Raw genomic sequence first — 234011 nt, 5'->3', positions numbered from 1 at the left:
GATTTTCCCACCCCCCACCCCCACAAAAAACACAACTGTTTCTCATGCTTTATTGACAAGGGCCCAGCCCTAGGCCCCCACCTTCCCAGAACCCACAAGGAGGGCCCAGGAGGACCACATGCTTGAAAGGACTCCGAGTTCAGCAGCTACGGGCCGTTTCTGTCCTGGGAGCTGGGGACCCGAGGAAAAGAATCAACAACACCCAGGTGCTAAGGGAATCTAAGTGTGTGTCTGTGTGGGGGAGGGACTTAGGAGTGAGGGTCTTGCGTGTGTACAGGTGGTCCAGCCACAGTGAGGCTGCTGGCTTTCCCCCTGATTCTCCTAGTCTCCAGGAGCCACCGAGAAGGGTGGGCCTGTGTGTCCACACTCTCCAGCTGGCAGTGGTCCTGGCCTCTCCGGATGTAGGTTTCAGCTCTGATGCCAGCCCCGAAGTGCCCATGTTAATCTCTACACACAGAATCCTCCTCTCTGGACCCCAGTGCCACTCACATTTCTATCTCTAACTCTGATCTTTCCTGTGAGTTCCAGACCCCTATTCCCAGCTTAACATGTCCAAAGAGCACTCTTGGTTCTCCCCACCCTGAACTCAATCTCCCTATCTCTTTCCTCTCTCCACCCCAAACCAAGAAGTCTTGCCTGGCTTCTCTCCTTCCTCGGCAAATCCTCTCAGTTCTACCTTTAAAATAGCTCCAGAATCCAACTGTTTCACACCCTATGTGGCCACCACCCTGGTCCAGCCAACATCACCTCCCACCTGCATCGGCCTCCTCCCTGGGCACTCAGCTGCCACCATTGCCCCTAATAATCCGTTCCCCCACAGGGCAGACAGAGAGATCTGTTTAAAACCTTAGCCGACTCCATTACAAGACGCTCCAAAGAATCTTCAGTGCTCCTGGAATAAAATCCCCACTCTTCTGCCCCTGTCCACTTCTCTCTCCCCATCTGTTGGCTCTGACTAATCCCACTCCAGCCACGCAGGCCACCTCTCTGTTCCTCAGAAACAGCCAAGCTCCTTCCTGCCTCAGGGCCTTTGCAGATGCTCTTCCCTCTGTCTAGAGTCTTGGCCGCCAGTTCTTTCCAAAGATGTCTCCTTCACCTCTTTCAGGCATGGCTTCAATGTCACCTCCTCAGAGATGCCCCAGATCACACTTGGCCCCCTTCTAACTTTTCTTCATAAGCCATTCCACAGCGTATACATAACTTGGTTTGTCCTCATGGTCTGTTTCCCTTACTCAGTTGTGATCTCTAGGAAAACAGGGACCTTGTCTTCTGAACCTTGTCTTCTGTTTCCTTCCCCCACCCCGGCCCCCCATTTCCCCAGCGCCCTCTACACCAGCCCTGGCACACAGCAGGTGCTCAATAAATACGTACTGAATGGACCCAAGAATCCCACTGCCTAGCAGTAGCTTTCCAAGACGTGGCTGGTCCCACCCCCAGGACCTGGGAGGGTCCTTGAGCACACAGCGCGGCCGGCGGCGACCTGGCTGGAGCCTAAGCCGGAGGGCAGGGTCCGGAAGGCGCGCTCCGGGGGCTGGTGCGGCTCCTCGCCGAGGCTGCGGCGCAGGCGGCATCGGTGCCAGCCCCGGCGGATCTCCGACTGCACCTGCAACACGACGGCGCTCAGAGGCGGCGCGGGGCGCGCCATTCCCTGCGCGGCCGGCAGAGGGCGCGGGCGGCGCGCCGGGGTTCCCCGTACCTCCTTGTTGATGAAGCAGTAGAGGACGCTGACCAGGAAGCCCTGCCAGAGGAGGTGCGGGGTTAAAATGCGGGCAGGGTTATAAATCCCCCTTAATGAGCTCGGACCCTTTCCAGGCCCCAAACAACCTCGCCTGCCGCCACTTTGGTTCTAGACTACTGCAGTCACCTTCTCCCCGGCGCCCGACTCCCCCTCGCCAGTTTGCTGAGCATTCAGGGCTGGAGGTTAAGAACTGGTGACCCAGGAGGTAGGCTGCTTGGATGTGATAACCGCTTCCCCCCTTTCTTCCCTACTTGGGCAACCTTGCTTAACCCCTCTGTGCCTCAGTTTCTTCATCTGGAAAATGGAGTAATAATACAGTGGTGGTCGTGAGAATTCAGGTATTATTAATATGCATAAAGAATTAGTTTATATTTATGTAAATTTATGTGTGTATAAATTTAAATAAATATAAAATATATAGTTAATAAAGCAATTGATATATTAATATAAGACAATTATTTCATGTGTAATTATTAAGATATCACTTATCTTATTATCACTTTCCACGATCCTGTTAAAATCTAACCCTGATCACATCCCTCTGCTCCCGTGGCTCCCACCTCACTCAGAGGAAAAGCCAAAGTCTGCGCTTGGCCCAAGGATCTGCCCTGGTACCTCACCTCTGTCCTATCCCCTCCTTGCTCTCACTGGCTCCCCCTGCTTCAGGCATGCTGGCCATGAGAGTACCAGCATGACAGGTAGTCCCTCCTGCCTCAGAGATCTTCCCCTTGGTGTTTCTCTTCCTGGAACATTTTCCCCAAATATCTCCCTGGTTTGTTCCCTCATCTTTTGGTCTCTGCTGCAGTGTCTTTTCAGCAAGGCCTTTCCTGACCCCCTGTTTATAACCCCATTTTCTCTGTTGGCTCTTCATCTCTATTTTCTTGCTTCCCCCCCCTCCTTCAGGCACATCTCACCATCTGACATTTTGTATATTTTACTTATATAGCATCTTTAGCATCTGTCTCACCCACGAGAGAGTAGGGATCCCTTGGTTCTTGGCTGTATCCCCATAGTAAGCCTGGAAGAGTGCTTGGTACATAGTAAATGTTCAATAAAAATTTTTGCTGAATTTAATGAATGAACAGCCTTGGGAAGTGAGACCAGTATTGTCCCCATTTTAGAGATGAGAAAACTGAGGCCCAACAAGGTAAAGCATTGTGGGGACAAGGGTAGGGCAAGCTCGGGCAGGGCTGGCCTTAAATTTGAGTGAGCACCTCCTTAAATTTTGTGCACTGCGCATGCCTCGCTCTGGCCCTGGGCCTGAGGTGAAGGCCACAGAGCTGGGGAGTCACAACCCACATTTGGCCCCAGCCCTGGCTGGCCTCAAAGCCCTCTACCTTAACCAGGAGGCAGTACTACTGGGGCTGCCTCGTGTCCTGTCTTCTCCCTGCTGCCTCCCCAGCCCAGGACGCAGCTAGCTCAGTATCTTGTGTAGAATGAAGGAACAAAATCCCATCGTCACACCCCATTCTGTGGCTGCGCCAGAGGATGATGTAACCCTCGTGCCCCTCTGAGTAGGAGGACCCCAAGTCAAAGGGTGTAGCTCCTGCAACTCGCTTAGGCACCTGAAAAGAACTGAGGAAGATCTCAAAGCCGAGCTTGGCCAAGCGCAGGGCACCCCGGGCCTGTTCCTCGGTCACGGGAGCAAACACCACCTCGTGGACGCCCAGCAGGGGCACCAGCGTCAGCGTGGAGCGAGCCAGCCTTGGGGGGAGAGGGTGGCAGTGGTACCGCGGCCCCGGGTCCCCCATCTTGCACCCAGCCACCTTCCCCTGCATCCCCACCGCCTTCCTTCACCTCAGTCGGTAGTCCGGGCAGCGCATCTGTCGCGTCCTCAGCTTTGAGACGAGGATGCCAAGGATGCGGATAAAGATGAGAAAGTTAATCTGCGGTGGGGAGAGAGAGACTGAGCTGGTAGCCACCCGTCTCCGGCTTCCCAGGATGGGAAATCCCCGACACCAGCCTGAAAGAGGCGGCGCCGGCCGTACCAAGATGGTTAGGAGGATAGGGGTTCTTATGATCCACCAAATGGCCTTGATATCGTTCCGCTCCCAGCACCTGGAGGAGGAGTAGAGCTAAGAGATAGACAACCCTAGGCTCACCGAATTAAGCACTGAAACTCCCCAGGCCCCGCCCACCTTCCTTAACGCCACACCCACATTTCCTTAAAGCCCCGCCTGCTCCTATTTAGGCCCAGCCCTCATCCCTCCCCTTCCCGTAGTCCTGGAACCCAACTTTCCAAGCGACGCGTTCCTTTAGCCCCCACCCAGGCCCCTGAGTGCAGTTAGAACCTCCCCACGTTTCCATCGCACCCCGCCCACATCCCTCAAAGTTTCGCCCCCCTCCCAAGCCCCATCCCAGACCCCAAGACTCACTGCGTGTTCTCGTACAGGTACCTGACGATCACCCAAGGAATGACGAAAAGCGCGGGGGCCCCTGTGCAGACCCCAACCCCCGCCCCCCACCCCGCCGCAGCTGTCAGAGCGCGCACGGGCCCCGCCAGGCCCCAAACCCGCGGAACTGCCCCGCCGGGAAGGGGAGACTGAAGCCTGGAGAGGGGAGGAGACCCCCGGAAGTAGACCAGCAGGGTAGTTGGGGGAGGGGAGGCGCGCTGGGCTAGGCAGGGGACAGGGTCGGGACTCACCCCAGCCAAGGAGCATGTAGCAGCGGAAGTGGCCCTCCTCGGAGCCTCCCACAAGCACCAGGAGGCTGTGCAAGTAGATGCCCTCCACCAGCAGCCACATGTAGCTGGCACCCACGCAGTACTGGGTCAGGATCTGGGCCGTGCGACAGGCAGCTAGGGCCTAGGCGGTGGCCAGACAGGAGGAGGAGGCAGTCAGGGCGCCCTCCACCCCCATCTCTTGTCATCTCTTGATATCAAATATTCTCTTCCCATTCTATATCACCAAAGGATGATATGGAGTTGGTTTCTCTCATCCTATTCTCTTTCCCTGTGTGAACTCTCCCACTCTAACCTCTTTAACAATTGGTATCTTACATCTTACTATCAGAGTTCCCCCCAGATCCCCCCAAATATGGCCTCTCCCACCCCATCTCCTTCTAAGAATTCAACTCAACTACTCCACCTCTCAAAAGGTTTTCTCTCATCTCCCACCAGCACATGGATTCTCCCAGCCCTTGGCTTTTTTGTTTGTTTGGTTGGTAGGTTGGTTGGTTGTTTTTTTTGGCCCTGCCACAAGGCATGTGGGATCTTAGTTCCCTGACCAGGGATCAAACCTGTGCCCCTTGCGTTGGAAGCTCAGAGTCTTAACCACTGGACTCCCAGGGAAGTCCTTCCCACCCCCTTGGATTTTCAACAATTGACCCAACTTACTACCAGATAGGTTTTCTCCCCTCTGCCCCTAGACTCTAGTCTCTCCCACCTTGTCTCCCAGAAACAAATTGGTATCTACCAAATCCCCCTACCAGTTAGTTTTTCCCACCCTGTCACCATCTCACCACTAGCAGGGCACTCTCTCATTGGTGTGAAAGTCCCATGATGGGTGAGATACTGAGAGAAAGGGAATGGAAAATTCCAACAGAGGAGGTGAAGTGAGAGAGTTCAATGATGGGAGAGGCTGAGTTGGGAGAGTCCCTCTCCAATTGTGTTGGAAGGCACAAGAGAGATGAACTCTTGATCGTGTAGGAGGTAGTAAATGCATTGGGAGATCTTTGGCCCCACCAGAGGAGGCAGGATCCCAATTTGAGAGAGAGAGAAATGGTGCTTACCTGGTTCCACAGGAGAGGAGCCTGATCCCCAGGGTAGGGGCCAGGTGGAGGAAGCAGACGGTCTCGGGTGAGGATGGCTGCTGCCCGCAGCATGAAAGACGTGAACAAGTTGATGTGGATGTAATTGCGAGTACAGCGCAGCCGCCTGGGGGATTTGGGAGGCAGTTTGGGGACCTGACCTTGGCCACACAGAGTCCCTTAAATTACCTCCCAGCCCTTCCCACAGAACCACCATTGGATGTTTGTTGCTGGTGGAGCCTGACTACCCCATCTTACTGGGAAAACTAAAGCCCAGTCTCTGCTGCCTCTGCTCAGGGCTGGGGGTCCCACCTGAAGAAACTCAAGATGAGCAAGGCGAGGAGCAGCGTGGCAAGGGACAGGGAATAGCCCACGGTGTACACAATCTGCAGCCGTTCCAGGCTCAGCCTTTGGTCCTGGGGGCGGGGGTGTGGGAAAAGGACACAGAAATAGAGCTCAGTTCTTCCCTTGGGGCCATAAAGGAGCTGGAAAGATATCTGCTCTTTGTTCCTAAACTGCACCCCAATTTTCTTTTGGGGATCCACCTGCCGTTGTTTGAGTGGGGTACTCCACCCCTCAACTCTAAGGCTGGGCATGTGACCAGCCAATCCAAGCATTCTATCTAACACTACACACACACACACACAGAGTGATTAGTCAAGGGCAGTTATATGACCCAAATTAGGCCAATGACAGTCCGGGACATAGTTGGAGCTATTGAGAAAAAACCTCAGTCTTCCTACAGTGTTGCTTGGTAGGTGGAATGCGAGCCTCATACCAATGGGGGCCACCTTTTCCACCCCACAGAAAATAGGGCACCATCATAGAGAAAAACAGAGGAACGATATGGTGAGATTCCCAACCACATCATCTTAGCACCTAGATCCAGCTGTGCCTGAAGCTGTAGCCTTATACTTTCCAATCACAGAAGCCAATATATTTCTTTTTCCTTCTCCTTCAAGCAAGGAGTTGAATTTCCATCACTTGGAACCCAGAATCCTGAACAGTACAAGGGGTTTCAGGCTCCATCTGAGGCTGCTTTCTGCCTCTGAAAGGGATTCCTACCCTAAATCTCTCATCTCTTCTTACCTGAAAAACCCCATTCTTCTCTGGGTTCTCACACTGAGAATGGTCTCTCCAAGGTCCCCATTGGCCATCACTGCCACAATGGCGAAGCACAAAGCCTGCAGCCACTGTGGAGAAACAGGGAAGAGGATCAGAGGCACAGAGATGGAGACAGAAAGACATTGTGAGACAAAGGCAGAGAGAGAGATCCAGCGATGATGACAACGACGCTGATAAACACTTACATAGCATTTTACACGCTTCAATTAATTTTTTTCGTTTCAATTAATTTAGTATTCATAACGAGCCTATGAACTTGGTACTATCATAAACATCATTTTACAAATGAAGCAACTGAGGCATAAAGAAATTAAACCACCCTAGGTCACACAGCTCTTTAGGCAAGGAAGACCAGGATGTGCAGAAACAGACTCATGAAAGGGAAAGAAACTCAGAACCCGGTGGTCCTCAGAGAGCTACAGAGACAGAGAAGGGGCATTACGTGATGACCCGGCCAGGCGTGGACAGACAGGAGATACCCAGCAGACAAAGAGGAGCAGGACAGCTGCGGGGCAGTGGTGTCTGGGGCCAGGGTTAGCAGAGAGCTGTTTGTGTCAGAGGAGGGCCCGGGGTCCAGGAGGCAGCTCACCGTGGGGGTGCCAGGGCAGGTACCAGGGGCAGGACGCGCGGGCCGTGGCATTGGGTGCAGTGTAGTCCCAGCAGACGTACATGTCGAAGGACCCGTTACAGGCGAGGCCTGGGGTGGGCGTGGGGGTCAGACGTCCGGTGGACCTATTGTACCTCACGCCCAATGCTTCTCCGCCTTCCACACACAGCCCCGCCCCCGTGGAGTGGTCCGGTCCCTGCTCTGTCACAGCTCCTCCCACCAGACCCCAAGGCCCCGCCCATCTACCGAGTCCTACTCTGGGCTTCCTCCACCAAGCAAATTCCCTCCGCAGATGCTTCCCATTCTGCAAGGCCCTTCCCAGGCTCCACCCCGAACCCCGCCCCCTTCGCGGTCCACTTTAGATCCCAGCTACCTAGTGTAGGCCACGCCCAAGACCCCTCCCCTTTCAAGCTTCACCTCAGGCCTCTCCCACGCAGCCCACATTCATCCCAGAGTTTTCTTTCAGGCCCCGCCGGTCAGTCCTAGGCAGGCCTGGAGCCCACCCCTCTCAGCCCCAGCCCTTCTCTTGCCCCCAGACCTGCACCCCTGTCACACCTGCTGGGGGCTCCTCGGCCTCCAGTGTCTCCTGGCACTCCCTGCGGTACCGTTCCCAACGCTGGTACAGCTCTCCCGCCGTCTGCCCTTCAGAGCCTGCCTACAAAAACAGAGAAGGGAGGATCCCCCCAACGCCGTCCGCACTGACCCCTGCTCCCAGGCAGCATGGTTCCTGAGGGCCAGACACACCCTAGAGGGGCTTGGAGGGGCTTTCTTGTTTTGCTCAGGAGTCTTGGGTGGCTTAGAAACCTCTTTTAAGTCTTGAGGGGTGCCTAGAAACCACCAGGGTAGTTGCTGTGGGGAACTGCAAACCTTCAGGAAAATTAACGGACGGAGGTGGCTAGAAATTATCGGAAGGATTCGCGCGGGAAAGAAGAGGGGCTGGAAACAACCATGAAAACTTGAATCTGGGCAGGCGGGGAGGTCTTACAACAATCTTCCCAGTGGGATAAGACCTAAAGCCGGCCCCAGACATCCCTCCAAGCCTTGAACTCCTTGGCTCCGCTGGTTCTCACCTCCGCCCTCCGGAGGAGCGGCTCCCACAGCGAGGGCAACAGCAGCAGCCACCAGGGCGGACAGTTCGGCATCGTGCGGGCGGCAGGGCATGGGGGGCGAAGGGTCCCGTCACGCAGGGGCGGCCCGGTCTGGGGGTCCGAGGGCAAAATCAGGATGCTCCGCTCTCCCCTCCCAGCCCCTGCGCCACACGGTTCAGGGATTCAAGTATTCAAGGACCCGGAGGCAGCGCCTTCCCCGGCCCCACCCCAACGAGCGATGATTTGGGGCGGGTCGGGGGGAGTCCTGAGGAATGGGCGGAGACCGAGATCCAACACCTGATTCCCAGGCCCGCCCCCGGCTGTTGCCGGGGCAGCAGCGGTGGAAGGGGGGTATTTGCTGAGGGTGCGGTTGCCTTAGAGCCGCGCTGGGCGGAAGCGCCAGTGTCACCCGGAGTCTAGACCCAGAGACTCCGGGGAACCTGGGGACCGCCTTGGAGAGGAGGACACGGAACTTGAAACGACTCTTGGAATTCCCATTCTCCCAAAGGGTTTTCAAACCGCGGATAGGAGCCCGACTCTATCAAACTTTCCCTACTGTGAATAAAACCCAGAATCAATGGGACAACCCTCTCCTTAGGGGCTAGAGAGGCATTAGACCCTCTTAGGTCCGCAGGGGTCCAGATGCCTGGAAATCGGTCTAACCCTCAACACCCCACACCAGCACCGTGTAGGAAAAGGGGGAAGCAGGGAGGATCTCGGTTGAAGCCCCAGAAAGACAGTCAGAGACACATGAGACAGAAATGTAGAGATGAGAGACCCAGAGACAAACAGAATGAGACACAGACCAAGAGATCAGAGACCAAAAGTCAGAGGAAGATAGAGACAAAAATATGGGCTAGGAAACAAAGAGGATTTAGAGACACGGAGAGAGACAGAGAAAGAGGGGGAAAGAGACAGAGGTACAGACCTATCTAGAGGCTAAACAAGGATCGTCAGACGTGGAGACAGAGATACTGGGCGACAGACAGAAGGATATAGACTGTGGGCACAGAGAGGCAGAGAGACAAAGGCAGAGTCTAAGAAAAGGAGAAAGAGGAGCCCAGAGACGTGAGGGGGACGTGGGGGCAGGGGGGACGGGCTGGGATGGGGGTGGGGCGCCCTCACCTGTCCCCAGCCCTCCTCTTGATCACTTGCTTCGGACGCTGCTGTCTCTGCTGCTGCCTTCACGGCCTCGCCTGGGCTCTGGAAGAGGTGACAGCCTGGGGTGGTGGGAGGGGGCGGGGCCGGGGCGGGCCAGGGAACAGGCAGGGGGAGCACTGGGGCAGCGCCCCGCACGGGGGGCCCGTTGCGTGTGAGTATCACAGCCACTCAGGGTCACGTAGGAGAGCAGTCACAGAATCAGCATCCTAAGGACCCCCCCCCCGGGGTGCACAGCCTCTTACATTGTCCCACCCATCCCACCCAGACACCGCACACGGAGTCACAGTCACATACACAGTGTCGCACACGATCCCATCCACTGAGCCGCGGAGAGGCACGGCACAGAATCTCACACACTGTTCCTCACAGAACGTGGTCTTCACGTCCGTTCTCAGTCCCACCATCCAGGGTCACACCCAGAGACCCGACGTCTCTCCCCCACAGATGGACGGTCACTGGCAGTGACACAGCCACACACCTGGGGCGTGGACTCCTCCGCTTACGCGGAAACACAGTCACAGCTTCCCACCGCCCCAGTGATACTGGGTCCATCACACACGCGTTCACACCATCACTGAGTCACATCGCAAACACCATCTGTCTCCCCCCGTGGCCTGTGTGCCCCATGAGGACAGGGCCAGGGCATCTCAGTCACCACTGGGTCCCCAGCGTCACTCAGCACAGACCGGGGCATAGAGCAGAGGCTCAGAGAATGCTTGTTGATGAAATAAATGCACGCAGTTATATGGTTGCTCACACAGTCATACAACCCTTTAATGACACACTCTGAAGGTAACACACAATGTTATACAACGCCACCCATTAAGATGCTCACACGTCGAGTCACACACTTCACTAATCACCTAGAGAGTCCACAGTCACATTCCGACAACACACGGCCCCCAAGTGTCACTAAGGCACACTCCCATGAACTCCAGGCGTCACGCTGTCATCCTCAGTCACACTCAGTGCTAAGGTCTCCATCACAGCCCCACCCACACACAGTCACACAGCTGTCCACAGGATCCCACACCATCATCCCGTGATCACACACGAACCCACAGCCTCACACCATCTCCTGGTCACAGTCACCACTGAGTCACACACCTCCTCACAATGTCCGCTTTCAGTCTCCTCCTTTGCCCTCAAATATGGAGAATATCCAGGTTAGAAACCGAGTCCTGGCTCTCAGCACTCTCTTCCCCCTTTAATACAAACCACCAATTCCTACACATTATCCTACTAGTAACATTAATGAGCACACACTCCCTGGGGAGCTGTAAGATAAACAGGACAGAGGAGAGTCTGCCCATTTTGCAGAGGAGCAACTGAGGCCCAGAGGCCCCAGGAGGGGCAGGGAGTAAGGGTGGCGTGAGATCCAGCACCAGAGGCTGGAAGGAGACCAGTCTGGAGGAGGGGGGCGGTGACATGGGGGATGGGGGGGGTCCTGGCTTCCTGATCTCTAGCTGGCCTCCCTGCTCTCTGCCCTACATTCCTGGCGCCCTCTGGGTCCTGGGAAAGGCTCGGTTCATGAAGTGGAAAGGAGAGGGGTCTGAGATTGCCCGGCACCTCAGGAAGAGGCTGGGGTTGGGAGGGAGTCTCTCCTTGGCCCCAAGAGGGCCTGGGGGTCACTTGCTAGGGATGGGAAGGTGGGGGAGGCTGGAAAGGGGGAGGAGAGAGACTGGGGGTGGGAAGGGGAAGCAGGGGAGAGGAACTGAGGTGGTGAGAGAGCCAGGAAAAGAAGCCAAGGACCAAGAAAGACCAGAGACAGACAGAGACAGGAAGTGGCAGAGACAGAATAAACCAAGAGAGACAGACAGTGAGAAAGAAATTGAAAAGGACCGAGAAGCAGAGCGAAATACAAGGAGACAGAGTGAGAGAAAACCAAACCAAACAGGAGAGAGAAAATAGGGACCAAGAGAGGGAGAGAGAGAAGAGATACAAATTGAGAGATGGAGATGATGACAGATAGAGGTGGGGAGGGGTAGAGGGAGAGAGGGCCTAAAAGATGGGGGCCCTGAGGAGAGAGAACCAAGGCAGGAGCCAGGAGATGAGCAGATTCACCCCTCACCCCTCCCTCATCATTCCCTCTGGGAAAACACAGGGCAGAACAGAGGACCGGGTGGGGGTGGGCGTGGAGGACAAGAGGGGTGATGTCTGGGTCCCCAACTGGACCCCTGCCCATCTCAGCCCTCCTGGGGGCTTTTACAGTCTCCCTGGGTCTGGGGAGGAGGCAGTAGGGCCACAGGGGTAGCCACACGGGCCCTCCCCCATCCCTAAGCTCAGGGCTTCTGGAAACTGCAGGTAAAGAAGCAGTCATGCCCTTCTCTCTCTATCACCCATCTCTCTCCCCGCCACCTTCTCTCTCCTTGGTCTGAATCTCTCCTTTCTCCTTTCCTCCAAGCCCGATTCAGTTTGTCTGTCTTCCTCTCTTGTTAGCTAGGCTGTCTTTTCTCTCCTCTCCCCTCCTGGGTTTCCTTCTGCCCCCTCCTCATTTCTCTTGCTCTCTCCATTCTCCAAGTTAATCTCTTCTCTCCTGTCTTGAAGTTTTCTCCTTTCTCATCCCTCTTTTCCCATCTCCTCTCAGGGTGTCTGTCTGTCTATTTCCCTCTCTCCATGTCCCCTGGTCCCAGGTCTCCAGGCTGTTGTTCCCTCCACCCCAGGCCTGATGAAGCGGTGCCCCCCTCTTCAGAATCCAGTGGTGGGGAGGAAGCTGGGGGGGCCTGTGCCTCCCCCCATGGGGCTGCCCGGCCAAGAAGAGCCTGTGGGGAGCAGGCAGGAGCCTGGAGTGCCGCCAGATGGTGCAGGAGAAATGAGGCAGAGAGAGATGGGGAGGGGGGCCCCATAGGGACTGAGGCCAGAAATGCGAAGCTGAGATGGCCCCCTGAGGATTGTGGAGAGACAAGGCCTGAAAGATAGAAACCCAGACAGACACACACGTGCACACGCGCACACACACACACGCAAACAGAAAGCTAGAGATCCAAAGAGTGCCGGAAATAGAAACAGAGACTGAGAGAGACACACCTGAAAACATGGGCATCCAGAGAGAGGCAGAGAGACAGAGACAGATTCAGAGAGAGAAGACCTAGGAGTGACACAGGATCTGGTGAGACACAGGGAGACAGCACTCCAGAGATGAGGTGCGCGCGCGCGCGTGCACACACACACACACACACACACACACACACGCAGGATCCAGAGAAAGAGAGGAACCCAAAGACAGAGATCCAGAGATGGGGGCCTAGAGAGACCAACACAAAAAACATGGGACCCAAGCAACAGATAGAGACAAAGAGACACATGAGAACCCGAAAGACAGAGACAAAGACCCAAAGAGAGACCGAGACATAGAGACATGATATCCAGAGAGACACAGAGACATGGAGAAACCTAGAGACGGGGACCCATAGAGAGAGAGAGAGAGAGGACAGAGAAAGAGACTCAGAGACAGGAGAGAGGAGACCTGAGAGGCAGAGACCCAGAGACAGTTATCCAGAGAAGTAATCAGAGACAGAGATGAAGAGACAGTCCAGAGAGAGAGACTTGGAACACACACAAATGGGCATGGGGATACACTCTCACAGGCACAGTCAGATGGAGGGGAGGCAGAGATGGTGCCTGGCTCCCCTCATCCTCTTCCAGGAGGGGGGAGTACTCCCCCTGACCCTGCCTCTCCCCCTCCCCGCCCCGCAGCACGTCCCCAGTCTCCATAGCAACCTTCCCAGATCCTGAGGGCAAATATTGTCCTGGGCAGAAGCAGCGGGGCTGTGTTGACATAATCTCTTGCTGGTGGGGTGGGGGGCTCCAGGGAAGCAAGAGGCCAGGATGAGGGGGAAGGGAAGGAGAGCAGGTTGAGGGATTCAAACCTGGAGCCCTGGCCGCCCCCTGGTGGTGGTGGGCGGCGAGCCCTCAAGCCCGTTTTATAGCAACAAGGAGAGTAGACTGGCATTTTCCTCCTGCTTTGTACTTATTTTATTTATTTTTATTTTATTTTATTTTATTTTTTTGGCTACACCACGCGACTGAGTTCCGGGGATCTTAGTTCCCCAACTAGGGATCCATCCTGCACCCTCAGCAGTGAAAGCCCAGAGTCCTAACCACCGGACGGCCAGGGAATTCCTTGCTCCTGATTTTTAGAATCTGTCTCCTTCTTCTCCCCCCCAGCCCCAGCGCTGGAATCCAGAACCCTCCTCTCCCCGTTCTGCTGCCCCAGCGGTATCCATCTCCCTTCCATCCATCCCCCAACCTCCCCAGGGCAGCCAGGCAGTAAGAGTGGTCCTGCTAAAGCACAATCCTGCCCCTGTCCCTCTCCTGCTCAGGACCTGCCATGGCTCCCCAGTGCCCTCAAGAGAAATCTCAAGCTCCTCTCCACAGCCTTCCAGGGCTTTGCTGAGCTCTCCAGCCTTCTCTCCATCACTTCCCAACTCTTCAAACTCTTTCTAGCCCCCCGACCTTGGTTCTGGCAGTTTTCTCTGCCTCAAACACCTCCACCCAATTTTGGTCGAGTCTACCTCAAAAGTAGCTCGTTTAGTCACTGAACAAATAATGATGTTGTCTCCCGGATCCTAAGTTCTGCGAGGGCAGGGCTGGGGCTGTCTCAGTCACTGCTGGGCCCCCAGCATCACCCGACACAGGTTCAGCAGAGCTGGATTCAATTCACTTTATTGGGTACTTGTTATGTATCAGGCCCTGGGCTTGGCAATGCTGGGGGCCCGGATGGCCAAGGTAGCCCTTGCCCGGCCCTCACGGAGCGCCCAGCCTAGGCATAGAACTAAACAGGGAGACAGACTAACAGAAGGAGAGGTAGAAAGAGAAACACAAAGAAGGAAAGGGTCAGAAAGGCAGAGGGAAAAAAGAGGCTGAGAAAAAAAGAGTCCAAAATCAGAAGTTGTAGTAGCACTATTACTGCCACTAATTAATAATAATAATAGGTAGCATATATTGGGCATTTTATATGTATATGTCTCACTTGATCCTCATAACAGACCCTCAGCAGAGGCATTTTCATCTCCATTTTCCAGATGAAGAAACTGAGGCCCGGGGACTTCCCTGGTGTCACAATGGTTAAAAATCCACCTGCCAATGCAGGGGACACCGGTGCAACCCCTGGTCTGGGAAGATCCCACATGCCTCGGAGCAACTAAGTCTGTGTGCCACAACTACTGAGCCCACATGCCACAACTACTGAAGCTGTGCACCTAGAGCCGATGCTCCACAACAGGAGAAGCCACTGCCATGAGAAGCCCACTCCCCGCAACTAGAGAAAACCTGCGCACAGCAACAAAGATCCAATGCAGCCAATAAATAAAAAAATAAATTTATATTAAAAAAAGGAAAGGAAGAAACTGAAGCTCAGAGAGGGGAAGAAACTTGCTCAAAGTGACGTAGCTCATAAGCAACACATCAAGGACCCAATTCTCAGACAGAAGCAAAAAGAGAGACAGAGACAGCGATGAAAGAGAAAAGCAGCAGGAAACCTAGAAGAGAGAGAAGGAAACCTAGAGGCAGAGAGAAGAGACAGAGCAGGACGGTGAGCCCTGCCCGCACCCCCTTGGCAAAGCTGCCCCCTCCCCACTCCTGTCACTCGGGCCTCTAACATCTCCCTGCGAAAGCACTTGTAATAAAACTAGCTCCATTAGCTGTAGCCAACAGTCACTGTGCCGAGAAGCCCTTGACAGGCATGAGCTCACTAAACCTACCCTTCTCCCCTGGGAGGTGGGTGGTGGGATGACTCCCCTTTGACAGAGAAGGAAGAGCCAAGCTGCTGGGCCAAGGTCACTGTGCTCATATAGGGCAAGGACTGACTCATCTTTGTGTGTCCCCCCCCCACCCCCCTCCAAACAACCCACCAGCCTAAACTCCTCCGCCTGTGGTTCCTTCATTCACATCCTGGATCCACTCCCCTCCCCCAACACAGCGAGCCTGCAGGATCCGAACTCCCCTGGGCTCCCACCGTCCTCTGGGGACACTGCGATAACAGTCCTCAGCACACTGCAGCCTGCCGCACACCGTTCTGTATGTAGGAGTCTGATTTCCCCTCTCTTAGAATCTGAGCCCAGGAGAGTGGAGGGTGGGAGACATGGGAGTTTGGGAAGCGGGAAATCTGGGTTCCTGCCTTGTTTCTACCAGTAACACAATTAGCTGTGCTCATAGAATGAAAATGGCCCACGTCTATCTTGGTCATCACTTGGAACCCGTTATTAATCTTTCATAGTAAGTTTCACTGGGAAATGAATAGGGGTTGCTATCCTTTATGTGTGCCTACTGTGCGCCGGGCTCTGTCCTCATGCGTGATTTACATATGTGGCCTCACCAGGGCTCATGGAGGATACAATGAGTGACAAACTGCCAACATCTGCCCACAGCCTTCAAAGTCCTACAAGACCTGGCGTGCCCATTATCTCCCTGACTTCATCTACCTCCTGCTCTCCTCTTCCTCCACAGCTCCATCCTCACCAGTCTTCTTGTTGCCCCAGGAATATGCCAGACTTGTACTTTTCTCTAGACCTTTGCACTTAATGTTCCCTCTGCGGGGAAAGCTACCTCCCACCCTGCCCTCCTCCCCCTCCCCCATGTGTGACTGCTTCCTTCTTGTCGTTTACATCTCACTTCAAATGTCACTTCCTCAGAAAGACTTTCCCTGGCCCCCTTCTCTCTAAATTACCCTCACCTTCTCATCCCTGACCATATCACTCTATCTTATCTCTGTAATGTCAGGAGCTGAAATTATCTTTCTTCATCTGTAAAATGGTGATGACAGTAGGGCTTGTGAGGAAGATAACTGAGTGCTTGCTACACAGTAAGTGCACAATGAATGTTAGTTATGACTATTTACTTCTTTTGTGTATTGTGATTTACCTCCTCCACAAACTGCACAGTCCACGAGGGCAAACTCTGGGGCTGGCTTGCTTATCACTGAAACTCTAGCACTTAGAACAGAGCTTGACACATAATAGGCGCTCAGTAAACATTAAAAAAAATATTTTATTTATTTATTTATTTGGTCACACCGGGTCTTAGCTGAGGCTCGCGGGCTCCTTAATTGTGGCATGCAAACTTCTATTTGCGGCATGCATGTGGGATCTATTTCCCTGACCAGGGATCGAACCCAGGTCCCCTGCATTGGGAGCTCAGAGTCGTAACCACAGAGCCACCAGGGAAGTCCCTCACTAAATATTTTTCTTTTCTTTTTCTTTTTTCTTTTCTTTTATATATTTTTTGGCTATGTTGGGTCTTCGTTGCTGCGCACAGGCTTTCTCTAGTTGCATTGAGCGGGGTTACTCTTCCTTGTGGTGCGCAGGCTTCTCATTACTGTGGTTGTCTTGTTGCAGAGCAGGGGCTCTAGGCGCGCCGGCTTCAGTAGTTGTGGCACACGGGCTCAGTGGTTGTGTCTTGCAGGCTCTAGAGCACAGGCTCAGTAGTTGTGGTGCACGGGCTTAGTTGCTCCGTGGCATGTGGATCTTCCCGGACCAGGGATTGAACCCATGTCCCCTGCATTGGCAGGCGGATTCTTAACCACTGCACCACCAGAGAAGACCCAACATTTCTAAATGAATGAAAGAAGCAGGCACGATATGCCTCCCCCCTTTCCAGATGTGGAAACTGAGGCTCAGGGTCACAGTCACAAAGTGGTGGAGTCAGGATTCAAACCCAGGTCAATTTGGTTCCAAAGCCCTGGGCTTCCAAGGCCTGCTTGTGTCCAGAGGCAAATATCTTCTGCTTTGGGCTCACTTCCCGCATCTCTAAAGCATAGTCTGGGTCATTTCTAGGGGCTGACTCTCAGTGGAGACTTGGAGAAGGTGGTCCAGTATTCTTTAAATCCATTGTCAGGTTTTCTACCCTCCCCTCTCCCCCCAGCTTCAGAGCCAGCTCCGACTGACACCGCCAGCTGTCCGGCATCACAGCTGAGCCTTTGTCAAAACCCGGACTGGATAATGAGGTTGTGAGAGATGAAAGCTGTAGGGGAGGAGTTAAGAGCCTGGGACGGCCAATAGGAAAGTGGAAGGAAAGCTTAGGGGGGGACTAACAGACTTGGGGGTAGGGGTCTAAACTTCAGGGGTGGAGCCAGTCCTATCAGGAGGCCGGGTCAAGGGCTCTGGGCGAAGCACCATCGCCCTGAGATGCTTAGGGGGCGGTGCCAAAAGCTCTGGGGGCGGGAATAGAACTTTAGCTACCCCCCCCTCAGGATTCTGGAGGTGGAGCTAAGAGCCCTGGGGGCGGGTGTAGATAGAATAAACAAGAGCTCGAAGGAATGAGCTAGAATAAAGAGTTCCAGGGCGGAGCTAGTGGACATCTGGGCGGATTTGAGGCTCTAGGGTCAAGTTCTAGTCCTGCAAGGGGGCTTCTTGGAAATCCAGTAAAAGATTAGGGAGGCTTGGGGGATGTGGGGTGTCTTCTTCTACCCTATATTCCTCTAGGAGCGGGGGGCTAAGCTTCGGGCTGAAAAGCAGAGAAGGCCCTGCCCCTTCCAAATCTTCTGCATCCCTATTGGCGGAAGGGGCCTGCACGACAGGCTCTCATTGGTCCTGAACAGGAGAGGAGGGGGGGTCTAGGGAGAATACGCGCCTGTTGTGGGCGGGACCAGACAGTACCGAGGGGGACCTCGGCTCAACCAATCCCGGCCCGAAGATTGTGTTGGGGCGCCTGGCAGGGGGTGTTCCGACCCCCCCTTTCCGGGCATCCTGGGTGATGACCCCGGTGCCAGGCCCGGCGTCGGCCGCCTGATGCCGGGCGGGCCGAGCCGGGGATGCTGGAACGAAGGGCGTTGCTATGGCAACGGGAGACAGGGCCTGGGGGGGGAGACCGGACACGAGCTGGGGCCGGGGGGGCCGGCAGTGGCTGTGGCGGGGCGATGGCGGAGCGCGGCCCGGCCTTCTGCGGCCTCTACGACACGTCCTCGCTGCTTCAATACTGCAACGGTGAGACCCCTCCTCAGTTCTGACCCCGGCCCCGCCCAGGGCTGGACCTCTTTCCTCCTGCTCCAACCTTCTCCTTCCAAGTCCCCATCCTCGCCCCTTGCTGAAGATTCCTCTTTCTCCCCAAGCAGGACCCTGACCCCAGAGTAAGGTCCTTGATCTCCAAAGCCCTGAATCCCAGTCCCTCACCTTCTTCGACCCTCCCCTTTTCCGGAGGTGGCTGCACTGAGAGAAGGGAGCAGAACCTCAGGAGCTTGGGATAGAAGGGCAGAAGGCTTGGAGGTCTAGAACTCTGCCCTCCCTATCCCCTCTCAATCCTCTGGGACCTTCCCCCTTCTCCCTAGCAGAGGGACAGATTAGGGGGAGAGTGGGATTTGGTGTTGGCTTGTGGGCTGGATGCAGGACCGGGTAGGATGACCAGTGGACTTTGCTTCCACTCTACCCCCCAGATCCTCAGCCCTCGCCCCTCCCACCCATTAGGGCTGATCCCTTCTACCTGAACAAGTGAGTGTGATACAAGTGGGCCACCGTGGGGTGTCAGGCCCAGATGAGGGGAACTGGAGACAGAGGGGAGGAGGGAGGCATGGGAGAAGTGGGAAGTGGGGGCTGGTTTGTGGGTAAAAGGGCTGAAGGTGGGGGAATGGTTAGGAGAGAGCAGAGGACTTGAGTCATGGTGGGTGGGGGTTGGGCAGGCCAAGGCCTCAGAAGGCAGCTGGCTCTTTGGATGGGGGTTGAAGGGCAAAGGTAAAAGCCCCCTCATGTCACTCAGGGGCCCTGAGAAGGAACTATCTTCCATTTGGAGGCTCATCCCCCTGGGCACACACCCCAGTGTCAGGGACCACTGGAGTGGCAGAGCAGCAGAAATCTCATTTTGTCCTCCTCTGCCCCTCTAAGACAGGGTGCCTAAGCCTGGGATCAAGTACCTCTTCTGCTGCTGAAAGGCTGTGTCCATGCATGAGTAACTTCATCTCTCTGGGCCTCAGACCCCTTCCACATCCTCACCTCCTAAAATGGGTGTAATACTACAGCTACTAGAGTTGCTGGGAGCATTGGGTACCATAATAACAGTTAATTATATTCTGGATTTGCTGAGCACATACCAGAGCCAGGTGAGGTGCTAAATGTTTTGCATGAAGAGTGCCTGCCACGTGTAAGCTCCTTATAACAGATCTCATTTTGGGAGGGATGTAGTATTATTAATGGTAGGTAAGAGGGGTCTTGGCACCGGGAGGTGATGGGGCCCTCCTGCACCTCACCTATTGGCTATTTGACCTTTGGTGATCTCAGCACATTCCCCAACCCCGTCCTTAGTTTCTGCTTTCGCAAAGTGCGATGCCAACAGGACCCTGAGATTTCTCCTCTTACGAGTTCCAAGTCTTGACAGCTCTCTCCCTCAGACCTCGGGAGGCCCCCACCTACCAAGGCAGGTCCAGGCGCTTGACCAGAGAGGCGCTGGGTGGGGAGCAGGGCGGGCGAGGCCAGGCAGGCGATTGGGCAGTGGGTGTGGGGTGGGGGAGGGAGAGGAGGGACAGACGGCTGCACTGCGGAGCTCAGCGGACCGGGCGGGGCAGCCTACGGACTGAGGATGGCAGGTGCTACTTCCACGACCCGTTCCTGTCAATGCTACCACCCTTACTTCCACCAGGCTGGGAGCCGGGGCTTCCTTGGTTGTTGCCAGCAATGAGTCTGGGTATGCGTGGTCTGGGAGGGACTGGGGAGGGGGGACCACCTTGGTCCTCGTCCCCTCCCACTTCTGGAAAATGGGCGGGGTGGGGGTGGGGCCGCGGGTGATGGAGGAGGAGTTATTTGGCTGCACCGGTGACCTAGAGCGGAGAGGCAGAGCCGAATCAGGGGCGTGGGGTACAGAAGCTAAATAAAGGAGGGGAACAGAAGGGAGACGCTCGGGTCGGGGAAGAGAGTTTGGGTGTCAGATTCCTTCGGGTATCTTCCTTCCGTGGGTCTCGGATCTTCGATGCGCTTCCTGCAACTCCCAAATCTGCCGCCAGGGGCCGCAGAAACTCTGTCCTTGCGGCAGGCTCTGGGGTCGAACCCCTCGGTGAGGCGAGAAGGCGAAGGGGAGGCACCAGGCACGACCTTTTTGGCTTGGAAAGTCTTAGAAACAGAGAGGGAACATTAGCACCCGCGATAAAATCTTGATATTTGTCAGAGAATATTGGGGATCAATTCTAGAATGTTGCTGTCACTAGGGAAAAGTTGGTGTCATCCTTAAAATGTTGATATCACTCATATATATTCAGCATCTTAGTCACAGAATCTTAAAACCAGAGCCGAGAGGCTCTTGATTCGTAGCCTTTTAGAAGGTTAGAGAGGAAGGGACTTCCCTAAGGTCACACCTCCAGGGCGCTGCAGCAGAGAGGAGTGTGCGGGCAAGGGCTGAGAGCTCTGGGGATTTCCTTCCCCTTTTCTTGGCCCACATCCAAGCGTCCCAACCCCAGGTTGCGGGAGAGGAAGGGGGCGTGGCTGGCCCCCGGCTTAGACCCGGGAAGGCAGGAGGGACACCTCATCTCGGGCGGTGGCGCCCCGCAGCCATCGCTCCCTTGCCTTCCAGATGACAATTTGTCGGGCACGAGCGGGATGGAGGTGGACGACCGCGTGTCTGCGCTGGAGCAGCGGCTGCAGCTTCAGGAAGACGAGCTGGCAGTCCTAAAGGCTGCGCTGGCTGATGCGTTGCGTCGCCTGCGGGCATGCGAAGAGCAAGGCGCTGCTCTGCGCGCGCGGGGCACACCCAAGGGCCGGGCGCCTCCGCGCCTAGGAACCACAGCCTCGGGTATCTTCACTAGACTTGGAGGGGTGAGATGGAAGGGACTGGGGCCTGGACCTTACACTCACCCCCTTCTGTCCTCTAACCGCATCCCTCTAGTGTGTCAGCTCTTGAAAGGCCTTCCCACCAGGACGCCCCTCAATGGCTCGGGACCCCCAAGGCGCGTGGGCGGCTATGCCACGTCCCCATCCTCCCCTAAAAAGGAGGCGGCCTCCGGGCGCAGGTAAGGCACGGAAGCCGGGATCTCCTCCAAAACCTCAGAGGCTGTTTATATGGAAAGGGATGGACTAATGTGTCTGAACACCAGCAGTGGAAGATCCTGGGAAGTTCTTGCCCGCCTCCTGCACTCGCCTGTTGGCTTCGCAGGCTCTGCCCCTAAGTGTGTGCTCTCTATTCGCAGTGCCCGCCGCTACTTGTCACCTGAGCGACTCGCCTCAGTGCGCCGCGAGGACCCCCGCAGCCGCACCACATCCTCTAGCAGCAATTGTAGCGCCAAAAAGGAAGGGTAAGTGTCCGAAGTGGGGTCGTGCCACAAACGGTGGGGCCAAGACCCCAGTTAGGTTTGGAAAAGGATGGGGAATTTAGGGTGATGCCCCAGGCCACGAGGTGATAACCTAAAGCGCGGTCACCTAGTTCAGAATGCGGAAACAGTGCCGGAGGCTGGGAGGGACCAATCTTGAGATAATGTGGTTGCAGGGGAAGGCATGGAAAGGCGGAGCCAACATTGAGGGGCGTGGTCAAAGCATTAAGGGGCTGGACTAGAACATGGATGGTCTGAGACTCCTGGTTGAGCCCAAGTAGAAGTTGGGGAGGAGCCAGGTTTGTGGGCGTGGCTAGAGGTAACGGGAGAGTCCTCATTGAGTCTCAGGGATGCAACCAGGGCAGGACCCTCAGCGGAGTTTCTGCAGGAAATGGGGTAATCAGAGGGAGGGGAGAGATTGGAATTTGCGGGCATGGCCAGAGAGTTAGCCTGGGCAGAACCCATACCTGAGGTGGGGGTAACAGGCTGAGACCAGGTGCGGTAGTGTTCGATGCAAGAAGCTGGGCGGAGGGGGGTCGCTGCCAGGTGGAAACGGGCGTGATTTGAAGGTTGGGCGTGGTCATAGGTGGCCATGGGCAGATATCAGTATGCCTGAAGGGGCTCGAGGTGGAAGTCGTCAAGGTCTGAATGTTTGAAGGGACACGAGGAGGGTAGGAGTTTCTATGGGCAGCTGTCAATTCAGGGGCAGGATCAGGAGAGGTGGGTTGTTGGGCGTGGTCAAGTTCCCAGAGGCAGGGCCATACTGAAGGTCTGGGCGATGTCAAAACCTGAGCGTGGATTTCTGATGCAGTGGGCGTGGTCAGGGCTTGGGGGGGCCGGACTAAGGCAGGACCGGAGTCAAAACGCACACATTTCGACCTCACTGAAAGAATAGCGAACACACACATAGAGCTATGTGCCAGGCACTACTCAAGGCATTTTACGTAAATTAACCACTTGAAGCTTCGCGCTCAGCCGGGAGGTAGGTATTTTGATTATCCCCAATTTAAAAGTGAAGAAACCGAGGCAGAGGTCCACGCTGCTAGGAACTAGCAGAGCTGGGGTCTGAACTCAGGCAGACACGTCCCCGAGTCCATGTTCTCAAAAAACACTCTCCCTCCCCCCAAAAAAGAGCCTGGTGTCAGGACCCCACAGCCCGGGACCTCAGACCCCGTGTGACCCTCCGGCTCCGGGGTCGGCCGCGGAGGGCGGGGCAGGGCGCGGCGGCGCGGGCGCCTCCCAGGGCCGGAAGCGGCGGAGCCGGTCCCGGCTCCACCCCCGGCCCCGAAGCTCCGCCAGCCGCCGCCATGAGTAGCTTTGGAGCTGGGTGAGACCCTCTCGCACACCCCCTCCTCCTCGCGCTACCGGGACCTGGATCCCAGGTCTCCCCCTTCTCCGGGGACCCAGACTCGCGGGCATCCCCTCCTTCCGTCAGCGAAGGGAGTGTGGAGACACGCCCCTTCCCTTAAACCCTCACCTCTTCCCTTTCTGCTTGAAGTTTGGGGCGCTCGGGGACTGGGGGTGGGAGCGTTGGGAGAGCCGTGCTGATTAGGAGGAAGGGGTACCTTGTGACCGCTCCTCTTCCAGGATCGCGTCCCTGCCACTGCGTGCTGTGTGATTTTTGGCGATCACTGCCTCTCTGGGCCTGTGTCTTAGGCTCTGCAAGATCAACCGAGCAAAGCACACGGCCTGCAGAGAGGCAGCGCTCCGCTCCTTACTCGGCCCCCATTATTCATCAAAGACCTCCGGGGAGCCGTGGGGTGGGGAAGTGGTTTCTCCCAGTTTCTGACTTGCCTGCTCATTAGGGCTTTCTTTCTTTTCCTTTTTGTTTCCCCCCCTTTCCTGACAGCAAAACCAAAGAAGTTATCTTCAGCCTGGGTAAGTAGGGAGAATGGGAGGGGCTTCCTGTGGTGGGAGGCCAGAGCCAGAGGTCAGGAAACCCGGCTACTGGCAGGGCCTTTGTCTCTTTGGCTTCATTTTCCCCACCTCTTTCCATTAAAAAATAAAACAGGGAAGTCGGAAGGGAAGAGGAGATAGGGTTGGGGGCTGGTGTCATCACCTGACCTCTGGGGGTGTCCTGGCAGAGGAGGGCTCTGTGAAGATGTTCTTGAGGGGCCGGCCGGTGCCCATGCTGATCCCGGACGAGCTGGCCCCCACCTACAGCCTGGACACACGCTCTGAGCTGCCTTCCCGCCGTCTCAAGCTCGACTGGGTGTATCCTTTTGCTTTCATCTCTTCCTTCCTCAACTCCCAACCCCCCCCACAATCTGGAAGGGACAAAAGCCCTTCTGTGGGACTTCAGCTGGAGGGAGGGTCTTTGTACTGAAGGTGGGACTTCCCAGGCCTCTGCGGCATGAGGGGTCAGGGAGACCCTGGAGTCTGGAGGAAGCAGAGGAAGGCAGGTGAGCTGATATGACCTTTTATGATTCATTCGGGAAGCAAATGTTTGCTGAGCGCCCTCCATCTGTCAGATTCTCTTCTACATGCGGGCTGTGTTCCCTGAGCTCACCTTCTAAAGTGGGGGAGACCGAAGCCAGTGATTCAGTAAATAAGATAATTTCAGTTAAGTGATAAATGCTGGGAATACAGTAACCTAAGCTCAAGTGAGAGCAGTAACTGGGTTTCTCTGAGGAGGGGGCATTTGAGCTGAGAATTGAATACTCAGGGGCCAGCCTAGGAAGAACACGGGGCACGGCAGGTCTAAGGGCGCTGTGGCCAGAGTGAGCTTGGTGTATCTGAGAAACGGAGGAAGTTGGTAATGGTTAAGAACGCTGTCTTTGGAACCTGGCAGAAATGGGTTGAAACTCCAGCGCAGCCTCTGGCTGGCTGTGTCACCCTGGACAAGTCACCTGGCCATTCCGTGCCTCGGTTGCCTCCTCTGAAAAATGGGTGTCATGCTCTCAGATTCATAAAGCTGTGAAACAATGTGCTTATCCTATGAGCCTCATTAACAGATTGATTAAGATAATAACTAATCATTATCGAGCACTTATTATATGCCAGGCACTGTTCAAAGTTCTTTCAAGTATAAATGTGTTGAATAATATGATCCTTCTCTTGTAGGATTGAGAATATATCTTGACAACCAGTGGCCTCTGAGAGCTCTTTGAGGCCTGCAGGTTGGGAATTATTACCTTTATTTTCCAGGTGAGGAAACTGAGGCCAAGAAAGGGGACCCAGCCCTGTCCTAGGGAGTCAGAGCAGATCCCTTGGTTTCTGCTCCTGGAGTAGGCAGGACTGTTGGATCCTGGAGCCCCTTTAGGGCAGCTAGAAATAGTCTCAGGAATCAAAGAATACCATGCTGTCAGGTCAAGCTGGGCTTGATAAGTGAGCATCGGAAGAAAAGCAGCTGAGACAGCAAAAGTCAGTGCAGGCCTCATTCCTCAGCCCTAGAATGGCTGCAGGGTGAAGCAGTTTTTATGGGGTCGGGATACACACATTGAGATTCATTCATATGTTTTCCGTACATTCTGGGGGTGAGGGCTGGGGTCCAACACCCCCCAAATCAGTATCTGCATGCCCTCCTGGTCTCACAGTCTAGTGTGGGGATAGACTCCATGACAGTGACAACTTAGAATGAACAAGGCTGGGCTGGGGGAACCCAGAGGGCAGCTGACCCAGCCTGGGCCTCAAGGAAGGCTTCTCAGAGGAGGAGTTATAGACGAGAACAAAATAGCCCAGTCTTGGCCGCTGTGGAACGGACAGTCTCATTAAGGAATGTGATCAGATAAGTGGGGTGAGTCTAGTGGAGGAAGTGAGCCTGAGGTCTGCTCTGAGGATGTGACAGCTGAGAAGGGTGGCAGGTAGCGTGTACCAGGCAAAGGGAAAGGCTAGTGCCAAGACCTGGGTGGCAGTAGTGATTCTGATGTATCAAGGAGCTCCAAGGTCAGAAGCCCTGCTAAGGCCAGGGAGGGGCAAACCAGGCCAGTGGGAGGAGCTTGGGCTTTCTCTTAGGGGAACTGGGAAGCCACAGAAAGTTCTAAACAGAACAAATATTGAACTCATATGTCTGCTGTGCACCAGGCCCTGACCTGGGCACAAGGGGTACATCAGTAAACAAAATGAACAGAGGTCCCTGTCCTCCTGGAGCAGACACTGTAGTTGGGAAGACACAAAATAAACAGATAACGTGGGATGTTGATAAACATACTGCAGGAATATGCAAAGGAAGGGAGATGGGAGCATTGAAAGTGCATGGGTTTGCAGTTTTTTTGTTTGTTTGTGTTTGGCCAAGCCGTGTGGCTTGTGGGATCTTAGTTCCCAAACAAGGATTGAGCCAGGGCCCCGGAAGTGAAAGTGCTGACTCCTAACCACTGGACCACCAGAGAATTCTGGTTTGCAGTTTTAAATAGCTGCGAACTATTTGGAAGAGGCTGGGAAGGCCTCTCCAAGGAGCTGACAGTTGAGTAGAGACCTGAAGGAGATGCGGGAGCCACAGAGAGATGAGGAAGAGGAGTACGCAGGTGGTGGGAAAAGCAAGTGCAAAGGCCCTGAGGTGACTGGAGCTGAACAGGTGTGAGGGGAGTGAGGAATCAGGGCCCAGATCAGGCCAAGCCCCTTGCCCGGACTTTCGTAAGGATTTTGACTTTTGCTCTGAGCGAGATGAGCGCTGAGGGAGGGTTCTGAGCAGAGGGTGAATGTGAACTGACTTAGTGTTAACAGATTTTAACAGGATCCCTCTTGGGGAAGGAGGGTAGACAGAGGTTATATTAGTTTCCTGTGGCTGCTATAACAAATTACCACAAACTTGGTGGCTTAAAACAACAGAAAAATCTCACAGTTCTGGAGGCCAGAAATCCCCAGTCAAGGTGTCAGCGGGGCCATAGGCCCTCCAGAGGCTCTCGGGGGAGGATTTGTTTTTTGTTTATTTGTTTTTTTAAATTTTTAATTTAATTTAATTTAATTTTTGGCTGTGTTGGGTCTTTGTTGCTGCCACTCCGGCTTTCTCTAGTTGTGGTGAGCCGGGGCTACTCTTCATTGCAGTGCGCGGGCTTCTCATTGCGGTGGCTTCTCTTGTTGCAGAGCAAGGGCTCTGGGCTCGCGGGCTTCAGTAGTTGCCGCACGCAGGCTCAGTAGTTGTGGAGAACTGGCTTAGTTGCTCCGCGGCATGTGGGATCTTCCCAGACCAGGGATCGAACCCGTGTTCCTTGTGTTGGCAGCCGGATTCTTAAGCACTGTGCTACCAGGGAAGTCCTGGGATTTGTTCTCTGTCGGTCTCCTAGCTTTTGGTGGCTGCGGGCAACCCTTGGGGGTCTTTGGCTTATAGCTGCATCCCTCCAATCTCTGCCTGTCTTCACACCGCCTTCTCCCACCCCACGTCTGTGTCTTTCCTTCTCTGTCTCTTATAAGGACCCTTGTCCCTGGAGTTAGGGCCCATCCAGCTAATCCAGGATGATCTCATCTCGAGATCCTTAATTACATCTACAAAGACTCCTTTTCCAAGTAAGGTCACATTCACAGTTCCCAGGGGTTAATATTTTGGTGGGCATATTTTGGGGTGGGGGCGGGGCGGGGGGGGACCATCATGCCACTTCCCACAGGGGTAAGAGTGGAAGCAGGAAAACCTAGCTCCGATGACCTTCATCTGGGAGTCAGTCCGCAGATGCAGTGCAACACAGGTTCCTTAACCGGCCCCCGGGCGCCTCCAGCTATGGCTACCGCGGCCGAGACTGCAGGGCCAACCTTTACCTGCTGCCCACAGGGGAGATAGTGTACTTCGTGGCCTCTGTGGCCGTGCTATACAGCGTGGAGGAGCAGAGGCAGCGGCACTACCTGGGACACAGTGATGACATCAAGTGGTGAGGCCTGGGAGGAGGGTGCCACGTATTTCCCGTTCAGGACGTTCTTAGCGGAGGTGGGCGGGGCCCGGCCTGTGCTTGGTCTGCAGGCTGAATTCAGGGGGAAAGAAATGTGGGTGGATTATCAACACTCCACATGTCGGTGAAATCATTCCGATCCCTGGATGTCTCACTTCTTTTGAAAACTCCTAGTGGGTACCCCGCAGCGGGTTGGGAGCCCCGTGCTGACAGCGCCTTTGTTTTTTATTTTAAAAATTTTGGCCGTGCCCTGTGGGATCTTACTTCCCTGACCAGGGATGGAACCCATACCCCTTGCCGTGGAAGCAGGGAGTCATTACCACTGGACCTCCAGGGAAGTCCATTTTATTTTATTTTATTTTATTTTATTTTATTTTATTTCATTATTTATTTTTGACAGCCCCTTTAAATGGGTGTGTTCTCCTGGCCATTTGTGGTACAAGCTTGAGCCCTCTGGGCACTTGCGTTAGAGAAGGCAGTCCAGGGTCTTGCTTCCGAGCAGGGGTACCCAGAGAGTATCCCTTTATTGCTACTGAAGAACTAAATCAATGTTTATTGATTTAAATAACTCATTTAACCAAGCTGTGGAATGAATAACCAGGCGTCGTGACTGTGGCCTGCTGCGGGAGGGGCCCTGGGCTGCTGTAAGCCCTACTCCCCACCCCCCACTGAGCCCTGTCCATCTGCCCTCTCTCCTCAGCTTGGCTATCCACCCTGATATGGTTACCATCGCCACTGGACAGGTGGCGGGCACCACTAAGGAGGGGAAGGTAACAGAGCGGAGGGGGCAGGACCTGGAGACTGGGATGGAGGTGTGGGGGGGGGTCAGGCAGCTGGGGCCCCTCCCACGTAACCGGCCTCTCTCTTTCCTGCAGCCGCTGCCGCCCCATGTGCGCATCTGGGACTCCGTTTCCCTCTCCACCTTACACGTGCTGGGCCTGGGGGTATTTGACAGAGCTGTGTGCTGTGTGGGCTTTTCCAAATCTGTAAGTCCTGTGCCGGCCCTCGCCTGCCCCGATGCCCCTTTGAGCTGGAGGCCACGCCTCCATCATGATGTCATAGGTGATGGCCACTCCCCCTGGCCCTTCAGGCTGTGTGCCCACATTTGTGGCCTCACAGGCCAGCTCTGTTAGCCCTTATGAGGGAACCAGATATGTTGATTCCCCCCAAACTCCTCAGTGATCCTTTGCAGATCAGTTAACACTTTTTGCATTATTTTTCACACCTCCTTTCAGTCTGGAAGGGTCCTTATCCCTTAGGCATTTTAAGCCCTGTGTCTAAGGGCAGCCCTGCTCCTAGTACCATCCTAAATGGGCGTTGGCAGGTACAGAGGAGATAAACACAGAAATCGAGTGTAAACCTTTAGGAGTTTATAGAGCAATTTGACATTCCCACAGCCTCCAAGTGTGTGATTGGTGGGCTTTTTTTCCCCCCATATTTTACATTTTTATCGTATTTTACCAAAGCATTGGCTGCAGTGAATCAGGGAATAAAGAAGAACTGATCCTCCCACAGACAGTGTAAGAGCCTCACAGGTTTTCTGAGACCTAAAAAGATTCTTGAGAACTTTGGGGAAATAAAGCTATTTTGTTGCCAAAGTGTGGGAGAAAGAAAAACTTTGCAAAATCAAAACTAACCTGTGCTTAGCTAAAGGTATAAAGAAGCAACGTTGTCCCAACTTTATTAATTGTTTAACTTCATGGCCATAAAAGTCATTCCATAGGAAAACGCTGATTAGGTGCTCTCAGTAAGAATTCCAGACCACGTGCTGCTTGCAGAGAAATTGTAGCTGAGGGGAAATTAGATGAATTTCTTAGGTGCGAGTCATTTCAAAAGGAAAATTATAAACAGCCTTTAAAATGTGTGTGGCCCTGAATGGGCAGTGTATTTTAATGTGTTTCATATGACTTGGGCCAGGGCCTTTGAGAATCTTAAAACAGGCCTGAGTGGCTAAAGCCCGAGGGGGCAAGGTGTTAGGGGGAGAGTGGGGGATGGATCGTCACCCGCCCGCCCCTCCCCCAACCTCTCTCCTCTTCCTAGAATGGGGGCAACCTTCTCTGTGCGGTAGATGACTCCAATGATCACATGCTCTCTGTGTGGGACTGGGCCAAGGAGACCAAGGTTGTAGATGGCAAGGTGAGGTAACCTTTTTTTTTTACCCCCCTCTCCTTAGGGTCCCTCTGCAAGACTGGCCAGATCTCAGTGTTCACAAGTCTGGAATCAGAGAGGCTCATGTTGAAGTCCTGGCTTTGCCATTTGCTGGCTGTGTGACTTTGGGCAAGTGACTTGTCCTCTCAGAGCCTCAGTTGCCTCATCTGTAAAATGGGGGTAATGGTAGCATCTTCCTTCTAGGGAAAATTTGGCTTTGATGTTGGGATATGTGGTAGGCAGACTAGGCCCAACAGGAGGATCGGTAGACGTGGCTGCTGGTTCTGCTGTCCTGCAATGTCCAAGATAGACCTTGACTTGCATCTCTGGGTGGTGGTCTATTTTACAGATGAGGAGCCTGAGGCATGGCAGAAGGGAAAGCTACTTGCCCAAAGTCACGTGCTCATTTTGGGCTGGGGGCCAGAGATCTAGCACTGGGGCCTGTGGTTTGGCGAAGGAGAAGTAGTTGAGAGGCTGGGCTCTCAGTGAGTTGATTCTGGACACAACCTGGATGTGTGTCCTTAGGCAAGTGACCTCCCCTCTCTGAGCCTCACTTTGTCATCTGTAATGGGAGGCACTAATGAGCTTTATCTCATAGGGTGCTATGGGGTTAATCGAGTTGATGGATGTAAAGTGCTTGGCACAGAGCTTATTGCAAAGTAAGGGCTCTCCTTGTGTCTGCCAAGATGCTGTTGAAGAAAGCAATAATGCTTTACTGTCTGGCCCTGCTTCCTATACTTTAGTTTGCCTGTAAAGGAGAGGTACAGGCAAGTCAGGTGTGCAGTGCACAACGCACACAACTGTATAGGGCAGTCCTTCCTGGGGTGGCTGTGGTAGTCCTGGTGGCTTTGAGGTCCTCATTCAGAATTTCCCTCACCCCCTTAAAGTGCTCCAACGAGGCTGTGCTGGTGGCCACCTTCCACCCCACAGACTCCACCGTGCTCATTACCTGCGGGAAATCCCACATCTACTTCTGGAGCCTGGAGGGGGGCAGCCTGAGCAAGCGGCAGGGCCTCTTTGAGGTGAGCGTCGGGGTACTGGGACAGACTGGCTCTGAAGGAGGCTGGCAGGGACACCCAGGCAGAGAAGAAAACACCCAGAGGCCGGAGGCTGAAGGATGCTGAGACGTTGCCTGCTGGGGCCTCAGTTCCCTTATCCATACCAGGGGGATGATCCTCCTTAACTCTTTGAAGTTGTGAGGATTCAATGGGATGAAGAGAAGAGCAGCTCCTAGCAGACAGTGGATGCTCATTAAATGGGTAGCTGCGGTTGTCAATATTCTGGATACACAGAGAGGTCAGAGGCTGACTGGCTGAGAGAGACAGAGAAAGAGTAGGAAGCAGAGGGCCTGGAGAGAAGATGCAGGCACACCTCTGACAGGGCTCCTTTGCCTGTTGTGAGGGTTGGGGCTTCTACCCCCAAAAGGGGAGCCCCTGAGAACACCAGGCTCAGATGGAGACAAAGATGGAGATACTGAGAAGAGGGTAGGGCAGGGCAGGGAGAGGGACCTAGAGACAGACAGAAGAGGGGGAGGGAAGGAGAGGAGAGGGGCAGGGGCAGAGAGGGGGAGGCCAAGGGGAAGACAGCAGGGGAAACTGGGGACAGAGACTGGGACAGAAGTCAAGTAGGAGAGAGAAGAGGGAGGAAGGGGGTCCGGGGTGGGAAGACTGTGGTCAGAGAGGAAGATATTGTGATCAGAAACTCTAGGTGATGTGACTCTCCATGGAGGTACATTGGAGATGCGGATGCTTCACAGAGGGCTGCACCCAAAAGCATGGAGGGCATCCCCTGGACCGTGGTCTTGGACCATGTGTGAGCTCTGGGAGGCCTCCCGGCTTCAGTGACCCTCTGACACCTTCCCCTTCTTCCCCACCTTAGAAACATGAGAAACCGAAGTACGTGCTGTGTGTGACCTTTTTGGAGGGTGGCGATGTGGTCACCGGGGACTCTGGGGGGAACCTCTATGTCTGGGGCAAAGGTCAGTGTCACCCCACCTATTTGGTCTCCAACCCAGTCCTTCCTGACTCCTTTGGTTGTGCTCTTTTCCTCGGACCCTACTGGTGTGGAATGCATCATGCAACAGCTAAATCCTTACTTGTGCAATTCTAACACCTCCATCAAGGCTCAGCGCCAGTATCCCCGCCTGCATGAAATCTTCGCTTGTTCCCTACCCTTGTCCTCTGCAAATCCCATGGTAGCGATCAAGTTTGAACTATAAATGAGTGGGTTAACCCAGTGTGGATGGATGGATGGATGGATGGATGGATGGATGGATGGATGGATGGAGAGATGATTTGTCCCAGAGCAATGAATGAATGAATAAGGCAATGAATGAATGAAGGGGTTGTTCTACTCAGTGAGTAGAAGGATGAGTAGATGAATCTGCTGTCCTTAATGGGTGGATGATTAGGTAAATGAACAATTAAACATATGAACGTTTGTCCCCAGAATGGATGCCTGTGTTAATAAGTGAATAGGTCTTTTCCCAGGCAGTGGATTACTATAAAGTTATGAATGAATGAATGAATGAGTTTATTCAGTCATCAAACTACTTCCTGGAACAGTCAGTTCTTCATAACACATTAATCCATTGACTGAGGTAAACATTCATCCCAGGGTAGTGGGAGGGGAGTGGGTTTGGGATTTGGGCAGGCTTGGGTTCAGGTCTCAGCAGTGCTGTGTGCTCTCTATGTGGTCTTGGGAGAGTCATCTCCCTTCTGAGACTCAGCTGCCCCATCTGTAAAATGGGTATAATATCATCTCTCCCTTATACAGTTCTTTTGAGCTTTTCTTGAGATTAGACAGCTGAGCATAAGCTCTGAATAACTGGCAGCATGTCTTGCCCAGCAGACTCTAAGCCCTCAGAGGACAGAAACTGGGTCTGATTGGTTTCCATATCTCCAGTCTCACCACTGCGTCCAGCCTGCGGGCCTACAGGGTATTGGATGGGTGGGTGGTTAGAAAGATAGGTGGGCAAAATGACATATGTACACGTGGTACCACTTCTGAGTCTCGAAGGATAGAATTGAAGAGTTGCTTTTTCTTCCTCTCCACTGAGTCCCTGCTCCAGCCTCCTCCCTCATCTCTGGGCCTTCAGTCTTGTCCCCTCCAATTCAGTTTGTTCTCAGAATCAAATGTAAATCTGACTCTATCCTTCCCCTGCTGAACCATTCTATTACCTCCCAGTTCAGATCCCTCAGAACAAGGTCTCCTAAGACCTTGCATGGTCTGGCCCTACCTTCTCTTGTCCCTTGCATGTTATACTTAGTCACACCAGATTTCTTTAGTTCCCTAAATAGTCCATGTTTTCTCTGCCTTTTGCCCATGTTGTTCCTTCTACCGGAACACTTTTCTACCCTCTGTTGTCCTAGCCAACTCCAACTCAACCTTCAGATCCTTGCTCAACTGTCCTCTCCTCCTGGAAGCCCTCCTTGACTGACCAGGCTAGGTGCCCTCTATGGGATCTCACAGTCCCCGGGGTTTCCCCATCCCAGCCACAACCACCTTGGGTCGTCACCGACTGGTAGTAGGTTTGTCTCTGAAATTGGACAGTGAGCTCGGTGAGGGTAAAATCTGAGGCTGCCTTCATCAACACCCAGCATGAGGCCAGGCCCAGAGTATATGCTAGTTTAGTAACTGTTGATTGAATGGATGGATGAACCGGTGGTTAGACTGACAGATGCGTGGATAGATGGATGAATGGGTAGATGGAAAATGGGTGGATGTTTGGATAGAAGGATGGATTGACTGGCGAGTGGGTAGTCAGCTGGAAGAGAGGGTGAATGAATGGATGAACGGTGGATTGATGGATAGATGGATGGAAGGAAGTGTGGATGGCTGGATGGGTGAGTGGATAGATGGATGGACAGACCAGTAGATTGGCGAGTGGGTGAGTGGGCTGGTGAGTGGGTTAGGGTTAGGGTTAGGATCAAAGGGTGGATGGGTAGTTGTTACTTCAGATGGTTTATTAGATGGGTGATAGGGTATTTGAATAGATGGATGGTTGGACAGATAGGCGGGTGGAGGGGTGGGTAGAAGAAAATGTGAGTGAAAGGCTGGATGTAGGATTGAGAGTTTGAGGTGTTTTCTGGAGTCAGTATGGGGGCAGCTTCCCCATGCTGACCTCTGCCCCTGCAGGTGGGAACCGTATCACACAGGCAGTGCTGGGTGCCCACGATGGCGGCGTGTTTGCGCTCTGCGCCCTGCGGGACGGGACGCTGGTGTCTGGAGGGGGCCGCGATCGGCGGGTGGTCCTCTGGGATTCCGGCTACAGCAAGCTGCAGGAGGTGGAGGTGAGGAGGGGGAGAGGCTCATACAAAGGTGAGGAGACCTCCCTCCACCCCGCTAAGGCCCCTAACACTAGACCCTCTTCTCTTACCCCCACCCCCACCTCTGCCTCTGCATGTGTCCTACACTCATCTGCCCGCCTCCCACCCCCTTTGCCCACCCAGGTCCCCGAGGACTTCGGCCCCGTGCGCACTGTGGCGGAGGGCCGGGGAGATATGCTGTACGTGGGGACCACCCGCAACTCCATCATGCAGGGCTCTGTCCACACCGGCTTCTCGCTGCTCATCCAGGTGAGTATCTCTTATGCATCTGCCCTGGTCCATCCCACCCGCCTCTTCTCTCCTCTGCACCATTCATTCCTCCTCTCTTTCTACTCCCATTTCTCCTCACCTCCCTGCCCCATCCCTTATCCCCTGGCCTGGTAAACACCACTTACTTTCCCTTTAACTGCTCCTGACCCGTAACCCCACCCTTGCCCTAGGACCCCCACCCCAGAACACCCCACGGTCCAGCAATGGGTTAACTGGTAGCACATCAGAGTGTTTCCAGGACCCTGCTCCAGCTACGCTGCGCCCCGCTGATCAGGGTGGTGTCCATTTCTCTAAGTGCCCTGGCAGGTTGTCACACAGGCCTTGGGCCACACACCTCCCAGGTCTCCAGCTACAAGGATCTAGGAAGCCCCTCTGGAGTCTGCTCAGATGCCCACTCCTCCCTCCTGGAGGACCAAAACCCTACCCCACATCCAGTTTAAAAAAACCATCTACCAAGAGGCAGTCTAGTATGATGGTTAGGAATATGAATTCTGGAGCATGACTGCCTGGGACCGAAGTACAGCCCTGTGGCTCACTTGTTGTGTGATATGAGGCAAGTGAGTAACCTCTCTGTGCCTTTATGAAGTGAGAGAGTAACAGAACTGACCTCAGGGAGTTTTGTAAGGATGCAGTGAGTTAGTTCACATACAGCATTTAGAATTGTGCCTGGCACAGAGTAAGTGCTCCTAGAGTCTTGGCCAAAATTACTCCTTGTTCAGTGGCCCCCCCTTCTGACATACATTTTCCCTTTTACAAGGTAGCTGAGAGCCATGCAGCTGTTTTTGTTTTTTTTTTGTTTTTTTTTCTGGCCACGTTGCATGGCATGTGGGATCTTCCCCAACCAAAGATAGAACCCATGGCCCCTGCAGCGGAAGCATGGAGTCTTAACCATTGGACCACCAGGGAAGGCTGTGTGCAGCTGCATTTAGATTTCCCCCTCTGGCTCTTGTTTCCATGGAAGACTGAGAAGGAAAAAAAGGGCTAGAGGGACTCCCTTGGCGTCCCAAGGCTAGAAATGATACATAATATTAGTTCTATTATTATTATTATTATTTTTAATATTTATTTATTTATTTGGTTGTGCTGGGTCTTAGCTTTGGCAGGAAGCCTCCTTAGTTGTGGCTCATGGGCTCCTTAGTTGCAGAATGCATGTTGGATCTAGTTCCCTGTCTAGGGATCACACTTGGGCCCCCTGCATTGACAGTGTGGAGTCCTAACCACTGTGCAACCAGGGAAGTCCCTTTATTATTATTTTTAAAAATTTTTAATTTTTTTCACTGTGTGGCTTACAGAATCTTAGTTCCCCAACCAGGGATTGAACCTATGCCCTTGGCAATGAAAGGGCGGAACCCTAACTACTCGACCACCAGGGAATTCCCAAGTTATATTATTAAAATAGTATTAGAATTATGTTACTTGTTAACATTAATCATTATGCTACTATCAACAATTATAGTTCTGTTGATTATCATTGTTAATTATTTTAAGGATTTATTAATGATGTATGTTATCACATACTACTAGTAATAGTCAGCCACTTCCATTTGGGGAGCACTTTGTACCAGCCTCATGCACGTTCCATCTATTTGCACTTTCCATCCATAATTTGAGTGAGCAGAACAACACCATGAGACACATACAGTGATTGGCCCCATTTTACAGAAGATGAAACTGAGGCTCCAAGGAGAAGTCACCTGCCCAGGTGACTGCCACAGTCAATAAGAGAAAGCTGCGGTCAGACTCACCAGGCTGAATACCCTCCATGGGTTCCTACAGCCTCCCAGGCACCACCTGACTCCCAAGGTCAAGCTCCTACTCACCATGTCTTTTGCCTCCCATTGTGCATACTGGAAAGCAGAGGCCTGGGGGGAGGGGCAGTATTTGCCTCAAGCCCCACACTGGGGCAGGGATCTGCCCAATCACAGCCTCCTTCATATACACTGGGTCACCTGTGGGGAGAGTGTGTTGCTGGGGTTAGTCCAGCACTTCTTTCTGGCATCAGACTTTGGGGAGGTGGGGGATGCAGAGGAAAGGCCTGGACTGGCAGTCTCCATACTATCATCTCTCCTTTCTGCCAGGGCCACATGGAAGAGCTCTGGGGCCTGGCTGCACACCCCAGCCAGGCACAGTTTGTGACATGTGGGCAGGATAAGCTGGTGCATCTGTGGAGTGTGGAGTCCCACCAGCCCCTGTGGAGTAGGATCATTGAGGTAAGGGGATGGGGGACTTGATACACCATTCTAACAGAACCACCTGTCTCATTGTGTCAGGGTTCAGTGCATCAAATGGAAACCACACCCAGTGTCTTTAAGCAGAAGAAGAGTTAATGCAGGGAGATTTAACAAACTTGCTTGGAAGGGCTGGAGGAGTGGGTTCTCAACTGGAAGGAAGCCCAGAACAACACCACAGAACCGACCCACCAGAGGAGCTGCTGCCTCTGCCACAGTCAGGCGGGTGGGGAGTCAGGAACCACTGAGTTGAAGAAAATGCTGTCGTCATAACTACAATCCAGGAACCAGGATGCTGTGGTCACTTGAGTGTTGGCTCTAGAGCTACACTGTCCAATAAATGTGGCTATTCAAACAAATTAACTTTAAATGTAAGTAGAATTAAAAATTCAGTTTCTCCATTTCACTAGCTACATTGCAAACACGTGGCTAGTGGCTATCAAGTTGGAAAGTGCAGATAGGGAACATCTCACTCATTATAGAAGGTTCTCTTGCACTGTCTTGCTCTAGAGTGACTCGATGCTGGCTACATTTGCACTGGTCAAAAACAGATACTCTGTGCCCTTGCCTTTCAAGGCTAGTGACTGCTCACCTGCATAGCAGGTGCTTTCACAACTCAGCTTATCGGTGGAAGTGGCAGAACGAGGCCTCTACCTTGTGCCTTCCAGAGCCCACAATAGTGCAACTGATTGTCAGACCCAAATCACAGCTGATGCTAGCTGCAAGGGATTCTGGGCAATGTAGTTTTTAAGCTCCCCTGCCTGTGCAGTATGGGCTAGTAGGTCAGTCGTCATATTCCCCACACTACCCTTTGAGGCTTTGCTCTGGGAATCCAGGGTTACCTGTGATTCTGGAACACTTGATGGCCTTTGAACTTCTAGGTGTCAGGGATGGCGTGCCCTGGAAATTCTTTGGGCCATGTATAATAATCCTCATTGTGGCTGCCTAATTGAGCACCTACTATATGCCAGGCCCTGTGCTCAGCACAGCAGTTCTCTAGCCAGGGCATCAGAACCACCCAAATTGTTAGAAACATAGAATCCTGAGCCCCAAGCACAGGAAGTCTGATTCAGGAGGTCTGAGTTTCTTCCCATAAATCTGTGATTTATAACAACCTCCCTCGGATTATTCTATTTTGGGCAGTCTGCCCACTGTGCCTGACACCAGCTTAGCACTTTACCCACATTGTCCTTTTAACTACCCCCCCACCCCAACCTCCTCAAGGCAGTAGAGGTGATGGATCGCCACTTGGAAACAGGCCCAGAAAGGTAACATCACTTACCCCTCAGCACTGTGTAATTACAATTGTAGCTGACCTTTATTGAGTGCTTCCTGTGGGTCATCTTACTTACCAGCTTACCATTCTAAGGACTTTACACCTTGTTTATAACAGTCCTGGGAAGTGTGTATTGATGTCCTCCCTCTGAGGCAACCAAGGCCAGGATGGGGAAAGTTATTTGATATCACATAACTAGGAAGTGTCAGAGCCACAGTTTGAAGCCACGTCTGATTCCATGATGCTCTGTTGCCTGGAAATCAACCAAATGCCCCCTGCCCCCATATTTAAAAATTTTGTGCTGGGAGTTAGATAAAGGTCTGGGGAAACAGGCATTCAGACACTGCTGGTGATGAGTGGATATAATTTTACGGAAAGCAAATTGGCATGATATATCAAAAGTCTTAAAAATATGGCTAGCCTTTGTCCCAACAATCTCACTCATAGAAAAGTCCCTGAGGAAATCACCTTGGGTGAACAAAGCTGTGGGAATTTAGAACAGGAGTGAAAAAGGATCCAGAGTCCACAGTGACAGGAGGGATGTTTTCTGTTCAAGCTGACACGTTAAAGGAAAGGAGAGTGGTTTCTGGGTGTCTGTGACAGTGGGTTACTGGAGGGCAGCAGAGGGAGGTGAGAGTTGGCTCTGAGGCTTGGGAAGTGTGGGCCAGATGGATGGAGGACCCCGGTTCCCAGCCCTGCCTCTTCTCTCCCTCCGCAGGACCCTGCCCGCTCTGCCGGCTTCCACCCCAGTGGCTCTGTCCTGGCCGTGGGCACGGTGACTGGCAGGTAAAGTTGATGGGCATTTGGGGAGGACTTCTCTGCTCCCCCAAGGAGCTACCCCTTGTTCACACCGCCCCCCCCCCACCTTCCTACCGCCCCAAAGCCTACAGAGAATGTTAATTTGGTACCAACTGTTTACCAGGCCTTGATCTCCCAGCATTCCTCTGGAGTTCGCCTCTCTCCCAAATCTTTTCCGGGGTCCCCTCCCGCAGGCCCCACAGATTGCCACCTTTCTCTACCAGATCAGCTCACCCCTCCTCTCTCCACCACGCCTTCTCCTTAAAGATGGCTGCTGCTGGACACGGAGACCCATGACCTGGTGGCCATTCATACGGATGGAAATGAACAGATCTCAGTGGTCAGCTTCTCTCCAGGTGAGGGACACGGCCGGGGACCTTGGAGAGGCAAGGCCTGGGAACTGAAGTTCAGAGTTCTGGCAGGGGGAAGGGGCGGAGCCTGTGTGGCACGGCCAAGGGGCAGGGCCAGGACCGGACCGTGGCAGGGATGGAGCCTGGGACTGCTGAGGAGTCTGGGATAGTGGGGGGCTGAATCTGAGACAGGAGGGGGGTAGAGCCTGGGTGCCTCCTCATAGCCCCCTCCCCCTCCCCCAGACGGGGCGTACCTGGCCGTGGGCTCCCACGACAACTTGGTGTACGTGTACACGGTGGACCAGGGCGGCCGCAAGGTCAGCCGCCTGGGCAAGTGCTCGGTGAGTGGGCAGTGGCCCCCAGCCCGCGCCGCCACCCCGTCGTGGGGGTGCAGAATTAACCGGTTTTCTACTTCAGGGGAGCACAGCTTCAACTCTCAACGGACTGCCCTGATCACATCAAGGAGTCTTAGCCCCGCCCACACATGTACCCTCTCCTGTGTTTTAAGCCCGTCCCTTCGTGTAGCCCCGCCCCTCACGTTCTAAGCCCTCCCTCTGTGTAGCCCAGCCCCTTGCATTCAAAGCCCGCCCCTCTGTGTCTAGCTCTGCCCACTTGTTCTAAACTCCCCTTGTGGTCTAAGCCCTTTTTGTCTAGCCCCGCCCATCACAGTCTGGCCCCGCCCGTGATAGTCTGGCCCCGCCCCCACACTGCAGAGGCTTGTGTAGCCTTCCTCTAGACCCCCTGTGTTTTCACCCTACCTCTGTATTTTGCCTTCCACCCATCTTGGTCTGATCCTACCCCCTCCAGCTCTAACTCCACGCCTTCCCTCCCCTGCAGGGCCATTCCAGTTTTATCACCCACCTGGATTGGGCCCAGGACAGCAGCTGCTTTGTCACCAACTCTGGGGACTATGAAATTCTGTACTGTGAGTTCTCTGAAACCCAAAGGCATTCCTCCTTCAGCCTCTCTATTGCGTGTGCGATTTGCATAGCCTTCCCTGGGTTCTGGAAGGAGAGGCAGGGGCTTCAAGTCCTTCTCCTCCAGCTGGTTTATTCAGGAGTTGATCTGATTGGCTGGTTTCCTGGTTTCTGATTTCCTCCCTGGTGGACCCAACTTTTAACCAACTCCTCCCCTTCCTGGTTGGATGGGTGGGGTACAGGTTTCTCAGCAGACACCCCTGCTCTGGTCTTGGGGTGTCACCACCCAGGATCTAGCACCAGTCTGGAGAGGTAGAATAAGCCCTGGGAACTTAGCCTCCTGTCTCGGACCTCACTGCCCATTGTCTGTGAAATGGATGAGTTAAGCCAATAGTTCTTTCTGCTCTGAACACCTTCTCCCATTTCCTGCCCCAGGGGACCCCGCTACCTGTAAGCAGATCACTACTGCAGATGCTGTGAGGAACATGGAATGGGCCACAGCTACTTGTGTCCTGGGTTTTGGCGTGTTTGGTAAGTTCTGGAATGGGGAAAGTCTTGCTGAGGACAGGAGTTAAGGAACATCCCTGACTGGTGGTTTTCACAGTCTCTTACTACCTCCAGGGTGGGAAACTCATTCCCTTACACATGTGAGCAGCAGTATTTGTATAAGAGGAAAGGGTAGGGTGAGGTGACTGCTCAGGTCCCTTGGAGCTGGCCTGTGTCCCAGTCATCCATTCATTCTGGGATTAATGTACTCAACACGTACCCCCTGAGCACCTCTGTGCCCAGCAGGGCAGTGCTGAGACCCAGTGGTGACCACAACAGCCCTGACCATGCCATCATGGGTCTCACAGTCCAGTGGAAGAAACAAACCTATCCCCAGACATCCCAGAGTAGATGGGGCTGGGACAAGGAAGTCCAGAGAGGGCATCTGGCCCCAGCCAAGGAGGGAGTCAGGGAGGGCTTCCTGGAGGAAGGGACATCCAAACCAGACCTGCAGGATGTTTCAGGGTGGTGAAGAAGGAAAGCAGTGTCTAAGCAAAGGGAATAATAGCCATGTATAAAAGCCCAGAGGCAACCAAACTTGGTATTTGGAGAAATGCAAGAAGGCGGGATGTCTAAATCATTGCAGAATTCAAGGGAAGCAGTGGTGAGGACAAGGCAGGCTGGAGCAGTCGGGGGGACCAGGCAGAGCTTGGGGGTCATGGTGACAAGCCTGGGCCATCGGAGGCTTTTTTTTCTTTTCTTTTTTTTCTCTTGGCCATGCTGAGCAACTTGTGGGATCTTAGTTCCCTGACCAGGGATTGAACCTGCACCCTCGGCAGTGACAGCGCAGAGTCCTAACCACTGCACCACCAGGGAATTCCCTGTGGGTGGGTTTTGAGCAATGTAGGGATAGGGTCAGATACACATTTCCAAAAGATTATTCCAACTCTCATCCCTGGCTAGAGACAGGCTAGATGAGAAGAAGGCAGGGTGGCTGGGGCTGGGGCCTGCTCACCTTTGGGGTCCCTGGCCCCTGGCTGACATCTTACCACCACCCACCCCTAATCTTGCCTGCAGGGATCTGGTCCGAGGGAGCAGATGGTACCGACATCAACGCTGTGGCCCGCTCTCATGATGGGAAGTTGCTGGCTTCAGCCGATGACTTTGGCAAGGTCCACCTGTTTAGCTACCCCTGCTGTCAGCCTCGCGTGAGTCCTTCTGGGGGGCTGGCAGGGTGCGGGTGCCAAATAGCACTGTGGGCAGGAGTAAGGCAGCCCTTTCTGGATCTCAGTGTCACCATTTGTGTAAGGGGGGCAGTGGCTTGATCCCAAGGGCCTTTCTGAACTTGAACGTCCGTAACTTTCTAAGTCTGTAGTGCTAAAGCTCTGAGCATCTGCATTGTGAGATCTCTGGTGCTTTCATCATGTTCACTCAGGAAATTTATTGAGCACGTACTATATGCCTGGGCACAGGGAATACAGCCCTGAACAAGACGGGTGACCCCCTTTCACTCCCTTCTTTCCCTGTCACAGGCCCTCAGCCATAAATACGGCGGACACAGCAGCCATGTGACAAATGTGGCCTTCCTGTGGGATGACAGCGTAGCCCTGACCACAGGGGGCAAGGACACCAGCGTGCTGCAGTGGCGGGTGGTCTGAACTGGGGTTGGGGGGTTCCCAGGAACATGGGGCCCAGGTAGAGTCAGGTGGCAGGGCTGGAATTCTATTTTCGGGAGATGTCTATTGCCGAGTAGAGTAATATATACCCAGAGTATGTCTATAGCAAAGGGGGTTATGGGGGTGGGAGGGTGGACTGGCAGACAGAAGTCTGTGTTTATCGGGGTGGAAAGAGGAGTCACATTGCTTTGGGGGAGCCATTAGGGTGTTTTGTTTGGGTTGTTTTTTAAGTTTATTATTTTTTATCATCCAGAAATAAAAACACGTGCACTGAGGTGGAGTGTCAGGGTCTGTGTATGTGGTGTATCCGTAGATTGTGTCTTTCTTTAAGTGTATGTATATGGGGGGGAAGGGTGTGTATTACAGTGTTTGTGAGGAGAGACCATTATTGGGTCTTTTTTGGTCTTTAAGATTGACAGTAACCAAGCTTGCTCTAACTAAGGCCAAAGCAGTACTCAATTGGCCAACATTGCCAAACAAAGAAGGGCAGTTGTCCCCCCTGGCTTTCGGGGCCATTGAACCAAGGATTTGAGGGCAACCAAAGTACTCCATACCTTCTCTGACCTTCTGCAAGTCACCATTTTTCTCTGGGACCAGCATTCTCCACACCACAGAAGGATGGCACCCAGCAGCTTGAGCCCCAAGTCCAAAAATCCCAAGGCAGGGCTATGATTGGCCCATGTGCAGATCAATCAACTTGGTCTGTTGGTTGGTCTGCTGTGATTGGTTCCACTTGGGTGAAGACCAGCCCTGGACCAATGATTGTGGCCAGGAAGGTGAAATCAGGTAAAAACATGGAAGCCTCCACTTGAACCACAAAGTTGAAATAGGGCAAGGAAATTTTTCGGAGAAGTGGGCTGATGACGCTATAGATGCCTGGGAGATGGGGTGTGAGGATTCTGGGTTGCAAGAGACAGAAACCTAACTTCATCCAGCAGAAACAATAAGAAGGATTTGCCAGGTCATGGAACTAGGGAGTCCGGGAGGTGCCTAGCTGGATTCAAGAGGTTCAAATGTGGTGATTATGGTTTTCCTCTTGGGGATTTCTCAATGTAGTATCTGAAACCTTGAGCAAATTTTTAACTTTAACTTTTTATTAATGTACATTACATGCAGAGAAGTACACTCACCATAAATGTATGGTCACAAATTGATCCCATCCATGCAGCCAGCTCCCAGATGAAGAAGTAGAGGGACTTCTCTTGTGGTCCAGCGGTAAAGCATCCACCTTTCAATGCAGGAGACTAGAGTTCGATCCCTCGTCAGGGACCCAAGATCCCACGTGCCGGGATGGGCAACTAAGTCTGCATGCCACAACTACAGAGAAGCCTGTGCTGCCGAAACAAAAGACCCCACGTGCTGCAACGAATTATTAAATAAATAAATAGAACATCCCAGCCATAAATAAATAAGCACAACATCCCTAGTCATTGGCCACCCCTCCCCCCCACACACCATAATCACTACTCTACGTCTCACACCATAGAACAGTTTTACCCATTTCTGAACTTTAAATCAGGTCGGCAGTTTCTGGAAAGGAGCAGATAGTAAATATTTTAGACTTTATGAGCCACTCAATCTCTGTCCCAAATAACTCTGACATTGTCCTGTGACAGCGACCACAGACAATGGTGCATGAATGAGCTTGGCTGTGTTCAACAAAACTATTTATGGATGCTGAAACTTGAGTTTCTCAACATTTTTGCAGGTCATGAAATACTATTGTTTTCATTTCTTTGGAACCATTTAAAAACGTGAAAACCATCTTAGCATACGAGCCATACAAAGACAGGTGGTAGATAGGCTTTGGTCCACAGTGGTAGTTTGCCCACCTTTGCTTTATTTTTCAATTTTATTTTTAATTTAATTAAATTAATTTATTTACTGGCTGCACTGGGTCTTCGTTGCTGCACGTGGGCTTTCTGTAAGTTCTGAGCTTGAGAACTACTCTTCAGTGTGCGGGCTTCTTATTGCGGTGGCTTCTCTTGTTGCGGAGCACCAGCTCTAGATGCGAGGGCTTCAGTAGTGCCCACCTTTGCTTTAAATAGATGGAATCATAGGGTATGAACTCTTTTGCATCTGGCTTCTCCCCCCGAGTGGGTTTCTTAGCCTCTCAAGGCCTCAGTTTCCCAATGTATAAAACAGAAGTTAATAATAGCACCTACCCCATAGGGGTGCTGTGAAAATGACTTAAGTACACACAAAAGCTTAGGAGAGTACCTGGCACATAACAAGCTCTCTGTAGATGTTAGCTGATTATTTTTACACTGCTGAGAACACAGACACCGTGGCTACAGGCATTCTGCCAGGCCACATGGTAACAAAGCCAGAGGAAGTCTTTTCTCTCATAGCTGGCCGGTGTCCCCAGGAGGAATCTGATTGGCTCAGCTTGGATCATGTGGCCAATCTCTATGGTCCAGGGACTGGGGCCATCTGATTGGCCAGGCCTGGGTCACATGCTTATCATTTTGATTAGGAAGGGGTTAGTATAGGATACCTGGGACTAACAGCTCCACCTAAACTTCACAGAATAGGCGGGGATGTTCTCCCAAAGAAAGGGGGATGGGGAAACTCTCGAGCAGGAGATGGAGGTTACCAGCAACCTCAGCATATTTACGTGTAGGTGAGTGAGACCCCGGAGGGCAGAGTCAACAATGTTTCTGGGAGTTTGGAGATTCCTATTCCGAGCATCTATTGCTTCAGAACAAACCATTCCAAAACTTGATGGCTTAAAACAACCACCATTTTGTTATCATCGTTGGATGTTATCCATTCACCCATTGATGGAAATTTGAGTTGTGGCCATCTTTTGCTACTGTGACTAATGCTGTGACAAACATTCATAGACGAGTTTCTATTTGGACATGTTTTCATTTCTCTTGGGTATATACCTAGGAGTAGCATTGCTCAGCCATAAGGTAATTCTATGTTTAACTTTTTGAGGAACCTGTGTGTGGGGTGTGTGTGTGTGTGATTTTACTTAAAGAATTTTGAAATAATTATAGACTCAGAGGAAGTTGCCCACATAGTACATACAGGTCCTCTGTGCCCTTCATCCCGTTTCCCCCAGTGGTAACATCTTGTATAATTATAGTACAATACCAAACCTGGAAATTGACACTGGTGAATCTACAGACCTTATTCAGATTTCACAAGTTTTACACGCCCTCCTCTGTGTGTGTGTGTATGTGTAGTTCTATCACAGGTATAGATTTTTTTCAAGGGCATTCCAGCAAAGGTTAGAAACTCCCTTTTGTTTCCAAAGTATTTGCAAAGTATACCCCTGTCTGCATATATATATATATATATATATATATATATATATATATGTTTGCTCTCTGGTCTTTAGCTAGTTAACAAGCCCTAATAAGTGCAATGAATTTGGCCATCTGGACTGATCGTACCTCAGGTATGGGACTGTATTCTAAAAGAGACCTTAGGGACTTCCCTGGTGTAGCAGTGGTTAAGAATCTGCCTGCCAATGCAGGGGACACAAGTTCCATCCCTGGTCTGGGAAGATCCCACCTGCTGGGGAGCAACTAAGCTCATGAGCCACAACTACTGAGCCAGCATGCCACAACTACTGAGCCCTGCATGCCTAGAGCTCGTGTGCTCTGCAACAAGAGAAGCCACAGCAATGAGAAGCCCGGGCACCATATTAAGAGCAGCCCCTGCCAGCCGCAACTACAGAAAGCCTGTGCACAGCAACAAAGACCCAAAGCAGCCAAAAGAAGAAAAAAAGTTACATTAAATAAAATAAAAACATAATAGGTCAGGATTCTCATTGGGAGTCTCTAATAAATCTGTGTGAGGTACGGAAAGTCCCCCAATTGAGGTAAGACAACTGAGGTTTCCTTTCTTCTGGTGGGGCCAGCGAAGTGGCAGGATTTATTCAGGGTGTTGCAGCAGTGAATAGAAACATGAGAGGGAGAGGATAACGGAATCTCAGAAGAGGTTGACCGGCTGGCTGAAAGCATTGTGTTTTTAGTCAATAGTGACATGCTGGATGAGGAATCATAAGGTCAAGTGGGGTGCCTTGAACTAGCTCAGCAGAAGCATCAAGTTTTGCAGCCCCAGCTATGCCTTAGAATAAGGAGGAGAAGTCTGCTCTTGTTAATGACTATTTACTGCCTGATATGAAAGCATCTGAGTATTTTAACAACTGATACAGCCATATCAGTGTGAGCCAGCTGAATATCAACTGTGACTGTCCAGAAGGAGGAGGGATTGAATAGTTCTGATTCCTTCATCTTCTATAGGCAAGATAATCTATGGTGGTGCTATCTAATTACCTCTCTCTCTCTCTCTTTTATGTTTGAAGCACTGACATTCCCCCACCCCCCCTCCATTCTCTAGTTCAGTAATTCTTACCCTTGAGGCAGCAGTAGTAGAATCCTCTGCAGGGTTTGTTATAATGAAAAGCAGCTCCTACCAATTCCCCATGGGGGTTTCTAATTCCATCAGCCTGGGTGGGGACCAAGAATTTGCATTTCCAAAGAGTTCCCAGATGCTCCAATCCCACACTTTGAGAACCACTGCACTAATAGAACTATAATAAGTAACAAATCTAGGGACTTCCCTGGTGGCGCAGTGGTCAAGAATCTGCCTGTCAATACAGGGAACATAGGTTCGATCCCTGGTCCAGGAAGATCCCACATGCCGTGGAGCAACTATGCCCCTGCACCGCAACTACTGAGCTGTGCTCTGGAGCCTGCAAGACACAACCACTGAGCCTTCAGGCTGCAACTTCTGAGCCCATGCACTGCAACTACTGAAGCTCGTGCGACTAGAGCCTGTGCTGCACAACAGGAGAAGCCACCACGATGACACACCCTGTGCACCACAATGAAGAGTAACCCCCCGCCCCCTCCCACCCCTCCCCGCTCACTGCAACTAGAGAAAGCCCATAGGCAGCAACAAAGACCCAATGCAGCCAAAAAAAAAAAAAGTTACAAATCTATAGGATTTATCTGGACCAAGGAATACATAAGAATTTCGTAGAACATTACATACTTGTGTTTCCTTTCCTTGTCTCAACTGTACAGGTGATCTCTTGGGATGGAATGCTCAGAGCCTTGCAGTTTCAGAGTGACAATTAGGGAAGGAAAAAGTACTGCAGGAGAAACCTACAAATCCCCCTTTAATCAGGAAGGAGGATTGTCCATGAGTGTCAGGAACAGCTGCCTAAGCTGTAACTCTCCAAATGTCAATATCCTTCAGAAAGAACAGCCCCCAGAGCCAGACATGAAATTCTTGGAAAGGGAGGGTGTTCAATCATGTCAAAGGGTTTCATCTCCTCCAGCTTTCTGGCCAAAGATCTCAATTAATATGACCAGAAGTCAATCATTCACTAACTAATTGCCCACGAAGATAAGGATTTTGGCTTTTTAAGAAAGTATTCCCAGGGCCTAGCACAGTGTGTGGCATGCAGTAAATGCTCAACAAACACACATGCTGATTAATCAATGAATGAATTCATTCAATATATGTAAGAAACATTTTACTCTAGGCTAGAGCCTGAGCTGGGCAGTGCTGGGCACAGCAGTGACTGAGACAGCCCCAGCCCTGCCCTCAAGGGACTGAGTTCAATGGGGAAGGCAGACCCATCTTCAGACAATCATGACCCTGAGTGGGCAAAGGAAGATCAAGTGGGTATCAGGGAGGGCTTCCTGGAGGGGACAACAGACCTGACTATTAAAGGATGAGTAAGTAATGAACTAGGTAAAGTGAGGGGAGCGTTCCAAGTGGAAGTTCTGATAGCCTCCTGCTCCCTCTTTTCTCCTATTTCCCCAACAAACTGTGACAAGGCCTCCTCTAGGCTCCAGTAGCCCACTGCACCCCTGTTCCAGCCTTGTCCACCCTGAGGTGTCACTGTCAGGGACTGTTCTGTCTCTCTCTCCTGACTGTCAGTCCTGGAAGAGAAGGGCCAGGGCTGTTGTGGTCTCTGCTGTGTCCCCAACACCGCCTAGCACAGAACCAGATACAGAAGCAACGGCTCAGGGAGGGTTTGCTGAATGAATATGAGAGTGGTGTGTAAGTATGTGTGTGTGAAACCATTGAAAGTGTGTTACATGAAGAGGATCAAAGTTCAAATGCATCCACCCTAATTTCCCACCCCCAGGAAGTGGCACAACAGCAGTTAAAGCACTGGAGCTCCACCATTGGGAGTCCAGCATTTCCACTTAACCATCTGTGCCCCATCTGTAAAATGGTACCTCCACATAGAGTTATTTTGAGGATTAAATGAGTTATTCACATAAGGAATTCCCTGGTGGTCCAGTGGTTAGGACTCTAACTGCTGAGCGCCCAGGTGAGGGCCTGGGTTCAATCCCTGGTCAGGGAACTAAGATCCCACAATCCTGCAGCTTGCCCCCCCCCCCAAAAAAAAGTGCTTAGGATGATACTTGGAATGTAATAAGTGGTCATTAACTGTTAGCTGTCCTTATTTTTCAATCATTTCTGATCCTTCCTTTTTAAGCCAACATCCTCTCCTGTCCCCATCTCTTATCTTCAGCCACTTGAATCACCAGCACGTGCCCTTCCTTGTGACATTTCATGCCTCTGAGCCTCTGCACATGCTGTTCCCTCCCCACTGGTACACGCTTTCGGAACTTGTCCACCCGGGGAACTCCTATTCAACCAGCACAGTCCAGCAATCATATCTCCCCTCCAGATCCCCAGGTTTCAGATCTCTGGGATCAAATTCTCCCTTTCTGTCCTCCAGCTTTTGACCTTTCCCTACTGTCCAAGTTCTGGGGAAGTAAGTGGTCCAGTGATATCAAAGCATCCCTCTCATTGGGTCTCTTGGTGCTCTGTTGCCCCCTTGTGCCCAGCCTCAGACCTGCATGGAAAAATGTGCCTAGAAAGTTAGGGAGAATAGTGCTGGTAGTTCTCCACAGGGCACCCCAGGGTCCATCTCAGCCTTTCTCCTCCTGCTCGGGGCACTGGGAGACTGCCCTGTGTGGACTCCATCCATGAGAGTCCGTTGGTTGGGTTCTCCCTGTTAGAAGCACTGACAGGAAATCTGAAGGTAAGTAGTGGGGAGAGGTTGAAGTATTTATTTTCTGGGCCCCTCCCTGCATCCCTGCAGTTCTGGCAGTGGCTGTGTTCCTCTACCTAGAGCTACAGCTCCTATGGGCTGCTCTCCAAACTTTAGCTTTCTGCCTGAAGGGTGGTAATGGCTTGGCTCTGTCTCCAGCTGGTTTCCTGCCGCCACCCCATATTTTGTGGGTTCTTTCACCCTGCCAACCCCTCTAAACCACCCCTCCATAAATGTCCCCACTTAAACTCTTCTTTTTTTGGCTTGCGGGGATCTTAGTTCCCCGACCAGGGATTGAACCCAGGGCCTGTAAGTGAAAGTGTGCTGTCCTAACCACGGACAGCCAGGGAATTCTCCCCACTTAAGCTCTTCGAATGGCTACCTGTTTCCTGCCAGGACCCAAACTGAATCACATTATAAACTTAGGGTGAGGAACTTCCCTGGTGGCATAGTGGTTAAGAATCTGCCTGCCAATGCAGGGGACAAGGGTTCAGTCCCTGGTCCGGGAAGATCCCACATGCCTCGGAGCAACTAAGCTTGTGTGCCACAACTACTGAGCCTGCGTTCTAGAGCCCAAGAGCCACAACTATTTAGCCCACGTACCAAAACTACTGAAGCCCGTGTGCCTAAAGCCTGTGCTCCACAAAAGAGAAGCCACTGCTATGAGAAGCCTACAAACTCCAACGAAGAGTAGCCCCTGCTTGCATCAACTAGAGAAAGCCCGCGCGCAGCAAGGAAGACCAAATGCAGCTAATTAATTAATTTATTAAAAAATAAACTGAGGGTGAGCCCAGGAGAGAAGGGGACCCTCGCCCACCAGTGCACTGCGGAATTTCTCTTTAGGAAGAGCTTGGGATGGGCAAGGAACTGACAGGAGGGCTTGTCTTGAAGCTGATTAGATTTATATGGGGTTATTTGTGGGGAGGGGCTAAAGCCTTTGTGACACTTCCATTAGAGTGTCTCTGTCTGTCCCCTCGAGGGAGGGTAGAAGGAAAAAGGTTTTTTTTTTCTGTGTGCACTGCAGGTCACTTGGGTTCTTGGTTAACTCTCTCACTTTCTGTTTCCCTCAAGAGCCCCGAGAGGAAGAGGGTAATATGGTTCAGAAAAGTGAAGTCATTTGTCCAAGGCTACGCAGTGAATGATTATAATAGCTACCTTAAACCAAACAAAATAATACTGTTTCTTTTCATTTCTATGAAATTCTGGAACAAAAGACACTAATTTCCAGTTTAAAAAAAAAAAAAGAGGTTGGGGGGAATGAATTGGGAGATTGGAATTGCTATATATACATTACTAACAAGAAAAAAACCCCCAAATTGTACACTCTTAATATATGCAGTTTATTGTATGTTAACTGTATTTCAATAAAAGTTCTTAAAAAAAAGTAAAAGTTAAAAAAAAAAAAGAAAGAAAAAAGAAAGGCATGAAGTTGCCTCTGGGGGTGAGGTATAGTATGAGTATGCCCTGGAAAGGGGCAAAAAACCAGTGTTCTTGGGTAATGGAGATGTTTATGTCTTAATTTAGGTGCTTAGTCACACGCATGTATCTGTCGCAACTCGTTGTACTTCTCCCTTAAGATCCAAGTATTTTTATTTTTATTTTCAAAATTAAAAAAAAAGAGAATTTGCCAGCCCAATAGCTGTCGTTTTTGAGTGCTACAGCCCAGGTTTGTCCAAAGTGCTTTGCCCAAGAATGAATTTACTTCCTGAAAACATGTGTATTGAACACCTATCAGTAGTAAACTAACCAAACACAAAAAATGACACTCCTGCTAGCAGGGAAGCAGATAATTAGGGGGAACAAAAGGGAAATACATAGAATGTTAGATGGTGACAAGTTCTATGGGGAAAAGAAAATAAAGCAGGGAGGAAGGGAACCATGGGGGAGCGGATCATGTTTTATAGGCTTAATAGTATGACATCCCCATGACAAAGGGACTATGAGAGACTGCATTATCAGAAGAGGAAACTGAGGCACAGAGCGGTCACCAGCCTAAGTCTGGCCAAGAGGCAGGGCTGGAGCTGCAGACGCCAGGATTCCTCGCAGGGGTGGCCCTGACCAGGGGTCTAGGGAACTAACAGACCCCTCCCTGTCCCCCTTGGGGAAGGGGCATGGAATGACCAGAAAGTTAATGACTTGGGCCTGGGGTCTCCGAAGGGAGGAAAAGGTTCAGCTCAACGAGGGAGCCCCCTTCTCCCACCCCCACCCCCACCCCAGCTGAGGGCTTGATCTAGTTGGAGTGCGGGGCTGGAGGGAGGGTGAGTAAAAGCGTTTAATGAGGTGGGGGCTTCCAGGCTGGGGACGCTGAAGGGCTGGGGGGTGTTCCAGCAGCAGGGGAGGTTTCCCCAGGGCTGGAAGCCTTTACTGGGGTGAAGGCTTAAAGGGGTTAAGGGGGAGCGACAAAGGAGGGGTTAATGGGGGCGGGCCCATCCACGACGGGGCGGGGCCTCGGCTGGCGGCTCTGGCCCGGGGGCCGGGAGGAGTCGCCGCCGGGTCCCTGCACCGCGGCGGAGCCCGGATCCCCCAGCCGCGGAGCCAGGCGCCACGCGCCCCGTCCAGCCGCCACGCGCAGGTAGGCGCCGGTCCCTCCCCTGCCCGCGCCGGTCCTGCGGCCGCCCGGGGCTGCTCCTCCCCGCGCCCCGCGGGGGCTTTGCGTGCCCGCGTGCGTCCGCTGCCTCAGTCTCCCGCGCCGTCTCCGTCCCCGCCCCTCTCTCTGGCTGGCTCTCCTAGGATCTCCGCCGCTGACTTTGTCTCTGGATCTGTCTCCGTCTCTCCGTCTGTCTCTGATGTCTCTCTGGATCTGCGGTCCCTCTCCCTTTGGGTGTGTCTCTCCTTCTCCACCTCCGGATGTCTGTCTCTGTGTGGATTTCTTTATCTCTGCCTCTCCGTCGCACTCTCGCTCTGTCTGTTCGCCTCTATCCCTGTGTCTTGATGAACTCTCAATCTCTAGGAATCTCTCTGCCTCCATCCCCGCGTCTCCCCGTCTCTGGGCATCTCTTTGCCCTTTCCTTTCCTGTGTCTCTGTCTCTCTGTATTCCCCTGTCTCTGTCTGTCTGTATCTTAGACCCGGTTCTGGCAGCTTCACCCCGTCGTCATCGCATTCTAAATCCTCGCGAATCCCAACTTTCCCCTGGGCTGAGGAGCTGCTTGGGAGTGGCGTAGGGGGCAAGTAGGGTTGCCATCTGGGACAGGTGGACTCAGTGCCCCTGTGACCCCGGCTTCCCCTTAATAGAGTCACCTCACCGCTCTGGAGGTCGCACCCACCCCACCCTCCAATTTCAGGAATTCCTGGCTAAGGGGTGAACTTCCTCCCCCACTTCCTCCCTTCCAGGATTTGGCTGGGTCACCCGTTAACTCCTTCCTACCTCGGTTTCATCCCCCCTCCTTGAACTGGACACCTCCAACCAAGCTGAAGGACAGCTCTGGAACTTCTGTGAGGCTTCGGTTGTGGGATGTGTGTTGTGTACTCAGGTGGGATGTGCGCTGGAGGATTTTCTTGCCGGCACAGATGGAGATGATCGGGACCACACCCCCTATCGCCCCTTGCCAGGGCCCATCACCAGCCCCACTCTTCCTGAACTCACCAAGGACCCCCCACAACTCTGCCTCTGTGGAAGAGGTTGACTTCAGGTTTGGGGTGAGGATGGGAGGTTTTCCGTTCTGGCGGGAGGGTTCCACTAGGAGAAAATGAGAGAGATTGAGAGATGGATGGGGGGCCAGGGGGGGGGGGTCCAAACCCTGGGAGCCATAGAATTAAGAAATTTTGAATGTGAGGTCTTTGTTTTTTTGTCTTTTGGTCTTTCTTTCTTTCCTTCTTTCTTTTGTCTTTTGTTTTTTTTAATTAATTTTTTTTTATTGGAGTATAGTTGATTTTGAATGTGAAGTCTCTGAATGAAAGGACCCAAGTAAGTGAGAATGATCAGAAAGGAGGTCCGGGAATGCTCAAACCTTCAAATGAAAGGTCCTTAGGATATATGAATCCTTCAATCGAAAAAGCTTGGTGTTGGAACCTTGGCAATTTTCAGTGTTCACACACAGCTGAGAGCTCAAAAGTGCCTGCAGATCCAGCTAGACAAGCCTCCCCTGCCGCCCTCCATTTTACAGATGGGGAAACTGAGGCCCAAGAGCAGAAGTCCCCACAGTGAGTCAGCTTCAGGCTAAGGTTGGGACTCCAGTTCCACTGAAGCCCTAATCCAAAGATCTGGCTTCTTTTGCTGCCAAGTCAGACTGTGGTGGGACAGGAGGTCTTCATAGGGAGGACAGAAGAATACTAGGGTGAGTGTGGATGGCTGGTACCCAGGAGGGAGCATTTTAGAAGCAGAGGAGAGAAAATATTTCTAAAACCATGGTGGTGGAGAGGAAGAGGGGACAACAGTTGGGTTTGGGTGGAAGGGGTGGAGTTTCAGAGAAGGAGGGAAGAGGCGAGGGGAAGCGGGGGTGGGGGGCAGAGATTAACTCCCGCCTGACTCTGTCTCCTGACCCTCCCCATGAAGCCCACTGCTCCCGCGGGACAGGGCCTATAATTTGGTTTGTGTCTAGACAAATAATCACTCAGCTGGTGTGAGTGAGAGGGAGGGACGAGGCAAGGCTGCTGGGAGGCAGCCGGGGCTCCTAGTGTCCCTCCCAGGGGGTGAGAGTTTAGGGGCCAGGTGAATGTGGTGACTACCCTTCCCCCACTGAATCCTTTAGTATCTTAGAATTCTGTATAATCTTAGAAGTTTAGACTGCTAGAATGTTAAAAAAAAAAAAACCAAAAAATAAAAACCCACCAGAATAGATAAGGGGGAGAAAAGGAAGTGGGGTTTACCATGTACAGAGTATGTTCCCCTTTCTGTAAAAAAAGAAAAGGGAAATACGTATTCGTGTTTGCTGGGCAAAGATAATAATCACTGAGAATTTAATAATAGATTATGAAAGTCGTAGAATGTTCAAAAAGATCATAGAACGTTCTAACAATAGAACCTGAGAATCTTGGAATGTGAGACTTCTGGGATATCGGAAAATTAGAAGGGTAACGGCATGGAAAGCCGCCATGATAATAATAATAGAATGGAAGAAAGGTAAAGCTCTAGAATGGTATTATAATAATAGAACAGTAAACCATGAACTGGACTAACAATAGAACCTGAGAATTTGAGAGCCTTAGAAGCTAGAATATCAGAGGGGTAGTGTCAGAGAACCCTGGTGTCCCTTCTGGGCAGTGTGGGGGACATGTGTGGGGGATGGAGACCCCTTCGATAGAAATGGGGAAACTGAGGCCCAGCAGAGCGGTCACAGTGGCCTGACTGTCCCCCAGTTTCCGCCGGCCAGCCGCCAGAGCACCAGGTGGGGAGCGAAGCTCCGTGATCACATTTCGTCCCCTAATGAGCAGACCGGAGCTGGCTGGTCCCCCGGGGCTGACAGGGGAGCAGGAGCCCTCAGAGGAGGGAAGTGGGGGGTGAGAGAGGTGGCCTGGAGGCTTCTAGGACAAGGCTGGCGAGTGAGGGGGTGTGGGAGCTATACTACCTCTCCCTCGCGTCCTTTCACCCCCCCCACCAGCCCCAATCCTTCAGCCTTGCTGGACTTCTAAGTGGCTGCTGGGACCCAGGGACTTATCTGGCTTGAACAGCTGAGGCGCAAAGTGGGGGCAGGGGTCTGACTGTCCTTCATGTCTCCCCACTATCGCTCCACATCCCCAGCTTATCTCTCCTTCCTGCCTGTCTGGGAGGGGCCCGCAGGGACCAAGAGGGAGGCCTGTGGGACGAGGGAGCTTCTTGTGGGCACTGTGAGATTTGGGGGTTAACCCCCCAACAAAGCCTGGGTAAGGGAGGCAACTTTGTTCCCAACCCAAGAGGGTCTTGGCCCCAGGGGGCTGGGCAAGTGAGTCAGGTGATGGAGGGGCACACAAGACACCAAGGTCACTTGCTTTCTTTTTTTTTTTTTGGCACACGGGCTTAGTTGCTTTGTGGCATGTGGGATCTTCCTGGAGCAGGGATCGAACCCGTGTCCCTTGCATTGGCAGGCGGATTCTTAACCACTGCGCCACCTAGGAAGCCCCTCACTTGCTTTCTTGTGGTGAGAAAGTCCATGGATCTTTCAGCAGATTCTCAAAGGGGGCTGAAAACCCCACAAAGACTTGAGAAAAATTACGGGAGTGCAGGGAGTGGAGAAAACATTCAGGGAAGGGGAAGCTTTTTAGTTAAGAATGACAGATCTACATAGTCTAGACACATCATGTGACAGACAACCGCCTTGTGGTGCTAGGCCTCAGTTTCCCCATCTGTATCAGGCAGGGGTCAGAAATAGCCTCACGCCCCCCCACCCCCAGTTGTGGCATATAGGCGTGTTGCATTGTGGAGTTCCAAGAGTCTGCCATTGCGCACTGTCTTTCAGGGGTTCCGTGGTGGGCGGATCTCAGGTGGGGGAGGAAAGAGGGCTGAATGCCCCTCCCCCACACCCAGCATCCCCCAGGAAGCAGGTGGGATGAAGAGGAGGGACGGGAGGAAGGAGGGATGAGCTGCCAACTGGTTCCCCCTCAAGGAAATTAGCAATGGGAAGTGTATTTCCTTTGGCTGCAGGAAATCAGTCTCCTGTCTGTGTACCCACCCCAGCCTCAGCTGAACGCAGGGGTTCTTGAGAGGGTGGGGCAAAGGGAACTCCCAGCTCCTGGTGCCTCCTCCCCTCATGGACTGGTTCATTCTTGTGTCAGCTCCCCAGTGCCTGTGGAATAGTAATAACTGTGCAAATACTGCACAATTTATAGAGGATATCACCTCTACCGAGGATTTTCTTTTTTTAATTTTTTTTATTGACGTATACTTGATTTACAATGTTGTGCCAATCTCTGTTGTACAGCAAAGTGACTCCGTTATACACATATAGACATTCTGTTTTTAAAATATTCTTTTCCATTATCGTTTATCACAGGATATTGAATATATCCATAGTTTCCTGTGAATAAATTGGGAGAGGTTTCATCCTCTTCAATTGTCTGGAAGAGTTTGTACAGAATTGATATTTTCTTTCTCTTTTTTTTTTTTCCTTTCCTTTTCTTTTTTTTTCTTTTTTTGGCCACGACACACAGCATGCAGGATCCTAGTTCCCCTGACTAGGGATTGAACCGTGCCCCCTGCAGTGGAAGCACAGAATCTTAACCCCTGGTTAAGGGGACTGCCAGGGAATTCCCAAGGATTTTCGCATCTGTGATGTGTGTGACTACTATGAAAGTTGTACCCCACCCCACCTTTCTTTTTTTATATATATATTTATGTATTTAATTTTAAAATTTTGGTTGTGCTGGGTCTTAGTTGTGGCGTGTGGGTTCCTTAGTTGTGGCATGCAACCTCTTAGTTGCGGCATGCATGTGGGATCTAGTTCCCAGGCCCCCTGCATTGGGAGCACAGAGTCTTAACCACTGTGCCACCAGGGAAGTCCCCCCACCTTCCCTTTCTACAGAAGAGGAAACTTAGGCTCCTGAAGGAGAAGGAATTCCCTCAATGTTACAGGAGGAAGGAGAGACCAAGGGCAAACATAGGGGAGAGAGGTGTTTTGAGTCATTTGTTCTGGGCGGCAGGGGGGTGAAGGGTGTGGTTCAGTTCAAAAGGAGGGACCGGATTGCACAGTTCCAGCCAAGAGCAAGCCCCCTCCATCCCATCTCCACAGGATCCAGGAGTCTCTGTGAGTCTGAGGTGGAGACAGCTCTTCTGTCACTGAGGACCCTACAGGGGGTAGGACTGACTAAGCAGGACTTAGCCCTGACCTTTCAAAGTCAATTATGCAGTGGATAGATCCTGCCCTTTTCACTTTTTCCCTCCCAGCCTCTTTCTCTGGGTCCCTGCAGAGACTTGCTTGAGCTTGAAGTGGGGGGTGGTGCTGCCTCAAGGGAAGCGGGAGTTGGAGGAGGGGCTGACAAATGCCTGTTCCCTCAGTCCAAAGTCATTTTTTGAGTGCCTACTGTATGCCGGGCCTGGCTTGGGTGCTGGTGATAGAGCAGTCAACACAATGTCCCTGCCCTCCTGGAATGCGCATTCTAGACAGACAGACAGACACAAATGAGATGCAAGGTGATGTGAGGAGAGAGCCCTGGGAGTGGGTGGGCAGGGCTCTGGGTACAGAGGACCTCCTTGGGGAAGTAAAGGAGGTGAAATAGGTAGACCTAAGTAGATCTGAAGGAAGAACGAATGTTTTGAGGCTGGAAAGAAGATCCAGCCTTGAGCCTGTTGACATGGGGGATGGGAGGTGGGCAAGAAAGCCAGCTAGGCTGCCCAGGCTAGCCAGGCAGTGCCTTGTCACCTGGGGTGAGGATTTGGGGATTTCATCCCAAGTCCATTGGAAAGCTATTGGAGGGTTTCAAGCAGAGAATTAACAAGAGCTGATTTACCTGTTAGAGAGAACTTTCTGGCTGCCACGTGGGAAGTGAGTTGAGGGAAGTCAGAATGGCAACCAGGAAACTCATGAGGAGGCCACTGCAAAGTCCAAGCCAGCGGTGTTGGTGGAGCAGAGCGGACAGTGGCAGGGGTTTCAGAGACATGCACGGATTCAGGATTTAGTGTGTTGGTAGGGAGAGCCAAGAGGAATTTCCCACGGGAAGATGCTCAGGCATCTGGGAGGTTCCCGTGGACCTGCTGTGTGCCTTTGGGCTCAACTCTTCCCCTCTCTGGCCCTCAGTTTCCTCATCCATCCAATTGACTCAACCAGTGGTTTTCAAAGTGTGTCCTGGGGATTCTTCAGAGGTGGCCTTCCTCCTGCCACCTCATTTTATCTACAGCACAGAGCAGGTTCCCCTTTCACTGTCTTCAATGGGGTCTCCAGTTGAGATCTTTTTTCTTTTTCCTTTTTTTAAAAAAAATTTTGGCTGCACTGTGCAGCATGTGGGATCTTAGTTCCCTGACCAGGGATCAAACCCACATCCCTTGCATTGGCAATGTGGAGTCTTAACCACTGGACCACCAGGGAAGTCCCGAGATCTGTTTTTTGTTTGTTTGTTTTTTGTTTTTTTTTTCTCTTCGAAGTGGTTTCACAGCCTTAAAGCTAAACTGATGCAAACCCCTGGATGGAGTGGCTTCTGAAAATGCCTCTAATTCAGGACTTCACTCCCCGCCTCTCTGGGGCTGACAATGGTCCAGGGCTTGGTCCAAGACTGTCCTTTGCCCTGTGCTTAAATATCTCCCCAGGACCAAGAGGGTGACAGGCCCAAGAAAGTCGGGAAAGTTGGAGGGGAGTGGGTAGAGACAACCAAGGGGGCAGTCCTTGAGGGAGAGGACTCCTGGCACTGCCCCTAGGGCTCCCCCTTGCTCCCATCCAGCAGCTCCTCCTCTCATCCCGCCCACCCCAGCCCCTTGCAGTTATGCTTCCCTGGGTTCTCAGCCCAGGGCCCTTTTCTGTCCAGTTATTCTTGGGTGAAAACTGAAGTGCAGGCTGGAGAAAGGGGGTGAGAGCCGAGATGGTCCCTCTCCCGCCATCAGGACCTTGGACAGGTCTCTGAACCGCTCTGTGCCTCAGTTTGTCAAATTGGGGGAATAACCCTATTCCTCATAGGGTTCTTGAAATTTTAAGATTCATACCCGTGAAAGTGCTTAAGACAGGGTCTGCTATGCCGTAGGACTCAATAAACTTTAGCAGTTATTATCACCACCGTCATCATCATCGTCGAGAATGAGATGCCCTGGGTTAGGATTAGCAGGCTGGTTCTAGCCCAGCGCCGTCACTGTCTTGCTGTGCATCCTTGAGGGCAGTGACCCAGCCTCTCTGGCCCCCGTCTCCCTGTCTATAACATGATAGGTGAGACTAGTTCAGCATTTCCCAAAGTAATACTTGTGCCAGTTTTATATGGCTTCTGGAAGAAAGCTTTAAAATTTGAGTTGGATCTTTTTTTTTAACATCTGTTAGGGGAAAAATATATATCTGGCATCTCAAGTCTGCGTTTTAAGAGATCCGTTGCTTAGAATGGGGCTCAATTAGGCATCGTTAGGGTGTCCACCCACTGCAGCCCACGGAGTCAGGGCGAAAGGTGTGTGGGGAGCAGGGAGTGGTCTATAACTCCTCTCACTGCAGCCCTCTCTCCCCACAGGTGCTGCAAAGTCAGCTTTGAACTGTGAGGCGGGGCCACCTCATCTCAACTGCTCAGCCCCCACCAGGACCAAGCTGGAGCCCCTCCCTTGTCCCCTTTAAATTCCTTGCATTAGTAACCCTGTTCTGATCCAGCCCTTACTCACCTCCTTCCTGTTTCTTAAAAACCCTTCCCACATTCCCCAGACTGAGCCCTTCCTCCCTTTCATCCTTCACAGGACTCCTCCTTTTCCGTAACCGTCTCGCCATTGGTTACCTTACTTATTTCCTTATTTCTTACTAAGGTCCTAGAAAATGCCACCATCCCCATCCATCTTGCCTGGTCTTTTCAACATTCCCTAACTGTAGACTGTCCTATCTCAACACAATCCCATACATTTTCTGTGTCTTCTAGTACATTCCACCCCACCATTACTTCAGCATGGCCTCGCTTACTTTCTACATCCTCCACAAATCTCTCTCTCTCACCACTGCCCACTGATGCCTTCATCTCCTCTATAGACACCTCCCTCCATCAATTTTGTGTTGCCCCAATACGCCCCCATTTATGCTCTGATTGGGTCTATAAAACCTCCTTGACAAAGCTCTTTGTTAGTCCTGCCATCCCCCAAACCTCCTTCCTGTCATAATTCTGTCTCTCCTCCAACTTTTCCCTCTCAAGCTTTATCCTTCCTGGCCCAGCCTGCCCCACGATTCCCGGTCAGCCTCATCTCTTCCCCGTGGACTGCCTCTCACCATGTTCCCCTGAGCCTCCGAGGAGGGGGCTCAGGGGGCCTGATGGCCTCCCGCCCCGCGTGTCCCCACCGCCCCCCTGGGCCAGGGGAAGCATCTCAAAAGCCCCAGTGCCGAGGATGGGCAACCGCACGTGGGAGGGCTGCCACGTGGACTCCCGTATGGACCACCTCTTCCCGCCCTCCCTCTACATCTTCGTGATCGGCATGGGGCTGCCCACCAACTGCCTGGCCCTGTGGGCTGCCTACCGCCAGGTGCAGCAACGCAACGAGTTGGGTGTGTACCTGATGAACCTCAGCATTGCCGACCTGCTGTACATCTGCACGCTGCCGCTGTGGGTGGACTACTTCCTGCACCACGACAACTGGATCCACGGCCCCAGCTCCTGCAAGCTCTTCGGGTTCATCTTTTATACCAACATCTACATCAGCATCGCCTTCCTGTGCTGCATCTCGGTGGACCGCTACCTGGCCGTGGCCCACCCGCTGCGCTTCGCACGCCTGCGCCGCGTCAAGACGGCCGTGGCCGTGAGCTCCGTGGTCTGGGCCACGGAGCTGGGCGCCAACTCGGCGCCCCTGTTTCATGATGAGCTCTTTCACGACCGTTACAACCACACCTTCTGCTTCGAGAAGTTCCCCATGGAGGGCTGGGTGGCCTGGATGAACCTCTACCGGGTCTTCGTGGGTTTCCTCTTCCCATGGGCCCTCATGCTGCTGTCCTACCGTGGCATCCTGCGGGCCGTGCGGAGCAGTGTGTCCACCGAGCGCCAGGAGAAGGCCAAGATCAAGAGGCTGGCCCTCAGCCTCATCGCCATTGTGCTGGTCTGCTTTGCACCCTACCACGTGCTCCTGCTCTCCCGGAGCGCTGTCTACCTGCGCCACCCTCGGGACTGTAGCTTCGAGGAACGTGTCTTCTCAGCATACCACAGCTCACTGGCCTTCACCAGCCTCAACTGTGTGGCTGACCCCATCCTTTACTGCCTTGTCAACGAGGGTGCCCGCAGTGACGTGGCCAAGGCCCTGCACAATCTGCTCCACTTTCTGGCCAGTGACAAGCCCCAGGAGATGGCCAACGCCTCACTCACCCTGGAGACTCCACTCACTTCCAAGAGGAACAGTGTGGCCAAGGCCATGGCAGCTGGCTGGGTGGCATCTCCACCCTCCCAGGGGGACCAGGTGCAGCTGAAGATGCTGCCCCCGTCACAGTGAACCTCAAATCACGCAAAGCCCTCACTCCTCTAATCTAATCCCACACTCCCTCCCTCTTGGTCTGGTGTATGCAAATTGTATGTAAACAAGGCTGCGTTAATATTCATAAGAATGTAAGAAAATAGGAAACCAGTGAGGTTGGTGTGTCACAGGTCAACCATCATCCTCCACCATGACCCCCTAACAATTTAGTAGAACTGTGCCTAGCCCTGTGCTGGGTGGTGCTAGTGACCCAGCAGTGACCAGTGACGGCTCTGGTGCTGCCCTCACGGCTCCCCCTCCGCTGGGGGAGACAGATCTGTCCCTGGACAGTGATGACCCAGAGTGGGCAGGGCTCAGACAGGGGAGCCCAGGCGCTGGGGGAACCCAAGAAGGCATCTGACCCAGGCTGGGGGTCAGAAAGGGCTTTCTAGCGGAGGAGACCTGTAGATGAAGTTTCCAGAAGGTAAAGACAAAAAAGTTAGGATTATTTCCAACAAGGGGGTAAAAGTCTGTGACTCACAAGAAAGGTGGAAGGGGAAATTCACTGACTGTTGAGTGATCACTTTTGCCTTTGGGAAGCCCCTGGTCACACAGGGGAGACAGCACGCAGGATAGAGATTTTCCGAATTTCGAGATAAACAGCATTCTCCAAGTCAGGACTGAGGAGAAGAAGGAAGCATGTCAGAACCCAAATGAAAAAAAAAAAAAAAAAGAACCCAAGTGAAGGGCAATCAGCCAACTGGCTGGTGGAGCAGGGAGCAGGGCAGGCTTGGGAAGGCGGCTGGGGACAAGAGAAGGGTATTTATTAAATCATTCAAGGGAAATTTGTTTATACCTCCTCTCTGCCCAGCCCCGTGCTGGCCGGGGCTGGAGACAAACGGTGACCAAGACAGCCCACGCCCCGCTCTCACAGAGCTCACAGTAAACGAATAAATAAAGATACATACAACATTTGGAATCGATAAGGGTGATGGGGAAAAATAAAGCCGATTGAGGGGACAGAGAGTGACATGGAGTCTGATCTAGATAAGGAGGTCGGGGAGGCTCACTGAGAAGGGGGCATTTGAGAAAAGACCTGAAGGAGGCAAGGGGTCAGATGGGAGAGCACTGCTGGCAGAGGGAACAGCAAGTGCAAAGCCCTGGACTAAGAGAGGGCCTGAATTTTGAGGGCCAGCAAGTACACACAGCAGTGTGGCGGGAGCTGAGGGCGGAGGACGTGAGGAATGGAGATAAGACGGGCGAGGGACAGGGGCCAATATTACAGGGCTTTGTGAGTCCATGTGAGGACTTTGCCTTTTATTCCAAGATAAATGGGAGCCACAGAGGCGCTCTTATCAGAGGATTGGGATTTGTCTTAAACGTTAACAGGATCCCCTGGCTACTGTGTAGGGAACAGAATATGAGAAGTAAGGGCAGAAGCCAGGAGTCCAGGCAGGAGATGCTGACAGCTGGACCGGGGCAGGCGTGGGTGGGGGTGGTGGAGCAGGCAAGGATCAGTGTCAGCTTTGGGATTAATCTTGAAGGCATGTGATGATGGAAGAAGCACAAAGGCCTGTGGAATTGTGTAACTCGAGCCCCTTGCCCATCCTGGGAAAAGGGTGACCAGGGGACCTGCACTGGAAGGACTTCTGGGAATGATCCCAGGCCCTACTCAAAGGCCATTACCGGAGAGGCCAAGTGATTACCCCAGGGTCACACAGCCGGTGAGTCAGCACTGGGGCAATCCTGGCCTCCCTCTCCCCTCCCTGTCTCTGCCTCTGTTCTCACGCCCCAGAGTGGCCAAGGCTGCTGCCCCAGCGGCTGGTGTTCCCCTCCCTCCCCTGGCCCTCAGGGGTCAACCAGGAATGGCAGTCCTTCAAGAACCAGGCTGGAGAGCAGAAGGGAACACCAGCTCTGGACAGGCCTCTCCCCTTCTGATAGGTCACCTCCCTCCCTTCCTCTCCACGGGTGTGTAACAGGCTCCAGGCTCCTGATGAGATGTGAAGATACACACACACACACACACACACACACACACACACACAAGGGCACAAACACACCCTTGCCCCAGAAGTTCCCAGAAGAGATTCCTGGAAACCCTTCTCAGAGAAAGAAAGAGGAGGGAGGAGGGGAATGAGAAAAAAAAATGAACTTAATGAGGAAAATGGTTTTGCAGGAGAAGGGGTGGGTCACTGAGATGCAGGAAGTTGGGGCTTTGGTGTTGTAGCTGAGAGAAATGAGGGAGGCCTGGGATCTGGGGGGGGAGTGTGGCTAATAATTTCCCCACCCTGTCTCACTGCCATAAAGCTGCTGGGATGGAGATATAGGGGGGCAGAAACTTTCTGAACACAGTCCCCTTGGGAAATCAGATGCAAACCTGCACACTATCCCTCCACCTACTGCTCATTCCCATTTGTTCAATAAATATTTATTAAGTACCTACTGTGTGCAAAACATTCTAGGAGCTGAGGAAACGGTAGCGAATTATACACAAAAAAGTCATGTACAAGTCTGGAAGTTTCCTAAACCCATCATGTGGAACCTCAGACCCCCCACTCCCCAAGCCCAAGGAGGTCCTTGGGTCCCAGGCTAACACCCCCAGGGATCAGAAGACTCTGGGCTGGGACTCAAGAAACCACAGCCTCAGTTCCATCCTGATTACCTCTGGGACTCTGGATAATCCGCATCATCCTCTGGCCTCGGTTGGTCAGTCAGTAAAATTGGAGGTGGGGGGGGGGCGGTGGGATCCTTAGTGGATGATGGACCTTGAATGGTCCCAAGTTCCTTCACATCTTCAGTTCAGAAAGGATCCTGGGGAGAAATTGCTTTTATGGAGTCTTGTCGTTCTTAGTCACTTGGAATACCGGGGCTCACACGTCAGTATCATCATTATTACAGATGGAGAAATGGAAGTCCATTAGGGCCACAGAAGTGACAAAGGACCCTCGGGTGGATGTTGAGTAAAGCCCTGGGTCCCCCGACTGTGTCCTGAACGGTTGTTTCCTCCTGTACACGAATCCTCCGCTCCTTGGACTTCCCCTCTCCCTCTGCCTCTTTGAGAATCTCTCAATTACCCATCAGCACTCCACCATCCAGGAACTTCTCTCAACTCCTTCCTGACCTTGTTTATATGATTTCGCTCCCTGCTGGGTAAGGGAGGACAGTCTGGGACCTGTGCTTAAGCTCCTTCCTGCGCCAGCTCCCTAGGGACCCTCGCCCCCCAATGGAGGAAGTGGGGCTGCTTGAGAACGGGTATAATTTATTAACCAAGATGCCGGGCTATCAACCTCTGCTGGCTGAGGGACCTTGCGCCACTCCCCGGCCCCTCTTTAGGCCTCAGTTTGTCAGTTACTTAGGAAAGGGCTGGATTAGCTGCCTCTGGAGATGAAATGCACCCTCATGCTGGAGTTAGCCATAATAATGCTAATGCCTGTACAGTAATAAGGGCTGTTTATTGGGTGACTGGCACCAATTTAAGCTCTTAACATAGTTCACTCACTGTGTTTTTATGTTCAAGATTCTCATGCAAGCCTCACCACAACCCAATAAGATAAGTGTTCTTATGATTCCCATTTTGTAGATGGGACTACTGATGCCCAGAGAGGTTAAGTCACTCGCCACGCACAGCATGTAAATGGCGGAACTGGGATCCCAATTCAGGTCTGTATGACTACCTGGCCAGTTTCTTATGCCCCGTGAGAGCTCTAAACTGCGAGGGAAGGTGCATTTGGGACTCATTAGCCCTAATTAGGACTAATTAAGAGACGCTTTCTCCTTTGGAGAAGCCACCCAGGTACGCAACGTCACGGAGGAGGGCAGTGACGTCAGCCGAAGCGGCCGTGGGAACCCATACACCCTTCGGCGAGCAGCCGTTTAACCGCACCACCCTCTGACAGTCTCACTTCCGCCGTATATTTGCATATTCATTGAAACGGGCGTCAGAGCGTCAGCGTCGACGTGGTGACGTCACGGAGCGCCCCGGCAGTTCCCCACGGGGCGTACGCACGTACGTAAGCACGCAAAGCGACGAGCGGGCGGGGGAGGAGGGAGAGATCGGAGGCGCCCCTCCCAGTCAGTAAGGTTGCGCGTGCCCCTTGCGGCCGCCGAGATGGTGGTGGGCGCGTTCCCCATGGCGAAGCTGCTATACCTGGGCATCCGGCAGGTCAGCAAGCCTCTTGCCAACCGCATTAAAGAGGCCGCCCGCCGAAGCGAGTTCTTCAAGACCTATATCTGCCTCCCGCCGGCTCAGCGTGAGTCTGACCCCACGTCCCTCCAGCCTTCCCATTCTTTAACCCTTCTCAGGTGGTTGCTCAGGAGATGGACTTCAGTTCACGACCAATCACAGCCCGAACCGGCAAAGTCTTTCAGCCAGTAGGGAGGGTTCCTGGGAGAGGGACATGCGGGTAGCCCAATAGTAAGAACGGACATGGGGTAAAGGGCGGGGCAGTGCGCCCGAATACTAGCCAATAGAGGAAAACAGCGCGTGGAGACTGACGTTTAGGCGAACCAATAATGTGGGGAATGGGCGCGATTTGGGTGGGGCATTCCAGGACTGAGAGGAGCTGGGGGAGAGCTGGAAAGACCAGATGGGTTCATTTGCCAGACCATCCTTGGGAGAGTTCGCTCCCAAGACTCCACCTCGTGGCTCAGTTTCCCTCCCGTCCTGGGAGATGAGAGGTGCTTATATATCATCCGTTTAGGACATTGGTTTGCCCCCGTTGTACTCCGGGAAATAGGCCGGGGTAGAGGCGTGCCTTCTGGCGAAGTCTGGGGTCTGGCGGCGTGACCAGGGAATCTGGCAAAAGGAGTAATTTTAACTAGAGTGGACATTCGTCCATCCGTTTATTAATCCACTCATACACCATATTTGTTCGTCCATTCATTCAGTAGACAGACCGTGCTGGCTTTTTGCTGGGCTGGGAGACACATTTATGAGCCATCATTGTCACCCCAGAGTGGTCAGGACGGTGCGAACTCCAGAGCTCAGAGAGACCTCTTGACCCGGGGGCATTGGGTCAGGAAGGGTGTCTAGAGGAGGGCTGCCTGGAGCTGAGATCTGAAGGGCACAGTAAACATTCAAAATATGAGCTGCTGTCAAAAGATGACCTATGTGCTATGGGCCTGTGGGAGCATAGAATATGGAAATTTAATGTAATTTGCTAGGTCAGGGAACCACGTTAATCCATCTGTTACTTCATTTAGTTAGTATTTTCTGAGCGTCTGCTCTGTACCTGGCCTTGTGCTGGGCGGTGCTGGTGAAACAGCAGGAATCATGCCAGCCCCAGTCTGTGTCCTCAAGGAACTCACAGTCCATTGGGGACAGACCCATTCTTCAGGGTGACGACCCGGAGTGGGCAGAGCTTGGATAGAGGAGCACACTGGACACTTGACCTGACATGGAGTTTAGGGAGGGCTTCCTGGCAGAGGAGACCTCTGGGCTGGGAACTGAAGGGTGAGGAGAATCTCACCAGACAACAAGGGGGCAGGGATGATGTTGAGGGAGAGGAAGGAGCATGTGCAAAGGCCAAATGGTTAAGGGAAGCATACTTTTTGTCCTTATAAGTTTGGAGGCTTAAAATTTGCTTTCCAGCGCCTGGAGTTCTTGGTCTTTTGGTGTTTGGTCGGTCCTTTGCCAGAGGTGCAGATCTTATGGAGAAGTGTTGGATTTCAGTTACCGAAACGCCTTCATATAAGCTGTCTCCTTTGAACCTTACACTGTTTTGTCCCCATGTCAGGGAGGGGAAATGACTTCCCCCAGTTTATAGAAGAGAAAACTGAGGCCTTGAGAGCAGAAGGAGATTGCTGAAGTCACACGTGGAGTTCATGCCAGTGGCAGGACTTAAATCCTGCATTCTGGATTCCCAGAGCTGGTTTCTGTTTCCTGCCACAGCCTTTCTCCCAAACACTGTGATATGTCTCAGTTTTGTGTTTTAGAAAGTGGCTGCTTGAGTCCAACTGACATGGGTTCCAATCTGGTGCCCCCCCCCCCCACTTCAGCCAGGTGATTTTGGCCAAATCACTAACCTGTCTGAACTTCAGTTTCCTCCTCTGTACAGTGGGTATTATATAATAGCGGCATTTAATGGGCACTCACTTTGTGCCAGGCAGTGTGCTAAGCCCTTCATGGTATTAAATCCTCACCGATTATTATGAGGTAGACACTGTTATTATTCCTGTTTTGTGTATATACTACATATGCATCATGCTATAAATAACACTTATCTCATCGTGTTGTGAGGGGTAAATGGATGTAAAATGTTAGGTCAGCGCATGGTACTGAGTTGTGACTGTTGTGTAGATGTTATGGATACTGCAAAGAAGAAAAAGCAAAAAGTTTTATCTTCAGAGGACCTTACTTTTCCAGACAATAAAGAAAACAAATAGTTAAAATGTGAAGTATATTAGATAGCACTAACTGGTCTGGAGAAAACATCAGGGATGCAGGAGGAGTATTTAGGAGGCGGTTGTGAAGTTTAGATAGGATTATCAGGGAAACCTCACTGAAAATATGAGGAGAGAAGGGAGCAAGCAGTGCGGGTATCTGGGGGAAGAGCCTTCTAGCCCAAAGTTTCCACGTGTGCAAAGACCCTGAGGTGAGTGTGCACCTGGCATGTTTGACTAACACCAAGGAGGCCAGTGTGGCTGAGCAGGGAGACTAAGTGGAGACTGAGGGCTGAGAAGGTAATGGGAAGGGGGCAGATCGTGCAAGGCCCATGGCCCATTGCAAATGCTTTGGCTTTACTCTGAGTGGATGGGACTTACTGAAGGGTCTGAGCAAAGGAGGGACGGGATCTGTGTGTGATTTTAATAGGATCCTTTTGGCAGTCATAAGGTGAGGGTAGACGCAGGGAGGAGCTGACTACAGTAGTCAGGGTGGGAGGTGAGTGGGGAGGAGGGGTCTGATTCTGGAGACACTTTTTTCCCCAACTACTTCTTTTTTTTTTTTTTTTTTTAAATAAATTTATTTATTTATTTATTGGCTGTGTTGGGTCTTCGTTGCTGCACACAGGCTTTCTTTAGTTGCAGCGAGCAGGGGCTACTCTTTGTTGTGGTGCGCGGGCTCCTCATTGCTGTGGCTTCTCTTGTTGCGGAGCACAGGCTCTAGGTGCGTGGGCTTCAGTAGTTGTGGCACATGTGCTCAATAGTTGTGGCTCGTGGGCTCTAAAGCGCAGGCTCAGTAGTTGTGGCGCACGGGCTTAGTTGCTTCGCGGCATGTGGGATCTTCCTGGAGCAGGGATCGAACCCATGTCTCCTGCATTGGCAGGCAGATTCTTAACCACTGTGCCACCTAGGAAGCCCCTACAATGTCCTTTTTTTTTTTTTTTGGCCCCTCCCCCTCCGGGGCATCCCACCCCACTGCAATGTCCTTTTTAACTGTTTATTATTATTATTTTTAACCTAGGGTCAGCTCAAGGATCATGCACTGCATTTGATAGTCATGCCTCTTTAGCATCCTTTGCTCTATAGCAGGCTCGGCAATCTGGCTCACTGCCTGTCTTTGTAAATAAAGTTTTATTGGAGCACAGCCACGCCCATTTGTTGCACATTGTCTGTGGCCGCAGAGTTGGGTTTCTGTAGCCCACAAATCTAAAATATTTGCTCTGTGGCCCTTTACAGGAAAAGTTTGTGGGCCCTCCTCTATAACAATATCCCTCTCCTTTCTTGTTTTTCATGACATTGACATTGGGAAGGGTCCAAGCCAGTTGTCCCAGCAGTGTCCCACAAACCGGGGTTTTCTGATTGCTTCCTCTGATTTGATTCACGTTGAGCATATTTGGCAGGAACACCTAAGGACATCACCTCAGGGGGCTCCTCATGTCTGTTTGTTCCGTCATTTGTGACAGTAACTTGGATCCCTTGGTTCAGGTGGTGACCACTAAAAGAATTTTTCCTTTTCCCCTTTGTAATGAATAAGCAGTAGATTTGTTTGAAAGGTAGTGCCGGCAGGATTTCCTGTGGAGTGGGTGTGACAGGCAGACTGGAGGAGGGGCAGACTGGACAGAAAGGACTAGAAGCTCAGTGGGGGGCAGGTTTGGTTGGAGATGCTGTTCCATGTTGGAATGCACTGACTTCTCATATTCACACTTTTTAAATTATGCTGTTATATTGTCTTCACACTACTAACCGACCTTTGCCGTGGCCCCCATCCCACGCGAGTGGAGTTTCCTGGCACCTGCGGCTGCTCTGCATTCTCCTGGGTCAGGCCTCCCGAGCTGACCCACACATCCAGCGTCTGTGCCTTTGGCTAAGGTTCTTTTGACACAGCAGGGTGGGCCTGGCTGTTGTCTCCTCACAGTAGGGGCGGGAGAGGTGGGTGTGCCTGCCTGAGAAAGAGCAGTAAATGGCAGGATGATAAATCGTGGACAGTGCACTGTGTTGGGGAGGCAAGGATCTTCTTCAACAGAGATTTCTGGCGGAGAAAAAATAAAAGAGGTTGCTGATACCAGGCAGGTTGGGGCCATTCTTGCAAAGTGCACTGCTGATGCTGCCAGGGGAGCTGTGGGAGGTCTCTCTGGGCAGTGGGGACATTCCAGTTCGTTTCCTCTTATTCCTTTGGAGAACGCTGGTCACTTTTCCAGTTTTCTACTCTGGCAGGCAGAATAATGGCCCCCCCCCCCCCCAGATGCCCACATCTTGATCCCAGGAACCTGTTGAATGTGTTACCTTACATGACAGGGGGGACATTACAGATGTGATTGAATCAGGTATTTGGTGATGGGGAGAGCAGCCTGGATTCTGCAGGCGGGCCCAGCCTAATCACAAGGGTCATAGGTGAAAGAGGGAGACAGGAAGGAGACCGATTTGAAGATGCTACCTGAGGGCCTTGAAGATGGACGAGGGACCGCGAGCCCAGGAATGCAGGCAGCCTTTAGAAGCTGGAAAAGGCTAGGAAACAAATTCTCCCCTAGAGTCTCCGGAAAGGAACTCTTGCCTGCTGACACCTAGAGTTTAGCCTAGTGAGAACCGTTTTGGACTCCTGACTTCTGGAACTAAGGAGAATAAACGTGTGTTGTTTTAAGCCACTGCATTTGTTTGTTTTTTTATTTATTGGCTGCATTGGGTCTTCATTGCTGCACACAGGCTTTCTCTAGTCGTGGCGAGTGGGGGCTATTCCTCGTTGTGGAGCATGGGCTCTAGGTGCCCGGGCTTCAGTAGTTGTGGTGGGAGGGCTGAGTAGCTGTGGCGCGCAGGCTCAGTAGTTGTGGGTGGCGCACGGGCTTAGTTGCTCTGTGGCATGTGGGATCTTCCCAGACCAGGGCTTGAACCCGTGTCCCTTGCATTGGCAGGTGGTTTCTTAACCACTGCGCCACCAAGGAAGCCCTCAGCCACTGCATTTGTAGTCATTTATTACAGAAGCAATAGGAAACTAATATGCCACACAATTCATTCAGGCTTCTGTGATAATTTTTTCAGAAGAGCTTAGCTCTGTGGTCATTCTTACAAGTTGTGGCTTTGGAGTTGGTTTCGGTTTTTTCTTTCTTTCTTTCTTTCTTTCTTTCTTTCTTTCTTTCTTTCTTTCTTCCTTCCTTCCTTCCTTCCTTCCTTCCTTCCTTCCTTCCTTCCTTCCTTTCTTTCTTTCTTTCTTTCTTTCTTTCTTTCTTTCTTTCTTTTCTTTCTTTCTTTCTTTTATATTTTGCTGGTTTTCTTTTGTGACAAAATAATCTGATCTACAGTTTAAGGGCTTTACACAGTGACCATTTTTCTTTCACAGTTTTGTGGCTTGACTGGGCTCAGCTGGGCAGTTCCTCTGCCAGACTTGCTTGGTGGCCTCTCAGGTGGTTTCAGTGAGACGGCGGCTGGGGCTGGAGTCATCAGGAGGCTCGACTGGGATGCCAGTTCCCTCTCTCCATCCAGTGTTGTCTCAGGACCGCTCTTCTCCAATGTGGTCTCTCCTCTCATGGTCACTCAGGGCACCCAGAAGCCGGATTTCCATGAGGGAAGAAGCAGAATTTGCAGGCCATTTAACGGCAGGGCCGGGAACCACACAGCGTCACTTCCAACACACTGTGTTGGTCCAAGCAGCTGTCACCAAAAGCAGTTTGCCACAGAGTAGATGCTCTTGGCTTGGCGTCTTGGAGCCACTAATGTGCTGTGTGACTTTGGGCAAGCAGCTTGACCTCTCTGAGACTCCAAATCCATGTTTATCAAATGAGGGTGATGATAGAACTCACCTCCCAGAATTTTTTTTTTTTTTTTTTTAATATTTATTTATTTAGGCTGCACCAGGTCTTAGTTGCAGCATGTGGACTCAGTTGCGGCATGTGGACTCTTAGTTGCGGCATGCATGCGGGATCTAGTTCCCCGACCAGGGATCGAACCCGGGCCCTCTGTATTGGGAGCGTAGAATCTTACCCACTGGACCACCAGGGAAGTCCCACCTCCCAGGATTCTTGTGAGGATGCAAGAGCCAGTGGATATCAAGGCCTGGCCTAGAGCATGTGTTAGTGCTGGCTGATAATCTGTTCTTATCATATGTGGGGCATTACTGTCCAGAGGCTGAAAACTCGGCTTCCAGATAAAGGCTTCCTGCACTTAGCTTTCTGCTCTGTCATTTGGTGTGTATCCTGCACAGGTCACTCTGCCTTTCTGTACCTCACTTTCCTCCTCTGCACAGTGTAGCACTCAGCTCATAGGTCTGATGGGAGAATCTGTTGCGTGCGTGAATACCCTTAGCACAGGCCTGGCATGTTCTAAGGGCAGTGACTTAGAGTGAACTCAGTAACTTAGTGGGGCAGAGTGGTCAAGAACCCAGCCTCTGGGGGCTTCCTAGGTGGCGCGGTGGTTAAGAATCCGCCTGCCAATGCAGGGGACACGGGCTTGATCCCTGCTCCAGGAAGATCCCACATGCCGCGGAGCAACTAAGCCCGTGCGCCACAACTATTGAGCCTGTGCTTTAGAGCCCGTGAGCCACAACTGTTGAGCCCATGTGCTGCAACTACTGAAGCCCACACGCCTAGAGCCCATGCTCTGCAACAAGAGAAGCCACAGCAATGAGGAGCCCACGCACCACAATAAGAGTAGCCCCCCTCACCGCAACTAAAGAAAGCCCACGCACAGCAAAAAAGACCCAACACAGCCAATTAAATAAATAAATAAATAAATAAATAAGTTTATAAGGGAAAAAACAAAGAACCCGGCCTCTGGAGCTGAGCTGCCTGCATGTGAATCCCACTTCTGCCATTTTCTGTGTGGCCCCCGGGGCAAGTTATTTCACTTCTCTGGGCCTTAGTTTTGTTGTCTGTAAATTGTATCATGATAACTCATGTTCCGCGAGTTACTGTATCTATAAAGCATTAAACAGCGCCTGGTTCTTAATGTGCTGCATAGTTGTTTGTTGACAGTATAGCGATGTCAGGCACCACTATTATTTTGACCGCCATCATCATCTTAATACTAAACTTTCTAGTGCGTTCCTTCTTAGGGTGCACTCCCTGGTGGCCTGTTGTAGGCAAGCAGTCAGTACTTCAGGACTCTAGATGCAGTTAGTCCTCTTCCTCAGTCATTCCTCACAGGCCTGCCACAGGCAGAAGGGTCTGGGCTCTCCCGTGAACATTTCTAACTAGCACGGGGCAATTGTTATGTTTGTCTGGTCAGGAGCTGGGATTGGAGTAAAGAAAAAGTGGGAAAGTCAAGCAGAGAGGGCAGTATGGCTTAGTAGAGAGCCTCCTACGACCTAATGCTTCCTAAAATATTTAAAGCATCCTTTGAAATGAATGGTTGTACCTGCAAGGAGGAAAAGGGACTCCTCCCAGAGCAAGGAGAAAGCAAGAGCAAAGAGCCAAGAAGGGGAGTGAGCCCTGAAGCCGCCTGGTAGTCTGGGGATGTTGACAGATTCACGTGGTCTCCGGGACAGAGGCTATGCTGTGGGAAAGCTGGACGGAGGACCGCCTTGTGCACAGCCAGGTCCTAGGGAAGGTACTCCTCAGGGGAAGCGTGAACTAAAAAAAGCCCCATCCTGCAAAGGCACACAGCCTTAGATCTAGGTGGAAAAGTTTTCCTCTGAGAATTGGCGGTCCTTGTGTGGGTTTGAGGCTTAGATTATTCTCTTTGAAAGGTCCTGGAAACAGTAGGCAGAGAATGAACGCAGATCTTCGTGCCCCTAAGTACCTAGCCAGGACAAACATAAACCCTCCCTGGAGGAGCCCTCCCTAGAGTTCTGGTACATATGAGCTCATGATAAAAAATTGTGTGTATACAAAGAAGTAGGCACCATGATCAGCAGACCCAAAATATGGCAGGTCAAGACCTGCAAACATTGTGGATATGGGAATGATGACATGTGGATATAAAATAGCTCTGTTTATATATGAAAAGGATAAAAGAGGAGGGATATAAAAACACAAATGAGGACAATCAAAAATCACCAGGAAGCTGGAAAAAGAGATAAATAGAACTTTGAGAAGTGACAGATGCAATTGAAGTTCAGAGCTCAACAGGACTAAACAAACACCAGGCTAAACACAGCTGCTAAGAGGATTGGTGAACCGAAAGGTAGATGCCCTGAAGGGGAAAAAAGTGAGTTTTGTGGGGTGCTCCCTTTAGCTGCCCAGGATATCCTGATTGGATCCATCTGGGGAAGGAAGGGCTGGACTTTTTTTTTTTTTTTTGGTTATGCCATGCAGCATTTGGGATCTTCCCTGACCAGGGATCGAACCCGTGCCCCCTGCGTTGGTACCACCAGGGAAGTCTGGGACTTTATTTATTTATTTATTTACTTACTTACTTATTATTTATTTATTTTTAAAATGTATTTGGTTGCATCGGGTCTTAGTTACAGCTTGCGCGGTCTTTTCATTGCAGCACAAGGGCTCTCTAGTTGTGGCACGCGGGCTTAGTTGCCCGTGGCATGTGGGATCTTAGTTCCCCAAACAAGGATCGAACCTGTGTCCCCTGCATTGGAAGGCGGATTCTTAACTGGACCACCAGGGAAGTCCCCAAACAGTTTTGTTGTACTCTCCTATTAGGGAAACATTTTGAGCATTCTCCCTTAGTATGAGAGTGTGTGTGTGTGTGTGTGTGTATAATATGAATGTGAATATATAGTTTGTAGGAGTCGTGTATGGTGCTGATATATATTACTGTGAATGTATTATGTGCATTTAAAAACATTCAAAATTGGAAGGGATGTAATTAATATTTTTAAAATAAATTTTTTATTTTATGTATTCATAGCCCCCCAAATATTTTTGCTCTCACTAAAAATATTTTCTTATACAGGCATTGTTAATGCATTTGGAAACTCTCAGTGTAACCCTCTGTGAGAGTCTAGTTTTGACATTCTTTGTGCATGGCTGTCACAGCTGGCAAAGTCCTAACTAAGGCACAGACCAAGTGAGAGAAGTGTGCTCAGTTTTCATTCCCACCCTTTATATGCAGAGGCATTTGTTGGGATTTGCTCGTGCTGGCCTTGTTAAATCTTCAGTCCTTGGTTTCTGAGCAGGAATCTTTAAGACGCCCTTGTTTGAGGACTTGATTTGCAACCCGAGAATGTCTCTGGGGATCAGTTTGCCCAGGCTGCAGTGCGCTGAGTGGACAGGAGAGGGCGCCCGTGTCAATCCTTTAACTTTTAGGTCCAGCACCTGAGGATGTTCGCACCTACCTGCGGCTGCCGGGCACCAGAGGCCTTCTCTGTAGTCCGTCTGGTTGTGTCTCTGTATGCCTAGTAAAGCTTAATTTCTCCTCCTCTCCTTCCTTTCTCCTCAGCCTTGTCTTTCCCTTCCTTCCTCCTTCTTCAAAGCAAACATAACCAGAAGTTCTGATATTTTCTTCCTGTGCTCCAAAGAACATCTTGTTCACCTGTCCTTGAGACTTCGTGGTCAGTTCCTTAGAGGCCTACCCGGGTGTCTCGGCCTCCCAGGTTGTGCTCCTGTCTCTAACTGGGGTCTTACCCCTTGTTTCTAGCTTCTTGGTTCCTCCTCTGTTCCTGCTGCCCTGGCTCCAGCTGACCCCACCTCAGACCCCTGAGCCTCCACATAGCTGGTGATTTCTTTCCTCAGTGATCTTCCGGCTTCCAGACCCACCTTGGTCCTGCCTTTGATGAGCGCACAGCCACAGCAGCTACCTTCTGCTGAAGGCCTAGTGTGTGCTGAATTCCGTGCTGAGTGCGTTGCCATTTTTATCTTTCTTTTTAAAATTGAATCAAATTTTATTTTATTTGGGGGTTTTAGGGGTCTTTTTCCTCTGAAGTTTTTTGGGGGGACTTACTAAATTTACAAAAGTAATATATGCTTATTGTGAAAGAAAGAACAAGACACAAATCAGTTTGTGTTCACCTACGATTAATTGAAAACCCAGCCAATAAATCTTAACTAAATCTTAAGTCTAGGGGATATTTATTGTTGGTGGAGCAAGGTGGCTTTGTGGTTGGTTTGGTGGCTTGGTGATGTCATTAGAGACCTGAGGACTCTCTCTGTCTCTACCATCTTGGTGTTCAGGCAGTAACTCCCCTCAAGACCTCACAGGGGCTACTGGAGCTCCAGGCATTGTGCCTTTATACTGCAGTGTCCAAAGAGAGGAAGTGTGTGTGTGTGCACACCTGTGCGTGTGTTTATATGTGGGATGGGAGTTCTAGGGAAATGAGAGAAAGCTCTTCAAGGAGAAAAATATTTTCCCAGAAGCCCCCAGGGGACTCCCCTCACTGCTGTTTGGCCAGAACTGAGTCACATACTATCTCTTGGTCAGGGTGTTGAATGAATATAGCGCCTAGACTCTAATGGCAGGAGAGGATGGAGTTAATAAGATAGTATAAAATGACATAAAGTAGTAGCAATACTTATGAGCACTAAGGTTTCTGTAGTCTTCCTGTATATTCACTTATTCTTACCACACCCCATGAGGCAGATTGCCATCACTAACCTGTGTAAACAGATGAAGAAACTGAGCAGAGCTCTTAAGTAAGCTGCCTGAGGGCACACAGGGACTAAGTGGTAGAGCTGGGACTGTTCGGTTCAGCTTGCACTCACCGTGCTCAGCCCCATTCCCAGTCTCTGCAGGCAGCCATGCTGAATCTCCCACTAGGCAGTTAATTCACGTGCTAGCCTTGAATGCACCAACATCCCTGCAAACCAGGGATTGTGGTCCCAATTTTGAAAAAGAGGAAATGGAGGTGCAGAGAGGTTGAGAAACTTCCCTGAGCTCACACACCATGTAAGTAGGAGAGCCAGAACTTGAGTCCAGGAACACCCGACTCTAGAGCACACTAAGCTCTTAGCCTCTGTTAGCTGCTTCCCTTGTGCCTCCTTTTTTTTTTTTTTTAATTTATATTGAATGCTTATTTATTTATTTATTTATTTATTGGCATATAGTTGCTTTACAGTGTTGTGCTAGTTTTTACTGTACAGCAAAGTGAATCAGCTATGCATACACGTATGTCCCCTCTTTTTTGGATTTCCTTCCCACTTAGGTCACCACAGAGCATTGAGTAGAGTTCCCTGTGCTATACGGTAGCTTCTCATTAGTTATCTATTTTATACACAGTATCAGTAGTATATATACGTCAATCCCCATCTCCCAATTCATCCCACTACCACCCTGTCTCCTTTGGTATCCATATGTCCCCTTTGGTATCCATATGTCCCCTTTGGTATCCATACGTTTGTTTTCTACATCTGTGTCTCTGTTTCTGCTTTGCAAATAAGATCATCTGTACCCTTGTGCCTCTTAAATCCCCACAGATGCCTTCTGTACTAAATTAAGTTGTACAGACTCTCCAGATCTGGGCAGGGAGTAGAAGTGGGATTAGTTTCTGGGACAAGGACTTACTTCAGCCCATTAAATGGCTGTATAATTGACTCATTCAACAAATCTTTATTTAGTGCCTGCTGTGTGCCAAGAACTATTCTAGGAGGTATGACTAACAACAAAACAGACAAAAGATGCTCCACTCGTGGAGTTTGCATTTGAAAGTATTAGTTACCTGCCTAGTGACATCAGGGCACAGAGAGCTCCTTTTACCCAAGGTGCATCTCAGTCGTCCAGCTTGGGTCACATCCTCATCCCTGAGCCAGGCACTGTGGCCCAGGAATGCAGTGCTCTGATTGGCCAGTCTAAAGGATAGGGTTAACCCCTTCGAAATCCTTTGGACCCAGAATGCAGAAGATGGGATTCCCCCAAGATGCTTGGAAGACAGAACCTGTTGTGCGTCACTGCTGTCTCCGGAGACAGTAATGGAGGGTGGGACCAGGTTTGCCAGAGGAGGCTCCCACCATGCTTGTGGCAGCACGAGTCTGTTAACACGTGGAACACTGTTGGGGCGAGCTTTGAAGTGGCTGAACCCATCCAGGAAAGGGCCGCCAGCACAGGGACTGGCTCAAAGCTGTGTTTACTCTGGATAGTAATTTTTTAACTGTAGATAGTAGTTTTCATTTATTATGCTTTCTGTGATCGCAACAAACGATATTAACCACCTTATTAGGGAGTTTATATGATTGTCCTGGTTTCATAAGTGGGGAAATAGCCCAGAGAGCAGCAGGTTCCCCAAGGCAACACTGAATAAGAAATCAAGCCTCAATGGCTCCCAAACTCCTCCTCTTACATTCAATTATTAATATTTGATGTTTTGCGTATTCTTTATTGAAGTGCAATATCTATACAGTGCAATACAGATCTAAAGTTTAGTAAAGATCTATAGTTTAATGAGTATTAACAAATGCCTATGCCCATATAACCGACATTCAAGATATAAAACATTTCCGTCACCCGGGGAGAAGTTCCTTCCTTTCCTGTTCTATCACCCTGTGTGACTTCTCTCACTATAGAGTAATTTTACCTGTTGTTAAACGTCATGTAGATGGACTCATTCAGTGTGAACCTTACGTCTAGCTTATGTTCACAAGAGGCTTTTGAGATATTTCCTTGTTGCTGCGTGTACCAGTGGTTCATTCCTTTTATTGCTTTTAGTGCATGTTCTTTTCTTTTATTCCAATACATATGTGAATATCCTACACTTTATTAATCTACTCACTTAATCATTTGGGTTTCCAGTTTTTTTAGTTATTACAAGTAAAACTGCTGTGAACACTCGTACAAGTCTTTATGTGGACATATGTTTTTCTCTTGGGTCAACACATAGAAGTAAAATTTCTGAGTTATATGGTAAAGGTTTGTTTAATCTTAGGAGAAACTACCAAAGAGTTTTCCGAAGTGGTTCCAGTTACTCTGCATCCTTGCCAATATTTTAATATTTTCACAGTTAATTTTAGCTATTATAATTGGTGTAAAATGGCAACCCATTTGCTTTTTTCTGGAGAATGGCAGTACTGAGTACGTTTTCATGTGATAATATATAAACATGTGTTACCTCACGGTTCCTGAGAATTAGGAATTTAGGGGTGCCTTCATTGAGTGGCTTAGTCTCAGGGTCTCTCAAAATGAGGGCTCAGCCGGCACTGGAGGGTCTGCTTCCAAGGGGACTCACTCTCCTAGTTGTTAGTAGAAGATCTCAGTTCTTTGCTGGCTGTTGGCCAGAGGACTCAGTTGCTTTCCTCATGGACCTCTCCATAGGGCTGCCTTTGACCTAGCAGCTGGCTTCGCTCAAAGTGAGTAATCCAAGAGTGAAAATGACCAAGACTGAAGAAGCAGTGTCTTTATAATGTAACTTTGAAAGTGACATACTGCCACTTCTGATCACATTGAGAGGTTGTCATCTTTTAAATATTCTTTTTTTTTTTCCCAAATTTTATTTTATTTGGCCACACCAAGAGGCATGTGGGATCTTAGTTCCCCAACCAAGGATCGAACCCGTGTGCCCTGCTTTGGGAGCACAGAGTCTTAACCCCTGGGCCACCAGGGAAGACCCGGGAGGTTGTCACCTTGTGCAGGCTTAATCCACAGCTCTGGTTCCCTCAACGGCTTCTCCCGCCACCCAAGTGCTCCTCCTGATACCTCAACCCACTCAGGATCCATCTTATTTTCTTTCCTAGTTGGCTGTCCAGTTGTCCCAACAGCATTGATTGAATAAAGCATCTTTTCCTCACCAAGCTGATATGTTTTTATACCTCAGGCTTTTCACTTTTGGTCTCATTTTTTCAACATATCTCCCATGGGCATCTTCTCTATATCATGGCCTGTGCTGAGTGCTGGGGACACGGGTGAAACGGACCCTGTCCCTACCTTGTTTTATTTATCCCTATCTCAACCATCCATCCAGCACTCTCCAGAATCTTCTCTGTGCTGGGTCCTGTGCTGAGCAGTGGTGGAGACACAGCCCTGCTCTCATGGCTTTCAGACTTCACAGGGGGAGACAGGCCCATCTCCAGATGACCCAGCGTGGTCAGTGGGTCAGTGCTGGGCTGGGGATGCCTGGAGGGGGCCTCAACCCGTCTGTGGGTTTGGGGAGGGCTTTTGGGAGAAGGGGTTATCTTAGAGCTCAAGGAGGAGTGAGCCGGAGGGGAAAGAGGCACAGGTAACAGTACGTGCAAGGGTTAAGGTGTGAACGAGGGGAATCAGAAGAGGCTGGCGTGGCTGAAATGTAGATGGTGGGACTGAAAGTGGTAAGAGGAGAGGCTGGATGGCCATCCGAGGACAGATCACACAGGGCCATGTTAGTATATTTGGACTCGATTCTGAAGGCAACAGGGACAATATGTCACAGTGACAAAAGAAATCAGAGACAGCAAGGAATTAATTGGCTTTATTATTTTTCAAAGAAAGTTGATTTCTGCTTATAAAAATAACACTTGTTCAGTGCAGAAGACTTATCTAGCCTCTTTTCTGTGATGTTGGTGTCCTATTGTATATACACATTCATGGGTACCATTTTTAGGAATTTTCACCTCAGTGCTCCTTGAAACTCCTGTCTCTCGATATTTGTCAAGAAGGGGTGATGACCTCACTCCGAACTCCTCCCTCAACTCTTTAGAAGTGACAGAATTCTAAGCTGATGGTCAGATGCATAAAAGCTCCAGAAGTATATCGCTTCAGACTCCACTAGATCCAGGAACTCAGACAATTCCTGGAAGGCACCGTGTATCCACGGGCCCTGTGTTTCTCTGTGCTGCCTTCTTTCTCAGGCAGTCTCTCTCTTTGGGGACAAGATGGCCTCCGTAGCTGCGGGTTCACATCCCACTCACTAAGCAACCCCAGAAAAAGGAGAGGGCGTCTTGCCTGAAATTTCAGGAACAATCGCAGGGCTGAATGCCAGCCTCTAAAGACGAGGGTATGATCCGTTTTACCTGAACAACATGAGGGAACACTGGGCGGAGGGTTTTCCCCAAAGGAGAGTCAGGGGAAGATTCCAGAAAAAGAGAAGTGGACGCTGGGCCAGCAAAACCAGCAGATGCCCACTTCACCAGGGCTTTAGAGGGACAGAGCAGGGATCTGTGTGTTCCTGAAGAGAGGCGCAGGGGCCTGGGAGCCACTGGGATGTCCTTGGCCTAGATCTTTCCCGTCTCCGTGGATGAGCAAGGTCACAGCTGAGCAGAGCCGCTTTCTGTACCTCAGTGGAAGGTGTGGCCTCCCTCGCAGCGACTCCAGCCAGGGCCACTGGGCTTCACTCTTGACCCCTGTGCATGGGCCACCAGCCCCGGGCCAGGAGGGCTGGCCTGTTTTCAGCATGGCGCCCTCCCTCCTGCCCAGCTGTTCCTCGAGTCCCCCTGGTTCACCCTCTGCAGTTTCCTCTCAGGTCGGGGAGGAGTGCTTTGGGTCCTCAGCTTATCTTCACTCTCAGAGGGACTGGCGCAGGCCGTCCTAGCCTCAGGTTCAGCGTCCTGCACCCTGCCTCGCCCCACACACATCCACCCGTGGGTGCCTTGGTCTCCTTCCCACTGGCTCTGTCAGTTACCTCTCAGCCATCTGCTTCTACCCTCGGGCAGCCCTGACTCCCTCCCCTCCAGACCGCTCCTCCCTCTTCCCTCCGTTCTTGTGGCTTCTGGCTCCTTTCCACGTGATCGCCATCTTAGTGGGGCTTGAGGGAAGAGCAGAATATTTCATCTAAACAAATCCTGGGTCCAGGGTGGCTTGTGTGTTGATTTTTTTGGAAAAAATTTTAATGATCTGTTTTGTTTTTGGTTTTTGTTTCTAAATTCACACGGTTTAAGGTTTACAAGAGTATGTAGGGGAAAGTCTCCCTTCACCCTGTTCCCCAGACACCCTGTTCTCCTCCACAGAGAGAACCACTGTTATCTTGAGTATTTTCCAGAAAAAACAAAAAACAACTCTGCATGTCCAAGCAGATGCTGATATGCAACCCCCTTTTTTTTTTTCCTCACAAATATAGCAAGCAGTGTACACTGTGCCGGTCCTCACTGCTTTTCACTGACCGTGTTATATATTATCCTGGAGAGAATTATCTATTAGCACGTAAAAAACGTCTTTACTCTCTATTGCAGCTGCTGACAGAATTATTGTAGTTTATGAGACTGTAGATAGTCTTGTAGGGACTTTCCTGGCTTTTTTATTGTTATAAATGATGCTGCAGGGCTGATGTACCCGGCAAGCCTTTCACACCTGCGCGGCGTCCCCAGAAGCAGAATTACTGACTCAAGGGTGTGCGAAGGATTTACACTGGCAGCCACGAATGTTCTGAGGGTCCTTTGCCTCCCAGCCTCACCACCTGGAGGCTATTTCTTTTTTTATCTTTTTACTTTGAGCTCAGTGTAGATTTACAGAAAAGTTGTAAAAATGGTACAGAGTTCCTGTAGACCTTTCCCTCAGCTTCCCTCCATGATAGCATCTTGTATAAACCCAGTACAGGGAGCAAACTCAGGGGATGAACACAAGTGCGGTGCTGGTAATGCAACCACGCACGTCATTCACATCTCACCAGTTTTTCCACCAAGTCCTTATTCTGTCCCAGCATCTCATCCAGTATCCCGAATTACTTGTCATGTCTCTGTAGTCCCCTTTAATCTGTGATAGTTTCTCTGTCTGTCTTTGTTTTTCTGGTTAATTTTGTCCACTGTCTTTCGATCTGAGTTTGTCTGATGCTTACGCGTGATTGGAAAGAGGTTCTGCATTTTTGGCAAACATACCACAGAACCAATGTTGTGTGCTCCTCAGTGCACCACATCAGCGGGTTCATGATATCAGCCTGTCTGCTTTCTGGTCATATTGACCTTGGTCACGTGGTCTAGGTGGTGACTGCCAAGTTTGTATAAAGTTAGTATCTTTCCCTTTGCAGTTAATCTAATTTTGCAGTGTATACACATACCAAATCGTTAGGTTATACACCTGAGACTAATGTAATACTGTGTGTCAATTATGCCTCAATAAAAAATAAAATGAAACAAATCTCTTGGGGAAGACACTTGGAGACTATGCAAATATCCTGTTTCTCCTCAGACTTCTGCCCACTAATTTTATCATCGTCTGTGGATCTTATCTGCAACAGTTATTATTATGGTATTTGTCCAGTGTTGATTTTCTCTTTCCCTCTTTCCCTCTCCATTTATTAATTGGAAGTCTACTGTAGGAAGAGCTGTCCCTTCTTCTTGGGGGCTGTTTTACCAGTCATTCTGTGGTGAGGGAAGAGGGGGTCACAGAGGACGTGAATATTGGATCCAGGTCCGGCCTGTCTCCAAGCCTGTGGCCTTAGCATTCACAGGAGGAAAAAGGACCCACTGGGTATTGCTAACAGCGAACTCGTCTTCCAGGCCTGGAGGAGCACACTCCAGTGTACTTTCTGTCATCTCCTCTATACCACACCCTGTGAAGGCTTTTCAATTTTGAGATTCAGCAGCCCCAGCCCAGGCCTAAATATAACAACGACAATGGCTGCCCTGTATGGAAACCTTCAGCTGGAGCCAGGCACAGTCTTGATGGATGTCACACACCTTATGGGTAAGGATTATTTTTAAACCCTTTTTATAAGGAGGAAACTGAAGCATGTACAGGGAGCATTGCTGGGCCTCCAGCCTTAGAATCCCTGGATCCCAGCACTAACTCTTAAAACAGCAGGTTCTCCTGCATGAGGGAGCCAGAGGGAGTATGTCCCACCTTCATCTCAGGCCAGCAGAGGGAGTCTGAGACCCAGTGGCCCTTGAGGCCCCTATTCCTAGGGAGGAAATTTCTCCCCTGCTGGGCACCCAGCCAAGAACAAGACAGCTGTTCAGTTCATCTGTTATATTCAGGGCCCTGTCCACATCAGCCATGGAGAACTTTCATCATTTCTGAGAGCCACCGTGTATCAGGGTTCACCTACAGGAAAGAGAAAACACACCAGATCTTTTAGAAGAAACAATGGTTCTCAACATTTTATTATAAACATTTCCAAACTTACAGCAACATTGAAAGAGGTTTACATTTGAACACCCACATACCCACCAGAAATATTCTCCCAGTAGCATTTTACTCTACTTCCTTTACCACATTTTGATCCATTAGTTCATCCCTTTATCTATCCATCAATCTGTTTTATTTTTGATGCATTTCAAAATAAATTAGGCAGAAAGCAATTTAATACAAAGAATGAGGCTTGCACAGTCATCAGAAGAGCTAGAGGAAATGCTTCTTGGCTGGGCTTCCAGGAACAGCACCACAGAACTGACCCACCAGGGGAGCTGCTGCCTCTGAGGCTGCCTACTTGACTTTTGTGTTAAAGAACACGTCAATTTAATGCCATCCAGGAGCCAAGAAGCCATGACACCCAGGAAGTTGGTGATAGGACACTGGAAGTTCACCTTGGGGAACCCTGATGTCCCTAACCTTCCTTCACCAGCAGAACCTGTGCGAAGCTGCAGTTGGGAGGCCCTGTCTCACTCATGTCTCCTTGCAAATCCTGGGTGACGTATCTCATTGGCCAACTCTAACTCACATCTTGGATCGGCAGTCAGGGAAGTACCCTTTAGAGCTCTGCAGCCTCTCGGTACAGGAAGGCCCAGTCACAGAGGACTGTTGCATGCACAAACTGGGAATCATCTACTTCTGGTAGCTGAGTTGTTTCGCACTTCTTACCATTCTCAACCTCACTGCCAAGAACATCCTTGAATGCCCATCTTTCTCCTCTTGGATCTGTTGCCTCTTGGGTGCTAGGAGGATAACCAGGGGATAGGCCTGTAGCTCAGGAGAATTGTGAGGAAGGAGAAGGTACAGAGAAGTTTCTGCACCATCTTTGGGGTGAACTTGGCAAACTGGGGCCTTCAGCTTAGTGTGTTCACTTGCTAACAGAAAGAAATCTCCCCTGCCACAAGGAGAATTCTGGGTAGGGGGTTCCAGAATGGCATGCTTCATCTTCCCTGGCCATTGGGCCATCATCCTTTCCCCCCCAGCTAGAGCTGAAAGCTTCTCTAAATAGGTCTGTTTTGCAGATAAGGAGCCTAAGGCCCAGAAATATGAAGTGTCTTACTCAAGATCACACCACAGGAACCAGTGGCCCATGACTTAGATTCTTGGAAAGAAGAGGCCACTGGGTGACTCCAGGCCATGTCCTCAAAGTGAAGGTTCAGGAGGGAAGAGGAGGGAGTCAGAGGTAGGGGAGGATGCCTTCCCCAAGCCTAGATGTTCTTCCTGTTGTATTTCCTGCAGTTGTCCTATTCTGACTTGGTTTTGTCCTCAGGGATGACCAGGAACTCCTTCGTCTCAAGTGAGCAGCTCCGATGGAAGGAGTAGCAGAGCCCGCAGCAGCTCCACGTGCCATCCTTGGGGTCCCGGGCCACTCTGCCTCCACTTGGGTCACCTGCACATCCCTTGGGGGCCAGAAACAGCTCAGCCTGGGCAGAGCTGGGAGGCAGGGCTCCCTGCCTGGGGGTGCCTTGGCTCCCTCCCCTCCTCACTGTAGTTCAGCTCTTATCCCCCTCCTGGGGACTGCTGCTCACCTCCCTTCATCAGGCCAACGGTCCCTTCATCAGGCCAACGCCCACTCCTCTTCCTTCCTGGCTGGCTTCGTCTGTCGTGTTCTATTTTATTCTCTTCTGTTTCTTTTAGTTTTTAATGGTTTTATTGAGGTAGAATTGATACACATAAATGGCACATATTTAAAGTATACAATTTGATGGGTTTTGATAGACATGTACACCCATGAAACCATCACCACCATCTAGAGAGTGAACATCTCCATCACCTCCAAAGTATTCCCACGCCCCTTGTAATCCCAGCCCCTGCCCCTGACTCCCTGATCCCCAGGCAACTGCTGATCTGCTAGAGAGTAGCTTGCATTTTCTAGAATTTTATGTAATTGGAATCATACAATGTGAATTTAAATTTGTTTTCTTTAAAAAGATGCTGGTCATCATACACCAGCTTGACTTTGCAGCTTATGATCATAGGTCTGCAGTTTGAAACTCCCACTTGGAAGGCTGTCATACCCACTGCCCACCTCACTTGTTCGCTTCCCATCAGAAGATCCCAGCCTTCACACCTCCTCACCCCTATACTCACCCCGGGGTTCTTGGCTCAGGGAGGGCAACCCATTAGAGGATGGCCATAGCAGGAGGCAGAGGAGAGAAAAGTGAGGACTGGGTGCAGGGGTCTCGGGTGAGGTAGTTATCGGAGAAGGTGAGGAGCCAGGTTCTCCGGCTGGAGTGGACTCTTGGCTCCATTACACTGGCTGCTGGCAGGACCCACTGCCCTGTAGGGTTCTCCTGGCTGGCACACACCCACTCTGCAGCAGCAAAGCTTCCTGAGAAAGATCCAAAGGTTCCTCAGATGTCAACTGAGATGTTTCCTGATTAATTTCCCAAGAACCTGTCTTCCCCAGGAGGATTATTCAAGTGACCTGGTCCCATGGCCATAAACCTTTGGGTCACGAAATGGAGTCATGCACCACTGATGTGCCTCTCTCCCTAGAACTCACCCAGAAACTCCCCTCCTCATGAGCCCTGGTGGTCTTGTGGGTCAGCCCCTCAGGGGTGGCTGGTGCTCAGGGTGCACCCCTAGATGGCTGAATGCAGAGCAGGTCCCTGGCTTGGCGACTGAAGGAAGCTCCCTGCTAAATGGACCAGGAATGTGGAGGGCATGGTGCATTCCTCTGGTATCCAAATCTTTGTATAAAGCCATACTTCCTTTCTTGGAGAAGAAGGTGGTAAATTCCTAGTATCAGAACTGTGAGAGTTGGGACTTCCCTGGTGGCGCAGTGGTTTTAAGAATCTGCCTGCCAATGCAAGGGACATGGGTTTGAGCCCTGGTCTAGGAAGATCCCACAGGCTGCCCAGCAGCTAAGCCTGCGTGCCACAGCTACTGAGGCTGCACTTTAGAGCCCGCGAGCCACAGCTACTGAAGCCCACATGCCTAGAGCCTGTGCTCCGCAACAAGAGAAGCCATCGCAATGAGAAGCCTGGGCACCATAATGAAGAGTAGCCCCCACTCACCACAAATAGAGAAAGCCTGTGCACAGCAACGAAGACCCCAACGCAGCCAATAAATAAATAAATAAATAAATAAATAAATAAATTTATTAAAACAAAAGCAAAAACAGTTGATAGTGTTTTTGTTTTCTTCAGGTAAATACCCAAAAGTGGAATTGCTGGATCATATGATAGCTCTATTTTTCATTTTTTGAGAATGCTTCATACCATTCTCCATAGCGGCTGCACCAATTTACAATGCCACCAACAATGTACATGGGTTCCCTCTTCTCTGTATCCTCACCATCACTTGTTATTTCTTGTTTTTTTGATAATAGCCATTCTCTTAAGTGTGAGATAATAGCTCATTTTGTTTTGATTTGCATTTCCCTGATGATAAGTGATATTGAACATCTTTTCATGTACCTGTTAGCCATCTGCATGTCTTCTTTCAAAAAATGTCTATTCAGATCCTCTGCCCATTAAATCAAATTGTTCGGTTTTTCTGCTATTGAGTTATATGAATTCTTTATATATTTTGGATATTAACCCTTTATCAGATACATGATTTGCAAATATTTTCTCCAATTCCATACATTTTGTTTATGGTTTTCTTTACTGTGCAGAAGCTTTTTAGTTTGACTTGTTTATTTTTGCTTTTGTTGCCTTTGCTTTTGGTGTCAAATGTAAAAAATCATTGACAAGGCTGATGTTATGGATCTTATCACCTGTTTTCTTCTAGGAGTTTGATGGTTTCAGGCCTTATGTTCACATATTTAATCCATTTTTTAAAATATAAATTTATTTATTTTATTTATTGGCTGTGTTGGGTCTTTGTTGCTGCACACAGGCTTTCTCTAGTTGATGCATGCGGGGGCTACTCTTCATTGTGGTGTGCGGGCTTCTCATTGTAGTGGCCTCTCTTGTGGAGCACGGGCTCTAGGTGTGTGGGCTTCAATAGTTGCGGCACGTGGGCTCAATAGTTGTGGCTCATGGGCTCTAGAGCACAGGCTCAATAGTTGTGGCACACGGGCTTTGTTGCTCCGCGGCATGTGGAATCTTCCCAGAGCAGGGCTCGAACCTGTGTCCCCTGCATTGGCAGGCGGATTTTTAACCACTGCGCCACCTAGGAAGTCCTTTAATCCATTTAGAGTTAATTTTTGTATGTAGTGTAAGATAGTGGTCCAGTTTTGTTCTTCTACATGTTGCTGTCTAGTTTTCTCAGTGCCTTTTATTGAAGAGCCTGTCCTTTCCCCATTGTATATTCTTGGCTCCTTTGTCATAAATTAATTGACCATATATGTGTGGACTTATTTTAGGGCTATCTCTATTTTTTAAATTAAATATTTATTTATTTATTTATTTGGCTGCTCTGGGTCTTAGTTGTGGCATGCAGGATCTTTGTTGCAGTATGCAGAATCTTCAGTTGCAGCATGCGAACTCTTAGTTGCAACATGTGGGATCTAGTTCCCTGATCAGGGATTGAACTGGGCCCCCTGCATTGGAAGTGAGGAGTCTTAGCCACTGGACCACCAGGGAAGTCGCAGGGGCTGTCTATTTTGTTCTCTTGATCTGAGTATCTGTTTTTATGCTAATACTATACTGTTTTGATTACTATAGCTTTATCATATAGTTTGAAATCAGGGAATGGGATGTCTCCAGCTTTGTTCCTCTTTCTCAAGATTGCTTTGGCTATTCAGGATGTTTTGTAGTTCCATACAAATTTTACAAGCATTTGTTCTATTTCTGTGAAAAAATGCTGTTGGTATTTGCATTAAATCTGTAGGTTGCTTTGGGTGGTGTGTACATTTCAACAATATTAATTCTTTCAGAACTGCTGTTTTGTTTATTGCAACCATACTTTGTGTCTCAAGTCCCAGGTATCAACTCTTAAGATCCAGACTGTCACTCAGAGGTGTTCCGGGAGGTCAGCCACAGGCAGGTGGCACACAGGTATAACTTACAGTCCCAGATATGTTGAAGCTACAGGTAGAGCAGTTTGGTGTGAACAGCTCTGTATGGGTGATTGAAAACTTCCTTCACCTCTCACGGTGGAAGCAGGGCTGGGCAGGGAGCTCTCTTTAGACAGGGATTTCCCCATTCTGGTGGAGCCTTATTAATAGCCAAGGCTTGGAGCTGAAAGAATCCTGTTGATACATGTAAGGGAACTAAACTTTTATCAGGAGTTTCTTCCAGAGCAGAGACACATTAGTACTTTTCCCCACGTCAGGGCACTATGTAATTGCTGCGCTACATGAATGAAAGCTGGTCCACGTGAACATATAGACAGCTCAGGACCTGCCTCTGTTTCTCTAAGAGCAGGAGGCAGGATGCTGAGTACATAATGTTTTGCAGGCTGATCCCACCAATTTTTTTTTTAGCTTTTTATTTTTATTTTTTTTAAAGCTCTTTATTGGAATATAATTGCTTTACACTGTTGTGCCAGCTTTTGAGGTACACCAAAGTGAATCAGCTGTATTTATACATATATCCCCATATCCCCTCCCTCCCGTGACTCCCCCCCCCCCCCCGCCACCTCTCTATCCTGGCCCTCTAAGTCATCACCCATCATCGAGTTATCTCCCTATGTTATGCAGCAACTTCCCACTAGCTATCTATTTTACTTTTGGTAGTATATATATGTCAATGTTACTCTCTCGCTTCGTCCCAGCTTCCCCTTCTTCCCCCCTACCCCCCACCCCATGTCCTCAAGTCTGTGCTCTACATCTGCATCTTTATTCTTGCCCTGTCACTGGGTTTATAAGTAAGATCCCACCAATTTAAGAGATTGCTACTGCAGCACTAGTTCAAGACTTCACTCCTGCTGTTACAAAAGGCAGAGAGTGAGGGAATGGTCATTGATTGAGGTCTCCTTTTATCCCCCAGAGATATGGTGATGGGTAGCCCTATGGTGCTTCAACAGGTGAAATTTCAAGCAAAGTGCTGACAGGACTGGGCAGGACCAAAGTACCTGAATTCTTTCAGGAAGTTCTTCCATTTTAAAATAAATTCTTTACCCATTTTCTACTATTAAAAACAACAACAACAATATTAATTCTTCCAATCCATGAACACAGAATATCTTTCCATTGATTTGTGTCTTCTTCAGTTTCTTTCGTCAGTGTCTTATAATTTTCAGTGTACAGGTTTTTCACCCCCTTGGTTAAATTAATTCCTAGGTATTTTATTCTTTTTGATGCAGTTGTAAATGGGATTTTTTTCTTAACTTCTCTTGCTGCTAGTTTGTTATTAGTGTACAGAAACACAACAGCTTTCTGTATATTGATTTTATATCTTGCAACTTTACTGAATTCATTTATTAGTTCTAACAGTTTTTTGGTGGAGCCCTTATGGTTTTCTGGATATATCATGTCATCTACAGATAGTGACAGTTTTACTTTTATTCCAATTTGGATGCCTTTTATTTCTTTTTCTTGCCTAATTGCTCTGGCTAGGACTTCCAATACTATGTTGAATTAAAGTGGTGAGACTGGGCATCCTTATCTTGTTCCTCATCTCAGAGGAAAAGTTTTCAGCTTTTTACCATTGAGTATGATGTTAGCTGTAGGCTTGTCATATGTGTCCTTTATTATGTTGAGTTACTTTCCCTCTATACTCATTTTGTTGAGAATTTTTATCATGAGTGGAGCTGAATTTTGTCAGATGCTTTTTCTGCTTTTATTGAGGTGATCATATATATGATTTTTATCATTCATTTTGTTAATATGTTGTATCACATTATTGATTTGTCATCCTTGCATCCCTGGAATAAACCCCACTTGATCATGGTGTGTGATCCTTTTAGTGTATTATTGAATTTGGTTTGCTAATATTTTGTTGAGGATTTTTGTATCTTTGTTCATCAGGGATATTGGCCTGTAATTTTCTTTTCTGGTGGTGTCCTTGTTTGGTTTTGGTATTAGGGTATGCTGGCCTCATAAAATGAGATTGGAAGTGTTTCATCCTCTTCTGTTTTTGGAAGGATTGGTATTAATTCTTCTTTGAATGTTTGGTAGAATTCACCAGTGAAGCTATCTGGTCCCAGACTTTTGTTTTGGGGGAGGTGTTTGATTACTGATTCAATTTTCTTAGTGGTAATTGGCCTGTTCACATTTTCTGTTTCTTCATGATCCAATCGTGGAAGGTTGTATATTTCTAGGAATTTATTCATTTCTTCTACGTTGTCCAATATATTGACATATAATTGTTCATAGTAGTCTCTTAGGATTCTTTGTAGTTCTGCAGAAATAGCTGTAACTTCTCCATTTCTGATTTTTTTTGATTCCTTTCTTTTTGTTGGTGAGTCTAGCTAAAGGTTTATCAATTTTGTTTATATTTTCAAAGAACCAGCTTTTGGTTTCATTGACCTTTTATATTATGTTTTTAGTTTCTTTGTCATTTATTTCTCTTCTGATCTTTGTTATTTCCTTCCTTCTACTAACTTTGGCTTTCATTTGTCCTTTTTCTAGTTCCTTGAGGGATAAAGTTAGGTTATTTGAGATTGTTCTTGTTTCTTGAGATGGGTGTTCATCATGATGAGCTTCCCTCTTAGAACTGCTTTTGCTGCATCCCATGAGTTTTGGTATGTTGTATTTCACTTTCATTTACCTCAAACTGTTTTTTAAAATTTCTCTTTTGATTTCTTCATTGACCCATTGGTTGTGCAATACATGTTGTTTAATCTCCACATATTTGTGAATTTTCCAGTTTTCTTGTAATTGATTTCTAGCTTCATACCAGTGTGGTCAGAAAAGATGTTTGATATGATTTTAGTCTTCTTAAATTTATTAGACTTGTTTTGTGGCCTGACATATAATCTATACTAGAGAACATTCCATGTGCACTTGAGAAGAATGTGTATCCTGTGGCTTTTGGGTGGTATATTTGGCTTGGATAAGTCTCTTAAATATATATATATTTTAAATTACATTAATTACTAATGTTGTCAAAGGAGTATGAGTACTTAGTTTAAAGAGTGAAATATATCTATGATTTATTTTATTTTATTTTTTTATAAGTTTATTTTATTTTATTGGCTGTGTTGGGTCTTCATTGCTGCACATGGGCTTTCTCTAGTTTCAGCGAGTGGGGGCTACTCTTCATTGTGGTGCGCTGGCTTCTCATTGCGGTGGCCACTCTTGTTGCAGAGCACAGGCTCTAGGTGCATGGGCTTCAGTAGTTGTGGAACATGGGCTCAATAGTTGTGGCTCACGGGCTCTAGAGCGCAGGCTCAATAGTTGTGGCGCACAGGGTTAGTTACTCCGCGGCATGTGGTATCTTCCTGGAGCAGGGATCGAACCCGTGTCCCCTGCATTGGCAGGCGGATTCTTACCCACTGCGCCGCCTAGGAAGTCCTGTGATTTATGATAAAAAGAAAAAAACTCAACCTTTTCCACTTCAGTTCCTGTTCCCCACAGGAAAACAGTGTAAATGTTTTAGCTGTTTTTTGGTACTTACCACTATATCTCTAAAAGTTGTTTCTCCATTTTTTCATTTTATTTTATTTTTTGGCCATGCCATGCAGCATGTGGGATCTAAGTTCCCCGACCAGGGATTGAATCCATGCCCCCTGCAGTGGAAGCATGGAGTCTTAACCACTGGACTGCCAGGGAAGGCCCTGTTTCCCCATTTTTTGTTACCTGTTGACTTCCTATTATGGAAAGTAAGGATTTGATGCTTTTAGTCTCCCCCTACCATATTTTAAAAAATTAATTAATTAATTAATTAATTAATTGGCTGTTTTGGGTCTTTGTTGCTGCACACAGGCTTTCTCTGGTTGCGGTGAGTGGGGGCTACTCTTCATTGTGGTGCACAGGCTCCTCATTGCCGTGGCTTCTCTTGTTGTGGAGCATGGGCTCTAGGCGCGTGGGCTTCAGTAGTTGCAACACACAGGCTCAGTAGTTGTGGTTCATGGGCTCTAAAGCGCAGACTCAATAGTTGTGGCACACAGGCTTAGTTGCTTCACGGCATGTGGGATCTTCCTGGAGCCGGGATCAAACCCATGTCCCCTGCATCGGCAGGCGGATTCTTAACCACTGCACCACCTAGAAAGACCCACCCCCTCCCGTATTTAAAAAAACACTCCCCTCTCCATAGTTAACATATTTAGCAGTTCAGTATCTAGCATCTCTGTCACAGCCCTTTTATCATCCTGGGCTACATAAGTAGTAGGTATATAATAGGTAGTGTAGTTATGAGACTGCTCACAATTGAGTGATGGCCCATATTAGGAACACGTTCCCTTAATTTTACAAGGAAGCAGCCATTGTGTGCATGCAGGTGTGTTTCCAGTATTGGGGAAGAGGCACTTGATCCTGTCTCGTGTCCATAAACTCCCAAGGCGCCTGGCCCCTCTCCCTCCCCAACCCCCACCGCTCCTGTTCTTGTCTTAGCAACACAGTTTCCTGAGGAAACAGTTACATTCCAGCCAAATGCAGTCTTATGTGCAGGAAAACCCTGTCACAATACAGGCAGACCTCAGAGATACTGCCAGTTCTATTCCAAGACCACCACAAGAAGCAAACCCCACATTAAAGTGAACATCACAATAAGGCGGATCACGGGTGTGCTGATGGGTGGAGCCAGGTGAGAGGGAGCCGTGCTGGGGCCCACAGCTACCTCCCAGGGACTTCCACAGATCAGCCCTCTCGCTGAGTACCTGTTCTCTGCCCCATTCAGGGTTGGGGACACTGCAGTGACCAGTTCAGCTCCAAATCCTGCTCTCATGGGGCTCATAGTCCAGTTGGGGGGATAGACGTGTCATCACACAGTGATGGCCCAAAGTGATCAGAGCTAGGGCGGGGTTGCCCAGGAGCCTGGGCATCAGGGAGGAGAGGATATCTGAGCTGGGATACTCTGTGGTGTGAAGGATGGATCAAAGGGAACAAGACCGGAGATACCGAGACCAGTGAGGAGGCTGCAAACTATTCCAGGTAGCCCAAGGGCAGAGTGCAGGCCTGTTTCCAGGAGGAAAATCCCGCACAGCAGTCAGGAAGAGGATGCTAAATTAACGTTTATTGAATTGAGCAATTTCTCTTTTAGTCTTTCATTGCCATTCTCCCAGTCCTGCCAGTTGGGTATCCCCAAGTTTATTGATGGGGAAACTGAGGTTCAGCTTGCACATCCAGGAAGTGACAGAACCAAGATTAGAGTCCAGGTCTGTATGACTTCAAAGGCCTTGCTGCCTGTTATTAAGCCTGGCCCTGAGGGAGAACTCTTAGCCCTTTCAACAATACTATCCTGTAGGAGGGAGGGTCCTTACTTTGAAGGTGAATGAAGGCTTAGAGGAGAATACCCCCTTGCCCACAGTCAGATGGCCCAACTTGGACTCAGTGGCTTGTGTGCCTCCTCCTCAAGTGCACAGGCAGAAGCGACACACCTACAGTCATTTAATATATGACAAAGGAGGCAAGCATATGCAATGGAGAAAAAAATAGTCTCTTCAACAAGTAGTGCTGGGAAAACTGGACAGACACGTAAAACAATCAGATTAGAATATTCCCTCACACCACATACAAAAATAAATTCAGAATGGTTTAAAGACCTAAATGTAAGACCTGAAACCATAAAACTCCTAGAAGAAACACTCTTTGACATAAATCGTAAGAATGTTTTCTTGGACAGGTCGCCTAAGGCAAAAGAAATAAAAGCAAAAGTAAATAAATGGGGCCAATTAAACTTAAAAGCTTTTGTTCAGCAAAGGAAACCATTGGCAAAACAAAAAGACAACCTATGGAATGGGAGAAAATATTTGCAAATAGTGCAACCGACAAGGGGTTAATATCCAATATATATAAACAGCTCATACAATTCAATATTTAAAAAAAAAATTCAATCAAAAAACGGGCAGAAGACTTGAACAGACATTTTTCCAAAGAAGACATACAAATGGTTAACAGGCACATGAAGAGGTGCTCAGCATCACTAATTATTAGAGAAATGCAAATCAAAACCACAACAAGGGAAAAAAAAAATAAAACCACAACAAGGTATCACCTCACACCTGTCAGAATGGCTGTCATTTAAAAAATCTGTAGAGCACTGACATAGATACACTACCAAATGTAAGACAGATGGCTAATGGGAAGCTGCTGCATAGCCCAGGGAAATCACCTTAATGTTTGGTGATGACCTAGAGGGGTGGTATAGGGAGGGTGGGAGGGAGGCTCAAGAGGGAGGGGATGTATGTATAAATACAGTTGATTCACTTTGTTGTACAGCGGAAACTGGCACAACATTGTAAAGCAGTTATACTCTAATAAAGATCTGAAGAAAAAAAATCTACAAATAACTAATATTGGAGATGATGTGGAGAAAAGGGAACCCTTGTACACTGTTGGTGGGAATAAAATAGTATGAAAGTCCCTTTAAAAATTAAAAATAGAACTATGTATTATCCAGCAATTCCACTCCTAGGCGTATATCTGGAAAAGACTAATTTGAAAAGATATGCACCCCAGTGTTCATAGGAGCACTGTTTACAATAGCCAAAACATGGAATCAACCCAAGTGCCCATCAACGGACAATTGTGATTCTGCTGGGAAGAAGGGAGACCTCGGTCCTTATCTTCTTTGAATAAAGAATTCAGCAAAGAGTCCAAGATTGTGAAACAGATAAAGCATTTATTAGAAGCAAAGTATGTATGGAAGAACGCCTGGGTGAACTTGGAGTGAGTTGTGTGCCAATAGGAAGGATTTAAGTCGCTTATATCAGGGCCGTCTTCCAGGCTGCCTCTGGCCAGTCATCTTGCCTGTGTTCACATTTGGTCTGACTCAGGGTCCTCCCCAGTGTTCATGCGCCTCTCCCGGTGAAGATGGATTCCAGTGTGAAGGTTTCTGGGAGGTTGGCAGCACAAATTACGGGCTGGTGCCTCCTCCCTCCCTTTTCCCCTTCCCTAGACTGAGGACCTCTGCACAGGTGTCAGGGCGGGAAGTCCCCTTAACCACAAGAATGAGAATAATGTGGTGGCTTTGGCTTTTACCCAGTCAAGGCCTAATACTCCTGATGGTATCTTATCTCAGTATCAGCAGGAGACCAGTTGGAGCTATTCAGGCTGGGGCCTCATCTATCTCCTACCTCAGTTGGATTAAAAGATGTGAGGGGGTGTGTGTGTGTGTGTGTGTGTGTGTGTGTGTGTGTGTGTTGTGTGTGTGTGGGTGTGTGTGTAATGGAATATTACCTGGCTGTAGAAAATAATGAAGTAGAGCCACTTGCAGCACCATGGGTGAGCCTAGACGATATTATGCTTAGTGAAATAAGTCAGCAGACAGAAAAAGATCAATACTATATGATATCACCTATATGCAGAATCTAAAAAAAACAGTACAAATGAATGTATATATACAAAACAGAAACAGACACACAGAAAGAGAAAACAAACTTGTGGTTACTGAAGGGGAGAGGGAAATGCGAAGGGACAAGTTAGAGGTATGGAATTAACAGATACAGCTATATATAAAATAGATAAGCAACAAGGATGTACTGTATAGCACAGGATTATACACATTATCTTGTAATAACCTAGAATGGAGTATAATCTGCAAAAATATTGTATCACTGTACTGTACACCTGAAACTAATACAATATTGTAAGTCAGCCTACTTCAATTCAAAAAGAAGTGACGGTAGCAGTATGTCACATGGTATGATGTTAGAAGTTCTAGCAGGGTGACTGAGGGGAGATAAACAGGTTTCCTTGGCTACCGCAACTTGATAAATTCTCTCCCCCTTGGAAAGAGCAGCATTCTTGAGCCCTCAGAGATAGGGTAAACGTCCAACTTTAGTTAGGCTATAAACTTTGAAACAGACAAGAATGTTTTGACAAAATTTGGGTGCTTATAGTGACATTAAATACAGCAAATCTGAGGAAACCTGAAAGAAGGATGAGCCGTTCATCCACTCATTAAACAGTCCCCGAGGGCCTTCTCCATGCCAGGTGCTGGGCTGGGCATTTCTGGGAACCGCCCTTAAGGAGCCACAGTCTAGCCTCCAGGCAGTGATAAAGGAGTTCCCCATGAAGCAGGGAGAATTTGCCCGAGGCCTCAAGGAACTTAAAAACATTGAAACCAGCCTTTTTGGTGAAAGGTCAAACAAGGCTGGGTGAAACATATTTCTATATCCATTTTAGAAGCAAGGAGTTCTGCATCCATGTATTTTTTTAAAAATTCAACGTAGAATAAACAGTGTCATGATGAGGGAAGCCCAGGGAGCTTTGGGAACCTAGAGGACGTGTCTGATGCAGCCTAGGTATCAGAGAGGGCTTCCTAGAGGAAGGGACACTCCAGCTGAGATCTAAAAAATGAATTGGGGCACAGCGGGAAAAGAGAAGTAGGGGAATGGTATCCCAGGCAGAGGTGAATGTAGCTGTGAGGTGGAAGGGCAAGCAGAACAGGCCTGGGCCAGCCCTTGCAGAGCTCGTGATCCATTGGGGGAGACAGATCTGTCACCAGTGACACTCAAGACTGATCAGGGTTGGGATGTTGGAGCCCAGGGAGCTGAGGATACCCAGACGCGGCATCTGACTTAGTCCTAAAAAAGGAAACACCTGAGAGGAACCTTGAAGGACAAGTAGGAGTTAGCAGGCATTTGGTAGAGAAAATCAACAAAGTCAGAAGGTGGTTCTTTGAAAAGATTAATACTACTCAAGGGGAAAAACAAACATTTCCATGAAAAGGGATGAAAAATGAGACATCAATTCAGATCCTAACTCTAGGATGACAGGGGTGCTGGGCTGGGCTTTAGCCAAAAGATTTGTCAATGTAGAGGAAATGGACAATTTCCTTGAAAAACACAATGAACAATATTGACACAAGAAAAAATAGAAAATCTGAATAGCCCTATATCTGTTAGAGACATTGAATCGATAATTAAAAACCTTCCCATAAAGAAATGGGCCCAGATGGCTTCACTGGTAAATTCTTCCAAACATTTAAGAAAGGAAGAATGTCATTACCCAGACTCTTCTAAATAATAAAGTGGAACGCTTCCTTATTCGTTTTATGAATCCAATAGAGTTACTGATACCATAACCTAACAAAGTCATTACAAGAAGGGAAAATTTTAGGCCAAGATCTCTTCTGAACATGGATTCAGATATCTTAAACAAAAATATTAGCAAATAGAATCCAGCATTATATAACAATGATAATAAATTATGACCTAGTGAGATTTATTCCAAGACTACAAGGTTGGTCTAACATTTGAAAAGCTATCAGATATGCGTGGGTCTGGTTTTGGATAGTCTGTTCTTTCCCAGTCCTCTATTTGTCCATCCTCATACCAATACTATCTTGTCTTAATTACTTTAGCTTTGTAGTTAGCCTTGAAATCTGATTGTGTAAATCTTCACACTTCGTTCTTTAAAATTTTTTATTCTTAAGACCTCTGCATTTCTTGTCAATTTTAGAATCAATTTGTTCCTAACAACAGGGAAAACTTGTAAAGATGTTTATTGGGACTGTCTGGGTGATGCAATGCCCTGTGATTCAGCAGTTTCACTCCTGGGAAACCTTTCTCCTCTGGGCTCCCTAAATGTCCCTCATGAATGAATCAGTCCCTTCACACGGTGGACGAACTGAACCACATGGCAACACCATGGATCTCACAGACATATTGTTGAACAAAAGAAGTCAGATCAGGAAGAGTACAAATGATCTATCATGAAGGAGACAGAATAAGATTTAAAGAGAACATATCATCTATCATGAGAGGTCAGAATACTGATATTAAAGGTACTGACTGGAAGAGGGCTTGAGAATGGGAGCCATTTGAAGCATGGGAATGTTCTAGATTTTGATGCTTACATATTAAAAAATTATCCAGCTCTACACTTAAACACTTCTGTACTTTGTATAAGTTATATTTCAGTAAAAAGGGAAAAAAAGGAATGAATTTAGGGAGGTCACTGGAGAGAAAGTCATTTACATAACTCAACTGTATTTCTATATACCAGCCCCAACCAAATTGAAAATGAAACTTAAAATACCATGAAGGGGAATTCCCTGGAAGTCTGGGGTGATTAGGACTCAGCACTTTCACTGCAGGGAGCACGGGTTTGGGGAACTAAGATCCCACAAGCTATGCAGTGCGGCCAAAAAAAAAATACCATGAAGAATAACGGCAAAAAATGTCATTACCTAGGAATAAGTAAAACCAAAGAGGTGCAAGACTTGCAGAGAAAATGAGAGGCTAAGTGGGGAGAGATACCACATTCGTGGATTGAAAGACTCAATGTTGGGAAGATGTCCTTGTCCTGAAAATGATCTGTAGACTCAGTGGAATTCTAACCAAAACTTAGGAGAATGGCTTTCAGCCTTCCTACCACGTTCCAGCCACACACACATTCGCACAGTCACACACAAAACAAGAACAAAAGTTTTGTGAAACAGTACTTGCCTTGAGTACTTGTGATTGGCTTTGATGTTTTATATTCATTTTTTTAATTTATTGGCTGTGTTGGGTCTTCATTGTTGCACACGGGCTTTCTGTAGTTGCAGAGAGTGGGAGCTACTCTTCATTGCAGTGCACAGGCTTCTTATTGCAGTGGCTTCTCTTGTTGAAGAGCACAGGCTTCAGTAGTTGTGGCACGTGGGCTTAGTTGCTCCGCAGCATGCGGGATCCTCCCGCACCAGGGATCAAACCTGTCCGTGTCCCCTGCTTTGGCAGGCAGATTCCTAACCACTGCGCCACCAGGGAAGCCCTTTTATATTCTTTTTGTTGTTGATATTGTATCTGTCAGCTTTCTGTTGTTGTTGTTGTTGTTTTAATTCCACATATAAGTGAGATCATATGGTATCTGTCTTTCTCTGACTTACTTCACTTAGTGTAATAATACCCTTAAAGTCCATCTAATATTTTCTATTATGTTGCAGGAAGGGGGACCCCTTCCAGGGCTCTTGTCTAACATTCAGAATGAATTGTCCCAGAAGACACATGTGCTGACAAAGCAAAAGACTTTATTGGGCAGGGGCACCCGGACGGGGAGCAGCAGGGTAAGGGAGCCCAGGAGAACGGCTCTGCCGCGTGGCTCGCAGTCTCGGGTTTCATGGTGATGGGGTCAGTTTCCGGTTGTCTCCGGCCAGTCACTCTGACTCAGGGTCCTTCCTGGTGGTGCACATCTCTCAACCAAGATGGATTCCAGTCAGGAGGATTCCGGGAGGTTGGTGGGACACATCGTCTCCTCCCACCTCCTTTTGGCCCCTCCTGGGTTAGTTTTACAAGACATAGTGTGGGCTGGCGTGTCCTCCCACCTTTCGGCCCCTCTTGAATTTTCCCAGTTGGTTTCTGGGGGCAGCACCATGTTCTTTATCAGGACCTCCTGTTGTGAGACAACTCATGCAGGTGGTCCTTGCCATGCCCGGCCAGGGCCAGCGGTTTCAGTCGTCGGTTCCCTAACAATTATATTCTTGATTATATTTTTAATTCTGGTTTGTGCAGTCACATTGATCTCGTGACCCACTCATGGGACAAGATCTGCTGTTCGAGAACTGTCATTCCAGGGAAGATCAAGTCATTGTAGAAAATCATTGTCCAGCTGAGAGCAAACTGACATGTACTCCGTGGAGTCAGGGTAGAGAAGCTGTCTGACCTTCATCCTGAGGACGCAGCAAGGCATCCAGGCGCCTCCTCCAGGCACCCCCTCCTTGACACCGCCCATCACAGGGGCTCCTTTCTAGTTTAGTCACGTCACACTGAACCGTGCTTCCACGAGTGTCGCCTTGTGTGTGCCGTTTATTTTCATTTTTCTGACTTGGCTGATGCACGGAGTACAGGAGGCCTTGTTACAGCCACCGAACAGCCTGTGTGTTAAACCCTGGTCATGGGAAAGAATGGTCTGGCCTAGGGAGATGTGGGGGGCAGAGAGTGGAAGAGGGGCCACTCATTTCCTCCCTGGCTCTGTTGGGAGCTGAGGGAGATGGTGAGAAGAGTAAAAGTACAAGAATAAGAAATATATACAAATCACTTGTAGGAATGGGGAGCGCAGGGGCAGGGAAGGACAAGCTGCACGGGGACGCAGGGCTCATCTTTCATGGTGGGGCTGGGGGACCACCAGGAAATAATTGTGTGAATACAAGCAGATTTCCAGTTGGAAAACCCAGACATCGAGATGAGCAGTGTATGCTTTTTTATCAGATGTCAAGGAGGAGAGGATGCTGGGGACAAAATGGTCGATCATGGCAAGATTTAGGGGTATGTTTGAGGGATCAGGAACAGGTGGGGGGACTTTGCCCTTTTTTTTGTCGTCATTCCTGGCTGAGCTGAGCAGCTTGCCGGATCTTAGTTCCCCGACCAGGGATGGAACCCGCACCCTCGGCAGTGAAAGCGCCGAGTCCTAACCACTGGACCCCCAGGGAATTCCTGGCTTTTTATTTTATACTTTGAGTACTTAGTTTTCATGCAGTGCGTGACTTTCATTAGTGAAAAGTACGGTAGTTTGGGGCGGTTTGCTCCTGATCACTGCATGGAGGACAGTTGCAGGGGCTGAGGCTGGGGCTGGCAGATGAGGAGGAAGCTGGGGCAGGAACCCGTGGACACAGTCAGCGAGGTATACTGAGCATCATCGGTGTGCCTGGCCTGGTTCTGGACAGGGCTGGGGACACAGCTGTGCCTGTGACAGCCCTGGCGCCACCCTCGTGGGGCTCACAGCCCAGTGTGGAGACAGAGTGCAAAACAACTGGCTGGGCGACAAGATCATTCCCGGTTGGGATCGGCGCGCTGAAGGGAATACACAGACTGATGGGAGGCACGGAGGGGCCCTGAACAGGGAGGTCAAGAAGGGGACACTGGTCAGAGCTGGGGCAGAGCCTGGGCCAGAACCGTGGAAGGGGGTGTGGTCTTACGAGGCAGCAGGGCTGAGGTATGGTCCTCATCTCCCCTTTACGGAGGCGGCTCCACGTGGACTGTCATCACCCAGACAGTAGGTGGCAGAGCCCCACGTGGATCCCAGGATGGCCTGATGCTGGGACCTCGGTGTGGGTGGGGTCTCCACAACCTGGACCCCAGGATCCCCACACTAGAGCCTACGTAACAATTGTAGTAATGGTGACCACGGCAGCTGGCGTACTGAGAGGGCCCTGGGTACACTCCGCAGATCTTCCTGCCGGCTCCAGGCAGAGCTTCTCAGACATTTTTCTGCTAAAAAAAAAATTTTTTTTCATGGAAACAAAAAAAGAAAAAAAATTGAAAATTTTACTCCTTTAAAAAATTGAAAAGTCATATACCCTCTAGTGCATTTTCAAGTTGACAACTAAAACTTCTGTTCATAAGTTCAGTTACCTGCAAAGGATATAATTTCTGGTGTGTTAGGAATACTGTTGTTTTCAAACACAACATCATTTCTTCAATGTATCTAATGCAATCCACATGCTCTTGTGATTTGGTGCCTGCCAGTGTCCGGTTTATAAGGAAAAAAAAAAAAAAAGAGCGAGCTCTTCTTTTACAGTCAGAAATTTTACAGTGTTTCTATTTGTCCTTGAACTTATATTTACAGTTCCATTCCCCGCAGAATTCTAATGAATGATATATCAGCAACCAAAATATGTACAGAAATTCCGTTTTTAATTTGTTTAATTTCCTGTAACCATAAGGTTCTAAATGTTAAAATATTTTCTTCTGGATTGAATTACCTTTAAAATTATGAGTCCACAATTAATTTAAAACATTTTACATTTTATGCATTTTCGTGGATAATTATTAAATGTTGAAAGTAAAATGATGTGTAGGAAATGAATCTCCAAATGAGCTGGAAAACAGGGCATCCCTGATAATCCCTTGTATCCGTGGATGAATGTCAGCTATTAACAGGAGTGAGCCAGGGTTCAGCATCACTTCTGCCTTGGTTTCTAAGACTCAGATGCTGAGACTCTTCCTTCACAAAGGAGCAGTTAGGCAAGGAAGGTTTTCATTCCAGCAGCGTCGGTCACCTCTGAGCAACTTCCAAGGTATGTGCCCAGAACCTCACCGAGAAGAGCTCACAACTCTTAGCTCCATCTTCGGGGCGGGTGAAGATCTAGGATGGGAGCCACCAGCCTTGCAAAGAGGATTGGTTACCCTGTGCTCACAGTCGCTTAACATTGACTCCCACATTTCAGCTGCCCTTTCTTTGGATCCAGGAGGTCCCTCTCTGCTGCAGCCCTAATTCTGCATTTGGGGAAGATCTGGAAAGAAAGGGGGTCTCCCTGTCTCCTGGGAAGCGGGTGGGGCAGCGGTTCCCCGGGGAGGTGGCTTGGGGGATGAGCTAGCCTTCTGGCAGTTGATGCTTTCTTTACACCTTCTTGGGACTTTGGGCCCTGGGAGCTCCTAGTAACCTTCCAGGGGCTTGGTCCCATCTCTGGACCTCCCCTCTGGGGCAGAGTTTCTCGTTCCTGGCTCCTTGCCAGAATCTTCTGAGAGATGTAAAAAGATGCCTCAGGGTTACCCAGGTGGGGCAGCTGGCATTCCTGGGACCAGGCCAGGTGCAGGGGTCTTATTTAAAGCGTCCCCTGGTGATTTCGGCTGCTGTGTCCCCATTTCTCCGACCTGGACACCAAGACGTGGAGGGGCGGGGTTGGCAGGGGGCTCCCAGTGCACGACCTGACCCTCTCTTCCCCCGCAGTGTACCACTGGGTGGAGATGCGGACCAAGATGCGCATCATGGGCTTCCGGGGCACGGTCATCAAGCCGCTGAACGAGGAGGCGGCCGCCGAGCTGGGCGCCGAGCTGCTGGGCGAGGCCACCATCTTCGTCGTGGGCGGCGGCTGCCTGGTGCTGGAGTACTGGCGCCACCAGGCGCAGCAGCGTCGCAAGGAAGAGGAGCAGCGCGCCGCCTGGAACGCCATGCGGGACGAGGTGGGCCACCTGGCGCTGGCGCTCGAGGCCCTGCAGGCGCAGGTGCAGGCGGCGCCACCGCAGAGCGCCCTGGAGGAGCTGCAGGCGCAGATGCAAGAGGTGCGCGCCCAGCTCGGCGCCCAGGACCCGCCACCCGCACCCCAGGCAGCATCCGCGTCCCAGGCAGCGTCCATGTCCCGGGCAGTGACCTCATCCAAGGAATAGGAACCTGCTGAAGCCTGAACGTAGATGTGGCCCTTTGTGCCCTGATGTGGCCTTCTCCCTGCGTTACCCCTGCCTGTGCTGGCCCAGTGGAAACCACCGGGGTGTGGATGGAACTTGGACTAAGTCACCCCTACTAACCAGTGGTACCTTCCACTGCGACCCGCCCCCAGCTGGCGAATCTTTCCAGCATAGCCCCGTCCAGTCTCTAGCTCATTTGGTACAGTCCGCAGCGCTCATCTCTCCACGCCCACTCCAAACCACACAGACGTATGAGGTCCCAGCGAGCAGGACAACGTGCTCACTCCTCTGGCAGAAGAAAAAAATGGAACCAGACTTGAGCCAAATCAACCTATCAGCCCCCCATTTACTCAGTCAGTGTTACCTTTCCCGGGGACGCTCATCCTTTACACCAGAATACCTCCTTCCCTTTGTCAGTTGGTACAGGCCATTGTAAGGAAACGCGGTGTCTTTCAGTGAGCTTCTGCCTCCCTCACCTTCCTAAGGTGGGCTGTCTGTGGGCATCGCTCCTCTCTTTGAGGGGGGAAAAAAAGAAATCTTGGCTTGCAGTTGATCTATCAAATATTACATCTTTCTCCTTAACCTGATCCATGATCCCTTCCCCCGAGACTCTCAAATGGAATATTCCAACAGAACCCCCTCATCCTTCAGTCTATAGCACAAGCCACTGGAATGGCTGTGCAAGGTCTTCTCCTGGCAGTGCCCTACCAGCCCTGCTTCTGGTGGAAAGTTCCATCCTGCCTATGGCTAATCCGACATGTCTTTCAGCCTCAGCCTCCTGTTTACCTGTCCTCAGAGTCCCTGGGCCTTTCCTGACGTGTCCTTTCCTACTTCCCCCACTGTCTTCTTCAGCGCCCTCTCTCAGGGGACTGCCCGCCATGGGTTAGATGACCACACCCCCTATGTTCCATCAAATCTGCAGATCTCTGTGCTCTTGCCCTCCTCTCCTGGGGCTCTGGACTGGTCCAGCAGCCCCCCTGCTGCCTCCATAGCCCCAAGTCCCACCTCCATCCCACTGGGCTAGGCCGCCAATGGGTCTTACCTTCGTTATTTAGCTTCCAGGGCTGCCATAACAAATGACTACAAACTCAGTGGCTTAAAACAACAGGACTTTATTCTTTCGCAATTCTGGAGGCCAGAGATCTGAAATCAAGGTGTTGGCAGGGTCTCTATCCCTCCACAGGCTCTAGGGGAGGATCTTTCCTGCCCCTTCAGCTTCGGGTGGCCTCAGGCATCCCTTGGCTGGTGGCCGCATGTCTCCAGTCTCTGCCTCCATCTTCACGGGGCCTTCTCTTTCTCTCCGTCCCTTGTAAAGACTCTAGTCATTGGGTTTAGGGCCCACCCTAAATCTAGGATGATTTCACTTCAAGATCCTTAACTTAATTATACCTACAAAGACCCTTTTTCCAAATAAGCTCCCATAACTTTCCCTGGGTTAGGATGTGGACGCATCTTTTGGTGGGCCACCATTCAACCCACTACACCTCCCCACCCTGGGAGTAAGCTGGGACTCCTGCCAACCCCGTGGGACGTGTGGGAAACCAAACCACGCTTCACTACCTGGAGTCTCTTCCAAGACTCACCTCTGAAGCGGAAGGGTCTGGACCCTACCAGTCTGCATCCTGTCTTTCAGACTGTAGATGTTTCCTAATTAAAAGAGCCCTGGAATGAGGAAGTCGTCTGAAGGATGTGTCAGAGAATCATGATCTGATCTCCAAAATGGGTACAAGTCTCATTAAAATTAGGAGAGAAGCTGAGAGAGTTCCGATGGGGGTGAGTGGTAGAGCGTCATCCAAGACTGGGAAACGGAGGCCCCAGGGAAGCAAAGGGACTTGCCCACGGCCAAGAAGCCAGTGAGGTGATGAAGTATTATAGTAAGAGCAGAGGCAGGGAGGGAGATGGAGGAAGGATGCAGGGTGCTTGACGGTTCTGGTACAGGGCGAGGAGGAAGATGAGAGGGAGGCGGGTTCCTGGGGGAGGGGCAGAAATTGCTACACAGAGGCCAAAGGCATCCCAAGGGCAGCACTGAGGGTTGGGATCCCACAATCCTCTATCAGAACAGCCCCAGATTACACCCAAGATCTTAGCGTTTAATGAATGAGTTTAGATCAATTCCATCTGGGCCCGTTTCCCAGTAGCTATAGGTGAAGTGAGAGGGGCCAGTGTTCTCTCCCTTCCTCACCTCTCTTCCCCAGGGGAATGAAAATGATCTTGACACAAGACCTACCCAGATAGAAAACAAGAAACCGGGGTTCCAAAACAGCATCTTAACTCCTTCTAGAAGCGCCTCCATTAATGTAGAGGGAACTGAGGAGGTGGGTCCCAGGTAGGGGTGTCTTTAAAATTGGAAGCGACTTGAGTGGGTTAAATGATGAGGGGAAGAAGGCAAGCACAGAGCTGCCACTGGATGAGGGGGTGATTGATGGAGCCAGGTGAGCGGGCTCAGTGCCTATTTCCATGGTTACCCCGGGTGGGTCCACTCTGGCACTGACACATCTCTGGAGCACAGGTTGCTGGAGGCCAGGGACTGTGACTGTCCTCCCCACAGCATGTCAGTGTCAGTGTCCCATTTTGTCAATAAGGCGTGGTCTTTATCAAAGTAGGTGGAGTTTATTGGGCTCTGGTTAGGTGCAGGTCACTGTTCTAAGTGCTTTACATAGTCCCCATAACATTCTCTTTGTTTCCTTGATGAGGAAACCAAAGCATAGAGAGAGAAAGTCATCTACTCAAGGTCACACGGGCAGGGAAGAAGCAGAGGTGGGGCGTGAAGATGGGCAGTCTGGGTCAGAGCCCCTAACCCCTGCGCCATCCTGACCCTGATGTAGTACTGCTCTCACATCTCCGAGACTCAAAACTCAGCCCTGACGTGTACTTCCATGTGGCAAGACCTCGTGACATGCAGGCGCTTCACCCACTGGATGGGGGTGGGATCAGCGGATATGGAAGTGGAAAGAATCCCCTCTCAAAATGCACAAGGCCAGAGGATGGTTCATCTAACTAAAATTTTGTATACATTTGTGACTTGGGGAGAGGGGTTAGAATAAATTTGTGATTCAGATTGGTTGTCTTCAAGTTGATGCATTTTTTTCACCATATTTAAAAATCCCCGTTAACCTTAGAAAAAATATCCTTTGTTTATTCTTTCATTCGAGACACTGTCACCAAGGTGCCTACCATGTTCATCACCATGTTTGGTGCAGTGCTGGGGTCCCAGCCATGACCAAGACAGCCCCAACCCTGCCCTCATGGGGCTCACAGTCCAGTGGAGGACAGATGCACATGCAGACATCTCTTTTCCAATGTTACCTGCCCCGTAGCAGGAAGAAGGGATGGGGCTGAATCCAGACTCCTCCCCTCCTGAGGGACTCTGGGATTTAGGGTATAAAGGACAGAAACTCTTAAACCCTGGCTCACAAGAGCCTCATACAGTGTCCCAAGGGCTCGGTGTCTCGCATCTCCTGGCAGGCCCTACTGCCCCCTGTGAGGGTTTCCTTGTTGGGCAGGCCTTTGCCTGGGGAGAACCACCCCAAGAGAAAATGGACTTCATAAAGCCCCCACCTGACCCATTGGCCCATACAGTCGTCTCTGAGCTGGCCATTGTGATGCCGTGGGGCCAGGCCAGGGTCCCCCAGCACCAGTAGACAGAGGGAGAGGAGGAGCATGTCCAGAGGAGAATCGAGAGGGCATCACCCACCCACTCGCTAGACAAATGTTTACTGTGCACCTACTGCGCGCCTGGCCCCATTCTAGTAGCTGGGAGTCAGCCAGGAAGTAGAGAAGGTCACCACCACCATGGACCTGACATCTAGTGCCGGGAAAGGGACAGTGAAGAAAAAAAGCTGATCTAGTGTCTGGGCAATGAGGGCTGAGAAGAAGGAGTTTCAGAGTAATGGGGATGGCTGATACAGATCAGGTGCTCAGGGAGGAGGTGAACACTTGAGCCCTGACGCCAGCTACCAGAGAGTGAGAGAGGGTTATTAGTCTCTACAAAGGCCCTTAGGCAGGTGTGGGGTCGGCCTTATCAGAACAGAGCCAAGGTTAGCGGACTGAGGGCCCAGTGCTGCCTGTCTTTGGGAATAAAGATGTGTTGGAACACAGCCACACCCATCTGTGCATATATATTTTTCAGGGCTGCTTTTGCTGTCAGTGACAGAGTTGAGTCATTTGTGATAAATACCACGTGGCCTCCAAAGGTGCAAACATTCACTATCTAGCCCTTTCCGTAAAGAGTTTACTGACCCCTAGAACAGGATAAGCCAGGGGAGAAGGATGGGCAAAGGGCTCGGGAGGACAAAGGCCGGCCCCCTTGCCTCAGTTGGCACAGCTCTGGAGGGTCTTACCATCCCCGACGCCCCCTCGGGTGGACTCCAGCACCTCCCTGCCTGGTCACTCCCCACCTACAGGAGTTACTCCCTGGAGATGCCGCCATAACCCTGCTGTTCCCAGATCTCAGAGTCTCCATCTCAGTCTCCGGCAGCAAGGCACAATGAGACGTCTAGTTTCTATAATCCACCATATATGAATACAGTACACCATATTTATATACAATTCACCCTATATATGGAGGATAAATGTTGCGTATGCATGCATTATGTGACGGAATGGGATATAATGCCACACATAATGGAATATAAAAATATTTTGTGTGTAATATGTCACATAACATATATTCTATGTTGTGTGTGTTGTGTGTGTGTATATTCACCGTTGGAATGAAAATTTCACTAAATAATTCCCCTTAATATGTGCAGTACAGTCTATTTCCTGTTGTATGGCATTTCCTGAAGAAAAACTACAGATATATATATATATATCATAAATACCTAATATGTATCATAAATGTATAAAATCTATTGTATGTATTATGTAACATGTTAATATTATATATTAACATCATCTATTACATACCATATATTATCATATATTATTTATCTTGCTAGAACAAAAGTTTCGTTAAACAATAATTGCCCTTACCGTGTGCAATGCACTCTGTTACTTGCTATTCAGTTTTATTCTGTTTCATCAAGAAAAGCATACACATAGGTATGGATTATACAAACCTACATAAAGCAGGCTGCCTTGCGCCATGGTGAAGACTTTGGCTTTTACTGTGGGGTGAGCAGGAGCGACAGAGGGCTCTGAGTAGAGGAGGGATGTGAGCTGGCTTCCTTTTAACAGGAGCTCCAGACACATTATGAGGGGCAAAGGTGGAAGCCACCAGCCCAGTGAAGAGGCAACTGTGATTGTCCAGGCGGGAGGTGATGGGTGGCTGGACGAGGCAGAGACAGTGGAGGCAGACAGAAGTGGGGTTCTGGGCATATTAATATATCAAAGGTGGAGCAGTCAGGATTTACTGAGTGATGGGAGGTGGGGAGTCATTGATAGCGTCAAGGTTTTTGCTCTGTGTACCGAGAAGGGACATACTGGTTCTGAGATGGTGAGGCTGCAGCAGAAGCAGTGTGAGATAAGGATAGCCTTGCCCTTCCCTACCCCCTGGTCACCTTAGATTTGGGTGCCCTCTGGCAGGCATTCTGAATTGTAGCCAGCGGGGACGAGAAAGACAGTCCTGGTCTCTCTCCGCACGCTGTGAGACTGACATTCTTTCTCTCACCAGTGCCTCCATCAGAGGGCGCTCCTGGAGTCCATTTGGGATGTCTTGGAGGAAGGAGGCAGCTGGAGGTGGCGGGGTTGGACTTGGGACTCTGGTCTTAGAGCTCCCTTCCCCCCTGGAATGGCAGTGCCCGGGCCAGGCTCCCCAGAGGCACCTCCACCAAGTAAGGGCTGATATGGACTGGGAGGGGGAGGGGACCGTGGTTTCTGTCACATCCAGGAAGCCTGCCTCACTCAGAGGCCACATCCCTGTGCCTTGATGCTTATTATTTTTTGAGATTACACAGTCTCTTCCTAAACTTCAGCCATTTACAGAAAACAAAGTCCCCTCCCTGAAAGGACTCCTGTCTCTGGTTTGGGGGGGATGTTGGCAGACCCCTTTTGGGAGTTGTCTGGCCGTGTCACATCTACTTAAGATCCTCCATTGGGAATTTCCTGGCGGTCCCTTGGTTAGGACACAGTGCTTTCACTGCTGAGGGCCTGGGTTCGATGCCTGGTCAGGGAACTAAAATCCCATAAGCCACGTGGCGCGGCTGAAAAAAAGAAAAACAAACAAATGCCTGCTTTGCTTGTCCTTAATGCTTGTTTGTGAGGTCTTCTGTCCTTTTATGAAAGTTTTTCAATTTACTAAGCCGGATTTCCATCTTTTCCTTTATGGCTTTTACTTTTCCTCCCTTGTCTGAGAAGAGCTTCTTTGCCCCAAGTTATAAGCATCCTCACCCTAAGAGTGCAGGATGACGAACCTTCATTTTACAGAGGAGGAAACTGAGGCATAGGGGAAGTTAATTTCTTCTAGTTCACGTTTCTTAAGTTCCGGGCACTGTGAGAAGGACTTTACAAGAGTAACATCTTTGAATCCTCGAATGTCCTTGTGTCAGGGGTCCCCCAAACCACCCTCAGACCCGATGATTTGTTAAGGACTCAGGACACAAGACTCATAAAAGCTGATATACACCTGGTTATAATTTACTGCAGTGGAAGGATACAGAGTACCATCAACAAAGGGGAAAGATACATGGGGTAAAGTCCAGGTGCAGCTGGAGCCGCGTGTGCAAAGGCCCAGAGATGAGAGTGAGGAGAGATGTGCAAAAAAAAACATTTCATGGCCTAGTCCTGGAGCTTAGTGGGCAGGACGAGGGGCTAGTGACCAGATCACACAGGGCCTGGGGCCGTGGAAAGGAGGGTATGGCTCCAGGCCTTTCGTGACTTGGGAGCTGATGGCACCAGATGGCCTGGAGTTGAAGGAGTCAGTACCAAAAGGAACGCCATTCTGATCTCTTTGTTTCCCACTCGTGTTTTCTAGAGTTCAAGGGAAAAATCATCTGTAATTCCACTACCCAGAGATGATCATTGTTAACTTATTGCTGTATTTCATGATCCTAAATGTGCCTGCACTGTGTGTGAGTAGAGAAAAAAGTTATACATTGTGTGTGTATTGGTAGATATACACGTAGGTACAAAGTGGAATCATTCTATGAAATTCTCTGTATCTGACTTGTAAGTGACCAGTAAGGAGTCTTGGCAGGAGAAGGCATCAGACCCCCTTGGCCAGGTGAAGGTGGATTTACGAGCCCCTCTCACTTATGAAGAGCAGTTTGGGAGGGGAGGGTGTTCTAGTAAAGAGCAGGCCATGTGCCAAGACCCGGCGGCCACAGGGAGTGGTCAGAGTGGCTGGAGCAGGGCAGGGGTGAGGCACGATGAGCTGGGGATGGCAGGTTTATGCAGGACCTCAGGACCTCTGAGAGCCCTGAAGAGCTGCGTGTTTTTCCTGTGTGTCTACTTTGTTAGTTTCGTTCATTGAAATACGTGGAGGAAGGCGGTGTGGGCAGGTGTGGTGAAGGATCCAGGGAGGGGCTGAGGCCCCCAGGGACTGGGTACCACCCAGAGATGTCAGAAGGGCGCCAGGAGCAGGACCCAGATGGGCAGATGCAGGGGGGCTGCAGCCCAGCCACGGAGGGGACCAGGAGACATGCCCCACCTCCACCTTCTCCAGTCCCCCCTTCTCCTGAGGGCACCGATCAAAGTCAGTGCCCACCAGAAACAGAACACAGGCACTCAGCTTCCTGGGAGCAGAGAAGGGCAGGAGAGAGTAGAGAGGGGGCCTGGGGGTGGAGGGAAGTATCGCAGCCCCAGCGTTCCCAAGCTTTGCAGGGGAGAATGAGACCAGGACACCCGACACCAACTGCTCACCTAAGCCATCCGCACTCAGGGACAGACCCTCGCCCATCACGTGTGCGGTGAATATTTTAAGCCCAGCCTCTGTGCAGTACCAGGGTGTGATCTTGGCAGTTTGAGAGTTAAGGTCCTGGGCTTAGCGAGTCACACTGAAAGCATCGGGTTCGTTCCAAGGTTTCTGTCTTTCTTCCCACATGTGACTCTGTTGGCAACAATCCCTGGGAGAGCAGGTGGGTGGGCTGCCCTGCAGTGTGGAATGCTGCATGTGACCGCAGGTCAGTACACGATTCCCACGGGGCGGGGGGGACACATGCTCGTGGGAGAAGTTCACTTTGGGATCCATTAAGGTTCCAGTTCCTAGAAAGGAGATTGCTTTGGTTCTTTCCTGCTCTGTGACACCTGTTCATGAAATGTAATCAGCCAGTAGGAAAAGAGGAAAGTCCCAAATTTCTAGCCAGTTAATGATACGATTTGTTTCTCATCAAAACCAGATCAGAATGTGTGGTCATCGATATCAGGCTTGGACGTCTTTGCATGAGAAGCTAATCACCAGTCTTCATTTCATACTGTAATATACAGAGAAGAGCAAATCAAACACCCAGGTCACCAGCAGCCCAGGTTCAGAGACAAGCCTTCCCCTGACCTTGGAAGTGTCTGTGGGATCCTCGAGGAGGGCAGCAGGCTCCGTCCGCTGCCGTGCGGTGGCCCTCAGGTGATTTCCACCTGATTGTGACTTCCAGCAACCAGGAGCTGAGCTTCTTTTCTTTGCCTCTTTTCCACCCCCACCCCTGCCTACGTTTGGAGTCGGCCATCCTTGTGAGACACCTGGGAGACTTCCCATCACACACGTGTGGGTATCCGGGACCTGGGACGGGAGGGGCTCAGAGGAGGGCAGAACACAAGAGGGGCTGCCCCTGACGTCACGTCTGGAACTGTGGGGAGGGACTTTGAAAGCCCCAGCCCCCCTCTGTTTGGATAAGTTCTTACACATACCCTTCACCTCGTGACAGGGAGAGTGGGCCCAGAGAGGGCAGGACACTTGTCTGATGTCACACCGTGGGAAGCTGGATGCAGCTAAGTTATTGTCACAGACCCCCTGTCCGGTAGCAGACAAGCCCCTCTGAGGAGAGCAGAGCTCCCAGAAAGGAAGGAGAGAGAAAAGGGTCTCTGTGACCCCCGGAGCATAAGGGGAAGCCGCCAGCGGGGCCAGGACCTACCTAGAGTTTTCTGGGTGTATGTCCTGCAGTCTTCAGCCTCTGACTTTGCCGGGTTCAGGGGGATGACCATGGACTTCCACCAGGTTTGGCAGCATCTCTGCGTGGGGCGGTGGAAAGGGTAGAAGTCTCTGCAGCAGTTCCACTGCAGGTCCTTGGGGTCCAGCGCCGTGCTGCCACAGAGCCGCCAGCGCTCCTTTCTCACCACCAGCACCTCGCCTGGGGGGCAGACACGGCTCCGTGGGAGGGCCTGGGCCGAGGGCCTCTTATCCTCCTCATGCTCCATTCATTGTGTCCCTAACCACCACCCCCACCCCACCCCACCCCCGGCCAGCTTGTGGGATCTTAGTTCCCGACCAGGGATTGAACCCAGGACCTTGGCAATGAAAGTGCAGAGTCCTAACCACTGGACCGCCAAGGAATTCCCTTTTCCGTTGTTTTTTTTTTTTTTTTTTTCCTTAAGTACTTTTATTAGGGTAAAATTCACATATCGTACAATTCACCCATTTAAAGCATACAACCCAATGGCCTTTGGCATATTTGCAGGGTTGTGCAATCAGCACCACAATCAATTTTAGGACATGTTCGTCACCCTGCACCCATTAGCGCTCACTCCCCATTTCCTCCGACCTCCCCCATCCCTCAGCCCTGGGCAACCGCCAGTCCACTTACTGTCTCTATAGATTTGCCTGTTCCGGACACTGACTGCCCCATTTTCCATTTCCACCAGCTGTCTGTAGGAGTGCTCATTTCCCCACATCGCTGCCCACCCCCCCGGGTTCTGGGGTCGTTTTATCTGACTCTGATTATAGCCATTCCCTAGTGGGGTGGGAAGTGGTTATCTCCTCGTGGTTTTCATTTGCATTTCCCTGCATCTATTCATCCTTTACCCAGCGCTGATGTCCAATGTCCAATTTGCCTCTGTCCCTGGAGCTGTCGTGCCCCCTTTCCTCTGGCTGCCTCCTTCCCATCCACCTTCTTCCTGGCCCAGGGGCATAGGTTCTGTGCTTAGCTTTCCGGCTCTCAGTGGGCTCCTGCCCTCATGGGCAGGGTACCAACCGCTCATCTCGGGCATCCCGGTCACAACCAAAGAAGTACACTTACCTGGTTCTAGGGCTGAGGTTAATGTCATTGAAGTTGCTTAGACAAGTAGAGAAGACTTTCCAGGTCAGGATTTAAACCCCATTCTCCCCCTCACTTCAGGCAATTAACTTCACCCCTCTGAGCCACAATTTTCCCATCTCTAAAAATGGGTTCATCAGCTTTATGGGGGTGTCACCCGGAGTGAAAGTGGCTGTTGGGTAGTGGGGCTGAAATAAGGAATAATAGAAAAGCTCCGCCAGCTGGGCCTGTGGTGGGACGGGACTCTTTTTTTTTTTTTTTGTCCCCATCACATGGCTTGAGGGATCTTAGTTCCCCGCCCCATGACCAGGGATTGAACCCAGGTCCTCGGCAGTGAAGCTGAGTCCTTACTACTGGAATTCCGGGACGATCACTCCCCTTCTCCCTCGCAGCCCAGCAGATGCCCCATGTCTCCTCCCTCCCGAGAAGCCCTCCCTACCCCCCAGCACCCACATTCAGCACAAGGTGCTGGCATGGGGGATCCTCACAGAGACGACCCCAGAACCCGGGGGGTGGGAAATAAGTCAGAATTCCGCATTCAGGCTGGTATTTCAGCTGAGCAGGAACACGGACGTGGAGGTTGGGCCCCTGGCTGCTGCCTGCCCGCCCCAGAGGGGTCAGACTTCTCTGTCCCCACACCCATGCTCACCTTTAGAGGGATGAGGGCTTCCATGCAGGAATGGGAACAGCAGGAGGAAGAGAGCTGCAGGGGAGAGAGACATGAGGGCTGGGGAGCTGGGGAGCTGGGGAGGGGGAGGAGGAGGATGGGGAGAGGCTTGTACCTGAGAAGATGAGGCGTCGGGATGCCCCGCTGACACTGGTCCTGGGTCCTGGTCTGCATCTGGTGGCCCCTGATTGGCACATGTCACAGAGGCCAGCAGCACCTGGGGAAGACAGCTTCTATCTTCTGCCGTCTGCCTTGTAAAGTCAATCACTGATGAGCTCCAGATGCAAGTGACTTCCTTGGTGATAAAGAATATATGTAGGCGTTTCCGCAATTCCTAACACAACTCTTCAAAGTCATTTATAAATTCCTAAAGGATGAGTGTAACTCTTTGTTAGGCTAATGAGATGATTCAGACCAGGCCAGTCACCAGAAAGACCTAGATATGAGGTGGAGATATAAGACATAGAGGGTTGTGATTTTTTAATTTTATTGAAGTATCATTAACTTACAGTGTTGTGTTAGTTTCAGGTGTACAGCAAAGTGATGCAGTGATACGATATATATTTTTTTCAGATTATTTTCCATTATAGGTTATTACAAGATATTGAGTATAGTTGCCTGTGCTATACAGTAGGTCCTTCTTGTTTACCTATTTTTAAATAAATTTATTTATTTATTTATTTTATTGGCTGTGTTGGGTCTTCGTTGCTGCACACAGGCTTTCTCTAGTTGTGGCGCATGGGGGCTACTCTTCATTGTGGTGCGCGGGCTTCTCATTGCAGTGGCCTCTCTTGTTGCAGAGCACAGGCTCTAGGCGCATGGGCTTCAGTAGTTGCAGCACATGGGCTCAATAGTTGTGGTGCACGGGCTTAGTTGCTCCACGGCATATGGTATCTTCCTGGGGCAGGGATTGAACCCGTGTCCCCTGCATTGGCAGGCGGATTCCCACCCACTGCGCCACCTAGGAAGTCCCCCTATTTTTTATATATTAGTGTGTATGTGTGAATCCCAAACTCCTAATTTACCTCTCCCCTCTCCCCCAGAGGGTTGTGATTTTAAACCAGCCATATTGGGAGGTCTGGAGATTCAGTTTTATCTCTTGGCTGAAGATTTTATCACTTTGATGCAACTGAGTGCTTCCTGGATGGCAACCTGTTCTGATACAGGGAGAGAGCAAGGAAGCTCTGGGCTCCCTCCTAGACCTCACCCTCTGTATAGCTTTTATAATAAAAGTGTAATTGTAAGTGTAACATTTTCAGGGCATTCTGTGAGTCATTCTGGTTAGTTATGGAATCTGAGGGAATTGTGGGAGCGCTGAATTTGTACCCAGTGAGTCAGAAGTGCATGTGGCCTGGAAGCCCACTTGTGGCTGATTTCTGGAGTGCAGTCCATCTCATGGGAGACCTTGCAGGGTCTGCACTAACTCTGGGTGACTACCAGCAGGCTCGTATTGCAGTACACCCAGTTGGTGTTGGCCAGCTGGGTGTGAAATAGAGCAGTGCCTAAGCCAATTTCTTATTACCAAGTTACCTTTTCTTTTTAAATTGTGGCAAGATATACATAACGTAAAACTGATCATTTTAACCATTGGCATTAAGTACGTTAGGTATATTCACAATGTTGTGCAACCGTCACCACTATCTATTTCCGGACCTCTTTCATCATTCCAGACAGAAACTCTTTGACTCTTAAATAACCAAGTTACCTTTAGTGCTGCAAATAGGCACCCTTATTCCCCTCTTCAGAAAGTTATTACGGGGATAATAAATTACTGCTAAGCCTTGACCCATTGAAAGGGAGATACAAGGGCTTCTTCGGGAAGGAAGTGAGACAGAAAAGGAAGGAAATCTTTACAGGGTATGTGAGGGAGCAGGTGAGGACCTGGGGCTCAGTATTGCGCGGACCCTCCAAGAGACACTGTATAAGGTACCCCAATGCTTGCCCCCTCATCCCTCCGAGTTTCCCATGAGTTTTGAGTTTTAAGCTTAGAAGAGGGACACGTCACACGCCAAACAGTGGCCCCACTTCTACTTGACCTGGAAGGCAGCATCAGGACACCTTGGCAATTGGAAGGAAAGGACCATCCCAAACAGCCACGCGGGGCAGAGGAGTGTCCTCAGGGACCCTGGGCTAAATCTTTGTACTTATTTATTTATTGGCTATGTTGGGTCTTTGTTGCTGCATGCAGGCTTTCTCTAGTTGTGGCGAGCGGGGGCTACTCTTCATTTTGGTGTGTGGGCTTCTCATTGCAGTGGCTTCTCTTGTTGCGGAGCATGGGCTTTAGGCGCGCAGGCTTCAGTAGTTGTGGCACGGGCTCAATGGTTGTGGCTCGCGGGCTCTAGAGCACAGGCTCAGTAGTTGTGGCACATGGGCTTAGTTGCTCTGCAGCATGGGGGACCTTCCCGGACCAGGGCTCGAACCTGTGTCCCCTGCATTGGCAGGCGGATTCTTAACCACTGCTCTACCTAGGAAGTCCAGCCATTGTTGTTTTGAATATAGTTATTCAGTGAATGTGAAATGGAATCTCATTGTGGTTTTGATTTGTATTTCTCTGCTGATTTTTTTTTTTTCTGATGGCACCACAAGGCTTGCGGGGATCTTAGTTCCCCAACCAGGGATGGAACCTGGGCCCCCTGCAGTGGAAGCACCAAGGCCTAACCACTGGACTGCCAGGGAATTCCCAGCTATCATTGAGTTTTAAGAGCTCTTTATATGTTCTGGAACAAGTCCTTTATCAGATATATGATTTGCAAATATTTTTTCCCAGTCTGTGGCTTGACTTCACACTTTCTTTCTTTTTCTCTTCCTTCCTTCCTTCCTTCCTTCCTTCCTTCCTTCCTTCCTTCCTTCCTTCCTTCCTTCCTTCCTTCCTTTCTTCTGCATTAGGTCTTGGTTTCAGCGCTCCTGCGTGTGGGCAGGCTTTCCCTAGTTGCGGCGAGCAGGGGCTACGCTTCATTGCGGTGGCTTCTCTTGTTTTGAAGCATGGGCTGTAGGCAAGCGGGCTTCAGTAGTTGCAGCATTCCGGCTCAGTAGTTTCGGAGCACAGGCTCTGGAGCGCAGGCTCAGTAGTTGTGGCACAGGGGCTTCGTTGCTCCGCAGCATGTGGGGATCGTCCCAGCCCCGGGATCAAACCTGTGTCGCCTGCATTGGCAGGTGGATTCTTAACCACTGTGCCACCAGGGAGGTCTTCATTTTCTTAATCTTATAAAATTCCTTTTTTATTTAACAACTTTTTTTGAGGTATAACTTACATGCAATACACTGTACTTATTTTAACTGCTCACTTGGATAGGTTTTATCACAGGTATTTGCCATGAAAGAACCACCACAGTTACAAATATTTCCATTACCCCCCAAATTTCCTTGTGTTCCTTTGCAGTCCGCCCTTCCCACCACCCCCTGCCCTCAGGGAACCACTGACCTGATTTCTATCACTGTGCATTCATCCAAATCGTTTTTTTTTCCCAAACGGCCAAAAAATGTAATTGTTATTCTTTTTGAAATAACTTTTTACTTTTCATTGTGGAAAATTGCAGACATAGCGAAAATAATACAGCAAGCACCCGTGTACCTACCAATTAGAATTAATAGATATTAACGTTTTGCCCTATTTGCTTTGAGTTTTTTCTCCTTTTTTAGAAAATAAAGCTAAAAAGCCTCACCCTATTCTCCCTCCTTCCTCCTTCATTTGTCCTGAAGTTGCTGAGTATTATTCCATGTGAGACTTTATACTTTTCCTGAATATATGTGTGTGTCCATAGTTAGTGCACATTCTTCTTTTTATCACATGTTTGTATCTTTTGGAGCTTATATTTCTCCTCTCCACCTTATGTTTGGGAGATTTTTCTGTGTTGAAATATATAAAGGTCATTCAGTCTTTTAATTTTTTGTCCTTTACAAATCATGAGATTTATTAGTAGTGAAATATTTCAGAAGTGTTGGTAAGTTGGCAAAAGCATTCCTGGGGATATGAGACCCCACCAGGGAAGCGAACATGAGCAATTTCACCATTTTTGCTTTGTTTTGTTTCAACTACTGTGCTTGACAACCATAGCTTCATTTATACATTGTGACATAAAATCCTCCTCAATTTCTGGCTGAGATTTCCTTTTGAGCCTTTACCTTTAAGAAACTGTCTAGATTTGTGGAGATAATTGACATGTGGAATTTGAACATTTTCAAAATCGTGGTTAAAATCATATAATAAAATTGGGCTTCCTAGGTGGTGCAGTGGGTGAGAATCCACCTGCCAATGCAGGGGACACGGGTTTGATCCCTGCTCCAGGAAGATCCCACATGCCGAGGAGCAACTAAGTCTGTGTGCCACAACTACTGAGCCTGTGCTTTAGAGCCTGTGAGCCACAACTATTGAGCCCATGTGCTGCAACTACTGAAACCCATGCACCTAGAGCCCATGCTCCACAACAAGAGAAGCCACAGCAATGAGGAGCCCATGCCCCACAACGAAGAGTAGCCCCCACTCATCACAACTAAAAAGAAAGCCCGCGCACAACAAAAAAGACCCAACACAGCCAATAAAATAAATAAATAAATAAATTTATTTAAAAAAATCATACAATAAAATTACATTATAAAGACTCTCTTGGGGACTTCCCTGGCAGTCTAGTGGTTAAGACTTGGCACTGCCAATGCAGGGGCCCAGGTTCGATTCCTGGTCAGGGAACTAGATCCCCCACTCAGCAACGAAGATCATGTGTGCTGCAACGAAGACCTGGCGCAGCCAAATAAATAAATATTTAAAAGAAAAAAAAGACTGTCTTAACTGCTCATCAGATTTTGTTTTCTATAAATTATTTATTTATTTAATTTATTTACTGGCTGCGTTGGGCCTTCGTTGCTGTACATGGTCTTTCTCTAGTTGCTGAGATCGGGGGCTACCCTTCATTGTGGTGCACGGGCTTCTTAGTGCGGTGGCTTCTCTTGTTGTGGAGCACGGGCTCTAGGCGTGTGGGCCTCAGTAGTTGTGGTGCACAGGCTCAATAGTTGTGGCACACGGGCTTAGTTTCTCCGTGGCATGTGGCATCTTCCCAGAGCAGGTCTTGAACCTGTGTCCCCTGCATTGGCAGGTGGACTCCCAACCACTGCACCACCTAGGAAGTCCAAATTTTTTTTTTTAAACAAGAAAGGAATGTGTCTTTGATTCCCTGTAACACAGGCCGTAGTCGTGCCCCTCCCCCTCCCATTTTGAGTGGGGGGTCTGGACTTTCTCAGGCCTGGATTCTGAATCCATTTTGCCTTCTAACAGACCCTCAGGGAGAGTAGAGAGTTCAAGGTTCCATCACGACCCTGCTCCCTGCTCCCTGCACCCAGGCAGGAGCTTGGGGGACATCATAAGACTGGAGTTCCTCTTGGGAGAGGCCAGTGTAATTTCCCAACAGGAAGAGGGTTAAATAGGCAGTCAGAGCACCCTGAAGTTAGACGTCTCAGGCTCATCTGACAGGTACCCAAGGCCAAGTCTGACTGCCCATGGCGACAGGGAGGGGACAGGTTGACCGAGGGCATGGCACTGGCTAGTGGCATTTCTCTGGGCCTCACCAGATGTTGCAAGTGAAACTCACTTGGAAGAGATCAGGAAGATGGCTGGACAACTCTTCTTCATTTGAGTTATGAAAACTTTTTTTTTTTATTTTATATATTTTTGGCTGCTTTGGGTCTTCATTGCTGTGCATGGGCTTTCTCTAATTGTGGTGAGTGAGGGCTACTTTTCCTTGTGGTTCTAGGGCTTCTCGGGGCTTCCTAGGTGGCGCAGTGGTTGAGAATCCGCCTACCAATGCAGGGGACACGGGTTCAATCCCTGCTCCAGGAAGATCCCACATGCCGCGGAGCAAGTAAGCCCATGTGCCACAAAAAATAAATAAATAAACAAAGTTACATTAAGTAGGGCTTCTCATTGCGGTGGCTTCTCTTGTTGCGGAGCACGGGCTGTAGGTGCGTGGGCTTCAGTAGTTGTGGCTCACTGGCTCAATAGTTGTGGCACACAGGCTTAATTGCTCCGCGGCATGTGGGATCTTCCCGGACCAGGGATCGAACCCGAGTCCCCTGCATTGGCAGGCGAGTTCGTAACCACTGCGCCACCAGGGAAGTCCCCTGAAAACTTTCAACTGGATTACAATACACCTAAAGCAAAGTGTACAAATCCTAAGTGTATAGTTCAATAAACTCACAGAAGGAACAGGAAACAGAACATAACCAGCCCCCCAGAAACCCTACCATGCCCCTCTTCCGGTCACTGTGTCCCCAGGGGTAACCACCATCCTGACTTATAACCCCTTGGACTGAGTTTGCCTGTTTGGGGATTTTCTATCAACGGAATCACATAGCATGTATGCTTGTGTGGTCTCTTGCACTGAACATTGTGAGATTTATTCAGCTTCTTGTATGTCATCGTGGTTCATTTGTTCTCATTCCTGTTGAATGTTTCAGTGTGCTTTTTTTTTTTATCCATTCCTACTCTGGGGTGGGCATTTGGGTTATCTAGAGTCTTTTATTGATAGCACTGAGGTGAACATGCAGGGATCTGTCTTTCGGAGAACACGTGACAGGTTTCTGTGGGTGTCCTCCCAGGGACAGAACTGCTGGCTCATAGGGCACTGAATGCTAACTTTAGTAGTCGCTGCCGACCTGCTGCCGGAGTGGGTGTCCTCCGTTACCTCCTCCAAGTCTGAGTGTGATACATCTTTGGCAGCACTTAGGATGTGTGGGTTTTTCATTTCAGCCATTCTGGTGGGTGTGTAGTGCTTTTTCTTTGTGATTTTACTAAGTATTTTCCTGATGTGTAATGGAGATCAGCATTTTTTCAGGTGTCTAGTGGCCATTTAGATTTTATCCTCTTAGGTGATTCAAATCCTTCCCTATTGGCTGGTCTGCTGTTTTCTTATCGATTCTAGGAGGTCTTTGCATGTCCTGAATCTGAGTTTTTTTGTCAATAGGTGTGTTGCAAATGGCTTCTTCCAGTCTGGAGCTTACCTCTTCCTTCTCTTGCTGGTGTCTTTTGAGGAAAGGAAGGTTTTTTTTTATTTTTTTGGCTGCGTTGGGTCTTCCTTGCTGCGCGAGGGCTTTCTCTACTTGCGGCGAGTGGGGGCTGCTCTTTGTTGCGGTGCTCGGGCTTCTCATTGAAGTGTCTTCTCTTGTTGCGGAGCACTGGCTCTAGACACACGGGCTTCAGTAGTTATGGCATGTGGGCTCAATAGTTGTGGTGCACAGGCTTAGTTGCTCCCAGGCATGTGGGATCTTCCTGGACCAGGGTTCGAACCTATGTGCCCTGCATTAGCAGGCGGATTCTTAACCACTGTGCCACCAGGGGAGTCCCCTGAATGGAAGTTCTTAATTTCAGTGTATTCCAGTGTGTCAAGCTTTCTTTGTGGCTAGTCCTTTTGAGGTTTTAACAAATATTAACAGAAAAAGATCAAAAGTGGTTAACCTTTTAGTGGTTAGGATTCCAGGCTTTCACTGCTGTGGCCTGGATTCAATCCCTGGTGGGGGAACTGAGATCCCGCAAGCCGCATGGTGTGGCAAAGAAAAGAAAAAAGAAAAAAAAAGTGATTAACCTTTAAGGAATAGGGGGACAACAGCTGGAGGTGGAAACATGGACTTCTGTCTTGCAATTTACCCCCTTCTATGTAGTCTGAATGATTCCCCCCCCCACATGTGCATCTATTATTCTTCTAACTTGAAGAAAAGCTAATTAGATCAGCCTGTTCCTTGTGGAGGATGGTTGGAAGGGGTTAAGTATAAATGTTTTCAGAAATGCATCCCTTAATGAGCCCAAGGAGCCTTATTTTTCCCATCAATTCATGTATCAATGGATGAATATCAATTATTACTGCAGTGAATCAGGTTTCAACATCAGCTATAGGCTTCTGTTGCATTTACAGACGATGACAATGCTGATTGATAATTCTTGTTCACATGAATAAGTGATTAGGTAAGGAAGGAGTTGGCCTCAGAGCAGGCACTCCAGCGCTGAGCTCCGTCCAAAGCCCCAAACCCCACAGTGAACACTCTTGAGAACAGAGCACAGCACGGTCGCCTCCACCCTCCTTGGGGAGGGAAGGAGCCTGGCTGGTGGGTTGTGGGCGGGGCAGAAGCAGCAAACTTTACACCTGCCCTGGACTTGTGACAACCCCCCACCCCCACCCCCGGCCCAGAGATGCAGCTCCCACTCTGGACCTCCCCTCCAGGGCAGCAATTCTCATCCCCAGCCGATCTCCAGAATCTCCTGGACAAAAGAGGCCCTCCGAGCCACGTCTGGCCAGATGACTAGGCATTCCGCATGCGAGGCCCGACGCGGGTCTTGGTTAAGGCGCCCATTCCCCACTAGCGCCCGCGATTCTGGCTGCTGTGTCCCCATTGCTCGGACCCGGACACCGAGGCGTCGAGGGGTGGGGCTTGCAGTCCCCAGCAAAGATCTCTGACCCCTCTCTTCCCCCGCAGTGTACCACTGGGCCGAGATGAGGGCCAAGATGCGACTCATGGGCTTCAATGCGGAAGCCATCAAGCCGCTGAACGAGGATGCGGCCGCCGAGCTGGGCGCCGAGCTGCTGGGCGAGGCCACCGTCTTCGTCGTGGCCTGCAGCTGCCTGGTGCTGGAGTACTGGCGCCACCAGGCGCACCAGAGTCGCAAGGAGGGGGAGCAGCGCGCCGCCTGGGTCACGATGCGGGACGAGGTGGACCACCTGGCGCTGGCGCTGGAGGCCCTGCAGGCGCAGGTGCAGGCGGCGCCGCCAGCAGGCGCCCTGGAGGAGCTGCAGGCGCAGATGCGAGAGGTGCGCGCCCAGCTCTGCGCCCCGGACCCGCCGCCGCCCGCCCCCCAGACAGAGCCCACGCCTGAGGAGTAGGAGGCCGCGGAGCCCTGGTCTCAGACGTGACTGATGTCTGGGCTGCCATGTCTGTCCGCACTGTCCCTTCCTGAACCGGCCCAGTTAATACGACCAGGTCCCTTTAGGGGCAGAAGGGATCCTGGACTAGGGCTGATCCAACCAGGCTTTTGGTTACCTCCCTACTAACCTGCCCAGAAGGGGTACCTTCCACTGGGACTCCCCCATCCACCGGTGGGACGTTCCAGCCCGACCCCCACTCCCCAGCCCATCCACTGGTTTAGCACTTTGGAATAGAAAAGCAGTGTCTTCCACTGGACCCCACCCATCCATCACTAAGTGGGCCAGCAGAACACACGGACCATCTCTCCTTTTGTTGCTCACACCATCAACTTACTTGAGGAGTGGTCCTTTTTCGGGAACCCTCATCCATTACACCAGGACACCTCTCCCCACTTCATTGGTATAGGCCATTGTGGTGAAAATACAGAAACTTCTGACTTCCCCACCCCATGACCTTCCATCTACCTCACTTTTAGGAGGGCAGGGAATAGGATGGCTCTTGGCACGCGTTAGCTCCAGTGGGTCACCCTGTGGCTCCTTCAGTCTACCGTGGGTATCCTGACTGGGGTCTTCCCCTCTTTAAGTAGATCGTTCCAACAGATCCTCCCTCCGCCCTTTCCTCCATCCAAATCTGCTCTTCAGAGTACTCAGGGATTCCCCCATACTTCTTGCCTTTGAACTGGACACCCAGTACCCACCCCTGTCCTTCATGCAAAGGCTTCCTCCAGTGGGACCACCTGGCCCTCAGCCCTGAAGTTCCCCACCTCCAACCAAATGGAGTAATTCCACCAGGCAGTGTTACCTACCTCACCTACCCCCTGCCAACCCAGTGAACCACTGAAGGGGGTGTGTAGCTGCTCTGTGATTTCTGAATTCTATTTTTTTTAGACTGTAAGTGTTGTATAATTAAAGGAGCTCTGGGGGAAAGAAGTCATCTTAAGAATGTGCCTGAGAACCATGATGTACATTTGCAAAATGGGTACAGGGCTCACTAAAATTAGAAGCTGAGAGGGTTCCGCTGGGAAGGGGCCAGTGTCATCCTTTGAGCTCTTTCCCAGATGGGGAAGCTGAGGCCCAGGGGAAGCAAAGGGTCTTGTCCAAGGGCACACGGTCAATGAGGGACTGCCCCTGGCTTTCTCTAGGGTGGTGAAGTGGTTGGGGCAGGGTGGGAAGGAGTGAGGAAGCTGCTCGGTGAGGGGCACAGGGAGGGAGGCCGAGAGGGGGCAGAGGCCACCCTGGCTGCAAAGTCTGAGGGCAGGTTCAGCTGGGAAGGAGTAAGGTGAGGGGAAGGTGGATTACTGAGGGAGGGAGGGACACGCCCCATCCTCACGCGAGCAGCCCTTTAAATCACTCCAGAAATCTTAGCATTTATAAAAACTGGCAGATTTATTCCGCAGGGGCCCATTTTCAAGAAGCTAAAGGTGAAGGTGGGAGAGGAGAGGTTTCCTCCCCTTTTCCTTTCCCCCTCATCTTTTTTTTTCCCCAGGGGGTAAAAATGGCCTGGACCCCAAAACCTACCCAAATAAAAAACCAAAAAACTGAGGTTCCAAAAAGTTACAGCATCTTAATTCCTCATAGAAAAGGGGAAGGAGCCAGAGGGAAGGGAGGTCCCTGGGGTGGGGGGGAGGCACCCCCAGCCTGATGGGACAACCCCTCCCTTAAACAGCTGTCCCAAATGGGACAAGCCTGGGGCACAGCATTTAAAAACTCCCCACACCCCATTTTATCAAAACCAAAGAGAAAAAAAATTTCCTCCCCCCAACCTAAATATATATATATACTTTTTTTTTCTTAAAAAACAAAACTTCAAAGGCATTAAGCATTAAAGTGAATCTAGAACAAGGGAATGTGAAATTCCCTCCTTCCTTCCCCCTTACTGTGGGGTTAATTGGTACATCCCCAGCAGAGGAACCAGCCCCAAGGGGATGGCAGAGGGGAAGGACCAAAGGGAGCAAAGGGTGGGGGCCTCCCCAGCCAATCAGCAGCCAGTATGGGTGTGGGCATGGTGCCAGGGAAGCCACACCCCCTTGGAATTTTTCAAGTGAGATAGGGAGCGGGGAAGACGCATTCCTGTGTAGTCTTCAGCCAATTCCAAGTCAAGTCGAGGCAGGGAAAGCAGGGTGACAGGCGAAAGGGGTGTGCGGAAAGGAGAAACTGGATCTTCTGAGGCCCTGTGGTCAGGGGGAACCGCGCTTCCTCAGCTCCTGGACAAAGGCTGGAAGGAAACAGTGGACAGAGGTCAGGGGTAGAGCCTCTTCCCCCTTCCCTTCCAAAACAGGGCTTTCGGAGGGACGTGATGTCTTCAAAATAAATAAATGTTCAAAGTAAAACAACCTCACCTTCAATTATTTCCTCTTTCACTTTCTGCAATTCCTTCCTCACCTCTTCCAGAAGCTCCTGCAAATAATGGGGTACAACCAATCAGGAAGGGTACCTGGACTTGCAGACATGAATCCCCCCTCAGGCCAAAGGAAGGAGGTTCAAGACCCCTGTCGCACACACCAGGACATCACTGGCAAGGCCACAAAGTGACTGACAATTCTAGGGGAGAATTCTGGATCCTTGGAGCCAGAAGGAAAGTACTGCAGAACATCCAGTACCAGGGCTGGCAAATACATTCCAGTCTCCTGCCAACTAAAAATCGGTGATACATGTCTGAGGCCAGTGTGCTGAAACGGATTCTGGGTACTTATCAGGAATAAGTGCAGTAATAGATGAGTAAGGTCTGTCATGGACGCTGGATAAGTCAGTTATCATGTCTGTATCAATCCCTGACATGATCCAACCTCTCCATTTCTCAGACTGGCAATCCGAGGTTTCCAAGGCCTTTTTATAGAATCACATGGCAGGTCAGCGGCAGAGTCTGGACCCAGATCTCCTTTCTATTCCCTGAACCTCACCCCCAGTCCCCTCCCCAGGCTACCTGTTTCACCCTCTCCAGGTCTGACTCATCACTGGAACTGGGCGTAGAGGGGTGGGCCTCGGAAGTGGTCACTGAAGAAGACGACGACTTCATCCTGGGAGAGTTGGTGTGGTTTGGGGCAGACATGAGGTTAGAGAGAGGGTCTGCCTCCCCTGCCTCCCATTTCAGGGGTCACACTGTGTTCCTCCCTACAAATTTGGCAAACCCAACTATTTTGGGGGGTGGGGCCCCAGTATTGATGGCCCACCTTGGCAAGGTTGTGCTGTTCTTCTCCCAGGGTCTCCGCACAGATTCTGGGGGACAGGCAATAAGTCAAAAAGATCAGGGCCAAGGAATGTCCTGCCTCCATCTTTCTCCCCAAGCCTCATCAGCCCCTGTTCAAAGAACCGTCTCAGGCGACTACAATCCCCAGCATTATTTGTACAGACTCTCCAATGAAGGGGTGTTATATGTGAGAAGAGGGCATCCTGGGACTTGTAGTTCCTGTGACTAGACTGGGCTTTCACTCACCGCTGTGGGCTGGGACTCTGGCCTCTGGCTCCTCCTGCTGGTGGGAAATAAAACTGTCATGGGCCAGCCCGCGTCACACCTCTGCTCATTTTCCTGCCCCACCTGCAAAACTAGCCCATCCCTATCACAGCCCCCTCCCCAATATTCCTACCCAAATGGTACATCCTAAGGTGTATATGGCAGGAAGAGCCCCTAACTCACATTGGCAGATTCATCCTTGGCGGGTTTCTCCCCAACTTGTGTGGCTTTCCTTCTGCAAGAGAGAAAGGCAAAAACAGATGGCTTCAGCCCTCCCTCGGCCACTCAACGATTCCCTCCCGCGTTCTGGAAAGGTGGATTCTGAGGTGCAAACTTCTGGAATTCGTCAAGGCTGAGAAAATTTTAGTTTTAGAAGTCACAGAGAGTCTGGGGTGGGGGCTTTAAGATTCCCATGTCTGGGAATCACAAAATTCTAAGGGCAGAGTTCCCAGATTCTGAGGCAGGGTCTCCTAAGGCCCTAGAATTCTGGGTTTTAGAACATTCCAGAGACTACCTAGGTGATTGCAAACCTCAGCCATCTCAGGAGAATGCAGTCCCCATCATTATATCTCAGACCTGGCTATCAAAGGGCAAACTTTCACCCAAAGAAACAAACTAACCGGGAATCTGAGCCCTCCCCCGACCTGGCCCTACGAAACCGGAATCTCTAGGTGATAAGTGCTGGTCTGCGGGGTTTGTTCCAAGGGCTTTCTGTGGCTACTGAGGGCTCCAAGCTCAGGCTCACCTCCGGGCCAGCATGGCGTTCATCTCTTCCATGAGCCCCCCGCCTGTGCTTCGACTGCTCTCAGCTTTGGGGGCCATGGGAGGCCCTGAGGCCTCCTCCTGCTGCAGAAATTACAAAGAGGAGGGGGCTTTGTGGGGGGACCTCCTGGCCTCCCAGCCCTCCTGCGAGGCTCCAGGCGACTCTGGCCTCACCCTATTGTTACGTCAGGCCCCGTGACCCCGCACCCGCCATGCCTGCACCTCACCTTGCTGACTTTCCTGAGTTTGGCTCCGGCAATGGCTGCAGCCAGGCCAGGGGCCCCAGTCCCTCCACCACTGGGGCCTTGTGCTGTGGGGAGAGGGGGCGCAGGGGGTGGGCCTCCCCCTGCTCCAGGCCCCGCAGCTGAGACCCCCGAGGAGGAGAGACCAGGGGGTGGAGGGGGACCCGGAGGAGGGGGAGGTCCCGGAGGTGGGGGTGGTCCCCCAGCTGGGGGAGCAGGTGGGCCTCCTGTAAGAAACACAGAAAAGGAAGGGTGCTGAGAGAGAAAGCCTTATTCTTTGTTGTCTGGCTGGCCCAGCCCCTCCTCTGGCCTGGTCCCCCGACCCCCGAGGACCCCCGAGGCCATTCGAGCAATTACCTGAGGTGGAGGCCCTGCGCTCCCGCTCTGCGAGCTCCAACTGCTGCTGCCTGGGGAGGGAGGGCGAGCTGCCATCACTCAGGGCCCCAGGATGGCCAGCAACCTGCCAGATTGCCCCTCAGAAGCCCCTCGCAAGGCTGGCTCCTCAGCCCCACTCGTGTTCCCCATTCCCCAGGGGCCAGGAAAGAGTTGCGGGGGAGGGCAGGGACAGGGCCGTCAAGAACCCTAGAATTACAAAACACCCAAGATCCTTTACACAACCAAGTTCTGGACTCTGGGAATCTGGGGGACCGGGATTTGAAGGGTCAAAAAGTTCTGCAACTCTGGGTGTCAGGAGTTTTTCAAACTCCAAGAGGTGGGGCTTTCTGAAAGATGTCAATTTCTAGTCCCCTGCAAGTTGGGACATTCTGAAAACTGATGGGACATTCTGAAAACTGAAAGTTGGAGAGGTCTGAACTCTAGGAGTCGGGGGTTCTGGAATAAACTAAAACTCTGGGAGGGGTAAAGTGCCCCACCCAGGGACTGGCCCCACCTTTTCTGTTGCTCCATCTCCTCTGGGGAGGGGCCGTTCTGGACAGACCAGGTGGGAGGTGCGGCAGGTGGCGGCGGTGGCGGAGGCCCACCTCCTGGAAGGTGAGTGTAAAGGCTGAGTCACCCTGGAACCCAGCCCCACCCCTCGGCATTTTCCCTCTGCTCTCCAGGGCCTCCCAGGGACCCTGGGGTTAGCACCAGCTTTCCCTGACTGAGCTGATGTGAGGTGGATGCTGGAAGGATGTCCAGATCACAGGCGGGACAGTGAAGGTCCAGAGGGGGGAGTCACTTGCCCCAAGTCCTGCAGACCGGAATTTGCAGGAACAAGACTTGCATTCAGGCCAACTCCAGCATCCAGGCTCTTAAGGCACCTGTCACAGCCGCTCAGAGCCCCCCACCTGAGAACCCAGGAAAGGCTGAGAGCCTCCTCCTCAACCACCCTGAGGCCTCTGGCTCCCAAGTATTTTTCTGTGCCTCAGACAAGCAAGTGCCTCCCCACTGGCACTGAAATGGCTCCAGGAAGCAAGCACCTCCGCCATTTGGTGATCTGTGACCCCAGATGCACAGCCGTCACCTAAAGTCTCGCTCCTCAAAGTGTACTCTTTATGGACCGGTAGCCTTGGCATCACCAGGGAGCTTGTTAGAAGTGCAGAGGCTCGGGCCTTGGCCAACCCAACTGAATCGGAATCTGCATTTTTCCTAAATGATTCGTGGGCACATTCCAGTTTAAGAAAGACCAGCTGGACGTTTTTTCTTAATATCGCTGCCTGAAAACCACCTGATGATGACATAAGTCAGTACAATGGCTACCTGGAGAAAGGGCACAAGGAACTGCCTGGAGGCTGGAAATGTCTATATCTCGATCTGAGAGGCGGTCATACAGGAGTGCGAGCATGTGTAAAGTCCTGGAGCAAAACGTACTCTTAGGAACTGTGCGTTTTGCATGTGGGGGCGCTCGGGGCATGCAGGAGCCCACAAAACCCTCATCAGAATTCTCCACGGTAGCAGGGAACTGGCCCCATTTTCAGATGCGTTAACTGAGGCCGAGTAGTAAGGTGGTGGCCCCAGGCCACACGGCAGGGCTCAGTGGTCCCCTCTGCCCACTGTCTCTAACCTTCCAATGCCTCTAGGGCGCTGGCCATGCCGGCGGCAAACTGTGTTGCGTCCTCCTTGCTGCCAAAGTTGAGGCCCCAGACCTGGCGGGCATCACGCCACTGGTGGAAGTTGGGGGTAGCCTGGTTATACTTGACACCCCGGACGATGGCACAGTTGATGACCACCTGGCAGGGGAGAAAAGTGAGTGAGGAGTGGTGGGGCGCAGCGGGCAGAGGGGCTGGGGAGGGAAGCCTTACCTGCTGGTCTGGCTGTATCTTCCGGCCGACCACCCGGAAGGAGTTGGCGGTGGGGTTGTGATAGATCTGCACACGGCTGAAGGCCTGGGGGCCCGTGCCGGCAGGCAGCCATCGCTTGTTGCTGTCATCATAGAGCATCACAGTGGCCCGGCTGGAGCACACAACCGTCTCACTGTGGAGAGGAGGGGAAAGGGAGAGAGGCCAGTTAGCTGAGGGGAGCCCGGCACCCTTCCTCCAGCAGTTGGTCATCTTCTCCATCTGGATCCCCCTGGTAGATTCGAAGACACAAAGAAGAGGGAGAAGAGGAGGGACCCATGGAGAGGCAGAGGAAGACAGGCAGACGGGCAGAGAGGGCTGGGGACAGACCCTCATAGAGACCCAGACAGGGAGACTGGAAGAGAAAAGACAGATGGGACAGAGAAAGACAGACAGACTGGGAGAAACAGAAAAACAGGGGACGTGAGACAGACAATGAGACAGTCAGTCAGATGCGGAGAAAGAGACAGGAAGAGGAAGAGTCAGACAGACTGGAAGAGACAAACATACAGACTGATGCAGAGAGAGAGGTGGAGAAAGGGAGTCAGACGGACATAGGAGAGACAGACTGAAAGACAGGAGTCGTAGCAGGGAAACAAATGGAAAGGCAGGGAACAGAAAAAAATGCAGAAATGGAGATGCAGGCAGACGGAGAAAGACAAAGAGATGGACAGAGACTGAGACAGAGAGAGGTGCAGAGTGAGAGATGGAGGGGGCCCGGACGAAGCGGATGGAAAGGGCGAGGCAGGAGCTCTGGGGAGCACTGGGAACCAGCCCCTGCCGGGTGCCCTTGGAACCTCAGTTTCCCTGTCTCTGCTGGGGTGCTTGGAACCGCCCCCAACCCCTCTCCCCCCTCAGGAGGAGGGAGCTGAGGCTCAGGGGGACCTGAGGGGAAGGGTGAGGCTGGCAGCAAGTTGGGGACCGATGCTAGATCCCAGGCTCTTCCACTTCCTGCTGCCCACCCCATCCATCCGGCCCCCCCGGCGCCAATGGCCATCCGCGGACACTCCCTGCCCCATGTCAGGCAGTGACCCAGAGAGCCCCAGCCCCACCCTCCAGGGCAGGAGAGCATCACAGTGGACTGTCCTGTCCACAGACAGTGATAATCCAAGACCAGGCCTGGGGTGCCCAGAAGGAGTGCCCGCCCCAGGCTGGGGATCAGAGAAGGCTTCCTGGAGGAGGGGACACCTGACTTAGCCTTGGTGGGGGGGCGGTCAGTAAACTAGTTCAGGGTTCAGGATCTCACATCCACAGATGTAGGTTCAAATCCCTGCTGGGCCACCTACTCCCTGTGACTCAGGCAAGCAGCCTTCCCACATGAGAAGGCATCTTCCTCGCCTGCAAACTGGGGAAATGACAGACCCCACCTCCCAGGGCAGTGGGAGAAGTAAATGAGTCTGGGCATGTAAAGTGCTTGGCACGGTGCCTGGCATGTACTGAGTGCTGAGTAACCGTCAGCATCCCTTCCGCGGGCACCCTGAACAGGCACCACTGGGGCCGTGGAGAGTCACGTCCCTCCCGCCCCTCCACCAGTCCTCCTGGGGAGATTCACTGCCCCCCTCCCCCGGTGGGGAAACTCAGGCTCCCAGACGGGAAGTGACTTGCCCAAGGTCACACACGAACCAGGGGGAAGCACTAGTCCCCACCCCACACCACCCCCACCGGATTTTTTCCTGAAAAGAGGAAGTTGGTGGTCAGAGGTTTCCGGGGAGAGAAATTATACCCCACAATGGCTCTGTCTCTACCAGGGCTGGGGGCTGGGGCGTGACACGGACAGCTGTAAAAGACAAAGCAGGGAAAGCCCCTCAGCAGACCCAGATTTGGGTTCCTAGGCCAGGAAGTGGACCCGCCTCCCTGGACCCTCCCCCACGTTCACATAATTGCCGCATCTCCCTCTTATCAGGCACTTCAGCTGCTCTAAGCCCTCCCCTTAGAGTCTCTCATTTTATCCTCACCGCAGCCCTTCTAGATGGGCTACTTCATCTTCATGCTGCAAGGGCTGCAAACAGAGGCCCAGAAAGGCTGCATGACTTGTCTGTGGTCGCACAGCTAGTAAGTAGCAGAGCGAGGATTTGAACCCGGGCCACCTGGCTCCCAGGTCCACAGTCTTAACCACCGGGGACTGTGTGGGCCCTACCCAAACACCTGGTGCTATTTCCAGACAAGTGCAGCCTCAGGGGCTGTTTCTGGCTTCCACTGCCCCTGGCAGGGCAGGGTTAAGGCCTCGCCCACACCTGCCACCCACACCCAGGGCAGACTCTGGCCAGGTGCCCAGGACCTTCGTTGCTACCCCACCCCTGGCTGCACTTTGCTCTCCCAAGCGACCCTGCCCTGCTGCGTCTCTGGACTGGCCAGTGAGCTGGGTGTCTGCTGAGTGACCCCAGACTGTCCCTCTCCAGGCCATGCTGTCCCCATTACAGCAAAAGGATCCTGTTAAAACACAAATCAGATCGTGTCCCTCCTCTTCTTGGAAGCTCCCGTGGTGGCTCCCGCAGAATTTTTATTCCTGCCAAGTTCTCTCCAGGGCCTTCATGATCTGTGTGATCTCTGATCTCATCCCTTCCCTGCCCCCAGCTTGCTATTCCAGCCCCACTGGCCTCTGTGCTGCTCCTTCAACGTGCCAGACACATTCCCACCTCAGGCGTGTGCTCTTGTTCTCCCTCAACCTGGATTTTCACTTCCTGCAGGTCTCCACCTAGCTGTCACCTCTTCCGAGAAGCCCTCCCTGACTACCCTATCTGGGAAAGCTCCTCTCCCTCTCATTGCATGTCCCACATTTCATAGCACCTGATCCCTGCCTGACAGATCCCTGTCTCCCCTACCAAAAGGTCAGGACCACAAGGGCAGGGATTTTTGTCCTTTCTGTTTGGTCCTTTCTGCTGTGTCCTCAGAACCTAGAATCGTGCCTAGGACATCGTAGGTATCCAAGAGTTGTTAAATTAGCCATCTGTAAAACAGGAAGTTTTTTAACAAGGGCAGCTGACATTTATTGGTCAGCCTGTGTCCCGGACACGGTTCTAGGTACTGAGCTCCAATTTCCACAGTGAACGTTTTTTTTTTTCCCCATTTTATTTATTTATTTATTTATTATTATTTTTTTTTTATTTTATTTTATTTTTTTGGGGGGTACACCAGGTTCAATCAACTGTTTTTATACACATATCCCCATATTCCCTCCCTTCCTTGACGCCCCCCCCATTTTATTTATTGATTTATTATTTTTGGGGGGGAGGGTGGTACACGAAGTTCAATCATCTGTTTTTATCCACAGTGAACCCTGCAATGCCCTCAGGAGGTGGGCTCTGGTCCTCACTCTTCTTTACAGATGAGGAACTGTGGCCACAGAGAGGTGAAGACAGTTATCCCAGGTCACAGAGCCAACAAGCGGAGGGGGGCTCATGTTTGAACTCAAGTTCCTCCCAAACCTCCAATGTTCTTAACCTCATTTAAAGATGAGGAATAGCTAAGCTGATTTTTTTTTAAAGGCAACATATAAAGTGGTGTGTATCAGAGGTTTTAAAAGAAGAAAAAGGTGTGGAGGATATAAATACCTCTGCACACATTGTGGTGCTATGTGCAGAGGCTTATTCTCAGGCGACGAACTGTGGCTGCCTCCGAGGCACTGGGTTACTGGGGGCCTGAGGAGGAAGGCAGGAAATGGCCGTTTTGTACTGTTTACCCTCTTCAATTGCTTGATTATGTCTTTTCGTTTTGTGTTGCTTTACTATGGGCGGGTATTACCTATAAAAAACTAATTAATTACTTAAGTTCAAAAAATAAAACTTATAAACCAGGCAAAAAGCTAGAACAGAAAAAAATCCCACAGCCAGGAGGGAGAAGGAAATGGGGTCTGCCTAATTCCAGTGGTCTCTGGGGTCTCACACCCTCGATCTGACATGAGAGAGCCTTAATCCCCAGCCAGCCCAGAACTCTCCCACAAGTTCTCCCAATTCTGGAAAACTCTAGCATGTGGTAGATAAAAGCAGGTTCTAAGTCACCTCCTTGCTGCGCAGCTTCACCTCTCTGAACCTCAGTGTTCAGCCCTGGAAACCATAACTCCCTGGGGTTTGGTAAGGATTGAAAGAGATAAGAAAAGCCTTAAGCGCAGGACTTGGAATTTGACATGGAATCCATACACAGGGAGCTGAGAGGCCATCCAGGAGGGAGAGAGCTTCTCATCATGGAAGGCAATCAAGCACAGTCACTCTGGCTTACTCAAACCTTCCAGATTAGAGGCTTGCCCTTCCTTTCACCCTTTCATCCTAGATCCCCTTAAACCATAGAACTTCTGATCACCCGCACAAAGCCCCAGATACACACAATCTTTCCAAACTACAAATCTTCTTTGAAGCAACCCTGGATAGAAACTCAGATCTAGGGTCTGCAGGGCTTGTGTGGGTTCACTCTAGTCCTTCCTCCCTGACAGGCCTCAGTTCCCCATAAGTGAACAGGAAGGTAACTGGGTTCCTTTTTGCATATCAGCATTATCTTAAGTGTTTGTACAGTAAAAGCACTGTTACTTGCGTATTTTTTTTAAAGACCACTAGTTTTAATTTTCTCTTTTCTCTAGTAGTATACTATTCCGGAAAGAGGCCTGGGTTCAAATTCAGGCTTGCCCACTTCCAAACTGACTTTAATAGGCAACGTGCTTAATTTCTCTGTGCCTCAGTTTCCCATCTGGGGAAGGGGGATGGTCATAATAGTATGAACCTCTTAGAATTGCTCTGAGGATTAAACTGAATCAGGCACCTAGTACAGTGCCTGACACAAAGGAGATGCTTGATCAAATGGTCTCTCATTATTTAAAAAACAAAAACAACAATAATAATTACTATTATTGGAAGAGGAAAGAAATGAACCAAATTCTTCTTGAGTCCCTTCTGCCCTGAGATCCTCAGACCTCTGCCCCACTTCCCAGAATTCCAACTCAGAGTCGTCCCGGACACAGCAGACACTCAACAAATATTTGTCAAACTGGGAGAAAAGGAACTGTATCGTGTAATTTTCCATCTTAACATCCTCTCTTCCAACTACCCCCAAGACTGTCCCCAGCCAGAAATCAGAGGATCTCAGTCCCCTCCCCTCCCTCAATCTTGCTTAGGAATTTCTAAGGGATCTTGGGCCACGCCTTTCTCTTTATGAGCCTCAGTTTCCCCAGCTGCCCCCAGACAGGCCCATGGGTCGTTTTGAATCCTTGCTGTCCTGGGAGAAGGGGCGCAGCCCAGGAAGGCGGGTGTGGCCATCAGCAGGGAAGACCCCTCAGGAGGTGGGAGTAACACACTGGTAGGACAGGCATCAGCTCAACTTCTGCCCACCCCCCCAAGAGGCGGGAGGTTTGGTCGTGGCCAGCAGTAGGGGGGCCTTGTGGGACGGCCAGGGCCTTCGGGACTGGAGGAGGGGGTGGCGGGAGGCTGGCCCAGACATTGCTCCTGCCCTTTTACGGTCTCAGTGAGTGAGGCAGCACTAACTCGGACATCCGCCATCCGCCATCCGCCTTCCACCATGCCTGGGACCGGAAACGCAGGGAGGGGGGGAGGCAAGGGGCGGGGCTGGGGGGGGCAGTGGGAGAGGAGAGTCCCCTAGGAAGAGGGTAAAGGAAGAGAGCCTGACTCCTGAAAACTGCCCCCTCTCCCGGGCAGGCCTTGAAGGGATGTTGCTATAAGGGGGGAAAGGGTAGGCAGGCAGTCTTGTGGGTGTCTGGCCCCTTGCTCCAAATTTTCCAGCAATCCCTTTACAGCAGAAGGAACAAATGTGGGAGGGGGATTCTCCAATGACTGTAAAAAAGGAATGCCACCCTGATGTCAGAGGGCAGGGGTACGGGGAATGTGGGGGAAGTGGGAGGATGTGGGCGCCAGCGGGTTAATCCCCAGACGCCCCCAGGGGCCTCCCCCTCGAGCTGGGGGCACTGGGGCAGGAAGTCCCTGAGAGAGTAGAGGAAGGGAGATAGTATTGTCAGGCTCAGGCCTCAAGGGAGAGATTATGGGGGGCCGGGGGGGAGGGAGAATGAGGGGGGGCTCGTCGGGTCCCCCAGCCTGCACGGGCCCCGCCCTCAGGTGAGCCCAGGAGTTTTGAGGGAGGCCCGGGAAAGACAAAATCCCTGGGTCCCTTGGGTCCCCCCATCCCCAGGATTAAATTCCTGGGAAGATAGCTGGAACTCTCTGGGAAGCCTGGGTCCCAGGGGGAGAGGGATATGACCTTGAAGCTTTCCAACGCCCCCTCCTCCAACCGCACTACTCCGGACGTTTGGGGAAAGGGGGGGCGGTGTTGAGAGAAGGGGGAGGCGCCGTGGTGGGGAAAGCAGCCGGCCCACGGTGCTCTTTGCCTGCCCCCCCCCCCCACACACCAGCTGTCTCGACAGGTGAGTCAGGAAGACAAAGGCCCCCCTTCCCCAGCTGCCGCGCCCCCTCCCTGCCCAAGGCCGCGCAGGTCGGGGAGAGGGGCCGCCCTTCTGGCCTGGGGCCGGGGAGCCGCCCTCGGCCCAGAGCACTCGCTCGCCCGGTCCTAGGCACAGCCTGTTTCAAGCAAATTGTGGGTGAAGAGCGGCGAGGGAGGGGAGTCCCAATCAGACCCTCAAGGCTGCGTCTGGGTCCGTGGATCCGTCCACACCAACCTCCTCCTCCAGGATAAGCCCCCCAAATTTAGGGGGCTAAGACCCCTTCAGGGGTCTTAGTTAAGGACCAAGGTCCCTCTTGGGAAGACTTTTTCCAGCGCCACGTAAAAGGGGACCCCGAAAACCAAGGTCTACGCCTTCATCTCTCTTCCAGGTCCCAGGGACCCCCAAACCGGACCCCCATAATCCCTCTCGGGGCTGGGTTGAGATTTGGGGGGAGTCTGAGCCCTGCCCAAATCCTGGCCTCCCTACGGGGAGTATTTGCCAACTTGAAGGTCCTCTGAAAAAGTCTTAAAAATTCGGGACTCCTCGGAGTGCCCCCAAATCTAAGGGCTCCCAGGAGAACCTCACCGGCACCACGCGGAGACTTGAGAGTCAGGGGGAAGTGGTCAATATTTGGAGTTCGTCCAAAGGGGCTCGGCCTCAAATCCGAGGCTCCCAGTGCCCGGTCCCCAAATTCCAGCTCGGAGCAAGCTGGGGGGAGGGGGACAAAGGCAGGGCGGGAGCCCGCGCCGGGCGGCGAAAGGTCTGGAGGCAGTTCGAGGCTCACCTCATGGCTGCTCGGCGGGCGGGCGGGCGGAGCGCCCACGGGGTAGGTGCTCCCGGGGCGCCCCTGGCTCGAGGTTCAGGGGTTCAGGGCTCGCTCCAGGTTCTGCTCAGTCTCCCCCAGGGTCCCGCCCCATAGAGTCCGGCTTCCTGGGGGGGAACGTGGACAGGGCCGGGGCGGGTCCTCGGGCGCCTCCTCCCGCTGGGGGGCTGATCGAGGGCTCCCTGCGGCAGAAAGGAGATGCAGCGTCCCCTCCCCGGCGCGCCCCTCGGCCGGCGGCGGCTACAATGTTACTCTTACTACTGTACTTCTCTTCGCTACATTTCGTTCCAAAATTCCACTCCCCGCACCCACAATGCCCTGCGCCTTAAAGGGGCTGCGGACACCTTAAGGCGGTGGGGTTGGGGGGTTGGAGGGCGCTTAAAAGGGCAACGCGGAACCTTGGACTTCCGCTATTTCCCTCTTCCCCAACATTATTGCATAGCGATGCACTCCGGGGGTCACCCCCAAATTAGAGGGGAAGCTTGATGGGGGGGGAGGGATCCTTCCTTGATCTCTAGTTCTCTCCCACGATGGAAGTTCTTAGGGGACTATCAATGAGGGCACAATTTCTTCTCACCCTCCCCACAGACTTATCCATTTCTTTACATTCTACTCAATCTAGGGGGCGAGGAAGACCCTCTAGTCAAGCATAGATTCTCTCAAATTTTTCCCCTTAAATCCTACCTTCGGACCCCCCCAGGGTCTCTCTCCACCAATTTATGAGGGGTTACTAAGGGGCGAAACCCCTCCCCCGCCGGGGAGGGGGATGGGTGGGGAGGGGGCCCACCCCTCTCACTGCCCCCCAACCCCCCCCACCCCGCCCCGGGAAGGTGAGGAGGAAGTGGGCCGAGGGGGCGCGGCCGGCCGCTGACTCACAGCCGCAGGGTGTGGGGGGGGCGGGGGCGGGGGTGGGGGGGTGCGGCGCTGGACCTGGGTGGGAATGGGACTCCCGGTCCCTGTGTGAATAAGGCCCCTGGCCCCCTCCCCACGCACGCCCCGCCGTGACTCAGTTTCGTCTGCGGAGGATGGTGGGATCATCCAGCCATCTGAGGGAACGGAGGTAGATGACCTTCCCTATGCCAGCTCCCACGGAGCCCCCCTCCCCCACGCGCCAGCTTCGGGCTGAGTCCCTACACCCTTCCAGGCTTCCGCAATGGGTCCCGGAGACTCCGCCCCACGTGACGTCACCATTATGACCACGCCCCTCTCATAGAGCGCCACCTGGCCAGGGTAAGGTGCCTTAGGCTGGGGCAGGAGCCTGGGCAATCAGTTCGACATTTAGAAATGGATAAACTGTGGCCTGGAGGCCGGGAATAAATCTGGGCTATAGCCTTCTTGCCTGAGCCACCAGGACTCCAGTGGTGTTTCGGTGAAAGGTATGAATGTGTAAAACAACTCTCAGGGCCCGGGGGACTAGGTGAGGCAATCAGCCTTCCCAGCCTTTTTCCAAGAGGAATCCGCCACATGGGGGCCGTCCTGATCTCCTTCACCTCATTCTTCTAGGACATGCTCTGACATTAATTCTTCTCCGAAGAATGGAGTAATCCTCTCCCCTTCTCCACCTGACTCTGGGAGCCCCTGATCTACATTAGGTTATAACTGTTTCTCTGTGTCTCCTCAGGCTGGGAGTTCTTTGGGGACAGAGGTAGACATTCAATTTCTGGGCCTTGCTAAACCAGCCAGGCCCAGAACAGTAGCTCAACATACATTTATCCAATCTGCGTGAGAACCCGAGTTCCACGTGACCATGGGCAAGTCCTTTCTCCTCTCTGGGTCTCAGCTTTCCCGTCTGTGAAATGGGAGGAGTGGTGCTTCTGTGTGCCACCTGCACTATAGTCAGCAAACTTTTTCTATAAAGGTCCAAATAGTAAATATTTTAGGCATATTAGACATAGGGCCTCTTTTGCATATTTTAAAAATGTAAAAACCATCCTTAGCTCAAGTCCTGTACAAAACAGGTAGCAAGGGACTTCCCTGGTGGTCCAGTGGGTAAGACTCCTCGCTCCCAGTGCAGGGGGCCCAGGTTCGATCCCTGGTGGGGGAACTAGATCCTGCATGCATGCCGCAACTAAGAGTCAGCATGGTGCAACTAAAGATCCTGCACACCACAACAAAGGATCCCACATGCCGTAACAAAGATCCTGTGTGCCACAAGCAACTAGGATCCTGCGCAGCCAAAATAAATAAATAAAAAAGTATTTAAAAAGAAACAAACAAACAAGAAACAGGTAGCAAGACCCCTGCACTGGAGAAACTCTTGCATATTTACACAGGAGCCTAATCAAGGATCTTCACAGGGACTTTCCTGGTGGCTCACCTGCCAATGCAAGGGACATGGGTTCGATCCCTGGTCTGGGAAGATCCCACATGTCGTGGAGCAACTAAGCCCACAAGCCACAACTACTAAGCCCACAAACCGTGACTACTGAAGCCTGTGCGTTCTAGGGCCCATATGCCATAATTACCAAGCCCACGTGCTGCAACTACTGAAGCCTGCAGCCTGTGTTCCTCAAGAGAAAGCACCACACTGAGAAGCCCAGGCACCACAACAAAGAATAGCCCCCACTCAACACAGCTAGAGAAAGCCCTCGCATAGCAGTGAAGACCCAATGTAGTCAAAAATTAAAAAAAAAAAAAAGAAAAAAAAAGTATCTTTATGGCAGCAGTGATGTAAAAGCAAGAAATTGGAAACAACCTAAATATCCATCAGGAGGATGACGTGTGGTGAAATCATTGCATCTCTCTTGTCTGAAGTGCTGAGTAGCAGCTAAAAAGAATGAGGTGTGTGAGTGGCATCAGAGAAGTCTCCTACACATTATTGAGCAAAAGGAAACAAATTACCAGCTCATAGATAGGGTATGAAAAAAAAATCAAGGAAACAACCTAAGGTACCATATACATGTGTGTACATGCCCAATAAAAGGTCTTGAAAAATCCACTCCAAACTCATTGCAGGGGTTACCAGTAGGACAGAGAATGAGGTAGTGGAGAGTTTGATGGTCATAATCTTAAGCCTCATATTGAAAATGCCAAATTCAATCCTGCCTCTAGGCTTTCACACTGGCTGTTCCTTCTGCCTTGGGACACTCTTCCCTGGGGTTCTACAAAGCTGGCTAGTTCTCTGTTAAGTTCCTGCTCAGTTGTCCACTCCTCAGAGGTCTTCACTGACCCCCTCCCATCCAAAGCAATCATCCCTAGGTGGAAAATGGAGTGGCTGTGGGTGGGGGATGGGGAGAGATTTTTCACCGTATACCATTTTGTGCCCTTTGAATTGCAAACCAAGTGAACTTATGACCCATTCAAAGAATAAATAGCAAGGTAAAACACCAGTGTAGCTCCCCTAGACATTCTCTTATCACGTCCCCCGGTTTCCTTTTCCTTGAGACACTTGTTAGTGTCTGAGATGACCTTATTTATGGGTTCCCTTGGTTGCTGTCCCCTTACCCTACCCCTCACGCTAGGAGGTTCTAGGGGCAGGAACCTCAGTGGGTCTGCCAGGTTGATGGCCATGAGCAGGGCCTTGCACACAGCAGGTGCCCCCATATATATTTGCCGAATGACTGGGCAAATAATGCATGTGGGTTTTTTTCCACAAGAAAAATGTATTTTGAATTATGTAATTAAAATTTAATCATTAAAACTTTCCCCTACCTCCACACCAAACAGATGAAAAACAGGAAGGGAAGAGAAGGTTATTGAACTGGGTGATTTTCAGGGTCCATTCAGTTCTAAGTATTTCAAAAACATTTGGTTTTGGGGTTTTGGGTTTTTTTTTTTTTTTTTTGGTCTAGCTGGTGGGTGGAATTTCCCCTCTCTCATAAGACTTTCTGTCTTATGAGAGGGAAGTAGGAGAAAGGGAAATAAACATTCTGGGGTTCTTCCATTGGCTTCTCTTCCTTCCACTAGTCTGCATAGCTGGGGAAGGGGAGTTTTTTCTTCCTTAATTCCATTGAGGCCCCAGCTGGGCTGAGGGTCCCCAAAGAATGACAGCTGTCAGGCCTCCAAGTCCAAGGCAGAGCTTGAATGGGTGCCAGGAGGCTTCTCAGCCCCGTTCTGCCCCTTCTGTAACACAAAATGTGGGAGATGGTGAATAGGAAGCCCTTCCTGCCTCTCAGCGTTTACTCCCCTGTATTCTGGAAGCACCACTCCTATTTTTCCTTTGAGGAACTGAGCACTCCCCATCTCTCAATCCCTCAGTTTTGGGTAGAGTGGACCATAAGGCCAAGCGCTAGGGGATGGGCCTGTGGCCCCAGCCTGGCCAATCAGAGACACAGAGACTGGACAGGCACGTGACCCAGTATGGCTAATGAGAACCAGCTCTGGAACCACAGTGGCAGCTACTGGGAAACTGGTGTGCTCTCTGCACTGGGGATGTTGGGCTCCTGGGATGTGAGCCTGGGGCAGCAACTCACTGCTACCTCACTTGGAGACTCTGCCTGGGAATGGAGCCAACTCAGAGAAAAGAAAACTAAGACAGTTCCTGATGACATCATCTGACAACTGGTTGCAGTCATGCCTTAAGTCCCTGAACTCTTCAATTACATGGCGGAGTAAATTCCCTGGGTGGTCTTCCCAGGTTGAATGCGGTTTCTGTCACTCACAACTCAAAAGAATCCTGAGAAAGACCTCCTTTCTGCTGCTGAGAAGTGATCAACAACCCCCCCCCCCCTCCAGTTGGTAATAACCCAACTCCCTTTTCAGCCCTGCAAAGGCCTTCCGGTTTCCTCCCTCACATTTCCTCCCAGTTCCCCACCCCATACCTTGGCTTATGTGGCTCCACCCACCACCTCCTTGGACATCTCCAAATAGGGTATCTGGGCCCAATTCACAGCCTCCCTCCCCTAAGACCTGGACCACCCTCGGAGATGTCCTCATGGTCTCTGCAGTGCAGGCAGCCCTTGGTATGGGTCATCAACATTCTTTGAATATTTCTGCCTTATTCCTGGATGGAGGGGGTGGTATTTGGGATGATGGGGCTTCGCAGAGCAATGTAGGAGGCACATTTCTTCGAGAAGTGTGATCTCTTATCCTTTGCTTCTGCATTCCTCCCCCCCACCCCCACCATCATGCCTGGCACAATTCTTCAGGCCCAGGTATGAGAATTTATTAATATATCATGCAAGTCCCTGTCCCCTCTGGCCTCAATTTCCCCATCACGTAAAGAGGTGAGGTGGGGGGCTGAATTACATGCTTCCAAGAGAAACACTGAAGAACACAGGGTCCTTACCACCCAGCGCACTCCTGAGGCCTGGCAGAACTGAGAATAAGCTTCAGCGATGACTGTGGCCCTGGAGAGCAAAGGAAGGCCCTCAGGAGGGGACCCTCTTCCTACCACCCATCCTCCCATTCCACCCTACCCCACCCCAACTCACTTGCAGTAGAGCCCTCCCCCAGGAGGTAAATCTGGGATGTCCTCAGAGGCCAGAGTTCTGAAAACTGTGTTCAAGCTGGGGGGCTCCTGGGCAGCGGCACATAGCTCTGAGAAGGAGGCAAGGGTTGTGGGGATGCCCCTAGTGCTCACCACCCCTTCCGCTGGGCTCCTGGCGCCTGCTCACCTGCAACCCTGCGTCCCAGGGCTGCGTCCAGCACTAGCTCCTTCTTGATGGCCTCCTCACAAGGCCTGGGGGCCCCCGGGAAGCAGACCAGAATGCAGGTCATGTTGTCCAGGCTGCCCTGGAGAAGATGGAGAAAAGAGAGCCTAGTGGAACCCAGTCGAATGCCCCAGCACAGGGCTCCATGCCCTAGGAAGCAGTTTCCCAACACTCCCCTTGTTCTAGGGCCCCCTTCTCAATCTGGTTATGCCCATCTCTCTCAAGTCCCACCCTTTTGCCAGTCTAAACCAGGCCTCTCACAGGGACCAATTCCTTAGAGCACGCCCTCTCACTGGAGCTAGCCCCACCCTATTAAAGAGACGCACTTTCCTTCACCAAAGCTCCTCCCACTCTGCTGTTTAGCTGCTCTTCCTTCTGCCACCAATCACACCTCAGGTCCCACCTTTAGGTCTAAGGGCTGTCCATTCCAAAAGAACACGCCCTTTCTCTTAAATCCCTCCCACTTATCTATTTAGAACTACAACTCTCCCATCTTGTCTCGGTTCCCTCAGTCTCCGCCCCCTGCATATTTTGGCCCTGCCCCGTTCAGTAGGCCCCGCCCCCATTGAAGCCCCAGTCCCTCCTTCTCTAGTTTTACTCGTGCCTCTCCATCAAAGCTCCTCCCCGCTTTATCCCTCAGGTTTTTCCCTCAAAGATCTCAAGCCCCGCCCCCAGGACCTTGCATAGACACGTGTCCAACAGCTGCGCGCAGAGAAGCTCTGGGGCCAAGCCCAAGAAGAGGCGCGATGCCACCAGTCCCGCCAGGGCAGAGCCAGACATCGCGTCCCACACGCCATCAGAGGCCAGGAGCATGAATTCATCCTCGGCCCGGCGTGCCAGGGCGGTCACCTCAGGCTCCGAAGAAACGAGCTGCAGTTCAGGGGGTCTTCCCGGTGCCTCTTTGTAGGCAAAGTCTCCCAGTGCTCGGGACACTGCCAGCGAGCCCTCGAGGCGCCGGCGGCGGATGGTGCCGCCCGCGTCATGAATGCGCTCGCGTTCCCTGGGACGGAGGGGCCGATGGTCCTCGGTGCTGAAGGCCACGGCGCCGGCGCGACTCAGCATCGCGCGGGAGTCACCACAGTGCGCCAGGTACAGAAAGCGCGGGGAAACCAACAATACCACGGCAGTTGAGCCGCCCGGCTCGCCGCGGGGCCAGAGCGCACGCAGGCGTGCGTCTGCGCTCAGAAAGGCGCGGCGCAGTGCCTCGCACACGCCCTCCGGCTCGCAGGGCGCTGGGCCCAGCGCCTCGAGCACGTGGCCCGGCAGGTGGCGCGCGCCGAAGAGGGCGGCTCGCGCCCCGCCGTGGCCGTCGAGGACCGCGAAGAAAGCCCAGCCCGGGGGCAGCCCAGGGAGCGCAAGCCAAGCGCAGTGCGCGTCCTCCATGTGTGCGCGCCAGCCCTGCACTGCGCTCGCCCCGAAGCGCAGGCCCCACGACGCCGCCGCACCCCCGTGCGGCCGCTGGGCGCATCGCGGCGCGTCCAGGAGAGACTGAGGCCCGTCGGGAGAGCTGCGCCCCTCCTCTTCCTCCTCCACCTCCTTTACCTTGCGAGCTGGCCAGAGGAGACGTTCCAGCAGGCGCGCAAGGGCCGCCATCCTTTAGCCTGGGGATCAGGAAAGCTCCACCCTCTGCACCTGCTAACCGCTCCCGCCCTCCCCCTCCCCACCTCCACTAATCTCCTGCACTGTGAGATTTGAAACCACCTAAATCCCCTTCCTATGCCCTTGACTTGCATTCAAGTCGAGTCACTAGCACTGGCCATGAGCTACATACTGTTTTACATCATCATCTCCAATTTACCGAAGAGGAAACTGAGTCACAGAATTAAACAGTGTTACAGGGCATCGATGTCTGAAATCCGTATTCTCAACCGTATTCTCAACTAGGCTTCAGGACCCCAGTCCTGCTCTGTCCAATCTCGGCTCACATCAGTGGTCCCATTCCGGCTTTCAAAATCTTTAAATCCTTAATTTTTTTAGTTTGACCCCTCCCCTCTCGGTCTTGCCCCCGGGTTTCAGTCGCTTCCCTTCCAGGTCCCGCCCGTCCATTCACACAAGACAGCCTCAGACGCTTCTAATATCCCGACAGGCCTCTGGCTCCGCCTCTTAGCTACAGGCCCAGCCCCCTCACTCCGGGTTACGCTCCCCTTCTGTGCCGCACCACCTCTCTTGATTTTTCTGCCTATTCCCTGTAGGCCACGCCTCTAGCTCCTCTGTCTCGGACTGACCCCGCCCAACCCTGAATAATTCTAAATTGGCTTAAGCCCCGCCAAGTCTGAGCTCCTCCCCTTGTCTCAAAACTTTCCGAGTAGTTTCTTCTCGCCCCCTCTCCCACTCCCATTGAGAATCTACGCTCATACCTTTACCTCTCAGAGGTGGAATCTTTATACCCTCCCCTCAATGCCACCTCTAGCTCCACCCCAACCCACCCTGAGATCCACGCCTGCATCCTCTCCGCCTAGGGTCCTTCATCGTTATCTCTGAGCCCCTCACCCAACCCTCGGCCCCGTTTCTCTCCCCGTAAAGCCCCTCCCTCTTCTGTCTAGACCCCGCCCTTCAGGCCACCTTCGAAGCCTTTTCGGCCGATACCCTAAGGTCCTAGCTCCGCCCCTCTATTAGGAAGGCCACGCCCCACTTCCATCCTCCGGCCTGTTTCCCGCCCCCTCGCCCTCCCTCAGGTTCCGCCCTCCGTTCTCTGGCCCCGCCCCCAGCCCCGCGCTGCAGTGCCCCCCCCCAGCGGCCCCGCCCGCCCCCGCTGAGCCGAGCTGAGGGCGGCGGCGGCGGCGGCTGCTGCTGGAGGGGCCCGGGAGGAGACGGCAGCGAGGATGGCAGCGGCGTCGTCCTGGGCGCGGCGGAGATGAGCGCTCGCGGCCCCAGGCCCAGGGCGGCGTGGCCGGAGTGGGCGGGGGTCCCGATGCAGGCCCGAGGGGGGCCATGGGGCAGGTCCTGCCGGTCTTCGCCCACTGCAGTGAGTAGCGGGAAGCTCAGGCCTGGTGTGGGGCCCAGAGGCCCGGGTGGGCTCCTCCGCGGTTTCCCCTCCGACCTGCGCCGCGGGAGAGCCGAGATGGGGGAGGAGGCGAAGGAGACAAAGGAAGCAATCCCTTCCCACCGTGTTCTAGCGGCGATGGGGGCGACTTGACCCAGAGAACCTGAGTGAGACTGGGCAGATGTTGGGGGCACTGAGATAGCCGACGGGGGGCGCTCTGGGCGCTTGGATGTGCCTTGGGGCTCCGCCCGGGGAGGAGGAAGCTCTCTGGGAGCTGTCCCCTCGCCCTGGTGCTGGCCGCAGCCGGAAGGGAGGGGATTTGAATGGAGAGGTAGAGCTAGGATGGAAAAGAGGGGTCTGACTCCCCTCTTACCCAGGATCACCCATCTTCGCATCCCACCTCCGTTTTCTGCCCAGACGCAGAAGCAGCCCGACCTCGCCCGAATTGTACAATCCCCTGTCCCCAGGATACAGCCATCCCTCGGTCGGGACTAGGACTCCTGGGTCCTTAGGTTTTCCCACTCCGGGTCTCTGATTCCTGGCCTCCTATTCCCTAGCTGAGGAAAGGAGGTGGGGGCGGGGGGGGGGCATCTGATTTCAATTTCCATACGGTATTGAGCATCTCCTGTAGGCAAAGCCCCAAGCTAGCTCTGAGAAGACGAATTCCATAATTGAAAATGCCTTGTCGGAGCCTTATGATTTCTGAGCCCAGGACTCTTAACAGTCCTGGTCTAACATTCTCTGTCTCACACCCCCGTGGTTCTGACAGCTGGAGATTGCAACGCTGACCTAGCCAGTTGCATGTCTTGGGAGTCCACATGCCAAAATTCTGAGAATTTGTTATTTCAACATTTTAGAGTATCATCCCAACATTGTAAGATCTTGTCCTTACCTGGGCTTACAAAGGAAGGCCCTACGTGATCTCCCCCCACCACACACACACACCCTGACTTACCTCTCTGCCCTCAACTCCCCTCCATCTCCGCATCAGCCACCCGTTACCGTCACAGCTGCACACTTCTCTGTTCCTCAAATATGCAAAGCTTAGTGCTTGTCTCAGGGCCTTTGCACTGGCTTTTCCCTCTGCCTGGAAGACTCTTCCCTAGATATCCTCATGGTTTCCTCACATCATTCAGGTTTCTTCTCAAATGTCATCTGGGAAGTCTTCCTCGCCAACCTGTCTGAAATAGCATCCGCTTACTTTCTCTTCCCTTACCTTAATTTTTCTCCACACACTTAGCACCCAACATCGTAAGCTTGTTTATTGTCTATCTGCCCTATAGAGTGTAAAGCTCTATGAGACTAAGGATTTTGTTTATTTTCTTCACGGTTGTATCCTCAGGATCTAAAACAGTGCCTGGCATGTATTAAGCACTCAATTAATAGTTGTTGTAAGAATTAATGAATTGAAGTCTCCTAAAAATCCCTAATTTAAAAGACTCTAAGATCAAGATTCCTGGATTTGAATTTCTAAGACTGAGCTTCAGATAGCAGGGATACTAAGGTTTTACAGTCTATAGGCAGAATATTCTAAAAGTCCTGTGATTAAAATTCTTAATTCAGACAAGTTTCCAGGACTGGCACACTACTTCTGTAACTCGGGCAGTCTATGCTTCTAAGAATCTTCAATTCTTTCCCTCTTGCAGAAGAAGCTCCGTCTACAGCTTCCTCTACTCCTGACTCCACAGAAGGTAAGCAGAGAGGGAGGATGTGAGAGTGGGACTTGAAGGGGGCTCACAGCTGGGTAAAGGGGTTAAGGGGAGTGGGTTAGGGTCTTGGTCAGAGGAGTTCATGCCCTCCTTTGCTCACGGCAGGAGGGAACGACGACTCGGATTTTCGGGAGCTGCACACAGCTCGGGAATTCTCGGAGGACGACGAGGAGGAGACCACATCGCAGGACTGGGGCACTCCCCGGGAGCTGACCTTCTCCTACATCGCCTTCGATGGTGTGGTGGGCTCTGGGGCCCGCAGGGATTCAGCTGCTCGCCGCCCACGGCCCCAGGGCCGCTCAGTCTCGGAGCCGCGAGACCCGCCCCCTCAGCCTGGCCTGGGCGACAGCTTGGAGAGCATCCCCAGCCTGAGCCAGTCCCCAGAGCCCGGGCGCCGTGGTGAAACCGATTCTGCCCCTCCAGCTGAGCGCCCCCTGGAAGACCTGGGGCTCCAGCTGGACCAACTGGGCTGGGCGGCCCGGGGAGCAGGGTCCGGGGAGGACTCTGCCACCAGTAGCTCCACCCCGCTGGAAGACGAGGAACCCGACGGCTCAGAGGCTGGAGGGGCTGGGAAAGGTGAGATGTCCGAGGTTCTGGGACCGAAGCCACCAGGGGTGGGTGGTCTCTCCCTAGGGCACCTCCAAGTTGAAAGCTCACAACCTTCTCTCTCTAACGCACCAGAACTGGACCTACAGCTCGTACTCGCTCAGTCCTCGCCGCCCGAAGTCTTGACTCCACAGCCCAGCCCTGGCTCTGGGATCCCCCAGGCCCGTACCCCATCTCCACCTGGATCCCAGGATTCGAACTCCTGGCGGGATGAGCCCTCGCTGAATGAGAAGGAAGAAGAGTCGTGCGGGCCGCTGGAGCGGGAGCCAATCACGAGGCAGTGTCTCGATAGCACGGACCAATCAGAATTTACATTGGAACCACACCTTCTAGGTAAACTGAGTGAGGGAACTTGCTCCTTCAGACTACAGCGAGGGTGGAGGATTGATATTTAAAGCGATCGTCCTTGGGAAGGAACGGAGGAGAATGGAAAAGGGAGGAGGTATTGCTATTGGCAAGACATTATAAACTCCACACTTTAAAATTGTTTTCCCGTTACCTAAGATTGCTATTGGCTCTTTTTATATAGTTCCCCCTCCCACTCGAGAAGTTAGAAGAAGCATTAAATTAAGATTGGCTAATTGCTAAAAAAAAAAAAAAAAAAAAAAAAAAATCCGTCTTTTGGAGTGCTCCCCCTAGAGGCTGATTTTGGACAGGCCAAATCCCTGAAAAAATAAGGCTCTCTTCTGAATGTGGCAGCTTGGGCAAGTAAAAGTAAACTCTATGCCTTTTAAAAACTCTCCTCTTCCCTGACCACATGCATTGGCCAGTTGTAAACAGACCCCGCCTTACTTTAAAGTATGTTCATCCTCCACGAACGGTTCCTATAGGTTGGTGGTAGACTTCCCAGCTTTTGGCTGTTTACAAAGAGAGCCATCCAGTTTTGGAATTGTCTCCACCTCTATGGAGACTCATTGGCTGGGTACAAAGGGGCCCCGCCCCCTTACTCCCGCCCTTCGGGTTCCACTGAAGTGGGCAAAATCCCCGAGAAGCAGCGGTGTCTGTAGCCTCTCACTTGGAGCCGAGATGGGGAGTAAAGGTGGGCTTTCGGGGCGGGCTGGGACCTGGGGGCTGGGGGACCGCGGAAAGGGACCCAGGTTCGCTTTTATCGTTCTCAAATCTGGGGGATGTTTCTTCTTGGTCCCAGATTCCCCAGAGCTGCAGGCTGGGGCTGAGGGGCTGCGGGGGTGTCTAGGGAGGGCGTGGAGGGAGTGTGGGGTCCCCCCTCTCTCTCTTTCTCGAGTCGGAGCTTTGGGGCCCGAGAGCAGCGAGGCCCCCTCCCCCAGCCTCAGGCCCAGGCGGCGCTGTCACTCATTAGCTGGACAGGCCAGCACAGCTGCAGGAGAGGCTCCCTCCCCTCAACGTGCCTAAACTTAGCCCCCGCCTCAGGCGACCCTGCCCTTCCCCCACCCACTGGCGCTGTGGGGAGCCTGCAGGGGAGGGGTTGAGGGGCGGTCTACCCTAGTTAGAGGTAGATGGGAGGATGTGCCTAAGGAGGATACAGAAGTGAGGAGAGTCAGACTCTGAGCCGGACTGGTTGGAATGGGTCAGTTTGATTGGCGTAAGGGTGGGAGGATGGAGACTGTCTAGAAATAGATGGCAGGGTACTGGGCTCTCAGTTCAGGGCTCAAAGGGGAGCCGATTATAGGGAGGGCTGTAAAAAGTTGAATGAGATGAAACGTTGAGGTCCAAAGGTCACTGATCAGGGCTTAGGCTGGGCTTGGGAGGTGAGTTTAGGGTCTCAGAAAGGGGTCAGAAACTTGAATTCGGGCCTCAGAAGGAGGATGATGTTATTAATACATTTAAGATTTAGATATATGTGTTGGTAGGGGTATCAAGGAGCTATCACTTTACACCTGTCAGGGTGCAAAAAATAAAAAGAACAACACCCATTGCTGGGCAGGATGCTGGGAAAAGATCACTTTCAAGTTGCTCATAGAAATAAGGATTGTTAGAGTCTTGCTAGTAAGCAATCTGATAATGTTTATGACAATCGAACATGCATAATTGGTCCACCCAGTGATTCAACCTCTGGGATTCTATCTCAGAAACAGAACCTCCTGGAGGTAAGAATATCTGCAGGAGGCTGGTGCTTGCAGTACTGGCAAGGGGGTGGCGGGAGGAAATAAAGTAAATGACCCAGCAATAGATACATGGTGCAATAAAATGAATGATGTTGTAGCCACACCATAGGAATATCTATCCCGTAGCCCTTAAAAAGAATGAATTAAGAGCTATTCCCGTTGACTAGGAGGGAATTCTAGGAGGAAAAGTGGAGTGAGATACGCGTGATGCAGAAGAGTGATTTTCCACCCCAAGTTGTGTTCACACATAATCTATAGGCAGGAGTAAGCTGGAGGGGACTTGCTGGACAGTTAACTTGCGTATTCCGGGATGCAAGCGTGGAATAAAGGAAGACAAATAAAAATCTGGAAATTGGGTTAAGGCTCTGACAGGTGTGTCAAGAGGTCATGGTTCAGCCCCGAGACAGGACGTAGGAGGTCAAGAGGTCAGCCAGGCCGGCTCCAAACCCCAGCCTGACGGCCGCCCCCTCCCTCCACAGTGGCGGACCTGCTGTACTGGAAGAACACGAAGACGTCAGCAGTGGTCTTCACAGGCCTCATGGTCTCCCTGCTCAGTCTCCTGCATTTTAGCATCGTGTCCGTGGCCGCCCATGTGGCCCTGCTGCTGCTCTGCGGCACCATCTCTCTCAGGGTTTACCGAAAAGTGCTGCAGGCTGTGCACCGGGGGGACGGCGCCAACCCCTTCCAGTGAGAACCCGCAGCCCGGTCCCCAGCCCTGACCTCTGTCCAGACCTCAGCGCTGACCCTGAGTCATGACCCATGACCTCAGATCAGGCTCTGACTCCTCACCCTGGCCCTTGACCCGCCCTGTTCCTGTTCTTGACTCCAGCTGGACCCTGACATTAAACCAGACTCTGACCTTTGACTGCCAGCGCTAACCTAAGACCCTAACCTCTTACCCTTAATCCTTGATCCCACCTCCTGCCCCTGACGTCCACCCTAGCACTGTATCCCTGGCCTTCTCCCCAACCCTCATTTCTTGCCCTTATCTCAGCCACACCCCTCAGCCTGGGCCCTATCCACCCACTGAGGTTCCTCACACACCTCTTTTCTCTCAGGGCCTACCTGGATGTGGACCTGACCCTGACTCGGGAGCAGACAGAACGTTTGTCCCAACAGATTGCCTCCCGCGTGGTCTCTGCGGCCACGCAGCTGCGGCATTTCTTCCTGGTAGAAGACCTCGTGGATTCCCTCAAGGTGCCCTGAAGTCCCCACTCCCTTCTGGGTCCCCAACATTCACCTCCCTGCCCCTGGGTGGGGGTGGGGGTTAGGAGGGCCATTGCTGGGGAAGTTCTCAGCCCGGGATCCACCCCGTAAGCTCTGCTGACCCTGACCTCACCCTCAGCTGGCCCTTCTCTTCTACATCTTGACCTTCGTGGGTGCCGTCTTCAATGGTTTGACTCTTCTCATTCTGGGTGAGCTGGGAAGGCTGTGGGGGGCAGGGTGGGGAGGTGGGTCGCTGGGGTCTGGTGGGGGAGAGGGCTCCGAATGGAGCTGTTAATCTCCCGGGAGAACCCTGACCCCCATCTCTGTGCCCACAGGAGTGATCGCTTTGTTCACAGTCCCTCTGCTGTACAGGCAGCACCAGGTGAGTGTGACAGGTCCTCAGCTAGCAGCACCCCAGCCAAACAGAGCTGGTCCGGCTGCCCGCCTCCCCAACAGCCAGGGTCCATGACAGATGTCCCAGCCAGAGACAGGAGGACCAGCTGGTATTCCCACCCCTGACAGAGTCAGGGTCTGGCTGACACGTCCCAACCCAAGGCAGGCAGACTAACAGATGCTCCTCCCTGATGATGATCCAAGGTCCACCTTGACGTGTCCTGGCTCTAGAGAGGCAGCTTGATTGGTGTCTTCTCTCCCTGATACAGCGTGAGGCTGAATAACACTCATCCTAGCCAGAAACAGGCAGACAGATGAATGCCTTCTCCTGATTCCGTGATACACCCGTTACCTGTGATACCACCAGGGCTGACAAACACATATTCCATCTGCAGACAGACAGACAGACTGATGCCATCTGTCTCCAAACATAGTCTGGGTCTGACTGACAGCCATCCCAGCCAATCAGGTGAACTGACTGATGCCCTCACTTCCTGAAACTGCGAGGGACTGACATTTCAGTTAAATATGGTGGGATGTCTGTTACCCAGAACACTGACAGAACTAGGGCCAACTGACATATATCCTATCCAGAGACAGGCAGTGGACCAACATTCCATTTTTGACATTCTGCAGCATAGCTGAGAGCCAAATGATACATGTTCCTGCCAGAGAGATAGTCCTAACTAAGTCCCTCCCATGCTGGAATCACCAAGACTCACGGGGTGAATTAACACTGAATTAAACTAGTATTTAAATCAATCCACTCAGGGATTCAACAACCAACACTAATGCCCTCGACTCTTACATTGCCCCAAACACACACGTGCGCAAGCGCGTGTGCACACACACACACACACACACACACACAAACTCACTCAAAGATTAACAATAGTTCCCAGGACACAAACCCACTGGCAAATTCTTGTGTGTCTACCTGACATCACTGCCCACACAGAGTGTGGTCCAATCAACTTGACACTTCATCTTGAATTTCTGACTTCCATGAGTATTTTATTAGGTTTAGAGTTGATGGTGAAGTGGTGAGCCACTCCCCCCAACTCCTGATTTGGGGGTAGGGGAGGAAGCAACCTCCTTTTTATTGATTGATTGATTGATTGGCTGCCTTGGGTCTTTTTTGCTGCCCTCTGGCTTTCTCTAGTTGCGGAGAGCTGGGGCTAATCTTTCATTGCGGTGCATGGGCTTCTCATTGCACAGGCTCCAGGCGAGCAGGCTTCAGTAGTTGTGGCACGCGGGCTTAGTAACTGTGGCTCGCAGGCTCTAGAATGCAGCCCACAGGCTTAGTTGCTCCACTGGCATGTGGGAATCTTCCTGGACCAGGGATCAACCTGTCTACCCTGCACTGGACGGCGGATTCTTAACCACTGCCCCACCAGGGAAGTCCCAGGAAGCAACCGCCTTAATGAATTAGGGTGAATTCCAATCTCTCCTTTCACCCCTTCTTGGTCTCCCCAGGCCCAGATTGACCAGTATGTGGGATTGGTGACCAATCAGTTGAGCCACATCAAAGCTAAGTAAGGGCATGTGGTGGAGACGGATGGGATGGGGAATGGGGAAACGTGGGAACGCTCCTCCTGCACCCTCCCCCCCCCCAATACTGCCTGTCCCTAAATCTCCTGGGGCTGAATGCCTCCTTTTTAGAGAAGTGTGAGAGACAATTCCATCGAAGGCGGATAGGTGGAGGGCAGGGGCTGGCTTGGGCACTCAGTTCCTCCTTCCAGATTTCCCCTTAGTTCTCAGGTACTACCTATCCTGTCTCTTGCCCCACCCCTTGACTCCAGCTGTTTCTCCCTCAGGATCCGAGCTAAGATCCCAGGGACCGGAGCCCTTGCCTCGGTGGCAGCCGCAGTCTCCGGATCCAAAGCCAAAGCCGAATGAAAGAGGTGTCTCTGCCTGCGGGACGCCTGCCCCCACCCCCTGTAACCCTCTGCCCCCCTCCACTTCCCTTCCATCCCCACCCTCTCCCTGCCTCATCCCGAGCCATTTCCCCGTGGGTGTCAGGATCACTCACACCAGAGAGTTTGCGCAAATTGCCTGAGCGACCAGGACTACATTTCCCAAGAGGCTCTGCTGTAGGAGTCCAGGAAAGGCGAGGCATCCTGGCCGCGGGGCCTGCTGCGACTTGTAGTTTCCTAGATAGGGCACACGCCCTGCACTTCCGTGACCCCACCGCTGGAGGCGCCGTGAGGGGTTGGTGTCTCCTGGACGCCACTAGCCCCAACGCTGGGGCTTTGCATGGGGCCCAGGGGAGGCCTGAGCTTGGATTTACACTGTAATAAAGACTCATGTGGAAAACCCAAGGCCTCCTGTGCTTCCAGTCCCCTCCAGTTTTCACTTTTTTGCACTGAAAAGCAGGTAAGTGACACTCGAGGAGGAACCTTCCCCATCTCTGCGGAAGAAGAACCTTCCCCTCTACCACCTGAGAGTTGGCCGATCCGAGGGCTGGCCGAGCCTGGACAGCGCTTTCCACGCAGGTGCTCAAGGCAGACATCATTAGTCGATCCCCACACTCTGCTTGCTGTGCAACCATCTCACCTGAGTCCCAGACCCATGTATCCAACTGCCTTCTGGACGACGCCCTGCCTCAAACATACCCAAACCTCTTCCTTGTCCTACCTGATTTCCAACTCAGGGACGTCCGCTCCTGCCCACGTTGTCACCCAGCCAGAGACCCATCTAATCAGTCAGGAAGCCATGTCTTTTGTCTCTCTCAAATGTCTCCACCTGCTTCTCTCCATTCCAGCTGCTTTGGGAATAAGCAAGGGCCTCGTGGCCTTTTTGGGTCTCAGTTTCCAAAACTGATCTGGGGGGCGGAGGAGGCAGGAGACTGGAGTCTAAAGACCCACAGACCTGAATTTGAGTCAGTTTCACTACTTTTGGGCTGTGTTTCAGTTTCCTCAAATGAAAAATTGTCTCTACAAGCTACCTACTTGTAAAGCCCTTGTTACAGGGCTTGCCATAGAATAAATATCCAGTAAACAGAAACTGCTATTGTTAGCTATGACAATAGGTTGTTTCCCAAACCTCAGTCAGTCCCCCAGAACCCTGATAATCTTTATATCACCTGTTCTGCTATTTACCTAATTTTTTTAAAAATCGGTTTACTAAAAAAATAAATGTTACTCCACCACCAAGGAGGTCAGTATCGCTTGCCAGAAATAGAAGATAATGGTTCAAATAAACACACAATTATTACCATTTAAAATGTTTGTGCATCACCTAAAATCTTGCCTCTAGTGACGCATGTCACTAGTCACGTTTTAGGAGATAGATGATGATGTTACAGGAGTAGTAGCTACAGCCTCAGGCTGTATACAGGGGTTGCCTAGCAGCAGCTAGCTAACTAAAAGAAAGAGGACTTGGTGGGGGGCTTCTCTTGAATCTGGATTTGCCGAGCAGGGGCAGTGTTTTAAACTTCCAAATAAAAGAGCAACATTTCTTAAAGATTCTTTTATTCATACTTTGCATAAGACAAAGTATCCATTTGTCCATATCAAAGAATGAAGATGGACCGGTTGCGATTATGGGTTTAGTAATGGCTAAAGCCCCCAGGGCCATCCTTGGCACCCCCACTGGAGGCAGGAAACAGGTTGGAGATAGAAACAGTCTTTATTGAGTGACTCGCAGTTGCCTGGTGCCTTGTCAGGCTTCTATATCCATCTGCCTGTTATGATTCCCCTTAGCTGCACTATTCTTGTTTTCCAGATAGGGAAACTGAGGCTCAGAGAAGGATAGTGATCATGTTCTTGCATTCATCCTACAAACATTCAGTGAGTATCTGGCAAGTACTCAAGCGCCCTTTGGGTACCAGGGACATAGAAAGGAAACAAAACTGGGAATTCCCTGTTGGTCCAGTGGTTAGGACTCCGTGCTCTCACTGCAGAGGGCCTGGGTTCAATCCCTGGCCGGGGAAATAGGATCCCACCAGCCTTGTGGCGTCAGCAAAAGCGAAACGAAACAAAAAACCACCAAAACAAAGTCCATGGTTGCATAGAGCTGCCAGACAATAAGAAAATAGACATCGAATATGGCAGGTGGTGATCAAGGTGATGGAGAAAAGTCCAGCAGGGGAAGGGGATAGAGTGACAGGGCTTGCTATTTTAAACTGGGTGGTCAGGGAAGGCCTCATTAAGTGGTGATATTTAAGCAGAGGCCAGAATGAAGGGGAGGCAGTGAGTCATGGGAACATGTGGAGGAAAGGAGATTCAGGCAGGGGAACCAAGAAACGCAATGGCTCTGAGAAGGGAGCATGGCTGATGTGTGCCCGAAACCAAGTATATGAGGAGAGAGGAGTAGAAGATGGGGTCGAGGAGTGAAAAGGTCTGATCATCGGGATGGTAAGGCTGTGGTAAAAGCTTTGAGTTTTACTCTGATGTGGGAGCCATGGGAAGGTTTCATGTCGGGCAATGATATTGTTGTCAAAAGATCACTGACTTGGTTGATAAAAAGGATCACTTTTTTTTTTTAGGATCACTTCTTTTGCAATAACGTAGTTACAGTGGCACAGGTTTTGTTCTCCCAAGTGGATGGGCTGTGTGGATAGGGTAGGGTACTATCCGTTTCTACTCCTCACTTTCCTCTACCATAAAATGCAGATGCAAAACTGATGATTTCTAGTGCCTAACCTCAATGGGGACAGAAATTCTGTCATCCCCAGAATCTAGGTCTGCGTCTGGGACTCTGTAGGTGCTCCCTGAACATTTGAAAGAACGTAGATCGCTGAAGTTCCACAAAAGAACAGCAGGTGTCGCCCCAGCCCTATAGCCGCCTGCGCGGAGCCGCCGGCGCTGGGCTAAATCAGACTTTAGCAGGAACCCACCCACTCGAATTCGGGTTTTTCAGGAAGGTGGCTTCTGAATGCCGAATTATGAATCTTTTCTCTTAAATAATGGACTTCTTACTTGGAAAAAAGAGGCTTCTGGCCCTTTAACAGGCAGAAGAGGAGGCAATGGCCCTTGGCGCCGTTTCCCAGAATGCGTGGCGCTATGCAAATGAGAGTGTTTCCAAAGCGACAATGATTCAACCCATATGAGGCAAACTCAACATTTTGGAAGGACACATACCATGATAAATAGCTTAGGATAATTTATGCATATTGAAGTCACCAGTCTCATACCGCCCAAACTATATCACCATGAGTGTAAAAAGAAGAAATATGTGGATTTTATATAGCTCTCTGGAGACGGGTGTTGCTTGCCCGGATGATCCTCAGTGGTCTGGGGTGCAGGCTTCAAACCTGTAGCTGTCTAGCGACAGAGTGGTTCAATTCCACCTTTCGGGCGAAGGTCTTTTTTTTTTTTTTCTTCCTCCGAACTGGACCTTAGAATGTAAGTTGGCCCCGAGGAACTCGGACCTCTCCCGGAGATGTAGCTGCAGTCCTGCGCATCGCAATTTATCCTTCGCCACGCATGTCTCTCCCTGTGAGTACGTTTTTTTGTTTTTTCCCGAAAATATCCAAGAACTCCCAAAGATGAAGAAAAACTCATCTACACTCTCAGTTCTAGGATATTTACAGTTTGAGAGTGATCCTGGATTCCTTCCCTTTACTTGCTTTCTCACTTATTCATCATTTAGTCACTCATGTGTTTAATCACTTATTAAACAGCCAAATATTTGTTCTTTTGATCATTCATTCATTCAACAAGTATCTGCTGGGTGGTTGCTCGACGCCCAGCCCCGCGCTGAGCGGTCCTGGGGACACACTGGTGACGACAAAGCCGTGACCCTGACCTCACGGTGCTCCCAGTCCAGTGGAGGAGACAAACTTTAAACACTGATTACCCATTTAATTAACAACTACAAAAGTGATAACTACTGGGAAGACAGGTACAGAACGCAGGAGGACTTCTTATAAGGAGACCTGAGTTCAGGTAGGGTGTCAGGGTAACATTTGAACATACACCTGGAGGATGAGAGTGGATTAGCCAGCAGAAGGGGGGACTATTCCAGGCAGAGAAACACGGTGGCCCCAATAACAGCGATGAGGATGGTGATAATTGCACCTCTGCGCTCAGCGCTGGCATGTCCTAGCGCACTGATTCCCCTCAGCCCATTCTGCCGCTGAGGAAACTGAGGTTCAGAAAGATGCAGTCTCTTGTCCAAGGTCACCCAGCTTCGGGAGGCCTCCAGCCCCAGGGCTCTCAGACTTCTTGCCCAAGACAGACCACTGCCCTGTGCTGTCTTTCCCAAGCCAGCTACTTACCAAGTCCCGTCTGTTCTGCCTCCTAAAAGTCTTTTGTATCCTTCCCCTCCTCTCTATCGCATAGCCTTGGTCCTGGTCCAGGCTCCCCCTCACACTTCAGTGTCCTCCCTCTAGCCTCCTGTCTGATCTTCTGCCTTATCCTTGCCCCTTTCTCTCCCTGCTACCCTCAACCTGGCCGCTAGAGGAGTCTTCCTGAAGCACAAACCTGTCCATGAACTTCTTAGGCTCAAAACTGCCAGAGCTCCCCAGTACCCTCAGGAGAAGATCTAAACTCTTAGTCTGGAATTTTAGCCTGCAGAATCTGGTCCCTGCTAACCTCTCTCTTCACACCTTTTGTCCTAGCCCCTGTGAACCTCTCGTTCCCTCAGTGTACCAAGCCCTCTCCCCACTCACTGTCCCCTCTTTGCACTCACTATTTCATTAGACTCAGCCTTTTTCTGTTCCCTTCTATGCCCTCTATTTACCCTCTAAGACTCCGCTTAGCGATCCCCTCCTCTAGGACGTTTTTCCCGACTCCCGACCGGGTTAGGTGCCCCCACTGGGCCTCTCAAGTGCCATGTACTCCCCCCAACCCTGTCCAATGTAGGTCATCCCTGACTGGGAACAGCTCTGTGTCCCCCACTGGACTGTGAACCTTGGGGGGGGGGGGAGCCTGGGGTCTAGTCTCTGCAGCATCTGCATCCCTGCCTAGCACCGGGCTGGGCACACAATAGATGCTTAGCAAGTTTTCTTTTGAATTAATTAGTAAATTGAGGATTTTCATCATGACAAACTCCCCTGCTTACTCATTTACTAAGACATCTGACCTCTGGACCAGTACTTCAGTTCTCAGAATGCTTGCTGCTGTGCAGACGAGAGTGGGCTTGGATCTTGCAGTGAGGATGGCTCAGCTGGATCTTTGAACAAAGTGGCAGTATTTTGGGTTTAGTCAGTCTTAGGTTGTCCCCAATATGTTCCTAACCCAGAAGAAGTGATGATGTGAAAGAGGAAGCTCATCTTCACTGTAAAGTGATCCAAGTTTTATGATTCATATAACCCTGAGGCTTCCCAATATACCTGAGTGGCCTTCAACGGTTCAAATTTTCTCTACCGCTAACTTTTGCTCAGGCCAATCCCAGAGCATTACAGGGTCAAGTAGACATTCTTCCCTCACCAGGAAACCTCCCTGACCCTTTAGCATTTTGGTATCAGACAACTCATGACCAATATTCTGCCTCATGACTTCTTTAAGCAGGAGGTACAGCGTGAGTGTGTGGGAAGTCCTCCTGACTGTCTAGCCTCCCTCCATCCTGCTGTTGGCTGATTCACTAGTAAGAGTTCCAGCGTGCGTGTGTGTGCGCGTGTGCGTAGCAATCTAACCTCACGCCCTCGTGCTGAAAGGAAGGCAGGTGACAGAGGTGTCGGGAGCAAACAGACCCTGAAGCTTGGCGGATGCATTTTTAAGAGCTTTTTATTGGCGACAGTGCAGAACCACGAGGGGGAGGGTAGTGGCCCAGTGCCAGCCAGCCCCAGCCCCGCCAGGGGTCAGGTGCAAAATACAAAAAGAGAATCACAAACATAGCATGGGGTGGGGGGAGTTGGGGATTCAATAAATTGTGGTCTGTAGGGGCAGGCCCCGCTCACAGCCTCACACTCACACCCGGAATTCTCAAAGATACAGATCTATAATCCCTCAGGCTTACTCACAAAAATAAAATCTCAGGTCCCCAACAGACCTAGAGTCAGAAGACGGCTGGAGGATCTGGGACAGTCAGATGGACACGGTCAGGTACATACAGGCAGAGAAAAGACCGAGGGGGAGAGACATTCGGGAAAGAGACGGCCAGAGACGGCCTGAGACGGCCAGAAAACAACCAGAGGGGCCGAGACAGTCAGAAAAGAGACAGCTAGAGACCGAGGCAGCCCGAGACAGGCTGCCTCGAAGTTTCCAGAAGCAGTGTTTCCAATTCAACGGCATGGCTTTGAGGGCCAACGTGACCTAGGCTAAGGTTGCAGAAGCGCTCACACACTCACACGCGCACACACACACACCCATATATAATATATTTATTTATACATAATAGATATAAGTGCCTTTCGGAAATCAGGAAAGGGATAAATAGCCACGGGTGGGGGGTCTGGGTTCAGGGCGGGAGCCGCGGGACGGGGCAGTGGAATGTTCTCCATGCAGCACGGAGGGCGGCGTGACCCACCCGATATTAAAAAAATGTCAATCGGCCTCATGATAAAATTCTCACGAGGTGAAACACAGGGAAAGGCGGGGTGGGGGAGCCAAAACCAAGAATTGAGGCTGGGGCTGGGGCCGGGGGAGGGGAAGCTGGGATGGCGGGAGCCCAGCCCCTTCGAGTTTGCGGTGGGGGGCAAAGCCTCAGCCTTTAAATCTTCTCCAGAAAGATGTCGGGCCCCCTGGCAATCGCCCCTGGCTCCTTTCTAGAAAGGGTGCGGGGGGTGCCGAGGGGAGGGAGAAATTGGCGTCCTAGGCTGGGATTGGGTGACAGGCCTTAAAGAAAAAGGCCAGGGCTTGGTCTGGGGGGAGGGGGTCCTGAGGAGAGAGGCCACGCGGATGGATTACCTGTCACCCCCTTCTCGATTCTGTCACCCCCTTGCGTCTGACTCATTTTGAGGGGAGGAAGGAGGCGGATGGGAGAGGGGAGAGCACGGAAAGGCTTTGGGGAGTGGGGGGCATAATCCCTCCAGGGCGGTTCTGTCCCACCCGGCTCCCCCCACAATCCGGCCAACTCATTTCACAGTATAAAACACTCCAGCAGGACAGGCATCACAGCGCCCCCTGCTGCCTGAATCAGAGAGGCCCAACAAGGAAGGCCAGGAGGGGAGGCTCGGGGGCTTGGGGGGCGGGGGCGGGGAGAGGACGGGGCGGAGGGCAGGGAGAATAACACTGTCATCAGAAAGGAGGGCTGGGGGCTGAATGTCGGGGTTCCTTAGGAGTCAGGACCTTCAAATCAGAGCCAGTTTTGCTGGGAGGGAGCAGCTGGACGGTCAGGGAGGGAGGTTCACATTTCAGACTAAATCTGGTGGGAGGAAGATTATCACAGGAGAGCATCAGCGTCCCTTTAAAGGGGGGCTTAATTCAGAGGAGGATCTAACCACATGGAAATGTTGCATAAATAAGCTAAGGTTGGGGTGGGGCACGGAGAACCAGCCTGGTCACCCCTTGAAGGGTGGGCCTGGGAGACACTTTGGGGGTTCTGTGGCATTTCCTTGTTGGGCCTCTCTGGAGAGGACTCCAGCCCACCCCACAGCCCACCGCCAGCACCCCTTTCCCTCCAACCGAAAGGGGGGCATCACCCCCACCCCCACCCCCCGTCCCCAAAGGCTGGGTTGAAGCGAGTCAGCCGACAGGCAGCCAAGGGGGTGTCCACCCCCTCCCCACCCCCTGTCCCCAAAGTCACCAGCTCTCTGGCCTCGCCGGGCCACAGAAACAAGAGGCGGCACAAAACACAAGGAAGTCCTCCTGTCCGATGGCAGCGGCAGCAGAGGGTCAGACAGGAGAGGCAGGGAGGCCACACGCCTGCTTTGTCTCTTCCCCTCTCTCTCCTCCTCCTCCTCCTCGTCCAAATCTCTCTCTCCCTTGTGTGTGTGTTTGTTTTGTGTCTAAAGAGTTCACAGAGCAAGAAGGGAGGGCGAGTTCAGGGGGTCGGAAGGCTGGTCACTGCCACTGGTGCGTTGGGCGCCGGCGAACGCGGAGACCTCCGGGCAGGTGAGGACAAACGAGGAAGTGTACGAAGGGTTAACAACGGGGAAGGGGTCGCCGAGGACTTGAACTTCACTGTGTGTAAAGAGAGAAGCTGTCAGGTTGGGGGGTGCGTCTTGGCTGGTCTGGAAGGGCAGGGGCGGTGGTGGCGGGGGCGGCAGCAGCCAGCTGAAACCATCTTCCTTAGTGGATGCCGACCCCGGCAAATCTCTCACCTCCGCCAGCGGGCCCGGCCCGGGCCCCTCTTCGTAGGGGATCTTGCAGCCCGGTTTGTGGGCCACCAGCACAAACTCCAGACGTTCCTTCTCCTTTTGGAGCTCAGCGATCTCCGACTCCAGCTCCGCCTTTTCTTCCTCCAGCTGGTCTGTCTCCTGAGGTCCCAGGTGGCCAGGTCGCGGAGGAGAGCGAGGAAGGAGAAAAAGGCCGTGAGCGACTAGAGAAGGTGCGTCATGGCTGAACCATCCCTCTTAAGCTGACTGCGGAGGCCCAGGGCTGGAAGACAGCTCTGGATTGAAAGACCCCTGAGATGGAGGCCTGGTGTGCTATGGGACTTGGGGGCAAGGGTCTTGCCTTCTAGGAGCCTCAGTTTCCCCATCTGTCCAGTGGATAGCTGGGAAAGGCTCAGGTACACATGGGAAGTCTCTGGGTGCAAAAGGCACTCAGAGGTTTGTTGAGTGTATGAACGAGCGTTATATGTTTCCAGTGCCACCTGTTCCCCTCTGTGACCCTTCCCCCCTGCCTCCCAGGGAAGAGCCCAGGTAGCTCAGGGAAGTAGAGGATTTCCCTGATTTCCTCTGGGGTTAGCAGGTCACCCTGCAAACATAAAGTAGAAAACTCTCAGACTGAGGTAGGGCATAAAGATAGAGGGGCATCTTGGTGGAGGCCACCAGCCCAAGATCTGAGAACTATGGGTGGCTGGGGCAGGTGGTGGAGGAATTGACATAGGATTAAGGAATTTCATTTCACAGCCTCTCCAGAATTGTTAAAGCTAGAAGAAACTTGGGAGATTCGATGAGGAGATGGAGAAACCGAGGCAAAAATGGCTTTCCCTTGTCCAAGACCAAAAAGGGGAAATGACTGCAGCGCCCCTCTATTAAAGGTCACTCATATGTCCCCTCAGGATGATGTGAAGGCCAGGCGAGTGGTGTGTGGCGGGGGGAGGTAATAAACCAGGACAGAGAGCAGCCAGGAGTATGTGAGGGTCTGCGTGTGTGAGCAGCGTGACCCCTCTGTATCTAGTTCCACATGTGGAATCTCTGGTTCTCAGTCCAGGATAAGGGCACAGGGGGTGGTGGGTCACAGAGGATGGGGAGAGAGACCCACTTCCGCATACCCTCACCCCACCCCAGGGACCATCCTCACCGCCTGGAGTCGGTCAGTCAGCTCCCTTCGCCGGTTCCTACATTTTGCTGCTGCCAGTTTGTTTCGTTCTCTGCGAACCCTTCTCTTCTCCTCCTCCTCTGGGGTGAGCTGAGTACGGGAGAGAGAGAGAGAGAGTGAGATTTGGGGACACGGTGTTGCTCCCCGCCCATCCCGAACCGCCTCTTCTTCAAGAACCCCACGAGTCAGAAAAGAACTCTCTAGACCTCACTGACTGTGGGGAGGATGAGAGGGTTTCTGCAGCATCGAGGCAGCAGGTGGTCCCTCACCCCAACAGTGGGAAAGTTCCTGCCTCTCTCCCGTCCCCCCCCTGCCCCCAGAGCAAGTTCTGATGCTGCTTACTCACCGTCTCCTCTCGCGGTCTCCTAGGCCGGGCTCGGGCTGGGCGGGCAGGCCCAGGTCCACTGGTGGTTCCACTGGTGGAAGGCCCACCACTGCCACTAGCTCCACCACTGCTGTAGCCACTCATGCCTGGCGTGGAGTAGCTGGTTCCTGGCATGTCGTAGGGGTCGATGGCCGGGGGCTGGGAGGCCAGTGGCTGCCCCTGGGACTGGGCCATGGAAGAGATGAGGGTGGGTTGCACGAGCCACTGGAGGTCCTGGCTGGTTGTGATCGCGGTGACCGTGGGCACGAAGGAACCGGGCATTTCCCCAAGACCGGCGCACTCCTACAGGGTGACACATACACACACAGGCGTAGACACACAAACAGAGACACCGACACACACACACCCAACACACATACACACACCGACCCCGTGAGTGAGCACAGGGCCAGCGGGTGTGGATGTGTGTGTCACAGCCAAAAAGCCACAACACCCACCCTTCCACTACACCGTGACGCAGTGGTTAATGAGAGGATTTCTGTGCAACTGGCTTCTACCTCCTCCTTCTTCCTCGGGGAAAGGTTGCACGGTTCCAGCGGGTGGTGAATCACACCCCGGGTTGGTGACTCTTAGGTGTGGGGGGTGGGGAGGAGGCTGGACACAGCCGGGTGACAGAACCCCCGGGATGGAGTCACAGCCACACACACAGCCACAACACCCCACCCCCACCCCAGAGGCAAGGGGAGGGAGAGGGAGAGGCCTTAGGCTAAGCCTTCCTCTACACTCACACACATATACACACCCCTCTGAGCGAGGAGATGAAGGACTGGAGGGTCCAGGAGACCCCCGTGCAGGGGCGGGGGTCCCGGTTAAAAGGGTGTCGGGGGACGGGCCTAGGAGTTTAGAACCACGTTTCAAGTAATTGTCTCTCCCCAGAGTGAGACTGATAAGCGACAGGTTACGGTGGGCAGGCAGGGAGAGAAAGTGAGCAACCAGGCTCCCTCAGACTGTCGCGGGGGTGGAGTGGTGTAGGTCCTGAGACCCCAAGCCCAAGCAGCGCTCATCTCCCCCCCCCCCCCAAATGTAATCCTAGAACTGCTCGGAAGGCTTAACTACTCTCCCAGGGGGCGTGGTGAGGGATGGGCTGGCTCACTGGCCAATCAGCGTCCTGGAATACCAGAGGGGGCGGGGCTCCTGGAGACCACCTGGCTGGTTCCCCTAGGGCTAGCTGTTCTAGTCCTGTCTTCGGACACACCGGAGACACCCGGCGTCCGGAGCAGAGGGAGTGGGAATGTGTCCATGTGTGCCTGGAGAAGTGGGTGACGGTCACTATGTCTCCCAGAGAAATCCCGGCACACAGACACCCTCTGACCCTGAGAGCGGAGGGACTGGATCCCTGCAAGGTCCTTGTGGACTCATTGGGTCGTAGAAGATCGCTCTGTGGCGACAGGAATCCCCTCCCTGTGCCTCTACAGGCCCGTGAAAGAGACCCTAGCGCCGAAGAACCACGGGTTCCGGGGACGAACTGGGGGAAGGAAACTGCACCCTACAAATAGGAAGGGAAAGTTGATTGGCCAAAGCTCGCGCCGCGGCGACCAATCGGAACGCCGGCTGCCCCCTCCCTTAGCAACGTGGCCGCGGCGTTCCAAAATAGAACGCTCCCGGGACGTCAGGGGCGGGGCGGACGAAGGGGGCGCCACGCGCCGTGCGTGCCCCGCGTCAGACGGAGGATTCCAGCGCGTCAGCCGTTACGCACGGGTCCCCCGTTACGTTTCCGCGCAGGAGGCGGAGGCAGCGCCGCCGAGGGTTCGAGGCCCGCCTTCCCGCTGGGTCGAGGGTGACCCGGCGCCGGAGCAGGCGCTCGGATGGAGGAGGAAAAAGGGAGGAGGCTACTGGAAGCTTCCCCGGGATTTCCCCCACCTGCCTAACCGCGCTAGCTTCAGGTTGGTGACCTGAGTGGGGGGCAGTCCCCGAGCCGGCTAAAAGTTCTCAGCCCTGCTACCTCATACACGTTGCACACTGAACGGCGCACTCTCCCCACCCCCAAAGCTCACCCCTCTGTGTTCCCTCCCTGCGCTCCACGCACACAACCAATTGCAAGCACGTCCGGACCGTGCAGTTTGCAAAGTGCGCCGTGAGCCTACTCCCTCTCCGATCCTGGATTTTGACGGGTCTTAATTTGGGGTGGGGGGGGATTGCTCGCTCCACCCTTGACTTTAAAAATTGTATAAACCACAAAGCAGCATCCCGACCCCCTAGAACTTACCTGGGAGGCGGCGGCGGTGGCGGGTGGACTGCCGAAGGAGTCCACCGAAGACAGATACTGAGACTCGGCGGAGGGTGAGGAGCTGCACCGGGAGCCGGAGTCGTAGTCTCCGGGGAAAGCTTGAAACATTTCCCTGGGCACAGGGGGGCCCCTGTGACCACGCTGAGGTCGCCGGGAAGCCAAGGTTATGGCCGGATGGGGAGAAGAAAGGTGCGAGTCCGGGGTGAGCTGAGAGCGTCCCCAAAGTGCGCTGTCCGGGGAAACTCGGGATGGGGGCAGCGTCCCGCTCCAACGATGGCAAAGTTTCTGTGTAATTCCTTTGCGGTGCCCTGGCCCCCACAAGATGCCGCTGTACCTCCTGAAAGTCCAGGCTCCGTAGGTCCCGGGGGCGAGGGGGGATCGCTCCCCCAGAGGCGGAAAGCTCTGTCCTGCTGTGCAGAATCTGCTTCGGGTGCGGTCCCCTCCACGCGTCCGGCGGGTCCCACGGGGGGAGGGGAGTAATAAAGAAGACGAAAAAAAGTAAGTCGATCCTCCAAAATAAAATGTAGAATTATCTAGAAGAATCCTTCCAAAAACTTTCCGGAAAAAAAATAAACCGAATTTCACAGCCACCAAGACGAAGAACCACAACAATCAAGTCCCAGCTCCGCGTGTCCCAGCCTTGGCCGTAGCTCTCAGTCTTATGAATGAAGCCCAGAGCCACCCGCCTGTATTTATATGCCTGGGGCCCGGCCCTCTGTTACGTCACTGTCCCGCGCTCCGCAAACTTCTCAAATCTCCTGATCTGGTGAACCCAGCCCCGCACCGTCCGGCAAGAGGTCTGTCCTAGCCTCAATCTGATCACCTGCATCACCCTTGCGGCCCCGGGGGTCTTGGGGGCTGCGTTCTAGAGCACTCGGCGGGAGGGGATCCCGGCTTGGTCTCCCCAGAGTTCCTGTGACGCAATTAGCCATATAAGGAGCTCGGCCGGCGCGGCTGAGTGTTTGTTTGGTATCCTAGCAATTACGTCAGAGGGAATCCCTCGCTCGCTCGCGCGCTCGCCTCGCGCGCCTGCGGAACCCGCCCGCGCCTGCGCAGTGCAGCGCCGCCCCGGGGGCTGGTATTAATAGGCTACTAGAGTGGCCCCGCAGAGGATCCAGGCAGGGAAGACCCCGGCTGGGGGTCCCCCTCACCTCTGGCCGCCCCTCCCATTTCCCCTGGTGGGGCAGCGCCCTCTATCGAGAGGAAGGTCAATCTCCAAAAGCAAACTCTGGCTCTGTGGTGCAGGCACATAGGCGGGGAAACTGAGTCCCAAGCCGGGTGGGAGGGGCTGTGATGCTCCAGGTGAAAGTGGAGGTGAGGGTGGAGTCCCGAGGCTCCTACCGGCTTCTGTCCTGACAGGCTGTGCGACCTTGAAAAATATTTCTTCTCTCTAAGCTTCAGCTTCACTCTTTCCGGGCCCGGCTTCCCCCAGAGGTCCGCCTTTTGGGAGGGACGCGGGTTTGGAGGGGATGGAGAATGAAACTTAGGGTGAAGCGTCCCTGCTGCTGATGGTGTTGTTAACCTCTCCTTTCTGCTGTATAATTCTATCCGTAGTCAGAAATAATATGTGTGGTGGGGAGAGGGCATAATAAATAATAATAATGATGATGATATAATAACAACAACAATAATAATAATAGATGTCATGTATTTAGCACTTACCAAATACCGGCTCTTGTACTAATGCAAGATTTACAATCTTTCAAACAGCTTTGGAAGGTTAAAGGAGGAAAATCGTCATTTTATAAAAGAGGAAAGTGATAGAGAGGTTACAACTTGCCCAAGATCCCATCTCAAGAACTTCAAACCCAGGATTCCTAGTCTCTTCCTAACTTATGAGAGCTGCCTGGTTCAGTGAAACTCCCTGAAAAACCTGGGTGTTGGGATTGTTTAAATGACAGCTTCCGTTGGTGGGGAGTTATAAGCCTTGCAAAACCTATCCCTGTCTGCTCACAGCATACACTATTGTAACCCAGGCTCAGAGGGACAAGCTGTTTACCTGGCCGCCCAGTTAGGAAATCTGGTTCAAGAGTCTGATTAGGGTATTTCAGACCCCACAGTCCCCAACTCTTAAGCACCCGCTGGTAAGGATCTCACTAGCTGCTTCATAAACCTGATTTCCTGGCACTTCCTTTCCAGTGCAGAGCCTGGCCCAGCCAGGGCACAGAGGGAGAAGCACTTTAAAATTGTTGAATCCCACAGGCCCAGAGAGGGGAAGGGCCTGGCTCATGGTCGCACAGCAGGTATGAAGCCAAGCTGGAGGGTTGGGTGGTTCCTAATTCCCAGGAGGGCTTTGATTCCCTGTCCCAGTAATGGGGAGGGGGTGGAGAGGTGTGGAAGGCTGAAGGGACATGGGGCAATACAGGGAGATTGAGGTTTCCAGACAAAAGCCCAGCCTCAAACACCTCGTTCCCCCACGCCCCCTCTGTCTGCCACCAGTCTGGGAGGAGGGACAAGGACCAGGAGATGACACAGCAACCACCAGCAGGCAGTGACTCGGCCCCAGCATCAGACAGGGAGTGACCCCTCATTCCTGTCCCGTCCAAGCCCCTCATCTCCTCTCCCACGGAATAAAGGAGACACGCAAATACCTACCCTAGCTGCCCAAAGACCTTCACACCCCACCCCAGGTGGCCCGTACATCCACATGTATACTCACAGGGGCACACTCTGCCATTCAGACATCCATCTACAAACAGCAACATACACCACCACGCGGAGAAACAGCTGCGCACGCACACACACACACGTGTGTTCTGCAGACAGAAACACATACCTTCACATGGTTACCAACACGCATGACACACACATCCTCACTATAGATGCACGTAGATGGTCTTCACACACAATAGCAAGAGTTAATTCTTCTGAGCACTCATATTAACGTATTTAATTCTTATAACACTTCTATGAGGTAGGAACTATCATTTTACAGGCAAGGAAACGGAGGCCCAGAGAGGTGAAGTCACTTGCCTAGAGTCACACAGCAAATTAGTGGCAGAGCTGGAATAAGAATGTAGCCTATGGGGCTTCAGAGCCTGGGCTTTTAATTGTGATTGAGTTATGTATGTCGATATATTCACATGCAGATGGTCACACTCATGCGGACACTGGACATTAACCCCCGGAAAGGCAGACCCAGAATCTAGGTGGCCTGGGCTTACGTTTTGACCTCAGCACTTAGCGGTTGGGTGAACTTGAGCTAGTGATGTCTGGAGCCTCAGTTTCCTCTGAGGAGAAAGGAGGGCGGGAATAGTGCCCCACTCATGAGGCTGGTGGGAGGATTATGTGAAGTGAATATCAGTAAAGCTTCTGGAACATGCCCGGCACATTGTAAGGGCTTGTTTCGTTTTTAAAACAAAGCTACCCTGACCTTTGCAGAGCCTCATAGAGATGTGACTGAAAGCAGAGACACCCAAGATCACATTATAACTTTCATGGGTCCTGGGCGCTTTTGCCTTTGTGGGCCTTTTTCTCCATAAAGACATCTTTAAAATTATTTATCATGACTGCGTTGATATAAAGACATATGTTAAATGTGAAAACATTTTATTTGACCTAGAAGTTCAGTTCTTCTCTGATTTTAAAAGAAACTAAACACTTTCATAGGCCCCTAAAATTACCACGGGCCCTAGTACCGTTCCCTCTGTGCCTAAGGGAAAAACTGGCCAAGAAGACACACACACACACACACACACACACACACACACACACACACACACACACAGTCACACTCATACACAGAGTCTCAAACACACACATGGACGTGCACACCTTGCTCACAGAGCATGGGGTGGGCAAGGCAAGTCTTTTGCCAAGAGGTTCCCCAGGGAGCTTGCAGGAGGAGGAGGACCTGAGTGTAGAGGAGAGGGCAGGACCCCTGCTCTGGCTCCCGAGGCTTGGCTCTGCACGGGGAGGAGCAGGGGGAGCCCTCAGCTCCCCCTTCTGTCCCTGTTGGGGGTAGGGTGGCAGTGCCAGCTCTGCTTGCTCAGAGAATCCTATATACAGCCCTGGGGACCCACCTCTGCCAAAGGGAGCCCTCATCACATTCTTCCATTCTTCTTTTGGCAAAACCCTTGCTACTTTGTTCTTCAGTTTCCCCATCCAGAGAGCAAGAAGGTTGGGTGACTGTGGGCTCTGAAAGTCCTTCCCAGTTCTGAAATTTAATAATAAAAATGAGGAGGAAGATATGGAAAGTAAACACTTAGCTCTGCTCGCATGCATTATCTCAGTTAATCCTCATACCACATCAGCCCCATAAGTAAATTACTATCCCCATTGTACAGAGAAGGAAACCGAGGCACAGGGAGGTTAAACCTGAGAACGCTGCTTCTCAGCTGTTAATGTGAAATCAAGTCAGCTGGGGAATCTGGTTACCACGCACATCTGGTGTAGTCTTTTGTGTTTCCAGGCAGCCCCTGGGTGATGCCAAAGCTCTGGCTCCAGGAGAAAGATCTGTGAGAGATTCTGAAGCACAAGAGGAGGGGGTGTACACGTGTGAGTGTGTGTCCTGATGCTGTGACTGTCATCTCCAAGAGGGTAGAGCCCAGCTACTTAGTAACTGCCGGCTCCTCCATGTCTAGCATTGAGTACTGGCTCACTGGGCTGGCTCCCCACTGAGCAATCCTGGAGGCCTCCTGGAGGGGGTGTCTGTGGAGTTTCAGGGAAGCAGAGTGGTCCAGATTGGGGACTCTTAGCTTGACCCCACCAATACCCTTTCACCCTGCATTAAACTCCTCACTCACCACAGCCCACAAGGTCCAGCATGACCTGGGTGGGCCGACCACCCCAGTCTCACCTCTGCCTCTTCTTTATGTTCCATGCACTGTGGTCTCTGTCCTTGGTCTTCAGGTCTTTGCATGTGCTCTTCCCTCTGCCTGGGGCACGCCCCCTTTTCCTCCCTCTAGCTCATACTCTCTTCCAGGTCTCAGCTCTTGTATCCCCTTCTCCAGGAAGCCCTCCCTGGGTCAGTATCCCTCCCTCCAACCCCCCCCCCCCGCCACTGCTCTGCCTGTCTGGGTGCATCACTGTCTGCGAACAGTCTGGTCTTCTTCACCAGGCTGTATTATTATTCAGTCCTGGCCGAGGATGTCCAGGTCATGGCTATGTCTGCAGCACAGTGCTGGGCACTCAGCAGGTGCTTAATAAATATTTGTTGATTAAATGATCTCCACAGTCCACTCATTTATTCATTCATAAACTCTGACAAACTGCCTTGGACAGAAAGCTATCCGGGCCTGTCTATTCCTTTGCCGCTGCAGGGATTGAAGGGGGAAGATGCTCTAGACCAGATGACAGGCAGGGAGGCTGTCCATGGGTGTTAGGCCCTGGCTCTAGGTGTTGATAAACAGTCTGCCCGCCTGTCCTTCCTGCCTGTTCCCAGCTGAGCTGGTAACCCTGGGTCCTCCCAGGGGTGAGGTGGACACATGTGTCAGGGGTGGGAAGAAGGAGGCTTGGTTTATGAATGCAAACCGTGGAGAAAGACAGATGCACAGGCAGACAACGCAGATGTACATGCACACGTCTCACCTTTGTGTGTATGGACACGCAGAGAACTAAACAGACACACAGTCACACACAGAGCTAAACACACACCATCATGCACACACATCACAGATGCGTGCAGATACCAAACAACACAGATACCGACAGGGACACAATACAACTCTACACACACAAACTGGCAGAGCCAGGCACCCCCACTGCCAGGGAGGCCCCAGCCCTGCGGACTCACAGAATTTCTTAGCTGCCCACATTTGTGTGGAGGTCCCCCCTACTATTCACAAGGATACAAGGAAGCAAGCTCCACAGGCTTGCTCAGAGTTGCAAAAAAGCCTGCAGAACAAGGTACACAGATACACATCATCACACCTTTGGATCCCATTACTGTGCACACTCTTTCCCCTGCATGCTCACAGCTGTGCTCACACACAGGTTCATGTGTGGGGGCGTGCAGACACAGCGAAGCAGAAGCCACTCTCAGATGCTGGCTTGTCTCAGGCCCTGGTCCAGGGGCACTGCAGACCCCCTCACTGTGGGCCCAGCCTCTCGCCCAGACCCACACAGTGTGGTGGTGTGTCACTGGCTATAACCACTCCAGGCACTGGGTGGCAGGAGTGCTCAGGGAGGCCAGAGCAAGTCAGGAAGACTTCCTGGTGGAGGTGGGTTTGGACAACTGTCGAATCCTGAAAAGATTTAGATAGGAGGAAGTCCCTGAAAGCACTCTCTCCCTACTGTAGACATGCAAGACCAAAGAAGAGGAAGCAGGAGAGACTGTGGGAGGCTAAAAGGAAGGACTAGACCAAGGTGGTGAGGCTAACGGTTTTGGAGACCTTTCCAGCTGCACTTTGAATGAAAATAACATGAGTAGTATTAATAATATAGCTGACAGTCATTTAAGAAAACTAACCATGTGCCTGGTGCTACATACAGATCCACTGTATTTTCTTGTTTAATTCTCCCAATACCACTATAAGGAGGGCACTAGCTGTGCAACGCCGGGCAAGTAACTTAACTTCTCTGGACCTCAATTTCCTCATCTGTAAAGTAGAGATAATAACAGCACCTCCCTCCTAGCGTTTTGAGGAGTAAATGAGTTTGTATGTAAAAATGCCTACATCAGTGCCTGGCAGAAAGTATATTCCCTGTATGTGTAAGCTACAATGGCAATAATTATTATTATCCCCACTCAACAGATGAGGAAACTGAGGCCAGAAGCCTTAGGGAACTTGCACGACCTGCAGGTTTGCGCAGAGTGAGGGCTGGCTTCAACCCAGCTAGTGAGGCTGCCCGGTCATGGGTGGATGGAGACAGGGCCTCCCCACTCTGGGGTGTGTGCGTGCGTGCATGAATGCACGTATGGTGATTCCATTGTTCTCTGCGCAAACACCCAGACCCCATCCCACCCCAGCAGGTCATCCAGCTGCCGGCCACAACCCACAGCCTCCTAGTCACACCCGCGCAGGCTTCCTCTTCACTGCCCAGGGGCCTCCCCACCGGCTCTCCCTTCATCCCTTTCCTGCACCTTGAGGATGCCTGCGGCTGGCTGGACTGGGTGGTCTCAGGCCGGAGCTGCCCCATCCCTGACTCAGGCCCCGTGCCCCCTCACTGACCCAAATGCGGGCTGCCCAGCCCGCAGCCAGACGACCAGGCGGGGGTGTGGGGGGGGGGAGGGTCACAGCGGGCCACGTGCCCGCGCTGGGGTGGCTCAATTCCGCCTGTGATTCAGTCGGCTTGTCTGGGCCGCCTGGGGGTGCCCTGGCCAGTGATGTCAGCGGCCAGGTATGCGGCCGGGGTTTCTCCGAGGTGACTCAGGCGCCTGAGCTACCCTCTCCCTCCTGCAGACACTCCGGGCAGCTCTCCAGGGCGGTTGGCAGGCCGGCAGCCTGACACTCCCTAGCCGGCCCCCTCCACGCCCTCCACACCCGAGCTGTGGGAACAGCGGGCTGGGGGACAGGCACGAGGCAGATCCCAGGGGCTAGGACCCCAGGCCAGCCCTAGCAGCCCAACAGGACCTCCCCGCCTCCCCTGGAGACCAGAACTCACAGGTTGTTGTGAGCTTCATTCATTGATTCATTTATTCATTCAATCAGCTGTTCAAACACATGTTCTCAGCACCTCCCCTGTGTCAGGCTCTTTAGGCACCAGGGACAGAACTGAGAACAAGACTAAAATTCCTCATAAAGCCCCATCAGAGCCTGAACACTGTACAATTTATTATTGCTATTGTTACCCCCTCCCGAAATTCCACCAGCCTGCAAGACTGGTTTCTGTTCCTCCAGGCAGCTCTCCAAACAGTTTCAGTTATTTTTTTAAAATTTATTTTATGGAAGTATGGTTGATTTACAATGGTGTGTTAATTTCTGCTGTAAGTTCCAGTTATTTTTAATCCTTAGCCCCCAAACCATCCCTTGGGGGAAGCCCTTTCAGGACTCTGACCGTCAACCAGCTTGCTACAGCCTCTTCTTCCCTCTTGGACTTTCTTCATTCGCAGTCCCGTTGAACTGTCCCATTGAACCTCTACTCTCCCCACGCCCAAACTCCTCCCCTCCGCTGCCTTCCCCAGAACCTGAGCTTCACAGGGATGATCATGACTGGCCTTGCAGACACTGAGTGCTTCCTAGGTCCTTACACTAGGGTCAAGACTTAGAGACACAGCTTCATTTGGTCATAGCCACCCCTGGAGGAGGCCTGTCAACATGCGCATTTTATAGCAAGGAAACTGACACTCAGAAGTATTGTGGTACCCACTAGGTCAGAACCACGCCTGAGTCTGTAACTCAGATTGTGGGCACATGCATACGGGGCACACAGAGAGGAAGTAGTAATACTGCTGACAAGCCAGTGTGGTATTTTGTAAAACGTTTATTCTGTGCCGAGCACTTTCTCAATGTTCCCTATATGAACTCATTCCCTCCTCATAACGGTCCCATGAGTGAGTACAGTTATTATTCCCATTTTACAGATGAGACACCTGAGGTTCCTAGAGGTCCTAATGTTAATATAGTTCAAATGCACAAATATTACTGAAGCTCTGCTGTGTTTCATACAGTGTGGTAGGTGTTGAAAATTAGAGCTGCACAGCTGGATGCAGCTACCAAGACCCACAAAGCTGGAAGGCACACACAGATCGCTATCCAGAAGCAGAGAACCATTCACAGTTACACACACATGTGCACTTGACATGGACACACATGAGGCACTGATTCATTTATTCAACAAATAATTGCTGAGTACCTACTGTGTGCAGGGCAGTACTGGGGACCCAGCGGTGACCACAACAGCCCTGGGCCCTGCCCTCATGGCAGTAAACAAACAATTATGTAATTAAAAATTGTGATAAACACAGTGGAAAGAACTGTGAGAGACAACTGGCTGACGAACACAGTTACCTGCATAGTTACACACAGATGACCACACACAGAGATCCAGAACTACACACACACACACACAGCCAGAAATGCAAGCTACAGGCAAACCCATACACACCCATACTTACACACTCATTGTTTCACGTATGACCACACACAAAGACTCACAAGTACACACACACAAACACAAGTCAGCAGGTTTCAAATACCCATATATCCAGATACATAAATGCAAACTAGGGAAACCACTCACTCAGTCCGGCAGTTGCTCTCACACACATGAAGGAAGCCCTCCTGAGAATGCTGTCACACAGGGAAATCCCAGGTAGACACATTGCCACTGACAGAATCACTCACCTACAGTCACAACCATTCAGTCACACACCCAATTTCTTCTCTCTCCTTGGAGATTCGCCCCAGCCCTGGTCACATGAAGCTACTGGATGGGGCGGGGGGTGGGGGGGGTGGGGGGTGTCAGGGGTGTGTGTTGGGGATGAGTTATTAAAACCTCCCAGATGTGGGCTGCTACCGGGACACAGGATGGAAGGACCTCGGGCTGCATGTCTGATGAAAGAGCCTTGACAAAAACAGGCAAGAAAACCCGAGGGGAGAGGGGAAAGGAACGGGAGGGAGCTCTCGCGCTGTGGCTCCGAGCGTGTATATGCGCGCACAGGTTGTTCACCGTGCCTGTCTCCACTGGTTGGGACCCCAAACAGAACAGGGCACCCAGAAACCTGGGAGTCTGAGGCAAAAGCAGCAGGCCAGAGAAGTGTGCTTGGATCTATTTCAGTTGTTATTGTCTGGGGGAATATGAGACAGCCACGGCGCGGGAGATGCTGGACAGACAGACATGCCGGGGACGAGGGGGCGCAGACCGACAGATACCCAGCGGAGGCGGTCCCAGGTCAGACAGGAGGAGCGGGTGACAAGCAGACGGCAGCTGTCTAAAGGGAAACCGGCAATTTGGGGACCTGGTTCTCCCCCGCTCCCATCACCGCAGCGCCCCCCACCCCCCCACCCCCACCCCAGGCTCCCGGCCGGCCCGTCTGTCCGCCCGGGCAGGTCCTGGTTGCGCCCAGTGCGGCCGCGCGGCCAGGCCTGGGACAAACAGCCTTCACGTTGCTAAGCGACGGCGTTCCACAGCCCTTCGCGTCACCGCGTCTGCGCGGGCGGGGGGAAGGGGGATGCGCGGAGACAGCGGCTGAGTCGTTTGTTGACGTTGCCTGGCAACCGCCGTGGCGCTGCCGGGCAACGCCGGCCGACTGTTCGTTCTCTTAAAGGGCCAGGAACATTTTAGTGGCCCCGGCTCGGACTGCGCAGAGGGACTGAGGCGCTGCAGAGAGAGGAGAGGGTTGCTCCCCAGGCGTCGGGGAGGTTTAGGAGGTTGGAGACTGGGTTATGCCCTCTTGGAGTAGAGAGAGAATAGGAGACAGGAGCTGTTGATATTTGCACTAAAGTTTTTGAGGTGTTAGTGTAAGATGTTAGATTGATTGCATATGTGCACAGATGCACTTGTGGGCACGCACGTCCACAGAGGAGTGGGTGGCAAAGATAAACCGATAGAGAGACCTGAGTTCAAATACTCACTCTGTGACCTTGACCTGTAACTTCCTTTTTCTGAGCGTCTTTCCTTCCTGAAATGGGAGCGATAACATCAGCCGCCTCCAGAATTGTGACTGTATGAAATCCTGTTGAGCACTTAGTACATAGTAGCTGCTCCGTACATAACAGGTATAATTGTATTGTTTAATAACTGGCTTCTGTCCCTCACTGAGATTTGGAATAAATGAGATGGTGTTTGTAAAGTACTTACTGCAGCACAGCGTGCTTAATACACGGGGGCTGTCATATTGTTACTGATTTTTTTTTCATTATTATTTCCTCTACTCTGTAAAGGAACACATCACAGGGCATTGGCAGTCATTGCCTTTCTTGGTGTCTTGAGGTGCAAAGGCAATTGAGTCAGGCAGATGTGTTTGGAATTCTTGTCCTACCGGACCTGGGCTGTGTGACCCCAGAGCAAGCGCCCTGCTCTCTCTGACCCTCTGCTTCCTCCTCAGTGAAACCTACGATCTCTCACTTCTCACAGAGTTACTTGCAGGTAACGGTCCTGGGTGAGGGTCCCCTCTCACTGGGTGTGTCAGGTCACTGCCCCATGTCTGCAGCATGACTCATGGGGCTATGTTATGTAAAGCTCCTAGATTCTGCACAGAGGGCAGCTTACATAAACGTGTTTAATGTGCATCCTACATGTCGGGCCTAGGGAGGGGACCTGGCTTGGGAAGCCTGCAATTGCCAAAATATGGCCCTGGCTGCTTTTAAGAAGTAGAGCCTCTAAAATGTGGGCCACATGTATACTGTCTCATTGAAAATGTGCCCCTCTTGGGGTCTCTCTATCCTCCTAAATGGCTGTCTGTCTCTCAGTCTCTGCCTCTTAATATGTCTCCAATTTCTCTCTGCATCTTTCTGACCCCTCTCTCTCTGTCTTTATTGGGTCATCTCTGTGCATTTCTGTCACTTCTGTCTCTGTTCCCTTGAGTCCCTTTCTGGGTTTCTGCCTCCCTCCCACTTTCCTTTCTCTGAGTCTGTATCCATTTCTGGGTCTCCTTCTGTGTCTTTGTGATTCTCTTTTATTATTTAACTCCCAAACTTGTTCCCAAAGGGATTCCAGTTCTGGACAGCACCAAGCCCCTCACAGCTGAGTGCTGTGGGGTGTTGGGATGGTTCCTCTGCTCTCTGAACCTCTGCTCTTCCCTTTGTGCAGAATCAGGTGGAGTAGCTAGTGCAAGCTGACAGGGGTCCCATCACCTGGGGAGCTGGATAAGGGTGGATTGCTCCCATCTCACATTCAAAAGCTGTGGGTCAGAATCTCAGAGAGAGAAGTGGCAGAGATTATGACATGTAAGATCCTGTCTGAGTAATTCTGAGCAGCTGAGCTGAGCCCTCCACACATGTGTCCTGATGCCAGGTTTGTGGGTTTTTTTTTTTTTAATAATTTTTTAAATTGAAGTATAGTTGATTTACAATGTTGTGTTGTTTCAGGTGTACAGCAAAGTGACTCAGTTATAAATATATGTATATATTCAGTTATATATATATTCATATATATATATGTATCTTCTTTTTTCAGATTCTTTTCCCTTACAGATTATTACAAAATATTGAGTATAGTTTTCTGTGCTATATAGTAGGTCCTTGTTGGCTGATGCCAGGTTCTGATGCCACATAATAAGTGAGGTTTTGCGGAGACACATGGCCAGGGATAACCCTGAGTGTGGAGGGTCCTGAGTGCGAGAAGTCAGAGAGACAGAGCTGGGGGTCAGGGTGGGGACAGAGAGAGACAAAGATAGCAAGAGAGAGAGACAGAGAAAGAGAAAGATACAGAGATGGAGAGAGATGGAAACACAGAGAGATAAAGCCAGAAATTGTGTTTTCTGCACACAGCCTGAAAAGACACCTCCACGGTGGAGGGCCACGTACCCATCTGCGTGCGAGTGTGTGACTATATTAAACAGGTCGCTGCAGGCAGCACTGGGTGTGCCGGGTCCAGTGCTGGGACTGAGTGTGGGAAGCGGATGCTGGGCTGGGAGGTGCTGGGTGGACCCTCTCTACATGTACCTGCCTGCCTTTAAGCGAGTGTCTTGGGCCAGCATGAGTGACTACCTGACAAGCAGAACACCAGTCAGGCAGCATTCTCCATCAGGCCACCACCTTCTACGCCCATTGGGTGTGGCTGATGAGGATATAGCTCAGGGGTCCTGGGGCCCACATGAATAAGTTTGGGTATAGCTCTAGACGCTGAGGTTGTTTTGGACTTGGGAATAGCCAACCTAATAGAGAGGTACCACCTTTGGAGCCAGACTGAGCTGAGTCCTTCGGCAAGTTGAGTGACCTCTTGGGGCGTCAGTTTCTACATCCATAAAATGGGGATGATAAGGACTTCTATGAGGATTCTGTGAGCACCCCCTAACATAATGGTAACTGCTGCCATCTACTGAGGGCATGCTGTGAAAGTGCCTGTTGGCAAATTCTGCAGCTCTACGTTCAAACACCTCCGGAATCTGATCCCTGCTGCCCCTTCCAAGCCACCATCACCTCTTGCCTGCACCATTGCCTGGGGCTCCTCACTGGTCTCGCTGCCTCTGCTCTGGGCTCACAAAGTCTGTTCCCCACACCCCACATACAGCCAGAGGAATGCTATTTAAATCAAAATCAGTTTTGCTCAAAACCTTCCTATGGCTCCTAACTCACTCAGAGGAAAAGCCAGAGCCCTCACCATGGCCCATAGGCCCCTAGTCTCTGCCTCTCCCTCTCCCCTTGCTTCCTCTGCTGCAACCACACTGGCCTCCTCCTATTCGTCCAACACACCAGGCATGTTTCCCCCTTAAGGCTTTTGCACCTGCTGCTCCCTCTGACTCGCATGCTCTTGGCCCAGATATCTGTAGGCTCCTCTCTCATCAACTTCTGGGCTTTGCTCAAGCATCACCTTCGCGTGTCGGCCTTCTCTGACCACCCTATTTAAAATGGCAACCCTAACCCTCCCTCCCTCCCTCTCCACCTCCTCATCACTGACTACTTTCCAGTGTGCTAGATAATGTGCTTATTTGTGCTTATATTTTGTCCATCACCTCCCTCCCCAAAGTGTGAGGTCCCAGGAGGACAGGGATCTTTGTCTTGTTCACTGTTGAATTCCCAGCACTTACCACAGTACCTGGCACATAATGGGTGCTCGATAAATATCTGCTGAACGAATGAATGACGGATGGGATGTGCCAGGAGTGTGCCACGAGCTCCAGGTCGGTGAGTTCACTGATTCCTTACAGCAGCCCTATTCTCGCCACAGCCCTCTGTGCTAAGCGCTACCCATTTTACAAACGCAGAAACTGAGACTCAGACAGGGAAGTCCCGGAGACAGAAGCGCAAAGGCCCGGACGATCCGAGGTAGATTCTCCGGCCTTCAGGAGCGTCCCTGCGGACCCGCGGGTTGTCTGTGTCTAGCCTCACTATCCCCGTGTTTATTTCGGGGCTCGGTCCTTTTTTGCTTTGTCGCGCGGTCTCTCTTTATCCCTGCGCCCCAGACGGCTCTCTATGGCTTCAGCCTCCACGAGCAGCTCGGGGTTTCTGGCTCTGGGGCCCTGCATCTCTACTTCCGCGCTGCAGTCTCCCCGGGTCTCTGTGCCCTGCGGGCCTCGGGAGGCGAAGGCCCCTGCCGGGCGCGCCCGCCCCGCCTCCCCGCGCGGTCTCGGTCTCGGCCCCGGCGCGGCGGGGCTCGCAGCGGGCCGCCCTGGTGCGGGCGGGGCCTGTTGCCCGGAGACCAATGTTTTGCCGCCGCAAACTGGGTCTCTGGGCCACCGCGGGGGGGCGGCCTGGGAACCCGAGCCGGGCGTGGGAGCCGGCCGGGGCGGGGCGCGGGCGGCCGGGGGACCCGGCGGCTGTCTGGAGCCGGGAGGGAATGGAGGAGCCGATCTGGGGGGAATCAAGTAGGGATACTGGGACAGTTTCGGGGAGACAACACGGGGCTGGGGTTAGGGATGAGAAAGAGTATTCAGGGTCAGTTTGAGGGAGGTGGCGAGGAGTTTGGGGAAGATAGATGATGGGGGAAGTTTGGGGGAGCCAAGGGAGGAGACTGGGAGGGCGGAGCCGGGGTAGGAAGGTGGGGGGTGGTAGTTTGAGGGACCTGGGAGAGAGACCGCCGGATGGGTGAGTGAAGGAGCGCATGGGAAACCGAACATTTAGGGGATTCAGAAATCACAAGGGACTGGTGTTAGGGCAGGGAGTTTGAGTAGAGAACAGATATTTGCAGGCTCGGGGAAAGAGCTGAAATTTAGGGAGTACGAGAAGTGAGGGTAGAAAGTTTGGGGGGGGGGATAAGGCTCCCTGAACAAAAGGAGGAGGCTTAAACGGGCCGGAAACAAGGGTGAATCAGAGGAGAGGGTGCCCTTGCCACTTCCAGGCTCCTGGCGGGAGGGCCTCTCCCCGCCCATTGTCCCTGGCCTGACTAGGACGTCCGGCGACATCCCTGGGGACGCGACGTCGGGTTTATGTAACACCGCCAGGCCCTGAGGAGGGGCGGAAGTTAGGACTCCCGGGTTCCTCTCCACGCCCCATCCCAAGGGAGGGACACGGGTCGGGATTCCCGGGCGGCTTGTGACATCATACGTGGCAGGAGTCCATCAGAGGCACGAACTGCTTTTCTTGCTCACCCCCACCCCACTCCGGGGCGAGGACTGAGATCTGAGACCCTGGGTGGGGAGGGGTATCCCTAGCAACTCCATTGGCTGAGGGGGCCTGATGGCCAGGGCTGTTAGGCAAAAGGGTAAACTGAGTCCCAGAGAGCGCTGACCCCTTTCATTTGATTCAGTCATTCAACCAAGATGTACTGAGCCCCTACCGTGTGCCAGTTACGTCGTAGGTGATGGGGACCCAGAAGCAAACAAAACAGATGTCCCCGATCCCAGCAGCCTCTGGGCTGAGCCCTGATTCTGAGCCTAGACCTACTCCACTCCAGCCAAACATGGTTGAAACTAGACCTTCTTCACTAAACAGAACACCAAAACATGGATCCTCTCACCCAAACTTCCCTAGTGCAGGGGGCAGAACACATCTCTCAGCTCCTGAGTCCCTGGTCTCTGAATGACTGCATCCCTGTCACCCCCACCCCCATGGCCTGTCACTTCCTTCTATCCTCATCCCCCCCACAGGGCATGACTAGAGATGCCGGTCCTAATAGCAGTTGGCGAATCACTCAGACGTCATAACAGCCGGCTGTGCTATCACCGTGTCCCTGAGATGTCATCAAGCAGCCTCAGTCTCCTCCTATGAACACCTCTGGGGCCTGAGGAGGGGGCGCTGCCCTGCTGCCAGGGGTACCTCAGCCCCGCAAAGGCAGTGACTTACTTCCGGCCAAGCCCTTCATCAGAAGGCTCTGGAAGGTACCTTCCTAGCTAGGTATCTTCCTAGCTTTCTTTATTCCTCCTCCAGGCAGCCCCCGCCCCACCCCAAACTCCCCAGCACCCCCCTCCAGTTCCCTGGGCTCTGCACCTTTTGGATCTCACCTGTTCCCTTATCTACAATTCTGAAAAACCTTCAAAGCCAGGCCCTTGAAAGGACACATCCCTGCATTTCTCCTCAGGCTTCACTTCTCTAAAATGGGTACAGCAATGGTGCCTGGCCCACATACTGGCTGGTGAGTGTTTTGAGCAAGGTCACTTCTGTGATGGGCTTAGCACAGGCTGGGGACATCCTGAGAGCTCAATGAATCCTATTGGCCAAGAAACACAAGAAATAGTTAACAGTGCTAAGTGGGGATCAGAGGGAGGAGGGAAATTTACTTTTTCAAGGTATACCCTTTCATATTTGCCAATTCGTGTTCCCCCAATTTTTTTAACCCCCCCCTTTTTTTAATGTAAAAATTACCATCTCTGGACTGACTCTGAAACTTATCTGGGCATCCTCTACCCACACCTCCTCTTCCTCTGCTTGGGCCTCATGTCAGGGATGACCCCACCATCCATTCTGCCCCCTGAGCAGAGACCTGGGCCTCATCTTGGGTGCCTCTTTCCCCTCACAGACTCTCAATCATCAAGTCTGGTTCTTCTTGCCTTCTCACTGACTCAAATCTGCTCTCCTCCTCTTTCCCCTCCTCCCATTCCTACCTAGGTCTAGGACCCTCCTCTCCCCATCCCATCCTCAGTCTACCTCCAGGACGCAGTCAGAAAGGTCTTAAAACCTTCCTCTGTCCCTCCCCTGCTCAGAACCTGCCATGGCTCCCCAGTGCCCTCGGGGGAAATAGTCTAGGCTCCTCACCATGGCCTATGGGGCCCAGTTCTATCTGGTCCTTGCTGACTTTTCCAGCCTCCTCATGCTTTCATCCAACTACATGATTCTTCCTGCCTTAAAAGATCCTCCAGCTCAGTCCCTTTGCCTGGCGGTTGAGTCCCATCTAGACACATAACAATTGGACACCTGGCTAAAGCTGGGTGTCCACTAGGGACAGGACACCACTTGAGGCTGCTTTCCATCCACAGCCTGAGTTCTGCCTGAATTGTCACCAAAGCAATATCTGTCTACTAAGCTCTGTTCCCTGGGGCCACACAGGACAGGTTGGTTTCTGTCCTGTGATATTTCAGAGACTAGAAAGATGCAGACTTTGAATCTCAGGTGAACGTGGTATAAGATTCTTGAGGGTGATTCTTGGAGATGGCAATGGAAGAGTCACAGGATATGAGAATGGGAAGGTGCCCTAGAGGATCCAAGTGCAAAGGGGAGACCTAGGCCCAGAGGGAGCAGGGCTCCTGGCTCTTCCCACTGCCTGGAGCTGTTTGTGTCCCATCACTGACTTGCAAGGGAGGGACGAGTCATAGTAGAATTGGGTTTGGTGAACCAAACAGTGGGTGCCAGGCTGAGCCCTGACTCTAGTGACACAGAGACCCCAACCTTAGTGACAGCAGACCTGCATCTGTCCCCAGTCTGAGCCCCAACCCTGGCCCAGGACTGAATACCTGACCCTGGGCACAGCATGAGCCCTGAAACTGGCTAAGACCCAGAACTAAGCCCACTCAATCCACTGTAGAAACTAAGCAAAAAATCAGAGGCTCACCCGCAGCCCTTGGCTGGCTGGTCTGGGGTGACTTCCTGTGACCTCCCCATCCTTTCCCCCATAGAAGTGGAACTGAGGACTGGAATGGGGCGAGGGGGCGAATTCAGAAAGGCACAAGATTGGTGCTGTGGGTAGGGAGGGAGAATAGGCACAGGACTTCGGGAAGGGTAGGTTGAGGGATGGAGACTTGGGGAGGGGTCGGCAGGGCTAAGAGTGAAGACTAGGATAGGGAAGGTGGAGGTGGATAATGGTCAGGGGTGACGGATGGAGGGGAAGCAGAGGATGGAGGGGACCAGGAGACAGAGAATTGGGGGGATGGAGGAGATGGGGGTGCTGATTCGAGGCTGATGACAGGTTGGGGGATGCGGGTTGGGGTTGCAGTTGGGGGCAGTGCGGGGACGCCAAGGGCCGATCGTCTGGCCGGGTCTGCGCAGCGAGGCCCAGCTGAGCCCAGCCGCACTCCCCCCGCCCCCCGCTGCCTCCCCCTTCCGCTCCCCGGAAGCGCTGAGTCGTCCTGCCTTATCTGGGGGCCGCTATTTCAGGCGCCGCTGCGAGCGCGGGGACTATTTTTAGCGGCGCTCGGGTAAAAATGGACGCGGCGCCGCGCGAGTTCCCGAGGCCGTGCGCGCTCCCTCGCGAGAACTGGGGGCCGGGGCCGCGCGCCTGAGTCACCTCCCTCCCGCCCGCGCCCCTGCGAGGAGCGCGGACAGCCCCCCCATCCGCACAAACTCTGGGGCTCCTGGGCGCTTGGAAGCCAGCGCGGCTCAGAATATTCCAGGACCGTCGGGACGCATCCACCCGGGCTCGAGCGGCCGAGGGCCAACTTTTGGGCAGAGGCGCCGCGCCCCCTGGTGGCTCCTGCGGGGATCGCAGGCAGGGGCTCAGCCAGGATTTCACACACCTCCCCAGCCCTCACCCCCGCCACACACCCATTTTATAAATGAGGAAACTGAGGCCTGGAGAGGAACTGGGTTGCATCATGAATTGCAAGGTACGCTCGTTCAGTTTTAGCTTGGACACTCCTCTTAATGGAGAACTCACTACTTATCAGAAAACTAGGCACTCTTTGTGTTTGTAAGCAGTATTTAGTCATTCAACAAGTATTTATCAAGGGCCTGCTGGGTGATGGGAACAGATCAGACAGATGAGAGATCCTTGCCCTCGTGGGGCTGACGTTATAATGGGAGAGAGGAACAGTAAATAAGATGATTTCAGATTGTGGTAAGCACTGTAGGGAAAATAAAATGGGAGGATATATTATAATAAAGGGGATACTTTGGTCAGAGTAGTCAGAGAAGGCCTTTTTCTGAGGAGGTGAGACTCTGGTTTCATGCAGTCCCCTCATCCCATTTCATAGGCCTGTAGAAAAACCAGTTGAAGAAGCTCAGAAGAACTGAGTTTGTACAGTGTAGACTGCATGAGTTTTAACTGCGTGAATGTTCCGCTTCCGTCTGGTCTCCTCCTGAGCCTGGGAGCTCATTACCTCCCAGCACATAGATGCCATTCATCAGTAGTAGTAATACTGATTATTAGCATTACCGATTATTAGTTTTTAAATAATAACTACCTTTTAACCAGTGCCTACTCTTTGCTAAATGTCTCACCTGCATTAATTCATGGTCAGGTGATATTCCCATGCCCCATTAACATATGAGAAAATCAGTTTTCCCACCTCCTTTTCAGAGTCCAGAGTGCTAACCATTACACCATGGGGCCTCACCTCCTTTTCCTCCCAGCCACATGGGCATCTAGTTTTGCTGGCCTTCTGCTTGTTCTTTGGGAATCCACTCCTTTCTCATTTTCAGTTCACCTGGTTGTCTTAGGGCTCACCCCATTCTCCGTTTCCAGGGAAGGGCACGTGTCCTAGGCTCAGCCAATCAGAGTATTCCAGTTGGGATGTCCATTGAGGACAGTGATTGGTTCAGAGGTGAGCAGCTGACCCATTTAGGACAATGAATGATGAGACCATGGGGCAGGAGCCCTTTCTTCCCTCTGGGGGGAAGAGGATGAGATATGAGCCTAGAGCTGCTAGGGCTATCTTTGCGACCTCAAGGAAAGTGTTCCTGAGGAAAAGATCAGAGAAATATGACACCCAGAGATGGGACAGTGAGCTCATGTCATCATTTGAGCTCCTGGATGCAGCTATGACTGAAGCCGGCTTGACTCGACCTTCTGAAAACGTGAGCCAATACATTTCCCTAAACCAGTTTGCATTTGAAACTGAGAGACTTCCAATTAATTCACTTTCCCTCTCTAACCCCCCACCCCCACCCAGGAACTGGTCCTGACACTTTGCACTGCCCCTAGTCCTTGGGAATGGATCAGTGTACCCCCTGAAGTATCCATTAATTACACACTGCCCCTGTGGAAGTATGGACTGCTTGTATACATCTGGGCCCCCTCACCCTGCACTGGGCAGGCACTCCTGTGGGGGCTTTGGGTCTGCTTATCTTCCTGTCTCCAGGTACATACCAGGATGAGACCCTGACACTACTGTCCCGGACAGGACCACTTTCCACTGTCATCACTGGCTGATGGTGAAGTTACCTACTACACCCTGCACTTTCTCCCACTGTCAGGATTTTAGCCCTGTTTGAGCTACTGGCCTCCCAGCCTCTGCTTTATCATCTCTCCCCGTGTCCAGACCCATGTGTCTAGAAGCCTCTTGGATGCCTCCCCCTGGTTGTGGCACGGAATTTCAACTGACTTCAACAGCTTCCTCCTACACCTGTGCCTGCTTCTCCCAGGTCCCCAGCTCAGGTGTAGTCCCACACAGACCCTGTCTCCTGGACCAGAGTTCTAGGCCTCCTCCTAGTGCCTTCCTCCCCTTACCTCCCATAGCCATCATTCATCTCTGTTCTATCTTTTTTTTTCTGGCTGTGCCATGTGGCTTGCAGGATCTTATTTCCCTGACCAGGGATCGAACCTGTACCCCCTGCAGTGGAATTGCGGAGTCCTAACCACTGGACCGCCAGGGAATTCCTCTATTCTTTTAACGATTTTATATGTTCTCCTTCCTCCCCCTCCTTACTCTGGTCCAGCGGCCCACTTGGTCCCTTTTCCCCACTCCATCCTTCATCTCTACACTCATCCCTGGTTTCCTGCCCCAGTTCTGCCCCTTCCCATCTTGAAGGATTTTGCTAAACCACAAACGTGCTCCTGTCAGGTCTCTCCCCTGCTCAGAGCCTGCTATGACTCCCCAGTGCTCTAGTCCTGTGAACTACAAGGCCTTCCGTGGCCTGCTGCCTTCTTCAACCCCATCTCTTTCCTCTAACAATACTCGAACAGCTTGCCTTTCCCCAAATGCATCGTGCATGCCTCCCGACTTGAACATTCGGTTCCCTCTGCCCAAATACCTTTCCCATCCTGCTCCACCTAGTGAGTATTTCTCCGTGCTTTGAGGTCCAACACAGCATCCCCTCCGCTGAGAAACCTAGCATGACTCCCTCCCACCTAAGCCAGACCCGCCATCTCAGGAAACTCGGTTGCTGCTGTAGCTCATCCTCTGCCTGACAGCAGGCTGCCCTTTGCACGCAGGGTCTCATTGAGTTCCCCCAACAACCCTCAGGGCACAGACACAGACACTTCCAGTTTCTGGTTGAAGAAACCGGGACTCATGGAAGGAATCACAGCCAGGGAGGGGACAGAGTCAGGATTTGAACTCGTGATCTCATGCAGCCTGGCGCGTCCATGAGTCTGTTATCTCCATTTTGTAAGTTTGTATTTTAAAACACTCTCAATAGAGGCACACAAGTATATAATTTATGAATAGAAAATGTACTCCATATACCAAGTGGCCACAAAGTACTGCCTGGTACTGTGGTCTCTCTCTTGGTTAAGTAGCTTGTGGAGGCAGAGATTTGAGAGTGTCCTTTATTTTACTTATTTATTTATTGGCTGCATTGGGTCTTTGTTGCTGTGCACAGGCTTTCTCTAGTTGCTGTGAGTGCAGGCTGCTCTTTGTTGCGGTGCCCGGGCTTCTCAGTGTGGTGGCTTCTCTTGTTGCGGAGCATGGGCTCTAGGCACGTGGGCTTCAGTAGTTGTGACACATGGGCTCACTAGTTGTGGCTCGTGGGCTTAGGTGCTCTGCGGCATGTGGGATCTTCCCAGACCAGGGATCAAATCAGTGTTCCCTGCATTAGCAGGCGGATTCTTAACCACTGTGCCACCAGGGAAGCCCTGAGAGCACCCTTTAAGGGCATGTTTTTTTTAAAAATTAATTAATTAATTAATTAATTTTATTGGCTGTGTTGGGTCTTCGTTGCTGCACACGGGCTTTCTCTAGTTGCGGCGAGCGGGGGCTACTCTTTGTTGTGGTGTGTGGGCTTCTCATTGTGGTGGCCTTTCTGTTGCAGAGCACGGGCTGTGGGCCCATGGGCTTCAGTAGTTGCAGCACATGGGCTCAATAGTTGTAGCTCACGGGCTCTAGAGTGCAGGCTCAATAGTTGTGGCGCACGGGCTTAGTTGTTCCGCGGCATGTGGGATCTTCCTGGGGCAGGGCTTGAACCCGTGTCCCCTGCATTGGCAGGCAGATTCTTACCCACTGCACCACCTAGGAAGTCCTAAGGGCATGTTTTTGACATGCGCATCAGTTGCTTTGTTTGAATGTGCTTCTGACACGGGTTGTTCTAGAACATCGCAAGAAATCCTGAGGCTCAGTGGCCCCTGGAACAAACACATGGCACCCCAGCCTCTGATGTCCTCTCTGGATGGAGAGACAGCAAATTCCATGGACCAGTGCTGTCCATGAGAAACAGGATGTGAGCCACTTATTCAAGCTTAAATGCCCTAGTAGCCACACACACACAGCCAAAAGAAACAGGTGAAAATAATTTTGTTCCTGTATTTTATTTAACCAGATAGATGCAAAATATTATTTCAACATGTACTCAGCAGTTTTTATTTTTATTTTATTTTTAAAAAGTATTTATTTGTTTATGTGGCTGTGCAGGATCTTCGTTGCTGCGTTGGGCATGTGGGATCTAGTTCCCTGACCAGGGATCAGACCGGGGCCCCCTGCATTCGGAGTGCGGAGTCTTAACCACTGGACCACCAGGGAAGTCCCGCAGCAGTTTTTTTAAAATGAGGTAGTTTGCATTCTTTTTATCACACTAAGTCTATGAAATCTGGTGTGGATTTTACACTCACGACACATCTCATTTTGGACCAGCCATGTTTCGAGTGCTTAAAAGCCACGTGTAGCCAAGTGGCTGTGATATTGGACATCGCAGCAGTAGCTGGTGCCTGACCAGGGATCTGGGAGTATGGCTTCCTCAAAGTCCAGGTTTAACGTGAGACAGTGCACCTCCAGGTGACAGCATGGCTCAAGATCAAGAACCTAGATTCTGAAGCCAGACTGTGGGTTCAGGCTCTGGAACTTCCAAACTTCAGCTCCAGCCTCTCTGCACCTCAGTTTATTCCTCTATGAAAGGAGAATCACCAGCAAGCCATCAGAGGGGTTTTTGTGAGGATTAAATGAATTAATAGATATGTAAACACTTAGAACAGGGCTGTATGGGTGTCGACTTCTACTGTTATTTGGCATTTTGTGAAACAGAAAATCTCTCAACCCCACATTAACAGTTGAAGAGTGAAAAACTCCCTTAAAGACTTCCCATCCTCAGAGTGTAAAGCAATTATATTCCAATAAAGAGCTAAAAAAAAAAAAAAAAAAAGACTTCTCATCCTCGTGGAAGACGTCCAGAACATGGGGGACAACACAGACTTCTAACCGCCATGCGTAGGACCCACAGACCACTCTGGGCTCTCAAGGGCAAGTGCTTCAACATTCTCCACTGGAACCGGTGTGTGCAATCACAAAGCTTTGGATACCTCCCAGTCTAAACTCTGCCGTGTGTTGTCCTGTTCTCATTTTTCTGTTGTGATCTGCGTAGTGGGTTCAATGGCGTGCCCCTCCCCCACCCAAGAGAAGTCCACCTGAGACCTGTGAATGGGAACTTATTTGGATAAAGGATCTTTGCAGATATGATTAAGGTTAGGCTCGTGAGGTGATGTCACCCTGGATTATCCAAGTGGCCCCTAAAGCCAATGGCAAGTGTCCTTACAAGAGAAAGGCAGAGGGAGACTGGACACAGATAGGAGACGATACGGCCGTGTGAAGATGGAGGGAGAGATCAGAGTGATGCGGCCACAAGCCCAGGGACACCTGAGGCCACCAGAAGCTGGAAGAGGCAAGGAAGGATCCTCCCCTAGAAAACTCAGAGGGAGTGTGGCCCCGCTAATACCTTGATGTAGGATTTCCAGCCTCCGGAACTATGAGAGAATAACTTTCTGTTGTTTTAAGCCACCAAGTTTGTGGTAATTTGTCAGGTAGCCACAGGAAATGAATACAGTCTGGTTGGGGGCCTGTCTCCTTCCTCCCTGAAGACAGAGTTTCTGTGGCTTTCAGATGCTGTCTCACAGGAGGAAACTGAGCCCAGAAAGAAGGCAGAGCCAGAACCAGAACTCGGGTCCCCAGAACCTCATTCAAGATCCAGGGGTCGCTGTGGAAACTCGCAGGGTATTTTTGCCTGTTAAAAAAATACAGAGTGCCTATTGAATTTTCTTTTCTTTTCTTGTTTTTGAATTCTTTTCTTTTTTATTTGTTTGAATTTTCTTTTAAGGCAGTGATTGAGAACACAAACTTTTGTTGGGAGTCCTGGTTTGTTTGCTTTCCCACTGTGTGGCCTTGGTCAAGAGACCAACGGCTCGGTGCCTTCGTTCCTCCTTTTATAAAATGGGGATAACAAGGTAAATCACCTCCGAAGGCTGTGATGGGGAGTATTTGAGAATTGGTCGACTTGGCCAGTTGCCATTGTCGTGACCGTCTTTGCAGATGCTCTAAGACAAGAAAAATGAGATGTAAAGACGGGAAGGCAAGAGAGAAAACTAGCATTTGGATCATTTCAAAGAAAAACTAAGAGAATCCACAAACTAGTTGGTTTTTTGTTGTTGTTGTTTTTGGCCACACCACCCAGGGTGTGCGATCTTAGTTCCCCAACCAGGGATCAAACCTGTGCCCCCTGAAGTGGACGCATGGAGTCCTAACCACTGGACTGCCAGGGAAGTCTCTCAACAAACTTATTTTATTTTTATTATTTATGTTGTAAAATATTTTATTTATTTATTTATTTATTTATGTATTTATTTATTTCGGCTGTACTGGGTCTTAGTTGCAGCATGTAGGATGTTTTAATTATAGCACGCGTGTGGGATCTAATTCCCCCACCAGGGATCAAACCCGGGCCCCCTGCCTTGGGAGCATGGAATCTTAGCCACTGGACAACCAGAGAAGTCCCTCGATGAGTTATTTTAAACTGAGAATTTGGCCAGATTGCCTGTTAGAAAGTCAACCAATAATATTTAACAAGATTAATCAACTAGAAATTATAATATTAATAGAAACAAGATAAGGAGTTAAAGAAAATATCATCTGCATGTACACCGGTGACTTTCAGATTTCAATTTATTTTATTTTATTTTATTTTTTGGGCACACCCTGCAGCTTGTGGGATCTTAGTTCCCCGACCAGGGATCAAACCTATGCCCCTTTCAGTGCAAGCACGGAGTCCTAACCACTGGACCGCCAGGGAATTCCCAGATTTCAATTTTTTTAAGTTGAAGTATAAATGACCGAAAACACTGTTCCACAGATTTAAAGCTTGAGCTCAGAGCTCCCCGCTGCCTACGTGACCTTCCCACTGGGATGTCTCAAAGTTTTCTCCAACCCTGAGGGGTTCAGTTGGAATTCTCAACTGTTTTCTCCAGTCTGCTCTTCTGGTTCGTTTTACTGCCAGTCCCTCAAGCCCTAAGGATTCCTCTTGACCCCCCATCACCCTAGTCCAGGCTACCATCTTATCTTCTCTGGAAAACTGAGGTCACTTCTGCACTGGGCTTCCTGATGCCATCCTTGACCCCCCCACCCACTCAGAATAAAATGCAAAATACTTACTGTGGTCTTTGTGGCCTTACATGATCTGGTCCCTTGATTGTCTAGCCTTATTTCTTGCCACTCTCCCCCTCACTCCCTGTATTCCAGCTACATAGGCTAGCAATTTCCTACCATAGGGCCTTTGCACAAGCTGTTCCTGCTGCCTTGAAAGGTCTTCTCCCCCCACCTAGCAGATTCCCAGTCATCTTTAAGGTCTCCTCTTAAACGTTCCTTTGACAGAAAAACCTCTCCTGCCCTCCCATTCCCCACTCCCAGTTAAAATGATGTTTCAGATTCTTGTCAGGTACATGTGATTATTCAGTGATTCTTTTTTTATTAATTAATTAACTAATTTTTTGGCTGTGTTGGGTCTTCATTGCTGCTTGCGGGCTTTCTCTAGTTGCGGTGAGCGGGGGCTGTTCTCTGTTGTGGTGCGCGGGCTTCTCATTGCAGTGGCTTCTTTTGTTGCAGAGCATGGGCTCTAGGCTCTCGGGCTTCAGTAGTTGTGGCATGTGGGCTCAATAGTTATGGCGCACAGGCTTAGTTGCTCCGTGGGCATGGCATATGGGATCTTCCCAGACAAGGGCTCAAACCCGTGTCCCCTGTATTGGCAACTGGATTCTTAACCACTGCGCCACCAGGGAAGCCCAGTTTAGTGATTCATTAAATCTTTTGGTCTCAGGGTCCCTTATGCTCTTAAAAAGTAATGAGGACTCCAAAGAGTTCTTGTTGATGTGGATTGTATCTATCCATATTTACTGGATTAGAAATTAAAACTGAGATATTTAAGAAATATTTATTGATTCGTTTAAAAATAATTTAAAAAAGCAACTTCAGGTTAACATACAGCCTATATTTTTAATTTAAAACCACCATATTTTCCAAAACAAAAAGAAAGTTTAGTGAGAAGGGGGCATTGTTTTGCAAATCACTTTTTTAAAATTAATTAATTTATTTATTTTACTGCTGTGTTGGGTCTTTTTTGCTGTGCGTGGGCTTTCAGTTGCGGTGAGTGGGGGCTTCTCTTGTTGTGGGGCATGAGCTCTAGGCGCGTGGGCTTCAGTAGTTGCAGCACACGGGCTCAATAGTTGTGGCTCACAGGCTCTAAAGCGCAGGCTCAATAGTTGTAGCGCATGGGCTTAGTTGCTCCGCAGCATGTGGGATCTTCCTGGGGTAGGGATTGAACCCGTGTCCCCTGCACTGGCAGGCGGATTGTCAACCACTGCGCCCCCTAGGAAGCCCGCAAATCACTTGAATGCTGGCTCCACAGAAGATAGCTGGGTCCTCACCTCTGCTTCTGTGCTCAATCTGTTGTGATATTTTGCAGGTTGCACTGAACACTCAGGAGAGAGTGAGAGTGAAAAAGGGAGGTAAATGTCTTAATATTATTATGATAATCATTTTGACCTTGGGGACTTCTTGAAAGAGTGCTGGGGAACCGCTCCTCCACCCAAGGTTCTGTGGACTGCACTTTGAGAATCATTCCTTACCTTTGGGTTCTATGGGGCCTAGAGACAGTATCCTGGGAGCTGAATACCTGTGGGGCAGTGGGACCTGGTTCAAGAGACAGCTCTGACTACAAGCAAGGTATTCTCTGAGCCTCAGTTTCTTCATCTCTAACATGGGGTTGGTGATGCTGAAAATAATAAAAGTACCTCCTTCCTAAGGTTGTAGTGAGACTCATAGGAGATAAGTCTCTGACTCACACCTGGCATGTAGCATACAGCAAACATTTGCTATTATAGTTTGGGAAACGTCATTTTACTTTATTACCAACACTTCTTATTCATGCAATTAATTTCTCCAGAGGCCTGTTTTGTGCAGGGGCAGTGTGGGGGACATGGTGATGACTGAGAAGGGCCCGGCCCAGCCCTCAAGGGGTTCCCAGTCCAGTAGGTCACAGAGTTTTCATTTGCAAGGGATTGCCCATAGCGCCGGGTCCGTGAGGAGCATGAGTTCTTAAGACTGGGGAGGCAGGGAAAGGCATTCTAGGGAGTGCGAACCGCATGCAAGGAGCCATGGCAAGTGGAGAGGGGGACAGCTATGGCCTGATGGTTGGCTGGGTTGTGTCCATTTCTCTGCCCCCAAGACACTTCAATCCTGTTGCTGGTGAGAAATGGGTGTGTATATCTGGTTCCTCTCCCCTCCTTCCTAACCCCTTTTCTTGTTTAAAGTTCCTTGATTCTGGGCTCTTTGAGGGAAGTCCCACCTCTGATCTAACCTCCGTTTCTCATGTTGCAGATCCTCCTTTTGCTGCATATCCATCCACAGCCCCCCGTGGAAACCTGGGACGTCCCGGCAGAAGAGGTGCCCGGGATGGCGCGGGGTCGGGTCCAGCGCCTCCACTGGCCCCCATCCGGGGGGCTGCCGCTCGGGGCCGGGTGAGTCAGCCCCCGGCGGCTCCCGCGTCATCCCGGCCGCTCGGCTCCGCTCTATTTCGGGCTCCGGGCGCTATAAATAGAGGCTCGCGGAGCAGAGCCGCTCCCCCTCCGCTCGGGCCCCCCTGCGTCCCCGGCCCAGTCGCGATCGCCGGGCCGCGCGTCACCGCGGCTAAGTTTAGAGGCGGGTGGGGACGCCGGCCGGGTCACTGAGCCCCTCGGCCGCGCCCCCGCTTCCAGAGCCTTCGGTCCGGCGGCAATCGGCCCCCGGCCCAGAGTCCCTCTGGCGGAATTAGGGGCGAGGTGTCCCCATATTCTCCATTTCCACCCCAATCCTTCGCAGGCGCAGAGGAAACTCGAAGTTGGGATTAGGGGAAGGTGTGGGAGCGGAGGCAGTGGGACTCGAGGAGTCGCCTGGGAACTTCGGTTGGGGCTGGGACTTGAACTTGGAGCGTTTGTAAAAAGGACGGGACACGAAGAGTACGGACAGCTATTAGACTCGAACTCGCACCTCTGGGATCCGGGAAGATTCGAATCCAGGATCCAAAAGTTCAATTTGGGAATTGAGTGTAGGAATCAGACTTGGAAATATAGTATATCGTAGAGCCGAGTGCAACTTTTCCCTCCGCCCGCCCTTCACTAACGTAAATAGGCTGAGAGTTACCTGGACCGCGTTCAGCGGGGCCTTTGCCGCACTAATGCGGGTCTGGAGAAGCGAAGGGGCCGCCCACCGCCTTCTCCCGGGTCCTGCCCGGCGCGGGTGGGGGGCTGAGTTCTGGTGAAACAGCCCTCGGCGCCCCTACACCCCAAATCCTCTTGTGGCGCGCCATCTCCCCCTGGCGGGAAAGGCACGCATTGCAAGTTTGGGAATTCCCATTCCCCAGCTTGAGAAACTGAGTCCCGCCCAGACTGGCTTGCTTCTAGAAACACTCTCTGCCCTTGGATTCAGAGACACATTTTCATAGTCCTTCTCTATGTCGCTGCAGCCTCAGTTCCTTCATCTGTCAAATGAGCTATTGATATCTAAGGGGAGGGTTATTTTGAGGATTTAGCTCATTGTAAGCGCTCTATCTACTTTGATGGTTACATAGTTGATGGTAATGTATGTATTTTTTGTTTATAGAGTCCGTCTTCGTGCGACTGTGTGGCCCCATCCCCCATCATCTACTTCACTTCATTGTGTTTTTATCATTTCCAGAGCCCGTATGACTGTCTGGAACTCTTATTTGTGTTTCTTTCTTATGGTCTGTCTCCCATGAGACCATCAGTGCCACAGCGCAGGGACCTGGTCTGATTTGCGGGCAGCTGTGTCCCCAATGCCTGCCACACAGTAGGTACTCAATATATACTTATTCAAGAAATGAGTGAACCGTGCCTCTCAAGACAGGTCTCTGTGGTCTCACTGAATTCTCACAACCTCAGCAGTTACAGATGGGGAAACTGAGGCTCCCAGTGCTTGCTGGAGGACTCTGCTTCTGTTCTTTAAATTTATTTATTTATTTTATTGGCTGTGTTGGGTCTTTTTTTGCTGTGCCGTGGGCTTTCTTTAGTTGCGGTGAGTGGGGGCTACTCTTCGTTGTGGTGCCCGGGCTCCTCGTTGTGGTGGCTTCTCTTGTTGCGGAGCACGGGTTCTAGGCGTGTGGGCTTCAGTAGTTGCAGCACATGGGCTCAGTAGTTGTGGCACACGGGCTCTAAAGTGCAGGCTCAATAGTTGTGGCGCACAGGTTTAGTTGCTCTGCGGCATGTGGGATCTTCCTGGAGCAGGGATCAAACCCCTGTCCCCTGCATTGGCAGGCGGATTCTTAACCACTGCGCCACCTACGAAGCCCTGCTTCTGTTCTTTATTCATTCATATAACACATGGTTCAGTAGCCCCTTCTGGTTTCAGGGCACTGTGATACAGCCCGTGGCCACAACAGCTTCAGCCCTTGCTTGCCCAGGACTTGGTCAAGGGCTATTTTATTTTTATGACAAACCTGAATATTGCACCTACTGCCTGCCAAGTACAGATGTAGGCACTTTACACATAACTCATTTCATCCTTCTAATAGTTATGCTATTGTTATCCCCATTTTAGAGATGAACAAACTGATGCACACAGAGAAACCGAGTTGCTGGCACTAGGTCACAGGGCTAGTAAGTGATCCTGGGGAAAAATGACACCCAGTGATGAGACTGCTTATGAAGGAAGGAGAATCAGGGAGATGGTAGACTTCTCATCAGTGACCCAGAAGTCAGGGAGATGGAGGACCAGTATCTTCTAACTTTGCAAGGAAAATAACTAGGAACCCAGAATTTAAGATTCCATTTGTGAGGGTCAAATAAAGACACTTTCAGATGAGCGACACTGAGAAATTTTCCATCCAGAATGTTTTCTGAAAAAGTTAGAAGAGAATGTACTCTAGCAAGAAGTAAAAAAATGAATTCAAAAGAAAGACGTTTATAAAAAGTAACAGAAAATTGTTGAGTTGACTCGTGTCCCCCCAAAAGATATGTTGAGTCCTAACCCCCATTACTTCAGAATGTGACTTTATTTGGCAATAAGGTCTTTCCAGAGACAAGTTAAAATGAGGTCATTAGGATAGGCCCTAATCCAATATGACTGGCGTCCTTATAAAATGGGGAAAGGCAGACACACAAAGGGAGGGAAGACAGTGTGAAGACACACAGGGAGAAGGTTGCCATCTGCAAGCCAAGGAATGCCTGAGGCTACCAGAAGCTAAGAGAGAGGCCTGGGACAGATCCTCCCCCAGTGCATTAGAGGGTGCATTGCCCTGCCAGCACCTTGATTTTGGACTTCTAGCCTCAGAACTGTGAGACAATAATTTTCCGTGGTTTAAGCCGCTCAATTTTTGGTACTTCTTTACAACAGCCCTAGGAAACTAATACCATGAACCAATTATATAAATAAAAATTAATTAGAAAAAATCTTTTACAGTAGGTTCCTAACAAAAGCCAAAATCAGTGGAGAGAGATAATATGTTGATGGACATGAAAAAGATGTCAATCTTCTTGTAATTAATTCGTCAATTCAATGCCATTCCAATCTCGATCTCAATAGGATTTTTCAGGGAAGTAGAAAAGCAGCTGCGAAAATCCATCTAGAGGAGAAAAAGGACAAGAATGGTAAAGACAGATCTGAGACTGAATAGAGGTGGAGGACTCGCCTCATATCATATCAAAACATATCTAAAAAACAGTTTGGCATGGAGGCAAGGAACAGATATAGAGACCAATGAAACATAATAGAAATGTCAGAAATAGATCTGTGCATATATGGGAATTCGGCACATGATAAAGGTGGAATATCAAAACCAGGGAAAGGACTGGCTTTTTTTTTTTTTTTTTTTTGCCATGCGGCACAACTTGTGGGGTCTTTGTTCCCCAGTCAGGGATGGAACCAGCCCCAGCAGTGAAAACACCGAGTTCTAACCACTGGACAGCCGGGGAATTCCCAGGACTGGCTTTTAAAATAAACAGTATTGAAACAGTTGGCTATATCCATCATAAATTCCTACCTTAGTACATTTTCAAAAATAAGTCTCATATGGATGAAAGACAGAAACAAAATAAAAACTAGGAAAAGTATTAAAAGAAATGATAAACTATATTTATGACCTTGGGGTATGGCAAGCCTCTTAAACACACCAAAAGTCAGGATAGAATAGATTGATAAGTAGGTGCAAATAAACACTAAGAACTTCTGTGTGAGAAAATAAAGTTAAACTATAAAGTGCAAACCAGGAGGAAATATTTGGAATATATGCAACTAACAAATAGAATTGGAATCCACTCCTGCACATTAACAGTAATAAAAAAAAAAAGGCATACAACCCCACTGAAAACATGGGCAGAGGATATGAGCAAGCAACTCAGAAAACAAAATATTTAAGATCAATAAACTCATAAAAGATGTTCTCTCTTCTTAGTAATCAGAGTTGCAAGTTAGAACAGTGTGATACTATCCTTTCAGGAAATGACTAATACTAACTCATCAACCAGGTCTCTGCTCTGATGTCCCTTCCTCTAGGAAGCTCTTTCCTGGCCCTCGGGCTGGATTAGGTGTCCCCTGCCCCACCCCCTTCCCTAGCCCTCTGGGGGTCTCCTATCCAGCCCTACCCATTCTGGGTCGTCACTGTTTGGGAACCGGTCTGTCTCTCCCAATGCGTTGTGAGCACCAGGAGGGCAGAGCGGGGCTATCGTTATCCTTGGTCAGCGCTGTGTCACCAGCAGTGCCTGGCACAGAGCCGGGAACAGAGGAGGCGCTCGGGGAATATATGTGGAATAAGGGAATGAGTGAATGGGGAAACTGAGGCCAAGTCAATGACAGAGCTGGGATTCAAACCTAAGTCTGCATTGAGAGAAGGAACTTAGTTTGGTTACCCGCAATCTCTTCTCCCCTAAGCCTTGCCCAGAGCCGGGGCACACGAGAGGCACTCAATCAGGAGACTGAAATTAAAGAGCTCGGCAACAGGAGGCGCTGAGGGTCAGAGGCCGACAGCTCTCTCCAACCCAAATCTTCTCAGTCCTCCAGGACCATAGAGAGCTGCGCGGGGACGGCCCCTCTCGATGCTCTACTCCTTTGGGGAACGTCGGGAGCGGGCTGGAGGGCTAGAGAGGCCGGAAGTGCGGCGAGCCTGGGGCCGCGCTCGCCGCTCTGGGGGGAGTGGGACGCCTCGATCTCCCTCTGGTTTTTCTTTCGCGGCCGGTGGGCGAGGAGGTGAGTGAGTACTCGGGGCGCTGAGACAGCGGGGCTAGGTTGAGAGGGGCGGGGAGTTGAGACGGCCGGTCGCCATTGGCAGCTGCAGAAGCCAATCAATCGTTACAGTGTCTGAGAGATTGAGAAGGAGGAGCAAGGGGAAGGCCTCCAGGTGCGAGCCCTGGAGGGGATGTGGACGGAGGGTTGGGGACAGTGGTCGGGCCTGGGAAACCGAAGGCGGGGAACAGTGAGGGCGGGGAGAGTAGAACGTTGGGACCCTGAAGGGCGTGGCGAATGGAAAGTGTGTCCCGGTAAGGAGCGGAGCGAGCCGCAGATGGAGGCTCGATGAGGCGGGGCCTTGTGGAACCTGGGGCCCTGGGTATCTGGACCTGGACGCGATGGAGCCCTGGAATTTTGGGGGGGGAGGGGGGGCGGGGACGGCTGTGACCGGGGGGTCCTGCTGGGGAATGCCGGTGTTTCACTCGCCCCCGACACCACATCTTCATTTTCAGGTCCCAGAAGGACCTTGCGATGGACGAAGAGGGAGTGCAGAAGGCCGCTGACCCACCCGCAAGGAAGAAATTCCTCATTCCAATGGACCAGGATGAGGTCCCTCCTCCTGGGGTAGGACTAGGAGATGGGGGGACCGCTGGGAGGCTTGTGGGGTGGTTGGCAGGAAGGGGGAAGGGAAGGGACCTGTGGGAGCACAGTGTGGGTTAGGAAATGTTGGGCCTGGGTCACTTTGAGAAGACAGTTCTTTGCCCTTTGCAAGCCTCAATTTCCTAGTAAAATGTAACATATGATGAGCATGGAGGGCTAAGGCAGAGGCCGCAAACTGGCAGCCAGGGAGTAGTCCTGAGATAGGTTTTATGTAGCCAGAACCCTGGTTCTGCAAGGTATGAATTCATTGTTAAGAATTGGAACGTTTGGCAATTTGTAAAAAAGTCTACACTTTTGACATCTTTTGGTAAATAAAGGATCTGGCAACACTGAGATCTCAATCCCCCAGGAACACAATCGGCTGGTGCTAAATACTGGCTGCCACCGATTGCTATGAAGAAAAAGAAGGTAGGCTAAGGATAGAGGGTGTGATGGGGGAGAAGAGCTACCTTAGATAGCCCAGTCAAGGGAGGGCCTCTTGGAGGAGATGATGCCTTTGCTGAGATGTGAAAGAGGTGAGGGAGTGAGCTATGCAACATCGGGAGTGGGGTGGGGTGGGGTCAGTGAAGACACAGCCAGTGCAAAGGCCCTGAGGTCAGAGAGAACCTGATATGTTTTAGGGCACCAGGAAGGCCAGTGGGGCTGGAGTAGAGAAAGGGTATAGAGGTAGAAGATGAGGTCTCTGAGGCAAGGGGGCAGGGACAGATCCTTAAGATGCTTGAGGACTGGGGACTCCTAGGTGGCGCAGTGGTTGAGAGTCCGCCTGCCAATGCTGGGGACACGGGTTTGATCCCTCCTCCAGGAAGGTCCCACATGCTGTGGAGCAACTAAGCCAGTGTGCCACAACTATTGAGCCTGTGCTTTAGAGCCCATGAGCCACAACTATTGAGCCCATGTGCTGCAACTACTGAAGCCCACCCGCCTAGAGCCCGTGCTCCGCAACAAGGGAAGCCACAGCAATGAGGAGCCTGTGCGTCACAATGAAGAGTAGCCCCCACTCACTGCAACTAAAAAGAAAGCCTGCGCACAGCAAAAAAGACCCAACGCAGCCAATAAAATAAACAAATTTATTAAAAAAAAAAAAAAAAAGAGGCTTGAGGACTGTGGTGACAGCTTTGGCTTTTACTTTGAGGCAGGAGCCACCTAAGGGCCCTGAGCAGAGGAGAGACTTGATGTAACTCAGTGTGGGGCGCAGACTGTCGGGGGTAAGGGCAGAGGCAGGGAACTGGTGGAGAGGTGACTACAGTGGCCCAAGGGAGAGAAGAGGGTGGCTGGGACCAGGGTAGAGGCCAAGGAGGTGGGGAAAAGTGGCTAGATTCAGAATTAGTGTACCCTCTCGCATCTCTTCCCACAGGCCAAGGCCTTATTTAAATCCACACGGAGGCTGCCCACTGTGGAGCCCGCGCCCCAGCCGACCCCTCAGACCTATGCTGAGTATGCCATCTCAGGACCTCTAGAAGGGGCTGGAGCCACACGCGCCGTGGGACCAGAACCCCTGGCAGGAGAGACCCCCAACCAGGCCCCCAAACCAGGAGCAAAATCCAACAGCATCACTGTGAGCCCCCGGCAGGTGAGGAGGGGGATGCAGAAGTGGGGCTTTGGGCTTTCAGGTGGGAAACTCAGTTATAGGGAGGGCTTTGTGGTGGGCGAGGAAGGAGGACTGAATTCTAGCCATTGTGCTAGGGACAGGGGAACTGTCTGGGGTCTCTTTTATAAAAGCCCTAATCCCATTCATGAGGGCTCCACCTTCATGACCTGATCACCTCCCTTCACCTCCTAATAGCGTCACATTGGGGGTTAGGATTTCAGCCTCTGAATTTTGGGGAGACACAGACATTCAGTCCATAACACCCCAACTCTTCTGGTTGGGGGCATGGTTGTGTTCATGCAGCTACATTTCCTGTCCCCAGGTTTGTTCATTTATTCAAAAACGGTTGAACACAGGCCCCAGTTTGAATCCGGCTCTGCCACACGGTAGCTGTGTCATCTTGGGCAAGTGACTTAATCCCTCTGAGCCTTTAAAATAGGGGCTCATAGATGGTCAGAGGTTATCTGGTGCTGTTCTAGGCTCTGGGGACAGGAGATAAAATCTCTGTCATTGACGGGGCTGACATTGGGGAAGGGGAGAGCAGCAGTATACAAAGAGGATAATAGGACCCAAGAACATGGAACGATGCTCAAAATTTGTTAGCCATCAGGGAAGTGCAAACCCAAACCACAGTGAGATACCACATCACCGCCACTAGGATGGCTAGAATCAAAAGGAGAGACAAAAAATAAAATTAAAGAAAAAAAGGAGGATGGACGTTAACAAGGGTGGGTCGGGTGTAGAGAAGTTGGAACCCTCGTACACTGCCGGTGGGAATATAAAATGGTGCAGCCACCTTGGAAAACAGTCTGGCAGTTCCTCAAACATTTAGACATAGAGTTACCCTCCCACCAGCAGTGTGTGACGGTTCCATTTTCACCACATCCTCACCACTTGTCATTGTCCGTCTTTTGGATTTTGACTGTTCTGGTGGGTGTGAAGTGGACAGAATAATCTTTTAAAAATTAACGTTGGATCCCACCCCTCCCTTGCTCGAAGCCCTTCCATGGCTCCTGGTGCCTCAGGTCCAGACGGCCCAGAGCTGCACGCCCCTCCTGCCCCAGCTGCTCTGACCACCCCGCACCCCACCACAAGAGCAGATTCCACACCTTTATTAGAGCTGAATTCCACCTCACTTGTTAATTACACGTTCATCCCTGAGTTGCTTTTGTTTCATGTCTGCGTCCCCCATGAGGGCAGAGATCTGTGTCCTCTTGGTCACAGCTGTGTCCCCAGCACTTAGACACACAGTAGGCACTCAGATACCTGAATAGATTAAAGTTTGACTTGCTCAAAGTATTTTGGTCTTGGGCAACAGGGTAGAGCATGAGGGGGTGTTTAGAGAGAGGAGCCTGCTAAACAAATGCCAGGCTGTGGGGGCGCTGACCCTCTGGAGGGTCACAGGCCCCTGTGAGGAGCTTCCTCCTGAGGGCACTGGGGGGCCGTGGCAGGGCTTAGAGCAGGGGAGGAACAGGTTTGTGCTTTAGGAAGGACTGTCTGGCTCCTGTGTGGAGGGTGGCCTAGGGGGTAGGGGCAGGAGACCAGGAGGAGGCGTGGTGGGGGCCGTGGCAGTGGAGGGGCGGCATTCATGGGGGAGGCTTAGAAGGTAGATGTCCCACCTGGGGGAGGAGGGGGAGAGGGAAGCGTCTAGGACAAGGCCTGGGTCTCTGGGCGGTGGGGCCGTCCCTGAGTTCGAACCAGAGGGGGAGCAGGTGTGGGGGCCAGTGCTGAGTGCAGTGAGGTAGACCCCTGGCGACAGGTGTCCCATGGACTACAGGACACACAAGCTGGGGCTGGAGAGAGACCCAGGGACCCTTTAGTTAAGGCCTAGGGCCAGGGAGGAGGGGTCTAGGTCAGAGCCCCGGCACCAAGAACATTCCAGGCTGAGGAGACGGAGGAGTCTGGGGAGAGGAGGAGAGCAGAGCTGGAGCAGCCCCAGGTGCAGAGCAGGAGGAGGGGGAGGAGGTGGGGGGAGGAGCCCTGGGTGGTGGTGGTCCCAGGGTCGCTCTGCTAAGGGCTTCGGTCCTCCTCCCCCCAGAGAGGAAACCCTGTGCTGAGGTTTGTACGCAACGTGCCCTGGGAGTTTGGTGACGTGCTTCCGGACTATGTGCTGGGCCAGAGCACCTGCGCCCTCTTTCTCAGGTGAGCTCTGGGGGCCGCCTACCCTCAGGACAGCCTGGGAGGGGTGTGTTCTGGGCGTTCTGGGCCATTGGATGGGAGACCTCTGGCACGGTCCCGTCAGCTCTGGGCCTAGGTGTGACCCTGCGTGGGAGGCAGAGATCTTGGCCTGGAGGTGCCCAGAGCAAGAGCTGGGGCCCCACACTCTGGGTCTGAGGGAGGAGGGGCTGGGGGCCCCCGGATTCTGGGTCTGAGGAAGGAGGCATTGGAGGCCTGGACCCCTGGGTCTGAGGGCGGAGGGGCTGGAGGCCCCAGACTTTGAGACAGAGGAAGGAGGGAGACTCATGTCCCGGGCACCCAGGACTGGAGCCAGGATTTCTGTCACCTTCACTGCAGTTAAACAAGTTTCCCTCCACTCCTGGGGGCTCGTCTCCAGACAGGGGAAGTGAAACTTCTAAGTTCCTGTCCTCCCTGCAGGGTATGAGAGCTGCCGGCTGCTGGGCAGAGATGTCCCTTTGTTCCTGGGTGGCAAAGCCACCCACCCCCTCCCTGCCAGTGCCCTCTGAGGTCAAAGCAGACAGTCCTGGGGGTGGGCCCTGCTTCCCAAGACCAGCTATACAGAACCCCGCCCCCCCCTCCCCCCCGCCACTGTACACACTCTCTAGGGTTTGCTGTTCTCCACCCGAAACCTAAGGGTCTTCTTCTCCTTGGTGAAGAATCCAGGGGCCCACCCTCCCAGGGAGCCAGAGCCAGGCAGCCCGCGCTGCCAGTCCCGCTGTGCTCCTTTCTTGAAGGGTGACCTTGGGCAAGTCATTTAACCTCTCTGAACCCCAGATCCCAGCAAGGCTGTCCATCTGTGCTCTCCAAGCCCTCTGCATTCCAGTGAGAGGGGAGAAGGGCTTCAGGGTTCTCTTAGCCGGAGACCTCCCAACCCCTCCATCTCCCCGCCCCCCAGCCTCCGCTACCACAACCTCCACCCTGACTACATCCACCAGCGGCTTCAGAGCCTGGGGAAGAGCTTCGCCCTGAGGGTCCTGCTCGTCCAAGTGGATGTGGTAAGCAGGGGTCATTCCCCCGTGGGTCTCACGGTCCCCATCTGTGAAATGGGGAGCCTTGGGCCTCCTGGTTGCCAGGTGGACTGTTGAATCCCTTCCAAGGAGAAATGCAAATCAGAGCCTCGGTGGGGCGTTCCTCACATCTGAGATGGACACTTGTGTTGGCATGGAGGCGGAGGGTCAGATTACCATCTCCTCCTTCCCCGCAGCCTCTTCAACCAGGCCCTGCCCTCTGCCACCTAAGTATTTCTTGAACCTGTTTCATCCTCTCTATCCTCACAGCCCAGCCCTGATCCAGCCCTTTCCTCTCTGGCCTGGGTCCCTGCCCCAGCCTCTTGCCTTCTCTCATGCTCTCTAGCTTTGACCTTGCTGTAGTCAGAGGGGTCCTCTGGCACGCAGATCTGATGTCCATACCCCTCCGTGGTCCCCCAGTGCCCTCCATGACCCGTGAGGCCCTCTGTGACCCGATCCCTGCCCCACTCTCCCAGCTTATCTCTAAGCTTCCACGTGATCACTCTTTCATTTCACAGCCTCCATCCCATAGTGGTGAAATGTATTTCCTCAAGCCCTCTTTCCGTTCCCTTCCTTCGTACACGCTGTTCCCTATGTCTGGAATTCCTTTTTCTGCTCTCCTTTTGTTGCCCTCACACCTCATTCTCCTCCAGGTCCCAGCTCAGATTCCCCTCCTCCAGGAAGCTCTCCCTGATCCCCCAGGTAGGACAGATGCTCCTCTGGCTCTCCCACCCCAGCCCTGGCCACTCACTGATTAAGGACTGTCTGTCCCCCTCATCAGATGGTGAGTGCCGGGAAGGCAGAGCCAGGGCTGTCCCGGTCCCTGCTGGGTCCTGGCACTGCCCCACACAGCCTGGGCACCCAGTTGGAGGTTAGGGAGTGTCACTCAAGTAAAAGGCTCTTGGCATCCTAAGCTGCTCTATTTTTGAGACTATAATTCCTTGCTTTCTCCCAGATCCTTCATTCTAATTTTCTTCTCTACCCAGAAAGATCCTCAGCAGGCCCTCAAGGAGCTGGCTAAGATGTGCATCCTGGCCGACTGCACCCTGATCCTTGCCTGGAGGTGAGATGGAGGCTCCCCTCCTGGGTCAGGCTCTATCCTGAGAGTTATTTCCTCTTCTGCCCCCACATCTTTCCAGCCCTTCCTCCTTCCTCCCATGAACTTCCTATGTGAGCCTGGTCCAAGCGCTGTCTCTCTGGGCTTCTTTATCTATAAAGAAGGGTCTTAGTATCTTTTTTATAGGGTTGTAGGCACAAAAGCAGGTGACATAGATCAAATTCCCAGGACCATACTAGGCACTTATGAGTTAGACGTAAAATCTGGCTGAATAATTAATTTCAAGTCTAGGTTTCTAAAGACCATTTTGATTGGCTCTCCATAGGGGAAAGAAGACATCTCTTCCTCACACCATAATCAAAAACAAAATCTTGATAATTATAGACACAAAAAGCAAAACTGCAGTAAAAGTATTACAAGAAATCTTATAAAATATATATATTTATTATGATTCTGTGGTAGGGAAGGTCTTCCAAAACAAGACCCAAACCCAGACACCGTAAAGGAAAAGATTACCCAATTTGAGTAAATTAAAATTTTAAAACTTCCAGATGGTAAGAGATATTATAAACAAAGTTAAAAGACAAGTGACAAACTAAGAGAAAATACTTGCTACATGTGTAAAACAAAGACTTAAGATCCCTAATTTATACATGTATATGTAAATTTTATATTTGTACAGTCCAAATATATTTAAATGTTTATATTCATAGGAATGTATTTAAACAGTTATTACATATTTATATATATATAAAGAACCTCCTACAATTCAGTAAGAAAAAGATGGCCTGATTTTTAAAAGTCTAATGCAGATTGCCAAGAACACATGAAAAAACTATCAGCCACACAGCTATGAAGAAAAGTAAATTTTCAAAGAATGAGATGTTATCTTTCACCCATTAATTTGGTGAAAACGTCAGATGGATAATATGAAACGAGCACCTGCATGTTTGGTTGGCAGGAGACTTGACTGGCAATTAAAACAGAAAGTAGACCTACTCTTCAACGCAGAAATACCACCACTAGGAATGTCTCCCCTTCGATCATCCCCGCCCGTGTGTGCAAATCCACAGTGCTGTGGGCCTTCCCGGCTCCATCTGTGCAGTAAGCTGCAGGACCAAAGGGCATGATATTTTAATCTGTATATAAAGGGAAGGAAAATGAACCATGTTTATGAACAAATGCAGATGTGAATAAACTGAAAGGGCTGCAAGGGATGCAGGCTCTGAACAGTGTTGACCTCTGACGAGGGTATAAGGAGTAGGTCCTGAGGGGAGGGGGACTTTTATCCTCTGCCCTTCTGTTTTCTTCTGAATATATAATGGTTAAAGTTCCTTTTGTTAAAGCATAAGTAGCATATTCATGTAGTTCAAAAAGCAGAAGTGATTATGTATGTATATATATATTTTTCTTAAATAAAATTTTATTTCTTTATTTGTTTATTGGCTGTGTTGGGTCTTTGTTGCTGTACACAGGCTTTCTCCAGTTGTGGCAAGTGGGGGCTTCTCAGTGTGATGCCTTCTCTTGTTGCACAGCACAGGCTCTAGGTGCACAGGCTTCAGTAGTTGTGGCACACGGGCTTAGTTGCTCCATGGCACGTGGGATCTTCCCAGACCAGGGATTGAACCAGCGTCCCCTGCATTGGCAGGTGGATTCTTAACCACTGTGCCACCAGGGAAGTCCCTTTTTTTTTCTTAATTTGGTTGCATTGGGTCTTAGTTGTGGCCAGCAGGCTCCTTAGTTGTGGCACATGGGCTCCTTAGTTGTGGCATGCAAACTCTTAGTTGTGGTATGCATTTGGGATCTAGTTCCCTGACCAGAGATCAAACCTGGGCCCCCTGCATTGGGAGTGCAGAGCCTTAACCACTGTGCCACCAGGGAAGTCCCTATATATATTAATATATATTATATATATACACTTAAATAATATATGTATATATTATATATATTTATATAACATATACTGATATAAGTATATATATTATACTTACATATACTTATATTACTTATGTATATGCTTATATATACTTATATACACTTATATAATATTTATATACTTATGTTACTTATATATATACTTACATGTAAATATAGTATGTATATATAATCACTTTTTTTTTTATAGCTGAGTAATATTCCATTGTGTATATATGCCACATCTTCTTTATCCATTCATTTGTTGATGGGCATTTAGGTTGCTGCAATAAACATTATGGTACAAGTTTCTTTTGGGATTATGGTTTTCTGTGGGTATATGCCCAGGAGTGGGATTACTGGATCATATGGAAGTTCTATTTGTAGTTTTTTAAGGAACCTCCAAATTGTTTTCCATAGTGGCTGTACCAACTTACAGTCCCACCAACAGTGCAGGAGAGTTCCCTTTTCTCCACACCCTCTCCAACATTTGTTGTTTCCAGATTTTGTGATGATGGCCATTCTGATCGGTGTGAGGTGATACCTCATTGTGGCTTTGACTTGCATTTCTCTGATGATTAGTGATGTTGAGCATCTTTTCATGTGTTTGTTGGCCATCTGTATGTCTTCTTTGGAGAAATGTCTATTTAGGTCTTCTGCCCATTTGTGGATTGGGTTATTTGCTTTTTTGGTATGAAGCTTCATGAGCTGCTTGTATATTTTGGAGGTTAATCCTTTGTCCGTTGTTTCAAAGGCAATTATTTTTTCCCAATAATCACTTTTTTTTAAAATTTATTTTATTGGCTGTGTTGGGTCTTTTTTGCTGTGCTCAGGCTTTCTTTTTAGTTGGGGTGAGTGGGGGCTACTCTTCGTTGTGGTGCACGGGCTTCTCATTGCCGTGGCTTCTCTTGTTGCGGAGCACAGGCTCTAGGCGGGTGGGCTTCAGTAGTTGCAGCACATGGGCTCAATAGTTGTGGCTCACAGGCTCTAAAGCTCAGGCTCAATAGTTGTGGTGCACGGGCTTAGTTGCTCCGCGGCATGTGGGATCTTCCTGGAGCAGGGATCGAACCCGTGAGCCCTGCATTGGCAGGCGGATTCTTAACCACTGCACCACCTAGGAAGCCCCTATATAATCATTTCTGACTTTTGAACTACATGTATAATATATATATACACAATTTTTATATTGCTTTCAAATACTGTATATGTGTGTTCAGTACGTATATAAATGGTAGTATATATCTTTAGAAGTCTCCCTCTTCTGCCCCTTCCCTCCCACTCTACTCCCCTTACCCCACAGGTAACCATTATTATTGGTTTCTTTATTTCCTTTCAACATTTCTGTAAAATGCAAACACGTGTGAAAACATTTTAATTTTCTTTCTTAGACAGAAGTAAGCCTAATATATACTGTTCTGTGCCTTGTGTGGTCATGTCATTATCTGGAGGTCTTTTCTGTATCAGTGTAGAGGGCAGCCTCGTCCTTTTTTACAGCCATGTAGTATTCTAATATAGTGTCCACATAAAAACATTAATAGACTTTTTTTTTTTAGAGAAATTTTAAGTTGATAGAAAAAAATGATTGGAAAGTACAGAGAGTTCCCACATATCCCTCTCCCCCTGCACACAGTTCCTCCAGTTATTTATATCTTGTATTAATTATGGTGGTACATTTGTTACGATTGATAAACCAATATTGAGATATTATTATTTAAATATTTATTTTGTTGCCATGCGGTTTGTGGGCAGTTCCCCGACCAGGGGTCGAACCTGGGCCACCACAGTAAAAGCATAGCGTCCTGCCCACTAGACCACCAGGGAGCTCCCGAGATGTCATTATTATTAACTAAAGTCCATAGTTTACATGAGGGTTCACTCTTTGTGTTTATATCCTATGGGTCTTGACACAGGTGTGATGTGTTCATAATTACTGTATTTTGCAGAATAGTTTCACTGCCCTAAAAGGTCCTCTGTGCTCCCCCTATTCACCCCTCTCTCCCCCAACCCCTGTCAGCCTCTGACCTTTTTACTCTCTGTAGTTTTGCCTTTTCTAGAATGTCATAGAGTTGGAATCATACAGTATGTAGCTGAAATAGAAAAATCCACGGTTCTCCTCGTGTGCAGGGAAAACCCAGTTCTTTGTCCTGTGAATCTCCTTTACTCCTCACACAAAGCCCTTCACTGATGGCCACCACATATGTGGAGGATTTTCCCCACACGAAGAAATTCTCTGCCAGCTGGGTATCCTACGGTTTAGCTCAGTTCTGACACTGTCTACCTGGAGGTAACATGAGATGCTACAGGTTAAGGGCTCGCAGCGCTGCCCCACCACGCACACACTGCAGGCGCCAGTCCCACGCCCAGGTACTCACCTGTGCTCTGGCCAGCCGGCTCTAGGTCAGGAGCTCCGATGACCTCTTCCTCAGGTTTGATTGTTTTGCTAGCCCAGCATCTCCGAACTCAGGGAAACACTTACTTATGTTGACCAGTTCATTAAAGGATAAGATAAAGGACACAGATGAAGAGGTACATAGGGCAAAGCCTGGGAGGGTCCCGAGCGCAGGAGCTTCTGTCTGTGTGGAGCTGGGGTGCATTACCCTCCCGGTGTGGATGTGTCCGCCAGCCTGGAAGCTCCCCAAACCCCGGCACTAGTGTCGGGATTTTGTGGCGACTTCTCACGTAGGCGTGATCACTTATTAACTCCATTTCCGGTCCCTCTCCCCTCTGGAGGATCGGAGGGAGGGCTGAAAATTCCAAGCTTCTAATCCTGGCTTGGACTTTCTGGCTACCAGCCCCCATCCACGGCCATGCAGAGTCGCTTCAGTGGAACAAAAGATGCCCCGGTGTTCTTATCACTTAGGAATTTACAAGGGATTGGAGAGCTCTGTGCCGGGAACAGAGACCAATATATGTTTTCTGTTAGCTCACAGTAGCCTTTTCAGGATGGCTTCTTTCACTTAGCAATAGGCTTTTAATGTTCCTCCATGTCTTTTCATGTATTGGTAGTTCATTTGCCATCACTGAATACTACCCCACATCTGGATCCATGTTCTTTTTCAGCTGTATGATATTCTACCGTGTAGATGGGCCAGCTCAGTAGCCCCCTATTGGTAGACACTCGGGTGGTTCCCAGGCTCTCGGTGTTACCAGCAATACTCCCACCACTGCCCTGAACCCCAGGAGTGGGTGTTTAGGCCAAAGGGTAAATGTATTTGTAATTCTGTGCCCTCCCTAGGAGTGTGTTACCTCTATACTGTTTGACTATTTGGAAAAATGTATTTATGTGTGAGTTGTATTTTAAAACAAAAATAAGTATATTGGGACTCTCCTGGCAGTCCACTGGTTAAGACTCTGCGCTTCCAATGCAGGGGGTGTGGGTTTGATCCCTGCTCGGGGAACTAGGGTTCCACATGCCACGGGGTACAGCCCAACAAAACAAACAAATAAAAAAACAAAAGCACGTATAAAAATTGCACTCTTTTTGCTGTGGGAAGTAGCACAGTGGAGTATGGAGAGCCCGGCCGGGTGAGACAGACCCATTGAGGGAGCTGTCTCTCCTCCTCGCCAGCTGTGTGATCTTGGGCAAGTGACTCAACCCCGCTGGGCTGTTTCCCCCTCCATGTATCAGACTGAAAATAAGAACTGCCTTACAGAATCTCTCAGGAGAGCCCAGAAGCTTCTGAACATAAAGGGCTTTGGAATGCAGCTCGGCCCCCACACGGGGAATACTTCCTATGTCTTTACATCCAAACTAGGGAATATTTCGAACCCACTAAGTAAATGGGGTCGAGCTCTGTCTTCGGATGTGGAAGGACGTCCTGATTGTACTGTGCGGCAAAAGTGAAAGCCAGGAAGTGGTTAGAGCGTGCTAACTTGTGCGTCCTGGACAAATGATTAATAACAATAACAATAATAATCCCCGCTGCAGCGAGAGGAAAGCAACAAAGCCCGTGGAGAAAACACAGGATTAGAAAAACGAGTGTTTCTTTCAAGACTATAAATCAACGTTTAATCAACAAACATTGCTCACTAGCTAGACTTGGAAGGCTAAGAAAATGCCTCAAGACAAATACTTTATGTACTTCCACTCAACTCAATATTCTCAAGTTCCAAAGAGAAAAAAGACCAGCTTTTTTCCTGGTGCGAGTAAACCTGGGTTCCTTTATTCCGCACACAGACAGGCCCTTTTAGTGATTTAGTTGTTTCACCTGCCTTTGAAATAGTTAATGACAGGTCAAAAAGAAACCCAGTGCCTAATGGGAAAATGAATGGTGATTGTGAAGTCGGGTTCGTTGCAATAAAAGAGTCAGCAGTCAGCATCCGGAGCTTTTTCCTTTTGAAGGTGCGCTACATGAAAAACCTTCAAAGCTCCATTTTTCTGGATAGTGGGAGCTGACTGCTTCATGAGGTGGTCTTCCTGTGGCTGGGAAAAGAAATGGTGTTTCTGGTTTTTCTCCCTCTTGAACCCGGTGCCAAAGCTCTGGGCACCGACCTCCTTCCCAAAAGAGCTAATAACATTTTTTGAAAAATAAATTTTTTATTCAGTTTGTTTATTGGCTGTGTTGGGTCTTCGTTGCTGCACACTTGCTTTCTCTAGTTGCGGTGAGCGAGGGGCTACTCTTCATGGTGGTCCTCGGGCTCCTCACTGAGGTGGCTTCTCTTGTTGTGGAGAATGGGTTCTAGGGGCATGGGCTTCAGTAGTTGCGGCACATGGGCTCAACAGTTGTGGCTCACAGGCTTTAGAACGCAGGCTCAGTAGTTGTGGCACACGGGCTTAGTTGCTCTGTGGCATGTGGGATCTTTCCGGAACAGGGCTCGAACCTGGGTCCTTTGCATTGGCAGGCGGATTCTTAACCACTGCGCCACCTAGGAAGTCCTACCATTTCTTAAGTAGACTTCTAAGCACCAGGTACAGTACTTAGAGAGCGTGGACTTGTTTAATTGTCACTAGCATCCACCCTGCTTTACCGATGCGGAAACCCGAGGCCCAGAGAGATGGAAATCATTGGCCCAGGGTAACTCAGGTGGGAAGTGGGATCTGAACCCAATTGGTCAGGCTCCCAAGCTCTGGCCCTTAGCCAGAAAAGACATGTCAAGATGCACCCGCCCAGCAAGAGTTACCGCCAGGGGACGTTTAGGAGGTTGAGAATGTTTATGTCTCTGTATATTAGAGTTTGGAATCCTTAGTGTCAGCAAATGAAGTTAATCTAAAACATGATGAGATCCTCTTCCCCTGACTGAAGTGTCTCTCACCCCAGCCCTGAGGAGGCCGCACGGTACCTGGAGACATACAAGGCCTACGAGCAGAAGCCGGCAGACCTCCTGATGGAGAAGCTGGAGCAGGACTTTGTCTCCAGGGTGAGGCCACTTCACCTCCCTGCCTGGGCCTCTCCCCAGCTCCTCCTTGGGGGCTTGAGCTGCAGTTCTGATCTCAAGTCATATCTCTCCCTCCCCAACCCCACCCTCAGCTTCCAGTCCCTTCTCCTGCCCAAACAACAGCTAGAGGGGGCTTCCTAAGCACACACCTGAGCCTGCCCTCTCCTGCTCAAAACACTCCCATGGCTCCCCAGTGCCCTCACCATGCTCTCTAAGGCCCTGCCTCTTTGGCCCAGCAGCCCCGTCTTCCCCCTGCCCCTGCATTCTGTCACTTCTCTGTGTGCCCATCTTGTTCCCTCTGCCTTGATTAGCTGCCCAGTCCCATCTTTACCCCATCTCAGCTCTGATGCTTCCTTCTCCAGGAAGTCTTCCCAGATCCCCAGGCCAGGTCATGTGCCTCTGCTGGGCTCCCTCAGACCCAGCCCTGCCTATCTGGGTCACTGTGTCTGGAACTGATTTGTCTCCTGTACTGGACTGGGAGCTCCAGGAGAGCAGGGCTGGGGCTGTCTCTGTCCCAGTTGTGTCCCCAGCACCACCGAGCGCTCAGTGAGTGCTCAGGGAATATTTACCGAATGAAATGTTGAATCTGGGCTCCTACGATAAGAGTAATGGAGGACGTCCAAAGGTGGGTACTATTAGGACCCCCATTTGCCTGAAAACGGAGGCCCAGAGAGGTCAGTTCCCTTGCCCGGGGTCTCAAAGGGAGTAGGCAGTGGGGCCTGGTTATGAACTCGGGTCCAACTTCAGAGGCAGAACCAGCTCAAGATAAATGGCGTTTATCCTTGAATCACATCACTGACACCCTCTCAGCTAGTTGGGGATCTCTCTGAGATGACCTTTTAATCATCAAAACACATAATCAAAAAACACACCAAAAAAAAAAAAAAGCATTTATTGAGCACCTCCTGCATGCAGGGCAGTCTGAGGACACAGCAATGACCCAGTGCCACCCTCACAGGCTCAGTCGTGTTCTCCTTTCTTCTTCCAACCCACCTCTGCTTCCACCTCCCTCTCCCCTTCCAGGTGACTGAATGTCTGACCACCGTGAAGTCAGTCAACAAAACAGACAGTCAGACACTCCTGAGTACTTTTGGGGTAAGGAACAATTCCCTTGTGTCAGCAGGCATTTCTACCCCCTTGCCTTTTTGAGAAAGCCCCCCACTTATTTCCTTCTACCTCCCTGCCCCTGCCCCATCCTTCCTGCCTCCCCTGCCCTGCAGCAGGATCTCAGTTCCTTCCAGGGATATCAGCTGGGGCAGGGGAGAGTTTTGTGTTCACCTTCCCTGACTGTTGACTCCTACCTTTCTCAGTCTCTGGAACAGCTCATAGCTGCATCGCGGGAAGATCTGGCCTTGTGCCCAGGCCTGGGGCCCCAGAAGGTAAGAGCCTTGAGAATGGGCTCAAGGGGTTGGGGGCAGGAGGGGGCCCCAGATAAATGGGACGTCATACCCCAAAGTTCTGAGGTTTCAGAAGGCCCACAGTGCCTCTCCTACAGAGAGGGAAAACCGAGGGTCAGAGAGGGTGGGGACCAGCCCAAGCTCACACAGCCAGTCTGGGATAGAATCCAGCTCAGGCTACCTCTCTCCTAGCCCCCAGAGTTCCCTCCAAGCTAGGAGAAAAAGAACCAAAAGCCCACTCTGATGTATCAAACAAATGGCTCATTTAATGACCGCTTCCTTTTCTTTTTCCCTTCCCTCCAGGCTCGAAGGCTGTTTGAGGTCTTACACGAGCCCTTCTTGAAAGTGCCCCGATAACCTCAGCTGCCAAGGAGGCCCTCAGTGTAGCAATAAAGCACTTTCCTGGTCCAGGCTCCGGCTGGTGTGCTGGCGCGGTCAGGGGGAGGGGGAGTCTTCTCTGCTCTCTGCTTCTGATGGCCCAGGTGGCCACTTTCAGCTTGTCTGCCTTGCAGTCGTCGGTTTCCCTGGTGGAGGCTCAGAAGGGATCCTGCTGCGGCTTCTTCTTCCGCTTCCTCTCCTGTCCCGTGGGAGCTACCTCCCCAGACTCTGGATTCAGCAGTGGCTCTGGTATCTCCTCCTGGGATGCTGTCTCTGGCACCTGGCTTTCCTGGCCCCGCTTTTTCTTCTTCTTGGTGGATGCCGGATCTGCCCTGGCCTCAGGCTGCCCCTCATCGGGCAGCTCAGGCTCCATCATCTCACCTTGTGGGTTAATCATCTCAGTCCCTGGCTCTGTCTCTTTGTGCCCTCTTTCTTTCTTCTTCTTCTTCTTCTTGGTGGATGCTAGAGCTGCCTGAGGCTCAACAGCACCTGGCAGCTGGGCCTCCATCACTTCTTCCTGTGGCTCCACCACCTCTGTACTTGGCTCCATCATCGCGTTTTGCCGTTTTTCTTTCTTCTTTCTCTTTTTGGCAGATGCCAGAGGTGCTTCAGCCTGCAGCTCCACTTCCCGTGGCAGTACAGGCTCCATCATCTCCCCTGGGAGCTCCAGAGGTTTCATCTCTGGCTCTATAGCCTCAGTCCCTGGCTCCCTCATGACTTTGTGCCCCTTTTCTTTTTTCTTCTTCTTCGAGGACGACAGTGGAATGGCTTCCTCCTGTGGTTCCATCTTCACCTGAAGCTGAGACTCAACTATCATCCCTTCCACTGGCTCCATCCCTTCTGTCTCCTGCTTCTTCCTCTTCTTGCTAGGGGATTGGACTGTCTCTTCCAGAGGCTCGCTTTTAACCATGAGTTCCAGCTCCACTGGCTTTTCTTCTGACTCCAGCATCCCCATTTCTGGCTTGACCATTTCTACCTCTTTGGGCTTCTTTTTCCTCTTCTTGGTAGTGGATGGAGACAGCGCTTCCAGAGGTTCCAATGTCTCAGCATCAGGCTCTGTTGCCAGCGGCTCTATCACCTCTAGTTCTTTCAGCTGCTGCTTTTTTTTCTTCTTCCCCACATCCACCTCTGCGAACCCCAAAGCTGTGTCCACCTCCAGGGCCCCGTGCTCATTCACTGCCTCCTGAGGAACTGAGGCCTCTGACACACGCCTCTTCTTTTTCCTCTTCCCTGAGGCCAGTGACTCCAATGCTGAGACTGCCCCAGGCCCTGTGACTGGTGGGCTGCCTCCAAAGGCACAGAACCGAGGCTTCAGGCCAGGGGGCATCTGTGGTGGGGGATTTGCTGGAATGGGCTGCAGCAGGGTCCCTGTTAGGGATTCCTGGGGACCCTCAAGGATCCTTAGGCTGCCCTGGGGCGCCGGGGCACAGCTGAGTCCCCCTCCCGCCTCCGCTGAGGGGGCCAGCAGGGTTGCTTCTCCTCCAGCCTGAGGGCCACTGCTGCTGAGGACCCGGTAGCGGTGCCGCTTGCCTGCCAACTTGCCCTTCACCATCTGGGAGCCAGAGAGAGGCACAAGTCGCCCATTGAGGCTGAAGGGAGAAACGGGGGAGGGCAGAAGCTTGGTCAGATTCTTTTGGTGGGACAGGGAACAGCAGCTGAGAAGCAGCATTTCTGGGTTCCCCAGGAAAGCCCCTCTAAATTTCCCCCGGGTTCAGCCACTGGGGTGAGGAGTATTCCCGCGAGGTGGCATGGGACCACTCACCAGTCTGGGGCGAAGTCTGCGGGGGCCTGGATAAGCCACAGTTCTGTATCTGGGCCGGTCAACGCCTCCAAAGAGAAACGAGTGTGCTCTGAGGCTGGGGGCGTCGCAGTAAAGTTGGGGGGACAAGAAAACCGAGCAGCACCTGCAGAAGGGTAAACGGGAGTTTAACTGCTGGTCCAGTCCTCCGGGGCGCCTATTGGTCAATTAGTCCCAACTTCCTGAGCGCCCCAATTCTCTTACCGCGTCTTTCCGCTCTCCGCGTCTGTCCCTCAGAGGCGCCCCTATATCCGCCAACCCAATCCTTGTTCTCTCCAGTGGTACTCTCCACCTCCCCCCCACCCCCACCCCAAGATATCCTCTCTCTATCCTAATTCCACCACACACCCCCGCCCGCCATCGCTCGGGCGATACACTCTCCGCTGGTCCTGTCTCCGAGGATGTCCCTTTTTCCGTCCGAACGTTCCAAGGCGCCCCTTTTTCTCCTCCCGCTAGCCAACTCTCTGCACCCTGTCGGCCCGCCGTGAAGCAACTCACCGCCGGACGGGGTCCCCGCCATCCCGGGACCCATGCCTCAGGTAGACCTAGCCGCCAGAGCCACTCAGGCCCCGCCGCCGACCACGTGGAACCAAAGGGGTGGGGCCTCATCTGGGAGCTTCCAAGTGGCACAGGAGCGCGGGAGGCGTCGCTCGGAGCCCGCTGGCTCTCTGAGCACAGGTGGGGAAAATTTCCACTTTGTGCACAGCAGACAACCGAGAAAGCCATCTTTCACCGAAAGTCTGCTCCCAAAAGCAGCTGATTCGCTGTTTGGCGGGAGTTAGAGCCGCACCAGGTTCCAGAGGGTATCCCCACAGTCTCTCAGACATGATTTGCCCCAACGTTGCCTTAAAGGGGCAGCCACATTCTTAGGACCTATTCTTAAAGAGACAGGAAGATCGATTGGTCTGAAATTCTTAAAGAGGCAGGTAAGAGTCCAGGTCGGCAGGACTGTGCTTTCAGTATTACAGTCCCTTCTAGGGAGGCCCAGATGCCTCGGAAGTTCAGAACTTGAATGGGAGAGGTGGGAAAATGGAGAAATGGGGGTAATTCCTCCCGAAGGCGTTAACTGCCAGCCAGGGGCGGGGCTTCTGGGCTCCAGGGGAGCGGGAAATATAGGAGGAGGAGCCTGTGGGTACCTGGGCGGAGCCTCCGGACTCCGGAGCTGGACACGCGTGGGGCGGTGCGGACTAAGGGGCTGGGCTGTGGACCAAAAGAGAAGGGTAGATACCCTCGTGGATTTAGTCTCGTGCGTGGGGGGACATTTCCAAAGGCTTTGAGGAAGGGAGAGGGAGTAGAAGTCCTGACCAGCGCCCCTTCCCTGGCCCGGGGTGCGTGTAAACAGCGGCACGTGGATGCAGATTTGGGGGACACACCCACGCCCCTTCCCACGGGGACTGCACAGCGTAGGGCGACGGGCGGAGCCGCGGGACTGTGGCTAGACAGGGTGACCCGACTGCATTCCTGACCGGTGTGTCAGCGCTGATTCCCGCCCCCTCTGCCGAGATTTCGGATCCTACTTTATAATTGGGGCGCCCACCTTCTCAGCGAGCCAGCGGCTGCTCAAAGCGGAGGGAGCGTCAGGGGAAGAGGACGCGTTGCCTCCTCCCGGGATCGCCGGACAGTTCTCGCGCGTGGGCGAGACACCCAGGCGCGGCCCCTGCGGGCTCCGGGACTACAATTCCCAGAGGACTCGAGACTGGGAGGCGCCCGACGTCGGTCGCGGAAGCTGATGGGAATCGTAGTCCTAGCCTCCAACTTTGGGAGCTGTTCTTGGGAGATTCTATAAAGATCCCAACCACCCTTTTTACTGATGGGGAGATTGAGGCTTAGAGACCCGAGGGGATACTGATTTTAGCGAGTCCCTCTTCTCGCCTTGGGGGCGAGTATGTGAGTCTCCCCAGCCTCTGTAACCTTCTACCTCTTTGGTGGCGGCCAAATCTTCATTCAACAAGGGGGAAACTGAGCCCGGAGGGGTGGGCAGGAACTGAGGAGTTCGTCTCCTGCAGCCACAGCGAGGTAAGAGTCTAGATTCTATTTACACAGTCAGGTCACCCTTGGCCTTTCGACCTCGCCCTTCCTGTCTGTGAAATGGACTTTAGGTCAATCCAAATAGGAACGTACCCATCTACGTCCTGCCTCTCCGGGACTACAAGTCCCAAGGTGCTCGAGGCGACCCTGGCTCCCCCTCCCCTCTGGGACCCGCCTCGGAGTCACGTCGTCTAACCTGTTCGCGGAGCCTGCCCCGCCCCGTCCTCCGCTCCCCGCAGCCGGAGCCGGAGCCGGAGGAAGCCCCCCGGTGCCAAGATCTGCCCCGGATCCGTGAGTTACACCCCCCCATACTCCGGGGTTCAGCGGCTCTGGTGGAGCCCGACACTCCTGTCCCTGGGAGGGTCGGGAGGAGACTCGGACGCGAGGTCCCAGGGCGGAATTGGGGGTGCGCAGACGCCAGGGTTATTAGAAGGCAAGAACTTGGATGCCTGATTTACTGGGCAAAAGGAAAAGGGGCTCGGATGCCTGAGTTCTGGGAATGGAGGGCTCGGACGCCTTGGTCCCGGGGAGACGTTCGGAGCTGGGGCTCCTCAGTCCCTCGAAGTGGGGCTCTCAGAAGCCTGAGTCCTTGAGTAGAATTGGGGTGTTGGATCTCTTGGGGAGAGATGGGAGGCCACGACTGCTGGGACTCTGGAATGGGCGGCCATCCATGCCACCCTTCAGCTGCCTTCTTGACGGAGACTTTAGGTCTCCGAGCAGAGTTAGGGGTGGGGTGGGGATAGTGGAACCCGGGTTCTTGAAATGAAGCAGAACAAACACCCAGGGTCCCTCTGGAGGCTGTGTCCCGGTGTTCCCCCCACTTTCTGACTCTGGGGTGGGAGCCAAGGCGGGTGTGTGTATGTGGGGGGGGGGGGGGGGAGTAGGGCAGGTCTCCAACCTCCTCTGTGCCGCTGCGCGATCCCCAACATGTTATTAACCGGGGCGTCGGACCTGCCTAACCAGAGGAGGGACCTCCGCCCCGGGGCGCCCCCTGGCGGGGGCAGGGTACCCCCCTATTGCCCCCTAAAGGTGGGAGATATCTGGCATTGGCAAAGGGCGTTCTAGAATCCGGGGCAGAATTCCAGAAAGTGGAAGGGGGCTTGCATGGCGGGCACGATACAGCCATTACAGAGAGGACAGGGGTAAACTAAGGCTTTGAGGCCACACTGGCAGCAGAGTGGGGAGGGGGTGGGTCAGGCTTTGCCCTCCCCCTTCCTCAGCAGCTCTCTGGGCATCGGGATTCCATCCACTCTCACCGGATTTTCTGACTAACTTCTCTCCTAGGGCTCCTGGCCCTGACCCTGAGGTGAGAAGTGTCACCTCCACTCCCATCTGTCTGACCTGAGGTAGTGTGGGAGATAAGGGAGGATAGAGGCTAATTCTGGAGGTGTGTATCTGTCCTTGAAGCTGGGGGAGGGCATGGCCCGGCACCTCCCTCTGCCTGACTCCCCCTTCTCTCCACCCCCAAGCGTCATGTGAAGGGATTAAACAAGGGGGTGGGGGAGGCCGGGGGTTCTGATGAGAGAGGGACGAGCTTCCTAATGTCTGGGCTTGAAGGGCATTTGGTGATAGCCTGAGATGAAATTAAAAATAATAACTGTGGCTGCCAAGACAGAGCTCACAGCATGCCAGGCTCAGGGCTGGCCGGTAATAGATGGTTCCCATTGGCTACAGAAGTCTCCGGCAACTGCCCAAAGGTCTCACTTCCACTGAGGTTTGCTGAGCCCACCCCAGGGAATGACTTCTCTTTAGTTCAGTGGGGAAACTGAGGCTGTAATGTGGGCACAGACCATACCCTAGGCTTTTGCCACCTTCTGTCTGGAATCTCCCAGGGATTCCTATGCCCTGGAATGGGCCAGAAGTGAGGATGGCCAGAACTCAGGAAAGCAGGGGAAAATTTAGGGTTCTGAGATCCAAGGGCTGAAGTCAAAACTCCAGGGGTCAAAGCTGAGGGCTTTTAGAATCTCAGAAAGATTTGAAAGGGCCGTTTTGGAGGAAAAAAAAATTACTTCGGGTTTTGGGCCCTGAGTCTGTTCCAGGCTTGGGAATTAGGAATTTTATATGTGTGTGCTTTACTTTGTACCCTGTCCTGTTCGAAACTATACATAAATTATGTCATTCAAACCTCACACTTCTTTGAGGTGAATGTATTAATTCCCCCATTATACACACAAGGAAACTGAGGCACAGAGAAGCGAAATAACTAGCCGAAGGTAGAGATTTAAAGAGGGAGAAGGCCCTATCTCATTCCGCAGACGTCCACAGAAGGGGAAACCAGGCCCCAGAGAGGGTGGGGCCTCTCCCAGCCTTTGTCTATGCGGACAGAGCTAGAGGATTCCAACCTAGGTATTTCCAGCCCAGCCTGGCTCTCTGATCCGGTTCCTACTGAGAGTGATTCCTCCAGGAACCGCACCACCGCCACCGATTTTTTTACCCTAAAGAACCTGGCTGGGATGCAGAAGATGCGGGGGAAGGAAACCTAAGGGCGGAGGGGAGGGGAGCCCAGCGGAGAAGACCTGGCGGTGAAGGACGGGGGCCTGGAGCTGAGGCGCGGTCCGCGCCACCCTTGCGCCCCGCCCGGCCCCGGCTCCCCTGCCGCGGCGGGAGGTGCGGCACCTGCCCGGGCCCGCCGCGCATTCCCTGGGTCTGAGCTCAGGCCCGCAGGGGTCGGGCCGTGACATGGAGCGTCCCCTGGCGGCCCCGACGCCCCCTTCCACATCAGCCCTGGACCGGCTCCACGCCCAGCCTTGGCATTTCCTTAGACCCAGAGGATGTCAGCGTCTTAGAATTTGGGAATCGTGAAATCCCCAAAAGAACCACTCGCTACCAGAATGCCGGCCCTGGAGGTAGCATAGATTGTTCATTTTTATATTGTAACAAACACAGAGTGTTTCCTCTGCGTTTCTGAGATTCTAAAAGATGCAAGTTTTGATTCCTATGGTTCCTTCCTCGCTCTTCCTCTCCCCCCCCCCCCCCTTTTTGGCCATGCTGTGCAGAATGTGGGCTATTACCCCGACCAGGGGTCGACCCTGACCCTGTGCCCCCTGCAGTACTAGCTCAGATTCTCAACCATTGGACCGCCAGGGAATTCCCCTATCGTCTCTACTTTTTGAGGCCTCAATTCTCATAGCCTCAGATCCTCACAACAGTCCTCTGAGGTAGACTGCTATCTATCCTCATTTTACAGATCAGGAAATGGAGGCAGTCTTGCCAGGTGGGACAGTGGTGCCACCAGATTCGAACCCTCCTTAATTATGCTTTTAGCAACTCCACTATACCATTCACCTGGACTTTTAGGACTTTGGAATGCTGGGATAGATAGAACTCAGTTCAGGAAGACAGAGAAATCTAGGATAGCCAAAGTGGAGAATTCTAGAATGTTCCAAAGGTAGACTCTTGGACTCAGAACTTTCAAACAATAGACTCTCAAGCTGAGGGTTTTAGCCTCTGTAGAAACTTAATTACAAACTCAAGGTCCTTATAATTTCAGAATCTAGGCCTCTGAGAGATTGAATAGCTCTCAGAATAGCTGATCTGCCTCCTCCTTTCACAGTTGGGGAAACTGAGGCCCAAGGAGTGGAGGGGACTCGTAGCCCAAGGTCACACACTCCTAACACACCCAAATGAGCCACCAGCCCCAACAGGTTCTGTTTTGAGGCTTCCCAAACTGAGGCTAGAATTAGCATGCCCCAGCCCGCCCTGCTGCCCATGCCTGCACCCCAAGTCAAAGCTAAGTGGTCGGTTGGTGCAGCGGGGAGGTGGCCTAGCTGGTGGGCGTGGCGGCTACCATGGAGATGGGGATGGTGCTGGCCTGACTGGTTCCTGGTGGCCTGGCTCCTTCCCACTGGGTTGGTGACCACAGTGGCCCAGCCGCCCCTGGCCACCTCCTTGTTCTTCCTGTTGACACTGGGTCTGTGTGAACATGCTGTGTCTCCTCTGGGTGGGGATTCTGGGGAGAGGAAGCTGAGTTGCCCCCATCCTCTGGAGCCCCTCCAGACTGACAGAGATGCCCCAGAATGACAAGTTAGGTCTGGATGTGAAATCTAGTATGTCGACTTCCTGCAGGGTGACCTGGAACAAATGTTTCTGAGCCCCACTTTCTTGCCTGCTATGGAGGTTTTGATCATGGGATAAGGTATTGGGCGTGAAGCACTTGGCACAATTCTAGGGGGCAGTGTTCTCTCAATAAATGGTTGTTGTTTTATTTTATGATACCCTCAAGCAACTAGCAAAGGTCCTGGCACATAGCAGCACCATCATTATTTTTAAAAAGATCCCCAGCATCTAGCATGGTGTCTCTTGGTCCCTAGTAGGCATTCAGCAATTGATAGTTACTTTTATTGCAGCCTCTGTTCACTATAATGTCTGGCACATAGTAGGTGGTCAGTGGATAATTGTTGAAGGAATGATCACATCTTATCAGGGCTGAGATAGAGAGATGGACAAGGAGCCACGTAAAGAGAGTGAATCGTCCTGAGCTTCCCTGGAGGCTTTGCAGGAGTTGGCATTCCCCAGAAGGGGAAGTAGAGGGGCATAGCACTTCCAGTAGAAGGAACTAGGCGAGTAAAGGCACCGTCCCGCTCCTCACGGCCCCAGGTTCCCCGTGGGCAGGCTCTGAGCAGGCTCTCCCCCTCCCCCCTCCCCAAACGCAGGCTCCCCGCTCCGGCCGGCCGGCACCATGGACAGCGAGGCGTTCCGGAGCTCGGGGGACTTTCTGGACACGAACTTTAAGTGTGAGCTGGGATAGGGGGCGGGGCTTTCCGGGGCGGGGCCCTCGGAGGGCGGGGGGGAGTGGGGGGGGGGGAAGCTGGGCCCTGCCCAGAAGTCCCGGTCCTCACTGCCACTCCCGCCCGCCCAGCTCTGGCCATGAAGCACATGGACCTGAAGCAGATGGAGCTGGACACGGCGGCGGCCAAGGTGGACGAACTGACCAAGCAGTTGGAGTCGCTGTGGTCAGACTCGCCGGCGGCGCCTCTGGGCTCGCAGGCCGGAGCGCAGGCTAGGGTGAGCCTGCTAGCCCTGGTCCCCACCCGGGCCCCCGAAGTCAGCATCTTTCCCCCAGGGGTTCAGGCAAGCCTGTCCCATGGGGCTGTGCAGGCTGTGGGCTATTCAAAGGCACTTGACAGAAGGGAGCAGTAGAAGTGGACATCTGTCAGGACCCTCGGAAGAAAAGGGGCTTTTTTCTAAGCGGCACAAAGGCACCGTATGTGCTAGCCGCAGCCCTGATTGCAGGGCTCTCTATGTCTGAATCTCCAGCCCCGTCCAATTCTCTAGGGTTAATTTTCGGTCACCTCTATTGACCTACCAAACCTCTACTAATGTCTCCTTTGACACTTCAATTCCCGACCTCCCCACAGCTGTCCCGGTACAGCTCCAGCCAGGTCCCCGAGCCCTCCAGCAGCCGCGGGTCTCCCCGGAAGGCGACCACCGACGGCGCAGACACCCCGTTCGGACGCTCCGAGAGCGCCCCGGCTCTGCTCCCCTACAGCTCGCTGTCCCCTAAGGGTCGGCCGTCGTCACCGCGCACCCAGATCTACCTGCAGCCTGATGCCTACGGCAGCCTGGACCGCTCGCCCTCGCCCCGGCCCCGAGCCTTCGATGGCGCAGGCAGCCCCCACGGCCGTGCGCCCTCCCCTCGGCCCGGCCCGCTCCGCCAGCAGGGTCCCCCCATGCCCTTTGACTTCTTGGGCCGTACCGGCTCTCCCCGTGGCAGCCCCTTGGCCGAAGGACCCCAGGTTTTCTTTCCCGAGCGCGGGCCCTCGCCTCGCCCCTCGACCGCAGCGTACGACGCGCCGACTGCCCTTGGGGTCCCCCTGCTGGGCGCGGGCAGCAGCGCTTTCGCCCCGCCTCTGCGCGCGCAAGGTAAACCAGGGGGCCGAACTTGGCGGGTGGCAGGCGCGCAGGGTCGAGGACTAGCTCCCCCGTCCCGCTCCCCGAATCCTCAAGGGCAACCTCTCCCCAGACGACCTAACGCTGCGTCGGCGGCCCCCCAAAGCCTGGAACGAGTCTGACCTGGACGTGGCGTACGAGAAGAAGCCCTCTCAGACAGCGAGCTATGAACGTGAGTGATGGGAGGCCAAAGGAGTCGGGGAGCCGAAGAGGCGTCCCCCAGACCCTAATGATTCCCGCCTCACAGGCCTGGATGTCTTCGCGCGGCCTGCTTCGCCAGGCCTGCAGCTGTTACCCTGGAGAGAGAGCAGCCTGGATGGGCTGGGGGCCTCCGGGAAGGTGAGGGGCCGGCCGGAGAAAACTGGGGAGGGGGCTGCTGGGCAAGGGTGGAGTCAAGGCTAGTCTCCGCCTCTTTGCTGCAGGGTACGCCGTTTCCCTACCCTTCCCCATGCTCTTCCGTTATCCTGGATTTCCATCTCCTCCCTGACCCTCTTTCCTTTCCCGCTCTCTATCTTCCCTCCCCTCCTTCTCTCCCTTCTCACCTTTCACCTTTACCTCTCTCCTTCTTTCCTCCACTCCCTTATCATTCGTTCCCTTATGCCTATCTTCCTCCCACCTGAGCCCCTTCTATCTTCCTTCTCTCCCTCTTTCTCCCCCAGGACAGCTTCACCAGCGCCACTCTGCCCCGCAATTACAAGGTCTCCCCTCTGGCCAACGACAGGCGTTCTGATGTGGGCAGCTACCGCAGATCACTGGGCACCGCGGGGCCATCAGGCACTTTGCCCCGAAGCTGGCAGCCTGTCAGTCGAATCCCCATGCCTCCTTCCAGCCCCCAGCCCCGCAGTGTCCCCCGCCAGCGCCCCATCCCCCTCAGCATGATATTCAAGCTGCAGAATGCCTTCTGGGAGCATGGAGCCAGCAGGGCCAAGCTCCCTGGCTCCCCCATCTTCTCCCGAGCTCCCCCACCTAAGCTGCCTCCCCAGCCCCAGGCACCCCCCCAACCCCAGCCCCAGCCACAGCTCCAGCTGGCCCAACAGCCCCAGCCACAACCACAACCCCAGCCTCAAGCCCCTGCCCCAGCTTCCCAACCCCCCCAACAGACTTGGTCCCCTGTGAGTGAAGGTGAGTCAGCAATGGGGGTTCTGGAGGGCTGGGTGAAGGGAGGACAGATGGCTGGGGACCAAACCACCTGGGGGACCCATCACAACCAAACACCTGTTTCCAGACACTGTCCCTGCAGAGAGTGAGGCCAGATGAGCTTGGAGATTTGCTCAGGAACTAGGGATAGCACAGTGCTTAAGCATGGACTATGGAGTCAGACTGCCTGGCTCCATGCTATGTGACCTTTGGCAAGTCTCTTAACCTCTCTGGACCTCAATTTCCTTGAGTGTAGAAGGTAAATAACGATAAAACCAACCTTATTGGGGTATGGTACTAGATTATATAATCCATATGAAGTCCTTAAAATAGGGCCTGATGCATAGTAAGCCCTCGGTAGCTGTCATGTTAGTCATAATAATTATTAATAGTTTTTGGTGTGATATCAACTCAGGGCCTGGATTTAAGCAGACCTGCTGTGTTACTCAGGATAAAGTAATCCATCTGAGCTTCCATTTTCTCATCTGTGAAGAGAGGTTAATAATATTTACTTCATAGATTATGATGGACACTCAATGAAATAACGTATAAAATGATCATTATAGATTTCTACCTGCTTTAGAAGCTCTGATAGAGAGGCATGAAACAGAGAGAAGAGACCAAGTACCAGGATTCTAGTCCCAGCAATTTTCTGCCCGAGATGTTAGGAGAGGAAATTCTTGGAATCTTATAAAGTCAAGTCTATCATAATGATGGAGCAGAGATTCTGGAGTCAGATAAAACTGAGTTTGAATCCGAGCTGTGTGGCTTTGGGCAACTGACTTGCCTTCTCTGAGACTCAGTTTCCCTTTCTGTAACAATGAGATGATAGCCATATCAACCTCACAAGGTAGTGGTGAGAATTCAATAAGGTAGGCATGTAAAGCACAAGGCACATGCTAGGTGCTTGCTAAAAGGGGGATCTTATAATTGTCTATTATTCACCACCCAGGGAAAGTGTAGCCCCGAGAAAGCAAGGAACTGCCTTGAGGTCACACAGCAAATCAGGCATTGGTTGCAGGTCCTGGAAGTTGTGGGGAATCTCTCGGGTCTCTCAGGGACTCCTCCTCTGATGGGGCTCTTGTTCCTTCCAGGCCTCTCCAAAGCTCCCACTGAGCTGGAGCCCGAGCCAGAGCTGGAGGGGCTGCTGGCACCAGGGCTGGAGGCTGGTGATGCAGATGAAGGGGCTGTAACTCGGCCCCTTAGTCCCACACGGCTGCAGCCAGCGCTGCCGCCCGAGGCACAGTCAGTGCCCGAGCTGGAGGAGGTGGCACGGGTGCTGGCAGAGATTCCACGGCCCCTCAAACGCAGGGGCTCCATGGAGCAGAGCCCCGCTGTAGCCCTGCCCCCCACCCACAAGAAGCAGTACCAGCAGATCATCAGCCGCCTCTTCCATCGTCATGGGGGGCCTGGGGGGCCCGAGCCTGAGCTGTCCTCCATCACTGAGGGATCTGAGGCCAGGGCAGGGCCCCCTGCTCCAGCCCCACCAGCGCCCATACCAGCCCCAGCCCCTCTCCAGAGCAGCCCACCAGAGCAGCCCCAGAGCATGGTAAGTAATATAGGAGGAAACTGGGGTATGCTACTTAGCATATGGAAGCATCCTTTCCCTTTTAGGACAGAACCTGGAAATTGCACACATCACATCTGCCGCATTCCACTGGCCAGGAATCCAGCTGCAAGGGAATCTGGGAAATGTAGATTTTAATCTAAGTATACCTGTGTTCACAAGAAAGGGAGAACATATGGAGGGGCATCCAGAAGTCTTGGCCACATAGAGACGTTCTCTGCTTCTCTCTGCTTCTCTCCAGTAACCTGTGCCCCCAGGGCTTCCTTTAAGGAATCTTAGTCTTCCGACCTGGAAATGACTTTGTCTTGGCACTACAGAGGGTTTATTCTAGGGTCTGAAAAGCCTGCCTGAATCAAGGCCGTCACCATTTCTCTCCCTAGTTGCCTCATAGTCTCTCGAGTCTGCCTCCTCTGGGGATCTGCTCTCTCCTCTTACACCTCAGCAAGCCCATGCCATGGCTAGAAATGGCCCACCCAGCCCTGACTCAAAATGACCTCTCCGTTCAAGTCTATGGTGTCCTCTGATTCTAGTCAGAGCTTCTTCCATTCAGATTTTCAAGAACATGTCTCTGGACTCTGAGGCTGTGGGTGTTATGGTTAAGTGCACCAGCAGCAGAGCTAGGCTGGCTGCCTGGGTTCAAATCCCAGTCCCACAGCATTTATTGGCCATGCAACCTTGGGCTAGACACTTAGCCTCTCTGTGCCTCAGTTTCCTCATCTGTAAAATGGGGATGAAAATAAGCATAGGGTTGCTGTGAGGATTTAATACATTTATACAGTGCTTAGAATCCTGCCTGCCACTTAACTGTTAACTACTACTATTATTGTTATCATTTGACCAGGGGATGGTCTCCTGCTGATCTTGGTCTGGTTTCTGCATCTTGGCTGGGGGGTGGGGGAGATGTAGTTATGTGGAACAATCCTGATTGCTCAGTGTGGGTAGACAGAGGGAGGAGAAGAAGTTCCACAGAAGAAGTGGGGGCAGGTGGACCCCAAAATACCTATTCCCAGGCCCTTCTGAGGGTGGAGCCAAGAAATGTTGAGGCTCAGGATCTTGAAATCAAGAATGGAAGAATGACACCGTCTCAAAATGGTCAAGTTGCCTCGTAGAATCACAAAGTTCTGGCCACAGAGAAACCTGAAAACTCACAGAATTCAATAATTAAATCCTGGCGTCACAAACTCAGAACAGTGAAGTTGCAGAATCCTAGAACACTGAAGGTTTGCACAGGAAATTAGAATTAAAAAGTTAGTAACACAAACCCTGGCTATTACTGATTCTTGAAGTCCCCAAAACTGAAAATTAAAGACATCATTTGAATCATAAAATCACAGATTAGTACACTAATATGTTATAATTCAGCATTTTATTTTAAGTGAACATTTTCTATTAGAAAGGAATATACAAACATAGTAACTAGGAAGAAATAGATATAAGTAGAATAAAGAGGCCAAAATCACAGCACAGAAAGAACCATGATTAACATTTTGCGTATTTCCTTCCAATCTTTTGGAATGAAATTCTAACCATAAAATATTCAAGTTCTCAATCATAGAATCTTGGGAATGCAATGTCCTGGGTCCTCAGCAATTTGAAATGGCACAACCTAGCATTTCTGGACTCACAACTTATTGGAAACTTAGCATCAGAGAATTTTGAAATCAGTGGCTCTTGGAATATTGAAATTCCAGAATCTTGAAACCATTGACATCAAAGACCAGAATCACAAATGCTATGTGCTCAGAATAAATGAATTTTGTAGGAGGATAGTTGAAAATCAAAAATAAGAAAGCACAGGGAATAATATAATAAATATGATTCCAAACATCTGAAATTAACACTTGGTAACATCTTGTCGTGTGCTTCATAGCATTTATATATACATATGAAAGAAATGAAATTATGGATTGAATATCTGGCTTCCACAATCATCCAACCTCACATTCCCCCAGCTCCTTCTCAGGTCTCAGGGCCTAAGATTCCAAAATCATCCGATTCCCTGAGTGTTGCAGGGAACCAGAGGCTGTGGAACTGAGGCACCTTCCTCCCCATGGCCCCCTGGACTCAGGTTCTGTACCTTCCTGGGTTCAAACCTCAGTCCTGTCTAGTTGAACGACCTGGAGCGGCTGTCTGGTCCCTGAGCCTCTGTTTCCCTGCTCTGGGGAATAGGTATATTAGCAACCCCCCAGCCCCACCCCCACCCCAGGCCACTGAAGCCCCCTCTTATCCCCCAGGAGATGCGCTCCGTGCTGCGGAAGGCCGGCTCCCCGCGCAAGGTCCGCCGCGCGCGCCTCAACCCGCTGGTGCTGCTGCTGGACGCCGCGCTGACCGGAGAGCTGGACGTGGTGCAGCAGGCGGTGAAGGAGGTGAGTGCTGCCCGCCTGGCGGGGTGCGGGCGGCGGACGCGGGATGGTAGCCTCGGGACTGAGCCTCCCGCTCCACCGGCCCGTCCAGATGAACGACCCGAGCCAGCCCAACGAGGAGGGCATCACCGCCCTGCACAACGCCATCTGCGGCGCCAACTACCCCATCGTGGACTTCCTCATTGCGGCGGGTGCCAACGTCAACTCCCCCGACAGCCACGGCTGGTGAGCCCCGACCGCGCGCGGCGGGCGTGGGGCGGGGACGGCGCTGCGGGCCCCCGCGCGGCCTCTCACGCCTGCCTCCCACGCCTAGGACACCGTTGCACTGCGCGGCGTCGTGCAACGACACGGCCATCTGCACGGCGCTGGTGCAGCACGGCGCGGCGATCTTCGCCACCACCATCAGTGACGGCGCCACCGCCATCGAGAAGTGCGACCCCTACCGCGAGGGTTACGCCGACTGCGCCACTTACCTGGCAGGTGCGAGGCAGGGCTGGGGCGCCTCTGGGGGAGGGGGACGCAGGGACTGGGACACCCAGCTGGCAGATGTTGGGCGGGGAAGGCCGCAGACTGCGACTCCCAAGAGTGGACACGGGGGGCTGTGCCAACCTTGTGGCAGCATCACAGAGGAGAGGCCAGCGGGATGGACCACCTGTGGGGGTGGCGGACTGGGCCTCCCACCTGGCAGGTGCACGATGGGTGTGTGGGGGCAGCAGACTGTGCCACCTTCGAGGGAGAGGGGGACGGGGGAACTGTGCCATGCAAGCTGGACCCCTGTAAGGGGAAGAGTGGTTGTGGAGATTGGGCCGCTTTAGCTGCTTACTCATCTGCGGGGGTGGGAAGTTGGATGTTCCAACTATACCATCTACCTGGCCTGTGGTTGAGCACGTGGGCTGTGCTACCTGTGGGAGATACAGTACCACACAGGTGACAGGTGAGCAGGCCATGGCTTGGGGACTCTTCCACTTGTAGGGAGACACGAGGCTGTACCATATCTCTCCGGGGGGGGGGGGGGAGCACATCACCTAAACAGGTGATGGAGGAAATAGGTAGGCCGTATCCTGGGGATGTGCCTATGGTCTGTAGCGCGCACCTGGAGGGGCCATCTCCATCATAAGGTGGGGTTCAGGACTTCACAGAGTTGGGGTGAGGCAGGCTGTAGGACCTGGGAGTGGGACAATGTATTTGAGAGGTGAGCCTAGGGGGACTACACAACAGCCTGCTGTTCTGTGGCAGAAAGTGGGTGGGAGCCATGGGGCTGTAACACCTGCCTTAGGGGTGAGCAGCCGCCGGCCAGGACTGGACCGCTGGGGCGGGAGGTAGACCACCCACTGAGGAGGAGAAGGGCTGTAACCTCTAGGAAGGGGGATTATGACCACCTTCGTCACAGGTAGATGGAGCCTATGAGATAAGAGGATTGCACCCACCTACCTGCCTGGACTTGGAGAGTTCTGTGAGGATGAAGTAGAGATTGGACAGCACACCTGAAACAGGGGGGGAGGGGTGCGTCGAGAAGGAGAAACTGGAACACAGTGGACTGAACCATTAATGAGGCGGGGAGCATGGTGGACTGTACCATCTGGAAAGGGGACTAAATCATTTGTGGGATTAAAGGGGGTGTTCGGGTGGCCTATACCATCTGGGAAATTATTACATTCTCTTTGGAGACTTTATCTTTTGGGGAGCGGGCTCAGTGTGCACTGCAGCATTTGGAAAGGGGGAGTCGGGACCACTTCCTGGCGAGGCGTAGGGCTGTACCATCTGAAGGAGGGGTTGAGTCCTCTATAGACTGCAGCACTTAAGCTGGGGGGGTGGGGGGCGGGGGGCGGTGCAGACGACTGTGCTTCTAGGAGTGATACGGGGACTTAACCGGTACAAGCGGAAATGGGGACCACTGACCCTGCCTCGGGGGTTGGTGGCCCGGCCTGATGCACCCCAGTGTTTTAGAGACTGCCAGTCCCGGCAGCTGACTCCAGCTCAGGCGCCCCTCTCCAGACAGGGGTACACAAATTTTCAAGCGGCTCATTCCCGGGGGAGTGAGGGTGGGGGCGGGGCAGGGGCTGGTGCCAAATCCCAGGGTCTGCCCCTGTCCGCAGCGTGTCTTGTATCCCTGAGTGTTCCCAGCCCCCTGGACCGGGCGCTGACGATCCCTGCGGTGTCCTGTTTCAGACGTGGAGCAGAGCATGGGGCTGATGTACAACGGGGTGGTGTACGCCCTCTGGGACTACAGCGCCGAGTTTGGAGATGAGCTGTCCTTCCGCGAGGGCGAGTCGGTCACTGTGCTGCGGAGGGACGGTCCAGAGGAGACAGACTGGTGGTGGGCCGCGCTGCACGGCCAGGAAGGTTACGTGCCCCGTAACTACTTTGGGGTGAGTCCAGAAGAATATTGTGCGGGTCTCCTGATAGCTGTTTGAGGAAAGGGGCGATCCCATGGGAAAAAGAGGGGCAAGAGGGACAGATCATTATATTGGGACGGAGAGGAGGTCAGAGAGTCCATTATCAGTCTTGGGGAGGTGAGGAATAGCCCATTACAATAACGAGGGAGGTAAGGGAGAGTCCCCTTTAGTTGGAGGAGGAAGAGCCGGTTACAGGTGGTACTTCATGGGGTACTCACCAGTACTGCCTTCCTGGTTATTTGATTGGTTCGTGCTCAATCAATTATTTTTAATTATTCCTAATTATATTCATGGGGAAGTAAAGAAGAATGTATTTTAGCCAAGGGAAGTCATGAAGTATCCCATTTTGGTGATGGGGGCAGTTAGAGAATTGTATACTACAGGCATGGTGGTGAGGAAGCTTTTGTTACACTGCATTGGGCAGGTTGAGGAAGAATCTATTAACAAAATCATGGTAGAATTGAGGGAGGTTCTACTAGGTTAGGGGAGTAGACCAGGAAGATACCATTATATTCCTGGGAGAGAAGACAATTCCTTTAATTGAGGGCTAGGTGGAGGCAGGGAGAGGCAGGCATCGTTTTTACGGCCCTATGGGAGACTCGGAAATACTTCATTTCATCAAGCTGGCTGCTGATTGGAAGCCCCTTTGGTGCTTGCAGGTGACAGGGGATTCCGGTGTGGTTTGGGAGAGACTGAGAGAGTCCATTAGGAAGGGATGGGAGGATGGAGACAGTCCACGTGTTTGGGCGTGGATCAGGTGATTATATTAAATTTGGGGTGGAATGAAGGGGTGGGAGCTCCTGGTGTCTGAAGAGCCTGTCTTCCCTCAGCTTTTCCCCAGGGTGAAGCCTCAGAGGAATAAGGTCTAGCTGGAGAGAAGGACGTTTCCAAGGGAGACAGGAGGAAGTAGCAGCTGCCTTTGCTCCAGACCTCCTCCTCCCTTACTGCTGCATCCCTCTGCACCCCAAGCCCTTGCAGGAGCGGGGTCCTTGCCAACATTCTCTGCTTCCCTGGAAGCCCTGGGGAGGAGAAGCCCAGCCTTAAATTTAGAACCCTGCCTTAGATATGGGAGGTTGTGGTGGGGCTGGGAATCACTGGGGGCAAGAGAGACTCCCCCATGTGCCAAATCAGATCCCATCCAAAGTGCCTCCTGCTCCTACTGCCAATGCCGCCCACCCCCCACCCCAGCCCTGCAAAAACAAGCCAACCCACCATTCCAGTGGCGCCTGGACTGGGTCACCTCCACTGGATTTCCCCAGGAGTTACCTCTGCCCCCATCTCTACCCCTTCAGGGGAGAGGTGAAGCATATTAGTCTCTATCAGAATCCCTGTTCCCCCTCCCCAATTAAGTGCCTTCACACAGCACTGGTTTTATAACAAAATGGGGAAGTTTTTCTTTATTAATAAAGGTAGTTTCCTTCTCTTTGAGTTGCGTTCTGACTTAATAAGTATTCATCATTGTTACTATTTTTGGTAAACCAGTCTTAAAGTAGCCCCTTTGGAAGAGATTTCCGTCATGTGAATCCAATCCTTCCTCTTTCAAATATGCCTTTGTTTTTTGCAGTGTCAGTCTTTTTTTCATGTTTTGAATTCTTCTTTTTAAGCACTGGATACTGTTTCCTAGATTCCATCTCTATCCTTCTTGATTGACTCTTCATTTTGCTGGAGCACATCCTCCAGTCATTCCCTTGAGAAAGAAAGAAATATTTTTGAGTTCTTGTAGGACTAAATATATCTTCATTTTACCCTCCCACTTTATTATAGTTTGGCTGGGTATAAAATTCTAGCTTGGAAATATATGTATCCCTTGTCATTCAAAGCTATTTGCTTCCTGAGTTGGAATGCAAGTTTGTATAACAAAGGAAACCTGTTTTTACCCCCTCATATTTGTTTTCATTCTCCTTTTGCTTTGAACTTGTATTTTACTTGCTTTTTCCTGGAAGCTTTTGGGATCGTCTCTCTTTCTTTGGTTCTGAAATTTCATGAGGATATGCCTCACTGTAGCTTTTATTCATTAATCATTCTGACCCTAAGTCTGTCCTTTCAATCTGGAGATTCATATCCTTTGGCTCTGGGGAATTTTCTTGTATGTTTATGTGTTGGTTTCTGTGTGTGTGTCTGTGTGTGTGTGTGTGTGTGTGTGTGTGTGTGTGTGTGTGTGTGTGTTGACTTCTTCCTCTTCATTTTCTTGCTTTTTCTGGAATTTTTATTTTTTGGATGGTGAATCTTCTGGTTTGAGCTTTCAGTTTTCTTTTTCTCACCACTATTTTCCATCTCTTTGTCAATTTTCCCCTTACTTTCTAGGAAATTTCCTTGACTTTATCTTCTAATCCTTCTGTTAAAATTTATATATCATCTATTATTTTGAATTCCCAATAACTCTTTCTTGTTATTTAATAATTTTTCATAGCCTCCAGTTCCTATTTTATAAATGTGATATCATCTATTATCTTGCAAGGTATTTTGTAAAGTATTTTAGTTACAGGTGTTTTTGTGTTTGTTTTGTAGCTTTCTTCTTTTTCCTGTGTAATCTTTGTTTCTTCTGGGCTTCTTTATTTTGTATGTATTTACACTACTCTGATCTCTCTTTTGCATAACAGAGATACATTAGCTTCCCCTTACTGCTGTAACAAATTATCACAAATTTGGGTTAAAAAACACAAATTTATTATAATTCTGGGGGTCAGAAGTCTGAAACAGGTCTCAGTGGCCTAAAATCAGGGTATTATCAGGGCCATGTTCCTTCTAGGGAAGAATGTTTCCTTGCCTTTTCCAGTTTCTAGAGACTGCCTGCTTTTCTGCCAACAGTCTGTTTATAATGATTTAATATTCTCTAAAATGATAAAGATTTTCTCTGCCTTGCTCCTTGCTTTCTTCTGAGTCCTCACTAGCAGAATTGCTAACACTCCTATTTCTACTAAGGGTCTACAAGGCAATCTAGGCTTTTCCCATCCTCTTCTTGACATTCTTCCAGCCCATTGCCTAATTCCAAATCAACTTCCACATTTTTAGGTATTTGTTACAGCAGCACCCCACTTCCGGTACCAAAACCTGGATGACTTTCCCATTGCTGTTTGTAAAACATTATCACAAACTTGGAGGCTAAAACAATACAAATTTATTATCTTACCATCTAGAGGTCAGACATCTGAAATGGGTCTCACTGAACTAAAATCCAGGTGTCAGCAGGGCTGAGTTCCGTTCTGGAGACTCTGGGAAAGAAGCCCTTGCCTTGCCTTTTCTACTTTCTAGAAGCTGGCTGTATTCCTTGGCTCACAGCCCCCTTCTGTCTTCAATGCCAGCTCTTGGGTCACTCCCATCTCATACTTACATTGTCACATCTCTGTCTCTGACTCTGACCCTCTTGCGTCCCTCTTTCATTTATGGTTACACTGGACCCATCTAGATGATCCAGCATAATCTCCCCATCTCAGAATCTTTAACTTAGTTACATT

General features: G+C 51.5%; 12 protein-coding genes, 1 long non-coding RNA gene and 3 other non-coding genes across 28 annotated transcripts; 9 read left to right on the top strand and 7 right to left on the bottom strand.

Annotated features, from left to right (window-relative positions):
- Positions 1-1396: 1396 nt before the first annotated feature.
- GIPR (gastric inhibitory polypeptide receptor) lies at positions 1397-8359 on the bottom strand. The gene is made up of 13 exons (XM_057710884.1): positions 8288-8359; positions 7773-7872; positions 7200-7307; positions 6575-6678; positions 5798-5901; positions 5468-5612; positions 4383-4542; positions 4114-4174; positions 3727-3796; positions 3536-3624; positions 3304-3442; positions 1697-1738; positions 1397-1603 (listed from the first exon to the last, which is right to left on the bottom strand). Exons 1-13 carry the CDS (start codon positions 8357-8359, stop codon positions 1397-1399), a joined length of 1401 nt encoding a protein of 466 aa, XP_057566867.1.
- A 14600-nt stretch (positions 8360-22959) lies between these two features.
- EML2 (EMAP like 2) lies at positions 22960-42601 on the top strand. 4 transcript variants are annotated; one of them, XM_057712147.1, is made up of 19 exons: positions 22960-23013; positions 23536-23564; positions 23698-23900; positions 27335-27484; positions 28203-28272; positions 28378-28488; positions 29543-29638; positions 30538-30672; positions 31529-31628; positions 33788-33942; positions 34102-34227; positions 36327-36458; positions 38471-38538; positions 38818-38906; positions 39144-39241; positions 39738-39825; positions 40253-40348; positions 41381-41511; positions 41836-42600. In XM_057712147.1, the coding sequence occupies exons 3-19, from the start codon at positions 23788-23790 to the stop codon at positions 41959-41961; spliced, it is 1884 nt and encodes a 627-aa protein (XP_057568130.1). In that variant the 5' UTR covers positions 22960-23013; positions 23536-23564; positions 23698-23787; the 3' UTR covers positions 41962-42600. The 4 variants fall into 4 exon arrangements, with proteins under 4 accessions (XP_057568130.1, XP_057568129.1, XP_057568131.1 ...); XM_057712146.1 differs by having other exon boundaries at positions 22965-23013; positions 23771-23900; positions 41836-42601; XM_057712148.1 differs by lacking the exons at positions 22960-23013; positions 23536-23564; positions 27335-27484 and adding an exon at positions 24750-24833 and having other exon boundaries at positions 23758-24088.
- Positions 42602-51490: 8889 nt separating this feature from the next.
- GPR4 (G protein-coupled receptor 4) lies at positions 51491-61134 on the top strand. 3 transcript variants are annotated; one of them, XM_057713657.1, is made up of 3 exons: positions 51509-51590; positions 52350-52451; positions 59067-61134. In XM_057713657.1, exon 3 carries the CDS (start codon positions 59917-59919, stop codon positions 61003-61005), a length of 1089 nt encoding a protein of 362 aa, XP_057569640.1. In that variant the 5' UTR covers positions 51509-51590; positions 52350-52451; positions 59067-59916; the 3' UTR covers positions 61006-61134. The 3 variants fall into 3 exon arrangements, with proteins under 3 accessions (XP_057569641.1, XP_057569640.1, XP_057569638.1); XM_057713655.1 differs by having other exon boundaries at positions 52350-52655; XM_057713658.1 differs by lacking the exon at positions 52350-52451 and having other exon boundaries at positions 51491-51590.
- Positions 61135-64996: 3862 nt separating this feature from the next.
- On the top strand, positions 64997-106303 carry LOC130839265 (optic atrophy 3 protein). The gene is made up of 2 exons (XM_057713334.1): positions 64997-65216; positions 102776-106303. The coding sequence occupies exons 1-2, from the start codon at positions 65075-65077 to the stop codon at positions 103210-103212; spliced, it is 579 nt and encodes a 192-aa protein (XP_057569317.1). The 5' UTR covers positions 64997-65074; the 3' UTR covers positions 103213-106303.
- A 12327-nt stretch (positions 106304-118630) lies between these two features.
- TRNAG-GCC (transfer RNA glycine (anticodon GCC)) lies at positions 118631-118702 on the top strand. The gene has a single exon. It is a non-coding gene; the product is annotated as a tRNA-Gly (tRNA).
- A 3778-nt stretch (positions 118703-122480) lies between these two features.
- LOC130839032 (optic atrophy 3 protein homolog) lies at positions 122481-122876 on the top strand. Its single transcript, XM_057712820.1, has one exon. The coding sequence runs from the start codon at positions 122490-122492 to the stop codon at positions 122874-122876; it is 387 nt and encodes a 128-aa protein (XP_057568803.1). The 5' UTR covers positions 122481-122489.
- Positions 122877-124285: 1409 nt separating this feature from the next.
- VASP (vasodilator stimulated phosphoprotein) lies at positions 124286-137448 on the bottom strand. Of its 2 annotated transcripts, none has more exons than XM_057712819.1 (13): positions 136810-137448; positions 129614-129785; positions 129376-129541; positions 128263-128356; positions 127731-127780; positions 127359-127600; positions 127115-127215; positions 126553-126604; positions 126352-126385; positions 126089-126134; positions 125842-125935; positions 125258-125315; positions 124286-125133 (listed from the first exon to the last, which is right to left on the bottom strand). In XM_057712819.1, the coding sequence occupies exons 1-13, from the start codon at positions 136812-136814 to the stop codon at positions 125096-125098; spliced, it is 1152 nt and encodes a 383-aa protein (XP_057568802.1). In that variant the 5' UTR covers positions 136815-137448; the 3' UTR covers positions 124286-125095. The 2 variants fall into 2 exon arrangements, with proteins under 2 accessions (XP_057568802.1, XP_057568801.1); XM_057712818.1 differs by having other exon boundaries at positions 126352-126388; positions 136810-137444.
- Positions 137449-140429: 2981 nt separating this feature from the next.
- On the bottom strand, positions 140430-144032 carry PPM1N (protein phosphatase, Mg2+/Mn2+ dependent 1N (putative)). 2 transcript variants are annotated; one of them, XM_057713294.1, is made up of 5 exons: positions 143118-144032; positions 142404-142521; positions 142221-142326; positions 142076-142136; positions 140430-140910 (listed from the first exon to the last, which is right to left on the bottom strand). In XM_057713294.1, exons 1-5 carry the CDS (start codon positions 144030-144032, stop codon positions 140842-140844), a joined length of 1269 nt encoding a protein of 422 aa, XP_057569277.1. In that variant the 3' UTR covers positions 140430-140841. The 2 variants fall into 2 exon arrangements, with proteins under 2 accessions (XP_057569277.1, XP_057569276.1); XM_057713293.1 differs by lacking the exon at positions 142076-142136 and having other exon boundaries at positions 140639-140910.
- Positions 144033-145271: 1239 nt separating this feature from the next.
- On the top strand, positions 145272-153736 carry RTN2 (reticulon 2). The gene is made up of 10 exons (XM_057713292.1): positions 145272-145404; positions 147069-147113; positions 147237-147707; positions 147813-148070; positions 150301-150508; positions 150880-151018; positions 151167-151236; positions 151363-151409; positions 152897-152955; positions 153238-153736. The coding sequence occupies exons 1-10, from the start codon at positions 145371-145373 to the stop codon at positions 153317-153319; spliced, it is 1413 nt and encodes a 470-aa protein (XP_057569275.1). The 5' UTR covers positions 145272-145370; the 3' UTR covers positions 153320-153736.
- Positions 145375-148587, bottom strand: LOC130839247 (uncharacterized). Its single transcript, XR_009049779.1, has 3 exons — positions 148530-148587; positions 146378-146603; positions 145375-145479 (listed from the first exon to the last, which is right to left on the bottom strand). It is a non-coding gene; the product is annotated as an uncharacterized LOC130839247 (long non-coding RNA).
- Positions 153737-156636: 2900 nt separating the features above from the next.
- Positions 156637-156723, top strand: TRNASTOP-UCA (transfer RNA opal suppressor (anticodon UCA)). The gene has a single exon. It is a non-coding gene; the product is annotated as a tRNA-Sec (tRNA).
- A 2354-nt stretch (positions 156724-159077) lies between these two features.
- FOSB (FosB proto-oncogene, AP-1 transcription factor subunit) lies at positions 159078-165991 on the bottom strand. 3 transcript variants are annotated; one of them, XM_057710581.1, is made up of 5 exons: positions 165327-165991; positions 163082-163402; positions 162718-162825; positions 161571-161726; positions 159078-161430 (listed from the first exon to the last, which is right to left on the bottom strand). In XM_057710581.1, exons 1-5 carry the CDS (start codon positions 165453-165455, stop codon positions 161428-161430), a joined length of 717 nt encoding a protein of 238 aa, XP_057566564.1. In that variant the 5' UTR covers positions 165456-165991; the 3' UTR covers positions 159078-161427. The 3 variants fall into 3 exon arrangements, with proteins under 3 accessions (XP_057566564.1, XP_057566562.1, XP_057566563.1); XM_057710579.1 differs by having other exon boundaries at positions 159078-161726; XM_057710580.1 differs by lacking the exon at positions 165327-165991 and adding an exon at positions 164316-164512 and having other exon boundaries at positions 159078-161726.
- A 14927-nt stretch (positions 165992-180918) lies between these two features.
- Positions 180919-213412, top strand: ERCC1 (ERCC excision repair 1, endonuclease non-catalytic subunit). 3 transcript variants are annotated; one of them, XM_057711473.1, is made up of 13 exons: positions 180919-184996; positions 192074-192116; positions 192988-193127; positions 194385-194458; positions 198336-198447; positions 199838-200053; positions 202110-202213; positions 203145-203244; positions 204243-204319; positions 211486-211585; positions 212627-212698; positions 212914-212982; positions 213304-213412. In XM_057711473.1, the coding sequence occupies exons 1-13, from the start codon at positions 184769-184771 to the stop codon at positions 213355-213357; spliced, it is 1389 nt and encodes a 462-aa protein (XP_057567456.1). In that variant the 5' UTR covers positions 180919-184768; the 3' UTR covers positions 213358-213412. The 3 variants fall into 3 exon arrangements, with proteins under 3 accessions (XP_057567456.1, XP_057567457.1, XP_057567458.1); XM_057711474.1 differs by lacking the exons at positions 211486-211585; positions 212627-212698; positions 212914-212982; positions 213304-213412 and adding an exon at positions 205275-205755; XM_057711475.1 differs by lacking the exons at positions 180919-184996; positions 192074-192116; positions 192988-193127; positions 194385-194458 and adding an exon at positions 194528-197844.
- TRNAK-UUU (transfer RNA lysine (anticodon UUU)) lies at positions 207977-208048 on the bottom strand. The gene has a single exon. It is a non-coding gene; the product is annotated as a tRNA-Lys (tRNA).
- On the bottom strand, positions 213247-216773 carry POLR1G (RNA polymerase I subunit G). 2 transcript variants are annotated; one of them, XM_057711472.1, is made up of 3 exons: positions 216714-216773; positions 215141-215282; positions 213247-214967 (listed from the first exon to the last, which is right to left on the bottom strand). In XM_057711472.1, the coding sequence occupies exon 3, from the start codon at positions 214928-214930 to the stop codon at positions 213536-213538; it is 1395 nt and encodes a 464-aa protein (XP_057567455.1). In that variant the 5' UTR covers positions 214931-214967; positions 215141-215282; positions 216714-216773; the 3' UTR covers positions 213247-213535. The 2 variants fall into 2 exon arrangements, with proteins under 2 accessions (XP_057567455.1, XP_057567454.1); XM_057711471.1 differs by lacking the exon at positions 216714-216773 and adding an exon at positions 215675-215977.
- A 443-nt stretch (positions 216774-217216) lies between these two features.
- Positions 217217-231977, top strand: PPP1R13L (protein phosphatase 1 regulatory subunit 13 like). Its single transcript, XM_057711470.1, has 13 exons — positions 217217-217495; positions 221857-221937; positions 222063-222208; positions 222562-223066; positions 223167-223265; positions 223341-223432; positions 223753-224215; positions 225325-225779; positions 228032-228163; positions 228252-228385; positions 228474-228640; positions 230330-230529; positions 231387-231977. The coding sequence occupies exons 2-13, from the start codon at positions 221883-221885 to the stop codon at positions 231423-231425; spliced, it is 2487 nt and encodes an 828-aa protein (XP_057567453.1). The 5' UTR covers positions 217217-217495; positions 221857-221882; the 3' UTR covers positions 231426-231977.
- The last annotated feature ends 2034 nt before the right edge of the window (positions 231978-234011 follow it).

This window comes from Hippopotamus amphibius, chromosome 16 (genome assembly GCF_030028045.1).
Source record: "Hippopotamus amphibius kiboko isolate mHipAmp2 chromosome 16, mHipAmp2.hap2, whole genome shotgun sequence".
In the NCBI taxonomy this organism is placed as follows: domain Eukaryota; kingdom Metazoa; phylum Chordata; class Mammalia; order Artiodactyla; family Hippopotamidae; genus Hippopotamus; species Hippopotamus amphibius.
Note: the sequence above shows the minus strand (reverse complement) of the source record. Positions and strands in the feature narration are given on the sequence as shown.

Excerpts from the sequence above, each read along its gene's own strand:
- POLR1G (XM_057711471.1), bottom strand. The coding sequence starts at position 215,708 with ATGGGTCCCGGGATGGCGGGGACCCCGTCCGGCG. Across the intron at positions 215,283-215,674 it reads GGCGGGGACCCCGTCCGGCG|GTGCTGCTCGGTTTTCTTGT; the intron begins GTGAGTTGCTTC and ends ACCCTTCTGCAG. Across the intron at positions 214,968-215,140 it reads GCAGACTTCGCCCCAGACTG|CCTCAATGGGCGACTTGTGC; the intron begins GTGAGTGGTCCC and ends TTCTCCCTTCAG.
- GPR4 (XM_057713658.1), top strand. The coding sequence starts at position 59,917 with ATGGGCAACCGCACGTGGGAGGGCTGCCACGTGGACTCCCGTATGGAC.
- VASP (XM_057712818.1), bottom strand. Across the intron at positions 129,542-129,613 it reads AGATACAGCCAGACCAGCAG|GTGGTCATCAACTGTGCCAT; the intron begins GTAAGGCTTCCC and ends CTCCCCTGCCAG. Across the intron at positions 125,936-126,088 it reads AACAGCACAACCTTGCCAAG|GATGAAGTCGTCGTCTTCTT; the intron begins GTGGGCCATCAA and ends CAACTCTCCCAG.
- RTN2 (XM_057713292.1), top strand. The coding sequence starts at position 145,371 with ATGGGGCAGGTCCTGCCGGTCTTCGCCCACTGCA. Across the intron at positions 147,708-147,812 it reads GGCTGGAGGGGCTGGGAAAG|AACTGGACCTACAGCTCGTA; the intron begins GTGAGATGTCCG and ends CTAACGCACCAG. Across the intron at positions 150,509-150,879 it reads GACGGCGCCAACCCCTTCCA|GGCCTACCTGGATGTGGACC; the intron begins GTGAGAACCCGC and ends CTTTTCTCTCAG.
- LOC130839032 (XM_057712820.1), top strand. The coding sequence starts at position 122,490 with ATGAGGGCCAAGATGCGACTCATGGGCTTCAATGCGGAAGCCATCAAG.
- FOSB (XM_057710579.1), bottom strand. The coding sequence starts at position 165,455 with ATGTTTCAAGCTTTCCCCGGAGACTACGACTCCGGCTCCCGGTGCAGC. Across the intron at positions 163,403-165,326 it reads CCACCGCCGCCGCCTCCCAG|GAGTGCGCCGGTCTTGGGGA; the intron begins GTAAGTTCTAGG and ends GTCACCCTGTAG. Across the intron at positions 162,826-163,081 it reads GGAGACCGCGAGAGGAGACG|CTCACCCCAGAGGAGGAGGA; the intron begins GTGAGTAAGCAG and ends TCCCGTACTCAG.
- PPM1N (XM_057713293.1), bottom strand. The coding sequence starts at position 144,032 with ATGGCGGCCCTTGCGCGCCTGCTGGAACGTCTCCTCTGGCCAGCTCGC. Across the intron at positions 142,522-143,117 it reads TGGACACGTGTCTATGCAAG|GGCAGCCTGGACAACATGAC; the intron begins GTCCTGGGGGCG and ends CATCTTCTCCAG. Across the intron at positions 140,911-142,220 it reads GGGGGAGGGCTCTACTGCAA|AAGGGGCAGAACGGGGCTGA; the intron begins GTGAGTTGGGGT and ends TTTGTGTTACAG.
- EML2 (XM_057712146.1), top strand. The coding sequence starts at position 22,994 with ATGAGTAGCTTTGGAGCTGG. Across the intron at positions 30,673-31,528 it reads AGCGGCAGGGCCTCTTTGAG|AAACATGAGAAACCGAAGTA; the intron begins GTGAGCGTCGGG and ends TCCCCACCTTAG. Across the intron at positions 40,349-41,380 it reads CCTGGGTTTTGGCGTGTTTG|GGATCTGGTCCGAGGGAGCA; the intron begins GTAAGTTCTGGA and ends TCTTGCCTGCAG.
- ERCC1 (XM_057711473.1), top strand. The coding sequence starts at position 184,769 with ATGAATGATGAGACCATGGGGCAGGAGCCCTTTCTTCCCTCTGGGGGG. Across the intron at positions 200,054-202,109 it reads TCACTGTGAGCCCCCGGCAG|AGAGGAAACCCTGTGCTGAG; the intron begins GTGAGGAGGGGG and ends TCCTCCCCCCAG. Across the intron at positions 204,320-211,485 it reads ACCCTGATCCTTGCCTGGAG|CCCTGAGGAGGCCGCACGGT; the intron begins GTGAGATGGAGG and ends CTCTCACCCCAG.
- GIPR (XM_057710884.1), bottom strand. The coding sequence starts at position 8,359 with ATGCCGAACTGTCCGCCCTGGTGGCTGCTGCTGTTGCCCTCGCTGTGG. Across the intron at positions 7,308-7,772 it reads GGCCGAGGAGCCCCCAGCAG|GCCTCGCCTGTAACGGGTCC; the intron begins GTGTGACAGGGG and ends CGCCCACCCCAG. Across the intron at positions 5,613-5,797 it reads CTCATCTTGAGTTTCTTCAG|GCGGCTGCGCTGTACTCGCA; the intron begins GTGGGACCCCCA and ends CAAATCCCCCAG.
- PPP1R13L (XM_057711470.1), top strand. The coding sequence starts at position 221,883 with ATGGACAGCGAGGCGTTCCGGAGCTCGGGGGACTTTCTGGACACGAAC. Across the intron at positions 221,938-222,062 it reads TCTGGACACGAACTTTAAGT|CTCTGGCCATGAAGCACATG; the intron begins GTGAGCTGGGAT and ends CCGCCCGCCCAG. Across the intron at positions 223,067-223,166 it reads CCCGCCTCTGCGCGCGCAAG|ACGACCTAACGCTGCGTCGG; the intron begins GTAAACCAGGGG and ends ACCTCTCCCCAG.
- LOC130839265 (XM_057713334.1), top strand. The coding sequence starts at position 65,075 with ATGGTGGTGGGCGCGTTCCCCATGGCGAAGCTGCTATACCTGGGCATC. Across the intron at positions 65,217-102,775 it reads CTGCCTCCCGCCGGCTCAGC|TGTACCACTGGGTGGAGATG; the intron begins GTGAGTCTGACC and ends CTTCCCCCGCAG.